General features: G+C 46.6%; 5 protein-coding genes across 20 annotated transcripts; 3 read left to right on the top strand and 2 right to left on the bottom strand.

Moving 5' to 3' along the window:
- Positions 1 to 8,233: 8,233 nt before the first annotated feature.
- Positions 8,234 to 49,196, top strand: GNA13 (G protein subunit alpha 13). 2 transcript variants are annotated; one of them, XM_077853694.1, is made up of 4 exons: positions 8,234 to 8,714; positions 11,364 to 11,590; positions 37,220 to 37,270; positions 43,651 to 49,196. In XM_077853694.1, the coding sequence occupies exons 1-4, from the start codon at positions 8,432 to 8,434 to the stop codon at positions 44,221 to 44,223; spliced, it is 1,134 nt and encodes a 377-aa protein (XP_077709820.1). In that variant the 5' UTR covers positions 8,234 to 8,431; the 3' UTR covers positions 44,224 to 49,196. The 2 variants fall into 2 exon arrangements, with proteins under 2 accessions (XP_077709820.1, XP_077709821.1); XM_077853695.1 differs by lacking the exon at positions 8,234 to 8,714 and adding an exon at positions 9,499 to 9,576.
- A 23,491-nt stretch (positions 49,197 to 72,687) lies between these two features.
- AMZ2 (archaelysin family metallopeptidase 2) lies at positions 72,688 to 81,677 on the top strand. Of its 4 annotated transcripts, none has more exons than XM_077853698.1 (9): positions 72,688 to 72,740; positions 73,309 to 73,402; positions 73,717 to 73,806; positions 74,360 to 74,642; positions 74,972 to 75,145; positions 75,328 to 75,456; positions 78,516 to 78,679; positions 79,832 to 80,008; positions 81,474 to 81,677. In XM_077853698.1, the coding sequence occupies exons 4-9, from the start codon at positions 74,360 to 74,362 to the stop codon at positions 81,627 to 81,629; spliced, it is 1,083 nt and encodes a 360-aa protein (XP_077709824.1). In that variant the 5' UTR covers positions 72,688 to 72,740; positions 73,309 to 73,402; positions 73,717 to 73,806; the 3' UTR covers positions 81,630 to 81,677. The 4 variants fall into 4 exon arrangements, with proteins under 4 accessions (XP_077709824.1, XP_077709822.1, XP_077709825.1 ...); XM_077853696.1 differs by lacking the exon at positions 72,688 to 72,740 and adding an exon at positions 72,741 to 72,833; XM_077853697.1 differs by lacking the exon at positions 72,688 to 72,740 and adding an exon at positions 72,990 to 73,149.
- A 2,335-nt stretch (positions 81,678 to 84,012) lies between these two features.
- On the top strand, positions 84,013 to 192,116 carry ARSG (arylsulfatase G). Of its 9 annotated transcripts, XR_013354728.1 has the most exons (15): positions 84,013 to 84,099; positions 125,374 to 126,141; positions 147,983 to 148,170; positions 151,211 to 151,258; positions 153,350 to 153,461; positions 156,264 to 156,401; positions 163,356 to 163,552; positions 164,496 to 164,576; positions 176,235 to 176,343; positions 183,271 to 183,391; positions 186,810 to 186,880; positions 186,987 to 187,008; positions 187,611 to 187,757; positions 187,886 to 187,976; positions 191,112 to 191,139. XR_013354728.1 is itself a non-coding variant. In XM_077853686.1 (14 exons), exons 2-14 carry the CDS (start codon positions 125,924 to 125,926, stop codon positions 191,414 to 191,416), a joined length of 1,698 nt encoding a protein of 565 aa, XP_077709812.1. In that variant the 5' UTR covers positions 84,013 to 84,099; positions 125,374 to 125,923; the 3' UTR covers positions 191,417 to 192,116. The 9 variants fall into 9 exon arrangements, 6 of the variants coding, with proteins under 6 accessions (XP_077709812.1, XP_077709809.1, XP_077709813.1 ...); XM_077853686.1 differs by lacking the exon at positions 187,611 to 187,757 and having other exon boundaries at positions 156,267 to 156,401; positions 191,112 to 192,116; XM_077853683.1 differs by lacking the exon at positions 187,611 to 187,757 and having other exon boundaries at positions 191,112 to 192,116.
- On the bottom strand, positions 90,345 to 111,022 carry SLC16A6 (solute carrier family 16 member 6). Of its 3 annotated transcripts, none has more exons than XM_077853690.1 (6): positions 110,876 to 111,022; positions 102,041 to 102,279; positions 99,117 to 99,260; positions 97,884 to 98,012; positions 93,670 to 94,485; positions 90,345 to 92,560 (listed from the first exon to the last, which is right to left on the bottom strand). In XM_077853690.1, exons 2-6 carry the CDS (start codon positions 102,270 to 102,272, stop codon positions 92,310 to 92,312), a joined length of 1,572 nt encoding a protein of 523 aa, XP_077709816.1. In that variant the 5' UTR covers positions 102,273 to 102,279; positions 110,876 to 111,022; the 3' UTR covers positions 90,345 to 92,309. The 3 variants fall into 3 exon arrangements, with proteins under 3 accessions (XP_077709816.1, XP_077709817.1, XP_077709815.1); XM_077853691.1 differs by lacking the exon at positions 110,876 to 111,022 and adding an exon at positions 109,835 to 109,915; XM_077853689.1 differs by lacking the exon at positions 110,876 to 111,022 and adding an exon at positions 109,505 to 109,690.
- A 2-nt stretch (positions 192,117 to 192,118) lies between the features above and the next one.
- WIPI1 (WD repeat domain, phosphoinositide interacting 1) lies at positions 192,119 to 224,596 on the bottom strand. Of its 2 annotated transcripts, none has more exons than XR_013354731.1 (13): positions 224,418 to 224,596; positions 218,127 to 218,209; positions 216,531 to 216,700; positions 211,447 to 211,543; positions 203,629 to 203,726; positions 202,894 to 202,986; positions 202,114 to 202,184; positions 201,412 to 201,519; positions 197,812 to 197,976; positions 196,935 to 197,042; positions 196,132 to 196,250; positions 195,232 to 195,651; positions 192,119 to 192,640 (listed from the first exon to the last, which is right to left on the bottom strand). XR_013354731.1 is itself a non-coding variant. In XM_077853692.1 (13 exons), exons 1-13 carry the CDS (start codon positions 224,495 to 224,497, stop codon positions 192,593 to 192,595), a joined length of 1,341 nt encoding a protein of 446 aa, XP_077709818.1. In that variant the 5' UTR covers positions 224,498 to 224,596; the 3' UTR covers positions 192,119 to 192,592. The 2 variants fall into 2 exon arrangements, 1 of the variants encoding a protein (XP_077709818.1); XM_077853692.1 differs by having other exon boundaries at positions 195,551 to 195,651.
- Positions 224,597 to 240,157: the final 15,561 nt, after the last annotated feature.

The raw sequence follows: 240,157 nt of genomic DNA, 5'->3' as shown, positions 1-240,157 counted from the left end.
CTAGCAGGCTGTCAATGAAGTACCCATGGGATGCCTGGGTGGCTCAGCGGTTGAGCCCCTGCCTTCGGCTTGGGGTTTAATCCTGGAGTCCTGGGATTGAGTCCCGCATCAAGCTCCCTGCTGGGAGCCTGCTTCTCCCTCTGCCTGTGTCTCTGCCTCTTTCTGTGTCTCATGAATAAATAAATAAAATCTTAAAAAAAAAAGTGCCCACTATTATTATTTGCTCCATGATTTATGGAGAAGGTTAAATAACTAGGAGTAAGGCCATGGAGGAGCAAATCTTCTGGGGACCCAAGACAGAAATGGAGGTCTAGAGTTCATTCAGATTTTCCATCAGAACTCACTCTACCTTCCCCTCTGTGAGTCCGTTGGGTCAAGTATGCTTGTCCCAGGGGAAGTTAAATAGCCCCCAATCCCAAATCCTTAATTGTAACAAATTAGCATCCATGCTATGTGATTCTTCGAGAGAAAACTGCCTAAGGCAATAGGTGTTAATCTTTCTAAATCTGAGCACCTAGCCCCTTCTGCCCTCCTAAATGCACAGAGTTCTGAAATTACAGAGGATGAGCTCACCTAAAGGGCATCACACCCTGCCTGGGGCAGTCCCGCACAGCTCCCTCTCCTCTTAGAGCTGGGTTTAACTTCTGGAAGCCCTTAGCAGAAATCCAGGGTGAGGGAACGACTGAGGACTGTATCTGCTAGTCTATAAAGCACTCATTGATTGACTTCTTGCCCAGAGTGGCCTTGGGCAGGGCAGTGATAACCCCAAAACTTTGCAGGCTTCTACCAGAGGGATACAAAAGTTCCCAACCAAGGACTGGCTCATGGATGACTTAAATGCAGTATTTTCAGCCATTTTCTCCCCTGGGATCCACTTCAAGAGCCTGGGAACTTGACCATTTCTGAGGTTTCGTTTAAGCTCCATGTCTGTAAAATGGGGGCAATTTAGAGCCCCCTAGCAAGTACTGCCCTTAGCTCTGGGCAAGAGAAGTCTTTACTCCACCTGTGCTTTAGAGAGTCCTGCTCTGGCTCTTTCCTGGTGCTGTCCCTACTTGAAAGATAAGACCAAGGGACCCACCCAGCAGCTGGGCTTCTCCCAGAACAAAAGCCAGGTACCCAGGATGCCAAAGTACCTTATTCAAGCAGGCCAACTCTGTTTCCCTGAATGTGGCTCTGTCCTCAGGGGCGACTGCACCACTGGTGTGCCCATTGTTAGGCCCAAGGGCTGTCCAGTGGTGTCTGTTGGTGGGGGTGCGGTCAGTGCATGGGCTTGTCGGCAGAGGTATCCACATGCATGTCCACGAGGCATCCCTCATTATCCGTGACTTTCGTGACAAAGACACCATTTCATCAATTGGACAATTAAACATTTGACAAAAGGATACATGGTGACATGACTAAAAGCCTGCTCTGTTATTTTCTATAACTTCCCCCCAAAGACTCTAAGATTACTAGGTCTGCTTTACAGATTGGAAAACAAAGCCCATGCTCTTAATTCACTTTGCCAACATCTCCACTTGAACCTCTGCTCTCTGAGCTGATTCCTTACACTCCCAGTACTGATGGGAACTAACAAATCCTGCCCTTCTTCAGAGTTCAAATTTGGGGGGTAGTCCCCAATATACATGTATTTTCTCATTGTTGTATTAGATTCTTTTGACCAGAAAGAGGTCCTGTTTTGGGGCGGGGGGCACATCAGATGCTATGAATGAATCTGAGCAGAATACGTTGAAACTCAGAGAGAAGAGCTCAGGAAAGATCAGGAGACTATTCTGACCAGGATAACATGGCTAAATCTTCAAAGCATTCTTAAGGAAGTTTGGATGCTCCTTCTTCAAATAGTCTAAAACTGAAACTCTCATTTCTGGACAGAGATTGAGTGTGTTTGTTCTATAATCTGATTCTCAGGACAAATCTTTATGCATAAATGCTCCCATTTTACAGATACAAAGGGCGAGCCTAGGGGCAGTGGAGGGGGGCGGGGTTGGGGGAGCTCAGCAGTTTAGCGCCAGCTTCAGCCCAGGGCGTGATCCTGGAGACCCAGGATCCAGTCCTACGTCAGGCTCCCTGCATGGAGCCTGCTTCTCCCTCTGCCTGTGTCTCTACCTCTCTCTCTCTCTCTCTGTGTGTCTCTCATGAATAAATAAATAAAATCCTTAAAAAAATAAAGGGCGAGCCTCGACTATGTTGAGTTCTCACCGAGTTCTGCACCCATATTACATTCCGTCTCTGGGAAACCAGCAAAGCGACCGGCACACAATCTGATATGATTTGTATGATTTAGGCAGAAAAGAGGATGACCTCACTACTTAAGAGATTTTTTTTTTTTTTTTACAGTTCTGTGTATTAGCAAAGACAGAGGGAAAACAATCCTAAGTGCAAAATTGCTTGACACAAAATTGCTTGACAAGGGGAGCAGCTTCCACCTTGCTTTTATTTCGTCCTCCCATCGTTTCCTGGGAATGCCTGCATACCCCTCCCAACAGCCAAGAGAAAGCTAATGACTAAAGCAAGATATAGAGACCTTGGTGACAATGCTTCAGCTTCCAGACCTTCGATTCTGTGATTCTGACTCAGCAGCTGCCTTTCCCTGAATCTGACCATGAGCTAAGCTTGCTTTTCCTTAGCAGCTGACACAGGAGTTTGGAGGCAGAGGTGTGGGTGACATCATTTGCTTCAGGAGTCCGGCTGCCACATTCTGACAAAGTCTGCACAGACCATTACTTCTCTGGATGAGCTCTTACTGCTCAATGGTCAACTTGACCAGCTGACCCACCCTCGTATTCATACTGAGGAAAAGGCCGGATCTACAGGCCAGGCCATGACGTGTGATGCTACCTGGCTAGCCAGTTGGCCAGGAGTGTGGTTCCTGAAAGCAGCAGGTCTGAGCCTGCAATCGGGTGTTCTGTTTGAAAAAAAAAAACAAAAAAAAAAACACCCCAGCTTCCACCAGGTTGGGAGCAGAGGATTCTGAGATGCAGGAAGAAATGGAGACTTTGCAGCCTTAAATCTCTCTGGAGAAACAGAACTTATGTTAAAGATACCTGTGTCTGGCAAGGGGCAGTCCATTTACAGGCAATAAAACTAAAAGTATCCCTCATCTTTGAAAGCTCTGAGGGAAAATAAAGGAGAAGGACCGAGCAGGATGTTTTGAGTTTCTCAGAAAGAATCTCAGATTTACAGGCAGAGCTTTTTGTTAGTGGCATATAAATAGACTGCCCATAAATGAGTCCGATGCAGTAAGCAAGGTGTAAGGGTTTAATATGGGTGCTGGCATGTGTCTTTAAGACAGTACAGGCTTCTGACTTCAGATAAGCCGAGTGAGGTCACAGCTGGTCAACAGCAGCTCATGGTTCTTTCTCAGAGGCTGAGAAAAACACAACCAGTAATTAAAGTCATGTTTTCCATTAATAACAACAACAAAACCCCCCACCAACAATGCAATTCCACATGCCTCGTTTCATAAAAACTTTCCACATGAGAGGCAAATTTCATCACACGCAAAACGTTGCCTCCTCACATCTAACTCACGTTCGGGGAACGTCTGGGGTTTACGCATCGTGTAAATACTGCCATAAGCTTGGCTCCTCTTTTCTAATGTCTACATCAGCCACCTGGAACATTTGACAAACCAGGGGCTAAGCTCAAAGTATGGAACATCTTACCAGAATCAGCCTGAGAGCTGGTGAACTTCAAGATCACAGTCAACTGGAAAGAGGCTGGAGAAATAGACCAACCGACCAACCAACCAACCAAACTACTGGATTCTGTGGTGCCTCATGGTTAAGCACAGGTAGTCTTTTTTTTTTTTTTTTTTTAGGTTTTATTTATTTATTTATTCATGAGAGACACACAGAGAGAGGCAGAGACACAGGCAGAAGGAGAGGCAGGCTCCCTGCAGGGAGCCCAATGCGGGACTCGATCCCAGGACCCCAGGGTCACGACCTAAGCCAAAGGCAGATGCTCAACCACTGAGCCATCCAGGTGCCGCCACAGATAGCTTCGTGTTTCTTAAGCCTGAACTTCATCCAGCTGGACATGTGGGGCACAACTGCAACTGTGGCATATCTTTCTGTGGCAGAAAGAGCACTGGATTCAGAGTCAAAAGAGGGAGGGCCTTCTGGTTCTGGCTCTGCAACTGGCCAGGTTGAATGAGGCTTAGAGTGTGTCATTTTTTTCCCCCTCAGCCTCCTACTGTGAGACAGGAGGTGAGTGAGGGTGATAATGGGTGTTCCTAGTAAAGCTATTGTGAGCAGAGAATGAGATAAAGTAGGTCAAAGTACTTTGGGGCCTTTAAAACATTCTACACGTAAGGGATTTGTGTCATGGGAGGGCTAGGGAATCCCCTTCCTTTTCTAGTGTGAAAAAGGAAGATATGAAAAATCCATGCCTGTTTTATGTGTAAGAAAGGATTAGAATCCACCTATTTTACATTACTGATGAGGCAAAATGGAGTTGTACAGCAAGAATGTCGGATGTGTTGTCATCCTTATTAGAACATTAACACAAGGTTTAACCATCAAGTAATGTGACTGATTTTTAAATAAACATACCTAAATGGGTGGTGTCTTATCCTGAGTGGTGAACAGTCACCTGGACAGGGGAAGCACTTACTTAAATTATATTTCCCATCATTCAAAAATTTTTTTAACTCTGCTTTTGGAATTGTTCCTAGAGCCTCTGGCTTATTTTTCTGAATATGTCTGAGGGTGACAAATTTTTGTCCTTTTTGGATAATAGTGGTTTTTGTAAATAGCCCACAGTTATCTGGCATGAAGGTTGGTCAATGAGCTAAAAAATACCATTTTTTTTTAAATTGTAAAAAAGCTGTGACTATAAGATAGGAAGCCTATCTTTCAGTTCCAACAGAAGAGTTGCAAGTAGTTGGTTTCAAGGATTGGCAGTATTGCTGGAAAGGGCTGGTATCCTCCTGAAGTGACCATGTCAGAAAAGAAAAGCCATTGGGAAATGTGTTTCTACACTTTTAGTCACATCTTCACTATTTATCTTGTAAGACTGTTTGCCACCAGACCTTCGGTTTCCAGAAAGAATAGAGCATTGCAACTAATCAACCATTCAATCATTTTATCACAGCTCTTCAGGGCTTTTGAATCCCTCATTTGCCTGTGGATTAACTGGCTAGCAACAAGACAGATGTTTCCAAAGAATGAACATCTGGCTCTACTGGAAATACAGCATCTAACAGATTCTGTTCTAACCAATAGACTCTGTACTCCTTTAAAAAGTTTGGATTTTCCTTTTCAGTTATGAAACAATCTATATGGAAATGCAAATATCACTTATATCATTACAATGTAACCAGAAGCAACTGCCAGAGTAGATTTGCTTCTGGTGCAATAACTTACATTATTTTAAAATAAGCACGATCACATGTTCATTCATTGACTACTGGACTTCAATGTTAAATTATGCCTTTTATTTATTTTTTTAAATTATGCCTTTTATAGGAAATAACTATTTTCTCTAATTCATATTGTGGTAAAATTCACATACCATCAAATTCATCATGTGACCATTTTAAAGTGTACAGTTCAGAGCATTTAGTACATTCACAATGTTCTGCAGCCGTCACCAATGTCTAGTTCTTAAACATTTTCATCACCTCAAAAGGAAACCAAACTCTGTACCCATAAGCAGTCACTCCCCATTCTTCCCTCCTTCTAGCCCCTACTGATTCACTGTTTCTATGGATTTGTCTGTTCTGGACATTTCCTAGAAGTGGAACCTTACAACATGTGGCCTTTCGTGACTGGCTTCTTCCACTTAGCACAATGTTTTCAGGATTCATCCATATTGTAGCATGTGGTCATTATTTCAGTATTTCAATTTCAAGTCGTATTTCATTTCTTTTTAATGGCTGAAAATTCCATTTTATGGATATACTACATTTTGTTTACCCAGTCATCTATTGATGGGATATATGGGGTGTTTACATCTTTTGGCTATTCTGAATACTGCTGCCATGAACATAGGTGTATAATTTTTTGTTTGAATATCTGTTTTCAATTATTTTTTATCTATGGCCAGGAGTAGAATTGCTGGCTCATATGGCAGTTCTATGTTTAACTTTTGGAGGAACCACCAAACCTCTCACTCACTTTTATGCTTATAATTTCAAGGTGGCTTGATGACAGAAGCAGTTGGACTGCTATAGCTGAACCTAGTGCCGGGCCCAAAGATGTCCATTTTTCAGAAACACCGACTAGAGCAGCTACAGTTGATCTGAGCCAACCTCGTTCTAACACAGGGTTACAGGCAGGGCTTTGAACAACTTTCTCGGCTGCTCTGCATGTCACAACATGAACTGGCTGGGCAGGAATACCTTCTTGCCTCCTAGGCTCCCTTGGTTCTCCATTACACTGCACACACTTTGGGAAGAAGAAAAAAAAAATATGTTAACTACCTAACTTATAGGCTTCTCTCCTGATTTTGCAGAAGAGTTCAGACTAGCATTTGGAGTCCACCTAGAAACGGTGCATGGAGGCCAAACCCGCTCCCCTGTCGTGGGCAGAGGTCGGAGGACAGGACCTCCTGAACACAGTTGAGACTCTAGAGAGATTTGCCATCCAGGGTAGAGTTTTACCATCCATTCTGCCTGAAGGCACCACCCAGTGATTCTGACCCTATCAACCCATAGATACTGGAGCTGAACCTACCGTACTTTGTATATTATAGATTGTCCATTCCATGGGCTTGGGCAGGACAACAGGAGATAATCCTACTATAGCCATTCTTTTACTGCAGCCTATTTACTGAGTCATGCATAAGGCTTCTCAGCCATTAAGCCAACCTGACAGTAAACTGGCACTGATTTTTTAATTTAAACTTGTCATGGGCAGCTCAGAGTGCTGACCTCTTACCCCAGCTCCCTAACACACGGGTAGCTTTGGAGCCACAGAGGCCCGGATCAAACAGCATTACCTTTGCACTGCCCAGAAGAGAGACAAACCAAAGCGGCTGTTTCCACTTGCAATGAAATACTGAGAATAAAGAAGCTGGTTTCCGGGGTCCTTGCTACGCACGCAGTCTACCAACCCAGCTGTCACTTGTTGCAGGTCCCCTTAGCAGCCCTTTCAGGTGTCCTGGCCTGAATCTGCTGTTAGGACAGAACAAAAAAAAAACCAAAAAACAAAAAACAAAACAAAACAAAAAAAAACTGCCTTGGCTGCTCACATCCTCTGTAATCTGGCAGGAAACCGAAAATTTGCCTGCTCCGGTCCTCAGTCTTGTTTGCTTATCTGCTTCCTTGTAGGGAAGAGTCTGCTTCTCGGTGTCCGGTTTAGGGGGATTTTCACCATGACCTCACTCTACGCAGCCACCCTGCACACTGGCTTCGGTGCGGCAATTCGGGTGGGAATCCACATTAAAGAGATGTGATTAACAACCCTCCTCCCACGTCTCAGATGAACGTCAACTCCAGTTCCTTTCCCTGAAAGGAGAATCTTTTTTTTTTCTTTTCTAAGATTGTATTTATTTATTTATGAGAGAGAGAGAGAGAGAGAGAGAGAGAGAGAGAAGCAGGCTCGCCTTGGGGAGCAGCCCCATTCGGGACTCAATCCCAGGACCCCAGGATCGCGCCCTGAGCCAAAGGCAGAGGCTCAACCGCTGAGCCACGCAGGTGCCCCTGAAAGAAGAGTCTTTTGCAGGATCTGAGAACACCAAAAAGAGGTGGGGGCTGGAGAGTGAGAAGGGGGTGGGTGGGAGGGGAGGATTGATGATGCTTGGACGTCATCACTGGGCATCTCCCAGGCTTGGGGAGACCACCCCGGGGAAAGGCACCAAAGCCTCGCAGGCTCGCGCCCAGGCTCTCGAAAGCGGGCGCGCGGACGGTGACAGCAGGCGGCGGGCGCGGTAGGAGAGCCCAGAGGGCCGGGTCTGGGAGCGCGTGCCCGGCCTCCAGCGCTCCGGGAAGCCGCCCCCCGCGCAGCAGCGGGTGCAGCTCACTGAAGGCAAACAGCAAGTCGGGCCCCGCCCGCGCGCGCCGGGGCCGGCCGGAGCCCACGTGACCGCTCCCGGCAGCCCCGCCCGCCGCCTCCCACTCCCGCGCGCGCCCAGCGGGCGGCAGCGGCCGACGCCCGGGCCGCAGCGTGACTCCTGGAAGCCGAGCGCGGGAGGGGGCGGGGCCGCGGCGTGCGTGCGTGCGTGCGTGCGCGCTCCCGGGAGGCGGCGCGCGCGCACGCGCGGGGGCCACCGCCCCTCCTGGGCCCGCCCTCCATCCCTCCCTCCTCCGCTCGCCCGGCCCGCCCTGCGAGTCACCTCTCTGGTTCCCTCCCTCCCCGGGCGCGCTCGGGCCGCCGCAGCGCTCCCCGCCCTCGAGCCTCGTCGCAGGAGCCGCCCGCCGCCCGAGGAGGAGGAGGCGGTGGAGGGAGCCGGAGGGGCCCGCCGAGGCGGCGGCGGCGGCGGCGGCAAGATGGCGGACTTCCTGCCGTCGCGGTCCGTGCTGTCCGTGTGCTTCCCCGGCTGCGTGCTGACGAGCGGCGAGGCCGAGCAGCAGCGCAAGTCCAAGGAGATCGACAAATGCCTGTCCCGGGAGAAGACGTACGTGAAGCGGCTGGTGAAGATCCTGCTGCTGGGCGCGGGCGAGAGCGGCAAGTCCACCTTCCTGAAGCAGATGCGGATCATCCACGGGCAGGACTTCGACCAGCGCGCGCGCGAGGAGTTCCGCCCCACCATCTACAGCAACGTGATTAAAGGTGCCGGGCGGGGGGCGCGGGCGGCGGGCGCGGGCGCGGGCGGCGGGCGGCGGGGCTGGGCTGGGCACCGCCCTCGTCCTCGTCCGCTCGCGTCCCCGGCCGGCGGAGGACCCGGCCCGGCGGGCGCGGAGGGGGCGCGGCGCGGGGTGCCCTCGGCCGCGGGGGGCAGGGATGCCGGGGGGCCGCCCCGCTGGCCCCCTCGCCGGCCGGCTCGGGTCACGACTGGCTCCCCACACCCCCCTCCCCCGCGGGCCTCGCCCCCCTCCGACAGGGAAGTGAGGCGAGCCGGGCGCCTCGGGGAGTGGGGCGATCGCCCTGCGAGGCCCGGAGACCCACACGCCCCGCGCCCCGCGCCGGCCTCGCCTCCCCTCCCCTCCCGTCCCCGGGTGGGTGACCCGAGTCACATGGGGTCGGGGCTGCTCCCAGCCCCTTGCTGCTCCGGCCGCCTCCTGAGCCAGGGCCTTCTGGAACCCTCTCCAGAAGGAAACTTTTGCCCGAGACTTGTCAAGGGCGGAGGGTGACAGCCCCTGGGCCCTTCTGGGCAGAGATGGGGAAACCTCAGGGAGTCCTGTGCCCTGTGCTGGCATCAGGAAAGAGTAGACCCGTACAGTTAGTCTGAAAAAATCGGCATCGGTGGTTTTTCGCCCCATTGTCACGGTCGGGCAGGATGTTTTGCCTGTAATCACTATGCAACACGTTCCACTCTCCTTTTTTTTTTTTTTTTTTTTTGCTTTAATAATTGCGGTGGACGGAAGGGGGTGGGGGTGGGGGTGGGTACCACCACTTGCTCTGCTATTTAAATGAAGCCTGTTTGTTGGTATGAAGAATCTTTGGCCTAGAAAGTGATGCGGAGCCTGTGCAGGTAGAGTCCGTGAATCACCGTCGGCGTGGGTCATTTGCTCTGCTTCCGTGGGAGAGTGTTTCCACGGTTAAACTTCGCTCCTAAATAAAAAGATAGACAAGGGATTTTATTTCTGGGCTCTCAGAGCTTTGGAAAAGATGGTTCTTATTTTATTTCAGCGATAGTTAGGCTCATTTTTCTTAGCATCAAAGCATCTTCCTGCTTTCTAAAAGGCGGCTTGGCAAATTTGAGATACATAAGGTGCATCAGGAAACCACCATCTGGGTAGCGATTGTCCTTGTTTCAGATTTCAGCAGATTTGCAAACAGTGTTTTTTTAAGTGAGATATTTTTGTTGTTGTTGTTGTTGTTGTTCAGGAAGTTCTTAAGCAATTCCTTCTCATCACTTTCTTTTCCTCCCAGGATTGAGTAGAGGAAAAGTACCCCCTCCCTCACCGCTTCTCTCCCTCTCTAGGAGGCGGGGGTCGTGGAGTAATGAGAGGAGAAGAGCGCTAGGCCAGGGGCTCACAGATCACAGCCAGCAGGCTCTGAGTCCTGGCACTGCTACAGTTAAGCTGTATAAAACAATCGAATTTATCCCATCTTACTGTTCAGCACAAAACTAATTAAGGTCTCTTTCAAGGCTGTGAGCTCTGCCTTGCCAGTCCTTAATTGAAGGTACCTTTGTATCCTGATGCAGCTGAACTTAAGGAACTATGTCAATGAATAGAATCAACATGTTAACTGATTATGAGCCACGTAAACACCTGGTCTTTACTGTGCACTGGGTCCTAAGTGTGACCTACTTTGAACGCTGGTTATGAGATGAAGTAAGTCACTAGATACCTACTTTTTGAGTTGGCATGATCAGAAAATTGACAGCAACACGGTTTTTCAGTTATGGAGACAAATGACTGAATAGTCATGCAACTGTTAATTAAGATGAACCAAAGGTAACAGTTTAGTGATTAGAGATAATGGGCTTGAATTAATCTCTGTGAGTTGAAGTCTCTGTGTATACTTTTGGCAGTTGCCCTTCCTGTTAGAGAAATCTAAGGCCTTCCTGTGACTTATGCTTGGTTTGGGAGTTTTTGAGTTTTGAACGTGTTCTTAGAGGACTTGGTGTTGGGGCACCTGGGTGGCTCTGACTCTTGATTTTTCTGCTCAGGGCGTGATCTCAGGATTGTGAGATTCAGCCGTGCGGCAGCCTCTACACTCAACTTGGAGTCTGCTCGGGATTCTCTCTCCCTTCCCCTTGGCTCCTCTGCTCTATCTCTAATAAAATCTTAAAAAAAAAAAAAAAAAAACACAAAGAAGACTCAATGTTGGGTTAAAGCAGGGTGCTCGAGTAACAAATGAACTCCAAGTGATAATGTTTGACTCCTGGCATTTCATAAATATCTTTTTGAGGGGCTTAGAAAATCTTAGCTGCAGCTGTTGTTTCCCGAGCCTGGACATCTGGCTGTGCAGTGTGATTTCTTTTTCCTTCACTGGTTTTGGTTCTCTTGTGACTACCTTCTATTAAAAGTTTATAATAACTTATTTTATAAATGAGAGCATGTTAAAAATCCTTCAGAAAGAGCAGTTGTGTTAATAGTATTTGCTTTTCAAGGCTCTAATTTTGTGACTGTGAACAAGTGTTAGTTTTTTTAAGCTCTGGGAAGTTACGGGTGTTTGTTTCGACGTTGGCCTCCATTTGTGGAGGAGGTAGGCTTGGCATGGTTAAGCTTCAGAAAAGAATACTGGAATAGAATCACTGAGGATATCTAATGACTCCTAGCACACCTTTTTCTTTCTTTTTAAACAAAGGTATGAGGGTGCTGGTAGATGCTCGAGAGAAACTTCATATTCCGTGGGGAGATAACTCAAACCAAGGCAACGGAGACAAGATGATGGCGTTTGACACCCGGTCCCCCATGGCGGCCCAGGGAATGGTGGAAACTCAAGTTTTTTTGCAGTATCTCCCTATCATAAGAGCACTGTGGGCAGACAGTGGCATACAGAATGCCTATGACCGGCGTCGAGAATTTCAACTGGTAAGAGATCTGTTCTTTTACATTGTTGTCATTTTATTTTAATGACATGTACTGGAAGCTGATTCTAACATACTTTTTTCACTGACTTCCACATTAAAATGTCTCCAGAATTTTAGTCTCAGAAATTTGGATTGGATTAGAGGAGTTTCTTACTGAGGGAAGATAAAAATAAGGTAAACCCCATAGATTTGGTGAAGCAGTTATGTTTAACTGGTCATTTTTCCTTTTTGTAAGTAAGAGGATAGTGATTTTCTTAGACATTTTCTCCTAATTTTATTCTAGTTTTGAAAATAATCTCCTCCCAATTGCAGCAGTGATATTCATCCTTTTAAAAAATTCATCTTCTACTCTCAGGCTGAGAGCCCGGTAACTACACCTAGTTGTTCAAGTGTGTCTTTTATATGGTCTTTTGAGGTACTCATTTTATGATACAGATTAATTTATAAAGAGTTTGAAGCCCTTGATAACATTTAAGTCATTGTACTTTATATATTTGCATACTGTGTGTATTTCTCTAAGGTTTCTCAGCACATATTACAAAATGTTTCTTCGTTAAAACCATAATCTTAGACTACGGTAAAGCTTTATAGCTGTTACAAAGCACTGTAGGTAGGGTGGAAAAGAAAAGATCTGATCTAGTTTAAAGATACAAATAATTATTGATACAATAATTATTGATAGTAAAGATACAAATAATTATTGAAATTGATTTTTTTTAATCAAGTGTTTTGCAGTTTAATTGTGAATGCTTTGATTATGTTCTGGGTTTTATTTGCCGAAGACCAGAAAGATCCCAGGAATGATAACAATCTAGACTGTATGCAATTTGGAGGTAGTTCAGATTTGAAGTGTTTTACTGTATTATGATCCTGAAAAAGTGACAGTTAAAAGTAAAACTGCTTAGAAAGTTGTTTAGTGATGTCACTGGCATTAAAGTGATACACATTTATGGGTGTGGCTACAAAATGATACACAGCCAGCAGTCTTTGCTATTACAGTTTGTACTCAGAGCAGCCTTGGCTACTAAAAAGTTCTAGAAACATGTTCATGACAGCATTTTATAAAACTGATTTTAAATCTTAACTTACTCTGAATTATGGCTCTCGCAGACACCATATAAATGTAGCACTTGATCACCTACTGTCTTGTATAGTTCTTCTCTTTGATGTGTGTATCTTGTCAAATAATTTGTCCATTAATCAAAGACTCATGTTATTATTAAAATCAAGTCACTGGCAGCATTCATCGTATATTGACAATTATGAATTTAACTTGACAAGTGACCTCTGTCCACTTCTCAGGCTTGTGGTTGATTTTTGTCCTTTGGTCAGTATTTCTTATAACTGATAGTTCCTACACATACTGCTGCTTCTCACCTGTTGTCACCCTGCCTCCTGTTTTTAAGTGCTGTTTATTCTCCTTTTTAATTCATTGATCACACTTTGCACTCTAAGGTTTCTCAGGATGTTATTCATTCTTCCAGGTCAGGGGAGAACCATCCATCTGTAAAAGCATACAGTTCATATTGATTGGATGAATAAACAGCAGTATTCTAAAAGTTTCTGTAGGAAAGTTTTTTAAGTCCATTTATCTAAAGTTGGGCCACACTTACACTTGAATTTGGATATTTACATCTTAATAGTTTTGTATCAAGACTGTCATGTTGGGGCGCCTGCATGGTTCAATTGGTTAAGCATCTACCTTCAGCTTGAGATCCAGCCCCCACATGGGGCTAGCAGGGAGCCTCCTTCTCCCTCTGCCTCCCTCACCTCCCTGTTCATGCACACATGCTCTCTCTTAAAATAAATAAAATCTTTAAAAAAAAAACAAAACAAAAGACTGTCATGTCATCGTAGTCAAGAAAGCATTCCTAAGTATTTGCCATTAAGAACAAACAGCTAAAACCACTCAGGATGAGGACCTACATGTTTTTGACTTGACCCAGTAATGCTTTAGCAGCAAAGGTCTTGAGCACAAGGAGAGACAGGTTCCAGAAATACTTTTTGCCTCATAAAAAGTAAGGGCAAAATAAAAGAAGAACAGGGAGAGATGTAATTTTAAACCCCTGGAGGACAGGAATTTTTTTCCTGTGTATATCCTTGGTGGTGTTAATGGCACCTGTCAAATATTGGAAGGGTTGAGTTACTACATTGAATTAATGATTCTTGTGCTTGTGGATGCTGTGTGGTGCTTGACACAGTGTTAGACACAGAGAAGGCACCTGGCTCATTTAAAATTTTTCTCATGGTCCTCTTCAATTCCTTTTCTTCTCTACACACATCAAATCCCAAGTCCTGTCTTTTCTACCCTTGAAAAATCTCTTGCATCTGTTGCCTCCTTTCCCCCTTTCCATTAATGTCTTAGTACCTCTTACTTGGACTCCCAGATAATCTTATTCAAACACAGCATGAGTTTGTTCAAAAAGCTATACTCATTCTCCATTACTTCCAGAACAGAGTTTAGCCTCTTAGAGTCAGTGTATTCATCAGTTTCCACATACCTTGATTGTCTGCTTCTGTGGTGGCTGTCTTTATAAGGTCTTTCTGTTATGGTTTTTCATTACTGTATCTATGCAGTAGGTCTTACCCTTAACTTAGAAAAATGGTAGTATTTCAGTGTGACCAAAAATGGTCCATGGACCCCTTGTATTAGATTCACTGGAATGCTTGTTTAATAAAAAATGAAATGAAACAAAAACAGAGTTCTAGACTCCCATCGCAAGAGGATCTGATTCAGGAATCTGGGATGGGACCCAGTGATGTGTATTTGTGGCAGACAGTCAAGGATGATTTGGATGAATTTGCTTCTTGGCCACCCTGAGGGATAGTGCTTTAGGATCAGAGATTTCTCCAGCCCTCCTGGCTGGAGCGTTTCTCCCTGCCCTGTGCTCTCCTTTGGTCGCCTGCACTCCACTTGTTTGCACTTGTATTTGGTTCTCCTACTTAAGTAGAAGCTCCGTTGGTATGCCTAGTTCATCTTTTTCTCTCTTGCTAGCATAAGCCTGACACTTATTTTATTTCCTCGTTTTTTTAGACATTCTGAATTCTAAGTTCTTCTGGAAAAAAAGAGACATCCCACATGAAGTGTCTTCTGGGAAATAGGAATCATTTCTGGATGCTAGCTTGTCAATTTTCTAGGAGATGAGAAGTCATTGTCTTACAGAGTCATAATTTTCTTTTTATGTTTGCCAGTGTATATTCTTGAATCTTGGATAGAAAAAGTAAACCATCAGGGGAAAAGGGAAGAGTTAGTAGAAAAATAAAATTTGTCTTTTTTTTTTGTTTTGAGTGATGATTATTAAACTTAGTATGCAAAGTGAAATGCAAAAAAAAAAAAAAAAAAAAAAACACCAAACAGGAACAGTTCTTAAGCCTTTTTGTGGTTTTTCTTGCTTAGGACGAACAACTGCCTTGTAATCAGTCTTGGGGCACAGGGGCTAGGGCAGTGGTATCACAGCTTAGGTTTTTAACCAGCCATTCATTTGTTAGTAATAACTTCGGGTGCAAACATGAATGTTTTCTTTTCCAAGTTCCCAAAGGCAAACATTTCCTTTTCTGGTTAGTTTCATTATGGGTAAACTAAATAGTTTACTGTAGAAAAAGAAAAATCTAAGATTTACATTGCTGTGATAGCTTTTAAGGTACCTTCCTAATTTTTGTAAAGGAGCTCACAGAATAATACAGCCTCAGAAGCGGTCTCTTTTAGTACTGGTTTATATATTTGTGATACTGAGCTTTGATTGTACATTGACTATGGCCTGCCATTGTACAAATGAGAGACCCTCTCTTTGGAAAAACTTGTGTGGCTGTGTTTGGGAAATTTGGTCACTTAGAAGACTGGAGTTGGGAGTGGGGGGTTGGCTGGGAAGTGATACAACTGGAGATGTGGAGCAAAAGTAACAAAATGACCAGGAATCACTGCCAGTTAATTTTTTTTGGATGTTTAATATCCAGTTAGTTATTAAGAAATATAAGCAACGTTCCTAGAACTGGTTCTATAGGGCAGGAAAGTATGTGCCTGGGAGGGACACTCCAGGGCTTCCTAGTTTCTATAAACACTTGAACTTGTCAGCATTAATACAACTTCCTGTAATGATCTTTGCAATTCCTGAAACCAAAGTTACTTTTTTTGTTATTGTGGTACCTTTAGTTGGACTTAATTTTTCTTGCTCAAGTAGTACAGTTTGTGCTGATGATAGTTAACACTTCTCCAGGTCCATGAGGTCGTTTATCCCTTGAGACAGAGCTTCTCTCAGTCTGGGCAACAGAGTAACTATTTAGCCTCACTCACTGACCTGGAAAGAGGAGCTGAGTGCTAATAAGTAAAATAGGAACTTCAGTTTGGGCTCACATATTTATTCCTTTATTTGTTCTGCAAAATGGATTTGAAATACTATAGAATTAGAGGCATTGGTTTATTCTTTAATTCTAATTTGGGTTGGCTTTAAATAGTGAATCAATTACTACTTTTCAGTCATGAAATACCATGTTTCTGTTGGAGAAGGAATTGATCTATTTTCTCTGAATAAAAGTCAAAATAGGACTTTAATTTCAAGCTGCAAAAAATCTATTATCCTCTGATTTTAGGATTATGGTAAAATATTTGAGCATATATAACAAAAGAAATATTTATACTGTAGAGATTTTTAAAATTCAGGCCTCTATTGATAGAATTGCCTTCTGGTGAATTTGATTAGATGAAAGTGGTTTCATTTTATCCAAATCTTAGAAACCCAGAGCTATTTATAGTGCTGTACATTAAAAACAGAGGATCCTTTAGGCACATGCTGATGGTTTTAATACGACTTTGTGAGATTGTGTGTGTGTGTGTGTGCGCGCGCATTTACATGCATATGTATCTTTATATATTATGTCAGTGTGTTCATGTTTATATCTTTTTTATTTTATTTTTTTGTGAAAGCTTAACTAGTTGTGGGATGTCTGGGCTCTAGGTGCTGAAGGCCATTGTAAAATACTGTGCTGCTTTCTTTATATTACTTTTTACTGCTAAAGAAAACTAGTGGTGTAGTAATTTATGCTGCTGTGAAAGTGTTCATTAAACACCTAAAGGATGAAGCAAGAAAATGGTTTTGTTATGGAAACTAGACTTTAGTTTCAGAATTCCTTACTAGAGTGGACCTAACCCGGGAGAAAGATTCGTGGCCTCTAGTTTAAGAAAACAATAATTGCCCAAGGCCTCCCTTAATTAAATATTCCCTGTTCATCTTTCATAGGTAGGCAGCAGCCTAACTAAGCTGGGGTACCTAATCATATTAGCCCCAAACAGGTGCCAGTTTCTTTCTCTAGAAAATTAATTCAAAGACTGGTAATTATATCACTTTTTAATACCTTATATTTTATAAAAATTGCTTATATTTTTCAGAGTCCTTATCACATATATTATCACATAATCCTTCAAATACTGTGAGAGGAGTGGAATATATGCTTTTGTCTCCATTTCACAGATGAAACAATTCAGATGTAGAGAGGTTTCTTGATGTTTCAGATCATAGCTAGTAAAAGAGGATGGAACCCTGATCAGCTGTCCACAGTGCTGGCCAGTGAACCATTGTGAACCACTCAAGCATTATATCTGTGGAGCATTCTTTCCTTCCATGCCCAGCCTCTTCTGGCCAACACCCATGCACACAAATAATTAACATTCCCCTAGAAACTTCTAGCACACTGTTTTGAATATGTGTAAGGTTTTATTAAGACTGCATGGCATTCTACTGATGGATACACAGTTCTTCTATTCTGAACTTTTATAATGTCCTTGTGCCATTCCTTCTTTATTAATTTACATTATAGTTATGATCCACCATTCATCATGATAAAGGCTCTTTGAGTCTTCACCTCCCTGAAATACTAGTGATCCTCAGCTGATGTCCCATCAGTGAACATGGTTTGTAATGTGTGTCCTGAAAAATGAAAGTTTAATGGCAACCTGTTACATGAAAGGCAATTATATATTTTTCTAGGAAAGTGTCATTTGGAAATTGGCTCATATTTGGCATACAGTTGCCCAAATTTGCACTTGGTATGGAGAAGGGGGTATCAGAACGCTTGTATTCTGTTATTTTATGAACTCTGCAGTGTTTCTCATGTAGTCATCACAGTTTTTTTTACTGCTTGTGAGCATTCCAGATTGCAGTTTGTTGTAAGTTTTTATTCCAGTTAGAAACTACCTTTTTTTTTTTAAGTGCATATTTCTGGATATTGACAATTATTTTTATTATCTTATTTGAAAATACTTGGTATTTTCTAGCCGTATGATAGAGTTCACTTTTCTCATTATTGGGAATATATATATATATATATATATTTTTTTTTTTTTTTACAAGATGCTTTTTTTTTTCCCCCCCAAGAAAATTTGTCACATCCAAATTAGCAAAACATTATTAGAATGGGCTGATAGGGATCAAGAAAATAGTGATTTTTGTTTTGAGAACCGGACTTTAGTGGCCTTGGCTAAAGTTACCGGTCTGTTGCAGTGATAGTAGTTGTTTATCTTAATCTTTCCAATTTAATCTCTTTCTTTGGCAAAATGAATAGAAAAGATTTTTAAATCAGTGCCATGAGTGAACTATTTCATCCCCAACTATTACACAAGAGATGTAGAAAACTTTAGTAGAAGCCCTCTTCATTGATTTATTTTGGCTTTAGGTCTAAGTCATAAGATCTGTGTACTTGGTTTTGCTACATGAAGCTTTGTATCTTCTAAACAAATTAGAAAATAACCATATTCAAATTCATTGATTAATTTTACATGTCGTAAAACATTTTTACAAATCATTTTAATGTGATGACAATAAACTTTGACATGTGGTTATCTGCTATGCACTGGGATGACGTGGAACTGGATGACCAGCTAGAACTTGTGTCCTGGCTCTGCCCTTCGGTGTGTGATCTTCAGCCAGTCCCTCAGCCTTTCTTTTTCTGAAATTGTAAAAGGGGGACTATTTGAGGACCTATTATTATTAGTTGTAGAAATTACATGAGGTGATCCATATAAAATAAGCCTGTGGCACAGTGCCTGACTCCTATTAACCATATTATTAACATTAGCTGTTAACATTTCTAATAAACCCTATGCAGGTAAACCACAAGTAGCTTTTTTAAAAAAAATAAACCCCTATAGACATTGATTTGATCCCCTCTCTAAACTTGATTACCAATATGAAAATCCTGGAATTCAAAAAAATGCAGACTATGACTCATGTTCTCATTACACCATATGTTGTCTCTACTGAAGGTAGAACATCCAAGAGAGAATTGAGCTCCTCAGCATTGCTGTATTGGTTATTGTTGCCTTCTCACATCACGTCACTTGATTTTTAATCTGATGTGTAGGCTGAATTAACCAAATCCTTATCTTCCTGCTGGCAGCACAGTGTGGGGTAGCCTTTGGCAGAGGTGCAGGTGCTCTGCCTCTCCCACCGAATGTGCTTTTCTGCTCTGTCTCTGCGGTGTCCCTCCACCCATACACACGTGTTCTCTCTCCCTTTCCGTGTCCCGTGCCTGCAGCTGGTCGAGGCTTTGCGAGTACGCAGGTCGAAGAGGGTATTGGGACTTCTTTCCCAAGGTAAAAAAATATATATATTCCTTACAAAATACAGAACAGTGTTTTTTAATATTTCACATTACTTTTTGTGAAATTTTATAACTTTTGATCATTATGTGTAAAAACCATGTAAAACCATTAGTCTAAGGGGGAAATACCTGTTTCCTTATGGAGCAGAATAAACAAAATTTCAATCTGTTCCCCTAAAGGAAAAAAAAACATTTTATAGATTTTGGCATTTAAGAACAATATCAGTCAACAAACAAACAGTGTTAATTCTATTGCTAAAATAGAATACTATCTTTGAGTTTCTTGAGCCAGAGCAGCCATATTTAGCCTGTTAGTGGGATATTTCTCTTCTCTTTTAATCCTTCTAGAAAGGTTAAGAGGGCTAGACTAATGAATAATTGGTGTGAGAGACTTTCACTTTTCAATGTCCTGGTTACTCTTATTCCCTGGATAATCTTTTTAAAAATTATTTTTCTGTTAAGCAAGACACACTACCTAGTAGGAGTTGCATAGGGAGTCTGTCATCTTACTTCATTGTATGATTTTCATTTAGGCTTCATGATGTAAAGTGTAGTTGTATCAATTTATTGATATTAAGTAAAAGAAAAATGGAAGCTGCTAGGTTTTCCTAGTTGCTAGAGAGTCACAAGTTAATTGCTTGACCAACTTCATGCTATAAGAGGTCTAACAAATGAGAAGATCATGCTTTTAAATTGCTGTTCAAATGTGAGACGGTCCCTAAATTCCTGTTTATTGATTTTTAAAAGCCTAAGTAAGTGAATGCTGTGTATTCACAAAGCTGATCTATCCTTGTTTGTTAGCTACAGCTTCAAAAATTATAGGGACTTTATACCACTTAGATGCTACACACTTCAATTCTAGACTAAGGCCAGAAGAATTATATGTACTTGCTTAATTTTTTTCCTTGACTTTTTAAAATTATGTTATGATCACATGTTGCAACCAGTTTTAAGTTTGGTGTTAAAGTTTAATAAGAAACCAAGATTTTTCACCTTGTTAAATAGCATTTTGCACATTGGGCTATAATGTAAAATATCTTTGTTTTGAAAAAGAAGGCTCTTTGTTTTTGTTTTTTAACTTTCATCCTGTAGAAATGCATTCTTTTGAAGGGAATGTGTATGTTCATCTTATTCTATTTTATTTTTTTTAAGTTTTATTTAAGTGGTCTCTATAGCCAGTATGGGCTTTGAACTCATGTCCCCAAGATCCAGAGTCATGTGCTCTTCCAATGAGCCATCCAGGCACCCCTCATCTTATATTTTTATATGTAATTATATTTTGTACTAAATGCAAGTATTAAGGTTTAGAGCATTATTTTGAGCATCCATTTTCATTATGGTAATTCTTTTCTCAAATAGATAAAGTGAAGAGCAAACATAAAAGACACTGTGGGTAAGAAGGCCTCAGATAGCAGATTTCAGATCTGTTCTTTAACAAGTCTTAATAACAGCTAACTGATAAAGCTCTCAGCAGCTATTCAGTAACATGTTATTGAACACCTATTAATGAGCCAGGCCCTTTTTACTTGCTGAATATTTGGTAGTGAATCAAATGAAAGCAGTATCTGTTCCCATTGATCTTGGTAGTTGGAGGAATCTACATTAATATAAACAAACAGGGATCCCTGGGTGGCGCAGCGGTTTGGCGCCTGCCTTTGGCCTGGGGCGCGATCCTGGAGACCCGGGATCGAATCCCACGTCGGGCTCCCGGTGCATGGAGCCTGCTTCTCCCTCTGCCTGTGTCTCTGCCTCTCTGTCTCTCTGTGTGTGACTATCGTGAATAAATAAATAAAATATTAAAAAAAATATATATATATATATAAACAAACAAATAACTAATCACACGTGGTAAATGTTTTGAAGGACCAGAAGAGGAAGCGGTAAGGAAACAAGAGATTGGTCTGAGGAGGGGATCTGTAAGTAAGGACCCTGTGGATGAGAAAGGGGCAGCTGGCGAGGACAAGGAAAGTTCAGCAGAAGGCATACCAGGTGTGGGGACATAGGTGGGGAAAAGCTTTCCGGAGTGTGGAAATTGGGGGCAAATGAAAAAACAGTGATCAGTCAGCAAATATCTGTCAAGAGCCCCTGGATGCTAAGCGGTTCCAGGGTTAGGAGACTATTGCTGAATGAACAGCTTGTCGTCAGTGGTAGCTGTAAAGATGGAGAGCAACAGTGGTTTCAGGGAACACTATGTAGGGAGAATCATGGGGATCTGACAGATTGAAGATGAGAGGAGGGAGGGGAGGCATATGTGAAGAGTGACTCTGCTTGTGATTTTAATAATGAGGTGGATGGTGGTACTTTTTGCTGAAATGAAAAGATTAAAGATTGTGTGAGAAAGAGATTTGAGGGGGAAGATTAAGAGTTTAGTTTGGACATGTTAGGTTGAGATCTCTGTGAGACATATGGATGGAATTAAGTAGACACTTTGTGATGCATGAGTCTGGAATCCAGAACAGAGCTCTGGCCTATAGATAGAGATCCAGGAGTTACTTGTATTGGGGTGATATTTAAAGTCTATAGAATGTGTACATTTACTCAAGGAAGGGGTGTAAAAGAGGATAAGGCTCAGGATGGAGTCTTCAGGAACCTTCAGACCACTTCAGAACATTCAGAGAGGGGAGGGGATGCAGGCAGACACAGCCAGAAAGGTAGGAGAAATTCAGGCACATGTGGGATGCCATGGGAGCCAAAGAAGTGTTTCGGAGAAGAAACAAATGGACAGCAGTGCCTCCTGCCACTGCGGTCTAGTGAGGCAAAAAATAACGGGAAAATTATTGCTGACTACAGCAGGTGACCTGGTGAGGGAGAAGCCTGGCTGCAAGGGCTCGAAGAGGGAAGAGAGGTGAGGAAGTAGCAAAGATTCACTTGAGATGAATCTGACTGTTCTCATTTCCCTTTAGCAGTACTTTCAACCACCTGGCTTTAGTAGGTTGGGCTTTTTCAAGACTTTCAGAGTTCAAGAGGAGATTGTGTTTATATTAACCAGTTTCTTTGAATCTCATTCTCTCAGAAGCAGAGTTTTTACCAGTTAATAATACTGTTAATGTTAGGCCTGGCAAACACAGAAGAGTTTTTTACTTCATACTTGATTGTTTTACTTATGACCATTTCCTGTTCAGTGAGGGCAATAACTTGATCAGTTAAACACATTTGTTCCTTTGTTCCTTCAGCAGATATGTATTGAGTACCTGCCCACACAGTATTCTGGGCTGAGTGGGCCCTGGGGGCTCAAACTGTGTGTGTGGCTGCCTTCATGGAGGCTCTCAGTCGGGTGGAAGCCAGATAAGTCCACCCACGGAGGTTGCCAGTGATAGGATAAATGCTATAGTATATTGCATTTGCTGCTTTTCTGCCAAGAATATCCAGAATCGCTAAGTGTTTACTAACCTAGAAAAGACCTATGAAAGAGTACCTGAGTCCAATTCACTTCATTTTATACATAAAACATTAGGTCTGGAGAGGTTAAGGTTATAGCTAGTTTTGATTAGAGCCGCTATTCAAGCTCAGGGCTGTACGACTCCATAGCCCATGTCTGATACTCCCTACCATGCTTTCCTGCATCCCTTTAATAATACGGTTAACAGTAGTAATTTGGAAACAGGAACTGATAGGCCAATATAAATTTGGAACTATTTCCCACATTCATCAGTATTCAGAAACATTCACAGGTTGTATTGCTCTGCTGTCTGACATGATTGATTGATTGGCACATAGGGGAAGGGAAGGTAGTTAATGCTCTGGTAGGCTGTGTGGAGCTTCTCTGTTGCCAAGAGTTTGGGATGATGAATTGAACAGTAACCTGGAACTAAAGTCATCTGGATTTTCCCCTAATCTGCTGTGTGATTTTAAGCATAGAATTTCTTTATTAATGTTGATTGTTAATGTTAATTAATTTTGCAATTATTGCATGTTTGAGTTGTGGGGATTTCAAGATGCATTGTAGCACGTCATCAGAGAGCAGAACTTTCCATCTGGTGTGCATTCACAAGGACTCTGACAGGCCCCTCTATTTAGATAGCAGGGGAATTGAAACTGTATTTGGGAAGTATGTCCTGTGTTGGAAAACTATTCTTTTTTCCTTTTTTTAACACTTGAGGTCATTTCTTTTTGAAAATTAAAAAAAAAAAAAAAAAAAGTACTACTGAAGATTCTAGTTCTGGCAGAGCTTAATGTTTCTTTATATGCTGCTGGGATTATATGTAATTGACCATTATCAAAAAAGTATTTTAACTTCAAAGAAATTTTACAGAGCTCAAACCTCTAAGCTTTTTAAGTGTTATGGTTATGTGGAAACTGAAAAGTAGGAAAGTTTTGGTTTTGTTTTTTGAGGAAATTACTTACAGCTTCCAGAATCCAGATTAGCTCTTTTTAAAGTTTAAATTTTAAAACCTATACGTATGTCCATTGTAGAAAATCATCCAGTTGGCCCCTAACCACCATCCTAAGACATCTTTGTTGACATTTTGCTGTATTTCCTTCCAATATTTGAAAACAGTATTGGAAGTGGAGTTAAACGTTCCTGTACTTTCTGTACAATTTTATGTCCTGTTCATTTAATATTGCAATGTTAGCATTTCCTGGAGGAGGTGATTTTCTCAGAGAACTGATAAGGCATCTTTCAAGAAATGGATGTGAATTTCTGACTTACATGTAAAATTCTTTCTCACCTATATTTTTTTAGGAACAGAACCTGGTGGTGCTAAATGGTAACATGGAATATGGGCTAAATCTTACTGTGTTGCCACCCTGTCTGTTGGACCTAGCACCCCATCTCCGCCATATTAAACTTTTTCCTCTTATTTAAAATTTGTATTTAATGTTTAAGGGAAGATTTTATTTTGTTTTTATAAAGATTTTATTTATTTATTCATGAGAGACACAGAGAGAGGCAGAGACACACAGGCAGAGGGAGAAGCAGGCTCCATGCAGGGAGCCCAATGCAGGACTCAGTTCAATCCTAGACCTCCAGATCATGCCCTGAGCCGAAGGCAGACGTTCAACCACTGAGCCACCCGGGTGTCCCTGAGGGAAGATTTAAAAAGGAACACTGACTTCCACTCAAGCCTATATTATTTTAAAGAAGGGGCTTTAGAGTTTAGAGAATGATTGATACTTAAGATAACAAAATTGAACAGCTTATGTGTGTGAGGTCCATGCACATGAGTAGAAGATACATATGTAACTATACACACTCACTAAATGTAGTGCTGCTACACTTTTCTCTCTTCAGGATGAAATGTTTTAATAAAAATAAGGTTCTTTTTGTGATTTCTGTAGTAGAATTACTAAACTGCATGGTACATTTTGTATGAATTGGAATTTGACAGGACTACAGGAATACTTTTAGAAAACTATGATCATTAGCCTTAAATTATTTTGGTGATAAGCCTCACTGAAAAACTAGATGCAAAAAGGAACTTATTAATTTGTGAGCAAGAGCAAGAAAAGGACATTTACAAAATAAAGTGAAAACTTAGTTCTGTCCAAAGATTTTTTTAATTTTGTGCACTAGTTTGTTTTTTAGTTTATATACAAGGAAAATGGAAATTAACTGCCTAAATTAGGCAAAAGTCTTTTTGGGAAATTCTATTTAGGCTACTATAAACTATCTTAGATTAGTCTGAAGAAGTATTTAGTTTGAAAAAAAAAATGTTTTCAATACTGGGGTGGTTTTTAAATAACTAATTTTTGGCTCTTTTGTACGTTTTAAGTGATAACACATAGAAAATGCTAGCCAGAATTTGAAACTGCATTCAGTTGGAATCTACTGAAGATTGACCTGTTTTCCTTTGACAAAAATAACTTACATATTTTTGATATAAGTAAATACTGTCTTGTTGCTTGTGAACCAAACATGCACAAGTGATAGTACTTTAAGTATGCTTTCATAATGAAGGTGAAAATATGACCCTCATTCAAAACATGTGCTGTGTATCACATCAATACTTTATAATGCTTTTTTTCCAGAGAAAAATGAAAAGGGAAAGCTATTTTTTAAAACAGGGTAGGTCTTCTCAGAGATACAGAATAATAGGTCCTTTGAAGGACAGGCAAAATGAGATTGTTGGAAGGGCACAAAATGAAAGAAGAGCTGAACCTGCCCCATGGCAAGCTCTGAGAACCAAGGGGAGGGTTTTGTGTGTGCCATGTGTGCATGTACTGTGTGTAAAACTAGCCTGTTTATCATATTTTAGTTTGAAGAAAAAAAATTAATGGTGGGAGGAGGGGAGACTGGAACTCGTTAGAGTATGTTTCAAATATTTGAAATAGGATGGTTTCAAGGTCTTTTCACTTTAGAGTCATTTTCAAAGCTATGAACAAACTCATAATTAGGCTAGGTTTTATGTTTACTGTCTTTAGGAAATTAAGTATAAATGTTAGAATCTTAGATTTAGGTAAATAGCATGAGCAGAGCAGTATCTTGGTAACTTTCATATTTTCATATGACTATGTGAAGAGAATAGAGAAAGGACAAATAGGATGAGAAACTGAGTCTTTAAATAATAAAAAATGTTACCATCAGCCTTTGTTATTAGCCACATCCTCAGATGGAATGAAGTCTTCATTCATTAACTAGTTTTAACCCCAAACTTTTCTGGTTTTGTGCTTTATTTATATTTGGCATTTGATTCTTACTGCGAACTTACATAAGTAAATGCTAGATGGAAAGGCTTATATTGCACAAAGTCTATTCATAGAATATTGCCCTAAGTCTCCTTATTTAGATATGGCTTCACCATATTTGCTGGACTTAAGTTACTAGAATACAAATATGAATTACTGATTTAAAAAAAACATATAGGTTGGGGCGTCTGGGTGGCTCAGTTGGTTAGCGTCTGTCCTTGGCTCAAATTTTGATCTCAGGGTTCTGGAATCAAGTGCCCCCCCCCCCCCCCATTTGTGCACATGTGCTCTCTTTCTCTCTCAAATAAATAAAATATTTTTAAAAATTAAAATACATATAGGTCAAATGGATGTTTCCTTTTGAATAGGTTTCTCTAAATGTATGCTTAATGAGCCTGCCTAATGAAATATTCAGGAGGCTTTGATCTGGCTTAGTTTGGGGGATTATAAGACTGATGAAAATTTAAAAGACATATTATGGGCATACCAAAACTTTATGGCAATTGAGGAAGTACAATACAATATGGCAGTACAATTCACAGGTGTAATCAATTTGAGGAATAGACAGATTTCTAATTTTCTCTCTTATCTCTTGTTTTTTTTTTTTTTTCTCTTTGAAACATTCCGAACTTGCTTTTGAAAGACTTAATATGTATGGGAAGTGTGTAAACAGCTTTAAACCACAGGACTTAGCCATTTTAGAACACAGACATCTATTTTGTAGTTTACTAGTACTTCTTCAGGAAACGTTTTGCTGTTTATAGCATTTGGCTAGTGGTTGGTTCTCTGTATAAAGAGAAACTGGGTATTAACTTTGAGTTATGTCTCATTTTCAGAATCACATGTATACCTAGATTTCAGAAGAAAATTTCTCACTGCTTAAATACCTTGGTAATATAGATTTTCTCTACTATTTCTTATACTATTATGTTTATTTTTAAAACAAAACTAGAGGCACCTGGATGGCTCAGTTGGTTGATTTTGGCTTAGGCCATGACCTTGGGGTCCTGGGATCAGTCCCTGCATCAGGCTTCCTGCTCAGCCAGGAGTCTGCTTGTCTTGCTCTCCCACTGCTGCTCCTCTCCCTGCTCACACTTGCACGGGTACGCATTGTCTCTTTTTCTCAAATAAATAAGTTACTCTTTAAAAAAAGAAAATGAAACTCTTCTAGGTAATGATGGTCTCATAACTAAAAGGGCCTCAACATGTAAAAATGGGATACTTTTTAATTCACTTTTTTTTTCTAATTGACTTTTTTCATTGAGTTTTCTGCCACTTACAGGCACACCTAATTGGCCTGCAGTTAAATTGTAAACATTTTACAGGATTAAACGATGGCAGTTTATTTAGTAGTACACCAAAATCTAATACATTACTTATACTTTGCATATGATTGAATTTTATTTGACCCTTTCATCCCACAGTGTAAAGTTTACCTGTTTACCAGATAAAAAGATAGAATTCTTCTTATCAAGCACCTTGAGTTACTTTATCTTATCATGCAAAGTAGAAGTGTCTGTTGTAGAAGTAAAATTATTTTGAAGATTTAATTGAGGTTTTCAGTTCTTCAGGGTTCTGTGCTAAAATATAAGTAGTGGTTCTAATCATTTTTTTCATTTGTGCTTTTATAGCAGTTTCACAGTGTTATACTTGGATTACCAGGGTCATCAATTTTGATCATAAAAATTTCAGGGAGTTAGCTCTGAAGGCTGTAGACTCTGGCAGACATTTGAAAATAGGCTCTAGGGATGCGGAAAGGAAGGCAGCTAGAATTGTAGTAAGGTATGTCTGAGTTACCAAATCAATTTTTAAAAAGAGAAAGAAAGGGAAAGCTCTACTTGTTTGTAGGCTTAAGGCCACTGTTTATGTCATAATTCAGATCTGTCAAAGGAAGGCCTAATGTTTTACCTGTGAGACCTAGTTGAACGAAAGTGATACTTGAAACTTACTCTTGCAATAAGTTAAAGCTAAGTAAGTTTCTAATCTAGTTTCTTAATAATCTTGGCATTTTTGCAAGGCTTAAAAAACCACAGCTGATTTCGTGTAATCAATACTAAAAGTCATGAACTTGATATAAAATCCAATTTTGAGTAAAATGGGTATCCAGATCTGAACATTAGAGGAATGGCTGCATTAGAGGCCCTTCGTTAGGAGCTTATTAATAAGATTTTTGATTTGGTAGATTTGTGGTGGACCTTAACCAACTGAGCCACCCTCTGACCCTGGGAATTAGTATTTTTAACAAGCATATTAGAGGTGCTGAGGCACTGCCAGGTATAAGACAATAGGTCTAGAACTGAAGTCAGAAAACTGTTTCTGAAAAGGGCCAAGTTTTAGGAGTATATTTTAGACCTTGTGTGCCAACAGACAAAATCAAGGGCATTATGTAGGTATTTATATAACAAGAGAAAACACAATTTTCCACAAGTTTTTTGTTGGTGAAATTCAAAAACACAATAATAAAAATTGTATACAGTGTTTTGTAGTGTAGGTTTACTAATGAGAAGAGTGGAATTCTTTTGGAGATGAATAACATTTTGCTTAATTGGGGTTCAAATGTTAGTGTTCCCTATCAAAATTAGTTGCAAATGTTCATTAATGCTGATCTGTAGTGAGATTTTACACATTTTTCATCCTTGGAAAAAAAAAAAAACACGTCTTTTCATACAGATAGGTACTGCCAAATGAGCATATGATTTTAATTGCTTGGAAGACATTTATAGAATTCTGTTAGATTCTTCTGGGTTTGCCTCCTGGCATGTTATTTACATTGCAAATTACCCGTTTCCAGTTGACGGTTATGTGGAAGCTCCACATTGCGCAGTAAAGTGGATTTTTAAAATATGAAAATCCCCTTTGTACTTGCATTGGGGTCTGCAGGATGCGATAGGAACTATAGTTTAATTTTGGAAAAATGTAGGCTGCAAATTTGTGAGGATAGAGGCCTCACTTCTTGTTTTACTTTTGAGAGCAAATGAATTATATTAAAGCGTTTTGAATGAATTACTATAGTATAAGTGTTGCAAAAACCGTTTGCCTTTGAATTTGGAGTTGGATTCCTTAAGGTATATAACCAAGTCTTATCTAAAGTTAATTTCCAAAGCCATTCATGGTCTGCTTTAGTGACAGGATCATTCGTATTCAGAAAAATTCAATTTCATCCGTTCTAAAAATCTCAGTAAAAATTTACCTCTGCTAAGCTATTGAGCAGTGTAATAGGACAAACCAGCATATTCAGATTCTATTTTTTACAAAAATTTATAGAACTGATGACAAGTCCTTGGGAGTGAATTAAATTTATTGTTGACACTTCTGGTTCAGAAACATGATAGACCCCTATGGTTCTTCACACAAAGTACCTAATCATGCAATACGGAATCATTTTTACAGTCTTTCTAAATTTGTCTTTTTTTCTGCTGTGCACATACTTTTACTACCATCAGTTGTAACACATACTGGCATATTGCAATTTAGTTTGTACTGCTTTAGACTTTTCTCAGCTTCTTTGAAAGGATTCTCATCTGTAGTTCTCCCACACAGACTATTCAGACAGGCGAATTTTTCAGTCACTTCAGACTTGGCACTGATTCCTGGAGTAAACAAACACTGAGCAGTGAAGGTAGTCCTTGCTCAACCAGCAAACTGGAACCACTTGGAAATTGACTTTAGTTTCAGTCTCTTTCCATCTTTTACTTTTGCAAAGAAATCCTGCTGTGATGAACTATTCCCTTTCACATTTTGTGATTTCTGTTGTTGTTGTTGCTTTCCTGTGAGTTGGGATTATTTTGAAGAGTGTTTAGTCTGGTAATGTGGACGTGTATTATATTCTCTTAACAGAACCACAATGTCACTGCATAATAAACACAGTGCTTTTCCGTCAAATTTGCTGTATCAAAATTATCCACATGCCATTGTGCCTCAAAAGCAGGACATTTAAAGTCCTCTTTTGCTTTTTGTTTTGATGGGTATATGTTAGTAACATAGTAAAAAAAAAAAAAGTCATGCTATGGCAGTCCCAGTGACGTTGATATTTTCAGGCTATAATTGTGTTAGCGCATTATGTCGTGCAAAGTGAAGAGAGCTCCACACACAGCCTATGTCATGACCGCTCGTGGCTCCTGCGGCGTGGAGGAGCCTTAGTGCATAAATGACTGAGGTCGTGCTCCGATACAGTTTTATTTATGGACACTGAAATTTGAATTTCATATCATTTTCAGATGTCATGAAGTATTCTTTTGATTTTTTCCCCCCAGCCATTTAGAAATGGGCTACATGAAAACAAGCAGTGGGCTGGATTTGGCCCTGGGGGTCATTGTTGGAGGATCCTTGCTCTAGAGTATAGTTACATAAGAAAAATAATCGAATAGCTCTCAACCAGCCTTTCCTTCTGCCACAATAGTAGTTTACTACCACAGCTGTACTTGCATAGATTTTTCCTATAGTTCTGCAATGAGGATACTTTTTAAGATTCTTATTACACATTGCCCTAGTTGCTTTATCTAGAATATGCATGCCTTGCTTTTTAAAAATCTGTATATAAATCCAGCTTAAATTCCACATCCTTTTGAAGTTGTAAATTCTACATGCTGTCCTTTATACATTTTAGCTATGCAGAAGAGAGTATTGGATAAATCTGTCGCTTGTTCAGGAACTGGGCAAATAAACTGCCAAGCTTCTCATACTATGACTACACATTTGTTTAATATAAATTACATCCTAATTTGTGTTCTCAGCTTCTCTGTTACCTTTAAGCTCAGGGCCTCTTATTTTGTTGCAAGCAAAGAAAGAATCCTTATAACACATAATTCTTGTGAATGGGGGAACAACATTGAGGTGATTCCTAGTTTTGACACAACTTACAAAATACAGTTTGTAGAATGAATAGGATTTTTTAATTCAACAGGACACTGGAGCTAATCACCTCTCTCATCTTATTCTTGAGGTAACTTAAAGCTCACTGATACTATTTTGTGTCTAGAACCCAAGCCCACTGGCTGCCATGCCATACCCAGACAGTCAGTACTCTGAACAGAGGAAAAAAGAACCAAGGGATGACATGAAACATCTTATATTTTAAAAGTCATAGGTGTGAAAAGGCTTTTTGCAATTTTATGAAAATTTCTCTTTAGTAACATAAAAAAAAGTGGGGAAGGTAATAACAGAGTCTCAGGTCATAACCAACAAAAAGTGAGTGTTAGGCCCATGATGTGTCTTGTCCAATACATGAAGTTACTTCCATATTAACCAAGAGATTTTAATATATGTGCTGCCGAAGTGGGCACTCTGTATTAACCAAGAGATTAAGCAACATAACTTGAATAATGAGTCACAACAAAAGTGAATTTAAGATTAATAGATGGAGAGATTTAGGGAAAGGAGAATTTAAATTTAAACCAATTGTATAAACTGAAATTGTTGCCTAGAGCAGAACTTCAATGATTATCCATGGAACCATGAAACTTCCTCATTTTATTGACATTAAACTGAGGCCTGGAGAAGTTTAGAAACTTGCCAGACCAGTGTTAGAGAAAGGACTAGAATTCACATCTTTTCCTTGAAGTTAATAATAGACAACTGGAAGACTTTTTGGTCACTTCTGAAGCTATTAGGAAAAAAATATTTGAGGGAAATTTCCCCCTGGGAATTCATACTTCATTCACCAGACATTTTTGGGGAGGAGAGAGAGGAGGCCAGCAGGTGTTGGGTGCCGAACTAGGTACAAAATTTGCCTAAGAGCAGTAAAGCAGGAACAGAAGGTGACCTTCAGAACCTCTTAGGCTAACACAGAACAGAGATTCTAATACTCATTTTCTATGTCTTTCGTAATTATTACTTTTTATAAAGATTTTATTTATTATTTATTCATGAGAAACACACAGAGAGAGAGGCAGAGACACACAGGTAGAGGGAGAAGCAGGCTCCATGAAGGGAGCCTGACATGGGACTCGGAGATCCTGGGACTCGAGGATCATGCCCTGGGCCAAAGGGAAGGCAGGCACTCAACTGCTGAGCCACCCAGGCATCCCTGTCCTTTGTAAGTAGATTGCAAACAACACATATTTTATATTTTTAAATTTGGAATTGTTTTGAGATTATAAAAAGGCAGATTTTCTCTTTTTTTCCTCCAGTAACACCTTCTAAAGCTACTGTGGGAGATTTCTCCTAGGAAAATACTCATCCTTTTATAGCACACACGTTTGCACATGCTCGTGTGTGTGTGTGTGTGTGTGTGTGTGTGTGTGTGTGCGCGTGCACACATGCCTTTGTGTGCATGGGTTTAAATTTGCTTGTTCACATTAGCTTAATTTGGGGGGGAAGCACTGACCTCTTAAGAGAAGGAAACATTAGTTTACAGTCATGCACATTAAAAGGTTCTGAAGCCGTTTTTGTGTCCCACTCTGGATTTTCTGACTAATGGAAGGATCCATAGTATTACCTGTGGTCTAAAATGGTGAATTAACATCATTTTTTATGTTTGGGGAGTTATTTTAACCATGATCTGTTTTTCATAGGAATAATATTTTAAAGTATTTATACTCTGAATAGATACTGGCTGAGTGATAGTGGCATAGTATAATCATTTGGCAATAGGGCACTTTATTTGGGACTTTAAGTACTAGAGATAATCCACACTATCAAATGTGTGGAAATTAATTATAAATATTTTATATAGTCTCAAGTGCACAAAGGACTGTGTAAATTACACCAATGAAGCTTCCTTCGGTAGAATTTGAAATTTAACAACATGCACATGGATATATCACTAATTACTATCATTTAATTTGGGTGAGATTATGAATTCCCAATAAACAGAGGCCTGTAGTAATTTGAACCTAAAAGATCTCAGATACACTCCAAGAGAATGCACTTAAATCAGGATGCATTAAGGAAAAAAACTTTTTTTTTCATATTTTTAACACCAAGAGATGAACAATTAGGAACAATTTTCTTTTCCTTTCTTGAAAAGAGAATATAGTCACTCATTGAGCTACAAAGCTGCCCTTTCCATATTTAAATAGAATAGTTAAAGCATACGTAATACAAATGCATTTTTATAAATCTTTGAGTCCAGATTTGTTCATGGAATTACACATTTTTTGGATTTCAGAAAGATAATACAGTGCATGTGCTGTTTATTATGGAATATCCATTGTTTTGCAGCAAAGCATTTGAATAGTTTTACTAAATAGGAGAAATAAAGACTGTAAAGAAACACATCAGTTCAGGTCAGGTTTTGCTCACAGTTAAGTGCTGGAGGCAAGCTTACCAAAAAACTTGTAGATGAGGGGTTGTCATTTCTTTGCAACCTTCACTCTGTGATCTCCTATTGTAATTTAGCATTTAATGGTGTAAATATGTCATATGTGGCGATTATATTAAAATAATAATAATTATTTGATGAATAGAATATTATTATATTAGTTTACTAAAGCTTATTAAATCATTTCCCTAATGATAGGTGGAAAAATGGACTTACAAACCTTGCTATCATAGGTAGCACTAAGTAAAATATCTTTTTGTTTGTAGCATTTTGTTTATATTGGATAAATTCCTTACAATGGGTAAAAAAAAAAGTTCACTAAAAGTTTCCCTCATACTACTTAAAACTTTCTCAAAACTTTGAATTTGCAAGCTCACTAGAATGAGTATAGCAGCTTCTCTGTACCCTCAGAAACAATGGGTTGGTCATAAGCCTTTATTTTTTTACAGGGGAAAGGGGGAGCTTGCTGCTTTAGACAATGTGCTCATCTTAAGGTGACTTTAACTTTCATTTATCTGGCCATTAGTTAAGATAAACAGCAGTACTAATTGAAATATGTTTTTGTGCAGTTGAACTTATATTGTCAATTTGGATATGGAACCTGTTGTTCTCTGTGGTACACAGAGCCCCATTGCTCTGGGGGGAAGGGGGTCTGAAATGAGAAGCATTGGGGATCACAGCGTGGAGCCTGTCAGAGTTTGCACCTTAGTTTATTACAGACTCATCTGCAAAAGATATCTTCTCTGATCTCGACTTAGTTTATTTTCATCATAATTTCACACTTGTTGGGTAGGAGAGAGTCAGTAGAACCTTTGTGGCAGTGAGTAGTAAGCATCTTGAAAATGTTTAACCTCTTTGCCTTAGTAATTCTTTTGAGATCACTCAGGGCATAATTCAAGAGCACATACAGCTCTACTCAAAGCTATTTATCACAATATTATTTTTTTTTAAATGTTAAAAATGTTTATTAAAAACAATGCAAGTATTCAGCATTAGATCAGCAGTTTTATTTAACTTTTTACATAATAAATACCGGGAATTATTTTGACTATTAAATTTACTTAAGTTATTTAAGTGGAGAAATCAGGACACAAACTTGTTTGTAATTATTTCAACAATGTGAATTATACAAAAAGGCATTGGAGGAAGATGTCCTGAGATGTTAACTGTGATCTTTCCTGAGTGCTGGAGGTGATGGCTATTGCCTCTTCCCTCCTTTGTACCTTTATCTAGTTATCAGTTTCCACAGTGAATTTATATTAAATCTAAAATCAAGGATAAAACCAACACATGCAATATACAACACTACCAGTCAAAAAACACCTTTTTTAGAAATCTAGTTTCGTTTAAGGTATTTGACATTATTACATAAGTATTCAATATACACATTACTGAAAGGTAACAGTTTTGTTAGACTCCTACAGTGACTATCTTTTATCATATTTGTCCAAGAGACTCTAGTGTAACAGAATCATTATTTGTTTGAATTTTACTTTTTAAACACTTTTGGGATGTACAAACAGTCCTGTAAGTAAATGTTGATATTTATAGATTAAGCCCAGATTCCCTTTGACCTATATACCTCGATCAAAACACAAAAATACTAATTTTTTCATTAAAATTCATGATACAATGCAAAAAAAAAAAATCCACACAATGTTGTCCAGATAATCTCTTCATTAATCCAAAATTAATTCCTTGACGATTTTTCCTATCTCCTAAAGATCTTTAGATATTATAAATACAAGTTCCAGGAAAAAAGCAAAATCATCTATCGTTGCTTACAATCGTGAGGAAATCAGCCAGACTCCCCACAGGTGCACAACCTATGTACTTCTCCATGCTCCAAGTGTGTCCCACAGATTGCGGGGGGAGGGGGGGGGGGATTCTTGATACCCTATAAAGAGAGTTGTTAAGTCAACACTCTTTATAATGATACTAAGCTGTTACTCCCCTTCTTCACTGTTCACACTGGCCGGGATGGTGCAGAGAGAACAGCAGAGGTCTGTAAACAGCCAGCACCTTAGCACAGGTCCAGGCATCGGCCCCACACAGAGTTGTGTTCTTCACCACCATGCAGTAGTGGTTATCATTTCACACACACACACCCCCCCCACACACACAGCCACTTAGGATTGTTCCTAAATAAGCATTAAAAATGATTGTTGTAAATCTCGACCTTTGAGTCCCCATGTCTTTCCTATTCTGTGTGGTGGACTCGGAGGTGCACTAAAAGACCCCTGCAGTGTACTGGCAGCAGGATGAAAAGCACTTTTGCAGCTGGTTGGATTGTGAGCCAACTAACCATGTTTTTCATGGAACACCATTTTTTCTTGAGAAACCAACTAACTTATTCAGACTTGAGCATTGGACAGATATTTTGTAGAAGAGAAGTGAAGTTAGCCTATCACTTTAAGGAAAACTTGGGAAAGTATTTGTTGCCATTGATAAAACTTGGGCTTTGAAATGAAAATCCAGAGTTTAGGAAAACTTGAGTTGGTCCACCACTGTGAGCTTGTCAGCTTCCCAATACTTAGGACTTCTATGAGAGATGGAAGAGATGCTCATGATTCTGATGTTATTAATGTAGTATAGTGAAACAGGCCTGTGTTTGGAGGACCTGTATTATTCACCCACCGTGTTCCTCTGATTGGTGCCTGGTGTTACAAAATAGTGGTTGGGTGACAGATCCATTCTAAGTACAGGGTAAACCAGTGAACTTCAATGTCACAAAGTATGAAAAGTTCATTGGTAGGGTTTCTATGACTAAAACTACCCTTGTCAAGTATTGGTATAGTAGCAAACTACTGAAAATATTTTATTAAAATGCTTCCTTTCCAGCTACATTTTTGTAACAGGCCAGATTTTCTGTATATAGCCAGCCAGGACGACCTATAGTAGCAGTTCAAATGCAGAAGCAAATGAGTATCTCACTGTCTTTTATTGAGCTATACTAAAATATGTTACCATGTAATGGGTTTATTATTGATATTTTTAAACAAATTTTAAATAAAATATTTTTAATTACTTAGTTATACTCTCTAATATGATAAATATTAATAGCTATAACATACATAAACAAGGTCTGTTTGGGATCCTCAAGAATCTTAAGATTTTAAGATGTGTAAAGGGATCCTGAGATCAAAATGAATTGAGAACCTCTATAAGGCCTATGACCCAGTTTGGTTCCGAAAGTCACCCCAACTGCAGAAGCAACTGGGCAGTGATGTACCCTGCCCAACCCCTCCCCTGCTCCCTATCCCCAGCCCCAGAGCAGAACCTATAGACGACCAAGATCTTCAGGTGATTTCTCCTATATGTGAAAGAAGCACTACCTTCAGGAAGTTGTAGAAGCAACAGCCATGGGCAGGCGGAGTGCAGGGCCCTGGTGGTAGAAAACAAGCCGGAACCTAAAAACACAGGGAGAACGTCCTGAAAGAGCCCTTCTTGCCCCACGTGGCTCCCCTCTTCTCTGTCCTCTGTTCAAGTAGTTCCTCCTTGGATGTATTCTTATATAGTGTAGATATTCAAAATTAACTGGAAGTCTAATAGATATTGGGGCCCAGAGAGAGTAGGCTGGTCCCTCAGGAAGAGACCCAAGGAGACATGAAGCCTACGGCAGCATTCAAAATCTTCTGGAGCAAAGTGTGTCTGTCCAGACAAGTGCCTCTTACTGAAAGATTTTACGGTGTCCTCACCTCATTTCTGGTTTGCTCTGTCACTAAAGATAACCACCATCAGTGTCAACTTCAGGTAGATAAATGTAGACAATAAAAAAAAAAAGAAAAATGTAGACAGAATCCCCCATAAATTATAGTTGTATGTTTATCTCAAAAGCAGTTTTTACCTTTTATTTAATTACATCTTCCCTTTGGATATCTAGATTGTTCATGTCACTAAGTGTACATGACATCCTGTCAACCAAGAGTGTTACTGGGGGACTGCCTATGGCATTTGTGAAGTTGACCAGGCTGGAGCTCTGGCAGAGGCAGACGCTGTATACGTTCTTAGTGGCGTTAGTTGTACCGTCTGAAATTTGTAACTAAACAAACTGTTTGGATTCAGTGTACGACCAGACAGTTTAATGTAAACTGTTGTAACAAAATCTTCAATTTCTAAGCTCTAATAACTATTTTCTTCTTGTTTTAGGGTGAATCTGTAAAATATTTCCTGGATAACTTGGATAAACTTGGAGAAGCAGTAAGTTTTTGTTTATGTTTATTGCCATTTGAAAGCAGTAGTCAGGATATTAGTTGGGAGGTTTAGAAAAATTATGTATTAAGCTGTTTGCTTCTTCCTCCTTCCTAGTGGCAGTATCCAGACTGTCCCTGCTTCATTTTTTTTTCCCCTCTGTTATCCAGATCTCTGCCATTTCCACGAGGAGTGCCTTATCCACCAATTCATGAACATAAAACTGTTTAGAGAAAGTTTATATTTGAAAATGAGATTGTACATTATCTGTTCTACCTCGGTGTGTGTGTGTGTGTGTGTGTGTGTGTTGGTAAGCAGAAACAGAATACAGTGGGTTGATTGATTTCAAAACCTTTTAGGAAACGCTGTTTTTCAGTTGAGAAAAGGCCTGCTGAAGAGACTCCATGAAGGAGGAGAAGGAGTTGCCCTTGGAAAGAGAGTTGATGATTTTCCTCTTGGCTGGCACTGTGGCTGGCTCTGGCCGCCTGGGCCTGCTGCAGACAGGGCAGCTGCTCTGTGTTCTCGGGGGGTGGACTCAGGCCAAAGACTGGAAGAAAGGTTGCTGTGCTCAGAAAATGTTTGAAAGTCACTGCCCTAAAGTCATTTGTTACCATCTAGATTTACTGAAGCATTATTTGCCTCCTCTTAAAGCAGATTTCTGGTAATACCTTTTAATATAGTCTTACACATTCTTTGAGATTCACTTTAAAAATAAAACTGAAAGAAACATGAAATGAAGAACCCACTGCAAGTAGGAAAGTGACATATTCAAGGACACATGATAATCTACCTTCTTTTTGCAAGTTAACATTTAAATTCCCTTATTTTGGATTTTACTAAATTGCACTTGTCTGCACTTAAGCCAGTGTTTTTTTCTCATGCCTCTTTCCTAGATACTTGTGTTCCAGAAGTTGGGATCTCCATATTAATGGGTTTTTACTCAGTCCACATCATTGAAACTTGGTATTAAGAGTTTATTTCATTGTCTCTTTTCCATCTGGTTAGATTGTGAACCTTACATTATAGGCCCAAGTGGAAAGAGGAAAGCCTTAGTAGGTAAACTAATTTTTAAGAGTTATTTAGGGCAGCCCGGGGGGCTCAGCAGTTTAGTGCCGCCTTCAGCCCAGGGTGTGATCCTAGAGACCCAGGATCAGGTCCCACGTCGGGCTCCCTGCATGGGGCCTGCTTCTCCCTCTGCCTGTGTCTCTGCCTCTCTCTCTCTTTCTGTCTCTCTCATGAATAAATAAATAAGTAAGTATTTTTTAAAAAGGAGTTATTTAACAAAAGGGGGGGGGTTATTTCATATTTTCTAACCCAAACAGTGCTGATTTGACCTGTTCTCAATTTGCCTCTTCTTGTAAGCTTTCCTTGAATGTACCATTCAAATTAGGTCCCTCCTCTTGTGTTCAGTATCAGCCCTTACTTTTTTCAAAAATCATTGCTCTTCTACAGTTGGTTTATTTATTTATACGTTTACTTGTCTTTTACCTGTCTCTTGCCATAAGGTCAAGGACCTCCTGTCTTGATTGTGAAGAGTTTGGTTCTGGATGCCTAGTAACGATGCCTGGAATACAGTAGGCACTTAACAAATAGCTCTTGAATTAATGACTCTAGGCCAACTCTATATTATAATAGTCTTAGGTTGAGAACAATTCTGAGGCCACATCTGTAATAAAATAAAAAATGTGTGGTGATTCAGTTGGTAGGTGTAAAGGAGGGGAGAGTAAACCGGCTGTCACAGATTGGCCATTCATTCTATGCATATCAGACAAGTTCCATGATTGCCTTTGCTTCTCCGTCTCTGATTGAAGTACCAGGGCATTGAAGCCCTGCTGTGTGCCAAGCCCCATGACCCTCTAGGGAGTGGAACTGCACAGGGGTCAAGGATGTGGGCTCTGCAGCCAGACCACTTGGGTCCTGAGCCCAGTTCTTTCACAGACTAGCTCTGTGTGACCATAGGCTTCTCTAAACCGTAATTTCTTCATATCATGGACATAGAAAGAACCTGACCTCAGAGAGTTGTGGGATAATTACATGAAATAAACCCCATGTCTTCATCTGTTCAGGCTGCCATGACAAAACACCATAGACTGGGTGGCTTAAACAACAGACATTTAGTTCTCATAGTTCTGGAGACTGGAAGTCTAAGATGTAAGTACTAGTATGGTTATTTTCTGGCGAGGATTTTCTTCCTGACTTGCAGACTATAGCCTTCTTTCTGTGGCTTTTTCACACGGCTTTGACTCAGTGCATTCACGTGAGGAAACAGAGATCTCTTACTCTTCTTATAAGACCACCAAGATTATCTCATTAGGACCCTACCCTATGACCTCATTTAACCTTAGTTATGTCCTGTAAAAGCCCTTTCCCAAAATACAATCACATTGGGGTTAGCATATGAATTTTGGGGGGACATAGTTCATTCAGTCTGTAACACTCAGTGAGGTATTCAGAATAGTGCTTTGCATGTAGTAAGTGCTCGTTAGCTATTGTGTTCTTTGTTCCCTGTTTTTAAGGAATTCATTGTAGTCAGAGACAAAATTATACATAAAACAAGCAGAGGACAAATAAATGATACCAGTCATGAAGATAAGTATTAGTTCGGGCAGCCCTGGTGGCACAGCGGTTTAGCGCCGCCTGCAGCCCAGGGCGTGATCCTGGAGACCTGGGATCGAGTCCCACATCGGGCTCCCTGCATGGAGCCTGCTTCTCCTTCTGCCTGTGTCTTTGCCTTTCTCTCTCTCTCTCTCTCTCTCTCTCTCTCTCTGTGTCTCTATGAATGGATAAATAAAATCTTAAAAAAAAAAAAAAAACTGTCTTAAAAAAAAAAAAAAGGTAAGTATTAGTTCATAGAATGGAGAGACATATTCTGACCAGGGAAGTTGGAGCTACCCCATAAGAGTAAGTGAATCTAAACTATCTGAAGGATGAGATGAATTTAGATATGTAAAGAGATGCGGCCCACCAAGATGGGAGACAGCTGGATATGTTTAATTTTAGGCACATCCTTCTGACAAAGGACCTGTGACGTTCTTGGCTTTAACTTATAAAACCAGAATTTTAGAAGGCAGTAGCTTGGGTCTGGATACATTGTTTATTGTAGTTGTACAGTTGTGCAAGTGAATGGTCATGTAATGGTACCAAGATGTGCAGCTTTGGCAAGTCTTGATGTGAGGCTCTGTGGTAAGCCTAGACAATGTAGAGCAGAGTCTCCGGTTCCAGAAAACTAGGAGTAAAGAGGTTCATGAAAACCAGTCAGCAAAGTTTGGATCGGATGCAGTGAGCAACCTCCAAGTAAGTTCTAGAGTTATGACGCAGGAGGGTTAGTTTGAGAGTGGCTTAGGGATGGAACCAAGAGATGTGAGACATTCAGGGCAGGGAAATTAGTGAAGAGGTGGTAATCCACACCCAAGATGATAACAGGAATAGCAGAAATAAGGAGAAACAGGATTTGAGATAAAATAGGTAATGCAGAGAAAAGTCCTTAGTCCCCTAGACGGGGGAGTCTTACCGCTGGGATTGTTAATGGAGCAGGAAGTAGAAAGGAGAGCATGCTGGTTGGCTTAGAGGAGTTGGTTAGGAAGAAAATGAGTTTTCTTAATTGAATATGTGTGTTTATGAATAGATTGTCAAGTGCAGAGTGAATGGTGAGCATTTAAAAATGAGAGAGCAGCGGAGGGGGCCCGGCCCGCCTGGGTGGCTCAGTCGGTTAAGCAGTCAGCTCTTGGTTTTGGCTCAGGTCATGCAGGGTCCTGAGATTGAGCTCCACATTGGGCTCTAAGCTAGGTGTGGAGCCTGCTCCCTTCCCCTCCCACTGCCCCCCCAACGGAAAAAATAAAGATAATAAAGAAGATAATAAATAATAAGAGAACCAGGGGATGTGACAGGAGCTCACCCAGCTATCTCGGCATTCTGGATTCCTTCTCTACAGCTAGACTGTGCGGTGCATGCACGGTATGCCGGCCGGCCCAGGAGCACTTCCCTGTTGAGTTCATTTAGGCCTCACAGCCCCCTTGTGAATGTTACTGTCTGTATTTCACCAATGAGGAAGTGGAGATGCACTAGGACTAAAGGACTTGGTCAGGGTCACACGACTAGTATGTGAAGAGCTGGCTCTGGAACTGCCAGTTCTCTACTCCCTGCTTCTGCCAGAGCAGCTAGCAGTTGATTACATTGTACTGGTTTGGGGGCTTCCTAGGAATTAGCCTTAGCTTCCTAACTAGATTGTTAGCTTCTAAGTGAGCAAGAAGAACTTACAATTTTTATGGAATTGGAAAATTAACAACTACCCAGAGCTGGCATGTTTCTGAAGTAGTTGGCACATGTGCACTGCAAATTTGTACTGCGTTTCTGGAAAGCAGTTGGGCTTTAAGTGTCCAGTGTCATCAAAATATTCATAAACTTTGGCTTCCTAATCTTATTTCTGGTTATTTAGTTTAGGAAATCGTCCAAAGAGGGGAGGGGATGGTTACGTGTGTGAGAATTTTAATTGCGGAATTTCTATTAAGCTAAAAAATTGGAAGCAGCCTTAATGAACACTGGTCGGGGGTGTGTATATAAATGACAATACAGGGATCCCTGGGTGGCGCAGCAGTTTGGCGCCTGCCTTTGGCCCAGGGCGCGATCCTGGAGACCTGGGATCGAATCCCACGTCGGGCTCCCGGTGCATGGAGCCTGCTTCTCCCTCTGCCTGTCTCTCTGCCTCTCTCTCTCTCTGTGACTATCATAAAATAAATAAATTAAAAAAAATCTGGTGATAAAAAAAAATGACAATACATTAATCCATTTGACACATTTATTTATACTCCTTTAAAGTGAAATACAACTGTCTCAGTGTGCATAACAGTTCATGATGAAATGTTAAATAAAGTAGGGCAGGCTAAAAATTGTGGATGTGCTGTTTGTAAGTAAAGTAGTTAAGTATGTGAACAGAAGCTAAAAGGAAGCCTGGAAATGCCAGCATGTTTTATGGAGGCCTAGCATTAGTTAATAAATGGTTGTGGATTACATATAACTGAGAACTGCCTACTTTTTTTTAATGCTTAGCTCCATAGAACCATTTTGAAGAAATACTCACATTGTAATGAAATTTCAAAATTATATTACACTATTTGGAAAAGCATAAAATACAGCATTGTTAACAGTCAGCGTTGTTTGAAAATCTTGCCTTGATTTAAAAAAGAAAAAATTGACAATGAGCATTAAAAAGCTCTCCTATTCAGTATTGCCAAAGAGCCAAGTCAAAGTTCTGAAAACACACTAGCCTGAAAAGAAGGAACCAGTTATACTGTATCTGGAAGTATGCTGTCTGGAGTAGCTGGTGACTTCTGAGACTAGCAACTTCTGTCTGTCCAGGGTCTCAAAGCTGACTGGTCCGCTTCACAGAGAAGGGCTCATCTGGTTTTTGCATAAGCTCTCCTCTGGGGCGGCCGGCCCTGTGTGGTCCCCTCCACTTACTTCACAGGCCCAGGCACTGACAGAGTGACTCCTTGTGTCAGAAGTGAGAAGGTGGGAGCACAGCTGCTTGGGCCGGATGCTGGAAGCACACCTAGGAGGCCACCCAAAGTAAATCCAGTACATCGGCTGTAGTAGAAGTGCCGTTTGCCATGCACATGGTGTGGCTGCAGTGATCAAGCGGAGTGACCATTGTGGGAGTTTTTAGTCGTGGAGGTAGGGCACAGGAAAGGGGTGTTTAGAAAGAGCTAGAGAGAGGTAGCCAGAACTGTGCGCCGGGAGGTGGCCTTCACGAATTGGCGCTTCAGCCCTCCTTGCTTTTCACAGAGAGATAAGAAGCAGGTTGGAGGAATGAGTAGGAAGCCCTGGGTCACTCTGGCCGGAGCAGAGGGTGGGTCAGTGAGGAGTAATATTAGGGGTAGAGACACGACAGTAGGCAGGACAATGGGACACCCGAGAGTTAAGACTTCAGTCTGAAGATACTGCAGGAGTGGAAAACATAGAATTTTGAACCAGTCTTTGTACCCCAACATTTTAATGTATCTTTGCATTTTGTAATGAGAATAATAGTGTACTGATGCTTTAATGCAGCCAGAAGTTATTAAAAAGATAAGTTGGTGTGGCGCCTGGGTGTCTCAGCTTAGCATCTGACTTCTGCTCAGGTCATGATCTCTGATCTCAGGGTCCTGGGGTCAGGCCCCGCATCCCTGGCCCTCCGCTCAGCAGGGAGTCTGCTTGTCCCTCGGCCCCTCCCTTTGCTCATGCCCACACATGTGTGTGTGCTCTCTCTTTCTCATGAATAAATTTTTAAAATATTTTTAAAAAAATTAAAGATAAGCTATTTGCATATCCAGTCATTCAACCAGTTAGTAGTTCATCGGAAACGTTAATTACTTCTGGGTTACTGAGTGTAAAGCAGTTTTTTTCTTTTCCAGGATTACATTCCATCGCAACAAGATATTCTGCTTGCCAGAAGACCCACCAAAGGCATTCATGAGTATGACTTTGAAATTAAAAATGTTCCTTTCAAAATGGTTGATGTGGGTGGTCAAAGATCAGAGAGAAAACGATGGTTTGAATGCTTCGACAGCGTGACATCAATACTTTTCCTTGTTTCCTCAAGTGAATTTGACCAGGTGCTTATGGAAGACCGACTGACCAATCGCCTTACAGAATCTCTGAACATTTTTGAAACAATCGTCAATAACCGGGTTTTCAGCAATGTCTCCATAATTCTCTTCTTAAACAAGACAGATTTGCTTGAGGAGAAAGTGCAAATTGTGAGCATCAAAGACTATTTCTTAGAATTTGAAGGGGATCCCCACTGCTTAAGAGACGTCCAAAAATTCCTGGTGGAATGTTTCCGGAACAAACGCCGGGACCAGCAGCAGAAGCCCTTGTACCACCACTTCACCACTGCCATCAACACAGAGAATATCCGCCTCGTGTTCCGTGACGTGAAGGACACCATTCTTCACGACAACCTCAAGCAGCTCATGCTACAGTGATGGACAGAAGACTGGCCATTTTAATCCCTTTTGTCCTCTTGATTGTGTTCTGTTTGTTTTGTTTTTGGAAATAGCAGTTTACAACAGGAATGAGAAAAATCTTGATTCTAAGTTTAGCTTCTTGGAAATCTTAGTCCTCCTCCTGCAGACTTTGGTTTGTGGCTGGCTGAAAGCTGCTGAGTAACAATCGCCGATACCTGTCGATGTTCAGTCTTTGATCTGTTTCACTGTGGCTTCCCTTTGAGGGGGTTCTAGTTTCCTGCCAAGCCTCTGACTAGATAGAGTTCAGGCTTTAGCTTTTTCCACTTCTCAAACTGAATTCTGTAGTGCCAAGTATGGAAGGTGTCTTCGAATCTTTCTTGGTATGAGGTTAAGAATATTCGGTTCTGACACAAGCAAGGTCCCTTTTTTCTGTCCTGTGCACGGCAGCGACACTTGTGCCTCGCTTTACGGTGACCTGTTTTGAAAGGGCTATTGGAAAAAAAGTTTGATCTAAGGACTGGCATTCTGTAGCTTTACACAGATTTAGCCTTCGTGTTTTTTTTAATTGCTTATATAGCGACAGTTGTTTAGTTTTAAAATTTCTGTGGTTTCTGAAGGTAATGTTCTTAGTGTTTTAAAGTTTACATAAGGATTCCTGGTCTGATGCTAATGGAAGTTCACAAATGGTACGGGGCTGAGGGAGGGGAGCAAGAGGGAGCCAATGCCGTACAGAGTGTTTTGATGCAAAGTAATGAGTGAAATATAGTGTGCCCTTTTCATATTTAAATATCATATAATAAATGTGCCATATGTGAAACATTCTGGCCATAGCAGCAGCTATAAAAATTGCAAGTAACTTGATAACAGAGCTTTCTAAATAAACATACTGTTTCCAGGATGTTACGTGCTTTATGCTCAGACTTGTATGTCCTGTCTTGGAAGATTCGGGTCCTCACTGCAGAGAATCACTGTTGTACCATCACAGAACATCTTTCTTTTGCTCTCCTGTTTATTCCCATCAACTCCAACTGTGGCATATATGGGAGTTTTTATTTGGAGCTTGCCAAGGTCAATGTTTTCCTGTCAGATGACTCAAGAAGGCATTGTTTGAGATTTGTGTTCATTCTTGGTGTGTCTCTAAAACATACACCTACATGTTCATATCATTATTGCTTATGAAATTCTAGCTTTATTGAGGTACATTTTGAATGTTTTGGGGATACTTCTAAGAATAAGCAGTAATTTTTTTAGGTCACACCGAAATATGATTGCATTTGACCTCACCACGTATGAAATGAAAGTATACCCTTGCAGCAGCTTTGTGATCTCAGATGTGGTCATGGTGAACTCATCAGAGGGACTGGTTTGCAGTACTGAAAATACTGCCTTGTAGGTTGTGTGTGGTGTTAGACCAGGGCTAGAGAGGCAAATGCCCAAGGCTGGTGACAGTTTGGAAAATCTGACAGCTTTTCTCCTTTTCCTGAAAATTGTGATTAAGACTGTGATACCTGTCACTTTACTGTAGAGCTGTGTTCTCAGGTATTCTGTTGGCTAGAAAGTCCTTAAAAGATTGGTCAACATTATGGATCATGCAGCCTTTCCAAGATGGTGGCTCTTGGTGGGTCTGCAGTCTAGTGTGACAGTAGGACTTTAAAGTGAGCTAACCAGGGATTGTTCGTAACTGTTCTTGACTTTTCTTGCATTTGAAATTCCACCATCATTTTATCCATAGTAACTTTCAGTGTTTTCATGCCTTGGTCATACATGAGCTACAGACACGTAGCCCTGCATCATAATTCAAGTCTTCATAGTATACAGTTCGTGCATGTTTGAATAGTTCTACATCCAGTGCTTCTTGCCAAAAAGAATATAGTGTTTAAATTCACAGAATTAGAATAACTTCAGTGCTAGTGAATGTCTGAATATGCGCACAGTAACATTGGGACTTTTTGCTGGAGAGTCTTTGTGTAAATTTCGCAAATAGTTTAGTTGAATGGCCCAAACCATTGAACTTCAGTGAAGGCTAAAGTAAGTTCCCTGTACAAAGAGCAAACTTGGTCTTATTTAAATTATATTTAAGATCTGTGATATGAACCATAAATCTTGCCTGACAAAGCAGCAATCACCAAGACTACCACCAAGAAATGTTACAACACCAAATAGATATGGTATGATTTTGGGTATTTGCAACTTTCTTAACTGATGTTTGTGATGTCTCAACGTTTTTTTAAAATAAAATCTAGACTATATTTTGAGGCAGCAGATTACTTCTATTTAATGGCAGGCTTGTTTAGACAGTGGAAGTGTGAGGTCTCAGTCTGAAGCCTTTAGCTCCCCATTTTTTACATACTGTATTTAAAACCAATTGAAGGAGTCTTAATACCTGTACTATAAAGACTAGATTCTTTTGAAATACCACTATATGAAGAAGAAAATGAAATTTAGTGAACCAAATTGAAAGGGGGCTCATCACTTTACTATGCCAATATCCCTTCATCTCTAAAACAGTGGTTTAAAGTTCTTTGAAGTGTGTTTGCCTTTTTAAGTCTTAATGGTTATGATTTGGAATAAAATGTGCCTAATTCTCTATTACATTGTGTTCCTAAATCCAAATGTCTTCTCGTTGAATTCATAAGAAATGTCACAAAAGTGTCCTCATTGGCCTTGAAGAAATGTATAAGTATACAGAGTTGCCTTATAAATCAAAGAACACCACAAATTTGGGTCTCTGTTTTTATAGGGAAACGGTTTTGCCAAATGTTTTCTGAAGATCCACATGATATAAGGCTTGCCTCTGCCACTTAAATATAATTTTTTAATGCCCCAAATCATTGCTTCCTGCCAAATACTGTATGAAATCAAAGTCTTAATGTTACTGTCTGGAAAAGGTGCTTGGTAGCTGCAGAGCAACCACAGCCAAAGAAGGTGAGGTCGAATGAAAAAGATCACCCGTTTTTGTTGTTTTCTTTGAAGTTGCACTGGCGTGTGTTTTACATAGTGAAGATCCTCTGGTTAATCTCTCAAGCTGAGGTTGTTTAGGGAAATCCTTTTTCAGTTGGTGGCAGTGGTTGGTTTAAAGTTGAAGGAAGTAAGAGTATGTTAATACCAGAAATGATTAGAAGTATTGATTTAGATGCAACAGAAATGATTATGCCCTGTCATTTTCTTAAAGAGAGAATGAGTAAATCTTAACTCCCAGTGTGTATCCAAGTACGTGTATTTATGCTTTTGATGAAATGTATTCTCAGCCTTAGTACATATATCCGGTTATGCCTTATTTATGTGAAGAATAAAGTGACCAAGTCATGTTCTGTTATGTTCTGAAATTCAAATCACTATTTGAGAAGGCCTCAAATTGGTGCTTTCATTATGTAATGATTCATTTAGACAAAACCCCAAACCAAGCCATTTGAAACAAGTTTCTCTCCGTTGCAATTTGTAGCAATGTTATTTCTGTATATGTAAAATAAGAAGGCTAAGGATCAGTGTTAACTCTTAATTTCTTGTTTGAATCCATGAAATCATGCCTGTAAAGCTCAGTCAAACATTTGTAACAAACTCCCCAATAAATCTAGAGAAAGTTTGCTCTGTTACCTTTTTATTGCTATTAATTTTCTTGAGGGAATCAAGAACAGAAATTTTGCATGTGTCTTTTTCAGTTGGAAGTTTGACCTAGAACTAGGTCACTTTATGTCATTTCCCATCATTTCATTCGTCGCACATGTTGTGCTGCTTCCCTGTAAGGACTGATTTTCTTTTATTGATAGGATGCAGGCTGGCCTTTCAGCCTAGTAAACATGAAAGGGGGGGGTTGTATGAGAGTGGGTGTGTATGAGTCTCCATGTTCTGAATAAGGCAGAGGTATAATACATACCCATTATTTTATGGTACGAGGTTAGGGCTTAATAAGTTTATAATAGAAATTGAAGTCTAAACCTGGACATTTTAAACAGGTTGGACTTTCTGGCTTTTTCAAGTACCATCAAAGCAATGGTAGCCTTAGGCTGGTAAGTGATTATTAACAGCATTAGAAGTACAGTGTTTGTACCACTAGCATTCTTGTGTCTACTTGAATGTATAGTTAGCATGTAAGTAAATATGTTCATTCTTGTGGCATCCAGGTCTGACCATCCAGTTTCAAATGCCAGAGCTCATATGGAACAAAAAGAGTTAATGATTGGGCAGTATTTTCTGGGTTGATGGGAGATTTGGGGACCTATCCAAATCTGCTGTTGATAAAAAAAATTTCCAGATAGATCAAAGTATGCTAGGACCCACTATGCATACATTTTCAATCTGTGAGTGTGGTGATAGAAATATGCTACTTATTGGGTATCTGATTTGGATTTGTATTTAGAAAGCTTGTTTATAATGTTTCTTGCCATAGTAAGTGATATATTTGTCCTCAGTTATGCCCATTTGATGGTACCAGGGGGGAACAAGGGGGGGGGGGTTAGGGGGTTAATTCCCGGAAAGTATATGTAACAATGCAACAAACTATATACCATTTGCTCTCTCTTTACCTCTTACTTGAAAGCAGAATGGCAAAATGTTTTAAATGGCTTTTCTGTACCACTCTACAGTGATGAGAGCTCATTTACCACAAGAAGCCTTATCAAGAAGTATATTTTGTAACAACCTCACAGATACTGTACCCAACAAAACATGATTTGTATTAGCTTTGTATAAAAAATACTTGTGACTTAGGTTTTTTTATACGTATTAAATCTTTTTATAACTTTCCAGAAACTAAGAAGCAGGTTATCTGATATTGCTGTAAATTTTTTTTTTCCTGTCAGTGCTTTAGTTCAGGATTGGCAATAAATTATTTCTAAAGGAGGTCTGAAAGTGGAAAGAATGGTTTGATTTTATACAATGAATCGCTAGGCATTAAGGCTTTTTACTTTTGTACATATTTTGCAAAAATTTTGCCTCTTGCTATTAATATTTGCTTTGTAAAATTACTGACATTAATAAACATTTATAAACTATTCAATACTACGATGTTATTTAAACCAACAGTTTGATAAATGAAAGTGTAAAGCAGATACTTAGTTAAGCTTGAAAACAAAAGCATAGTGATTTTTAAAAAGCACCGAAATCTCTCTGCACAACTCCAACAATATTTCACCTTCCTATTAAGCTACAAACTTTTCCTTACTAAAAATGGGGATGTGGATCTCATCCAAACAAGCTCCCAGACACTTAATATGTTTGGACGTGGCAATGGGGAAAGGAGGGCTACTCCTTTTTCTCTCTGCTCCTTTTAAGATTGTTCAACCAGCCCGCACTAGTCCTGGTTTGTCGGCCTGCAGGAGTATTGCTGTCGGGTCTATTGTAATTGAAATGGTGATTTAAAAACAAACCCACATATTAACCACTCATTTTTCTTGTTTCAATCAACTATTTTAGATCGTGATTTACAGAAAATTTACAAAGATCATAGAGTTTCTCCGGTATTCCACACCCTTTCAATAGTTGCCCTAATTATCATTACATCTTGCCTTTGTCTGGTACCTTTGTCATAGTGAACCAATACTGAGACTTTATTATTAACTAAAGCTCACACTTTATTCCGATTTCCTTAGTTTTTTCCCTGCTGTCCCTTTCCGTTCCAGAATACATCCAGGACACCAGATCACATTTAATTGTCTCTTCTTCGGCTTCTCTTGGCAGGTTCTCAGATTTTCCTTGGTTTTGATGACCATGGCAGGTTTGAGAAGGAATCCTGGGTGGCTGTTTTGTAAATTGCCTCTCTGTTGGGATCTGTCTCATGTGTTTCTCATGATAGACTCGATTATGTTGTTTGGGGGACCACAGAGGTAAAGCATCATCCTCATCAAATCCTATTAGGCATACCACCCATCTTTTTCCTTTACAGCTTCAGCTAAGTGGGAGGTTCTTAATAACTTTTTTTAAAAGATTTTATTTGTTTATTCATGAGAGACACAGGGAGGCAGAGACATAGGCAGAGAGAAGCAGGCTCACTGCAGGGAGCCTGATATGGGACTCGATCCCAGGACCCTGGGATCATGACCTGAGCTGAAGGCAGATGCTCAACCACTGAACCACCCAGGTGCCCCTGTTAAATAACTTTTGACATGTTCATACCTTTGCTTAAATGGCATATATCCAAAACAGCATGTACTTTCCCAGAGGAGAATGAAGGGCCTTTCCTCACAATCGGGATTGTATAGCTGATTCGGATAAATGTTCCGTGGTGATGGCTGTGCCCCAGAATAATGGGCTCCAGGCCTTAGGGGCAAAAAAGAAATTCTGTTCTGAGGTCTCACCTTGAACATAAATTTCACAGTTGGTCCCAAGAAAAATGGAGATTGAAAAACTTGGACTTAGAAATATCTACAAATCTGTACCTTGAAAACCGGTCGTTAAAGGCTTTCTTTGAGAGATTTAAGATCTTAAAAAATTGACACTAAACTCACTTGAGCATTTAAATCCCCCAAAGAAGTCAAGACATCTTTAAAAAAAAAAAAAAAACTTGGGACACCTGGGTGGCTCAGCAGTTGAGCATCTGCCTTTGGCTCAGGGCGTGATTCTGGAGACCCGGGATCGAGTCCCACATCAGGCTCCCTGCATGGGGCCTGCTTCTCCTTCTGCCTGTGTCTCTGCCTCTCTCTCTGTGTCTCTCATGAATAAGTAGAATCTTTTTTGAAATTAATTTTTAAAAAGTATAAAAGAAAATAATTTCCTTACTGTTGTTGGAAATAGAATATTCCTTTGTCAAAGGAAGCAGCCAAGACTCCGGTATTGTCCAGTAAAGTGTTTTGGCACCATCATGGTTAATTGCCATGAGATGCTCTCAAAATGACCTGTTCCCTGTTCCTGTTGCCCACAGTGTGGGTTGTTGGAAGAGAAAAGAGAAGACTTTGGTTTCAAGAAGGCAGGAAACTCAGAGTTTATAGGTTAAACCGGAGGTTTGTTTTGGTGATGAGAAATTTGGCAAATCCTCATGAAACAAATGACCGAGGACAGTGTTTTAAAATACATGCTGTGATTTTTCCTCAGAAATTAGCGGGGCGACCGAAATACAGTCCTGTGGTTGCAGTAAGGAGTCTCCGAATGAAAACACTGTGCAGCTATATTTCACAAGGGTCCCCCTTCGAATACCAGAGGGAACAAAAGGCTCAAACAAGGATTTGATACAAACTCACTATTCAGGGCGGCTGTGTGAAGCTTCTCTGTTGGCGGAAAGAATAAGGAGGGAAGTTGTGTCCAGAATTAACATTTATACTGAGTGGAGGAGTGTGTTGGTTTTCCTTTTCCCCAGGGAGGTACATTGATGGGAAAATGTAAACCGCAGAGGCTTTTTAAATGTTGATTATCCTTTTGCAATTAACTGCCCTGCAGCTTTAGACTTGGGTTTGAATTTCGGTCCCGGTCAAACATCACAGAAGACAGGGAACATGCCTCTAAGATGAAACAGGTTAAACTGCTGACCTTGGGAATGAAAAAGTATACTTGGTTTATTTTTCTATTATTCTGCATGGAAAGCCCAATTCTTGTGAACCTTGCGGGATTTAATTAGTTTATTTTAACATCAGGATAAGTTTGTCAAACCTTTATCCTGAATAAAAGAGCATCCCAGCACCTATGGCTCAGCAATATTGGCGACATCGCATATTGAAGTTAATTCTGGGGGGCACCCGGGCGGCTCAGTTGGTTAAGCGTCTGCCTTCGGCTCGGGTCATAATCCCAGGGTCCTGGGATCGAGCCTACTTCTCCCTCTCCTTCTGCCTGCCGCTCCCCCTGCTTGTGCTCTTTCTCTCTCACTCTGTGTTATACAGATAAGTAAAATCTTTTTAAAAAGTTACTTCTGGGGACACCTGGGTGGCTCAGTGGTTGAGCATCTTGCCTTTGGCTCAGGGCATGATCCCGGGGTCCCGGGATCGAGTCCCACATCGGGCTCCCCACCGGGAGCCTGCTTCTCCCTCTGCCTGTGTCTCTGCCTCTCTGGGTCTCTCATGAATGAATAAATAAAATCTAAAAAAAAATTAATTTTGTACATGCAATCCTTGCACGTATCACATATGTAGCAAGTTTGTAGTTTGGGGGAAGATGCTATGAATCTGTAAAGAGGACTCCATGCCAGGCTAAGAGCTGGATGCCCAACTTCATGGGAGTAAAGAGCCCCAATTTAACACCGGCATACTGTATGTACAGCATAACCCCTTCTAAAGTGCACAGAACAAAATTGCATTTGACCCCCCTGCCCAACATTCAAGGGATCTAGTGTCAACCTCCCTTGCCAACCGACCTTCCCTTCCAGCTGCCTTCATGCACTAAGTGAGCACTGCTGCTCCCCCACCCCTACCCCAAGTCCCCTCTCTCTGGCTCACTCTGCTCCAGGCCAGCTCCTGCTCATCTTCAAGCCCAGCTCTGAAGATCACTGCTGGCTCGCCACCCACCCTGGGACCAGGAGCGGTTTCCTTCCTTTGGGTACCACTCCCATCCTACTCCTCTCTCAGGACACGTCAAGCCTTCCACCTTATTTTAGAGCTGTTTCTGTTCCCATCTCAGCTCCTCTGCTGACGGTGAGACTAACTCATCATTGCTCTGCAGATGCTCTTGCTAAGCTCCCCGAGTGCCCATCAGACACCTCTGACTATTCCTAAGAGTAACCAACACAGTGTCCCCTTGTCCAGACACTCACAGTCAAGTCATGACAGGAGCCTGAGTGAAGCCAGGCTGTGAAGAAGAAGTAGCTTCTGAGTTGACTGTCACTAGCTTCAGGAGGGACCTGATCAGACTCCAGATCGGAGACATCAGGAGGTTGAGCTAACAATAATGTCTTCCGTGTTCCTTCCTACATTCAGATTCTTGAAAGCCTTCTAGAACATTCCAGCATGTAGCAAAAATTATTTATAGAAGAATATAGAATGTTATAGTACAAAGTTCCTATGACAAGGTCTTTATTTTTCCCTCCCTCCAAAAAAAAAAATTTTTTTTTAAAGAGGGAGACTGTAAGGGGAAAATTATCTCTAAAGATGTTGAGGGTAACTCAACAGGTTTTGAAAAGTTTGACCCTCAGTGTTTTGTAATTTTTTTCCCTGCGCTCTGTCCTCCAGGGGGAATTTCCCCATCAAGGGCGCATTCGTCTTTCTGAGGTACTGAAAGTTAGAATCTGGCAGCCTCTGAGAGTCATGGGTACTTTCAGATTCATTTGTGTTACGGCCACCATCTTAGTTGAGCCTGTTATGAAAAGTACCACAGATCCAGTGGCTCCCAAGTGACAAAAATGTGCTTCTCACAGTCTGGAGACCAGAAGTTCAAGATCAGGGTGGGAGCATGATGGGGTCCTTGGGAGGGCCCTCTTCTGCTTTTGCATTGACAGAAATAGCTAGTTGGCCCCTTTTTCTAAAGATTACAAATCTGTTCATCAGGGCTCCACCCTCATGACCAGATTACCTCCCAAAATCCCCACCTCCAAATACCATGACACTGGGATTAGGGTCTCAACGTGTGAATGGGAGAGAGGACACACCATTGATGATTCATAACAGTCACCAAAATGTCATCAGGATTGGCTTGAATCCAGCTTGATCTTCTGCTTTTTTTTCCCCCTCCAAGAAGAACCTTTTTCTTTTTTTTTTCAGTGATCAATGCAGAGATAAGGGCCCAGCAGCTTCTGAGCATCTTCTGTTTTGACACCATTTTTGGTATATTTTTTTCACATACTGTGAAAAACGTTTGGTGAAAAAAACCACCCTAATCCCACCACTGTGTCATCATCACTGTAAATAATATTGATGTTTCTGTCTAGTAACTTTTCCCTGTGTATGATTCAGTAACATGTCCTTAGCATAAGTCCCAAGGATAATTGTTTTAAGTAGTTGCGTATTTCACACGGTACCTGCCTAGATCTTTCTACTTGAACTTCTCGCCCAAACCAGAGATACCAACTGTTCTGACAACAGCAGCAATGATGACGCCCACTTTGTTTTCAGATGCTTGCCAATCAGATTATTTGAGAGCCTGACTCTTTCTCCCAGGCAGTAGTGCTTGGTTCTGAAGTCCTCCTATGTTCTCATAAATCCAACATCTCAAAGACCTTCCAGATTGTCATGAGAACTGGACCCACATTTGATTCGAGGCACCGTAGAACAGAACAGAACAGTCTAAAATTGACTCCATATTGTGCAGATGCCTGGTATTGCATGAATAATTCTCAGTTTGGGGATGATATCTCAAAATGTGAGAGTAGATAATTTTATCCATTTAGCGATTGAAGAAAAACAAAAATGATTTTATTTCTGCATTGTAAAATTAAGCTTCATTTTACTTCTGTTCCTAGAATTGGAGGGCTTTTTAAAAATTAGTTTTGTGTGTCCAAGGACATTCTCTAGAACCACAGGGCTTATGTCCAAGGATATCCTCATGATTGTTTATAAAAGCCAGCTCAAAACTATCCATGACTGGCACCCAAAGGGCACTCAGCTACCAAACCTGGGGGGGTTTTAGCTGCCCATGACTTGATACTTGTCTTTAGTCCCGTCCTCAAGTAACCAAGGTTTTTGTAACAATGTCCAAATAACGTTCAATAAGTTCATGAAAAGATGCTCAACACTATTAGCCATCAGAGAGATACAAATCAAAATCACGATGAGTTACCACTTCAGACCTATTAGGATGACTAGAGTTTTTTAAAAATGGGCATAAGTGTTGGTGAGGATGTAGAGCAATTGGAACCCTCAGACATCGCTAGTGGGATTGTAAAATAGTCTGTAGCCCCTTTAGAAAACCATCTGTCAGTTCCTCAAAACATTAAATACAGAATTGCCATGTGATCCAGCAATTTCAGTCTTTGGTCTAAACCGCAGAGAAACAAAAACATGCATCCACACAAAGATTTGTACGTAATTATTCATACCAGCGTTATTTATAATAGACAAAAAGTAGGAACGGCCCAAATGCCTAACAAATGATGAATTCATAAAATGCAGCAAATCCGTTCAGTGAAATCGTAGTTAATAAAATGAATAAGGTACTACTGATCCATGCTATAGGATAGATGAACCTAGAAAACATTAAGTTAAAGAAGCCAGACGCAAAAGGCTTCATCTTTACAATTGTATTCTATAATTCCATTTATAGGAAATGTCCAGAGGAAGCAACTCTATAGATACTGAACATATATTGATGGTCGTCTAGGAGAATCAGGCAGTGCTGCTAATGGGTATGATCTTCTTTGGGGGATGATGATAATGTTCTCAGATTGAGGTAATGCTCACATAACTCCGTGAATATGATAACAGCCACTTATGGAACTGAATTTAAGATGCTTAGAGTCTAGGGGCTCCTGGGTGGCTCAGTTGGTTAAGCTTCCAATTCTTGATTTCGGCTCAGCTCATGATCTCATGGATCATGGGCTCTGAACTCTGCAGAAGTCTGCTTGACATTCTCCCTCTGCCCCTCCCCCTGCTCTTGCTCACACTCTTTCTCAAACAAATCAATAAATCTTAAAAAAAAAAAAACATGCTTACAGTCTAGTGGGACAGAAAATACATGTGCATAAATAATTAAAGCAGGATATACAGTAATAAATACCGGGGACTAGATAAATTGCTGTGTGTCTTCAGAGAAAGGCAATTACTTCCATCAGGCTGGAATTGGGGACACTCTTGTGGAAGAGAAGGCCTTCCCAGATGACCTACACATACTGGGACATGAGAGTGGGGTAGGCTGCATGCCGGCTGGATGGGACAGCAGAGACACAAGAAAGCAGTGTTCACTGAGCAGCCTCTGTAAGGTGCGAGAAGTAAAGAGGACAAACACCTCCCCCTGTCCCCACCCCAAGAAATTCACTGTCCAGTAGGGGAAACAAAACTACAAAAGGCTGTGATAAAAGATGAGTAAGTCAAAGGGAGGTTCTGTGCAGAGGGGACAGCATGTGCAAAGGCCGGGAGCTTACAAACGGGAGGAGCAGTAAGAACTGTCCCTGAGAGTTAGAGAGGCCCAGACAGGCAAAGCCCATGGCAAAATATTCATTGTTCATGAGGCTATTTCTGCAAATTTTGTGTAAGTCGAAACTTTCCAGAATAAAAGGTTAGAGGGGTGCCTGGGTGGTTCAGTCCGTTGAGCGTCTGTCTTGGGCTCAGGTCATGATCCTGGGGTCCTGGCATGGAGCCCTGCCTCAGGCTCCCTGCTCAGGGGGGGGCCTACTTCTCCCTCTGTGCCCCCCTCCCACTTGTGATCTCTCTCTCAAATAAATAAATAAATAAATAAATAAAATCTTTTTTAAAAAAAGGAAGAAAAATCTGGAAAAAGAGAAAGACATCATGGCCTTGTGGAAGTGGTGTTGTAAGTATTAAAAACAGTTTCAAAGCCTAGACTCGAGTGGAGTCCCTACCAGAAGGTGTGAAGGGCTGAGCCAGGCCAACTCCACGACCTCAAGATGCGTTTGCCTCTCAGCCAGTCGTCGAGTGGCCTCGTCACAGTGAAGCCCCCCGGGGCCGCCCACTCTCAGCAGCCTGTGGGTGGCCCATCTCTGGAATGGCTTCTGTGCTCAGTCATACAAGAGGTCCCAACCACCAATTCCAGCAAAGGACACATCTCATTATGTTGTTTTCACTCAAGCTTTCCAATCCAGATGACCAGATAACGATTTTCTAGAGAATTGCTGGGTGGAGATGAGAGGGGGAGGGGGCTTTTTCCTTTTATTTTGTGAGCTTGTTTAAGGAATGACCAGGGGATGCTTCTGTAATTGAGAAACCAAAGCTTGATCTTGGAAGCAAGACGTGCTTGGATTCACATCCCGGCTTCCCTTACTAAGCTGTGTGACTGCAGGCAAATGACGTAGCCTTTCTGGGCATCTGTGACAGCCTCATCTGTCACACTGCCTGCCCGACGTTGGTTATTAAACATTAAATGCAGAAACTCTGCGGTGTCAGGCATGAAATAGGACTTGGGGTTACCTACTGTTTTCGTCTTTAAAAATGTTAGATTTTTATCTTCATTTTCCTCTTTTATCCCCTTCGATTTCTTTGTCTTTCTTCTTCACCCTCCTTGCCCTCTGTGTCTCCTTTTTCATTTTAACAATCTTGCCCTCAAACAAAACGGAAACCAATGTGTGAAAGTCTCAGCTGTAATACTACCTTTGCCACCCAGAGGTGATACTTGAACTGGAAGTCCCTGAGAAAGGAGTTGTGTTGATATTTGGTTGGAGGAGGAGGGTACAGATACAAAAATCTAACTTCTATTAATTAAACCTTACATTAAAAGATCTGTAAGCAAAAATACATGGGCACCTCCATGTATTTCTTTTGATTGGCACTATGGGTAGGAGGTGTTATTGAATCAATGGCCATTGATTTAGCTCTACTCTATTTGAGCTCTACTCTATTTTTACTATGGAAAAACACCAAATACGTCTTTTTTTTTTTTTTCTTAAATTAGCATTATGTTCAGGCAGATACTGAACATTCCTCAGTGGGTAAAGGGTTTAACACTCATTTTGCAAACATGTTTAATTCAGACAAGATTGATACAGAGAAAATGAGGCCTCTAGGTTGCCCCATGTCATTTTGGCCCTTAGAAAGTGAAAAGCGGGGGCGCCAGCGTGGCTCAGATGGTTAAGCGTCTGCCTTCAGCTCAGGTCATGATCTCCCTTGCAAACCCACCCTGGGCAAGTGGAGACATCACCGGATCAGGGGAGGCCCCCTGACCAAAACTGGCCCATCCAGCGGCTGACTGGGTGGCCCACAACACAGCTCTCCTGAGGAGCAAGCTATTAGTTAATCAGACTAGCTCTCTGGACAGAGACAGACAGACAGACAGAGACAAAACAGAGCTACATTGTGTCCTGGTAGCTTTCCCGGAAAGGGCTCAAATACCCTCCCTCCCCATCCTGAGGGGAGCCCCGACGGTTCCCCATTGCTCCCTGTCCTTACACTGGCCCCGGGCTTCCTACACAGCTCAGAGGGCACAAGGCAGAGGCAAGGTGCACAGTTAGCAGGTTTCCTCCCCAACCCTTTTGCTTTGCATCTTTGCGTTCAGATGTCTACATTTTAAAATTCCTTTTTGTGGTTGTATATTTCTAGGTGCCTTCCTGAACTTATGTTGCTTTCGCAGGGCCAATCCACCCAAATATCCAGAATGTTCTCCCCATCTCAAGACCATAACTTAATCACACCTGCAAAACCTCCCCCTCTACATATGTGGTGACATTTACAAGTTCCAGGGATTAGGACTTGGACATCTTCTGGTGAAGGGGCAGGGGGTGGGGGCGCTGAGGGGAGTGTCCCAATCAGCTGTGATTCTCTGCCTCCACCTCCCATTTGCACCAGAGCTGTATCCTCCTTCTCTCCAACCTTCCCTAACGGCAAACACGTCCACTTTCCCGCCCAGCCCGGCTCCCCTCTGACTCCCTATCTCTGTGACAGCCACATCATTTTCTCCATGACCCCACTTGGAGCTGTCTGTGACCCTTCCAGCTCCTTCCCTACCCTGACCCCACCCCACCCCACCCACACTTTGTATTAGTCACAGATGGCAGGATCACGAAGAGAAACTTCCCATTGAATACTTTAGATTCGCAGAGACAGAGCAGAGCCTGAGAGGGAGGTGGTGACTTGGCCATGTCACGTGGTGATTTAATGGCAAGGCTGGAGGAGAGCCCAGGGCCCCCAGAACCACCTACGCCGGCTGCCCATCCTGGTAAAAGTCCTCTTGAGAATGGTGCCCCCCATCCTTCCTCTCTAGCCCTGCTCTCACCCCCTCTCCGAGGGGTACTGCAGAGGCCACCTGGGACCTCCCCATCTGGCCTCCCCATTGGCCAGTCGCCCCATCTTCTGTTCCCTGCTTTTACCTGACTTGGGTCACCCCCGTGGAAGTAGTTTCAGCATCTCCCTGTGACACAGAAGCCAAGTCCAACGAGTCAGCAAACATTTATCGAGTGTCTATGATGAGCTGGCTGCCTGGGTGTGTGGGGAGCTTGGGGGGGGAGCAGAGAGGATCCATGATGAACCAGACCCAGGCCTGGCCTTTGATCACAGTGTGCGCCATGGGCTGCCTCGGCCCAAGCATTCACCTGTGTCACCTCCCTCTCAGGCCTTGCCTCCCCGGGCCCCCGGCTGCCCCCAAGCTGCCCACCTCCACAGCTGGAGTACCTGTGCTCCTGCTTCTGCAAGGTCAGGGGCTGGCCCCCCATGTGCAGAATGCCCGGTCCCCTCCTTCCCCAGAAATGCAGGTGGGGTCTTCAAAGCCACAGCCAGGCCTTGCCCACGAAGCCCGCCCTGCACTCTGGTCCAGAGCCCTGGATCGACCCCCGTCGCCAGAATGTGGTTCCCTCCTTCCCGTCCTGCCTCAGAGCAGTTTTCTGTGTCCATCCCCACTCCGCTCCACCTGCCTCTTGTGGTTTCTGCTACCGCCTGGCAGGTGCAGGGGTGGGGGCGCCACAGTGGTCTGTCCAGCAGAGGCACCCCTGACTTGGTGGCCCCAAAGCCCCCTGTCTCTGAATGCTGTGCAAGGGCTGAGAAACCCTCAGGGGTGCCTGTCACCCATTCCCACCCCAGAGACTAGAAAGCTGGGGTCCTTGGGGAACTCCTGTTCGGTCCCCGGTAGTAGGCGCTCTTGCCTGTGGTTAAACGGAGCCCACCCTCTCTTTTGACCCTGAGAAACCCGACCAGCCTGAAGGCGCAGATTCTTGACATTTCTATGGGCGTTTTACCCAGTTCCTGTGACTGTGGGGCTTCATTACCTATCACTGTATAACAGATGACCCCCCCTCAAAAAAAAAACTCAGTGGCTTGAAACACCAGCGATGCAATTTGCATCTGTGGGTTGAGGATTTCAGCAGGGCTCACTCAGGGGGGCGGCTGGTCTCTGTCTGGGTGGGACATCCCAGAGGAGCCTCCACCACCCGTTGGGTGCCTCCCCTGGCTTGGCTCCCGAGTCGGGGGTGGCGGGATCGGGGGTAGCAGGGGCGCACATCAGGCCCAGACCTCAGCTCTCCTTTGCAGACACTCGGGGCCTGTCCCTCGCCGTGGGGCCTCTCCGACAGGGGAGGCAGACTAGTTCCCCCCGTAACGCAGGGAACTCAAGAGCAGGATCCGAATCCACCCAGCTTTCCTTTTCTTTTTTAAAATGAGAGACACAGAGAGAGAGGCAGAGACATAGGCAGAGGGAGAAGCAAGCTCCCCTTAGGGAGCCTGATGTGGGACTCGATCCTGGATCCCCGGGATCACGCCCTGGGCCGAAGGCAGACCCTCAACCGCTGAGCCATCCGGCGTCCCTCCACCCAACTTTCTTAAGACATAAGCCTAGAGCTGGTGCGGTGTCACCTCTGTCACATTCCATGTCTTAAGCAATCCAGACTCAAGGATGAATAACATCAATGCCAGGAGGGCATGAGTGCCAGGAGGTATGAAATCCAGGGATGGGGCTCACAGTGGCCACCACTGTGACAACCTCCTCTCCATGTCCTACCTTTCTAGGGGGAGTCTAATTCTTGGAGGCATGGAGGGGCGGCTTCAGCCCTCAACACCCCTCCTAAGGGCTGGCTCCGAGGAGTTGCTTCACCTATGTTCATTTACTTGAGAGAAGAGTAGGAGAGCCATATGGTGCCATCTGAGTGGTCCTGTCATACCTCGAGCCCCTTTGTCTCCAAGAGATTTCCTTTGGATCGGTTGAAGGGAAGGGAAGTGTAGCATTTTGGGCCACCTTCTCCTTTTACAGATGAGAAAACTGAGTCTCATTTGAGTTATTAGCTTATACATTTGCTAAAGGCCATATAAAAAAAGTAGCAGGTGAGACTAGACACCCCAGGACTTCTTTTTTACTGAAAAATAGGGAAATAGGGGCGCCTGGCTGGCTCAGTTGGTGAAGCATGTGACTCTTGATCTCGGAGTCATAAATTTGAGCTCCACATCAGGTGAAGAGCTTGCTTGAAAAGGAAGAAAAAAAGAAAGGGAGACAGAGAGAAAAAGAAAGAAAGAGAAAGAAAGAGAGAAAGAGAAAGAAAGAAAGAAAGAAAGAAAGAAAGAAAGAAAGAAAGAAAGAAAGAAAGAAAAGAGGAAGGAAGGAAGGAAGGAAGGAAGGAAGGAAGGAAGGAAGAAAGAAAGAAAGAAAGAAAGAAAGAAAGAAAGAAAGAAAGAAAGAAAAGAGGAAGGAAGGAAGGAAGGAAGGAAGGAAGGAAGGAAGGAAGGAAGGAAGGAAGGAAGGAAGGAAGAAAGAAAGAAAGAAAGAAAAAACAAAGAAAGAAAGAAAGAGGAAAGAAAGAAAGAAAAAGAAAATTAGAGAAATAAATTTACTTTTCAGAAATTCCTTCCCCAGCCAACTTCTCCAGACTGTATCTAGTCTATAAAACAGAAGATATCCATGCTTTCTTCCACAGGCCACCTTCACCCAGATACTCACTGTTGTGCTTGGATATACCTGATTATTTCTCATGCCCTTTGCTGGAGCCCAAAAACGAGTTATATGGTGGCAGCGACTATCTGGGAAGGCAACTCACTCCAGATGTGATAAAACTAGTTCCCTGGAGGACAGGATAACCCGCCACCTTCTCTCCCAAGAGAATATTTGCAAACATTTCCATATTTGAAAACTACTTGAAAAAAGGTTTGGTGACTCTGGGTGCTTTTTTCTGGCTCATTTTCTGTTTGCACGTTTCTTTCTTCTAACTTATTTTTCCAACCTTAGTCTCTTCTTTGCCTCTTTACGTCTTCTACACTCTGCCTGAAGGAAGTCACCAGATACACCTCATCCTCTCTCTATATTTTACTTGTGTTCAAGTCATTATCTCCACTGAACATGCCAGACCATGCTGTCTCCACCTGGTGATTTTTTTTTTTTTTTTTAAAGATGCATGCAGATACCACCCCTGCAAAGGGGCCTTTCTTCATCCAGTTCCCTCCAAGCAAATGTGATCTCCCTCTCCTCTGAGCTTGGAACACCTGGGGGACCTTCTGTGTGGATCACCTTTGGGGCCCCTGGAGGGGGTTACTTGCACATTCTACACTGTAAGCTCCTGAGGGCAGGGCTTGTGATTTACCAGACTTTACTCTCTCTGAGTCACCCAGCACTGTGCCTTACATGGGGAGGTATTTGCTATTTGTGTGGAATTTGGCTTTGTGCATATAGAATTACCTTTCTTATCTTCCCAGAACCGTGTATAGGTTGTGTGAGCGAGCAAGGAGGTCACCCCCACCTCCAAGAATTTGGAGATAGGAAAAAAAAGATTTCCCTTGGAGATAGAGTTGCCAGATTTAGCAAATGGAAATACAGGATGCCCAGTTAATTAGAGTTTCAGAGAAACAACGAATAATTTTTTTAGAATAAGTATGCCCGATGCAATACTTGGGACATGCCTAGACCAAAAAATTATTCGTTGTTTCTCTGAAATGCAAATAACTGGGAAACCTGCATTATATCTGGCAATCTCACTTTGAGAGTTAAACCGCAAAGCTAACACATATGGAGGAGAATAAAGAAAGGTAAAGTCACCTTCAGAAGTCAGAATGGGTCCTTCAGCCAGGCTTGATTGCAATTGGAGAATATAAGGAAAGCATATTTTCATATTCAGAAACACTTGAAACCTTCTATTGTGACGGATCTTACGAATGTGCCAGTCAGGAAGGCGGTTGGCCAACGATGGAAAATGGAAAGGCACCCTGACCTCATTGAGGGGACAGACTTACCAGGCCTTTGAGTGGCCACTGGGGTCACCCCAAAGTCCCCACATTTACCAGGAAAACTTGTTAGAATCTGGTGTCCCATTGCCTCCTGGGACTGCATGTGCTGATCTGGGACTATGTGGATTTAGCAGGGTGACAGTTAAAAGGCATTGGGATTTTTCTTTAAAAAATATTTGTTTGAATTTTATTCATTTGAGGGAAAGAGAGAGCACGTGTGGTGGAGCATGAACAGTGGGGAGCGTCAGAAGGAGAGAGAGAAGCAGACTCCCCTCTGAACAGGGAACCCAGGGCGAGGCTCCGTCCCAGGACCCCGGGATCATGACCTAAGCCCAAGGCAGGTGCTTAACCACTGAGCCCCCCAGATGCCCCGGTTTTGGGGTTTTTCTACACCATTTTCTCTGTGCTCCTGGATCACCCCCAAGTGACACCCAGTGTCAGTAAATTGTGTATTTTCAGTTACCACACTCTGTTCTGCTGGCTGTTTACTACAACAAATGGTAGAAAATCATTTCTTCAGGCTCGAAGTACGAGATCATATTAAGGGGGCACCTGGGTGGCTCAGCAGTTGAGCATCTGCCTCCGGCCCGGGGTGTAATCCTGGGGTCCCAAGATCGAGTCCCGCACTGGGCTCCCCACGTGGAGCCTGCTTCTCCCTCTGCCTGTGTCTCTGCCTCTCTCTCTGTGTGTCTCTCATGAATAAATAAATAAAATCTTTTTTTTTTAAAGATCATATTAAGTAGCATTTACTAAGTGCTTCCTATAGCTTACACAATCCTTATAACAACTCCATCCCAGTTTCAGAGATACAGAAACAGACCTAGAGAGATGTCGTGACTACCCGTCCCAGGTCACACACTCAGTAAGTGGCACAGCTGGGACTCAAACCCATGGCTTCTTCCCATTATTGACATTTCGGCAAGCATCTTTCTTCACACACACGCACACACAGACACACACACACACACGCACCCATGTTTTTATATAAATAGGCTCAAGTTATATACACTGGAAACTTTTTAAACCTTTTTTTTTTTTTTAATTCAGCAAGGTTTGGGAAACATCCTTCCATGGCCCCCAACTGCCACGCCATAGTATCACACATAGGAGAGCTCTCAATGTTAATAAATCCTTTGACAACTCAAAAAACAAACTCAGGAAGACTCCAGATATGAAATCCAATGATGAAGGAGTAAGAAATATTCACCCTTGAAAGAAATATCCTCACGCCCTCTCACATGGAAGGCCATCAATAAAAGTCTCATTAGTTTCAAAGCCACCGGAGAGCCACCCAGAGTAAGCAGAGTCTTTCCACGTTCTGTGTTTTATGGGAGGACACTGAAGTTATTTGAATTTCCATTTAAAAGGCTTTACCCAGATCACGAGGCTGGATCCTGAATCAATGGAGGTGTGGCTGTCAAACCAGAGACTCTTTTTTTTTTTTTTAAGGATTTTATTTATTTATTCATGAGACACACAGAAAAAGAGGCAGAGACACAGGCCGAGGGAGAAGCAGGGACACAGGCCCAGGGAGAAGCAGGCTCCCTGTGGGGAGCCTGATGCAGGACTCGATCCCAGTACCCTGGATCACGACCTGAGCCGAAGGCAGATGCTCAACCACTGAGCCACCCAGGCGCCCCAAACCAGAGACTCTTAATAGGAGGAAAGAGAAGGGTCTGTAAGGAAGCACGATGGGGAGACCCTGGCCAGTTCTTTTACACCTGCTGTTTCAGAAGCCGGTCACTGTCAGGACTGTAAATTAACCCCTGGCTGGAAATGGTTATGAAATCACTGCTTTCTTACTTTCCAGTGTGCATGTCTCCAAACCCTTCCCAGGAGAGTTCCTGGCCTACAGAGTTAAACCACCCCAGTGACTCACGCCAATGGGCTGTTTTGTCAGAGTGCATTTCCATAATTAGAACTTGTGACTGACAAGTCCAACCACGAGGATATATCACAAGGACTTGTCGTGAGTGCCGGTTTCTTAGCAAAAAATGACCTGCTAAAATGTCAGGGCTTTGCGTTTTTGCCTTTGGGGTTTTGCTATGCTGTTAGTAATGTGGTCAGCTTCTTGTGATAATAACCAGTTGTCAGGGGGCTTTCCCAAGTCTTGTTTCATCATCTCAGCCGCCCTACGGGGTAGAGATTCTTACTGTCCCATTTTGTGGATAAAAATCCTGAGGCTCGAGCTGCTGAAGTATTTTGTCCAAGAGGGGCGCAGTGGTGTCTCAACTTGAGCCCAAGTCCACTGATCATGGATTCTAGATTCTCTGCTCCTGGTGCACAGGCCTGAGCTTCCAGGATATTATGAAGTAGTTTGGTTTAATCCTCATGATCTCTACAGAACCTCCCCCCAACAACCAGGGTTGTCAGCCTGTACCTCATTCACTCGGGGCCCCTGGTGCCTGCTTGGCTGACCCAGGCCACCGGGCAGCCCAGAGAGAGCAGTGACCCAGAAGGGCAGGGAGGAGAGTTTCCAGGCAGGAATGCTCTGTGGTATCAGATGCCAGGAGTGATACGGCGGATAATGTACCACGCTTTGTTGTGACTTTGTACCTTTTGTACATGCTGTACCCTTTGCCTGGACCGTCCTGTACTGGTCAGTCCCTACTCCTTTAAGACTCAGCTTCAAATATTGCTTCTTTCTCCGCAGGGTGGAAATAGCATTATGTTTAAAATATAACACAACGTCATTATTTTAAAAAGCCAACACAAATAAAATTAAATAAATAAATAAATAAATAAATAAATAAATAAATAGCTAGCCAACCCAAGGTAACAAGTTTTTAAACTTATTTTTGATACACACATTGAACATGTATGTGTGAATTTTATACCTGATGTGTGTCATTTACGTGTTTCTGTATTTGCAAATTTTACATATAAAATATGTACATTTGTATATAAGGATGTAAAATACCCAAGTGGTATCATATTGCATATGGATTTTTTTTTAGATTTTATTTATTTATTTATTCATGAGAGACACACAGAGAGAGGCAGAGACACAGGCAGAGGGAGAAGCAGGCTCCATGCAGGGAGCCCGACGTGGGACTCGATCCGGGTCTCCAGGATTAGGCCCTGGGCTGAAGGCGGCGCTAAGCTGCTGCACCACCGGGCTGCCCACGTATGGATTTTATAACTCTCATTTCCACTCACCGTATAGTGGATACATTTTATATGTGTCAGTAAGTACTGATTTGCATAAGATTTTTTTCAGAATACTCAAAAAAAAAAACCATAAAACTAGTAAACACTCATCACAGCAAATAAATAATACTAAAAGACATAAAGAAGAAGGTAAACAGCACAGAAAGCCCTCCTTCTAGAGAGAACCATCGTTAGCATTTTGGCAAACATCACCTGTGCGCACACATACACTCGTGCCGTTTCATAAATAGGCTCAAGTTATATATTCTGTTTTGGAAACTTTTTAAAGAATTCAGCAGGGTCTTGGCAATATCCTTCCATGTCAATAAATGTAGCACAAGATTAATCTTTTTCATGACTGCGTCATATTCTATTGTGAGATTATAATTTTACGTACTTGACTGAGATGCTAATGATGAACGTTCAAGTTCTCAGGATCTTCAACAACATCATGATGAACACCCATGTATATAAAGTATTCTCTCTGGAATAAGAGGAATGGATGGAAAAATCAGTATGTACAATTTGGGAGCTTTCCTGTGATTATAGTGATGCTTAAATAACCCATACCACGAAAAAGTGTAAAAGTGCAGCTGGGGGCACCTGGATGCCTGTGGTTGAGCATCTGCCTTAGGCTCAGGATGTGATCCAGGGTCCTGGGATCGAGTCCCGCATTGGGATCCCCAAATGGAGCCTGCTTCTCCCTCTGCCTGTATCTCTGCCTCTCTCTGTGCATCTCTCATGAGTAAATAAATAAAATCTTAAAAAAATAAATAAATAAAAGTGCAGCCAGTGGGCAGAAGGACCAGGAGTGATTTGTCCTTCTGTCTACTTTTCTGTCCTTTCCCGTTTTCCTAGGTCTCATGACTGTCTTTCATCACGTCGACTCCAGTAGAAACATGTGTTCACGGGCACCCAAGGCCGAGTCTTTGAACCACTCAAGCGTCAGCCCTGGCGGCCTTCTGCCCCTGGTTTCCTTGCACACGCTTGCTTCCATCACTGGGCCTCACTGCCAGAGGGTGGCCGGTCCCCGACCCTGGCTGTCCATGGGCAGCAGCTGGGCCCCCTGCAGGGCCTGGGGCTCCCGGGGTCCCCGCACCCCCCGCGGTGACCACGGCCTGGGCCCCTGCAGGTCGTGAGCTCAGCAGGTGGAGCTTGCGAGGGAGAAGCCGGGGGACACACCAGGGCCTGGAGGCCTTTCCTGCCTGAGCGCACAGAGGGCCTCCCCGAACCGCCAGGCCCATCTCCCTGGGGTGCTGCCGCCGCCCTGACCTGGCCACAGGGAAGCTGGCTGCTTCTGGGCAGCAGCTGTCCCCTCCCCCAGAAAGGCTAAAAGGACGCCGCAGAGGATGTCTTCAGTATTTCCATAGAGGTCACCGATGGAGTGGGCTGTTTTATGTTTGCTTAGTGCTGAGACACTTCCTCTTTCATTTGTGTCTCATTCAGGCTTCCTCCCCCCCCCCCCCCCCAGCCTTCTTGGAGCCTGAAAAAGGGGAACGGGAAAGAAAACTGAAAATTTCAGATGTGGCTGCAAGGCTGGAGTCTGTCTCCGGGGGTGGGGGTGGGGGTGGGGTGCGGGGGCAGCACCCTGCAGAGGGCCTGGAGGCCCCTCCACCTGCCTCCCTCCTCCCCTCATGCTACCCTCTGTAGCTCCCCCACCCCAGGTAACCCTAAATGCCCCCGGAGATCATTGGAAGCCCCACTTCTTTTGGGGGCGCAGCGTTCTCAAAGCAAAAACCAAAGTCCGCTTTCGTTCCCTTCATTGAGCTGATTGTACTCATTTGCAAGAAAGACAGATATAGGTAACACGAGTGCGTGTGTATGTGTACACACTTGCCCGTGCACATGCGCACACGTGCACACACACACACACACTCACACACACTCAGATTGTGGCAGCTTTTGGAAACCCGTCTGAGGCACAGAAAGTAACTCGCCTGACATCAAAGGACTGCAAAGGGGCCACAAACAGCAAAAACCTTAGAGACTGCCTCGAAATTTCTGCATGATTGACGATAAGCATCTATTTGCTCCAGTAAGTTGAAGTAAAACTGTAACATTTTATTTGTTCCGGGAAACAGTAACTGAAGTCGCAAATCATGAATAATAAAAGATAGAAAAATCCTCTTTTCACCTAATGGGCTAAAAAGATCTCTTGCTTTTCTGGCCATTTCTGCTAATGGCCTCCCCCAATGTGGCGCTACCCGAGCTGGCCCCGGATGGGGCAAATCGAGCCTCAGTTCCCAAGCAGGACGTGGTCCAAAAGATCATTTAGAAGTTGGTTGTCTGGAACGCAGAATGCGTTTCCCCTAAAATCCGCTGTTGCCAGGGTGACTGGGCTCTCAGGTTCCCCTGGTACCATGCTGTCCAGCTCCTTTAGAACCCGGGCCCTGCGTCCTCAAGGGCAGGCTATGGGCCGGGGCAGAGGGAGAAATCAAGTCAGCTCTCACTCTCTGGGTGTAGCCCCGGCTCAGCACCATTTAAATGGAAGTGAATTTTCTTTTCCGTCTTCTCACCTCCTTTGTAGCATCCAGGTCCCAGTACCCAGATCCCCCTGGATCACAGCACCCTCCCCAATCTGCCTTATCTGCTCTGGGCGGCTCTTCTGCTGAGGAACTCTGTGACCCTAAGTGACTTACTTCTTTCCACTTCCTGAGCAGACTTCCATTTCCTCAGAGCAGCTGATATCAGCTAAGGGCTGGAGGAAAAATCAACTGAGCAGACACGAATTCATACTAGCAGGTAAATGACTGAAACCCTCAATGTATTCTCATGTTAAAATGGATTGGTTGTGACACTTGAGAATCATCGCAGAGGGTGAAAAACAAGGGAGTTAAAGATTTAGAAACTGTACACTTATTAGTGGGACGCTCACTCTGTTTCCAGAACACTGGCAGTCAGGAAACAATCCCCTCCCCCTTTTGTTATTTTTTTTTAATGGTAGGGTCACAGGTTCAGACACTAGGGAATCTCCCCTCAGTGAACCAGCTGGTCGTCTGCCAAATCACCCTTGAGAAACCCCAGTGGATAAGCTGCTTTCATGTACACAAAACCATCAACCAGCTTTGTGTGCCTCATGATGAAAGCTTAACAGATAGCCAAAGATCATCAGATGTTTGTAGAAAGTTCTAACATGAAAGAAAAAGACAAAAACAGAGGAAACTGCAGAACTAAACTTCAGAAGTAGCATAGTTCATATCCATAGAGAGACAAGAGAAGACATTTTACCCATTAAATGAGAAAAAGTGCAAAATAGTAAGAACAAGAAAGAATGCTTGGCTATTAAATAATACAATGTTTGGGGAAAAATACCCAAAAGACAGATAGATGAAAGCTGATGAAGACTTCAGAAAATATCACAAAAAGATAGACGGAAAAATCTTGAAGAAAAGATATGAAAATGAGAGGATCCATCTTGAAAGTCCCACATCCAGCAAATATGGAGAGAAGGAAATTTCTCCCAATGAAAATGAAAAGAGACTCAAGATTGAAGAGCCCACTGAGCAAGAAAACGTAACGGGGGAAACAAAGGCTCAGACCAGGTCATATCTTTAAAAAACTTATAGGGGTGCTTGGCTGGGTCTGTCAGAAAAGTGTTCCACTCTGGGTCACGAGTTTGAGCCCCACACTGGGTGTAGAGATTACTTAAATAAATATTTTTTTAAACCTATAAACAATATAGTTTAAAAACATAGAGTTTTTCAGGACTGTAAGGATAAAGGGAGGATTCTAAGATCTTCCTTTAAAAAAAAAAGGCAGGTAACATACAAAGGATTAGGAATCAAAATGGTTTTATTATTACAAGTCAGAAAAAAAATGAAACAAACCCTTCCAATGCTGAGGCAGGATGATTTTCAACCTAAAATTCCATACCAGCCCAGGAAAACTCTCAGTCAAGTATACGGATAGAATAAAAACATTTTTACATATGCCAGATTTCAAAATACTTATTTCTATGTATATATATATATATTTTTACAAAAGGATCTAAAGCATGTGCTACTACAATCAAAGGAGTAAACCAAGGAAGAGGAAGATAAGAATTCAAGAGACAGGACCTAACAGAGCAGAGTACAGCTGCCATCCCAGGGAGACCACAGCAGGCCCAGAGAGGACCCGTTCAGGTGGGAACAGGGGATAGAGAGTCGCAGGATGAAGGATCTCAGAAATAACAACAACAGCAACTGATGTGCTGAGGCTATGTAGAAAATATTGACAAGTGTAACAGAGATGATAAAGCATTTTTTTTAACAATAAAGAATTAAAGGAGGCCTAAGAAACTTGATAAATGAATCTTTTATAATTAAAAAAAATCAATCAACAGAAATGAAATGATGATTAACTCCAGGTGAAATAAAGAGAAAAGTTATATATACATACACTTTATATGTTATGTATAATTACATATATATATAACATATATATCTTTTCATTCTAAAAATAAAGCTTAACACACATGGGGTACTAAATTTTTTAAACAAGAAGTATTACTTTGAGATTGTACAGAAATGTGGTATCTTTCTAAAGTTTGGGAGCAACCAGAAAGTTTTTTTTTAATCCAGAAAGTGAATTTAAGTAGTTCAAATGAAAAAACAAAACAAAACAAAACAAAACAAACCCTGTTGATGAATACATGAGTTGAATGAAAAGCCAATAGATAACATTTATGTTCCGGATACCTTGAATGAAAGTCTTTAAGCATCTCACAGTTTAGAAAGGGAGACACTGAAGAAATGTCACGATCATCGTGATAAGGATGATGACAGTGGTATGCACAAGGCAATGAGCATTGCAGAGGATGGGGTTTTGTGTTGCAGGAGGTGGGGGGAGGGAGGCCTCTAGGAACGGGTGAACACTGAGCTCAACGAAGCCCCTCAGGATGTCAGAAGGCCAGTAGATCAAAAGGTAAAATGTTCCCATACTAGGGAAGGTCTGTACTAGTATCATCTCTGTTGTACAAACCAGGGAAGAGATGCATAAGGTTAAAAAATGGATGCTGGCCACATGCTAATGAACAGAGGTGGTTCCAGGATTCAAACCCAGACCATCGTCTTAGCTCCTGTGCTACCCTGACTCTTGGGATGTCTGGAGATTTGCATTCAGTCAAAAGGCACAAATACCAAGAAAGCCAAGAAGTATCTCAGATACAGTGAGAGTGGTTGATGTTCTCGGTTTAAAACTTTGGGACCAGGCGGGATATGAACGCGTGTTACTGAAGAATGGGTTTGGGTAAGGGCGGACATTGGCACCGAGGTCAAAGAATGATGTGGGACATTTTAAGGTCCAGGGGGCGTAAACAAGTGAGAGACCGAGGTGATCACTGGAGCTGAAAAGGTCAAATATTTATGAAGTTACAGTCCCCTAAGGAGAGATGACAAGGGATTAAGGGTGAAGATAACCTTCAGACGGGGCTGAAGTCATCCAGAAAAACGCATGTGTCCTTCCTGGAGCGCGGGAAGGACGATTAGGATGAGGAAAAACCAGCCGGGGATGCCCGGGTGGCTCAGTGGTTAGGCGCCTGCCTTCGGCCCAGGGCCTGATCCTGGGGACCCGGGGTCGAGTCCCACGTCGGGCTCCCTGCAAGGAGCCTGCTTCTCCCTCTGCCTGTGTCTCAGAAGAAATGAATAAATTCTTTAAAAAAGAAAGGAAAAAGAAACCCCAGCCTACGGTAAAATGGCCTGAACTTCAAAAGAATAGAAGTTGCCTGGTCGTGGTGAGCCGAAGGCTTGGAAATGAAGACCAGGGCTCAGGCGTGTGTTTGAGTGAAGGCTGGAGGGAGGAAAGCTGAGCGTCCCTTCAGGTGAGGTCCTGGGAAGAGCTGTGGGGAAAGGTGGAGGGGAGAGGACGCAGGCTGACCTGGACCTGGACCTGGACCTGCACCTGGGTTCCTGGGGGCGGGGCGGGGCGGGGGCCTTTGTAGGTAGCTGCTGGGGCAGACGGAGAGCGGGGTGGGTGGGCTTCGGGGCGGCCCGGGGGGCGACCAGCCCGACACCTGCGCCGGCACGAAGGGGCTGTGGAGGGCGCGAGCAGCGGTCAGGGCCGGCTCCTTCCACGAGGCCCCGCGGTTACCCGGCCCGCCCAGGGCCACCCGGGGGCTCGCTCCTCTGCGGCACCGGCGCCTCGGCCTTATCAGCGCGAGCGAGGCAACCGGGGACCCCCCCCCCGCGGCGGGGACCGACCCTGCAGGGCGCCCCCCCCGCGCCCCCCCCCGCCCCCGAGCTTCACGGTTGCGGCCGCGCCCAGGCGGCGCCCAGGCCGCGGCAGGCGGGCGCGGAGGGGAAAGCCCGGCGAGGACGGCAGGCGGGGCGCGCGCCCAGGCCGTGCGTCACCCCGCGGCCGCCGCTGACTTATTTTGGACGCGGCCGCTCGCGTGAGTCACGCCCAGGGCGCCCCGCAGGCCCGCGGGCCCCGGCGCACACCTGCGCTCGCGGCAAACCCGACCGAGAGCCGCGGCCGCGAGACCCGGCCTCCCGCCGCGCGCCCCGCCCCTGCGGCTGCCCCGGGACCCGGCGCGGGAGCAGCGCGCCCCGCGGGGACCGACTCGGACGAACCGCGGACCCGCTCGCGGACACCCGGACGGCGCCCGCCGCCCTCGGCAGCGGGGCGCGAGGGGGCGCGAGGGGGCGCGGCGTGTGACGTGGGGGCGCGGCGTGCGGCGGGGGCGTGGCGTGCGGCGGGGGGCGTGGCGTGCGGCGAGGGGGCGTGGCACGGGCGCTGTGCGCGCGCGACGGAGCGGTGCGTGGCGCGATGGGGCGTGGCGTTGCGGGTTGCGGGGCGCGGTGCGGCGCAGGGGCGGCTGCGGGGGCCGGCGGCGTCCCGGCCTGCGGGGTGAGGGCCGTGCGGGTGGAGCCGCCCGCCGTGGGGGCTTGGTCGTGGGAGGACGGGGGCGGTCGCGGTCGGCGGGGGAGAGACGATGTGGGCGGGGCGGCGGCGGCGGAAGCAGGGGAGGACGGCGGGGGCGGGGGCGGGGGCGTCTCCGGGGAGTCAGGCCCTCCGAGGAGGCTTCCTCTGGGCGGAAAGACCAAGGAGACTCCGCGGGGGATCCCCCCTCTTCACCCCGACCGGGGACCGGCTCGCGGTTGCACGGGCCCCGGCCCAAGGTGCGGTTGCTATAGCAACCAGCCGGGGTGACCGAGTGGTCCAGGTGAGCCCAGGATGTGCTGGTTTTAGCGCCGACAGCACTGCAGACCCCCCCAGCGCATTTACACGATCCTGTTGTGCCCCCCGCGGTTCCGCCCAGGGACCTGGGGGGCCGGCAGAAGGCCGACCTTTCCCAGGAACACTGCCTTTCTAATGACTGTAGGGTGAAGGCGCCCGGCACAGCCCCTTCCCGGCCAGGCCCAGGCATGCCCGTCCCTGCAAGGCAGACACCTCGATGGGACCCTACCTCCCTGCAGGTAGGTATAGCACGCGGGAGGGCACGTTTAGCTGGGGATTTTGTCCTGTGGGAGAAGGACGATCCTATGCACATGTCAGAGCTTTGACCATAGTGACCTCCGACTGGGAATTCCGTGCATGTTCCGGCACCCCTAAGGTTCTGATGTCCAGCCAGAACACATGTTAGCTTAACGTTTCCCAGCAATTCTCAAACATTAAACAGGAGAGGTGGGGGGGGGGGGGGGAATCTAGATGAGTAGAAAATAGGATAGGCTCCAGACAGTGAAGTCCAAATTTTATTTTATTATTTTTGTTCCTTTTCTAAATCAAAAAGCCTCGCGGTGGAACAGCTGTTTGACGCATTCAGAAGAAAGGATGACAGCCCTACAGAGGAACACGATGTGAATGGAAGAGACCTGTCATTGTGAGTCTGGCTTTTGATTAGTCACCTGATGTCTTCCCCTCCGGGTGACAGGGCTTTGAGGCAATGCACTTCAGTGGCTGAGGTCTGTTACCAGCCTGCAGTTAAATTACAGAAATGGCAGGACTTACATCAGTTCTCTTTTTGTGTTGTCTGGAACATCTTTGAGTCACCTTGGAAAAGATGAGTATTTTTCATGTGGCCCTAATGACTCCATTCGTAATACTGTTACCCTAAGGACAGAAAGAAATAGGAAATCAGGCCATCCTCTTTCAGTTTTTATAATGGGAGCAGGTTCCATAAGGGGAGGAGGAATGAATTTCATGATTTTTCTTTTCACTTTTTCAGATACCCTTCCCACCCTTCCCAAGAAATTGATTGGAAATGGCAAAGGAACACAGTTGTTTGGTGTTAAAAAAAAAAAAAAAAAAAAAAGAGGCAATCAGTTTTTTCATTTTAGGGAGAAATGAGAGATGTATGTATGTGGAGGATAGGTAGATTAAAGTGACCGGAATGGATTTACATGGTGTATTTGATTACTTGTGTTTCCTGGTAGATGCAAACAGTACGGCACTCTGAACAGACTCTAAAAACAGCTCTCATCTCAAAGAACCCAACACTTGTGTCACAGTATGAGAAGTTAGATGCTGGCGAACGGCGTTTGCTGAACAAAGCCTTCAAGGCAGACAATGATCTCTTTGGACCCATTACCTTGCATTCGGAATCAGATTGGATCATCTCCCATCCTGAGGCTCCCCAAGACTTCGAACAGTTTTTCAGTGATCCTTATAGAAAGGCACCATCTCCGGAGAAACGCAGTATTTATATACAGTGCATTGGTATACACTGTTAACATGACGGATTTGGGTTGGTTAAGGCAACAGGGCTGTTGCCAGGGATAGCCTGGGCTGCTGATCTCATGCAAGTGGTAGTTTTTATGATCATTTTTTTGACATTCGTTACCATGGTGGAAGTTATATACCTAAATAGCCCTAAAACAGGACATTTTGTGTCTTTGTAATTATATTCAGATCAACGAGTGATAAAGGTTTATTGAAAATTTAGCGGTAGTTTGCTTCTCATTTCAGATTTCTAATTATAGACTGAGATGAAGACTGAATGTTTAATCACCTTAAAGTCTGTCTTTACATTTTTTTCCATCTTACAGGATCTCTAGGAAACACCAGGATTATCAGTGACGAATATATTAAATGGCTCAAGGGCTACTGTGAAGCATTTTTCTACGGCTTGACAGTAAAACTCCTAGAACCGGTTCCTGTCTCTGTAACGAGGTGTTCCTTTAGAGTCAATGATAACACACAAAACCTACAAATTCACGCAGGTGAATTAAACAGCTTTACAATTTGAATTGAGTAAAGGAGATATTAGATAGATACATGTATGTAATACATGTATTACATTGATATGTATGTGTGTATATATATATACACACATATATATATATATCTCCATACATGTATCGATATATATATATATCTCATGTATACATTTTTTTTCAAATAGGAGACATCCTGAGGTTCCTAAAAAAGAAGAAACCTGGAGATGCCTTCTGTATTGTGGGAATAACCATGATTGATCTTTACCCAAGAGACTCCTGGAATTTTGTCTTTGGACAGGCCTCTTTGACAGATGGTATTCCTTTTTGACATTGTTGGTAGAAATTTCCTCAACCTGAGAATATTTGAAAATGTTGATAAAGGGAAGAAATTCCAACCAATTATAATTTTGATACTTAAGACTATAATAATTCTGGTGCATCATGCTGTGCTCAGGAAGTGTGCTGTGGATGGATTCTGATATTCTGGCTTCATCCCTATGATCTTGAGGCTAATGATACCTATTTCAGAGAGTCCTTTTGAGATAGTTTACCTAACAGTAAACTGGTACATAAAAAGTGTGTGTTTATGGGTGGCATATATATAGGCATTCAGCACAACAGATGGTAAATATCAGTAATTCACTAGCAAGGTGAATTAAAGATATTAAGGATGCTTGAAATATCATTAACATAGGGGCACCCTGGGTGACTCAGTTGGTTAAGTGTGTGACTCTTGGTTTCAGCTCAGGTCATGATCTTAGGGGCATGAGATCAAGTCCCATCGCACTCGGAGAGAATCTGCTGGAGATTCTTTCCCTCCCCTGGTCCCTCTGCCCCTCCCCCGACCTGTGCACTGTCTGTCTCTCTCTCCCTCCCCTCCGAATAAATAATTTTAAAAAATCCCCTATCATCAACATAAGTGAAAATCTTGCTAATTGATTTTCAGTTCTTTTTGTAGTTCTCTAGTATAGATAAACCATAGACTGATTGCACAAGTGTGCAAGCTTCTTATTCTGTGTCTTGTAACATTTTGTTATTTTACTTGAAAAAAATATCAACTTCAGTTTTCAACTTAGATACAGTAAACTTGGCTCATAAGAATTCTGTATGGTGATACTAAGGGTGGGAAAGGACCTGGAAGCAAATACTATTTTAGCCTAATTGTTTTCCTTTTTTTCTTTCTTTCCACTTCTTTTCTTCCCATCCTTCCATGTTTGCTATAATTTCTCTACCCTCATTCCTTAGGATCTGACAGGTTTGAAAGGGAAAGTCCAATGCAGTAAGGGGAGTGTCATCCATTAGCATTCTGGGGGGAGTAGGTACCCAGGACAGTATTTTCGGAGTACCAGTTCATGGACTGTCCAGGTGCTACATCGGCCTCAGGGTTGTTGGAGGTGGGCACCTTCTTTAACAAATGTTTCTTTCTATTAGATATCTCCCTTTGTGACACATTCACTAGAGGTGGGAGCCCAGGGCACCACAGAGCCTCTTCTTCCCCCTACTCTTTCATTGGTGACTTCCTTTACGTTCCTAGAGTGTCCCCCCACCCACCCTCCATCCCACCATCAACACACTCTTGGATACTCTGGCCACTGCTGTCTTTCTGATTTTTGTAAGAGCCATCTTTCTTTCAGAAATAAAATTTTTATTTATTTATTTTTAAAGATTTTATTTATTCATGAGAGAGAGAGAGAGAGGCAGAGACACAGGCAGAGGGAGAAGCAGGTGCCATGCAGAGAGCCCGACGTGGGACTCGATCCTGGGGCTCAACTGCTGAGCCACCCAGGCATCCCCAGAAATAAAATTTTTAAAATAAGGATTGTATTAGAGAGAGAGAGAGAGAGCGCGCGCACCCGCTGGGGGGAGGGGCAGAGGCAGAGGGAGAAGCAGATTCCTCGCTGAGCAGGGAACCTGACATGGGGTTCGATCCCAGGACCCTGGGATCATGGCTTGAGCCCAAGGCAGATGCCTAACTGAGCCACCCAGGTGCCCCTATCAGAAGTAAACTTTTATGAGCTAAATTTTTATCTCTCCTTTCATAATTAATCTGACAGTGATGAAACATTAAAGATATATTAAAACAATTTCTCTAGACATTGCTAGCTAATTTATCTTATTCCTGGTTGAGGAGGTCAGGAGACATTCCCCTAAAATGTTTCTACTGTAAACACCTCCACCCTTTTAAAAAGTAAGTTTCTTAAATATTGCATGGCCTAAGAGAAGGTGTAGGCTAGCAGCACTGAAGTGCCATGTAATGAGACAGTATCTTACTACATGTGACTGTACTCTCCAAGGGTACAAAAGTGAAGATTTTAAAATAGAGAAACAGTTAATTACTAAAGAAAATAAGTTTCCATTCATAGGATTATTAGAAGGAAAAAATGTTCTTGCTAAAGGTATTGGAGGGATGTATGCCCACATTTGTTTGGCCAGAGCACAGACGAGGTCAGCTGTGACATGAGCAGATTTTGTTTTTTCTTAACTTTCAGAGTGCTGTCTCTCACCCTAAATACCAGGCAACACTTCCAAGGGTGGGGTGAGGAGTGTTCTCTGTGGGTCAAGGTAGATCCAACAGACTTACTATGAATTCATTTCTTTAACCCCCCCCCGCAAAAAAAAATGCCGTATTACTTTCAAATAACAACTGAAAGAGACATAAATAACTGATAATGTAAGCAAGTCACATTCTAAAGCCATGCCCTTTAGAATGCGTTGTGCAGCAAACCCTGTGCTCCGTGTACGCAGGGATGGTTGAAACAAGCGTCAGTATAACAGGAAGTCAGTTAAAAGGGTGTTTATTCTGGTCATCCGAGGGCAGCCACACAGGCAGCCACACAGCAGAGTCGTGCTCCGAGTGAGGAGTGGGGGAGGGAAGAGGTTGTCTGAAGGCATGGTCTCCCAGCATCAGGGCAGTGGCACGCCGGTTTCCCTCAGCATGGCACCAGGAAGGTGCAGGAACCCTCAGCATAGCACCTGGAGATCTGTTTATTGTGTTCTGAAAGAGTAAAGTCATGGGTGCGTGGTGTGTGTGTCACCACTTCTTGCTTCTCTTAGAGTACTTGATTTGGACTTGGCTTTGAGAAAAAGAGGGGGTAAAAACAATTCTGGAACTTTGAGTTTCTCAATAATTTGATCTCAAGACCATTGGGTTTTACAGGGCAGAGGAGGTTGGATGGCAGAAGAAGATGTGGAGAGGGAAATCTGAGGGCAAAAGCCCTCCTCTGTCGTGGCAAACCTGAAGCGTATTGGACCGTGTGAACGCACTAGCACGGATTTGCACCCAATGACTGGACGCCCAAGCGGGCGCTCTTTCTTGGTCTTTCATTCAGAAATCTTACTCCCCTTCTGTTGTTGCTTGCTCCTCCTTTTATAGGTGTGGGGATATTCAGCTTTGCCAGGTACGGCAGTGATTTTTATAGCTCACGCTTTGAAGGCAAAGTGAACAAGCTGCGGAGAGTATCTTCAAGCGACTATTCCGTTTTTGAGAACTATTATACTCCTGAAGTGACCAGTGTTTTGCTGCTTCGTTCCTGTAAGGTGAGTCATTTAAAAAAAAAAGAAAAGAAAAGAAAACCCACCAGAGTATTTTTTAAAGAGCTCTTAATTCCTGCATTGTGTTATCAGCAGTCGTTAAGGTAATATTATACGTGAGGTTGTATCATCTATAGGCGTTTGGTGCCTATTGTTTGACTGAAGTTATCAATAAAAATTTAAATGGATGCCTTAATATTGGAATTGACAGTATCTGTGCTGGCTTTCTGTCTGGCTAGTTACATGCAGCCTTGGCTGTACCCACATCCTCGCCACTAGTCTAATTCCAGAAGTCTGGTATGGGTAAGGTAACTGACTCTTCGGAGCTGTGGTGGTCATCTAATAAAGCTCCCCTTGGAGGGCCTCTGCTCTCAGGCAGAGGTCTTGAGAATGGCTTCCTCTTGGGCTCCAGGCTACCTTCTACTGTGGTTAGTTCTAGTCAATCTCCCCAGCCCTTGCTATTTGGAAAGCCCATCTCCTAATGCTCCCCTCCCTGCCTCAGTAGCCAGAGACACAGGCTTTTCCCGCAGCTAGGAAGTTCTGTTTTCATAAGTACCCTTGCTTGGGGTTTGAGAGCTACGGTGTGTTCAGAGCTCATACCCCGCATCAGTATCACCTGGTGTGTTCATTAACATGCTAATAGCCCCCTCCCTTCTAGACCTACTGACTCAGCATCTCTAGGGGAAAGTCCCAGAATCTGAATTGTCCCACTGGCCTGGAGCAACAGGTGTCAACCAGGGGTGATTTTTGCCACCCAGGGACTTCTGGCAATATCTAGAGATATTTCTGGTTGTTGCAGTTGGGGCCGGGGTGTTGCTGGTCTCTAGTGGGTAGAGCCTGGGGATGATGCTGAGCATCTACATTGCACAGGACAGTTGTCCACTCCTCCCCACCCCCCACCGGCCCATGCACAAAGAATGATCACACCCCACATGTCAGGTGTATCAAGGCTGAGAAACCCTGCTCCAGGAGAAGTAATCAAGTATAGGAAGGAAAGCAGTAAGACATTTAGGCATTGAAATGAAGGATTAAGTCTTTGGGCAGGTTGAAGTTTTGGTGATGAATGTAAGTTTGTTTCTTGAAAAGCAAGAAAAAGGAGGAATGTCTAACCCTTTGATGATGGTGGCGCTATAAAGCCTTGATGTGAATGTCTTGCAGACTTTAACCCATGAGATTGGACACATATTTGGACTTCGACACTGCCAATGGCTTGCATGCCTCATGCAAGGCTCCAACCACCTAGAAGAAGCTGACCGGCGCCCCCTCAACCTTTGCCCTATCTGTTTACGCAAGTTGCAGTGTGCTATTGGCTTCAACATAATAGAAAGATACCAAGTAAACGAGGGGAAGAAAAAGAGGGGGAAGTGGTTATATAAGTAGCAAACTACCATTTTCTATCAGGCCCTTCTCTGGAGCTATAATTTATCGGAGGAAATTAGTGCAAAGATAAGCAGGAAGCTGTGGTTAAAAAAAAAAAAAAAACACGCAAAGAAATCTCTTAAACTGCCCGGCCTCTGAGTGCCTTACACTTGTAGTTCAATGAGAAACAGTGGAAGACGTTTCTGTGTTCCCCCTTCGCTGGGGGAGAGAGAACATGACTTGGGAGAACAGGGTAATGTTTTTTTTATTTTTATTTATTTATTCATGAGAGAGAGAGAGAGAGGCAGAGGCAGAGACAGGCAGAGGGAGAAGCAGTCTCCATGCAGGGAGCCCGACGTGGGACTCGATCCTGGGTCTCCAGGATCACGCCCTGGGCCGAAGGTGGTGCTAAACCGCTGAGCCATCTGGGCTGCCCTTTTTTTTTTTTTTAAAAAAAAAAAAAAGATTTTATTTATTCATGAGAGAGAGAAGAGAGAGAGGCAGAGACACAGGCAGAGAGAGAAGCAGGCTCCATGCAGGGAGCCCGATGTGGGACTTGATCCCAGGACTCCAGGACCACACCCTGGGCCAAAGGCAGATGCTTAACTGCTGAGCCATTCAGGGATCCAGGCTAATGTTACTTGGTGTGGCAGTTCTTTTTTTTTTAAACCATAAGTACATGTGGCGATGCTTTATTTTTCCAAATGTGGGACAGAGGTATGCTCTTCACTCAGAGGAAGGAATGGGCTACTTCGAGGAGGAAGAGGGAAAGTACCTAATCTCAGTATGTGTGTGCTTGTCTGAGTGTCCGCACACCCACAAACAGGTCCGTATCCATCACGACCCTGCTCAAGGGTGTGACTACTCCTGCGGGGATCTTCACATGTACGTGTCTGTCTCCACCTGTGTGCACACTTACTTAGGGACCCACTTTCACATCAGATCCGAAGCACTTGCCCAGTGCCCTGTGGAACATTCGGCATGTTGAGAAAAGCATAGTCCTCCCATCCAGAAAAACCTGGGAGGATTGGCGTGTTTCTCTTTAATCTCTTCTGTGCACACTTCTGACCGTCACTTGTAATCATAGTTTGTGTAGTCTTTTTTTTTTTTTTTAATATTTATTTAGTCATGAGAGACACAGAGAGGCTGAGACACAGGCAGAGGGAGAAGCAGGCTCCCTGCAGGGAGTCCCACGTGGGACTCGATCCTGGGTCTCCAGGATCAGGCCCTAGGCTGAAGGTGGCGCTAAACTGCTGAGCCACCCAGGCTGCCCCGTAGTCTTATTCCATATTCACAAACGTCCTTATCAAACGGAACATCTTACTGGGGTAATAGAAGTCACAGAGTTAGATAACGTGATTTAGAAGCCAACATTTTTCTCCGGCCTAAGACTATTTTGCTCTGATTTGTTAACATGCGAATCTGCTTTCTGTTTTTCAAGGCGCTGGTGAGGTGGATTGATGATGAGTCGGCTGACACCCCCGGAGTCAGCATGGAACACAGTTGTGAGGATAATGTGAATTTACCAAAACCTGTGGAAGCCTTTAAGGAATGGAAAGAGTGGATAATAAAATGCCTTGCTGTTGTCCAAAAATAAGGACCTTCACATAGTTATTGAAATAAACACTTGCACATTATGCTTTCATTTGGATGGAGTACTTCATTAGAACAAACTGTTCACTGACTCTGCCCTGTGTCAAGTAACAGAATGGAACTTTCTTCTTCTTTTTTAAAAGATTATTTATTTATTCATGAGAGACACACAGGGGGAGAGGCAGGTTCCCTGCAGGGGGCCCAATGTGGGACTTGATCCCAGGACCCCAGGATCACGACCTGAGCTGAAGGCAGATGCTCAACCGCTGAGCCACCCAGGTGCCCTAGAACCTTCTTTAAAGCACCCGAACTGGGATGCCTGGGTGGCTCAGCAGTTGAGTGTCTGCTTTCAGCTCTGGGCATGATCCTGGGGCTGGGGATCAAGTCCTGCATCAGGCTCCCTGCGAGGAGCCTGCTTCTCCCCCTGCCTGTGTCTCTGTCTCTCATGAATAAATAAATAAAATCTTAAAAAAAAAAAAAAAAAAAAGCACCTGAACATTGAAATGCGGCTTATTTTGAGTGCTGAAAACTATAAACACTCTCTCGCCTGTCCTAGTAGCCTGGTCTGTTGTAGTGAGCACACCATGTCCATTCTTCAAATATGTTTACGTCTCATAAGAGACCTAGTACTAGCGGATAAGTAACCATTATAAAGATCGCTTTATATGACGCAAGAAAGGGTTTCCAAGAAACATAATTTCCAAGGGGTGATTTTTGGTTCATTTCTTAGAAGAGGTACTCACTCCCCCTCTAGACCCAGGCAAGTCACTTTCTCCACTTAACATCCCTCATCCATGGACTGTCCTTCCCACATGGGCCGTCTTGTCTCCTTCCATTCACTGGTTGTCCTCTTGAGCCTGAAAGAAGCAATAGCTCACTTGGGGTTTTAGCAGCTTACAAAATGTGACCTCCTCTCAAGAATATGGACATGTGAAAAGAACAGTAGGACTTTCTACAAAAGACAGTATTTGTGAAGGGTCTTGCACACAAGTCGTTAAAACTGGCCTTATGTTTGTGAACATTGCACTTTTCCTGCTGGCTGAGAGCAGGTGTTAGGTTTATTCCTACAGTAGGATCGTCCTCACTTTGCATTGGGAACTGTTTACTTGAGTACAGGGGAGAATGTGATGTGACACACCTGTCGCTGTGTCAGGAATGCCCATGATGGCCTGTCAGGCTGTGCACATCAGCCGGACTCCCTCCGGAGGGAACAGGTTGAAAGCCGCAGACTTCACAAATCACCTCTGTGAGATCAGTACCACTCAGAAATCTAGAAACTTGATTGGACCATTTGAATGAATGCCAGGGAGCAGATTGCATTTCCCACGTTCTCATCTTCACCTGGAGGATAAAACTTATGGGTAATTTTAAATTTTGAACTTTGGAACCTAAATTCTTTCCCTGTTCCTTTATTCATGCAGTGCGATTGAAAGCACCTATTATAACTGAACCCGCGGTTGCTCTTACTATGTTCACTTTCTTACTTGGTTAGACCCCTGAAGGTCATTTAGAAAAATGGTGATTTGTGTTCAAGCTAATTGGAGGGTGAACATTTGGTCCTTCTAAAATGAAAAGCGAACCCAAGGGAGTGTGGACTTGTATGCATTCTGTTAGGAGTTTTGTTTCCTCCTTGAAAAAAAGGTGCTACTATTGTCCACTGTGTTCAGTTTTCTTCTGTTTTCCCACAAGGTAAGCACAGGTTTAGTCCTATAGGTCACCGTGAGTTACACACCTACAAATTCAGATTTGGCTAGCTGTGTAAATCAGGGGTTGTGCTTGCTTGGGCAAGACGTGAAGTCCATTTGAACCTACTCTACACCCAAACCAGGAAAAACGTCTCTCATTTAAAGCATCAAATCGGCCCTGTTGAAAGTCGGACAAAAGTTTTATGTAATAGGCACTTACTCAGCAGTCATCAGTTGCGTATAGTACCGCCCTGTATTCTAGGGTTCAATTCAAAGAATGCAATCTGTTTCCTGCAACTAACTTGTAGGTACTACAGGTAAATCTTGTTCTGAGAAACGGGTTTTCACTCAGGGGCAAACGGAAACCCACGCAGGGTTTGCTCTGCAAATGCTGCACCAACAAGGTATTTACGACGGAGGAGAACTGGTAGGTCTCCGCGCGGTCTGAACACCTTCTAGAAATAAGTGGATTTGAAATGCTGTTCGCCTTGGCGCCTGCGGAATTAGTAGTCTCCTTCCCGGTCAGGGCAAGGATCCGGGGTCAACGATTAGTCCGCAAGCCGCGTAACGTGGGCTGGTCCGGCTCGCCCTCCGGATGCCCCCTCCCCGCCAGCGCGTGCCCGGCCCGCGCCCCGCCCCCGCCCCGCCCCCGCCGCTCGCCCCCGCCGCTCGCCCGCGCCGCGCGTCCCCGGCCCGCGTCCCCGGCCCCCGCCCCCGGCCCGCCGCGCAGCCTCCCCGGCCAGGGGCGCAGGAGCCGCGAGGAGCCCGGCGGCGCGGCGCGGCGGAGCCGTGAGTGCGAGCGACCGGGCGGGGGGCGCGTGTGCGCGGCGCGGGCCCGCCGCGGAGCCCATTCCGCGGCCCCGGGGCCCCAGTAGAGCCGCTGGGAGCTAGAGCCGCCGGGAGCCAGAGCCGCCCCGAGCTAGAGGGGCCCCGACCAAGAGCCGCCCCGAGCTAGAGCCGCCGGGAGCCAGAGCCGCCCCGAGCTAGAGGGGCCCCGACCAAGAGCCGCCCCGAGCTAGAGCGGCCCCAACCAAGAGCCGCCCCGAGCTAGAGCCGCCGGGAGCCAGAGCCGCCCCGAGCTAGAGCCGCCGGGAGCCAGAGCCGCCCCGAGCTAAAGCGGCCCCGACCTAGAGCCGCCCCGCGCTAGAGCCGCCCCGAGCTAGAGCTGCTTCGAGCTAGAGCGGCCCCGAGCTAGAGCCGCCCCGAGCTAGAGCCGCCCCGAGCTAGAGCCGCCGGGGGCTAGAGCCGCCCTGACCAAAAGCCGCCCCGAGCTAGAGCCGCCGGGAGCTAGAGCGGCCCCGACCAAGAGCCGCCCCGAGCTAGAGCCGCCCCGAGCTAGAGCGGCCCTGAGCTAGACCCGCCAGGAGCTAGAGCCGCCCCGAGTTAGAGCCGCCCCAAGCTAGAGCCACCCCAAGCTAGAGCCACCCCAGCTAGAGCCGCTCCGAGCTAGAGCCGCCCCGAGCTAGAGACGCCCCGAGCTAGAGCGGCCAGGAGCTAGAGGGGCCCCGACCAAGAGCCGCCCCGAGCTAGAGCCGCCGGGAGCCAGAGCCGCCCCGAGCTAGAGCCGCCGGGAGCCAGAGCCGCCCCGAGCTAAAGCGGCCCCGACCTAGAGCCGCCCCGCGCTAGAGCCGCCCCGAGCTAGAGCTGCTTCGAGCTAGAGCGGCCCCGAGCTAGAGCCGCCCCGAGCTAGAGCCGCCCCGAGCTAGAGCCGCCGGGGGCTAGAGCCGCCCTGACCAAAAGCCGCCCCGAGCTAGAGCCGCCGGGAGCTAGAGCGGCCCCGACCAAGAGCCGCCCCGAGCTAGAGCCGCCCCGAGCTAGAGCGGCCCTGAGCTAGACCCGCCAGGAGCTAGAGCCGCCCCGAGTTAGAGCCGCCCCAAGCTAGAGCCACCCCAAGCTAGAGCCACCCCAGCTAGAGCCGCTCCGAGCTAGAGCCGCCCCGAGCTAGAGACGCCCCGAGCTAGAGCGGCCAGGAGCTAGAGGGGCCCCGACCAAGAGCCGCCCCGAGCTAGAGCCGCCGGGAGCCAGAGCCGCCCCGAGCTAGAGAGGCCCCGACCAAGAGCCGCCCCGAGCTAGAGCCGCCCCGAGCTAGAGCTGCCCTGAGCTAGAGCCGCCGGGAGCCAGAGCCGCCCCGAGCTAGAGAGGCCCCGACCAAGAGCTGCCCCGAGCTAGAGCCGCCCCGAGCTAGAGCTGCCCTGAGCTAGAGCCGCCGGGAGCCAGAGCCGCCCCGAGCTAGAGAGGCCCCGACCAAGAGCCGCCCCGAGCTAGAGCCGCCCCGAGCTAGAGCTGCCCTGAGCTAGAGCGGCCCTGAGCTAGAGCGGCCCTGAGCTAGAGCCGCCGGGAGCCAGAGCCGCCCCGAGCTAGAGAGGCCCCGACCAAGAGCTGCCTCGAGCTAGAGCGCCCCGAGCTAGAGCCGCCAGGAGCTAGAGTTGTCCCGAGTTAGAGCCGCCCCAAGCTAGAGCCACCCCAGCTAGAGCCGCTCCGAGCTAGAGCCGCTCCGAGCTAGAGCCGCCCCGAGCTAGAGCGGCCAGGAGCTAGAGGGGCCCCGACCAAGAGCCGCCCCGAGCTAGAGCCGCCAGGAGCTAGAGCAGCCCCGAGCTAGAGCCGTCCTGAGCTAGAGCCGTCCTGAGCTTGAGCCGCCCGGAGCTAGAGCCGCCCCGAGCTAGAGCCCCTCGGTGCACGACAGAGAGCGCGCGGGCCGAGGTGGGAGCCTCGGGGTGCAGGCGCCACGTGGGGGCACGCGAGGGCAGGCGTAGCCGCACGTTTTCCGGAGCCTTCCCGTTTCAGCCCGTAGTGCACCTGCGCTTGGAGACCGCCGTGCCCCCGACGCAGGGCGGGCGACCCCCCGAAGTACGCGGAGGCCCGAGGCCGCGCCGCGGGGTCTCGCCGGGGGCTCGCCGGCTGCTCGCTCGCTGCGCACCTGCTGCTGCTCCGCGCGGGAGGACGTACCCGTGAGGCCGCATCACGGGCGTGACCGGGCCGCGCCCTCCGTAGGGAAAGGTTTTGCGGGGCGTCGGCAGTCCCGAGGGTGCTGCTCGCCCGCCGCGAGGACGTGGCCGCTCGCTCCGAGCTCCAGGGCCTCCGTACGGCCTGGCCCTTGGATCTCGCGGTTACGTCCTGCGGCCCTGGACGGCTTTTTACCGTCTCCCGTTGCCAAGGGCCTGGGCTGTCCCCTAACGGCGTCTTCATCCTTGGAATGCAGAATTTTGTAAAGTGCTGATAATGAGGATGTCGCTCAGGTCATTTCACGCGTGAAGACACAGGCCCGCAGTAGCCAGGGGAGCTTGTGCGCCGCAGTGGCAAAGAGAGACCCGGCCCCCCGCCCCCCACCCGTCCCCAATGACGAATTCGGCTTCGCTGCCCTGTGCTGCATGACCTCACGAGACGTAAAATACCACAGGCCAGAGACCTGATCTTTTTCCCCCAGATTGTTTATAGAAGAGGTTATAAGATTAAACTTTCTTTCAGCCTCTTTTCTGCTCAAGTGGGGCCATCTGGCGTGGCTCAAAGTCAGAGAAATCAGTCCATGCACTCTGCCTTAGCACCAGAAAAGAGATTTAAGATCCAGAAAAGCACTTGCTACCCATGGAGGCATAAAAAAAAAAAAAAAAAAAAAAAAAAAAAAGCATCATTATAAAAACATCTACTGGAAAATAGGTTAAGTTAAAACAAAATCTGCTCCCGCAATATGTTTAAACTGAGCCCTCCATCTGCATCCCTACCCTCGGGGTAATTTCTTCCCACTGTTTGTTGAGTCTGGATGGATCTATGTTTTCCTGCTGACAGCCGATTGGCTCGTCCAGCCCTCCTGCCGGGCACTAGGAGACCCATTCTCAGCTGTGGGGCCAGTAGGTGGGATCGCAGTGCTTTCAGTGTCTGAGGGCCACCCAGCTGCTTTGTAGCAGCACCAGACTGTCTTGAGCTGTAATTGTAAATAGATACCATTTGTTTTTCCTCTTGAAAAAGCCAGCCATTCATTCAACAATATTTTGGGAGCATCCCCTACTATGTGCACTACTATCTGCACTATGTGCACAGGCCCTGCTCAGAGCCTCAGGAACGTAGCCATGAACCAAAACGACTACCTTAATGGGCTAGTGCAAGAGACCTAATTAATGTGGGAAAACAAATTACTCCTATAACTTTTTTTTCAGAGTCAAGTGTAGACACGAGGACTGTTTTGGATAGGAGAGGCACGGAAGCCTCCTTTGGAATCTTTGGAGGAGACTAGAATAAAGGGTCACATCATGTACACGTCAAAGGGAAGGGTGGACCAGGGAAAGGGAAATAGAAATGCTAAGGCTGAAGGCTTTTTCAGGGCCCAGTGAGGAGGCCAGAGCAGCCGGGGTGGGGGTGGGGGGGGGAAGCAAAGAAGTAAGAGCTGGCAGTTTAGGAAGAACCCATTGTTAGGGACTTTAGGTTTTATTATTTATTCAAAAAATTTTTTTTATTTGACAGAGAGAAGGAGAGAGAGCACAAGCAGTGGGGAGAGGGAAAAGCAGACTCCCTGCTGAGGAGGGCGCCCCATGCAGGGCTCAATCCTGGGACCCTGAGATCATGACCTGAGCCCAAGGCAGACGCCCAACAGACTGAGCCACCCAGGGGCCCCAGGGATTTTAGGTTTTAAATGTGATGGTGACTGATTTGTGCCCTAAAAGGATTATTGTAAGGCTTCTATATGAAAAATTAAAGCAGGGAAATTAAAGCAACGGTGGAATTGGGCAAACCAACTAGGAGATTATTGCAATAATCCAGCTAAAATGATATGGGCTTGGATCAGAGGTACCCGTAGAATTGGCAAAGGCAGGTTCTGGATATATTTAGAAAATAAAGCCAATAGGATTTATGGAGGAGCAGGTTTGGGGAGGAGGGTCAAGAGTTCTGCTGAGGACATGCGATATTGGAAATGCCTGGTTGGCACCAGGTGCTGTCACACGGGCGTAAGTCTGGAGCTCAGCTGCAAAGTCAGGTCTTACAACAGGAGTTGTCAGTGTAGAGAAGGTACTTAGAGTTTTGGCTGAATTCTAGGGCAGTAGGTTGCTAGGAGAGTTGGCGTGCTTCTCTTTTCTTGGGTTGCTGGAAAGGTATATAAATAATACAAATACATGGCCACCCATGTGTGTTTTCTCTCCATAATATTTGCTGAGCTGTGTTTTAAGAGCCGTTATAGATAAAATGTCCTGGAATAGCACTTTTGCTGTCCGGTTTTCCCTCTAGAAAATCCGTAGTCACTGAAGTAATGTTGATTTGGATGTGAGAGTTTTTCTTCCCTGAAAAGCGAAGTAAGTAGCAGGTTCTTGAACTTGTCCTTTTTCTTCTGCTGCCGCCCTCAGGGAGTCCTTACAGGCCTGGAACACCAGGGGGCGCTAGTCTCCTTGCTTATCCAGCGGCTGGCCCACCTGTTGGCGATTGCCGCCCTCCTTTGCTTAACATCTGTATCAAAGAAAAATCTGAAAACAAGTACAGTTTCTCTTTTTTTCAGTGCTACGCGTACCTATAGGATTGACCTTTTAGCACAAAACACGCCCGAATTGTCTTTAAATTGGTCGTTTCCAGTAAAGCTCATAACCATATATAATTTTAAAGGCAACAGTATCTGAACTGCCAGCGAGCCTGATACTTGGGAGCTTTTTAAAATAAGCATTGGTGTTTCTTTCTTTCTTCCCTTTTTTAAAAAATATTTTATTTATTTATTCATGAGAGAGAGAGAGAGGCGGAGACATAGGCAGAGGGAGAAGCTGGCTCCCCATAGGGAGCCCGATGTGGGACTCAATCCCAGGACCCCAGGATCACACTCTGAGCTGAAGGCAGACGCTCAACCACTGAGAATATTTTTGAGAAAGAGTACGAAAATCTAAATGCAATAAATACCTCTAGTTGACTTGAATGGGTAAGTGGGCCATGGGAACCCTGACATAAGATCTATTTTCTATTTTATCACCAGGTATTAAGCTGCAGGAAAGGCAAAGCCATGTACAAAAGCTACATTATGCATTATGGGAGGACAAAACCAGTAACTTTGTTAAAAGGCTTGGAAACATTATATCCATCAAGGGTGCATTTGTCTTAAAAAGAGCACATGATCATAACTCAGTTTTGCCACTGGAATAATTTTACTTTTGGGGAGGGAAGTAGTGTTCATTTAGATGAAACATTATTAAGTCAGCAAGGTTAAACCAGAATCTCTTTAATCCCAGGAAATGAAAACTTGTAATTAACGTGCCATCAGCTGTTTGATCTTTCCTGTCTTTGGCACCTCTGATCTAAAAGCCACTTTGACCACAGGGATCCCTTCCTATATTGGGCAGGACGTTCCTTTTCAGAGGGGTGCCACCAGTGGCACTGACCTTTCCAGGGTCACCGAGGCACGGAGCAGGGCTCAGAAACCACAGTCCGCAGGCCAAATCCAGCCCACTGCCTGTTTTTCTTTCCTTTCTTTCCATAAACTAATAGGGGCTTTTGACACTTTAATGTGGTTGGGGAAAAAAAACCCCACCAAAATAATATTCCATGATGAAATTAAAATTTCAGTATCCATCAATAAATTTTTACTGAAGCAACCATGCTCATTAATATACATATTCTCTTTGGCTGCTTTCATACTACTGCTGTGGGGCTGAGTAGTTGTGGCAAAACCCACATGGCCCAGAGGGCCATAAATATTTACAGTCTGGACCTTTGCAGAAAAAGTTTGCTGACCCTTGCCATGGAGAGTATGCTATTTACTTAGAGGTCAGAATAGCTTTTAGTCTATAACTGGATATAGATAGTCTCAACGATGTAGTACTGTTGATAGGCTTAGCTATTACTCTCTGGTGACCATGATATCGTTTCATTCATATATTTTTCATTAAAAAAATAATCAAGCTCTGCAAACACTTCTTGGACATGTTTATGTGTCTCTAGTAGAATTAAAAGATTTTGCAGAAAAGTGAAAAGAAATTATTTATCTGAAGTGCATCTTCCTTGGGTGTTTATAACTTTAGTTGGATCAAACAATGAACGCCGATGAGTCTATAAAAAAACTAATCAGTCTCTAAATAAAAAAGCCATACATTTATTGCAAATCTAGAAGTACCAGAATGTCACAAATACAGAACAAATCAGCAATCCTGTTTTAATTTTCTTCCAAACATTTAAAACCTGATTATTGACATACTTAAATTGGCATACATTTTTTTTTCATGCAGTTAACAGAATGGACTTAGAGCAGATTGCTCAGAAATCAGTTATAAATATTAAATTGTATTGAACATTCATAGTAAAAAATGTTGTAAAGTGCTGAAGTCATGTAAGTCTGCAAAACTGCCACAAGCTCAAAGTCCTTCTCAAGCAGTGACAGAGATTTGCTACATCCACCTTGTGTTAGGTGTGTCTGTTTTCGACGGACACTTTGTCATTTTCAACCCCAACCCCCAAAGTTTTACAGATTGTCCTATTTCTATGGCTGATAAAATGCTATACAAAATGTAGCAGGTGGTGATGAACTATGCCACTTTCATTTCAGTGCAGAGAAATATTCAAGCTTGTGTGTACCTGTAACCAAACTAGGCTTGTTATATTTTTCCCCCTGAGTTGTCATAAATTAACAGTAAAGATGAATAAAAGATGGAGCAGCGAGCGACCATCACCTGTAGAGTGAGATTCAGTACATATAAGTAGCCCACACTTGCTCTCTTTACAGAAAAATGATAACATGAGAAATACTATACGTGTAGTGTAACTCCAAAAACAAACAAAAAATCCCAACAGCGACTAGTTACCTGATAACTCTGGCAACTTAGAGCAACTGAGGTTTATATAAGCTGTAAATCGCAACTTATAACTTAGGATGGTAAAATAAATGTCTCTGCTACCCCATGTGAAATACAGAAATGCTTCAACAATTAGCTGTTAAAAAAAAGAAAGTCAGAAATGCTTCAACAATTCAATGAAATATAATTCCGATCAAAGTAGATCCTCAAGTATTCTTAGGTGATAAAACAAATTATTTTTAAAAAGCTAAGGCGATTATTTTTTTCCCCTTCAAATAGCACATGTGGCTTTTAATCAAATTGAAGAATCATTACAACCTGGCCCTCTGATGAGAGTAGCTTTACAAGATAAGAAGTATTCTTTGAGGCATTTAAAGGATTGCAAAAAGGAGGTAAAAATGATGCTTAGGTCTTGGATTTTATTTCTTTTGATTAATCATCCTAGAATAACTTAATAATAAATAGTGGTTTAAATTAAAGACACTACAGTCACATATTTCTGAATAATTAAAAGCAATAGGAAAACACATTTTCGAATGTCATTCTCTATATTCTGTGTTGAAATACTTCTGGTAATGACTGGCCATAAAAAGAAGTGGTAATCTTCACATTTATGAAGTTCAAGTTATGTATCTTTTTAAAAAATTTCTGTTTATTAGCCAAATGTTTGGTCTTGGACTGTACTTCATTCCCACGGAATATCTGAAACACTGAGAGGCCACAGTTGGTGAATGGAGACCTCAGTGTTTTCCAAGGGGTTTTAAACAATTTGTTCATATTTCTGAAAATGAGAAATTTTAAAAGTGACTTAAGTTTTTTTTTTGTTGTTTGTTTGTTTGTTTGTCTGGAGTGGCCAATTTCATTTCAATGATCTGGGCTGGCTGTCATTTTGTAAGATAGTTGTTTATCACACGTGAGAGCTCTTAAAACCACTTCACCAATTCACGTCACTATTTTAAAATTGGAATGTGAACAACAGGGTCCTTCTTTGTATCTCTGTGTTGCTACTGAATACAACCAGATTTAGGTACAGAAGAATGCTGGGTTGTTTTTGTTTTGGCTTAAGAAACAAGCAAAAAAGAAAAACTTAAAAAAGAAAAAAAAAAAGGATGTTGGTAGTGCTCACATGTACATTCCCTTTAAAATGTAGATTGAAGTGTGGGTAGAGTGGATAGCCCCTGTACCTCCCTTGCCCCCCGTCCGCCCACCTTCCAGCCAACAGGGTGGCCGTCCTTATTTGAAAGCGTGTCATACTGGCTCCAGTTTCACGTGAACTTTATGCTCATTTTTCCCAAGGTCCATTTCTAGAAAGTCTTCAGGTATGTCTTGTAAAGCTTTCCCACGAGGATTCTCCACCTGTGCTTCCCCTGCAGGATGAGGCTGGCACAGTCCCTTCTTACAAGGTCTCACAAGCGCGAGGCACACGGCAGCCACACACATGCCAGCTGCACAGGAGTAGAAGGCTCGGCTGTAAATCTTACTCTGGTCCACCAGCAGACCTGAGAGAAATTCATATCTGTTAGCAACACGGGCACAAACCCTCGCTCCCCCAGGCTCCCCTCAGGCTCAGAGGCTTCTCAGGGGCTTAGCCTTCTCTGTTTTTATCTGATTCTCCTAAAGAAACAAGAGTGTTGAAGGCATGAATCACTTCTAGGCTGGGGAGGAGAGATAAGCCAGGACAAACATAAGGGCGGAGACAGCTGTGTTGCTAGCATGTTCTTCATGGGCTAATCTGTGCTCATAGAGAATAAAACTTGAGACAGTTAGATTAAGCCTGCTTCTCTCTTTTTTTTTTTTTTTCTTTTAAGCCTGCTTTTTTTTTTTTTTTAAATTTTTATTTATTTATGATAGTCACAGAGAGAGAGGGGCACAGAGACATAGGCAGAGGGAGAAGCAGGCTCCATGCACCGGGAGCCTGATGTGGGATTCGATCCCGGGTCTCCAGGATCGCGCCCTGGGCCAAAGGCAGGCGCCAAACCGCTGCGCCACCCAGGGATCCCTAAGCCTGCTTCTCTGAACAGGAACTATTTCCAAGAGAAGGAAGAGCTCTATTATTTTCCCTTGGGATCCTCAGGGATCTTATCCAATGAGATACAACTTCTATCATAATAACTTTTGAGGACCTAATTCAGGGCTAAGGTATGGAGCACACCCAATCCTTCCTACAAGAAATGTTGTGTGGTAATCAATTAAGTATTTGGGGAGCGCGCTCTGGTTTAGTTCCCTTGTTCCCTTCTTAGAAGGGAAGATGACTTACAAAAAAGTCCCTCCGTGCTGCTGTTTCCAAAAGTCGGAGGCTAATGCAGTTCTACATGGATGGGGTCCCCTCTGGCACATCCAAGGCAAGGTGGTAGCAGAAGCTCGGGGCGGCCTGAACTGCAGGCGTAGGTTCTAATCCCGACTTGGTCACTAATTTACCGTATGGTGGTTGGCTGACCTTCAATTTCCTCATATATAAAATCAAGAGAGTTGGCTCAGCTAATCCTGCCAGCTCTGAAATTCTATGGGATGATAAAAAGCAGTCTTTTTCTTAAGACCGTAACGAGAAGTGAGCACCACTGATAAGGTGCTAGTAGACAAGGGTTGGGATTTTGTGTGTTCACATTACCTGCAAGGGGTGGTCCGGCCAGTCCCGCTATACTCTGGATGAAGACATACACTCCCGCAGCAGAAGACATCTTCTCGATTCCCACGACATCGTCCTCGGCCAGCAGTGGTATGTGGGTCCCCCCGACGGTCCCAACCATGAAGCCAAAAAAGATGCTACATGACATCAGACCCCAGAATTCGGTCGCGAAAGTAAAGGCAAACAGAGACACCATCAACAAGATGACGCAGATGAGCTCGATGTAGATCTTGCGGATGGGCTCTCTGTTGAGGACACAGCCAGCTCCGATCCGCCCAAAAACTTCAGCGATTGCCATTGCGGACAGCAAGAAAGCGGCGCGCTCCTGCTCAATGCCCAGGCTGATGCCCAAGGGAATGATGTACAAGGAAGGTGCAAAGAACCCCAGTGTTGCAAAAAGACCAAATAATGCATAACAAATGAAACTCTTGTCTTTCAAGATTGAGAAGTCCAGTAAAGGGGCTTTCTTATCGCTTGGCTTGGAGCTGGTCTTCACCTGGATCTGCTGCATGTCGGCCTTCGGCTCCAGTTCTACGTTGGCTTGGCTAGGCACATTCTTCGGTGAGGTAGTTAGTTCTACTCCTGAGTCAATGGAATCGATTGAGGTGCGTGTTTTCTCATTTTCGAGCATATATTGCACTTCTCTCCGATGTTCGTGCGCGGTTGCTTTCGGGGACCCTGGTCCTCGGATGATGATCGGCCTCAGCAGCGCGCCGCAGACGATGATGTTCAGCTGCAGCAGGCCCACGAAGAGGAGACTGTATCTCCAGCCAATGTGGTCTTTCAGAGCCGTGATTGCTTCAGTAGGGCGGGAGCGGAGAGGAAATAAAATCTAAGGTCAGAAACAGACTCAAGGCCCAGGAGAAAATACCCAGCAGAAATCAGGATTCAGATGTAGTAATAACTGTCCTAAGAATTTACCCAGCAGCGTGACCGCAGTCCACCTGTGCTGCATCCTCCGTCCTCGGTTTTGATGCTCTTATGAACCAGTAAAGGAGAAAATGTGCACAGGGGTCATCCTACATAAAGCAAACCCTGTTGGCTGAGGTTTGGAGGGTGCATTTTGCCAGGTGGAGGCCTAAGAAATGAACTAAGTTGGTGACCTACTTCCAGGTTTGGCGAACAGCGCCCTGCAGGCCAAATCCAATCCGCTGCCTGGCTTGGGTAATAAAGCTCCTTTGGTGCTGTGACCGCAAGTTTGAGGGGTTCTGACAGCTACCTCTAGTCCATGAGAGCCTAACGTATTTACTGTCTGGCCTTTTAAAAATAGAAATTCCCACATCTGAACTCGAGATCATTGTACACTCGCCCATTCGATCCTCAGCAGGAAGGGGTTAAGTAAAAAGATAAAGGAAGACTCCAAAAAGCTCGTGATTATCCCAGAATGAAATGATGACACAGTTCTGCTCGGCAGACTCTCCTTAGCTGCCGGAGTCCTGCCCTTCCCGCCAGTTAAGCTGGGGCCTCGGCTGCGGACCAGGGCAGGCCGGACACTGGAATGTGAGGCTGGGGGAATTGGCCACAGGGAGAGCCCTGCAGGGAGAACTGAACGATGCTGGCCCTGCGAGACCTGCAAGTATCTTTGTAATCGTCCCAGAAAGGTTAAGTGATAATCGGTAGAATTTTATTATGTTCCAATTCTTTGAGAGCACACAGGTATGAAGACGTGGTAAGCTGGTTATCCAGGAGATAGGCTTAGCAAGGCAGCCCCACACTCCTTGGAGGGGGGATCCACTCACTTTAAGCCTGTTTTCCTACCTCCTATCCCTCCCATTAATGTGGAAAACTTCAAATTGCGAAGTATTTTCGGCTTGGGTATTTTTTTTTTTGGTATTTATGTATGTATTTATTTATTTTTTAAGTAGGCTCCACATCCAAGATGGGGCTTGAACTCACTACCCAGAGATCAAGAGTTGCTGGCTCTAAGACTGAGCCAGCCAGGCACTCCCTAGGCTGGGGTATTTTGAAAAGCGTTATGCTCCTCTGGCAAAAGTGGGTGCAATTTTTCTTTCCTCATTTTACATTTCTTGAGTGCCTACCAGGTCCCGGGGATGTGCCCCGTGTGAGAAAGAAAGCCGACCGAGATATGCTTTCCACCCTCAGGGCATTCACAGACCACTGATTCTCCTCTCCACGTTTTATTTTGAAAAAGTTCAAGTGGACACTAAAGTAAAAAGAATGACACCGATGTGCCTGCCCTCCTGCTCTTCGCCTAAATTCTACAGTTAACATTTCCTGTCTCTGTCTGTATGTTTATATGCACACACACATTCATTTTGCTCAACTATGTGAAAAGCTTCAGACATCATGACATGTCCCCCCTAAATACTTCTGCACTATCTCCTTTGAACAAAATGTAATCCACTGACACATTCTTCCAGAAACCGCAGAGTACCCTTCAAGATCTTATGACCTGCTGATACACAAGGAAGTCTTTGATTTGATAAATTGTTTCAGCCTTCTTGCAAGGAGCTTCCCAACGCCCAGCCCCAAAATAACCAACCAGCATTTCACTCTGGAGACCGAGTGCTTGCTGGAGCGGTCTGGGAAGGCCTGCGTACAGTGATGTTAGCCATTCCAACTGCGGCCCAGGGGGCCTGGATCCACCATTCCAGAGTCAAACCCTGGTCCCCACTGGGGCCTAACAACGAGGAACCAAAATCCCTCTGTGAACCCAGGGAGGATCTCAAACTAGTCTTGAAGAGACAAGACATAGATCAGTCTTCTTCCCCGTATTGGATCAATCCTTACTACATTCCTTTCACCTGCCTTCTCACGGTACATGGAATTCACCGAAATATCCTCTATCTCTCGAAGGACCCCTGGCTAGGCTCCATCTTGCATTGTACTTTGTGCATCACCTCCTAAATGCCCTAACCTGCTTTCTATCTCCCAGAATAAAGGTCAGCAAACTCCAAATGGTGGTTCAGATGGGGCCTCACATGGTGGTCAAACCAGACTTCTACTGGGGACCCTTTGCTAGGCCAGGACGAGAGGAACCCTGACTGCTGCTCCATCCTTTGCCCCTGGCCAGCAGGAAGTAGTCACGATTGGTCATTGTCCTGCTTCCCTAACAGCATTTGGGGTTACCTCTTCAGGGCAGGGAATGATGAAGGATGGCTGGACCGCAGGCAAGCAGAGACAAGCTCCACCCCCCCCCCCACCACCTCCCTGCCCTAAGAGGAAACCACCTTTAAAGGATTTCGCACCACCCTAGAAGGAGCCCTCCACCCTTTCCCACGGGATAGATGGATGATAAAAACCTGATTCGATGACAGGCGCAGGGAGGGTTGATTAGATTAAAACAGTCTGCCAGTGAGCCCATAGAAATCCCCAGACTTAGAAACTCTGGTGGCAACTCTCTTGGGTCCCCTCCTGCCTTGGGAGCTTTGTACTGTCACTTTGCTATCATTCAAACCTTGCTTTGCTGGCCACTAAAAAAAAAAAAAACAAAAACTAAAAACAGCAGAGTAAGAAATAAATCTGGGTCTCCAAGGTTATTGGCCTACTACTTGTTAGACTACTTATAATTCACCTACTAATGTTGAGGTAGCAAAGAAACCAGGGGTAAAAATTTTGCTGTGAGGGTGCCTGGGTAGCTCAGTCGGTTAAGTGTCTGTCTCTTGATTTTGGCTCAGGTCATGATCTCAGGGTCATGAGATCGAGCCCCGTGTCTGGCTGGGTGTGGCATCTGCTTGAGATACTTCCTCTCCCTCTGCCCCTTCCCCCTGGTGTATGAGCACAAGCTCAACTGCTCGTGCTTTCTCTCTCTAAAAAAAAAAAAAAAAAAATTGTTTTGCTGTGAGACTACCCACAGACAGAAAATAAAACTAATAACTTTATTAGCATATTTTAAATCCATGTTGAATATGGCACTTTTAATGAAGGAGAGAAATAATAGTGTGAATAATCTCAAATCATTAAATTATTTATTTTGGAAAGGATGTTTCAAGCCTTCCCACTGAATACGCATCTTGCACCCTTCCTATTTATGTCAACTTGGATTAGTATTACAGTGTCTGAAATCCTAAAATGAGATTAGTGAGGACAGATCCTAAAAATGTGCTGAAGGAGAGAAGGCAAATAACCTTTCCGTATGGATACAGTTATAGTCACCCATCAGCCCACTGTTGGCAGGAACGGCCGAGTGGCTTCCCCCAGCCCACAGTCCCACGTGGACTACTGTAGTTGCCTACCTGGGGCGAAAGCAAACATCGCAAAACATTCTCCCGTGGAAGCAACTGCAGTGACCATGGAGCGCCTTTTGTCAAAGTACTGAGATAAAATGGTGACAGTTGGTAGGAAGCTAAAGCAGTATCCCAAACCTGAAAGGAAGCCGGAAAAAGCAGTAAGAACCACATACTGACTGATACCAGAAGGGTGCATTCAAAGATCTGGGATTTTTGTGTTTATTTTTGTTTTAATATTTAATTCAACGTATGTATTATGTGTGTACTTTTGGGATTACTTAGTATTTTTATACTAAGTACCATATCAAAAAGACATTTTTTGGTTTCCCAAAAGATTTATGTGCCAACAAGTCAGTGCATGACAATTTGAAAATAATACTGAAAAAGTTAACAACCAGACAATCTAATCTCTTAGAAATCCAAACAATGTGTTTCCTAAATAATTCCTGGGCAAAAGGGGAAATAGAAGCTGCCATTATAAACTATTCAGTAGGGGAGGGGTGTTTATTTTTTAAATCATAAGTTCTGGGAGCCAAGAATTTCATTCTGGAAAAAGGTGCTGTAGTAAAAAATAATAGAATAAAAATAGGTTTCATTAGAGGTCTAGAGAAGCTGTAACCATTGTTTTGGGGATGCTAGGAGTATAACTGCTTTCTGTTTTTTCCCCCTATTTTTCTGCATCAAAATTGATATAATTCACAATAGGCTACTGTTGAATATAGTTTTTCTATAAGACTTTGGAAATAAATGACCTTTGATAAGTGCATCAAAAGTACAAATCTTCACTAAATACATGTATCATCTGTAATGAGTGGACTTCTTTTAAAAGGAAAAAGGTATCTCAGACCCCTGGGATGACACCCAGTGCGCTCGCTGCCCTCTCCCTGACAGCCCAGAAGCCCCGGACTCCCACTGTGGGAATACCTGCTAAAGAAACTCACATCTTACTTTGTGAAAATGATGTCTTTTGGCTGCAAGCTCATGAAAAAGAGAAGTTATCTTTCTTGTTGGTCAATATTTTTTTAAAAACCCATCAAAAACTCTCAGGCCCTGATTCCCTTGGAGTCCATCCAGCCCAGTTCAGAACCATCCATCTGGGACACTAGTCATTTCAAAGGGAAAAAAGAGAAAGGGAGACAGAAGTACTTTTTGGGTTGGACCCCCTCATGCCCCATACCCCTTCCTTGTTCTTCAGATTGAGTATTTGGAGAACTTTTCGAGCCCAGGAGCAACACTTACCGGATATGATGCCAATTGAGATGTACATGTGGTACAGCTCCCGGGAGAAGGAGGCCATCACCATTCCCGTGCTGACAAGCAGGCCCCCAGCCACCACCACCAGACGGTGTCCGAAACGAGTGCTCAGGACAGCAGACAGGGGAGCTGCAGTGACGGACCAAAATGTGACATTTTAGTTTTATTTTTTTTTAAGATTTTATTTTTTAGAAAGAGAGAGAGCAAGCAGGAGGAAGGATGGAGGGAGAGGGAGAGAGAATCTCAAGCAGGCTCCACACTGATCATGGAGCCTGATGCAGGGCTCGATCTCACCCCAAGATCAAGACCTGAGCCGAAATCAAGAATCAGATGCTCTACGGACCAAGCCACCCAGGCACCTCCATAATGTGATATTTTAACTCCAAAGACATAAGCGTTAGCTTTCTTAAAGTTTCTCTTTTTGGGGCACCTGTGTGGCTCAGTCGGTTAAGCATCTGCCTTTGGCTCAGGTTATGCCCCAGGGTCCTGGGGTAGAGCCCCTGACCTCCATGTGGGGATCCCTGCTCAGCTGGAAGTCTTCTTCTCCCTCTTTCTCTGCCTGCCCCCCTCCCCATGCTCTCTTGTCTGTGCTCTCTCTCGCAAATAAATAAAATCTTAAAAAAAAAAGATTCCTTTTTTTTAAGTCTTGCACATGGAGAGTTGACGTGCAATATATAATGCATTTTACACAATGGTTCTATTTGTTCAACTGGATAGTATGTTCTTTGGGCTTCTTACAGAGAAAGCCAGAATAACAGTATAAAACTTACAGTGATATTTTTAGATGAAAGCAATATAAACTCACCATGAGCACCTATAAAGTTAGATATGCATTTAATGTATGTTACTGTCATAAAAATGGGTTTTCTCATGATGGCTTGAACCATTTACTTTTTCTATAGTCACTGCTTTGGATTCTTTATTTTTTTTAAAAAAAAGCTCCATTTAGGTTCTTTTCTTTTTGATTTTATTTATTTATTCATGAGAGACAGAGAGAGAGAGAGAGAGAGAGGCAGAGACACAGGCAGAGGGAGAAGCAGGTTCCATGCAGGGAGCCCGATGCGGGACTCGATCTCAGGACTCCAGGATCATGCCCTGGGCTGAAGGCAGGCGCTAAACTGCTGAGCCACCCAGGGATCCCCTTTAGGCTCTTTTCTAGCTCATTTACATTTGGCTTTTCTGAAAATCTTATGAAAGTACAGTGAATTCTCTGTTGAACACTCCAAAAGGAGGAGAGCCGAAGGACAATTCAGAGTGGCTGATGAATGATCATCCCTTTAGCTTCTATATTCCATATCCTGCAGACCATGTAAATCTGACAAATTAGTTTCCTAGTGATATGTTATTCAGGCTGACCCTGATTCTGACTTGAATGTACTGAGATGAAGAAACCCTTGAGAACTGAGTAAAAGAATAACATAGAACATACTTGATAGAGGAGGGAAAAAAAGGACTAAATTTTGTTGGCTTTGGTGCATATATGACTCTTACGTTAGTAGACTATAAGCCAATATTGAATATTGCTCATAATGAAACCACTGTCATCAGTTTTAGGTAGTATGTTGGCTCCAAGCATTAATTATTATAATAATAGCATTTAAGAGAACTGCCTTCTGGTGTTATAATAGTATTAACTGGAAATTTCTTGTTGACTGTATTGTTGTTTTTGGTTATAAAAGAGCTCAAAGCGAAGCTTTGGCAGTTTCTTTTTATTTAGATTATCAAAGGTAAACTTTTCGTTCTAATTATCTCTCCAAGGGCAGCCCTGGTGGCTCAGCAGTTTAGCGCCGCCTTCAGCCCAGGGTGTGATCCTGGAGACCCAGGATCGAGTCCCACGTTGGGCTCCCTGCGTGGAGCCTGCTTCTCCCTCTGCCTTTGTCTCTGCCTCTCTGTCTCTGTGTGTCTCTCATAAATAAATAAATAAAATCTTTTAAAAAAGTAATTATCTCTCCAAGAAAGTAAACTTTGCACAATTAAACAATTAAGTATCTTAATACTCAGTTAAACTGGGACTAGGAACTCTTCTGTGAAGCTTGCAGGAGAGAGTGCCAGGAGTAGTAAGTGAAGTTTGGTGCTCGATAGGAAAGAACAGGGGAGCTGCCTCTGTAAGACAGTATATGGCTGAAAACTATAGTTGAAGAAAGCAAATTTTAGAGGCAGGAGTTCCATTGGGAGGCTATTAGGGTAAAGTCAGTGAAGTGTAAGGTCAACCCTATTAAGTTTCCGAGGTGAGTTCAGTAGTTGTGTTTTCTGGAAGCCCTTGGTGTGCTCCTGGCAGACGGATGGGCCGTTGTGAGAATCAGGCCCATTTGGGACCCAATGAGAATCAGCATGTTGAAAGTTGTACTCAAATCCCACTTTCTCCAATGCTGCTGGATGTGGGGGTCCTGCACCTGGTTAGCCAATAAAACCCTTGAGGGAAGCAGGAGTCTGGAATTCAGAGTGTCCCTCCTGGATGAGATGTGTAACCTTACATTATATCCTGTTTCCACATCCCCTTGTTCTATATGGATCTACATTTACAAGTTCCTAGCCTGTTTGCCAAATGCGTTTAGGAGATCAGGTCCTAGAACGTCAAGTGCTTTTGCGGTTGCTTCTTCAGAAAGTGACTCTACAGGATGGGGGTTTAGTGCTGGTCTCAGAGTCATCTATTGTGTCCTAAGAGTGTGCATACAGTTTGTGTTTAATGCATGTGTGTACACACTGAAGGCCATCAAGGATGGCAGATAAAGCCTTTTCCTTTGGTACCTCTTATTTCTTGTCAAACCCTGAAAACCATATTACTTATTTGAGACTAGAAAGAGTCATATAAGGAAATGCATCGCAAACATGGTGGGTACCATTGTGTAGTTAAGCCAAGGGAAAGTGGCACATGCTTACATGTTGTTTAAACAGAAAGAGGTACTGACCTGTAAATGTTAAGACAAATACACATATTGATATGACCCACGAAATCCTGCTATTAGATTCATCGAAACTGTCCATTAAGTCATTAAAGAAGACGCCAAATGACTTGATGATGCCGTAGGTAAAGACTTCAACGAAGAAAAAAGACACAGCTACCACCCAGCCCCATCCTCCATCAGGCACTTGAGTATAAACATTGGCTCTGGAACAAAGCTGTGATGTCTTTTGGGTCATTCTTAATCTGAAATAAAAAGTGAAAAAAAAATTCAGACCAGCAATAGCCCAAGGGGTGATGGTTTTGCTACTCTTTAGCAAACATAACAAGAACTACTGACCACATCTCTTAGGCTGATCAATATTTAAATAATGTGCAGTTATTATAAAGTCTTTGGCTAGCGATTACATATTTGTCACAGCTGGGAAGTGTTACTTCCAAATTCTTTGGTTCTGGAGATCTGTGTTGTATATGGAACCCCCCAAAGAATTTGGAAGTAAGACTTCTTAGCTGTGACAATAAATGGGAAAAAAACAAAAGGAATCAGAATGGCATAGGTAGAAACACGCTGAAGGACACAGAATGGCCACCAGACCCAAGTATTGATGTTGATCTTGAACTTGAAGACAAGCCAGGTAAAGGAGACCTGAGCTGATCATGAGGAGGGTTGATCAGAAATGAAGCCTAGACACTGGGGGGCTACGAGGCAGACATTGACATTCCATCTAGCACCTTCTGTGGGAGAAGTGTGCCTTCAGACATGCCATGCATCTCTACTTGATGCTACTGGCCATTCAAGATCATTGATCACATTTCCCGCTCAGTCAGCAATATTCTGATTAGGATCTGGTGTCCCAGGAGAATGTAGCTGTAAATAATATATATAACATGTATATGTTAAATATATATACATATAAATGTGAGAACTCTTGTCTTCTGGGAATTTGTTTAGCAGGAGTAAGTTCCTCGCAGTTGACCACCACTTGCTGTATTAGCAACTGACACATACCCTTGAATACATTGACCAAATAAAGCACTAAGGCGTGCAGGGCCCCGGCAGCCAGTTAGCGTAACCAAGTTAGCCCTGACCTCAATATACTTTTCCATTTGAACTTGCAACAAACATCAGAACAAACAGACCTGTGCCTGTAACACCACTAGTATGGCGAAATGCTGTATTTAACACCAGAGGGAGGATGGGTGAACTTGAATCTTCCCAATAATATCTAAAATAATACATGAGTCCATGGTCTTGGAACACTTGAATTTAAGAATTCTCTCCAACCAGGTGCCTGGGTGGCTCAGTCGGTTAAGTGTCTCCCTTTGGCTCAGGTCATGATCCCAGGGTCCTGGGATCGAGCCCTGTGGGCATGCTCTCCCTCTCCATCTGCCTCTCCTCCCACCCCATGCTCTCTCTCTCTCTCTCAAATAAATGGGGTAAAAAAAAATTCTCTCCAACCATACAGTTGTATACATGTGAATTTTCAGGATGTGTGGGTGTCTTTTCCTGGCCATAACTTGTCGTGTTCAAGTACTGAGGCAGGTTTCACTGATAACGCAGGGCAAATAAGAGGACACCACCTCATCTCTCCAGTAGACTTGCCAAGTTTGGGGATTAGGATCTAATATTTTGAGTTTACTCCATAAATCTTAAAAAGCAGCAAATCTGACCCAACTTAGTAGCGTTCATCCTATCGATGGCGCCGTTCCCACGGTAGCTGGGTCTCTAAAAGGACAGTGCATTCACTTTCTGTCCTTAACTGTTAAATATTTGATTGAATGAAATAGGGCATAAGATGCTTAAAAAAGCTTATGTTCTCTGCAGCAAAGACCTCTGCATTTTGATGTGCGTCAGTGTGTCTGTCCTGAGAGCACTTGCAAAGGGGGTGGGAGGGAAGGCCAGCAAAATGCCTCGAGATGTAGGCTGAGCATCAACAGAACAGTTTTGCCATCAGTATTCCCCAACATGGAAAGCAGCTGATTTAAGGTGGAAGGCGGGAGCCCTCCCTCCAATGAGGTTTTCACAACACCCTTCCTTCATTAGGCTTTCAAAATTCACTCCCAGGAGGAGGGCTGCTGGGGCAGAGGAGTGAAACAGTGCCTGGCTTGAGATCTAGAAGACATAAAATAAAGTAAAATAAAATAAAAATAAAAGTACTTCCCAGTAATAGGGTCTATCTAGTATTGTGTGTTTATCCCTAGGGAGAGGTATGGGGGGAGGGTGGGGGAAAGTGGTGTGAGCCCAAAGCTTCGGTCCTTAGCTTCACCCCTTTCAGTTCATTCCCCTACCAGGCTATTAGTTTGGGCTTTTCCTTGGGGAGCCCTAGACTCCTTTACTAGCCTAACTGGCTCCATGCATCCGGTACGATTAATCTCTTTGAAATGCTGCACTGTTATGACATTTTTCTGCTCAGTCCTTTTCAGTGGCTTTCCTCTTTCTGAAGGATACGTAAAACCCTCGGATTAGCCTGGCTTTCAATGCCTTCGTAGTGGGACCCCACCCTATCCTTGTAGCCTTCTGGCTTCCAGTTCTAAGACTCGACTCAGGCCGTGGTCCAAACGGACTCCTCCTTGCCCTCCCGTCTCTAACCACCTTGTCTGGGGCCACACCCTCCCCCACCCCTCCAAGGGGTTGGCACCTGTCAGGCCTTGCTCCATCAAATCTTCCTGCTTCCATAATGCTTCCTTTTTTTTTTTTTTTTTAAGATTTTATTAATTTATTCATGAGAGACCGAGAGAGAGAGAGAGAAAGAGAGAGAGAGAGAGAGAGAGGCAGCAACACAGGCAGAGGGAGAAGCAGGCTCCATGCAGGGGGCCTGATGTAGGACGCGATCCCCGATCCCGGGATCACATCCTGAGCCAAAGGCAGACACTCAACCACTGAGCCACCCCGGCGTCCCTCCATAATGCTTCCTGACCCACTTAACCTACGGGGCTCCCTTCCTGTGACAGGTATCCCTTAGTTATGGGGTATGGTTTACTTGTGTTTATCTTACTTGCTCAAGGAAAACAAATCCTAGGGCCTTTCTCTCTTTGTACCTTCTTCTCCCTTCCTTCTTCCAGACCCTGCATACAGTCTGTGTTGAATTTTTCAGCAAAGTATCTATGAGGGGCCAGGCCCCATGCCAGGCCCCCAAGGTTACTACAGTGAGACACAGAGTGGTGGTCTGCTCTATGGACTTAAATCTTTGTGGATGGTAATGACAGGAATCCTAAGCCTGAAATGCAGAGTAAAACCATCTGCCATGACCTTCCAGAGCTCAGCAGGTTTGACAAGCAGTTAGACTAAGTGGCAACCAAGCCCAGCGACCTATTGGCACAACTGTTCTAACCCAGAAGGGTGCCCGTATGACTTTGGGGCTCAGGCCCAACCTGAATAAGAACACATTGGGATAAAATTGATCAAGGTCCCAAAGAGACAGACTGAAATATCTCCCTAGCCTAAAACCACTATGGGATCAAGAGACAGAACCTTTTCATAGGACTGCATTTAGGACAGGATTGCAATTTTTGTATGAAGCGGGGATTACCCTATCCTTAGAAGGTTCTGGTGATGGGTCCCTGTCTCACCCTTTCTTTGCCTGTCATGATTTGCGGTTTGGACCTGTGTAACAGGCGGAGTTCCCATCAACCAGTAGCCGGGAGTGGTGTTATAATGATCAGATGTTAACGTGGAAAGGGGATTTGGAGCTCATTTGTCCATCTCATCGTAAAATTTTACATGCTTTTTGAAGGGGGGGGGGGTGTAACTAAACCCAAGAGAAGGCACTCGACCTAAGTGGTCCAGAATCAGATCTCCTGCCTCCCGGGGCCCTGCCCTCAGTCTACGGGACAGCATGTTGAAGGCTCTGGTAGAGATTGTGAGGAATGCCTTTCAGGGACAAAAACTCTCTTGCCCTCTGTGTGTAAAGAGTTCTATAAACTGTTATCACCACTGTACTCTGTGACTTTGAGCAAGTCAACTGCACCCTCTGGGCCTGGGATCCTTGTTAAGTCAAATGAGGTTGGCCTGGAGGATCTTTTAAGGTCTCATTCTAAGTTAGCGGTTCATACTTTCTTATTCAGTAGGCCAAACCTGGGTAGCCCAGGGAACCCGAGCACAAGCAGGAAAAGTGCAAATGCTAGATGGTTCTTGCAAATGTGAGTGATAAGTAGTTGGACCCTGCTTAGATCTGATCTCCAGCAGGTGGTTAGATGGCAGACTTGACTGCTCCCTGGGTACTTTCTGAGCTCCCTCCGGGTGTTTTCCTTTTCTTTCTTTTCTTTTCTTTTCTTTTTTTAATTTTGCTTTACGTCTGTGCTACTCTCCTAAAGCAAGATCCAAGTAGAACGTTCACCTACATGGTAGGTTTTTGGATGACAGCAGCTTTCGTATGATCATTACTGGGAACATCATAAAGGGACAATGACACGCCCAAACCCACTCCTCCTCCAAACGTTATGCCTCTATCACCTTAAAGCATCGCACATCCTATTATATTCAGCTTTGAAGACAAGACCACAATATAAAATAATCATAGAATAACTTGGTTTCTAAAACACACTGGATGACATCTGTGTTTTGCACGTAGGATCACGTATAGGGCAGGCACCTTAAAGGGCAGTCGGCAGCTCTTTCTAGACCCAGTGCCCAGCGGGGCATTTGGCACATAGTATGTGCTCAATAAAAGCTCCCTATACAAAGTAGAGGTCTCGGGGTCTTCTTTTAGAAGCAGGGCCCTGCCCTATGCTTCTAAAAAGCAAGTAAGGAAGTCTCTGCTTGCAGAATGGAATTCCCTCCCTGGACTCTTCTCCTTTTTCTTTTTTTTTTAAATTTAAATTTTAATTTTTTTTCTTCTCCTTTTTCTTATGTCTATTCATTCTGCAGGCCAACTGGCTTTTAAAAAGTCCACCTCCACAAAGCTAGAAACAAAGGCCTGAATTTTGAACTCAGTGACTCTGAAGCCTCTATGGGTTCCAGAATATGAAATATGGTCTGTTTCGGTTTTACGGTGATGTGAACTTAGCTTATGTATGGAAAGGGAAATTGGTTTCCCACGTGGGGGTCTAACTGGTGAATCATGCTGAGTGGCCGAATCACTTTGCTCCTTGATTTTGTGCTGTCAGCAGGTAAAAAGAGTTTTGCTCATGATCTCCGATCTCTGCCTGCCCTAGGAATCTCCAGTTTTAGCACAGCTTTTAGCCTGACCTGCTCAGAGTTAGACTTTTCATCCTTCTTAACTCTTGAGCCCTTTGACACAAAGCCCATGGGTTGGTTGTCTTGAAACCCCCCTCGGGCTTTCTTTGTTGAATGTCTGTTTACTATTAACTGGCTGCACAATCTTGGGAAAATCACTTAATCCCTAAATTTCATCATCTGTAAGGTAGGGATTAGACACAGCGTACTTGAGGGTCTCTCCCAACTGTAAAATTCTATGACAGCGGGGGGTGGGGACAGGGGTGGGGTTCCTGGCAGCCAACCCACCTTCTACCCTCATGGCTTTCCAAAGGAAATACAGTGACAAAATACACTGGGCAGTTTGGAGTATTTCCTGTGAGTATGTGGTTGTCTTACCCTTAAATAAATGAGGATTGTGCCAAAGCGTGGAAATCTGCTATACCTAGGAATTTCTCCGGGAGTCGATTTTTGGAGGAAAAGGTGTGATCTGGGGGGTATCAAGAATGCAAGCTATTGGATTATCATAGAGCATCAGACTCTGTTCAGAGCAAAGTTCAAAATGCAGGCTTTGGATGGAAATGGTGGTGAGTGCTGGGATAAGCCAAGCCTCTCGGCAAACGCACTGCCAGTCTCTGTTCTTCTGAAAGGCGTAGCCTGGAGAACAGCTTTCGACAAGTTGTTTCCAGCCCCAGTTGTCCAAACCAGTCTGTATTTAGGTGAAGTTCATTTGAATTCTCTACTACAGAAGTCCCAAACCTAACCTGAAGTCCCCCCTCAGCAGCTCTGAATCACTGGATACAACCGATTCACCCATTTTACAAGATCACGATGTTGAAACCTGAACCCCTAGTTTAAGTGTCCTCCTCAGGAGTTCCACTGAGGAAAGTCCATTTTTGGAAACCACAGAAGGAAAACTCACAGTTAGTGGTACTCATTAAGACAGAAGGAGCTTTTCCACTTGGCTGCATTGTTTATTTACGTACTGGAACTCTCTATCTTGGCCACCCTTCCCTTAATTCGGAGGAGAGGTATTTCTTTATCCCTGGGGCAGGATGTATCGCCCACCCCAAAAATGCCGCGTAATGGTGCTTGGGACATGGGAAGATGCATCCCTTAGAAATTTCAGCATAAGCACACTTGGTAGTTGTTTTTCTTTTTTTTTTTTTTTTCTTTTTGTAGGCAAGACACTCATCTTCCTATGATTTGCAAAACAGTAAGATAACCGAGAAACCTCCTTCCCCGGGGGGTGGGGTGGTGGTGGTGGTGGTGGTGGTGGTGTAGATACCATCTCCTTCAAGAAGGAGCTGGAGTGTCTCACTGTGCAAACAAAACCAGCTTCCAGGTGGTCAACTTGTAATAATGCTCTTCCCGGCTTGCCTCCGGGGAGCTTTTTTCTAACACTAACGCCCCCCGCGTTGGGTGACATTCTCCGTGCCACCTAAACAAACTTCTATCGGTCACCTGTCTGCTGGGGGAGGGTGGGGGTTTAATTAAAAAAAAAACAAAACGGAAAGGAAAAAAAAATATATATATGCCCTGAAGGAAAGAACCCATTTCCTCTGCAAAATCATCGTCCGCCACTACGGCCCGGCTGGGCCACCCGGGCGCTTTCCCGCGGTTGGCAGCCCCCGCCGGAGCCTTGGAAGTTGAGCGGGACCAGCGTCAGGCGCTGACAGCTCCGCGGTCCAGGTGTGCGACCCGCCCTGCCCTGCGGGGTCAGGCGCGCTGCCCCGGGCGCGCGTGCCGGCTGCGGGCGGGGGACAGGGGGTGCGGGGGGGACCCAGGGATTCCCACTCGCCCTCGCGCTGCCTCAGTGGCCGCCCTGCGCGCGCGCCAGCCTGGAAGGTACCTCTGACATTTCGCTCTGGTGACGCGCAGGCAACTTCATGCGGAAAATCCACGCAGGGCTCATCCGGGCGCCCCCCCCCCCGCCCCCGGCTCGCTCGCCCGGTGACCTGAAGCCCCCAGCCCGGAGCGAGCGGCCACTGCGGCCGGAGCCCGCCTCCAGCGAGGTCCGGGACCCCCGACCGCCGGGGCCACGGGGCGACCCACTCTCGGCTGCCCACTGGCGAGGGCGCGTCCTCCCGGTGGCCCTGGGCATTCCCAACTGTCAGAATATTTTTTCAGCATAACCTCTCCAAAATGTTCGGCTGCGCAGTGGTCTCCTCCCGCCTCTCCCGCCCGCCACCTCCGCCCCCCCATAAATAAATAAGATAAAGCTCCCCGCACCGATTTATAAAAAAAAAAAAAAACAAACAACCCCACACCCCACAATCAAACTTTTAAACATGTAAAATAATAAAACCAACTCACCAAGTTAGAAGGGAAGAGAATAAACCCCAAAAGGCTCCCAATAAGGCGGAGGCTTGGCCTCCCCCTCCTTATAAGCCGCTCGGGAACATGAGAAAGGTTTAACCCCTTAGGGCGTGGGCTCGAGCCTCCGGCAGACGGGCCCCGGCGGCGGAGCACCGGGCGCCCGGCCCGCAGCGCCCCGGCCCCGGCCCCGGCCCCCCACCCGCGGCCGCGCCTCGGGCACCCCGGCCACACCCTCCCCCCGCCCCCCACCCCGCCGCCTGCGCCCGGGCCCTGCGCGCCGCTGCCCGCGCCCCGGCCCCGCGCCGCTGCCTATCCCTTATCCTATACCGGCTGCAGCCGGTCTCCGCCGGCCTCGGGGGCGCGCCGCCGCCGACCATGTGCTGCGAGCGCCGAGCGCCGCCAAGGAGGGGGCCGGCCTGGCGCGCGCGCGCCGGCCCACGTGGACCGGGGCCGCGCCAGGCGCGCGTCCGCCCGGGGCCCGGGCCGGGGGTCACGGAAGGTAACGGCGTCGCCGCCCGGGCCCTTCCCCGCCCCCGCCCCCCGCGCCGCCGCCGGGGTCCCTGGCACGCGCCCCCCCCCCCCCCGCGGGCGCGGCCTTCCTTTCGCGCGCCCTGCCCGGCGGGACCCCGGCGCCCTGCTGCGCCGCGGGCGGGGAGCGCGGGCGTGCTCGGGCGGCGGCACCTCTCCCCCAGCACCCCCCCCCGGCCGGGCGCGCGCGGGGCCCCGGGGCCGCCTCCCTTCCCGCGGCGCCCCCCGCGCGGGGGCAGGACTGGGCGATGGGGAGGGGGGGCGCGCCGGGGCGCAGCTCGGCGCCCGCCCCGGGCAGAACAGGTTCCTGCCAGTTTGGGTGTGAGCTGCGCGCGCGGCGCCGCGAACCCCGAGTTCCTCCTCCTGCGCCCACTTCCCCCCGTTTCGTCAACTGGCGCCTGGTTCCCCCGTGGGGGGTGCGGGGGAGGGGGTGCCGCAGCGAGCCCCGGACAGCCAGCCAGCGGCGGGGCTGCCCCGGGAGCCTTGCTCTCCCCGCGGCGGCGGCGGCGGCACCGGCATCCGCGCCGCGCGGCAGGGATGGGAGCCGCGGGCTGAGTCAGCATCGGCGCTCGGGGCGCGCGCATCCTCCCTCCCCGGCTGCTGGCGACGCGCGCACAGGTGCACGGCCGCGCGGTCCGCGGAGAGCCCCGGGGCCGGAGGGGCCGGGACGCCTTCGTGCCCCCCATCCCGACAGCCGCGACCCCAAGGTCACTGTGAACTCCGCAGACGACGCCCGGGAAGCCGGTTACGATCTAGTCACGGGGACAAAGCAGTGTGTCGTGTCCCGGGCATCCCCGAGCCCGCGGGGGCGCAGACCGGGCTTCCCGGTCTCCACCTCACCTTCCCGGGGCCAAGTGGACACCTGCTCGGAAGCAAGGGCCTTGTTCTCCGCGTGTCCCCGCCGACTGGGGTGCGGGTTGCTGCCTCCATTGGGGTTGGAGAAAGTGGTTCTGATGTCAGAAACTCCAGGGAGCCTACTTTGGGAGCGCGCGCGCGCGCGCGGGGTCGCCATCGGGAGGAGTCGGGGATTTGAGTTTTAATAAAAATCCCTTTGCAGTCGCTGCCTGCTTTCTCTCCCTTAAACGTTGCTCTGTGCTCTTACGAGCTGTGGCGTGGGCTAGGTGGGGAGCAGGTGTCTCCGTGGGAAGTCCCCTGTTGGCGGCCAGTACCGTGCAGCCAGGGGGCAGCTGATGAGCTTTGCAACCTTGCGGGAACACCTTCACTTCTTGGGAGCGTCACTGTCCAAATCCATAAAATGGGGTCAGAGGTGGTATCCTCAGAATCGAAGGCTTTATGATGCCTGTAAAGTGCAGATCAAAGTGACTGGCATGCGGGGAGTCCCAGGTGCCCATTAGCCCTTATTGTTGCTATTATTTATGGCTTACCATACCGATTGCTGACTCCAACACCCCTCCAGCCCCGCAAAAGATTCTTTTTTTTCGAGTTGTTCTTGAAAGAATCCAGACGTGATGATGTTTAAAAAATGACTCGAATCACTGAAATGACAGCATTGCTAAAACTGGACTGACTCGAAGTGTAATCTTGGACATTTAGGATCTTGCCGTGCGTTAGGACCTGCCACTGCTCTTAGTATGGAATTGTCATATTTATGGCACAGTATCTACTGTATTGGGTATTGGGAACCTATGGGTGTAGCCCATTACTTATAACTAAGCGATTCAAATCAAGTCTGGGAAGTTCCTGGTGCTTCAGATTCTTGATTTAAAACATTAGGCAAATCATGCCCAAAGCTCTAGGTGTGAATGAATAATTGAGAAAGTCACATCTGAGTATTTGACCAGAGTGAAAGCACAGTTCTCTGGGGAGGCATTACTGCAATGATCATCACACGAATACTAAATTGCTATTATTTTAATATTAGTCCTTTTATTGATTTTTTTGCATGTTTTCTTTTTTTCCAACACTGTATTAAATGCCATACATACATGTGATCTTTTATTTTTTTAATATTTTATTTATTTATTTATTTATTTATTTATTTATTTATTTATTTGAGACACACAGAGGCAGACAGAGGTAGAGGGAGAAGCAGGCTCCCTTTGGGGAGCCATATGTGGGACTCAATCCCAGGGCTCTGGGATCATGACCTGAGCCAAAGGCAGATGCTCAGCCACTGAGCCACCCAGGTGTCCCCATGTGATCTAACTTTAACCTCATTCTGCAGGGGTAACATTCTGCCGTTGACACTATCCCCATTTTACAGATGAGAGTTGTCGAGGCACAGAGCACCAGAGGGATTCACCCAAGGTTTCACAACTTTTATAGACACACCCTGGCCCTTTTTGCTGCAGAACCTCATCCAAAGATGACATCTGTCACCTGCATTTGGGGAACAGAGAGGAGGTTGGAAACCCAGTCTCTCTCCGGTCTTGCCAGCCACAAGCCAGTGACTTTTGCTCGCCCTGGTTAGAGGCTGGCTCCACCTTGGTCCCTTTCCTAGTGAGACCAAGCGTGAAAACCCCTGCTTTTTTCACTCCTCCCGAGAAAGCAAAGAGAGGGAAAGCACTGCATTACCATGCTAATCAAAACCCCCCCAAACAAAACTAACTCTGTTTAGTTCTAAATGCGAACAAAAGAACCCTTGGAGTCTGGACGACAGAACCAGAAAAATCAGGATTTGAAGTTTAGGGTTCAGCTCCCCTTTTAGCATCTTCTCTTGTGTCTGCCATAAGCCCAGTGGCAGCAGAGCCCCTCCGGTGCTTCATTTACAGTGGGCAAGGCTGTGATGATGCCCTTAAAAGTCCCTCAACATCTTCTGGGGAAATAAATTGGCTCCTGAGGCTATCCCCTCTGCTCTCTCTTTCTAGCCATCTTGCTTTGGGTCATTTGCATGAGAACAGATTCCTTTGTGCAAAGTTGGCCAGCCTGTTCTCTGTCTACGTTTATAGCCCTTCTAGTCTTCATGTTGGGTTGCTAGGCAGATATGACCCTGGCTTGCAAATAAGCTCACTGCATTTACCAGCCCGTGAGAACTTAAACTTGGGTAAGTAGACTGAAAAGAATCCTGTGTGGACCTCAGAGAGGAGCAGCCTGCTTTTAAGGGTCTGGGTCTTCAGAGCAGCCATGAAGAGGGGCAGCATTTGAGGGGATTCCTATGAGGAGGTGTTGGTCACCCCCCCCCCATTCACCCCCCCTTCCTGTTTCTGCACCACCACCCACTATCTCACCTGAGGGCCTGTGCCAGGTGGTGGGGTGGGAGTGAGGGTGGGGAATGGGAACCATGTGTATTTGAAGCAAATTATTGCTTGAAAACGTTAATATCTGCTTCTCCAGACAGCAGAGAAACCCACAAACTTCCGTGTAGAAATTCCAGGTAGATGTGTTGGGCTTATCTTGTGGGTTGGGGAGCCTCCTCTAACCCCCACATTTAACAGTTTGAGGGAAGGCAGAACGCTTCAAATGAGAACGCATTCTCCCAGGGTGTGTGTGTGTGTGTGTGTGTGTGTGTGTGTGTGTGTGTGTCTGTGCAGATTTGCCAAGGGACCTGAGGCACAGATAGTTTTAGGGCAGTCGGGTTTCAGAACATGAGCTCTCTGCGAAAGCCAATTTGTCTGAGAACCCACTGTGGGGCAGGCCTAGCGCTGGGTTAGTCTTGCATGGTTGGCTTCTCCAGCATAACCAGAGCCAGGATCTCACCACGGTGCACTGTTCCAGCTGAAAACATCTCTGGGGGGAGCATTGAAATACTGTGTCAGGGAGGCCTCTTTGTTCAAGTCAGTATGTCCCATCCCCCAGTCCATCTTGTAAAGATGCTTTGGCAGTAGTAATAGCTTGTCCAGATATACCACATATGTTGTTCGATGATAAATGATCACTTATAGTAATAATTGTGATAATCATTCAACCCAGAAGGGATTTTTTTGACCTTGAGATGTAAATAACAAAATTTCAATTAGTACACAAAATCTGTGTTCAGAGACCTAGGATCATTAAGTAATTTTTTTCATTAAATAATTTTGAACATACAAGTATATCGTATTGAGATAGAATGGAAATACAGTTTTGAAAAAGAGAAAAATGAAACGATAGGAAATTTCTGACCTAATGAGAAGTGTTCCCATGTAATTTTTAAATGAGTGATGATGGTTTTTCTATTACTCTGATGTTTATCTTACGCTGGATACATTTGAAAGAGTGGTTTAAAATAGTTTTACTGAAAAAAAAATGAAATCGTTTTACTGTAAAAGTAAAAACCATTTACTGTAAAAGTAAAAAACAAACATTTACAGATACAATTGAAACAATATCTTTTGCAGCTAACATGAAACATTGAACATAACTTAAAACTGCATGAGGGTGGGGGCGCCTGGGTGGCTCAGTTGGCTAAGCATCTACTTTCGGCTCAAGTCATAATCCTGGGGTCCTGGGATTGAGCCCCACATTGGGCTCCCTGCTCAGCGGGGAGTCTGCTTCTCCTTCTTTCTCTGCCCCCCCCCCCGGCCGCTCATTCTCTCTCTCTCTCTCTAAAATAAAAAAATAAAATTTTAAAAACAAAAACACTGCATGGTATGGACTGAATGTGGGCCCCCAGCAGCCCCCAAATTCAGATATTGAAACCCAAACTCCAATGTGATAGTATTTGGAGATGAGTCTCTGGGAAGTGATTAGGTTAGATGAGGCCATGAGGGTGGGGCCCCAAGGATGGAATTAGTGACCTTAAAAGAACACAGCCTTGGGGGACACAGTGAGAAGGCAGATGTCTGCAAGCCAGAAACAGAGCCCTCCCCCAACCGTGCTGGGCTTCCAATCCCAGGCTTCCAGCCACTAGAACTGTTGGAAAATGGGTTTCTATTGTATAAGTCACCCAGTCTCTGGCGTTTTGTTAACAGCAGCCTGTGCTGACTGACCCCGAGAGGGTTTATTGTTTTTTCCAAAGTCTTTAGAGGATACCCAAGCAAAAAAATCTGCAGGCCACTGTAGGACAAGAAAGCTGTGGTCCCCACCCTCTTGGATAAATTCTCCTTGGGGTGAGAAAACAAACCTGAGAGTCACCACAGTGAGCCTCGCGAGGCCAGCTTGGGGCTGTGTAATTGAGAGGTACTATGTAAAGCACACGTGGGCATCGGCTCTAGACCTTGAATCCCAGGTCTGCTCTTGACTAGTTGAGCAAATTACTGAACCTCTGTGTACCTCGGTCAGCTCATCCGTGAAAGGGGGGATAATAATACTGCCTAGGGGGGATCCCTGGGTGGCTCAGCGGTTTAGCGCCTGTCTTTGGCCCAGGGCACGATCCTGGAGTCCTGGGATCGAGTCTCACGTTGGGCTCCTGGCATGGAGCCTGCTTCTCTCTCCTCCTGTGTCTCTGACTCTCTCTCTCTCTATCATAAATAAATAAATAAATAAATAAATAAATAAATAAATAAATCTTAAAAAAAATACTGCATAGGGCTGTCATGTGGGGGGCTTAACGTTGTGTTGCTAGGTTAACTGAGTTACCATGTGTAAGGAGCTTAGCAGGTTAGTGATGTGCCTGGATCATGATGAGGTTCCTTAACTCTTGGCTGGAGGGCTGAGGCCTCTAGAGAAACCTAGAACCAGGAAAGACCTTACAAGGACTGGCAAGGGGGACAAGGAGGGGAAGGAGTGAACAGCAAAAGGTGCTGAGTTTGGGAACCAGAAGGTCCCCTCCCCATCCATGGCCTCTGATGATCTGATCTCGATCATGCCTGGTTACCATTCAGCCCAGCGTTGATGATGCATCACTGGGTACGTCTCGTTAACTCTGGAGGGAGTTTTACTTGATGTCAACCCTGATATTTGTTCTTAGCCTTCTCAGTCTTGATAGTCACTGCTCCTCTGGTTTTGCCATCCTCTTACTACTTAAAAAGAGAGAATGTCACCTCGAGGAGGTCTCTAAAGACCGTCTGAAGCCTGTTGTAAAGATCCTCACCACAAAAGAAAAATCAGGATCGTCAGAATAAAGTGATCTTCATCACATTGCTTTCAGGAGTGAGTACTTGCCGTGTTAAAAGCTTAAGACACGGGTGCCAGGCACGAAGTCTAATTGGCCGTGTTGGAAAGCGTGTGGGACCACTAGGTTTTGCCCCGATTATATCAGGCTTTCTTTGGATGGTTGTTGGAGTTGCTCCACCCACCATGTTGCTCAAGGCCAAGGAATAAAAACCTGCTCTCCTGCTACGTTTCTTGCCTAAAGGGAGATGCTGGCTCTCCCCCCTTCTTGTCTAAACACGCACAGCCTGTCCTGCTGCTCCCTGGAACAATACACAGTGTTAGGCTTCGATTTTAACCCATTAGGACCTGTGCATCCGCTCATTTCCAGATGGCTGGGGGACAGGGGATGGTTCTTGGAAGCTGGAAGTCTGCTCCAGGCTGCCCTATGGACATGAGGCCAGGAGGGGCCCTGTCCTGCCGTGGTTGGTGGAGGGCTCTGGCCTCCTCGGGGGAGCCCACATGCTTGGTAGGAGTCTGCGGTGCAACTGGAGGCAGGGAGTGTCCATCCTTCCTTCCACAGCCATAGCTCTTCCATCTGGGCCATCTCTGCTCATCACAGCCCACTCACGAGCCCTGATGAATGTGGTTGTTTCCCAGGCCCCAAAACCACACCCCAGAGAACGCCGTCCCTCCTCTCCGACTGTTTACTGTCTAGTTCACAAGACAGGACACACGTGTCATCATTACCTAAAGCAGCATTTCCACAGGTGCGCTTTTACGAGGGAGGAAGCGGAGCTCACAAAGGCCATCTGAGGTTAGGGACATGATGAGGCTGAGCTGAGCTTTCTGGGCGGGACAGAGCGGGCTTGGCCATCGTTGATCATGTTTGATGCATTTGTTCAGCAAACATATTTTTAAAAATATTTTATTTATTTATTCATGAGAGACAGAGAGAGAGAGAGGCAGAGATGCAGGCAGAGGGAGAAGCAGGCTCCACGCAGGGAGCCCGCTGTGGGACTCGATCCCGGGACTCCAGGATCACGCTCTGGGTCGAAGGCAGGCGCTAAACCGCTGAGCCACCCAGGCGTCCCTCATTCAGCAAATATTGATTGGACTTCCTCTGGGCCGGGTACCAGGATTATGCAGCCCGTAAAGCACATAGACATTCCTGTCCTTATGCACCTTACAGCCTAGACTTGTGACTTCTCTGGCTGGAGCACCTAGCCCAGGGCCAGGGGCAAATCTTTTTTTTTTTTTGTTTTTTTGTTTTTTTCGTATTTCTGATATTAACATGTGACTCCCACTTTTCGTTGGCATCCAAGGGGGGATTTCCTTCATACCCACTCTGCGTCTCGGTTTGACCCCCTACTGTTAAACTGTCTAAAACCAGATTTGCTGGCAGGTAGGTGGAGTATTCCAAAGACCATGTCGACTGTCACCGAGTCTCCCCCGGCACAAGGACCTAGCTCAGGTTTGGCCAAAACCGCACAGACCACCATGGGACTGTGTGGCGAGGAACTACAGTTTGGAGCTCTGAATACACAAACCAGAAGGACTCTTCTCTTTCTCTTTGGCCCATTTGCGACCCTGGTGTTTATGGCTGCGGGATCTACGAGGAGGACACGCTGGCAAACGGTTATGGCCAAGACGGCCAATGGCTACAGGGAGTCGAGATTTCACCATCGACCCTCAGAATAGTTTTGCTTCATATCAATTTTAGTGATGCTTTGGGCTTTCTAGAACTTTTTCAAAGCGTTCTCATATTTGTGACCATCTGTTTCTCTCAACACAACAGAGGGGCGGGATAACAGTGGCCAATGTTTCGGAACACTTATGGACAGCAGACACTTGTGTTGGATTATTTCATCCTCGCGTTGTGTTTGGGGTGGAGGAAGTTGACTGTGGCTTTGTTTTTCAGGGAAGTGGGTAAACTGAGGCAGAGAGTTTGTTTTTCATTTTTTCTGTTTTGTTTTGGTGGGGGTTTGTTTGTTTGTTTGGTAGGTATCCAAAATCACACAGGTAGGAAATGACTATGCTGAATCCTGGGTGCACGTTCTTCTGGAGACAGGTCACCACATCCCCCAAATCGATTTCCAAAAGGCAAATTTGCCCAGTAACTGCTTCACTGGATCTCTCCTTACTTCCTATGCCCTGAACTCCGCCTCAGAGGTTCTTGGTTAGAGCTTAGCTGGAATCTGTGTTGGTTGGCTCGGGCTGCCGTAACAAAACACCACACACTGCGGGGCTTACACAACAGAACCGTATTTGTCGCAGTTCTGGAGGCGGGGAAGGCTTAGATCAAGGTGCCAGCTGATTTGGTGCCTGGCAGAGGGCTCTTTTCCTGACTTGCAGAAGGCCACCTTCTTGCTGTGTCTTCACCCGTCACCCGTCAGAGAGAAAGACCCAGCTCTCTAGTTTCTTTTTTTTTCTTTTAAAGATTTTTATTTATTTGTTCATGAGAGACACAGAGAGAGGCAGAGGGAGAAGCAGGCCTAATGCAGGGGATCTTGATGCGGGACTCGATCCCGGAACTCCAGGACCATGTCCTGAGCTGAAGTCAGACGCTCAATCACTGAGTTACCCAAGTGTACCTCCGGTCTCTTCTTATAAAGGGACTAGTCCCATCGGGAGTGTCCCACCCTCACGACTTCATCCGCCCCAATCCCCTCCCCAAAGGCCCCATCTCAATACCATCACATGGTGGTTAGGGCTTCAACATACACATCTGGGGAGGACACGAATATTCCATTCATTAGAGAATCCCGCATGTTTCATTATAGAGGTGGAATAAACCCTGGGAAATCATAAATCTGCAAAAATAGGAAAGATAGCACGTGGCATTTAGTAGAAAGCTTCCAATTCTCATGCAGGGAAAAGTGAAAGTTTGCCACACGGACCACTGATCGATCTTAACATGACAGGGAGAAGGACAGGTGTAGGAGGTGGGCCTGCCAAAAAAAGTCAAACCTGGATCAGATCTCACCATTAGATCTACAAGTCAGTTAACAGGGAATTGGGGGCTCAGGGACATTTTAAACCACACCATGGGTGCAATCAAGTCCAAAATAGAAATGTTATGGGACAAACAACCGAATTTATTTACAAATATGTTCCAGGGAAGAGAGAGGAGGAACTTATACATGAAAAGAGAAGAGATGGGTGCCTGGGCGGCTCAGTGGTTGAGCATCTGCCTTCAGCTCAGGTCGTGATCCCGGGGTCCTGGGATCGAGTCGCACATCGGGCTCCCTGCATGGAGACCTCTTACCCCTCTGCCTGTGTCTGTGCCTCTCTCTCTGTGTCTCTCATGAATAAATAAATAAATAAAATCTTAAAAAAGAGAGAGAGAGAGAGAGAAAAGACACATGAACCATATGAAATGTGTGGTGAACTTTGTGTGGATCCTGATTAGAATTTTTAAAAAATTGTAAAAATGTTTACAATGAAAAAAAATAAAACATTGGTGAGACAGCAGAATTCAAACACTCATTTCATTTGATGATACTAACAAATTGTCATTAACTTTGAAAAGTGGCTACGAAGAGAGCTGCAGTTATATTTTAAAAGAATTCTTATCTTTTAGAGAAACATATAGAAATAATGTCGGATGGAATTATGTGACATTTGAGGTTTATTTCAAAATAATCCAGTGTCTTGTGGAGGATCAGAGAAAGGGAAGTAGAAGGGGAGACAGATGAAAACAGGCTGGCCGTGTGCGGATAGCTGTTGAATCTTGATGCTGGTTAGGGACGCATGAGTTTCTCAACTTTTGTAAGTTTGACAACTTCCGTAAAATTTACTTATTATAAATGATAAGTAAATACTGCTTTGTAAAAAGTCCTTAAAAACTTAGCAAACAGGGAGTGGATGAAGGAGTGGAATCAGGTAATTGACCTTGAATCCTTTCTGCTCCACCACATTTCTTACGATATTTCTTCTCGAGTGGAGGATAGAATTTTAGAGAAAGGATGTCATTCAGAGCCCCATCCTCTGATGGGCAGAGAACTTTCTCTGTTCTTCTGACATGTGTTCAAGGACCCAGATATAATTTCTGCTGGGCTGCTGAGCTTTTAGAGGCATGGCATGATGCCACCTTTGCTCTCCCAAATTGGCTCCTGCCACATGGCTTCCTTCTGTGACAGTTCCAACAGGTGGTTCTAGCGAATGCTGGCTGGGCAGGATGTCATACGTGGATGAGTGTCCTGGCCTTGTTGGCTTCACAGAAGTAATCTTCCCAACAAGAGGGTCTGGCTTGCTCCAGTGACAAGACATATAAGCGTTGGGGATCTACTGTACACCGTGATGACTGTAGTTAGCAGTGTTGCAATGTATATTTGAAAGTTGCTAAGAGAGTAAATCCTAAACGTTTTCATCACGAGGAAAAAACCCATTTCTCTCTCTCTCTTTTTCTTGTAAATGATGGATGTTCACTAGACTTATTTGGGTGATCATCTCACAATATATGTAAGTCATGTCATTATGTTGTATACCTTAAACGTATATAGTGCTGGATGTCAATTACGTGTCCCTAAAACTGAAAGAAAAAGAAACAGAAAAAAAATGCCTTTGCCTCTTCTGTTGAGCTAAGACTGAGACCCTTCCCCCTAGATATGCTCAAAGAAAATGATCTTTCCGAGTTGGGGCAGCCCTAAACTGACATGTTAGGGTCTCAGGGCAAAGGAAGGGACCACAAGGATTTTTTTTCCCCCCATAAGGATGTTTATTACACATAGACATTAAATAACCTGAATTTGTCTTGGTTCTCAAGGTAACTGGATTCTCCTGTCCACTTGGACCTGGATTTGGGTGAGGACACCTTCAAGGATGTGCTCACTGTTTAGAGTCACATGAGGGCAGGTGGACCCCAAGATGGAATGCCGCCTCCTTCAATTTTGAGTGCCGGGCACTGAGCCTGCTTCCTCTGCACTGTGTCTCACCTGGGCTCACCTGCACCGGTGCCACAGACTCCTGACTTCTCATCTTCTCTTGCCTGCCACTGTGGCAAAGCAGAGGAGGAACTCTGGTATATGTAGGTCGGAACTCACCCTTCCTCCCCCCACTGTTTTTACAGTGGCTTCTTTGCTGCTCCTCACATGTGCCAGCCCTTTGCCTTGCTGGATTCCCTGCCTGGCATTCCTTTCCCACACAACTTCCCCTAGCTGCATTGCTTCCTCCTGCAGAACCTTCTGGAAGGACCCTCTCCATGAGGCTGTCCCTGAAGTCTTTTACTTTGCATCTCATGAGCTGCTTCCTGCCTTAATTTTCTCCCCACCCTGACGTTTTGCTCATCATCTTTCTTCCCATCCACTCCCAGAAAGTAAGCGGCACGAGGGCAGGGTTTTTGTGCCCTGCTCACTGCTGTACACACAGCCGGAGACTGGTCACTCTGTCCACGTTTGCTGGGTGGATGACAAGGCACGGGGTGGTGGGGGCATCCGTTCAGACTACATGCGGGGGAGCTGGTACCCAGGCCCCTCGTGGTGGTCCCCCTGGGACTCTGGGCCCTGGAGGGCACATGACCACGCTCTGATTTGGCAGGTAAAATAACAGTGATCCACCGCCAGAGATCACACTCCCCCTGTGCCTCTGTCTTTTTTGGCCTCAGCTCATCAGAAGCTTTGTCTCTGGAAAACCAACAGAGCCCTCTGCCAGAAAGGTCTGTCCAACCTTCTTGTTATTTCAGCTGTTTCCAAGGCCCTCCAGCGGGCTGCTTGGCCGCAGGGAGGCCCTCGGGGAGCCAGGTCAGGTGATGGACTTCCAGGCCTGGGATTCAGACACTGCAAAGCGCATCTTCAGGTTGACTCATTCCATTCCATTCTCAGCCCTTCTGGCCGACAGCTGCCCATCGGTCATTCCACAGCTTATGAGCACCCTTCCCCAGAAGCGAGCCCGGAATGGAAAGAGAGGCCAAAATTTAGCAGACCTCCAAGCCTTGCTTTACAATGGGGGTCATGGGAAGAGCACAAATCATCACTAAGCTGATGGGCAACCCAGGTTCATTCTGGGGCTGCCCAAGGAGCATCGATACAGGCCAGTGGCTCATACTCACGCTCAGCAGGGATGTATCCCTGTTTGTCCTGCTTGGCTGGAGCAGATGGGCCTTCCTTGTGGGGTTGGTTGAGTTAGGTGGTCAAGTTCCTTCCAGCCCAGTGGAAGGAGGTAGGGATGCTCTACTTGCCAAAGATTCCCCTTTTTCTTCCTTAGCCCACAAACATGCTCCCTGTCCACTCTCTCTTCTGAGAGGAGCAGAGTGATGCATAAAGAAAGTTGGGAGGATAACCTCAGTTGAGGCACTGAGCATAAAGTCTCAGCCTGCATCTTTTACAGACTTTTCCAGCAGCTTCACTGAGGTGTAATGGACAAATAACACTTGGGTGTGTTTACTGTGTTTAGTGTGATGCTTTGATGTACATCGACAGTATGAAATGGTGTCCACAATGTCATCAGCACACGCATCACCTCACCCAGTTACACATGTTTTAAATTTTTTGTGGTGAGGACATTTAACATCCACTCTCTCAGCAAATTCAAGCGTGCAACATGATATCATTAACTGTAGTCACCATGCCGTACCTTAGATCCCCCCAAATTGCTCATCCTGCATCCCTGAAGGTCTGTGCTCTTTGACCAACATCACCCCAACTTATCCCTCCACCCTCACCCCAGCTGCTGGCAACCACCACTCTCTCCTTTGCTTCGATGTGCTTGGTTTTTTCAGATTCCACATATAAGTGAGATCGTGCACTATTGGTCTTTCCATGCCTGGCTTATTTCACTCAGCATAAGGTCTTCCAGGTTTACCCAGGTTGTTGCAAATGGCAACCACTTTCTTTTCCACGAGTCTTCTTTTTAAAGGCAAAATACTATTCCATTGTGTAGATATTGTATATGCAGCACGTTTTTTTTTTTTAATTTAATTTTATTTAAAATCAATTACTTAACAGTATGTTATTAGTTCCAGAGGTAGAGTTCAGTAATTCATCAGTTGCATAGAACCCAGTGTTCATTCTATCACATGCCCACCTTAATGTCCGTCACCCAGTTACCCCGTCCCCCTACCCCTCTCCCCTCCAGCAACCTTTAGTTTGTTTCCTAGGGTTAAGAGTCTCTCATGGTTTGTCTCCCTCTCTGATTTGTCTTATTTTATTTTATGAACCCATTCATGGACACCTAGATTGCTCCCATACCTTGGCGATTGTGAATAATGCTGCAGTAAACACAAGGGGTGGATATCTCTTCATGATACTGATTTCATTTCTCTGGGTAGATACCCAGAAGTGGAATTGCTAGATCATATGGTCAGTCTATTTTTAATTTGTTGAGGAACCGCCATCCTGTTTTTCATAATATCAGCTTGGATCTTAATCAAAGTCCGCGGCTTTGGGTCCGTTCTTTGAATATCTGGTTTGCCTTTTCACTGTAGTTAAAAAAAATAAATGGGGAAAGATTAAATATCTCCCTGGAGATATGGGCACGAAGGATAATGCAAGGGTGTACTGGCTAAATTAGCTTATTTCCATTCAGTGAAAATTTTAAGTATTAATGATTCTCTTTGAAAATCCTCAGAGGAATGTTTTATCATGGAACCGTTAAGAAAAACAATCTGTTTATGTTCCCACCTTCATTTTAGCTTTTTTCTTAAGTGAATTTTTTCCCCCTGAAGTCCTTCGTGTTGGGTCATTCCAAAATGGATTATTGACGAAGAATGAGGCCGCTCTAGAGTTCCAAGCTAAGTAGCTTTAAGAAGAAAAGCCTCCAATGATTGTTGCTCATGGTCGGAAGCCAGTAGAATGAAGCTGGGAATCAACCAGCAGGTCAACAAGTGTTTGTTGGGCGCCCTCCTTGTGCAAGGGCTCTTTCTTCTTCTAGAAAGGGAGAAGTCTTTGGGGCCTCAAGATCAACAAATACTGGTTGAATCTAATTGAGTTTGAAAGAATAACTCTCCTCTTGGAAAACAGAGGAATTTGCATTTCTGAACAATTGATTCATTGGCCTCCAGATGACCATGACTGTTTACTTGAACTCTCTTTTATTTTGATTAAGTATGTATCTGCCCATCCTTTTGAGTTTATCTGGGTCTTGCAGAATTTACATGCCTCCAACCACCCCCATTCACTTGGGTTGGCAGTTGAGTTGACTGGCTGGCTCTGTCAGTTGTGTGTTCCTTCCTCAAGGTCAGGGATACACAACTTCGAATCATGTCTATCATAATCCCAGCCCTAGTAGCATCTTTATGCATTACAAATTGGTCCTCATCTAATCCTCTTAATGGCTTGGGCGTCCAACAGGTTTTTCTTTGGTCCAGAATTTCAAGTCTATGCCTCCTTACTGACCCTGTAGATTTAGGGCTTTCAAGAGAAGTAGGGATGATATGGTTTTCTTCTGTGGTTCCCACTTGCAACCTGCTGTTGAAAAGCCTTACCTTCAATTCCTGTTTTTCAAAACTCAACTGATTTATTGCTTTCAGGCTTGTCCACTGAAGCTGCATCATCTCCAGTAGGTTAAGCATCTCCAGTTAGGTTAGTTTTCTTCTTGGACAAGAATCATGATGTTTTTATTTCTAAGCCTCCTGGTACTCAAAGTGTGATTTAAGGGCTAGTAATATAGGCCTCACCTGGGAGGTGAGGGTAGTTAGAACTACCCCAGCCTTGCCTACTGAATGTGTATTTGATAAGACCTGTAGCTGATTTGTATGTACATCCGAGTGTGAGAAGCCCTAGTTGAGCATGTCTTTAGACTTTATTAAAAATTACATTGTTGAGATATAAAGGGACAATTTCCATTAACATTTTTTGGAAATGGGTTTTTCTGACATTTATTGTGAAAAATTTCAAACAGATAGCAAAGTCAAGAGTTCTACCATAAAGTACCCATATATCCTCCACCTAGATTATACCATTAATTTTCTTTACGTTTCTTTTTTTCTCAAATTAATTTCCATCAATAATTTTATACAGAAATATTAATTGACAGCATGACTGTTAGAATCATGTCTTGGTAACAAAGGTCTCAATCTTTCTTCTAGAATTTTCAATGGATTTGATAAGGTCACAATTCATTTGGGGACTTCTTGTGAATCAGAGAAGCCTGGTGGTGTGGGAGTGGGGGGAGAACCGGGATTTTGCCGAGTTGGATGCTGGCCCTTGCCCCTTCCAGGGCATGAGGTCTCAGTGTCCTCACCCATATAGTGAGCGGGTTGAGAGACCTCATCCCTACTGGCGCTCCCAACCCTGTGATTATAGGCCCATTGCAAATATTATTATCATCACGATTCCTCAGGTGGAGAAACTGATGAGCCAGCTACATATTTAACTAAGAAGGAAAACATCTGTTGGCATGGGAAAGAGATTATTTCCTAAGCTACTGAGTAAAACACAGCTGCACCGGCAGTTTCAACTCTGTTTTCTTGTCAATTTCTGTTCTTTCAGGAAACCTTACAGAAACATGAAGCCCTCAACCATCTGGAGCTGAGAAACTCATTCGAGGCTGACTGCGGCTTCTAGAACGTCCAGGTGTTCTGCAGATGTGAGAACTTAATCCCGCACTCTCCAGCTGGAGTCCCGAACAGATGCGCCGCTCATGCTCCAGCCCTAACATCCCTGAGCACAGAAGGCTTGTTCACGAAGTGGCCAAAGAGCATTTGTTGTCACCGTTGTCTGATGCCGGCACACCGCCGTCCTCTCCCTCGGAGCTGCAGTGGGGCAACCACATTCGAGGTTGCAAGTGTCCTGACTCTCCTGAATTAGGATTCCAGGTGCGGGCCTCATTTCTGTAGCCTGACCATCCTTACAGGCACCACCACCAACACGACGACCACCACCACCTGTATCTTCTTGCAAACTCCACCACTGCTCTCCAGGGACCCCCTGCCCTCCAGGGACCCCCTGCCCTGAAAGGGAAACAGGGGGAAGCTCCCGGAAAAATCTTTAGCTGTGGCCCATCGTCACTCCAGACAGTTATTACCCTCCCCTTCTCACCATGGGCTGGCTTTTACTGAAGGTTCTGTTCCTGGGGGTGACTTTCTTGGGATGCCTTTATCCCCTTGTGGATTTTTGCCCCAGTGGGGAAACAAGAGGCCAGAAGCCAAATTTCGTGATCATTTTGGCAGATGACATGGGGTGGGGTGACCTGGGAGCAAACTGGGCAGAAACGAAGGACACCGCCAACCTTGATAAGATGGCTGCAGAAGGAATGAGGTGAGTCTTGAGGGTGCCAAGCCAGCATCTCTGTGGATGTCTGGCTCCCTGCGGGAGAGGGCAGCGGAAAGCACTTAAAGACCAATTGATGGGTCCGTGCTGATTTAGTTAATTGATTAATTCTGTTTGAAACTAGTACAGCATCTTGAAGAAATCCATCCATTCATCCATCTGATAACATTAGGGATGTGTGCGCGTGTGCGTGGGTGCATGTGCTAGGAGCTGGGAATACGGAGGTGAACAAGATCCCTCTGGTACTTAACATCTGTGTGAGGGGATGAGTTAAAAGGAAAGTAGGAACTACAACTGAGCACATGAGCCCGCATCAGGGAGTTTTGGGAGTCTGCAAGGTAGGCCGTGGAACCCAGCCTGGGGCCAGTTCAGGGGAGCAGATGACCTTTGAAGAGCCACTGAGTCAGCGAGGCCCACAAAGGTAAGAGGACTTGTCTGTGAGCGGATGGGACTTACTGCTCCATGGAAGGGCACACCATCCAGGGAAGGGCCTGTGCATCCGAGCGGGTCTGGAGGTTCATAAGCCCCCTTCCCGCTCGGAAAGAGAACATGTATGAGTGTTTAGCCTGCTGGGTAGGCATCTCACGCTGACGCCAGTCCAGCTGCTGGTCTAGCTCAGATTCCCACCTGTGCTGTGTCCTGTGCCTCCGTCCAGTGGGGTGGGGATCGGTCCGGCTAGCTGGTTGGGACACCACGTGGGGCATCACTGCAGTACTTCAGCCACTTGTAGCCTCCAGCCTGGGGCTTCCCTGGTGATAGAGTCTCGGGGTCCCTGCATCTGGTCTCACCCACTCGAGTCCGTCCTCCTCACCTTGGCCAAACTGAAAGTTCTAGAACACTCCTCCATTCCAATGTTTCAGTGGCATTTTGTGGCCCTAGGGATGCAAACCAAGCTCTGGACAGCAGCTTCCAAGACCAGCCCCTCCTCCACATTGGTACTCAACCCGCGTCTCCACCCCCACCCCCACCCCCCACCCCCCACCTTCACTTGTTGCCTCTGTCTGGGTCTCCCGTATGGGCCTCCGTCTTCCAGGGGCACTTTCTACTTCCAATGATGCATCAGTTTCTTCCTTCCTTCCTTCCTTCCTTCCTTCCTTCCTTCCTGCCTGCCTGCCTTCCTTCCTTCCTTCCTTTCCTTCCCTCTTTCTTTCTTAAGATTTGCTTTTATTTATTCATGAGAGACGCAGAGAGAGGCTGAGACATAGGCAGAGGGAGAAGCAGACTCCCCATGGGGAGCCTGTGTGGGACTTGATCCCAGGACCCCGGGATCACACCCTGAGCCAAAGGCAGATGCTCTGAGCCACTGAGCCCCCCAGGCATCCCTGCTTGGTCAGTTCCTACTCACCACCTGGGACCCTAGTGCCTCTTGAGGTCCCCGGGAAAGCTTCCGGGGATGCTGCCTGGGTTCCCTGCTGGGGTTCTCTGCTAACCCCCTTGCTGCTTTTCATGGTGATTGTGTAACCACCTCACCCCCTGTGTCAGGTTGGATAGGATGCTCCCCCCCCAATTCATGCCCACCTGGAAACTCAGAATATGACCTCGTTTGGAAACAGGGACTTGTTTCCTGTTTTTAGTATTTAGTTATGGATTTTTTTGAAGATTTATGTATTTATTTGAGACAGAGCACAAGTGGGGGGTGTGGGAGAGAGAAACAGACTCCCAATTAAGCAGGGAACCCGATGCAGGGCTCCATCCCAGGACCTCAGGATCATGACCTGAACCAAAGGCAGACACTTCATCAACTGAGCCACCCAGGCGCCCCTTAGTTATGGATCTTAATGATACCACCCTCCATGGAGAGTGGGTCCTAAATCCAATGACCACTGTGCCCATATAAGAAGAGAGAAGAATGCAGAGAGACACTCAGAGGAGGTGACCTAAGGCAGAGGCAGGGAACGCAGTGATGTGTCCGCAGGCTGAGAATGCCAAGGATCGCTGGCAACCGCAAGACGCCAGGAGAGAGGCGTGGGACAGATTCTCTCTCTGAGCCTCCAGAAGGAACCAAGCCTACTGACATCTTGATTTCAGACTTCCAGCCTCCAGACCCTTGGGAAAATGACATTTCTGTCATTTGAAGCCTCTAGTGCTAATTTGCTCTGGCAGCCACAGGAAAATCCTACAACTCCCTTCTAGCCCTGGTCTTCAGGAGGAAAAATGCCTGGTCTCTTCTTCCCCTCTTGTATTCCTAGCACAGAGCATTGTGCCTGGCACCCAGTAGGCAGTTGATAAGTCACTGTTTATCAGTGAATGGGCTTTAGGTCAAGATACCTTGACATGTCAATCCAATTTTGCATGTTGGATTCCCACCCCCTCCCCCGGGAGAGATTTAATCCATTGCATTTACTAAATCCTCAAAGGGAACAGGATTGCCAAATGCTTAAGAACTTCTGCTTTTAGTGTCAAGTGGGTTCGTGGGGAAGTATCTGGCCCATTATTTAAACCGAGATTTCTGGGGCCTGGACCTTCCCCTTACGGCTGTCCCCACCCTCTCATCCTGTGCAGAAACAGCACCTCGTATGCAGATGCAAGCACCGTTTGGTGGGCTCTCCTATTTCTTCCTCCCTTTATGAAAATGTTCTCTCCATTTGAGCCTGTGACAGGGGCCAGGCGGCTGGCCCTCTGGCCCCATGTCGGCAGCGGCTCTTCTCTCTGTGCTTTGTTGACAGGAAAGCAGGCTTCCTGTGAGGCCACGGGTTGATTCATCGCTGGCTTCTCCCCCTGCCTACTCACGGCCAGTGGGGAACCATGACTTTCAGACGAGAACTGGTTGCCAAACAGGGTCTCTGGGTGACTTGAGAAAGTGTCTTTGTTTTTTTATTGTCTCTTTTTTATTAGGGTATTGTTTCCTAAGACTCTCACAACAAATGACTATATACTGTGTGGCTTAAAGCAACTCACATTAATCCTCTCACAGGTCAGGAGGCTAGAAGTCCTGAATCAAGATGTCGGCAGGGTTGGAAACTTCTGGAAGCTCCGAGGCAGAATCGGTGCCCTGCCCCTCTTGTTTCTGGTGGCTGCAGGCGGTCCTTGGCCTCCTGGGCCTGTGGATGCATCACTCCATTGTCTGCCTCCACTGTTCCATGGGGCTCACCCTGTGTGTGTGTGTCTAAATCCCCTTCTTCTCATAAGGCTGCCGTCACTGGCTTTCGGGCCCATCCTAATCCACTATGACCTCATTGCAACTTGATTACATCTGCAAAGTCCTATTTCCAAATGAGGTCATATTCCCAGGTTCTGGGTTGACGTGAAATTTGGGGGAGATGCTAGTCAACCCAGAACAATTAGCTATCCCGCGTAGGTCTTTAGCCCTGCTCCTAACATCATCTGCAATGTGGCAGGTGCTTGATGAACGATTGTTGCTTTGAAGACTAAATATCCTGCTTAAGAAGTTGGTCTCAGGTTCAAATCCCAGCTCTACTACTTTCCATCTATGTGACTCTGGACAACTTACATCATTCCTTGGGGACAGTGGTAGCACCCGTCTCATAGGATGTTGTGGGGATTAGATTAAGTCATCCATGCAGGCAATTAGCACAGAGCCTGGCTCACGATAGACACAGATATATGTGAGCTATGGTTATTTTTGGTATTGGTCTTAGAAATAATATCCATTTGAATTGTTGATGTGAATTGGCTACTCTGCATAATGAAAGATTTAAACGGTAAATCGTGGAAGGAGGAGTGGGTTCCAGAGACAAATCCCTGTTAATCTGGATGTGGACCATCCACACTGAGCCAACATCTGTATTTGAATCAAATGTGACAGTTGTGATAATAGCTAACCCGTCCTGTGCCTATGTGAGGTTCCAGGCTCTGGGCATCACTCCGGTTAATTCTGGCCACCACCCATGTTTCTCTTCTTTCAGAAGAGATGAGGTGAGGAAATCAAGATCAAGCCATTTGTCCTCTTGGGATCTGCTTGAGTCTGTTCAGTGCTAGACCAAGTCCCCAAGGCAACATTTAAGTGTCTCCATAACATTTCTTGCCAGCACACACCATTAGTGTGGATTTTTCTTCTTCCCCATTTGGTTATGGTAGATGTGATTTGCCAAATTTATGAATGGAATGGGCCCCATTCACAACATGACCCGGATGTCATTGTTGCAGAACAAAAGGATTCCCTGGGGAAAGAAAGGCAGAGCTGTTAGTGCCTCAATTTTGGTTCCTTTACAGACCTCTTAACTTCCATTTATGTAGTGGTGAAGGAGGGATCGTGGCCTGAAACCCCACAATCTTGAGGGTTATGACAGAGCTATGTCATTTATGGTAGCTCAGGCCTAAGAGCATCTCATCATGTTATCACACAGGGGTAAACTGAGGCCAGAGAGAAGTGAAGTATTTTTACTACTCTGGTCGCTTTCCAGCAGGTGGGGGCAGGTTATCTAGTTTGCACTTGTCAGTAGGTTCACCCGACAACCTGACTTTCGCCCTTGACCTGGTGGGCTGGGCGTTTTGTCACTGTGCTGTGCAAATCTGAGCTGAGAGCTACTGTTGAACATTTGAAAGTTTAAGAATAATAAGATAATCCAAAGAAAATAAAAATGTCAGAATTCAGGTGAAAAGGCTAGGGATTTAGTAATCAGCTAAAACTTAAACCACTTGGAGGGACTCCCAGGCTGGCTCAGAAGGGAGTTGATAGGACACTGTAGGCTCATTCACTTGTGCAAATTGACTTGCAAGTACGTTACCTTTGCACCTTGATTTCTTTCCATCCTGTTCCGCCCCTTCTCAGTCCCCAGTCTAATCTGAGTCAAGTCAATGCTGCTGCTGAGTAGAGGCAGTGACTTAGCTAGGAATCAAAGATCGATATTCACCCCTGGAAGGTCAGAGGCTCTCGGGGGCTTGAGTCTGTTTCTAGAAAGGGCCTCAGTGAAGAATGAATTGATCTGTCAAATCAGTCAAACACCTTCTGTGATTTCTGTTCTCGGCATTGGCTTTTGGCAAACGTTCATTCATCCTGTTACCTCTCGGAGTTTTCTCAGCTGTCCCACTGCCTCCGGGGTTTTGCAATGATCCCAAGGAAGCTGGGAACCAGGCTGCCATTCATAACTGCAGGGGATGGTAATGAGGTCTTCCTGAGAGCTAGGGTAGAAAGAACATTCTGAGTGAGGCTTATCTTGATAAGGGAAAGTTTCCCTCCCCACCATGCAGTCCCCTTCCAGCTTTATCTCCATCCGCTGGTACAGTGATTCACTTGATCTTAGCCAAAAGGCTGAGAAGCGATTGGTACAGTGATTCAGACTTAGGGTTGAGGGAGAAAACCTCTTGGCCTGTGATCTTCACTGCTTAGAGAAATCTGCTCAGCATCCCAGGACAGGTGATTTTATCTCTTGGCCCTTAGGTCAGTAGGTCCAATGGACATAAAATCATGCAATGCCCACCTACCAACCAGGCAGGCCAAGGTGAAGCTTACATGAAAGGTTCTGTAGGATTTAGCCATGTGGTTCTGTGTAATAGAATGGGGACCTGCAGGAATGCAATCATCTAGATAACACCCAATCTTCGAGAAAAGGAGCTGAAATATTAGCCAATGAGGCCTTGGTGCCAGCCTGGTTCACAAGTGCAAGTTCAAAATTGCCTGTCTGATGGCTATTGTGCATTTTTGTTAAGTCTCCCGACAAGAGTCATTTGACAAGGAATCTCTGCTAAGAGCCCATCATAGGACAAATGCTGGAAGATCCTAGCCAGCTGTGCCCTAAGAGGCTTCCAGCCAGGTGGTAAATAAGACAAAAGAAGCAGCTTTTATTTTTATGTATGTATTTATCTTTGCAGATTTATTTATTCATTTGAAAGAGAATGAGGGATGCCTGGGTGGCTCAGTGGTTGAGCATCTGCCTTTGGCTCAGGTCATGATCCCAGGGTCCTGGGATCAAGTCCTGCATTGGGCTCACCATAGGGAGCCTGCTTCTCCCTCTGCCTGTATCTCTGCCTCTCTTTCTGTGTCTCTCATGAGTAAATAAATAATAAGCAAAATCTTAGATTGAGTACAGGGAAAGGGGCAGAGGAAGAGGGAGAGTCTCAAGCAGACTGTGCTAAACACAGAGCCTGATGTGGGGCCTGATCCCATGACCCCAAGATCACAACCCTGAGATCATGACTTGAGCCAAGACCAAGAGTCAGATACCCAAGTGACTGTATCACCCAGGCACCCCAAGACATGCAGCCTTTACCATGCAGAAGGGAGATGTGCTGTATGAGCAGGAACCCTGTACCTCCTGCCCCAGGGCTTTAATAACCTGGATAGAATGGATAGAATTGAAGCCTCTGGGATAGAATTAGCACGTTACTTATCCCTTGGTCACAGTCAAGAATGAGAAAGGTCCATGCTGTGCTTCTTGCCTTTTGATGAGAGAACCCAGAGCAAGAAGCATGTTGAAGACAGCCCTATGGGGCTGCAGGAAGAGAGAGTCCATTTCTCCCGAGGGAAGCCAAGAGGTACTTACTTGATAAAGGACTTCACAGTTGAGACCTTAAAGAGGAATAGGAATTAGAAGAAGGGGGAGGAAACCATGTTATAGTAAGAGGGAAAAACTTGAGCAAAGACCCAAAAATGCCCTTTCACTGGACACATATTTCTGGAGGTTCCCCCAGGCACTCTCCCAGGTGCTGGGAATGTATCCCAATCCAAACAATAAGAAGCCCTTACTTTCCAGGGTGACCATTCCAGTGGTTGAGTGTGACTGGGACGGAGGTGGAAGTGAGGCTGGGCCAATGGACCTGGCCGCTGGTGAAGGGCCTTGTGTGCATGCTCAAGTGTTTGGACTTGGTCCTGGAGGCAGTGGGGGCCTTGAGGAGTGAAGTCATTGGCCTGCATTTGAGATGGATTGCTCCAGCTTACCAGGGGTGGCCCATGCTGGCAGCTGGGAGGGCAGTGGGCAGATTGCAGGAGCCTCCAGGATAGTGTATGGCTCAGGGTTGTGGCAGTGGGGAGGTGTCCAATCTAGGAGGTACTGGGATGCCTGTGTGTGCATGTGTTCATGCTTCTTGTCCTGTGTCTAGTGTGTGTCCTTCCTGGAGTGTGAATGTACTCATATCCACAGTGAGAATGTGGAAGGGGAAGCGGGAAATTGCCAAGGATCATACCAAGCTCAGCTGCGATAATCTTTTTATTTTATTTTATTTTATTTTATTTTTTTTTTAAAGAACAGAGTATGAGTGGATGGAGGGAAAGATGGATGGATAGATGGAAAGATGGAAGGATGGATGGATTAAAGAAAGGATGGATGGATGAATGAAAGACTAGATGGATGGATGAATGAAAGACTGATGGGGGGATCCCTGGGTGGCGCAGCAGTTTGGCGCCTGCCTTTGGCCCAGGGCGCGATCCTGGAGACCCGGGATCGAATCCCACGTCGGGCTCCCGGCGCATGGAGCCTGCTTCTCCCTCTGCCTGTGTCTCTGCCTCTCTCTCTCTCTCTGTGACTATCATAAATAAATAAAAATTAAAAAAAAAAAAAGAAAGACTGATGGAAGGAAGTATGGAAGGATGGATGGATGGATAGATGGAAGGATGGATGGTTGGAAGTATGGATGGATGAAAGGATGGATGGAGGAGTAAAAAAAAACACATCAAGTTTGCTCTTTGCTGCCACACTTGCATGTAGTTTACAAAGGGCTTGCCTATCAGTTCCCTCAATGACCCCACCTGACAACTTTCTGAGCGTGAACTTGGCGGTCTTCCCATTTCACAGAAGGCAACACGGAGGCCATGCTGTGCTCGGTGAGTCCCACCAAAGTGTTTCTCCAGCTCTCACCTCCCACTTCATCCCTCTACATGCAAAGGCCACAGCGAATAATTTTTAAAACCTGTTTCTGCCTCCAAGACTTTAAATTATGAATGGAGCAAAGATAGCCTTTATCCCAGGCACACAGCAATTTAGAGAGTTACCACGGAAAGCCTCATCATCTATTTTAAATTCCTCCTAAATGAAGACTGGACACGCTCAACCTCGCAACATTATGTCCCTCCAGGGCTTTTGGGGCAGCGTTTCCAGCACTGACGTTTTCCGATCCTAATACACGTAATTTATGCGATGGCAAGTTGCTTTGGTTTCTGTCTGGCTGTGTCTTCATTTGCGCCGATTTTCCTGTTAACAGGCTGCTGTAATGTCTGGCTCTGTATTTCCAGCTTGCCTTCACAGTGTATTTTCAGGCTTTAATTAGGACCCCTGTTGGTGAACTGGCCTGAGCCTGCCCAGATAGATCTGGGGGAAAACAAAAGCTTTCCAAATAGCAAGACCATTTTATCGCTTATTAATTAGTCTCTGCCAAACAGAGACAGAGGCTGCGAGAGAGGAAAGGTGACGGGCAGGTCAGTTCACTGGGCCGCCTGGGGTGTTGTGAGGTTTTTTTTGGGGGGGGGGCGGGTGGAAAGGTAGCAAGAGTATGGTCAGGGCTCTCCAAAGACCTTGCAATAAAGGAGAGAAGATTGTTTCTGAGCGTTAAGCTGTGTGAGCTTTAACCCAAGGTGGGGAAAGAATTGAACCCTAAAAAGCATCAGCTTGAGCGATTTTGTGCAAAATGGACGAATGTATGTTTTCCAATCAAATGACCCCTTCAAGTTTTGTTTGCTCGCTCACCAGATGTTGCTGGGGTGGTTCCATGCCAGCAAGGCACGCCGCTGGGGGCTGCGCTTGGAACTCTAACCCCGTCCTCGTAGGACCCACCGTCTGGGGAGGACTGGAGGTTACATGTGTTGGAGGAATGCACTAACACTGTTCCCCCGAGGGTGGTGGTGTGTGTTCCAGGGGAGCCCACAGCCAGGCTAGTCGTTAAAGACAGGCAAGCAGGGACAGCGTCTAGGCAATGGGAGTACTGGTCAGCTCGGGCTAGTGTAACAAATACGATAGAATGAGTGGCTTAAACAGTAGGAATTGTTTTTCATAGTTCTGGAGGCTAGGAAGTCCAAGATCAGGGTGCCAGTGGGGTCCAGTTCTGCTGAGGACCCTCCTGGCCGCAGATGGCCACCTTCTCTCACTGTGTCTCACATGGAGGAGAGAGGGAGAGAGGAAGAGAGACCTCTGGTCTCTTCCTCTTGTCAGAAGAACACTAATCCTATCATAGGGATCCCACCCTCCTGACCTCATCTAAACCCGATTACCTCCCAAAGCTCCTACCTACAAATGCCATCATATTAGAGGTTAGGGCTTCAATGCAAACATTGGGTCCATAGTGCCAGGGAAGAAAATTGTGCATCCCAAACCCACTGACAAGCCTCAGTCTACAGAGGACAGAATTTCCCTAAGCTTAGCGGACTGAAGGGTTTTTCTGTGGCCCATTAGAATTCTCGTAGCATTGATTACCTCCACACTCACCAAGGCAAACTTTGGATTCTGATTTCCGCTGTAATTCATGCACAAGAAGAGAACCTGTTGACTGCTCTGACACTGGTTTCTGCACCCATCCCTGGAAGCTAGTTGGGAGACGGGCATTCTGGTGTCTCTCTCAAGCTCATATGGATTGTGTGGATGTGAGTCAGGCCCTTGGGGCTGGCACCACCAAGGGTGAGTCTCGGGACCTCCCTAGCCCAAGACTAGCCACTTACCCAAGGCAATTCCCTCTGGGTTTACCTTACCAACCTCTGGGTTGGCCTAGTTCCAGCTACCTTCTCTCAGATGTGAAGGGAGTAGAAGGAGCATGGGATTTTGGTTGGGCAGGCCTGCGTTCAAGTTCTAGCTCTGTCATTTCCCCAATACGGGGGCCTATAGTCTTGCCTGTGGCACAGTGCGTGGGCAGGACAAGCTGCATCTGTACCCGTGCCAACTCTGTGGTCTTGGGAAAGCTGCTTGAGCTCTATCTGCCTCACCTCCCTTACCTGTAAGATGGGAATCCTCGTGATTTGAAATCATATATGCAATATGATTGGGGTGGGAGTCACTTGACAAATGACAGCTATTTTTACTCTGATAAGACAGACAAAGGTAATGCCTATTTATACCTTAGGTCTCCGCTTCCGTGTAGCTTCTTTTGAGAAGCACTTAACATGTGTGTATGTGCACCTTGTAGAGCCCAGGAACTTCCTGTCCTGCTTCCTGTCCTCAGAGCTCTCTCACACATTGGGATCCTCCACCACCCTTATTGAGCTTTGGGCAACTTGAGGGCAGGGCTTGACAGTGTCCTCTGTTATATTCTGGGCTCCTATCCTATTGTACGCACACCGTCATAGCCAGGACTGATTCTAAGTGGCAGCAGCCCAGCTCAGCCAGCCTAAGCACAAAAGAGGCGAAGCTTTTGTTCATAAATAAACTCTGCAGAGACCCCGTCTTGTGTCTGGGCTTTTGGGCCAGTTGCTTATTCTTTCAGGTTCCTCCATGTGATGGGAGAGGTGGCCCTTGCCCTACATCAGAGCTTGCGGTTCAAAGGGAACAAGAGAGCTATTCCTCACTGTCCGGTTCAGAAAATTCCAGATTGAAGGGCACCTGGGTGGCTCAGTGGTTGAGGTCTGCCTTTAGCTCAGGGCATGATCCTGGGGTCCTGGGATCGAGTCCGCATCAGGCTCCCAGTAGGGAGCCTGCTACTCCCTCTGCCTATGCCTCTGCCTCTCTCTCTGTCTCTCATGAATAAATAAAATCTTAAAAAAAAGAAAAAAAGAAAAGAAAAGAAAAGAAAATCCCAGGTTGGATTCTGAATAGCCCTGCCTGGGTCACGGGCTGTGGGCCCGATCCTTGAGGATGAGAGGTTGTGCTACTCGGCTTAGCCCACGGCAGAGTCTCATGCCCATGTTGGGGTGGGTGGGTGGGGGGTAGGACGCGGGCATCAGCCTAAGAGTCGTGTGGAAGGGGTGGGTGGGGAAGATGCCCGCCTGGTCCAGCCCAGATATTGTCAGGTGAATGTCTACCTTCAGACAAGAAAGGGCTGCCAGGAAGTTTCATGTGCCAAAGTCCAGACTAGAAGCCAAAGTCCAGACTCATCATTGGGGGGGTTGGCTGGAGGACGGGGGCAGGGGGAAGGGCGGGAGGAAACAGTGATGATGCTCACTGGTGAAGGACAGGTAGGAATTTGGAAGGACAAGAGGAAGAGGCAGACTTTCTGGGCTGAGGTGTCACAGAGTCGAGGTGTCGGAGAGGTGCGTGTGGGACATGTGGGAGGGAGGGGGGGCAAGGGCTGCCAGCTGCTCCGGGAACAGGAGTCCTGTTGGGCTGAGCTCCTGGGCTACGTAGGGTGGAGGGGTAGGGTCCTGGAGCTGCCGTGACAAAGTAGGACAAACAGAGTGGCTTAAAACAACAGCCGTCTCTCCTCTCACGCTTCTGGAAGGCTGGAAGCGAGAACTCAAGATGTTGGCAGAGCCATGCTTTCCCTGAAGTTCTAGGGTGGTTTCCTTCCTCGCCTCTTCCAACTTCTGAGAACCCCAGGCGTTCTTCAGCTCGAGGCCGTGTCACTCCATCCTATGCCTTTGTCATCATGTGACCACCTTCCCCCTGTGTGTCTCTGTCTTCTCGTGGCATTCTCTCTGTCTCTCTCCTCTTCTTATCAGGACACCAGTCAGAAGAGGTTGAGGACTCACCCCAATCCAGCATGACCTCACCTTGACTATTACATCCCCAATGACTCTATTTCCAAATAAGGTCCCATTCGCAGGTCCGGGGTGGGTAGGCTTAGAACTTCAACCTGTCTTTTTAGGGGACACAGTTCAGCCCACATTAGGCAGCAGTGACTCAGGGGGTTGAAGAAGTAGGTTGAGCCAGAGCATGGAGGGCCTTGATGGCCACACAGAAGGGAGTCACTGAAGACTTGAGGTCCGGGGATGGCCTGACCCACTGGTGTGCATGCTAGCAGGGGCTGGAGGAGTGAGCCTGGCATCTCAGAAGGTCACCGAAGTGATCTGGGTGAGGGACAACGGCTGTATAGCTGCGGGGTGACATTGTTTGGAGTGGGAGGAGCTGAAAGAGGTGAGAAGTGGCGGAAGGACTTGAAAATAGTATCTCAGTCTCCAGCCAGGTTTACTGGGAGGGATGTGGACATGGGGTCTTGGAAGGAGGATGCTGAGCTTGGTCCTGTGCACACTGAGGCTGAGGTGACGTGTGACGACATACCTGCGGCAGTGAATGTGATGCCTGGGTAGTATGAACAGCAGCGGGGGGCCCCGCCTCCCCCACACCCCGCCCATTGGTGCCCAGTGCACTGCTCTCCTACCCACCTAGAATGTTCTCTCTCCCCACCATTTAGTGAGTCCTGACACCGATTACCTTGACTATAGTGAATTTTTAAATCCAGGTAGAGAACCTGGAACTCTGCTAGATGCTTTGTGCACATCATCCCACTGAATCCCTCAAATAAGCTGGTGAAGTAGGGGTGTTATGCTCATTTTGCAGAGGTAGATACTGAGGCCTAGATTTAGTTACCTGTCTTATCTCACACTAGAGGGAGTGGAGGCTGGGATTTCACACAGAGCTGTTTGTCTACATGTTTATCATTCCTATCACTCTGCCTCCCATAGCTCTTGCTTTAAATTTCTCTGACGAGGCTCATCTTGTCTTCGTATCCACATGTCCTAACACCTCTAAAGTTGAGCTACTCAATGGAAAGGCTGTGGTTCCTACCACTAGCTCCCCCAGCAAGCCCTGATGTGGTTGGCTGACCTCCACTGAGGCTCCTGGCAGTTGGAGGTGACCAGAGGGGTGCCCTACCCCAAGGGCCACTCCTATGTTGTGCTCTCAGAGAATTGCTTTCCCTGGAATTGTACAGGACACACACACACCGCTGGGGTAAGACTGCCCTGGGGACTCCAGTTGCCTGGGGCCCCATCTGGCTGTCTCTGGGGCTGAGAGGAACCCGATCTTGGAAATCCTGTGGCCCATTTGGCCCTTTGTGTGTGCTCCAGCTCCTGGGCTGGACAGCTCTGATGGAGGGGCTCTAGACCACCATAATGACTTTGGATTTACTCAGATTGTAGTGAGAACCTATTAGAGGGCTTCCAGCCAGAAATTAATGTTAGCTGATAAACAGTTTTTGAGATTACTTTGGCTGCCCCATGGAAAATAGGGGGAAGGGGAACTGGGAGCAGGAATGGAAGTGGGGAGCAGGGTTGCCACATACAGCAGGGCAGATTGTGTACTGCTCAACGCCGGACAACAGCATGAATGGCATCCCCGGCAATTCTACAACATGATGGCTCTGGGGAGACAATATAGACTATGGTGCTTGTCTTGGTGCAAGATGGTAGAAGCTGGGACTAGGATGTTAGCAGGTAGGCGGAGAGAAATGGATAGATTCTAGATCTCTTTGGCAGTAGAGTCCTATTAAGAATGTGCTGATGGTTTGGCTGTGGAGGGGGAAGAGAAGAGAGGAATCAAGATGACTCCTTTGGACTGAGTAATCGAGTGAGAGGTGGTGCCATTTACTGAGATGGGGAAGACGGGAAGGGGAGGAACAGGTGTGCAGGGACAAATCTAAAGCAGAACCAGATAAACTTGCAGAGACCGGCAGAGAAAACAACCATGGGCCAGATGGGAGCAACGTCTGGGGCCCAAGACCAGTGGGCCTTTCTCTTCGTGCTCTGGGAAGCCCAGTGGGCCCAGGGGCGACTGGGGTCTGAGACAGAATGGGTAGTAGTGGGCAGGGCCGTTCTATGGGCGTGTGACCTGTGCAGCCACACGGGGCCCCATGCTTTAGGAGGGCCCTGCTCTTGGCTTAAAGCTCTGTCACTGCCATCTTGAAATGCTTAGTAAATTTGGAGCAAGGGCTCCCTCGTTTTCTCTTGCACAGGGCCGGGCAAATTGCACAGCTGGTTGTCTTGCAGTAAAGAGATGACACCAACAGGCCTGGGCCAGCCCGCACAGAGCTTACAGAACATGCAGATTCAACCCAGGGTGAATCCCGGAGCAAGAGATGCTCACACATGCTGTGTATGTAAAGTGCCTGGGTTGATAAGCATTAACTGGGAGTGATAAGAATTATTACAAGGGACATTTAGGAGTGTGAGCTGGGAGGGGTCATGGGCCTCAATCTGGGGAGGCAGAGAACAGAAAAGGCCGGGCAGAGATGGATGTTTGTCTTGGGAGCAACAATGTGCTCTGCAAGGTGGAACCTGGTTTGGAATTCGAAGAGTGGGAGCTGCCGGCTGCCTGCACCAGCCAGGACCCCTGTGTCCCCAGGATGTCTGGCAGGCGGGGATGCTTTGGAGAAGCCCCCGCCTGGGAAATGGGTGCATAGGGATTGAGGGAGGGAAACAGTGTGTCTTCCAGCCCCGGGGGACTGAGGGCCCAGAAGGAATGTCGGCAGGGGTGGGAAGCCAGCGCCCCTGGGCTCCCTGAGGCCTGGAGGGAGGCCTCGCCCCACACCTGTTACCCAGCGGCGCATGCTTGGGCACCCACCTTCCCCGCCCTCGTTCAGTCAGATGGAGGCACCCACAGCCTGCTTCCAAGAGTGGCTGCAGGCCCAAGCCTGTGTTCTGGAACTTCACGGTGCCATGCCACTGCTCCCGGATCATGGCCCCTCGTTGCCATTTGTAGCCTTGAAAGATGGCCTGAGGGAGCTAACCTACCTTCTGGGTGAGTTCTGTGGGGTGGAGGCTGTGGGAACCAGCAGGTGTGGGCTGAGGATGGGTGGCTGGCCCCGAGGAAGCCCCGTGGAGGACTCTTCTTTCCAGAAACATGAATTCCCAGAACCCTGGCCTGCTCCAGAGACCCCAGAGGTGCTGAGTGTGGCCTCTTAGTTCCAGGCAGGACTCCAATGAGACCAGATGATCAGGTGCCTGGTTTTTCTCTTGAAGGCTTTTTGGGATTGGAGGCTCTCGGGCCAACCCTGAATTAATCAAACCAGTGTTTTATCGTGTTATTTCAAGAAGCTCTTCTGACGCCCGGTTAGCAATTCTCTCATTTCACAGCCAGCTGCATTTTGGAGATGTGTGTGTGTGTGTGTGTGTTTGTGCGCGCGTGTGTGCGCGTGCGTGACCCCCACCAGTCTTTGGATGAAGTCTCAAAGCTTCTTCTTATGCCAGCACCCTGCTCCCCCTCCCTTACCCGGAGTCTGAGGGACTGGGCATGTTTCCTCTCTGCTTAAAGTCCTCACTCTATCTCTTGGAGGGGGTCTCCTCCCGAGACAGGCTGTGCAGAGGGTACCCCAACCCCTCCCCTTCGGCTTTCCAGACACACTCTGGACTTCCTAGTGGAAGCAGTGTGGTTAAGTGGCACCCACATGGGATTTGGAATCGGATGGGCCTGAGTTTAAACGCTGCCATGGAAACCTGGCTGTGCTGGGTAACGCTGGGGGCCGGCGTGGAGCGCAATGCCTGGGTACAGACCTTGGCTCCTCCGTGCGCGGCAGTGTGTTGTGCTGCCTCAGTCTCCCCATCTATAGTGGGAGTGCTTACCGCAGCACGTCCTAGGGCTGCCGTGTTAGATGAGTTGACACCCGTAACACGGTGCTGCATAAGGGATCACAACCATTTGTGGTGAAGCAGAAATGACCTAGAAAGGCTTTTGTGCAGAAACTAAACTGTAAGGTCACTGGGGACAGGGACTGTTTCTTTACTTCCTGAGAATCTGTCACAGATCTGCCCCTGCTTGCTGTCTACTCATTATTTTGGGGTTAAATTAGATGAATTGGTACATCACCACCTGAGTTATAAATGAGCATTTTCTCATCTTGCGGACTGCAGACCCGACACCCAGCTTTGTGGGCCTTTTCTCCTACCTGAGAGAGTCTTTTCTGGCATTTGTCTCTGAATCCATAAGCCTCGGATAGCTTGTTTTTTTTTTTTTTTTTCATTGAAGTGACATTCTTATGACATAAAACTAACCACTTTAAAGCAGATGACTCTGTGACATTCAGTACGTTTATTGTTTTTTAAGATTTTTATTTATTCATGAGGGACACAGAGAGAAACGCAGAGTTCCAAGCAGAGGGAGAAGCAGGCTCCATGCAGGGAGCCTGATTTGGGACTCGATGCCTGGACCCCGGGATCACCACCTGAGCTGAAGGCAGATGCTCAACCACTGAGCCACCCCGGCGCCTCTAGAACATTTAGAATGTGGTACGGCTACTGCCTCTATGCAGTTTCAAAATATTTTCATCATCCTAAAAGGAAACCCCATCCCCACCCATGAAGCAGAGTCTCCCCATTCCCCACCCTGCCTCCAGCCTGTTTTCCATCACTGTGGATTTACCAATCTGGGGCATCCGTATAAGCAGAATTGTACAGTATGTGGCCTTTTGTGACCGGCGCCTTCTACTCGTGTCATGTTTTCAAGGTTCACCCACGTCGTAGCAGGTGTCAGTGGTTGGTTCCTTTTCGTGGGTGAAACCCATCCACACCATTCCAGAGTGTGGATGTGCCGCATTTCGTTGGTCCACACCCCCGCTGAGAGCCAGCTGGGCCACGGCCACCGTCCCGCCACGGCTGGTAGGAGCACGCAGGATCTGTCCGAGTACCTGCCCTCACTTTTCCTGGGGAATCCAGTCCTGGTGGTGGAATCGCTGGGTCACCTGCCATCGGTCTGCCAGATTTTTAAAGTTTTGCCTTATGATCTCTAGGCTCTAGTGTAGTATATTGAGAGAGAGAAAGAGAGAGGGAGAGAGAGAGAGAAAGGGAAAGGAACAAGGGAAGAGGAAACCACGGCGTTGCCGACACGCCTTGCAGTCCTGACTGCCCTCCAGGGCCATCACCCCTGCAGATGCCAAGGTCATGGTGAAGGGCAGGGTGTCCAGGGCCCTCCCTGCTGGCTGTCACCGGGCTAGGGGTAGCTGCGTCGTAGGGCGTCTGGGAGGGGCGTGAAAACATGACAGACTTCCAGGGCTTTCCTTAGGCCAGTTGGCCCTGGTGGCTGGAGAGAGGCCGTAGGTGGTGTCCCTTCTAAGCACTGTGTTTTAACCCCCTCTGTCCCAAGTCTTCTGCCAGAATTGTGTGCTCAGAGAAACAGGGATTTGTATGCCTTCCTTCCCCCACTTTCTTATCCCAGGCTGGCTCCTATGAGGGCATAGAAAAAAAAGAAAATGTTTCCAGGTCGGTCTAAGCACCCCAAGCAAGCATGGCCCTGGGTGGGCTGCCCAGGCAAGTGACAGTCTCAGTTGAGGGCTGCTGTCAAGTAGTTTGGGGCCACCACCGTCCAGGGGTTATGGCAGAAACCAGAGGCCTGAATGGAGGTGGCAGGTGGCGAGCCCGCCAGGCTCTGCGGTGTGTAGGAAGGGAGTATTTAAACATGCACTGCTCTCTGCGACCTCACCTCCTTGCTCTCACATGGGTCCCCTGATGTTCTATCTCATGACCCTTCACATCATGACGTTAATGCTTGCAGCCCCCATGCAACCTCCAAAACTTGTGGTGAACCTGTTCAGGGAAACTCTGCTCCTCTGCACTCCCTCCCCCCCCCCCCCCACACCTTCCAATGACACTTCCCAGTAATGATTATTTTGAGGTTTGGTTGCATGTTCCATAAGTTGCTGGGAAGACACCTCCCCTTCCCTCCCTGCTCCATCCTCTCCCCTCCCCTACCCCCTGTATTTTAGGAGCTGGAGGTAAGCAGCCAGCAACGTAGGCAAAGCCCTCCTCACAGGGAGCTTGCATGGAGGAAGGATGACTCAAAACGAAAGGATGCAAAAATAAACCAGATGATTGGGGTTGGGGTCAGTGCTACCAAGTAGGCCCCAGGGTGCCTGATTAGAGCACAGCAGAGGCCCCCTTGCAGGGAAAGAGGGGAGGAAAGGCCATGCAAAGATGCAGGACAGCGTGCCAGGCCGAGGCTGACCTTGGGAAGGAGCTGGCACTTTGCAGACCCAACAGAAGACTGTGTGCTGGGGCCCGTGGAGGGAGGGAAGGGGAGGCCCATAAGATGGGCTGTGGGGGACTGGGTATTTAGAGAGCGGACCAGGCAATCATCTCAGGATATTAGGCAGTGGTCAGAGGGGCACTTGAAAGCCCCCCTGGTGGGGATCCCTGGGTGGCTCAGTGGTTTAGCATCTGCCTTCAGCCCAGGGCATGATCCTGGAGACCCAGGATCAAGTCTCACATCGGGCTCCCTGCATGGAGCCTGCTTCTCCCTCTGCCTGTGTCTCTGCCTCTCTCTCTGTCTCTGTGTGTCTCTCATGAATGAATAAATAAAATCTTAAAAAAAAAAGCCCCCCCTGGCTGTTGGGGGAGGATGTGTCCTATGTGGAGAGGAGGGGAGAGGCACGGAGCCCTGCTTTGCTGTGCTGACCTGGCATCTGTGGGCCAGTCCCTCATCCCACCAGACCTGGGGCTTCATGCTGACCTGGGTGGCAGGTCAGCTTGCGGGCCCAGCTTGGGGCACCCCGACATGCACACTTCCAATGTGCCAGGCTGTACCTGAAGCCACCCCTCCACCCCTCCCTCCCCTCCCTACCTTCCGGTCCACCTCAGCTCCCAACCCTGCTGCTGCCCTGCTCATTCTAGACTCCAGATCGACACCCTTTTGAAACTTACAATATTAAGCATTATTGACTTTTTAATATTAAAAAAAAATCTCAAACATGATAGAAAATGAAAAGAGGGGCAGCCCGGGTGGCTCAGCGGTTTAGCGCTGCCTTCAGCCCAGAGCCTGATCCTAGAGACCTGGGATCGAGTCCTGAGTTGGGCTTTCTGCATGGAGCCTGCTTCTCCCTCTGCCTGTGTCTCTGCCTCTCTCTCTGTGTGTCTCTCATGAGTAAATGAATAAAATATTTAAAAAAAAGAAAATGAAAAGAATAGTCAAATAAACACGAGTATACTCAACCGTTAATACCATTCTGCCATTTTTGTTTGTCCTTGTTCTATCTATAAATAAGGTGGTGGTGTTTTTCCTGAGCCATGTGAAAAGTGCAGCTGTGCTCTTTTATTATAAACACTATAGCATGCATCTCTTAAGAATAAAAACATTCATAGTGTAATAACTTCCTTAGTGTAATAAAAATGTATTCTTTTAAAAAAAGATTTTATTTATTTATTCATGAGAGACACATACAGAGAGAGGCAGATGCATAAGCAGAGGGAGAAGCAGGCTCCCTGCGGGAAGCCTGATGTGGGACTTGATCCCAGGACCCCGGATTGCACCCTGAGCCAAAGGCAGACGCTCAACCACTGAGCCATCCAGGTGCCCCTAAAAATACATTCTTAATGTAATAAAAAATGTGGTATACATAGACCACAGGAGACTATTCAGCTGTAAAAAAAGAAGGAAATCCTGCCATTTGTGACAACATGGATAGACCTTGGGGACATGATATTAGGTAAAAGGAGAAAGACAGGGAAGCCCAGGTGGCTCAGCAGTTTAGTGCCTGCCTTCAGCCCAGGGCCTGATCCTGGATACTGGGGATCAAGTCCCACGTCAGGCTCCCTGCATGGAGCCTGCTTCTCCCTCTGCCTGAGTCTCTGCTTCTCTCTCTCTCTCTCTGTGTCTCTCATGAATAAATAAATAAAATCTTAAAAAAAAAAGGAGAAAGACAAATATTATATGATTTCATGTGTATGTGGAATCTAAAAAAGCCAAACTCACAGATGCAGAGAACAGATTGGCAGGTGCCGGGGGTGTGGGTGGGGGAGATGGGTGCAGGGGGTTAAAAGGTACAAACTCCCAGTCATGAGATAAGTAGGTTCTAGGCATGTAGTACACAGCATGGTGACTCTGGTTAACAATACTGTATTGTATGTTTGAAAGTTGCTAAGAGACTAGATCTTATAATCCTCATCACAAGAAAAAATTCATAGCTATGGGAAGTGATGGCCATTCACCAAATTTACTGTGGCGATCACTTCCCAGTATATACATGTGACAAATCATTATGTTGTACACCTTCAGTGGATACAATGTTATATGCCAATGCAACTGGAAGAAAAAAAAAAGAACAAAAACATTCTTCTACATGGTCATAATCAAGAAAATGGACAGCGATCCCCTGATGTCATCTTATATCCAGCCCACACTAAATTTCCCCGATTAGCCCTCAAATGTGCTGTAAGTATATTTGAACTGGGATCCAGCCAAGGATCATGTATCACATTTGGTTTGTCTCTTCAATGTCCTGTAGTATAGAATATCCTCCTCTATCCCATTTTTCCCTTGGATATTGACTTTTTGAAGAACTGCACCAGTTGTAGAATGTCATAGAATGTACAGAATGGTTTGTTAGAATATTTCCTTGTGGTGTCATTTAACTTGTTCTTCTATTAGTTACATTTCCTATAACCTGGACATTGGGTCCAGAGGTCTGATTAGATTCAGTTTAAATATTCTTGACAAGAATCCTTGATGAGGGCAGCCCAGGTGGCTCAGTGGTTTAGTGCCACCTTCAGCCCAGGGTGTGATCCTGGAGACCTGGGATCGAGTCCCACATCGGGCTCCCTGCATGGAGCCTGCTTCTCCCTCTGCCTGTGTCTCTGCCTCTCTCTCTCTCTCTCTCTTTCATATGAATAAATAAATAAAATATTTTTAAAAATCTTAAAAAAAAAAGAATCCTTGACAAGATCAACTTCCTATCATCCCATCAGGAGACACACAGGTTGCCCTATTACGAGTGACATGAAGTTTATTCATATTTCTTGATGGTAGAGAAATGGCTAGACTTCTTATATATTTCTCCACAGTATCTAAAAAAGGGTTGAGCATCCAACAAAGTGTAATAAATACAGCTGGTTCTTGTTATTGGCAGTCGTTGCTCTATAAAGTCACTGAGAACACTGAGTTACGGAATACTGAACCATTGCTTCTAGGGCATCTACAGAGTTAGGTTCCTGTGGGCCTTTTGTTACATTTTTGTCAAAAGATCAGTACAGAACCCTGTTTTATTTATTTATTTTTAAAGATTTATTTTACTTATTTGGGAGAGACAGAGAGCAAGAGAGAGTGAGCAAGAGAGAGAGCATGAGCGAGGGGAGGGGACGGGCAGAGGGGAAGCAGACTTTCTGCAGAGCAGAACCCATCCCAGGACCCGGGGATCATGACCTGAGCCAAAGGCAGATGTTTAACCGACTGAGCCACCCAGGCACCCCCAGAACCTTGTTTTCTGTGTGTTTCTGTTTAAAGACATCTTATTTAACAGAGTTTTTGATTCATTAACATTGAGCTGATGGCCAACAACACTGTAATTCCTTCCTGAATGAAGCTTATCTAGCACTTGTATTTCTCTCTAAGGCACATGACGTCTCTCTAAGGCTGTAGTAGCCAGCCCTTCATCCCTACACTTGAGGGCCATTTTGCCATTTTATTTTATTTTTTTAAAGATTTTATTTATTCATGAGAGACACACAGAGAGAGGCAGAGACACAGGCAGAGGGAGAAGCAGGCTCCCTGCGGGGAGCCCCATGCAGGACTTGATCTCAGGACCCCGGGATCACACCCTGAGCCAGAGGCAGACGCTCAACTGCTGAGCCACCCAGGCATCCCCATTTTGCCACTTTAAACAGTAGAATCACCAACAGAAAGCACAAAAATGCACAAACTATAGCACTCAGTAGACTGTGGAAAGTAGGACACTTGCTTACAGTATGCAAGCCAAAACAAGAAGGGGTCACCTTTGTCATCCTCAGCTAGAGATGTGCATATGGGGAAACACAAAGTTTTGGAACGCCTTGGAATGTCCATGGGTAACCTCATAAGAACCACGAGTATTGATTTTGGAAGATACAGACAGATTTTAGCAGGTCGATGAATTCAAAATGTGGAAACTTTGGATAAAGAGGATCCATAAATACACTGGATTAAACCAATCCGAGCCAGCCATGTGACCTTGAGTTAGTTGCATTACCTCTCTGAGCTTCATTTTCCTAACCTGTCCCTCAGCAGGGTGGTCTTTGAGCTTTTCCCAACACTGGAATCCTGGGAACTGGGTGGGAATTGAACTTCTCCTGGCCTGGCTTTCTGTGGATGGAGGGACCCCAACCCCTTTTCTTTCCCGGCAGGTTTGTGGACTTCCACGCAGCTGCCTCCACCTGCTCGCCCTCTCGGGCCTCCCTGCTCACCGGCCGGCTGGGCCTCCGCAACGGAGTCACGCACAACTTTGCGGTCACCTCTGTGGGGGGCCTTCCGCTCAACGAGACCACCTTGGCTGAGGTGCTGCAGCAAGCCGGCTACGTCACGGGGATGATAGGTAACCCCGATGCTCCACAGCCTGGGATCCCCATCTCCCACAACACTTCTTGCAGTGCCTGCTTCGTCTCTGTGTAGCCCCGGCATGCGGCCACCTCTTCTGCTCCTCTCTGCTTGTCTTTATTTCTTGCTGCGTAAGGTTGGAAAGCTTTCAGCTGTAAGTAACTGAAAACACCTAACAGGGAACGAAACCATACATGGAGATATTTTCCTTCTATTATAACAACCTTAGAGGTGAGTGATGGCCTTCGTTGGCTCGGCAGCTCAAGAAATCCATTTCTATTTCTCTGCTCTGCTATCTGTAGGATGGTAGCCTTTGTCCTCATGCTTGTTGCTCTTGGTTGCAACAGCGGGGCTTCTGTACCACTCACCAGAACCTGGCTTCACGGGAGGAAAAACAGCGGGGAGGAGGTGCAGGCCTCGTGTGTTGGCTTCTACCCGGAAAGCCAATCTTTTCTCAGACTCGCCCCACCTTCCCTGCAGAAAGAAATGCACTTAAAGTCTTATTGGTGGGTTTGTGTGGCCACGCTCCGCTGCAAGGAAGCCTGGGAGGCCGGGCTCAGGGTTGTACTGATGGGCTTGGATTGGGGCACGTGTCTCTGATCCCCTAACAAATCCAAAGTTCTGGTAGCTGGATGAGTGGGGGAGGCATGGGGGCAGGTGAGGCAAGCAGCAGCACCTGCCACACAGGCCTTTTAGGATTTTTGTGGTTCCCTCTTGCTCAACATTTCCTACATGCGTGGCAGCGGGCTAGGTTTTTATTTGCATCAGGGTACGGAGATGCCTTCTGAGATCGTGATTGGCCCCGTGACGAGTGTAAGAAAGCCGAGCTCGGTGCTGCCTAGACGGGAGCAGGTGGGTCCAGGCAGGTGTGACTGCTCTGATGCTTGGGCCTCACTGCTGCTCCTCCCTCCGGAGGCCGAGGCAACGCGCCAGTCCCAGCAGCGTCCTCGGGCTGCCTGTGCTTGTTATTCTGACTTTCAGAGAGCTGGGTCCCGTGGGGGTTCCTGCCTCGCTCTCCAGTATGTGAAGTGGCAAGGGAGGCTGTGCAACCAGCAGGATGGCAGCGCGGGTCCCCGGGGGCAGTGATCGGTGCCTGGAGCTCCCCTGTTCACCTGCAGGAGGCTCCAGTTTTGGGTGTTGGGCCTGCCTCCTCCTCTTCTGGGTCAAGGAGCCCGACCAACTCCTACAGAGTGGAGTGGGGCATTCATGGTCCCAGGGGGGCAAGCCCCAGTGGGAGGAGGTATAAATTAAGATCCTGCTTTTTCAATCCCTTTCTGGCCATACCCCGAGGTATCAGGTATCGTTACTGTGAAGCCTCCCTGTGGGCTGAGTCTTCTTAGCAGCCCCATCCCTTGCATCCGAGTCATGCTCATAGGCAGGAAGGGTTTGGCCCTTGGGGCTCCCCGACTCTAAAGTTTCATGAGGCAACAGGGGACTGGGATCTTCCTGAGCTGAGCTGGATCTCACTCACCCTTCCCTCTTCATACCTTTGAACTCCAAGTGAGCAGCTGCTTACATATTAACCGTTCAGGGGCTCCGGTCTCCCCTCACTGCTCATTCCACCTTTTGCAAATTAGAGCGAGAATAGTCAACTACAACCATGTGTTGACAAGATGCACTTCCTACAAGCATGCTTATGGGAAAAAATCAAAACCCCTCCAAAAGAACATCAAGACCCTTTGCCCCACCCACACTTCACTTCTAACCTCATCCACGGTCATGTTTTCACCTAGGTTGTTTTTTTTTTAAGATTTTATTTAATTTATTCATGAGACACAGAGAGAGAGAGAGAGAGAGAGGTAGAGACACAGGCAGAGGGAGAAGCAGGGTCCATGCAGGGAGCCTGATGCAGGACTCAATCCCAGGACCCCGGGGTCATGACCTGAGCCAAAGACAGATGCTCAACCACTGAACCACCCAGGTGTCCCATTTTTACCTAGTTGAATACACCACTTGGTCCTCCTTTTAGCCCCTGCCTATTGTTTTATATTTCTATGTAATATAATTTTACATATTTACAATAGCTTCAAAAATTTTAGAAATAACTTAAACACTTTAATATAAGTTAGGGTTTCCATGTAATGCTTAGTCCAAACCTATATTACGTTTCCAAACCTACAGAGCAGTTGCAAAAAGGGAACAATAGGCACTCACATGCCCTTTCCCTAGATTCCCTGATTATTACCTTTTGTTACGTGTGTTTGCCTCTAAAAGATAGCTTGGTAGTATTTTGCCCAGACCACGTGAAATAATTTCCGCAGCCATATGCTTCCTCGGTGGCCCGTTTCTTTCTTTCCCTTGGGTGTCATTCAATGGCCCTCTTTCAATCTTTGCACCACATTCTTTTCTTTGCCCCTTGCCTCGTGGTGGTTTCCCTGGGGTCCTCAGAGCGGAGTTAGCAGGTTGGGGAATTCAAACAGGGCCAGGGCTTCTGGCACACATCACACAGTCATTCTCCCCCCTGAACAAACACATGCACAGAGCAAGGAGCAGCCGTGGGAGTCCAGGTGAGCATCTCTGCGCTGGGACAGCCCTGGGAGGGGGAGGTGGTCTTCGGTCCGGCCTCCTCGGGCTGCTGCTGGTGGCCAGAGAGGAAGGTGATGGAACCAGGAGGGAAGTCGGCATCTCCTCGGCTGTCCGGGGCCCCACGCTTGTTCTGGGCCTCTGCAGGTCCCCTGCACAGGAGGGCAGAGCAGGTGCGAAGACGTGGGGCTGCTGTGGGCACTGAGCCCTCTTGTAGGAGCAGAAGCTCAGCCTGCTGGCTCCTTTGGGCCCCCAGTAAAGGCTTGTCTTCCTTTTCTCTGTGTGCGTTCCTGGGGAGGTGCTGAGTCATCCCTGCTTGCTTTCTGTGTCCCCCTGGGGTCCCTCTGAGTCCCAGAGAGCAAGGCTTGGCTCTCACACGGCATTTGCAGGGTCTCTGCTTGTCCTCTGTCAAGGGCAACACTGATGGAGGAGTGAGTATGTGTGATCAGCCCCCCCAAGGCACTGGGAGCCCCCGCGGGGATTCCTCTGAACGTCTCTCTCTTGCTTTCCTACAGGCAAATGGCACCTCGGGCACCATGGCCCTTATCACCCCAACTTCCGTGGTAAGAATTCTTTGGGGGAACGTGTTACCTGGGAAACAGAAAGCAAAGACCTTGGTGGGATAGGACTCCAATAATGTTGAAGCCATCCTGCTCCTGGGGCACATCCCTCCTGAGTTAGGGCATCTTCATCTCAGGGTCACTTAGGAGCATTTGGGGGACCCAGGGCTCCCGTTGGTTGTCTCACATTCTTCTCTCCTGGCATCTTTCTTGCCCCCCGCCCCTCCTTGGTGCCTGCCAGCCCTCTGGCTTTCTCATCGTGAGCCCATCAAGTGTCCATATCTTGAGACACATTTGGCACCTGTGAGGTCCAGATCTGTCTAGTGTGCAAAGAAATCAAGCTTGTCCAGCGGGTTCACAGAAGCAGGCCCTAAATTCAAACAGGAGATGTTCCCTCTTGCCTTCTTCCTGCAGCTATTCACTGCCTCAGACTCCTGATTCTCTGGCCTTGGGGATTAGGCCAGGATCAAGCTGCCTGAGCCAATTATCTGAAAATCAGTTTGCTGATCGATGACTTCTCTGAATGTCCAATTCCCCAAATTATTATTATTATTATTAGTATTATTTTAAAGATTATTTATTTATTTATGTATTCATGAGAGACACACACAGAGAGAGAGAGAGAGAGAGAGGCAGAGACACAGGCAGAGGGAGAAGCAGGCTCCATGTAGGGAGCCAGACGTGGGACTCTATCCCGGGTCTCCAGGATCACACCCCGGACTGAAGGCGGCGCTAAACCGCTGAGCCACAGGGGCTGCCCCAATTCCCCAAATTATTGATGGTTTTTCCAAAGTTGTGGTCACCTCTGCGCTCCTCCCTGACCCGCCTCTTCTATTTCAGATGGGAACCCACAGACGTTCTCTTGCAAGTGATTTATCGTGATCTCAACTTCTGAGGCTTCTCCCCGGTTCCTCCCTGGCACGTGCTTCCCAGCTGCTCTTGCTATTTTATCAGCAAATGGGTGGCCCTTTCCTTAAATGTTCTCTATTTTGCAGACTTTCCCCCAAGCCCCAATATAGCTCCATGGGAAGAGGCTGCAGTGCTCTCCCCTAGACCTGAGGAACTGTTTGCATCTGAAGATTTTTGCATTTCAATGGCTTCTAGAGAACCAGCCTTCAGCCTTGGGCTGCAACCAGCCTTCAGCCTTGGGCTCCCATTGGCCAACACCTTGTCCAACTCCTTTCTCCCCTCTGGGGCTCCCTCCAACCCCCTGTCTTCCCTTGTGCCCTGTTTTTCAGTTGGGCTTCCATGGCATCTTCCACATATGCTTTTTAAAGAGTGACAGGTGAAGGAAGTGAAGACTTGGCTTTTCCACTAAAAATGACCACAGACCCTATTTTTCCCGCATGGTGTTGCTTCCTCCTTGACAAATGAGGAGGTTGAACTAGATTGAGGTGTTGACAATTTGAGTCAACTGGAGTCTGGTGCTGGGGGGATGGATCCTGAGACTGGATACTGCTCAGCAGGAAGTGGTGCCATTTTGGATTTGTGGTGTCTCCCATTGGGACTGAGAAGAGAGAGCACCTGCCATACATTTGTATCCTTGGACCAGATAGTCTCAAAAAGTCTGCTGCCTTGGGCATTCAGAGGTTTTCTTGATTCCTATCTCTGAGTTCACTTGTGTCCCCTCCTGCTTCTTGTACTCCTTTCCTGGTGCACTGTCCCATACTCCATTACCCTCATCCAAACCTCTTATAGTTTAATCTCTATATATCTTACTTCCCCTTCAATCCCTTGAGGGCAGAGTATTTTATTCCTTAAAGTGCCATGCATGTACTTGATTTTCATCAAATACTTAGTGTGTTCATAATCGCCCTGGGGACGGTAGGTGTGCAATACTTCTCTCCACTTCCTCCCACTCTGGGTTAACTCTAATCCCAAGATGTTTTGCAAATCTAGTCTTACAGCCAGAACCCAGCAAGGTATTTTCTTTGCATACTACAAAGGGATATTAATCAAATCCTCTTTTAATTACATACTCCATAGCACTGCAGTATTAAATCATAGAAAATTAAATTTTTGTCCTAGGTGTAAGAATGCAGGCTCATAGAACAGAAGCCAAGTGGGGGTGCTCACCAGTTGCTTCTCTTCCAGGTTTTGATTACTACTTTGGAATCCCATACAGCCATGATATGGGCTGCACTGATACCCCGGGCTACAACCACCCTCCTTGTCCAGCGTGTCCACGGGGCGACAGACCATCAAGGTAATCCCATCTAAGGAACTGGCAGTGGGCTCCAGAGCAAGGTGAAGTCCTAAGGGTGTAGTCCATTAAGAGTAAATGAGGAAGGTCACAGGAGACAATTAAGCCAGTAAAAAAGAGTATGTTTAGTGCCAATTTAAATGCATTATTTGCATGGGGAGTGAGAAAACTTTTAGCAAAGGTGAGGTCAGCAAAAGTATTTTATTGGACTTGTCCAGTTTCCTGGGATTTTTTAGCTCAGCTGGGAAGAGCCTGGTGCTGCCATGGACTTACCCTGGTAAAGCCTCGCTCCCCCTCTGCCTGCTAGACTACTCATCTGGCCTAGACACCAGACATACGAGGGATAGAGAAAGGGGAAGAACACACACAGGGCTGCTTACAATCTCCCCCCACTCCCCGATCCCCCTGGCAAAGAAGCCAACATTCCAGCTCTGAAATGCCATGCAGTCACTCAACAGGATGCTTGAACATCATATTCCATGAGATGGGGAAATCCTCAAGCCATACTAGTAAGGGAAAAAAGCAGAAAACAAATCATTAGCAGTGTGATCTTAACTACCTCTGTATCCACACCTTCACAGCCCTACCGAGTGGGACTCAAAGGAAATCAGCCAAAGTGGTAACTGGCTCACTCCCTCTGGTTGTGGGTTTCTTTTTTCTTTCTTGTTGTATTTTCCAAATATTCAGGAGTGAGCAGGTAGTGCGTTTGTTATAGAAAAAGATGCGGGAAGCCTTGGGTGGCTCAGCTGTTGAGCATCTGCCTTTGGCTCAGGGCCTGATCCCAAATTCCCTGGATCGAGTCCTACATCGGTCTCCTTGCATGGAGCCTGCTTCTCTTTCCTCTGCCTGTGTCTCTGCCTCTCTCTCTGTGCATGTCTCTCATGAATAAATTAAATAAAATCTTAAAAAAAAAAAAAAGATGCTAAATTTTATTCAGGTAATAGAGTCACATAAACCAGGTGCCCTGCTTGCTCAGCCCATGCTCTGTGATTGTTTATAAGGTCACAGGTGTCTGAGCCACCGAGGGAAGACAGTCTCAGCTGGCTCCTTAATAACACCACAATCGTTAATATAGTAATGGCCATTTATTGAGAAATTGTTATAGTCTATGCACTCTGCATGTTTGTCTGCAATCCACATGACCTGACTGTTGTATAAGGCAGGTATCTGACCTGATTTTATAAGTGAGGAGCCTGTAAAGGGACAGGTCAGGATCTGCTTGCCCAGGTCACCCTGCAGCTGTAATAGGTGGAGGTAATGGCTCTGGTCTGGGTCCCTCTGAGACCAGAGCCCACGTGCTGCTCAAAGCATGGGTGCTTGCCTGGCAGCGTGGCCATCACCTGGGCGCTTGCTAGAAGAGCAGCACGGAAGATCCCCCAGGCCTCAGGTCTGCATTTTCAAAAGATATGCAGGTGATATTTGTGTGCACGTTGCGGCAGGAGACGTGAAGCCATAGCACATCTTGCTGCTGTCCCTACCACCTGTGGCCTGTACAGCACACCTGTGGGCACACCTGGACATATTGTGGCATGACCTATGTCAGCCAGGTCCCTTTAAATCCATGTTAAATCAAACAGAAAAAAAAAAGGGTTGGGTTGGTGGGGGGAAGAGGGAGAGACTGTGGGTGATGGCGGAGTTGCCACAAAGTCATAACAACCTGAAAAACTTGACACTGACCGTGCGGTTGGCATTATGATGCCTAGTACGGTGATAATCTTTTCTCCCTTTTTCAAAAATTGTGGTCCTTGGCGATTATTTATCCCAGTCTGACCTCGTGTCCTAAGCTTTTATAAAGGGGCATGTGTGCATCTAGGTACAATGGGGGTTTTCATGTCTTTCCAGTCCTTCCCTGCACCATGAGGACGGTTTCCTTCTCTGAGATGTCTCTTGGTCCCCCTTCTCTCCCCATGGTTCGCAGCTCCTCCCCCCCGTCCTCTGTGGCAGCCAGGGCTGAGGGCCTGAGTGATGATGGGGTTGCTAGTATGCTGGGCAGCATGCAGGAGCGCCAACACTCACTGTCTTGTTCTGTCCTTTCAAGACCTCATCAGAGGTCACGGGCACTCGTCACATAAGGAGAGTTGGCCCTAAGAGCTTAGGTAACTTGCTCACAGGTCTAGCTCACAGCTAGAGTCATTGCTCAGCCACTCATGTTGGGGCATTCACTCTCAGGTTCATCTCCATCTGTAAGACCAAGGACTGGGTTTTTGTTTTTGTTTTTGTATTTTTTGTTTTTTTCCAGAAGATATAACTGGCTTGACTCCCACTTTTTCTAGTTGCTAAAGCTTCTCCAAATTCTCCAAACATGCTTTGAAATATTTAAAACTATCCCCAGTCATCTGTCTTATTGTCCAACGTCATTTCACGTGAAGTCCCGATGGTTGTCCTAGGAAAGCACCAAGCATTGTGCCCCATTGACAGAAGTCATCATTTAGGGAGGTCGGCGGAAAATGCCGGGGATGGGGGCTATTGATGGGCTGTGGGACTCCGCTTGAGTAATTTAGTTTGTTTGGAGCTCAGTTTCTCTCCCAACCAAATGGGAGTAATAATGTACGCAGCTCACGGAAGTCTTCGTGAGCATTGCTGAGTGGCCAGGCTTGTCCGAGGAGCATAAACATCTGTTAGAAGGAAAGGGAAGAAGATATTTTATTGGTTTTGTACTTGGAGGAAATGGCAGACTGGAAAAATCATCTGGGGCCGGGTTATTAAATGTTTTGTGTTCACGTTCATCGCTGCATAAAAGCGTTTTGCTCTACACCGTGGCTACTTAGGTTGTGGAAATAAATACCGTCTGTGGTTTCCACACAGAAGCCTTGAGAGGGACTGTTACACGGATGTGGCCCTTCCTCTGTATGAAAACCTCAACATCGTGGAGCAGCCCGTGAACCTGAGCAGCCTGGCACACAAATATGCTGAGAAAGCTATCCAGTTCATCCAGCATGCAAGGTAAGAGCCCCCTGCCCCCCACCCCGCACCCCAGGGCTGCCCCCTGCTCCCACCCACCATGTCCCCTGGCCTCAGCACCCTTCCCAACCTCGGTGGAGTTCCATCGCCCAACAGAGATGGATGCATGCATGTTTCCTATAAATAAAACTAGACAACAGTTTCCCCTGGAATCTCCAGGCCTGGGTTCGAGGCTCCTCTGGTATGTTCCCAGAGTTCTGGGAGCTTTCCCCTGCCCCTGCTCAGATCATGCACTATTGTCATCATCGTTTTGTCCTCTCCTCTAAGCTCCTGGACGGTAGGGCCTGCTGCTGGATCCTGGGCACTCAAGACGTTTGTTGATTCATTAATTGGCAGGATGTATTAGCGTTGTACTGCTGCTCTAACAAACTTATCACCAACTTATCAGCTAAAACAACAGCAGTTTATTCTCCCACAGATCTGGAGTTTGCGTGTCCAAAATAAGTCTTATGGGGCTAACATCAAGGTATCAGCAGGGCTATCTCCTTCTGGAGCTTCCAGGGGAGAAATGTTTCTTGCTTCTTCCATCTTCTGGTGGCTGCTGGCATCCCTTGGCTTAGGGCCACATCATTCTAATATCTGTTTCTATTGCCCCTTTGCCTTCTTGTCTTCTGTAGTCAAATCTCCCTCTGCCTGTCTCTTTTTTTTTTTAACTTTATTTTTTTATTTATTTATGATAGTCACAGAGAGAGAGAGAGAGAGAGAGAGAGAGGCAGAGACATAGGCAGAGGAAGAAGCAGGCTCCATGCACCGGGAGCCCGACGTGGGATTCGATCCTGGATCTCCAGGATCGCGCCCTGGGCCAAAGGCAGGCGCTAAACCCGCTGCGCCACCCAGGGTTCCCTCTGCCTCTCTCTTTTAAGGATACTTGTGATTATGTTGAGAGTCTTCCAGGTGAATCCGAGATAGTTTCCCTATCTCCAGAACCTTAATTCAATTGCATCTACAGCATCTCTCTTGCTATAAAAGGTAACACTCGCAGATTCCAGGGATGAGCCCCAGATACCTTTGGGGACCGTTATTCAATGTAACACACAGGGTTTGCAAATTCTAGCATCTACAGGGCCCTGGTAGCTTACAGAGGGAAGCAGGCTGAGTGTCAGGCTTTAGGGAGTGGTGGGGGCTGTGGTGAACTTGAAAGCACAGGCCCCATCTAAGGGAACAGCTGCTACCTTGCTCTAGCTGCCTGTGGCTTCTTTAGGGGATGGGAGCCAAGACCGTCAGATCCTTTTATTTCATAAGACACACAAGATACCTGGCCCGGGTGTGAAATCTCCTGATCTTTAAATGTTAGAAATGACTCATTAAAAATAACGAAAACCAAAAAGCAGAAGCAGGCCACACCCCTGGGTGCTCATGCGCAGGCTGTGGGGTGTAAGCATGTGATCATACACGGTCATCCTGCCCCTACCACCTTGGCCTTGCTCTGACCCTTCATAGCTGCCTTTGCTCTGGCCTCTAATGAGCCTCTGTGTGCTCAGCTCATCTTTCTCCCTGGGCTGCAAACTCCTCCAGGGCAGTGGAACAGTTTCCAGCAGGTTCTTTGCTATTCCCTATAGCCTTAGCCTAAGAGGGCGAGAAAAAATGTGTCACATGCCTGTTTGCTTGTGCAGAATTAAAAAGGGACTCCACCTGTGGATAACTGAGCGTATTGGTCTTTAAATGTACAAGAATCCCTCCCAACCCCTTGCTCAGCCGCAGATTTTTCTAGAGAGCAGGGCAACAGGCAGAGCAGAGGCAGCGATTTATTCTCGATAATAAAAACTACTTATGGCCTAAATCTGGGGAACAGCCTGTTGGGGCTTCAGGGGCCACATTTTTTAAGTGTTTTGGGGCTCTCAGAAACACTGGCCTTTTTTCACATGGCTGAGATGAAACAGGCAAGCCCCTTCTCCCATCTGGAGAGCTGAACACATGTCTGTTCCCTGGAGCTTCAGGATGGCTCAGGTCCCTGTGCCCTGTGACAGGTGGACGCTTCATGGCTGGTGGGGACAGTCTGCAGTGTTTTAGACAGCAGAGCACTCTCAGAGGAGGAGTGGGAGCCCACTGGGGATGGGGGACGGCTTCAAGCTCTCAAGTGGGCACAGGGCTGTTCATCCACCAGTTAACTAATCACTTACCAGGCAGATGCATGAATAATCTCCTTATCGTATGAAAAAGGTGAAGAGTTTGCTAATTTATTAATTAGCTCTTTTTAAAAAATATTTTATTTACTTATTCATGAAAGACACACACAGAGAGAGGCAGAGACACAGGCAGAGGGAGAAGCAGCCTCCATGGAGGGAGCCTGACGTGGGACTCGATCCCAGGTCTCCAGATTCAAGCCCTGGGCCGAAGGCAGACGCTCAACCACTGAGCTACCCGGGCGTCCCTATTAATTAGCTAAGTGAAGAGTCACATGAATCCCTTGGGTGTGCTGATTTCTTTAGGATTTGACTTGCCAATTCATCCATGATTTTTGGAGCATCAGCAAGAAAGGTCCCCAGATCTGTACTCCTCCTCTGTGACGCTTGCCCCCGGGGCCAGGCCCTCCCTAACCTGGGCCCGTTTGTCAGAACTATGGGAAGTCTCCAGAGTGGGGTTTCCTGCTCCTCCTTGGCAAGAGGCTTCTTTGAAAATTTCTACTCTCTTAGATCTTTAGTCGAATGCAGACTCCTGCCTAGCAGCGTGCCCAAAGCTAACCCCGGATCTGGGTGTTTTAAACAGCAGGCGTAGCTCTTACCTGGCAAAAAAGGAGAAAGCAGATGTCATGGGCTCCTGGGTCATGGAGCTGCCAGTCCCGTGTGCCTCCCAGGGTCTGGGATGATGGCACGCTGAGCCCGAATATGAAATACGGGGCCTGACAAGGGTGAGGGTGCTGGGCTCAGGCCTGAGCAATAGCTTAGGGTACTTGAAGTCAGAGTGCGTGGTAGGCGAGGCAGAGTGTTCATCACTCAGAACAAGGTCCCGGGGGGACACCTGGGTGGCTCAGCGGTTTGGCACCTGCCTTCGACCCAGGGTGTGATCCTGGAGACCCCGGATTGAGTCCCATGTCAGGCTCCCTGAATGGGGCCTGCTTCTCTCTTTCTGCCTCTCTCTCTGTATCTCTCATGAATAAATAAATAAAATCTTAAAAAAAAAAAAAAAAAAGAACAAGGTCCCGGGGATACACAGGTGCCAAATGAGCCCTCTCCACCCCACCTGTCTGGGCTGGAGCCAAGAAGCCGTGTCAAGGCTTTGATTCCCTCCTTCACTTGACTCGACCCCACCCCAGCATTGCCGTCTCCCTGCTGGTCTGCCCCTCACCTGTACCCACCAACCTGCCCCCTGAATCAGGGCTCTGCGTTCGACTATGAGCTCATGCCCCCCCCCCAACCCATGCTTTCCTCTCTCTCCTGTGGAAATAGTCCGATGAATACAGAGTGAGGAAAAGAAGGAGCTAAGGGATAGTGGGACCTGGAGTCTTGCTCTCCTGCAGCTTCTCCCTGGCCCTGTTGCACCTGCTCCAGCGGCCACCAGCACAGCCCACCTGTAGCCCCCCATCTGTAGGCTTCAAAGTCTTAAGGATCTCTTGCCTTACCCCAAAGCCAGCTCAGTTCCCCCATTACACTGTCCCACAGCGCCCTATATATAGTTCTTCTCCATCACTCCTACTAATTTGCAAATAATTATCGGATTACTTTTTTAGTTGCATTTTCCCCTCCTGTTTCCAATTAGATGTGAAGCTCCAAGAAGTTGAAAATCATCTCTATCATGTTCCTTGCTCTGTGCCCACTGCCTGAGGGCTAGTTAGAGCTTAATAAATATTCCTTGAGTGAGTGAGTGACTTTATCTTGCCCTGAAGGCGTGCAGGTGTTGTGCTAGGGATACAAACGTGAATTAGATCTGTCCTTGCTTTTGAGTGGCTCCCAGGCTGGTGGAGAAACAGATTTGTGGGAAGCTGGTGTTAACAGTGTGTATTATCAATACTGATGAGTACGGTGAGGGAGGGGAGCAGGACACCATCCGTGACCTGGGAGCACAGGAGGCATGTTGGTGGCTTAGAGCTGGATCTTAAGCACTGAGTAAGTATTTATAGGCAGGATACCAGGGAGGTGACTGCCAGGAGAGGAATAGCATGACCAGGGCACAGGAAGGCAGAAGGTGAGGCGTTTGAGAAGCTGGCATGTATAGAGAGGGTCTCTGAGAGGAAGGAGGGGAAGGCTGGAAGGGACCCAGGCTGGGAATGGCCTTGAATGCTGGGCTGCTGGGTTGGGGCCAACCCAGAGGGCTATAGTCGAGCTCCTCCCATGTGCTTCTAAAGAGGAACTGGGTTCACAACTGGGTTTGAGAGCGCTGTCTGTAACACTGAAGCCCCGAGAAACATGGAGAAATGTGGGGGCAAGCCATTCCAGAGACACCCCTTATCCAGAGCCAGAAACCAACCAGGCAGATGCCTAGCCCTCCTTGCTACCCCCGGCCGGTCTGGCTCTCTGGCCAGACGCCCACTGGGGGCCTTTCATGACAGGTGGGTGCCCCCCACCCACCACTTTCTATTTCCGATCAGATTATTATTTTTGAAAAAGATTGTATTTATTTATTCATGAGAGACACACAGAGAGAGGCAGAGACACAGGCAGAGGGAGATGTAGGCTCCCTGCGGGGAGCCCGAAGCGGGACTCGATCCCAGGACCCCGGGAGCACGACCTGAGCTGAAGGTCAACCACTGAGCCACCCAGGCGCCTCTCACATGATTTATTTAATTGCATTTATATCATTTAATCTTTAATCATGGCCGTATCTAACAACTGGTTTGCAAAATTCCTGGAGTTGGGGCGTGCCTTATGGTATCTACCTGTTAGAAAAAAGCACCCCCTCTGGGTGGCTGCTGATCCCTGCTGGAGCACCCAGGTTGGCCAGGGCACTGCAGGGCTGGAATTAGGCATCTATTCATCGTCTCGGCGGGACGTCCTGGTGCAGGACACAACTTATACAACTGTACTTTATCGTCCCCAGACACTAAGTCAGCACTACCCAATGGAACTCTTCACAAGGATGAGAATGTTCTCTATCTGTGCTGTCCAAGATGGTAGCCACCGGCCACCTGTGGCTACTGAGCATCTGACAGAGTCGGCTTGGGCAACCGAAACATACAATTTTAATATATGTGTATAGTGATAAAGATACATAACAGAACATTTCCCTTCCTAATCGTACATTTCGGTGGCATTAAATACATTCACGTTGTTATACAACCATCACCACCATCCATCTGCAGAACTTTTTTCATCATCCCAAACTGAAGCTCTGTACTCAGTAGACACCAGTTTGCCCTTCCTTTCAGTCCCTAGTTCCCATCATTCTACTTTCTATCTCTATGAAGTTGACCACTCTTGGTACCTTCTCTAGGTAGAGTCATACAGTATTTGTCCTTTGGCGACTGGCTTATTTCACTTAGCACAGTGTCTTCAAGACTCATCTGTGTTGTAGCTGCTGAGACACTGAATTCTTAATTTTACTTAATTTTCATTCACTGAGGGGTGCCTGGGTGGTTCAGTCAGTTAAGCACCTGCCTTCGACTCGGGTCATGATCCCAGGGTCCTGGGATTGAGCCCCACATCGGGCTCCCTGCCCAGCAGGAAGTCTGCTTCTCCCTCTCTCTGCTCATGCTCTCTCTCTCTCTCTCTCTGTTCCTCCTCTCAAATAAATAAATAAAATCTTAACAAAATTTTTTCATTTATTGAAATCTAAGCCACATACAAGTCGTGGCTGCTGCTTTGGACAACGCAGCCCTGGAAATATTGCAGAGAAACTGTCGGTTAAGATGAAGAGGAGTCCCCTGTCTCAGGACTTGTGTTCTGAGTTTTATGCCTGTCGACAGGCACAGCCCTAATCAGGGAGGCCCGGGATAGGGATGCAAGAGGCTCTGCAAGGTGTGGTTTGAGGCAGAGCTGGGGACTCTCAGAGCTATGGGGTGGTGTAAATTGGGGTAAGCTAAATAATTGAGAGCCAGCTTGAAAATACAATCGTGGGGGAGCTGGTGTAAAGCGAGCCATGCTCCGATCACCTCTCTGTACCAACTTGATGGTGTTGTCCTTTTGTCCTTAATACATACCCCGAAAGATGTGCTCCCCCATAGGTGTGGTCTGTGGAATGGGGCTCCATGGAGGTCCCTGCTGCTTCAGGAGGGGCGAGGCTGGAATTCTGCGGCTGGCTGGATCCCGTTCCTTACCTGGGAATGGAGGTGGGGGACAGCCAGGAAGCAGAGGCCGCCCAGGCTCCCTCCACTCCCAAGAGGGGAAGCGTCAGGGTCCAGACGGGGGCAGCCAGCGCCTGAGCCACTAACAGAGCCTTGACCTAGATGTTCCCAGTACTCATGTGTGTCCCTGGAATTGCCTGTGGTCAACATGAGTCATTCATTCATCTCCTAGAAAGGGCCGAGGCTGGGAATGGATGTGACGACCTGGATGCCATTAAAGAGCAGATCCGGTTTTAAAATATGTTTGTACTGGATTCTAGAGTGTGGCATTTAGGAGCCAAGGCTTTGCTGTCAGCTGTGGCATTTAGGAGCCAAGGCTTTGCTGTCAGCCAGATGAGAGTTTTAATCCAGATCGTATCACTTACTAGTTAGGTAGCCGTAGACAAGTCCTTTTTGTCTCCCTGGGCCTCTGATGCTTCATCTGGGAAAGGAACTGGAGGGTTATTGTGAGGGTGAAAATAGGCAGCACGAATCGGGTTTCATAAGCTCTCAGCCAATAATAAAGGACAGTGACAATTATTACGATGACTCCCAGTTTGTAACTGGCTGACCCGGTGACCTCCACGTTCCCTTGGAAGGTTGTAGACCTGTGTGTATTCCTGAACACGTGGGGCAGAAGGTGTTCTGGGACTTTTCTCTGAGGCAAAGGAGAGCCACGGAGACAATGGACGAGCCAGCAGGGCCTTCCGGAGAGTTACCTCTTGGCTTTCCCATTGCAGCGCCAGCGGAAGGCCCTTCCTGCTGTACATGGGCCTGGCTCACATGCACGTGCCCATATCCAGGACCCAGCTCTCAGCAGACCTACGGGGTCGAAGGCCATACGGTGCAGGTCTCCGGGAGATGGACAGCCTGGTGGGCCAGATCAAGGACAAAGTTGACCGCACAGCCAAAGAGAACACATTCCTCTGGTTCACAGGTGAAGTAGTAAAACCCAGCTAGCTCCCTGAGATCTAATGGATAACCCTGCCCATGCCCCCTTGGAAGAGCAGAATCTGGCTAAGGGATCCTCTTTCACAGGGCAGGGGCCTGGCTTTGAACTTGGCGTCCTGCTAGTGTTTGTTGGCCTGAGTGCTGAGCACCTGTCCACTGGGGCCTCCGAGGCTGAGCCCCTGGAAAAGTTTGTGCAGAGAGCAAGGTACCCTGCTGGCCTCTTCCGTATTGGTTTAGGGCCATCTGGGTAGTGACTTTGACATTGCAAATCCGTGTAGTCCTCGGGTGGTTCTGAGGTTCCCTCCTCACCATCGTCCCAGTCCCAGAGACGCCAGCTGCCACCGGTGGTCACATCTTTTGGCCGAGTGCGCTGAACTAGTGAGCTGTTTAAAGGGCCTACGCAGGCATTGTGGGTCCTGGGTGCCTTTCTGGAATTGGGGGGAGTGGTGGTTGGAAGCGCTGCTCTCGGGGCAGGCAGAGACCTGGGTTTGAAACTGCTCAGAACTTGGAAAAGGCACTTTACCTTCTCTGAGCCGGTTTCCTCACGTGCAAAACTGAGCTCACACCAGCATCTACTGCTTAGCGTGTTGGACGATCCTGAGATCCTGTAAGGGAGGCGCTGGGTGCGTCAGGCTCTCAGGAAAGAGCTGCAGGGCTGAGGATAGTAAAAGCAAAGGAGAAGGTAAAAGCATCTGAGACAAGAGGCTCGCTTGCCCTGGGGCTCACCTGGGCCAGGGAAAGCCCACCTCTTGGAAGCCCAGCCTCATAGAACAAGTCATTCTTCGGGGGCAGGGATCATGTTTATTTTTACAGCTTCTTCTCCTTCCCAGCGCCCTGCTCTGCACGGAGATGTGGGACCAGGGAGGGAGCATCGGCAAAAGTGTCCACAGGCCAGTTGATCGCTACCTGTTGCTTCTTTTGGTTTCCAGGAGACAATGGCCCGTGGGCTCAGAAGTGTGAGCTGGCAGGTAGCGTGGGTCCCTTCACTGGATTGTGGCAAACTCATCAAGGTAGGGGCTCAACTGGGGTTGGTGCATCCCACTGGGGATGCTGAGCCCAGGTAGGGCTGTGGGGTCTGTCTCGGGGAGGATCAACTCATACGCAGGCTTCTTGGCCATCATCATGATAGTCAAAGTTGCTCACCAGCCACCAGCTCCCAGGGAAGGAATAAACTGAGAGATGAGAGTTTCTATTAAGCTTGGACCCACCCCTTTCTCTCCTTCTATCTCCTACCGCCCCCGGGCTCCCTCAGGGCATGAACTCTGAGTCCAGGAACCTTCCAACAAATACACTTTACCTTGACATTTATCCCACTGCCTTTACTCATCCTCCTTCTTTTCTTTTCTTTCCTTTTTATTTTTTTTCACTCATCCCTCCCTCCATCCAGCCATGAATTCATTCCATTCATTTAGGAGACATTCAGGGCATAATACACAAGGTTTTGATATACATAATCCCTAAACCTTACAACGTTGGAAAGTAGGTAGTAGCGCCTCTGTTTGCAGATGAAGGAGAGCCTCAGAGACATGTGCTCGGGGACCTCACCTTCTAACACAGCTACTGCCCTGGGGACAATCTGGCAAAAAGGACCAAAGGCTTGGAACACAGGCCGGTGGATGCATCAGTTCTTCCGGATTAGCCAAGTGCAAATGCTGTATGTGAAAGGATGCTCATTGCATGGTTTTTTAAATATTTTTTTAAGATTTTATTTATCTATTCATGAGAGACACACAGAGGCAGAGACATAGGCAGAGGGAGAAGCAGGTTCCCTGAGGGGAACCCAATGTGGGACTCAACCCCCAAACCCCGAGATCACGCAGTGAGCTGAAGGCAGATGCTCAACCACTGAGCCGCCCAGGTGCCCCACATAGTTTTTAACAAACAAACCAAAAAAACCAAAGAGTTGGGTATTACCCAAGGATCCAGCAAGAGAGGAGTGCTTAAGGAAATGGTGACATGCACATTTAAGGAAATTCTAAGGAACTGCTGAAATGATGCATATTATTAACCTGGAAACATTCATCTTAAATACTTTTCAGTGAATAAAGCAGGTTACAGAGCGATATATAAAGTATGATCTTATTCTATGAAAATAAGCTACCAATTCTCAGAAAAATCTTGAGAGAGTTATGGGCAGTTGATAAAACATGAGAGGTGGTTACCTTTGGGGAGGGGAAGGAGGATCTAAATGTGATTTTTTTTTTTTCCTCACAACAACCTGGTCTTATTTGTGTCCTACAAGATTAAAATAAAATTCTGGAAGGTGCTTATATCCAAGGGGTTCAGAGGTGGGCTTGGGGGGATCACCCCCTCCCTGGGCTGGGCTTTCCCTACTGACCAGCTCCTGAGCTATGGCATTCACTGTCTCCAGGTCAGAGGACACAGACTGTTTTTCCTATTAGTCTGGCAGTTACCTAGAAAGTAGAACTTTTGTGCATCTCACGGTTGGGGACGAGAAGGAAGTGCTGATGCTTCATTTTTTTTTGTCACCTTTAACCTGGTGTCTGTTCAGATCTCTTGAGAACTTCACAAGTGGGTGGCTGCCCTTGACTATAGCCAGGTGCTGTGCCTGGAGATTCCAGCTGGGGATCAGGAGAACTGGGGGCCGCCTCCCCCCTGACCTGCTTGGTGACCAGTGGGCTTCATCGGTCAGGGTGTTGTGTCTCTCTATACGTATTGATCTCTTTGACTAGTCCCGTTCGGGAATGTTCTCTGGAAAAACGAGCAGACAAAGGTGCCCGGACTGGGGGTAGAGAGATACAGTGGGAGCTGGGAGTAGTTTTGCATTAGCTGATCCTCCTCTCCATACCTGGGATACCCTCAGACCAGGCTACTGGCCCTAATGCTCAGTTGGAAAGCCTGAAGGAGCCTGGAATTGGAACTCTCCAGTGTAAAATTCCAGAAAGCTATGGAGACCTTGGATGGGGTCTCCATGTACCAGTAAGTGGCTCTGTAGATAGCCCTCTGTTCCCTAAGAAGGTGACCTCTGATCTCCTATCTAGACCAGCCTTATCTTGTCTCTCTCCCCTTTATGACAGTTTTGAAATCACGAATTAGGTTTTGTGATGGGGAGTGGGGTCCTGTTCTGTGAGGGGAGTACTTTGCCCTGTGAGAAACAGAATTATGAGGGCTGCCTGGGTGGCTCAGTCAGTTAAGAGTCTGGCTCTTGGTTTCCGCTCAGGACGTGATCTCAGGGTTGGGGGATGGAGCCCCACGTAAGGCTTGGTGCTCAGCATGGATTCTGCTTGGGATTCTCTCTTTTCCCACCTGCCCCTCCCCCTGCCTTCTTTCAAATAAATAAATAAAATCTTTAAAAAAAAACAAACAAACAATTAGGGGCACCTGGTGGCTCAGTGGTTGAGCGTCTGCCTCTGGCTCAGGTCGTGATCCCGGGGTCCTGGGATCAAGTCCCACATCTGGCTCCCCACAGGGAGCCTACTTTTCCCTCTGCCTATGTCTCTGCCTCTTTCTCTGTATCTCTCATGAATAAACAAATAAAATCTTAAAAAAAAAAACACCCCACAATTATGATGAGCTGGGCAGCCTCCACTTCTCCTTTCCTTGGTTTGACCTTCAGGCATTTGTTGAGCACCTACTCTGTGCCAGCAAGTGGGGATGCAAAGATCAACAAAGCCCCAGGCTTTATGGAGTGACTGTCTAGAGCAGTGTTTCTCAGATTTTATTTTTTTTAAAGATTTTATTTATTTATTAGGGGGAGAGAGAGAGCACACACACATAAGCAGAGGGGGAGGGACAGAAGGAGAAACAGACTTCTGATAAGCAGGAAGCCTGACTCCAGGCTCGATCCCAGGACCCTGAGATCATGACCTGAGCTGAAGGCAGACACTTAATCAGCTGAGCCACCTAGGTGTTCCTGTTTCTCAGATTTTATTAATTAATTAATTAATTAATTTATTTATTTATTTATTTTTGTTGTTGTTATTGTTGTTGTTGTTGTTTCTCAGATTTTAACATGCAGACAGTCCTCTGGGGATCCTCTAGTTCAGACTCAGTAGTTCTGGGATAACCATGAGCATGTTGCATTTCTAACAGGCTCCTAGGTGACACTGAAATGTTTGGTCCAGGAATCACTCCTAGAACCACCAACTAGAATATCCACGTGGAAACCATATGAATCTAGAACTTTCAGATGGAGACCAGAAGTTACCAAGCTATGGCCTCGGACTGGCAACAGTAACGCTACCTGAGAACTTGTTAGAAGTGCAAATTCTAGGGCCTCACCCCAGACCTGCTGAGTCACAAACTCTGGGGAGGGACCCTGGCTACCTGTGTTTTACCTTGTCCTTCAGATGATTTTTGGTGCAGGTTAAAATCTGGGTGCTACCTGTCGAGAGCTACCCTGTCTCGTACACCTGGCGCCCTGGCCACGCTGCAAGGGCCCAGAAGCCACATATGGCTGGTGGCTACCATAGTGGACAGTGTGAACAGAGACCATTTCCATCACTGCAGGCAGTTCTGTTGGACTGTGCTGGGAGCCTCCACTTCAGCAGGAGATTGTAATATGGGTAAGGACTCCATGATAAAGAGGAGCACGAGGACATCTCATCCACATGAGAAAGACACAGGAAGGCTTCCTGGGGTTGTTTGAGTTTTGAAGAATGAGTAGGCCACAGCTAGGGATGTGCAGGGGAGGGGTTCGTGAGCAGCCCCGGGAAGCGGCGGGAAGAGCACAGCACAGGAGCTGCCTAGTTGTGTGTGTGTCCAGAGCTCGTAGAAGTGGGTCGTGTAGGGGAAGGCGAGGCAGGAGTGAGAGCCGGGGCTGGTGGTCAAGGGTCTTTTGTTTCAGACAGACCATTTAGGCCTTGATTCTAAAGAAACATGGATTCGTGGAAACGTTTTATGAGTAAAGGCGACATTTTTCGATTTTTTATTTGAAGTGAGATTCTGGGACAGAAGATGGACCCTCTTAGTGTGTACAACTCACTGGCATTGAGCACATTCACTGCAGAGCCCCCAGACATCTCCCCGCCCCAGAGAAAACCACATACCCCTAAACACTTGCCTCCCATCTCTCACTCTTTCTGGCCTCTTGCTCAATTTTAAGACATCCCTCTTAGGTTGGTGGGGCTGAGGGCAGAGAGAGGGACAAGGCTAGACCCGTTTCCATCAAGCCCTGGGTGATAAATGAGGACAGCAGGTGACTGAATCCCCAGCAATATCCCTGCACTCAAAGAATGCCAGGGTAGGAGGACACCTCCGCGATCTTTGTTCCAACCACCCTGTTGGCCACACGAGGAAACTGAGGTGGAGCAGGGCGGAGGGCTTTCCGAGGCCAGCCATTGGCCAAGGGGGCCTTGTCATCTGACCCCCACCAGCTCATAACTCAACCTACACCATGGCTGTAGTCACACCTTGTTCTACTCGGCTAACTGCTCAGCCGTCTGGAAAATCCTGTGTTGCTTCTTTGGACTTCACGGTTGTCAAGAAAAATGTCTTTGGCTCCCATAACAGTGTGAATCTTTCTAAATCTGCAGGAGTCTGAGTGGAGAGGTGGAGGGAGCTCATGGCTTTGGAAGCCCCAATGGGGCTCCAATCTCAACCCCACTTACAAATCGGTGCCCACCGGGCCCCTCCCCTGGACAACCCAGTTTCCTCCCTCTGTAAGGTAGGACTGTAGACCCCACTTGCTGGATGGATGGGAGCATCAGATGGGGTGCTGCCCACCATCATCAGATGGGGGCACCCAGCCTTGTGCGTGTCCTCTACTAACCCCCATGATTCTCTGCGTCTTCATTCCCAGCTGAGTCAACTGGTTGGTGTTAATTAAGCTAAACTGGTCAGTATTAGTGTCTAGCCCTACCGAAGGCTGCGGGCAACTTAAATAACATACGGAGGACTTTCCAAGTGTTTGGAGCCTCAGTCTTGGAAACTTTGTTCCGAAGCTGGATTTCAGTCTTCTCATTTCATACTCTGGCGAATCTGGATCTTTTTACTTGGAACACATGTTTTACAATACGTGTACGTCGGGGGTCACCGCAGTGCCTTTGGCACCAAGTCCGGTTCATTGTGGGATAGTCTGTTAACAGTCGTCGGGAAAGCCAAACCGGTTGGTATTACTGTCTGGCCCTCCCAGAAATAGCTAGTAGCATCTGAGGATGAAAAATGAATGAAGTATCTCCAGGAAACAGTCTGGCTTAACTATTTTTGAAAATATAACTTTTCCCCCTCTCAGCTGCTCTAGATGTTGCTTTACACGGAAACGGAAAATGGGATTTTTCACAGCTACAGCATGTGTGCGTGTTTCATCTGATCCAGCAGAGCCAAACTATTCATATCGAATAAAATTATAATATTAATCACTTAAAAAAGAGAGAGAGAGAGAGAACACTCTTTCTCTAGGAGCGAGGCAGATACACCTGTGGCTTCCTGTGGTGCCAGTGGGGCAAGGAGCTGAGTGGGGTGTTCTAGTGGGGTGGGGGCCGGATGCCATGCTCTTCTTTTCTCAGGAAAGCCTGAAGGTGAACTTGGCCTAGGGGGTGAACACTTCCCCTTCCTCATTCTCCAAACCGGCTTCCTTTTGGGGCTCCCCCACAGCCCTCCTCCTCCTCTCTGCTCAAAGCACCGCTTGGTGGGGGGGGGGGCCTCTGGAAAGTCAGGCTGAGCCTGCGTGGCAGGAGCTGTGTGCCAGGGCTCAGGTCACGGGAGGGAGGCTGGGGGTCCCTCTGGACCGCCTGCTCCTCCTCGTCCAGGTTCCTCTTCAGTGGGATGCCTTCACATCCTGCTGTAAGGGGCCCGGGTCTTGAGAGCAGATGAAAGGGAGAAGGCAGTCAGTGTTTTCGCAACGGAGTAGGACAAACAGTACCCAGAGCCCTGCTTCTTTCTCCCCGCAGCCAGCCCGCTACGTCAGGCCACGCGCTGCCTTCCCCTGTTCCCGGGGCCCCAGGCCCCCCTCCTCGTCTTCCCTTTCCTTTCCTGGCCAAGCCGCCTTGCTCAGCTGATGGGATGAGGCAGCGTCTCCTGGAGTCATCTCTGCACCCTGTGCAGGAGTGAGGATGCTCCTCTGGGCTTGGCCTGCACCCCTGCAGGGATGAAGAGAAACTGAACGCGGGTGGAGGGGGTGCTGGGCCCGAGCAGAGCAGAGCGCCCCTGCTTTCTCCCAAAGAGGACCCGCGGGTGCCTGCCCCCTGCTGCCCCAGCGTGGCCCTGGCCCGGAGCAGCAGGCCCTCCCTTCCCCACTCCAGACCTATTTCCTACCCGGGACACAACCAGCAGCTTGTTTGCCCCCTAACCGACTGCTCCTCTGTCTGGAAAATCTTTCCTTGTTTTATTTGAAGAGCAGAACTGTTCCTTCCTCCCCCTTGGTGATGAGGAAACATTCTGTTGAATTTGGCATCCTCAGCTTCTAGGAGACCTTGGTTGTTTGTAATTTGATGCTATCAGGTTGTTGCGTAAGCTTTCCCACTGGGAAGCGGCTCCGCATCCTGGGCCTTCTGTTCCGCTTGGGGCAGGGGGTGGGGTGGAGAGAGGTCAGAGGTGGGGCTGGGTGAGGGAGAGGGAGAGCGGACAAGAGATGTTGGCTGTTGGCCCTGCTGGGGGGCAGGGCCAGCTGGTTGGGGGACCCAGTGGAAGTCAAATTGTGTCTCCTTCCGGGACGTTGGCCACCCGGCTTGGAATGTCCCCATCACCCCGCTCAAGGCCACCCCAGGCCAGCCAGAGTCCTCCATCCAAACAGAGGCCCGTCTGCCCTGTGTTTCTAGAAAACTAGTATGCTGCGGGTATCCTTGGCAAGGACACATATTTATATTTAGAAACAAAGGCTGCTTCTTTAGAAGGTTAGAGAATGCACACTCCTCGGGACAGGCGTGTCCCACCCGAGTCACAAATACAAACGCCAGGCAGGTAATGTGGACGAGCAAATGTTTGTTTTCCTAAGTGGTGGGCAGCACGTTAGGGGTTCAGTAGACTGCAGAGAGGGCCCCGTCTAATGACATTCAGAATTAGTTCAGAAAATCCCGTTCGTGCCAAACCCAACTGTCAGAGGGCTGAATTCAGCGTGTGAGCTGCCAGCTTGCAACTTCTGCTGTTTACCCTCCGTAGGTTGTTTCGTTTTTGTTTGTTTGTTTGTTGAGCTTCTTTGGACGGCGGCGTCTGTCAGGCACTTCCTGCAGGCGCTGTGCAGGGGGACCTTGCTTTGGAGCTTGATACACATGATCTTCTGTGGCTTTGCCCACCTCCCCCGTGAGATAGGCACAATCATCTTTTCCCCCTCAGAGCTGAGGGAGGGTAAGAATCCTGCCCAAGGCCACATGTCGAGAATGGCCCTGGATGTAGAACCCGGGCCTGCTGGACTCCAGAGGCATCCTCCCTCCCATCTTGCTAATATTCCTCAAACTCTGCTCCTCAGGCCACTGGCATCGGAATCAGCTGGCATCAGAACCCCACTCTAGGCTTATTAAGTCAGAATCGCTTGGGGGGGGGTCTTCTGGTGGTTCTCTTGTATTGAGCGAGCCCTCTCCTTTAGCCGGGCTGCCCTTGTGACTCAGTGACGTCGAGTAGGCCGCGAGGGGAAAGACCTCCACTTCCAGGCGCGGGCGGTGGCGGGGAGTCGTGCCCGGCCTCCCCGTCTGCCCTGCATCACGGAATGCCACTTCACTTCCGCAGCCAGGGGAGGACAAGTAAGCAAATTCATGAATCATGGTTCTGTTTATGTTTTGGTTGCTGAGGCTAAATATTTATGGCTTTAAGTAAGAGGTTCTGCCTTAATGAGAGTCATAACTAACCACGAGCGCACTAAAATGTGTTCTCACGACCATAAGACGTGCATTTCTCCAAAGAGAGCCAGATGTAACGGGCACTTTGAATGGGCTGGTGCCACTGATCAAAGTCTGAAGGTTTATCTAAACTGGCCAATAGCTTTCGAAATCCAAAAGTGCACACGAGTTCGATGGATGGGCTTCGCCATTAGGTTTACTGAGAGTAACAGGTTTACATTTACGATCCTATGGCATAAAGGTGTAAAGGTGTGGGCAATATGAAACACACGCTTAAAAAGCGGGTAAGCCACATTTAATTTTTTTTTTTAAGATTTTATTTAGTTATTCATGAGAGACAGAGAGAGAGAGAGGCAGAGACACAGGCAGAGGGAGAAGCAGGCTCCTCACAGGGAACCCAATGTGGGACTCGACCCCGGAACCTCGGGGATCACGACCTGAGCCAAAGGCAGATGCTCAACTGCTGAGCCCCGCAGGCATCCCAAGCCACCTTTGATTTTGAAACGCACTGTGTCCACTTCCTGATTTTGCCCCTTGCTCTTGTCCTAGATGGACGTTCTCCCATCTTCAGATATTAACTATTTTTAGATATTTACCTTTAGAAGATAGCAATGTCCAGGTACCATCCCAGGCAAATGAACCTAAAATTTCTGGGAAAGGAAACTTGGCCTGGGTATTTTTTAAAAGCTCCCCTAGTTGGGGGGCACTTGATGGGATGAGCACTGGGTGTTATGCTATATGTTGGCAAGTTGAACTCCAATAAAAAAAATTTTTTTTTAAAGTAAATAAAAAATTCAGCATTTTGAAATGAAAACAAACAAACAAAAACTCCCCTTGTCATCCTAATATACATTCAGGGATGGGTGGGAGCCACTGTGCTAGAAGCTTTGATGGGTCAGGGGCTGGCTATGTAGTTAGACTTGGATGCAAATCCTGGCCCTGGCGTTTGCTAGCTGTGTGACCTTTGACAAATTGGTTAATCTCTCTGAGCCTCGGTGTCTTCGTCTCAAAAATGGGGATAATAGTGCCTAGTTTGCAAGGTTGTCAGTAGGATTAAATGGGATAATGCAGGGAAGCACTTAGCGTCATGCTTCGAGGTACTTTAACTTGGTGCATAGGGAAGGCTCAACAAATACGAGATATTGTGGTTACTGTGGTTATTACATTTAGCTCAGAATGAGTTTCCTTTCATATCATTGCAGAGTATTGGGGGGCAGGCACTCAGCCTTAGCTGTGCAGATAAACTGAAGGAAACACTGTTAGATGTTTCTGAAATTCAGACTCCACAACTCTGGGCACCCCACAGAGGATGCCAGTGGGATCTTTTTAAGTTTGTCCACTATGCAGTCAGCCAATGAGATACTGGGATTTAGAGCAAGACAATTCCATGCTAAGGGGGATTTAAGAAAAAAAATGTAAATTTGCAATTAACACACCATGTTATGTTAGTCTCAGGTGTACAATGTAATAATTCAAGGGAGATTTACTTTTTTTTTTTAAAGGATTTTATTTATTCATGAGAGACACAGAGAGAGAGAAAGAGGCAGAGACACAGGCAGAGCGAGAAGCAGGCTCCATGTGGGGAGCCCAATGCAGGACTCGATCCCAGGACCCCCAGGATCACGACCTGAGCTGAAGGCAGCCGCTCAACCACTGAGCCACCCAGGCATCCCAGGGGAATCTATTTTTTATAATTGCTTACTCATTCTCTGGACTCCTTTAAGATAAATTCTGCTACAGTAGGAAGTCTGTGGGCCTGGCTGGAATATGTAATTGTGTCTTTCTGTTAAAGCCAGAAGCCAGGGTGCAGCCGGCGCTGGCTGGCTGGTCTTGACGACACAGAGTGGGGATCGCTCCTCAAGTGGTCATACTGGGGGGCTTCTCCCAGCCATCCTCTTCCTCCTGGCTCCAGAACCTCTCCATGTGGGCTCTCCACTGCACTGACACACATACTTTTTATAACTGGCTGGATTCCTTCGAATCCCTCCAGCTTTCCACCCGCTGCTGAAATAAGGCAAACATATTGAACAATTTTTTTCTCTGAGAACCAAATTAGGAGGATCAGTTGCCTGAAAAAGAGCCACACAAAAGGTGGTGGGGGACAAGCAGAGCCCCTCGTGGTGAAGATCAACCAGCAAATGTATTAATGGGGAGCTAGTATGTTCTTCTGGAAACATGCTGGGGGCAGAGACCAAGCCTGGTACCCATGCCCACCGCCGGGTAGGCCCTTGGCTCCTGCCTTCCCGTTGGCTGTCAGAATTCTGGGCTTGCCTCTCAGCACTGGGGGCTTCACTGGTCCTTAGCATCTGGCCTCAAAGACTAAGTCAATCTGTTTGAATTTTGTGCAGTGTGGATATGCAAAGAAACAGGCTCCATGCTTTCACCCACCTGTCCCCCCAGGCTTCCATACAGATGTCCCTCCCCGGGGAGGGGAATTATCTGCAGAGCTCTAGCACGTGCAGTTGGGATGCTTCCTCTCTGCTCTTTGGCCTTGAGCTGCAGCTTGAGTTATGCATTCCAAGGCCACGTGGGAGTGCATTTCAGGCTTGCCGCAGCTCTGGATTCTGTTCCATGTGCGTGAAAAATTGAGAGTGGGCTCCGAACGCATTTCTGGGAGGTGTGGCTTTCGACAAACGAGCAAAGAGCTTCCCGCTTTGCCTGCCGAACTCCACTTGGTTTTAAGAGTCCCACACCCCTGAGCATAAACAGTCCATAGATGTGAGTTGTTTTATGTTTTGTTTCTTACTTCAACACTTGGGGGACTCCAAAGCTGGTTAGGAGAAAATCCCAAGAATGCTGAGCATTTCCGGTGGGACGTGCTGGGCCAGGGACATTAGAGGTTCTGTTTGCTGCAGTGTGAGTGCAGAGCGACAGACGCCCTGGTCTTGTAGCCCCCTCCTGCCCATCATCGCCGCTTTCATAGCCATGCCAGCCAAACATGGGGAGGTTGCATGACCACGATATGTGTGAGCCACATACAGCGTCTGCCTTGGAAGGGCTTTCTACACGCTAACTTTGTGGAATCCTTGGCTCAGTGGGATGAGGGTGGGGTGTGTGTGGGAGTGGTGGGATGGTCATGGCTAATTCAACGCTACATGAATTCAGGATGTTTCCATAAAACATGACCTCATCTCTTCCAGCCCGCTGGTCATCGTTAGACTGGTGGTCACTTTTGAGTAGTGGTTATGAAAATAATTCCTTTTAATTACCAAAGTGGAAATTCATAGATTGCACATAGATTGTTCTTACCCCACCCACCCACCCCCAAAGCCCCCCAAGAGGCAAGAGGTCGGAGCTATTACTAATGCTGTCTCTACGACATGAGAACAACTCATTAAGTCAAAGAAAAACAAAGCGAAGCGAAGCAAACAGAAATACAACAATAAAATCCATGCCAGGTCAGTTGTTGGGCGTTGAACAGATCAAATAGCTGGGGGAGTTTCTGCCTTTCTGTCTTTTCAAATAATTGTAAATATGTGTATATATATATATATGTATAATATATATATACATATATATATATGTATATATATATTTAGCCTAAACAGTCATATGAGCAGTCGGAAGACAAAGTCCTTTTTATTCAACGTATTTGTTAAATACCTACCATTCCTGGTTGTAGGAGACTGATGGAGTCTCCTGGTGTGGAGATGACACTATCAGAGAGTCAATGAACAAACCTTAGACAATTAAAAGTGTTAAAAGTATCATGAAGAAAATAAAGTGACCTGGTTCCACAGAGAGTGACAGCAGCACCTGTTTATCTATGTTGAATCCAGGAAAATAAAAGCACAGAATGCAAGATGTTAGCTAGAGGAGTAAAAATAGCTGGTTACTAAAGAAGTCATCCGTTGGTTGGAGGGATCGGAAGCTCTCAGGGTGCCTTTAGAAAAGGCCCGTGGTGCTAGAGACCTGACTGCATGTGTCCTGTCGCAGGGGGCAGTCCAGCCAAGCAGACCACCTGGGAAGGAGGCCACCGTGTCCCGGCTCTGGCTTACTGGCCTGGGAGAGTTCCCGTCAATGTCACCAGCACTGCCCTGTTAAGGTATGAGACCCAAACTATCTTGAAATGTTGGGATTCAGAGCAAGAAAATCATGAATCGACGCTCTAATGGCCAAAAACCCCAAGAAGAGAGACCCCCTTCGGCCACCTGCCCTGGCCAGGTGTTCCCAGGTACCTGTGCTACTTACAGAGTGGAAAGAGTGGCTCTTTCCCAGCCATCCTCTGGGGGTCATGTTGGAGTGAAGAGGGGCCTGGGTGGGTTTCATGGCCTCGACGTGGAGACAGGACGGTGTCTGCTGACGCTGCGGTGGCAGAGAAGTTAGCAGCAGCATCTCCCTTTTTGGTCTGGGCTCAGCTGACGGGAGAGAATAGACCATTGAAGCCATAATTATTCCATCCTCGGGGGTGAGGGCAGGTGGCCTCAGGATGCCTGTGTGAAGCCAGCTTATCATCAGCAATCACATGGGCCCAATAAAGGAATCTAGGTGTCCCCCTGCCCTGGAGGGGAGGGAGAGGAGGTGGCCCCAATGGGCTGACCAGGAAAGAATGAACCCTAGGTGAGGACATGCCTACCTGTGGCCTTGAAGCCTCCCTTTCAGTGAGGTGAGCTGATGGGCTGCTCCCTTTACTAGAAGGATGACTCTAAAATGTGATAATATCCCACCCCCCGACTCTTATCTTGTTATCTTAAGGCAGATCCAGGAGGCCGTCTCCTCGGCACAGCACGTGGTGTGGTGTGCCATTCTCAGGGCACTTGCATGCAGCTCTCTGTATGACCCAGTCTTACGATGGGAACTTGTCACTCACTCCGTTGGGGACTTCCTCTCTGTGGTTCTGCTCTTGTACTCACTGACAAGGGGGACTGGGTGCTACTCTTGTGCTCAGAGCTTTTGGGCTGGTTAGAGACGAATGTGTTAGTTCCACAGGCTCTCTCATCAGCCGAATGAGTTGTAGCCTAAAGAACCCAGCCTCGGGATCCCTGGGTGGTGCAGCGGTTTAGCGCCTGCCTTTGGCCCAGGGCGCGATCCTGGAGACCCGGGATCGAATCCCACATCGGGCTCCCGGTGCATGGAGCCTGCTTCTCCCTCTGCCTTTGTCTCTGGCGCTCTCTCTCTCTCTGTCTCTCAGTCTTTCATGAATAAATAAATAAATAAAAAAAATCTTAAAAAAAAAAACAAAAAAAACCCAGCCTCACAGAGGAAAACAAGCCTCCTGGGCTCCTTCCAGCATCCCCAGACCTGGTGGGGAGCAGGGAGGAAGGCTGGAGCCCAGGCGAAGGTAAACAGCTCTGATGGCCAGAGGGGGGTGGGTAGGCACTGTCCCTGGCAGCCCGGGGTGGGGGTGGGGGTACCGGGGCAGGCCCCAGGGCTCGGCTCAGCCCTGCCCAATACAGTCAGGAGGGGGCAGCGTGTTGTCAGGGGGGTGCCAGCAGGTGTGACAACAACAGCGTGGGCTGGAGTCCGTGATGTCAGGCTGGCCGGGAAGAGGGCCAGATGGGCTGCTTTTTATGGGGCTGACTTGGTGCAGTCGGGCCAAGTGTTCACAGGCTGGGCCGCACATGCACAAATAACTGGGCAATCTCTCAAGTTCCAGCCCCAAAAACCGAGCGCGTGCTTCTCATCTGAGAAGGCTGTTTGCACCCACAGTCGGCCGTCGCAGCAGCAGTGCAATAACATTGCTCCATTAATGATTTAAGGCCTCTGAGGGGGCACCTATCTTAGGGGATATAGCCGGGTGGCTGAAAAAAGGTGAGTCTTGGTACAAGATAACGTCTGCTTGAGGGCCCCTGGAGTTTCGCCAGGACAATACCAATGTCACCCCATCAGCTCCCCGTAACATGTTTTTGTTTGTTTGTTTGTTTGTTTGTTTGTTTGTTTGTTTTTGGTGCGAAAGTAGACTCAACTGTAGCAGGAAAGTTTGTGTCCATAGAATTCACCTCCTAGCTGTTGCCCCACATGAATCGATCCACGTATAGCAAGCTGGGGTGGAGTGTCCTTACTGCCAGGACAGGCCACTGTGTCTCTGCTGCTCTTTTCCGTGACTCCTGCAGGCTCAGCTCTAAGGAGGATAGCCTCATGATCCGTTTTTAATAAACCGAGGAGACTGCTTCATGTCCTTGGGAGCCCAGCCAGGCTCTCCCACCCAGGGTGCTTATCACCTTTGCCAGCACTTTATTCCTCGGATGGATATAGATCTTCTTCTAGAACAGAGATAACTCCCCTGAACCATTCAGAGCTAAGCCCTTACACCTCAATTCTGGTGGCCCTGAGAAGTCACGGGAAGAGAGTAGACAGCTTGATATAGATACTCACGTGAATACACAAACGTAACAAGTGTGTTGGGGGGAGGGGGATAGCAAGGGAAGAGGGATCCACACTGACTCCATTGGTTCCCTTTTAGAGATGCTCACTGTTAACGAAAGTTCCACCGCACACCCATGTCATGTAGTGAGGTCAAAGAAAGGCCTCACCGTCTCCTGGCCCCCAAGCCCAGTGACACAATCACAGAGTGAGGGAAATCTATTCATTCATTCACCAAATTTTTTTTAATTTTTATTTATTTATGATAGTCACACAGAGAGAGAGAGAGAGAGAGAGAGAGAGAGAGGCAGAGACACAGGCAGAGGGAGAAGCAGGCTCCATGCACCAGGAGCCCGACGTGGGACTCGATCCCAGGTCTCCAGGATCGCACCCTGGGCCAAAGGCAGGCGCCAAACTGCTGCGCCACCCAGGGATCCCCATTCACCAAATTTTTATTGTTGTGTCCAGCTGTGGGGCAGGCATTGCTCTGGGGACCGGGGATGGAGTAGTGAGCAGATGGGACAAAGTTCCTGACAAAGGTGAGGAGCTAACCTGCCCCCAGGAGAGCAGGGCTTTGGTTTCACACGTCAAAAGGGGCCGGTGGTTTGAACCTCCGACTCTAATGCGGGACAGCTCAGCCTTGGCACTGTTGACCTTTTGGGCAGGCGCATCCTGTTTGGAGGCCTCTGCTGCACACACACCGTAGGATGTTGAGTAGCCTCTACCCACTTGTTGCCAATGGCAACCCCCCACCCCCACCCAAGTCGTGACAACCAGTGTCTCCAGGCAGCACCAGATGTGCCCTGGGAGGGCAGACTCGTGCTGGTGGAGAACCATAGTCTGTGATCTCTCATCGCCATATGCAAAGAGGTAAAGATTGTGCCCTGCGTCTCGGAGCCGGGAGACTGCCATCTGTGTTCAGAACAGAGAATCCCAGATTCCGGGGACAAATACAAGGTGACCGGATCTCTAAAGGTTCCGCTTAGCCAGGAGAGCACACAGTCCCCTGGGCCGCCTCGTGGCTGTCTCCGGATACCTGCAGTGCTGTCAGTTGTGTGGAAGGGTGACTCGCCTGCCTCTGTACTGTCCCCAGGCCCAGGCCCAGAAGTCCATGTTCACATCAGTGTCCTGTGGTTTAGGTGTCACCACGAGAGCAAGGTCTAGCCACATATCTCCTTTCAGGGTCCCCCACTCTTTCCTGTGGACAGTGGGCAGGGGAGCGGGAGATGGGGAGGGGTCTCACACCCACCCCTGCTCCTAGCTGTGCTCTACTACGTAACCTGTGTGTGTGCTCTGTGCTGGGGGGGTGGTGGGTCCTGACACTCTGGGACCCCCATGTTCCCTGGAAACAGTGCAGTGGGGGTTCTGCTGGGCTCTAAGAGGGACCCGAGGTGGGGGTCTGGGGGCAGCTGCAGCCTCTCAACTGCAGAGGGGCTTAGGCCAGGAAGGGGTGCATACCTGCTTTTCCCAGGGCTCGCGAGAGGGAAATCCGACAGGAAGAGACTAACAACTAAATGGGGAGCTGCTCCCACGTCCTAGGGACAGTTCTCACTGTCCTGCGACCTGGAGGAAGTTCTGTTGTCTCCTCCCTCTGTGTTCAGGCCCACGCACCCTCAATCCTTCCCCTGGCAACCCCCTTGTCCTTCCCACTTCCCGTCTTCAGATCACACCGCCTTTTCCCAGATATAACCTCCCCAGCTTCTAGGAAACACCTCCCTTCCCAGCCCTTCCCTCTGCCCTGGGATGCTCTCCCCCTAGGACAGCCCAGCACGGCCCGTCCCCAGTTCCCATCCACACATGGCCTCTGCTGCTGGTCAGCCCCAGCGAGCTCCTGGCGGGACCCTCGGACCCTCCGGCATCCTCCTCCTGGTCGGTCGCCCGCTCTCTACGCCCAGGTTCCTATGGCAACACCTTGGATAGGAACACAAACATGCACACTTCCTCCGAACAACTTTCAGTGCCCTGGGCTGGCGGAAGCCATATGAAGAAAGAAAGAAACGCTTTCATATGGGCAGCGGAACCTGCAAAGGCGGCCCCCTGCCCACTCTGATGGCAGCATTTTGTGTCACTGTGCAGAGAAACCTCAGGCCCAGGGGGGTTTCATCCCTCCAGAAGCCAGGGCTGACTTGTCCCTTAGGCTGGGGAGGGTCAGAGCCAGGCCCATGAAATTTTTAGGGATACAGATTTTTAATTTCTTCTAAAATCAGAAGGAGAAAAAAAACCCCAACTTTTATGTTGGAAAAATGGTTTAATATCTACTATTTCTATGTGCGTCTTTCAGTCAACACAGTTGTGAAATATGATTTTACATATTTTGTATGGAAGCAGCAGCCCACAAAGATCCCACGAAAGTCAGAATGTGGCCCTGCCCAAAGCCTCCATCCCAAGTGGCATTAGCCACAGAAACTTGAAAATGTAGGTTCTAGGTTTTTTGTGTCTCTTTCTCGAAGCTTTCGATGACTCCCAGGACCAGTTTCTTGGGTGAGTTTTGAGGTTTGGAGCAGCTGGGCTCCCTTCGGTGGCTTCTGTAGGACACTGGTTTCCTCTAAACTCACACCTAGGCTGGGGGCCCAGCTCTGGGATGGGGGCGCCCACCTCCGGGCTGGCACTGGGACTGTAGTGTGCCCAGGAGGCCCTCCCTCTTCCAAGGCTAACCTCGGGGGCTTGGCTTCCTCCGAGACAGAAGGAAAGCCTTGGTGGTAGCTTGGGCTTGGTGATCAATGCTGGACTGGCGAGTCCGGTCGTCGGAGATGTTTGAAGACTCTCGTGGGCCGAGGTTTTCTTTGTCCTCTGGGAGGACGAGGTACCTCTCAGGATCCTGAGCAGTTCTGAGATGCTAGGGTCCCACAAACAGTAGACTTCGGGCTTTATTCCATTAGGATGTGAAACCTCATGACACTGGGGGAGAAAAATATAAGATAGAAAAAGAAAGTATGCCGTACATTCCGATCTAACACAGATCCTGTTTTTCGTGCTCGCTGTTGTGACCCCTCTGTGGCACCAGCCTCTCTTAGGGGTGCTATCTAGAGAAAGCTAGAGCCAAGGGGCCCCAGCCGTGTGGCCTTCTCGGACTGTGCTGCAGTGCTCGGCGCTGCCCAGTTTTTCCCAGGATCCTTGGACCCTGGACGGGTTTCTGGACTGTGCCGGATTCCATTAGTGCTTACTCTGCACTCCTTGACTTTGCCCGTGTGAGATGCCAGCTCCTGGAACACGTATCTCGAGAGATAAGCCACCAGCTGTGTGGACTGTGAAAGTTGAAGGCAACCCAGAAACAGTCTGTGCCATGGTCCAGGGAGAGGTTCTGTCCAGGGCTGTAGGCAGAGCCACATGGTGGGTAGAAGCTCAGTCCTTTCCCCAGCCCCTCTTGCTGGGCAGAGAACCCCTCCCCAAACTTCAGGGTGGTGGCAGTGGGAGGTGCAGCCCCTGAGGCCTCCCTAAAAGTGTGCCCGAAGTGTGGCACTGTGCCCAGCCTCAGGCCAACGGGGCCTCTCTCCCGGGGGAGTGCCCCTCGCCCTGGCCCTGCGTTCCTGACTGCATCACATCCCACTGACTCAGTTGGCCTGGCCCATGGATATAAACAGCTTTGTTGAAAGGACAGTCCATTTGTTTATGCTGGAGAGTTTTTTTTTCCTGACAAAGCACAGCAGGCTGGCAGGAGATGTGCCCTAGAAGAGAGTAAAATTGTACCACATGACTTCAAAAAAATCACATTAACAAAATTCACCAAGATGGTAACAGTGGCTACCTTCGGGTAATGCACCCATCGTGCATTGTTCTCTCTTTTATATTTCTGGATGTTCTTTTTTTTTTTTCACATAAACATTTACTATTTTGTAATGAGGAAAAAGTAAGTGAAATAAAGGGGTGGAATGTGTCACATACTATGGCATTTTAAACAAAGACTAAATATTTGTGATCCAAAGACCCGGGGAAGGAATAATGAAGTGTACGTTCTCCAGCAGGTACCTGTCACACAGTGTCCCCTCTCAGCCAGTGGCTGCAGCCTACCTGGTGACAGGTGGAACCCCTTTGTTCTTAGGTAGGTCCATAGGGGTGCTTTTGTGAATAATTATTTTTTTAAAAATATTTTATTTATTTGAGAGAGCAAGAGATGGAGAGCACAAGTGGGAGGAGGGGCAGAAAGAGAGGGAGAAGCAGACTCTGTGCTGAGTAGAGTGTCCAACACAGGGCTCGATCCCAGGACCCTGGGAGATGCTCAACCATTGGAACCACCCAGGCACCCCTCTTGTGAATAATCATAACACAAACACCCAATGAGCCCTTCCAGAGTGCCAGGTCTTCTTCTCTATGCCTTATCTGTGTGCCTCATCCACACAGTACTCTCTGAAGTGGGCACTATCCTCATGCCCATTTTAGAAAATAGAAAATGAAGGCATTAAGAAGCCAGATAGATACAACCCTGGGATTCGAGTCCAGTTAACTCTCAGCCACCGGGCCTGGGTGGGAAACCACTGTGCCATTCTGCTTCTTCCAGAAGAAGAAGAAATCCAGGTGGAACCCAAAGAAAGGACGGGCAGGCAGAGGAGGGGGCCATATGGGAGGATGTGGATGCTCAGTCTGGGCTTGTTTGGGTGGGCCTTGACCATAGCATGGCCAGGGAGAGAGTCTGGGAATAGCCAGGGTCAACACTGTCTTGTTCTTTCTGTAGTGTGCTGGACATCTTCCCCACCGTGGTAGCTCTGGCTGGGGCCAGCCTGCCCCAGGACCGACACTTTGACGGTTTGGATGCCTCCGAGGTGCTCTTTGGCTGGTCGCAGACTGGGCACAGGGTAAGTGAAGGGGGTGTGCGCCCTTCTCAGGCTCTTCAGGAGATTGGCCAGCTGCCTCTCATCCGGGGCTGCCTTTGTGCAGAGAGAACCATCCTTGGACGCTACATGGAGGTGGCTGCTCCAGACCTAGTTTGAGAAAGCCTGATAGATGGCTCCTTTGAGACGAACCTCTCTTTCTACCCCACCCCTTTCTCCTATGATCAATCCGGTTTGCCAATCCAGACTTAATTTAACGCCTTGGCTTAGAGCGGGTGTATGGGGATGCTTATTCCCCATAACATATGATTTGTTTTCACAGTTACTGAATGTTCTGAGACATCGTAGGCACCTGGCACATTTTTGTTGGATGAGATGGCTGAGTAGTGTGAGTGACTTGTGTATCGTGGGGCTCCCCGACTAGAATGGAACTTTCCCGAAAGCAGGGATCTCACTGAGAATTCCCTGTGCGCCTCACAGTGCCTGGCACCCACGGGCATGCAATCACTACGGATCTGACGAATAAATGAATGAACAGACACATGAATGAAACAGCTCTTGGACGACAGGGCCAACGAGGGCTTTATGCCTCTGACCTGCCCCCTGGCTCCTGGACGGCCCGACATGTGACTCCGCAGCCCCTGCACTGGCTTTGGGTTTCTGCTTCCCAGGGCCCCAGGGTCCCCTCCTCATGTGTGCTGAGGCACCCGGGGGCAGTGACAGCCCGGAAGCATCGGGCCCAGTGGCCTTTCCATGTCATTTCCGTGTGTTTTCCTTTCACCAAAAGGAAGAGGAAGTGGGAGGAGGGAACCCCAAACCCCTTTGTAGGGCCCGGTGAGAGCACATGTCTTCTCAGTTAGGGACCCACACATCAAAGGGTCTATTTGCGTCTCTACCGAGGGTCACATGGAAGTGACTCAAATGCTGCTCAGATGTGCGGCGGCGGTCACCCAAGCCGCCCCTGTGGCTGGGCCTACCCAGGGCAGGCGGCCCTCTGGCCTCAAGAGGGCCGCCCGTGCTTCTGTGAGCATTCGTGCAGTTTCTAGGGCTCATCAGACGTGCCTGAAATGCCCTCCGAGGAAGCACTACTTCTCCTGGCGTATGGAATCTTCTAGAACTGCAGACCCTTCCAGGCTGAGCTGTACTGTGGAGCAGCGGCGAGGCCGCAGGAAGATGGTTTCCGCCTCGGGGCTGGAGGTTGGCAGTGTGTGACCCTGGGGGGTTACGGAAGACGTCAGTGCAGAGGTGCTCCCGAGTGTTTATTAGCACAGCTACTAATAGAATAATTGGGGTCACCAGGAAGTGCTTCAAGGACTCTGGGCTCCTTGCCGTGGCCGGTCTCCTGTGGAAGCCAGTTCCTTCGCGCTCGCTTCCGCTCTCAGGCAGGAGAGCTCACTCTGGTCGCTGCTTTGCGTCGGGTCATCGAGGCCCGGGCTCGGGGCCTCACGGTTACTGGTGTGGTGCCCGGCGGTGGCTGGGTGGGGGCACCAGGCAGGAGGACGGGACCCAAGCCCCAGCACCGTTGGGGGTTCGCGTGGGGGACGCGGGGCGTGTGTGTGCAGCTGGAGTCCTGACCACACCCCAGGGCCTGGAAGGAAACAGCCTCCCCGACCGCCCGCCGGAAGCCACTGATGGTATCTTCAAGAGCAAAAGCCTGCGGGTGCTGGCACCTTCGGGCCACGCCCCGCTTCCCAGGACCCTAGATTCCCACAGAGTTTCGAGTTTGAGGGCAACACAGGTAGTTGTGGGCTCTGAGTCTGGTCTTTTCCGGCCACCTGCCGAACAGACTAGAATAAATTGTCTTGAGTTTGCAGAAGGGAGGCCAGGAGGTGAAGTGAGTGATCACACACACACACACACACACACACACACACACACACACACCTATCCATGTACATACGGGATACGCACATACGTGTCCCCCCGCCCCCCCGGGGAGATTTTGAGAAACACAATTTACTTGTGTTCACCACCCTCGGCTGTGTCCTGGGCTTGGTTTAGAAAACAGTTCCAGTTTCAAGAGGCTCAAAGTAACTCCTAGATGATCATCTCAAAACAGGATGCAAATAGGCCTGAGCAATGGGGCTCTTCCTTATTTTGCAAATGAAGTCACCGCAAGTGGGAAGTGCTGAAGCCACCTAGGGCCACGCGCCCCCTGGCAGCCTCCCCAGGCCCTAGGTGCAGGCATTTAAAGGCCAGTTGTGGGCTGTCGGGTTTCCTGCAGAGCGGCCTTCTCGACCTTCTTCTCATTGTCGCCTTGGAGGTCTCTGGGGAAGTCGGGTGGTATTTAAAACCCGCAGCAGCTGCCACCAGGCTGCATGGTGGGTCTTGCACCTGGGTCTGTGTCTGGGCACCGAGGGCAACCGCGAGGAGGGGGGTGGAGGGGAGACGGGTAGGAGAGGGTGCCTCCAATATCCCACTGGGGGCTTGCCTGACTCTCGAAGGCAAGCTGGAGGTTGTCACGTTGCTGTTGGTCAAGTCACACGGCAGCTCCTGGTGGCCACCAGCAAGTCCAAATTTTGTTGGCAAAGGGAAGGCTTCTTTCATGGCTCTGCACCAGCCAGTCCAAACCGGCCTGGGGCTGCTGTGGGTCCTAAGACACGTGGCTCCTCCCTGGAAGCTATACATTGAGGGGACAGGAGCTGGGTTGCAGGCTCTGGAACTCCCATCACTTCTCTTAGGGAGGCCCCTAGTGGTGAGAGGCGCCATCCCCAGTGGCCCACCACTTTTGGAGACAGAGCTTTGCAGCCCCACCTGAGGGGACTGGGGGAGCCCTCCTTGTGTGAGTGTGTGTGTATGTGCGCGTGCACACACACCACATATGCACCAGCCCCCAGGGCCTAAGGAGATGCTCCCCTGCTTAAAACGACAAAACCAAATGAAACAAAGCAAAAGCAGGTAAGAAAGGCAACCAGGAACGTGCACCTGCTTTGCAGAAGACACAGTCATCTTTGAAATTCGGACGGGGTGTCCTCCCTGCCCTCCCCCGAGGACCTAGGACCTGTCTTGGGCTGTGGTTCATGTGCACATTTGCCAGCCCTCTTCCTCTGTGGATGGGGAACCCCAGCGCCCTGGCCAGTGTGCCCCCGAGGAAAGCAAAACCCATCCCTGTTTCGGGGAGTGAGCCATCCTCAAGTTTTGCTTCCTCTTCCTCTTGGATTTTGGAAGTTGCCTCTGGTAACGCTGCATAAATATCCTGGACGTGGCAGGAAACTGATGGAGTTTCTGAGGCTCAAACGATGCCCACGGCTTGACCTGGCGGCGGACCGCGACTCCCACCTCCTGGATGTCTGAGTGCGTCTTAGGTCGGTTGACAAGAGTCCCCCACTTCCTGCCCTCTCCAGAAGGAAACCAAGCGGCCTCCTGCGGTGACGGGCTTGGCTTCCTGCAGGGCTGGCAGGAGAGTGGGTTTTGAGTTACGACTTCTTTTCCTGTTTGGAAGGAGCCTGCTGTCATCACGCTGGCCGGGGACCTTGCGGCGACTGTCACGAGAGCCCAGCACGGAAGCTGCAGGTGTGGGAGGAGCCCCGCCCTCGGCGGCATCCTCTCAGAGCCCGGGAACTTGGAGGGACAGCTGTTTACTGCTCCAACAGATGTTTCTCATTTTTTTTTTTTTTAGCCCCATGGAAACTTTGAATCACGTAAGCGCCTTTCCAGTGATATATATCGGTCATGATTCATACCAGGGCGGTCTCACGCTTCCAGCCCAAACCCACCAACCGACCAAGGACACTGGTCATTTATTTTCTACCAAATCCTGCCCTTGGCAAGCCTGAATTAGGTGTTTCCGCTTTGTAGGGTGATCCTTTCATCTCTGGCCCGATGAGGGAGGATTTCCTCAGTCCGAGTGGGGTAGGGTTGAGTCAAAGGTGAGGCTGTGCATGTTAGGCCGCGCCCGGTTCCGAGACATCACGCCGAGCCGTCCTCTCGAGCATGCCTTCTTAGGCCACCCTTGCTCGAGGGAGAGCGAGAAAATCACCTGGATGCCGAAGTCGGTTCTCCAAAGAGATCCGAGGAACACCTGCGTCCGAATCCCTGGGAAGGTCTGGAAGGCATGTAGGTTCCCAGGCCCTATCTTGAGCCTGAGGGCTGGGGCCTGGGCCCGTGTGTGACCAGCACAGTCATCTCTCACCCCATCCCCCTGGCACTTAGGACAGCCCCGCAGCTGGTTTAAAGAGCAGGTGCTGTGCCGTCTTGGAACTCTCCAACGTTGAACAAGCTTTCTCTCACTTTGATTTTGCAGTGGACCCTGCACATGCTGTAGCTGGTACTGGGCCTGCGAATCTGACCAGAGAGGGGGCCAATCTAAGTAACTGGCCAAATAGCTATTTCATGGAGGCATCCGCTCCCCGGGGTGGGGTTGGCCAGTGTGGACCACAGGCCCCAGTCGGTCAGCATTTGGGACCAGGGTAGGGTGGGGTGGGGGTGCTGGGCCGGGCCCCATGACAGAGAAAGAAATGCTTTCCAGGGAGTCCCCGGGAGCCTGGCTGGTTAGGAAGCTCTGCTGCTCTTTCTCAGGTGCTGTTTCACCCCAACAGCGGGGCTGCTGGAGAGTTCGGAGCCCTTCAGACGGTCCGCCTGGGGTCTTACAAGGTCTTCTACGTCAGCGGTGAGTCGGGTGTGCTCAGTGCACCATCCTCCCTCAGGCCTCTGGCAGTGAGTGTGGGCTGCCCTCCTTCAGGGGCGCTCCCGGCACCCAGGGGCCCCCCAGCACAGGCCCTCGGCCCCCACAGATAGGAAAACAAAGTCTGTCTACCGTTCGCCGAAATTTCCAGCAAGCTCCGAGCTAGTCAGCACACTTGACACAGCCCTTTCCCCACCAAGAACCGTTTCGTTCCATTGTTGTGCTTTAAATGCCAGTTTGGCCGAACATGAAATGGGAGCTTAGAGATATTTTAAAGTGTAATTTACTTGACAATAGACTGTTTCAGAAAATAGACTCTAGGGGTTGAGTTAGCAAACCAGCAGAAGGCTCTGCTTCTTGGTTCATTCGCTGACCGTCTTCAATGTATATTTTAGAAATGTGATACTGGGTCAGGATGGTTCTCAAAACCTTCCAGTGGCTTCTTGCTGCCCACTGAATTCAGGCTCCTTCCATCCTGGGTCCCTCCACTTTTCCAGGGTCAGTTCTCCAAGGACAATGGCCTTCTTCCTTGGCCTTGTATCGAAATCTCTCTCCACTGCGAGGCCCTCCCATCAAATTCTAGTACCTTGGTCATAAAATCCAATCTCATCTTGCCAGCTGCGTATGATTTGGAAAAACTCTGATAAGGATCACATTCTGCTATATACGCCAGTTATTTGGGTACATGTTTGTTTTTTGGGAGGGGTCCTGGGGGGTACACATTTTATTTCCACTACTAGTTTTGAGCTTTAAATTTTTTTTTAATGTAAGAGAGAGAGAGCATATGAGAGAGAGAGACAGAGAGAGCGCACAAGCAACGGGGAGGGTAGAGGGAGAAGCAGGTTCCCAGCTCAGTAGGGAGCCGCATGCAGGGCCAGGACCCGGAGATCATGACCTGAGCTGAGACGCTTAACTGACTAAGCCACCCAGGCGCCCCTAGTTTTGAGCTTTGTAAGGTATTTCGTTTTTGTGGTCTCTAAGTGCTGAGCACAGCATCTTGTACCTCGTAGGGACCCTAACGTCTTTCTTTTAGTGAATGAAAAACAAAAACAAAACAAAATCCGGGACCTGGTGCAGATTCCAATTTGATTCAATTATTTAACATCAGGGTGTTCCAAAGAATTATATAATAAAGAACGGAAATGATTATCCCTGACTGTAAATCCGTGATCCTGGAGAAAACATGGCATAAACACAAAACAAGTTCTTTGAGTTCGTAACTTGAGGGATATTAAAAAAGCCACAAGAATCGTTGATCCTCCAAAACCTACAAGGCAAACCAGTCAGATATTTGTTATGCTTTCAGATGGAAAGTTTCCAGATTACAGTCCTTACATTACATTATCTCAGAGGTATGGCTTCTCCAGGCTGAGTTAATTTCAGAAGTCACGGCCCTGCCAGAAAGCCCTTGGCACCACGGTGTTGGAATCCTGAATGTTGCTATGAAGTAATCGGACTGTTTAGAACGATCACAATTGGACAGGAATTATGATACCCAGGGGAGGGGAGGTCTGTTCTGAGGAGTCACCAAGGTCCCAGGAGTGTTAGCATGAGGATGCGGAGGGCAGACCTCTCAACAGCTGGAAGTGTGTGTGTGTGTGTGTGTGTGTGTGTGTGTCTTGAGCCGAGGGTGGGGCGTGTGACACACATGTTCTGACCCCTCCCTTCCCCTTCTCATTGAGAATCTGCATCCCTGTTTCTTAAAACTGCTTTCGGATAAACTACATGTGTTGACATCTACTACATTAGGTTAGAGAACGGTGCGGAGGGACTTTATGGATGGATTTTCAGGTTGCTCCTCTCTGGCTCCCTCCTCCTTCCTGGGATTTCACCCATCAGTTCTCTTCCCTTGTGGCAGCCCTGAGCCCTGGCCCCTGACACCTCAAGCTAAAGAGATGACAGCTTTCTCCCTGGGCTCTTACTGCTCCAAGCTGCACAGACTGAGGGGGGTCCTGTTGCGGGGGGAGGGGGCCGCACAAACTCCTAAATGCAGACTCAACCCAAGGAGACCTCTGTCTTTCATTGATCAAATTCTTTCCGGTCTTTGCCTGCCTTGGTAACTTCCTGGTGCCTTCAGGGTTTCTTTTCCCCCCTAAATATGTCTAGAATTCCAAATTGTTCTCAATAGGAGGGCTGGTCCTATGCAAGCTACCCCCCGTGGTTCTCAAAGTGGAAGTCTTAAATTTTTCCAAGAGGAGTCCAGCCCTTGCTCCACTGATCGCAAACCTCATTCGCTGCCCTTTACTGGCAACGAAGGAGAGCTTAATCTGGACTCCAAACTTGGGGCAAAGACAGTGACTCTGAACGACCCGAATGTCAACCACAGCAGGAAAACCATTAAGGAGGGCTGCCTAAAAAGCTGTGTGGTTTGCCCATTCTTCTTGGGGAAGCCAAGAGTTTCTCTCACATATATCAGTGCCAGGAAGAGCTGGGCTTCCCCTGAGCCGCTGAGAAGTTTCTACCCTGTTGTTTGGCTGCTAGGAAGCTCGGATGCAAAATAGGCATTTGGGATTTACTGTATGTCTGATGGCTGTCCCTTGCCTTGATTGCTTTCATTTATTCAATCATATTAACTCCTGTCCAATACCTTAACTACTTTTGTATGGAAAAGGCAAAAAAAAAAAAAAAAAAAAAAAAAGTCACCCGAATCACTAACCGCTGCTGCCAGTACTCCATTTTTGTTACTCTTTGGAGGCTGCCTTCATGGCCAGATTCGAATTCATGTAAGAATCTCAATTGCAACCCAAAGTGAAATTACTCACCTCGCCTTCCTGCCCAGTCCACCAAACTGAGTATCATGGTGTTCAAGAAATCAGTGTTTGGAAAAAGAAAAAAATCAAATTTCCTCACAAAGGGTAGAGATGAGAGAGAACTGGTTGACTGTCGAGTCATATTGGCTCTGAAGGCAAGTCCCGGAGAAGTTCCAGATCACTCTGGGCAAGAGGAGCATCACTGGTCTGAGCACCAAAAATCTCAAGGTGACTTGACAGGCAGAATGGTCACTTGAATATTCAAGTCCTGGGATGTTTGGATTAATGTAAAATCAATCCGAATTCTCCTCTTTCCACCATAGGGCCAAAGCTGGGTCTGACGAGTTATTTGCTGTCACCTCCTCTCTAGGCGGAGCCAAAGCCTGTGATGGGGACGTCGGACGGGAGCAGCATCATGACCCTCCCCTTATTTTTAACCTGGAAGATGATGTTGCAGAAGCTGTGCCTCTAGATAGAGGTAGCGCCGAATACCAGGACGTCCTGCCCAAGGTCAGAGAGATTCTTGCAGATGTTCTTCTAGACATTGCTGGGGACAACACCTCCAGAGCGGATTACACTCGCCATCCTTCGGTGACCCCCTGCTGCAATCCCCACCACGTCGCCTGCCGTTGCCAAGCCACCGGATGGACCGATTTCCCCACAGGCAGATGTTAGGAAGCGAGACAGGGCAAGTTCACACTCCAGCTCCGGATGCTGTAAAACTAAGTCTCAGAATTTTGTTCTGAAGCTCGAGCTTTGCATTCCCCCCTCCCCGCTTGAGAGAACAGCTGGGTGGGCCTAGAGCAGAAAGCACCCAGACTTTGCCGTTAGATCTGGATCAAAGCCCAGCTTTTGAATGTGGGCATTTAGCCTAGCTTGCAAGCTGATTTTGAGGACGAAAGATGATGATACATGGAAATGCCTGCCACGTCACATGACACAGAACAGGCACTTAATACATCTTAGTTTTTCTCTGTACCCAGTTTCGCTGGTCCTATTAGCATAGATTCATCCCAACTGGGATCTAGGGCAGTGCTTCTCCATCTCTGATCTGCATACGTATCACCTGGGATCTCATGGAAGTGCAGATTCTGACCCAGTAGGTCTGGGGTGGGGCCTGAGATGCTCCATTTCTGGGCGGCTCCTGGGGGAGGTGGGGGTTACCCTGAGTAGCACCAAATGCAGGCTAGGAAAAAGTTAGATGTTTCCGGGTCTCATTGCTCAAGAGGTCTCATCGCTCAGGAGCCCACAGATTAATCCCCAGCCCTACCCGCCTCCTCCTTCCCTTTAAAGATCAAACGACTGTATCCTAAAGATTTTAGGCATCTTCCTGCTTCCTAAAACCAAGAAGAAATAAAAAATTTAAAACCTCAAAGATGCATTGCCATGATTTTATTATTAGTGTCCTGAATGGGACTCAAAGGTAATAAATGATTTATCCCAATCACTGCAAAAATACTTTGCGTGGCTGAAAACAGTCTCTCGCTATACGTACGTAATATACAAGAAATACAATTCAAAGAGATTTTCCTATAAGTACATTTTTACACGGCATACATTTAAAAAGGATGCCCTTTATCGTATAAAGTTCCGGTTATAGACCAATATGGTTAGTTAGCATTGACACTATGGCTGTAACATATTTCGAGTAGCAGGATGTGTATATAAGGGTCTCCCGTACCCACTGGCAACGAGGGCAGAGGAGAGTTTGGAGAGCCGTGGACCATGTCTCGTGGCTTAAGCAGGCGGCACCTGGGATTCCTGCCCCCCCTTTCTGCACACACAATTTGTACTCCATTCTTCCACCTTCCTGATAGGGGGGGGTTTTCCTGATTTGAGGTGCGCTTCTCATCATGAATGCTTCGTTTTGCCCTTCTGACTTCCACGGCACAAGTTTATCTACCAAAATCAAAACAGAATGGCCTTACTCCTTCCAGGTAGAGGCTGTTAGGCAAGGCTGCATTATCAACAGATCTGTGCCCATGCGGGGTCAGCAGGGGGAGGCTGGCACAGTTTTTGCGTATGTCCATGGACTGACCCTCACTTGTGGCCACAGAAAGTCCACCCGTCTTGTGTAGGTGTAGACGAGTATGGCACAGTTTCAGAAAATACTGACTATATATAAAATACGTGTGTATGTGTGTGTATTTATATGTATATGCATGTTTGTTTTTTTTTAAAGGCTCATCTTACTTGTAAACACAGACTGCTAAGTCACTATGAAAAAGTCAGTAAATACCCTTGGTCCCACTTCCCTTACTCTTGCTCATAGGAGTAAGACCACTGTCAGAGAATGTGTAGATTTGTAAAGGTTGGCGTGTTTTTACAACAAAAGCTGCTTCCTGAATACGGCACCTTTCTAAGGTACCAGAAATGATCAGTTCTCTTTTCTCATTGTGGATGGAGCAAAGGAAATCCCCAGGAGATAAGAGTGATCATATTCAGGAAAGTGTGAGTATATTACAAAAAAAAAAAAAAAAAAAAAGACCCTACTCACAAGGACTTGTGTTCTGAAGGCAAAGGCCTGGGGAGCCCCTCATGAGATTAGGCAGGCAAGCCCGTGTTTTTAACCATGCTGACTCCAAGATCACAATTAAGGGATGTGGGTAGAGGTGTGAATTTTGGCCAAGTATGCGTAATAGGCATGCTGGCACAGAATAATGGCAGGGAGGGGAGTTGTCCAGCATCTCCTCTCCTGTTGGACATCGTTGCCAAAAGGATGGGAGATGGTCCACGTCGAGAGGACATCCCAGTGGCACTCACGCCTCTGGTCTCCATGAAATGAGATGGAGAAGACTGTCTGCTATGACACTGGGAGGTTGTAGAAGCTCGATCCTGTCCTCCCTGTCTGCCTGGAGGCTGGACAGCAGGGCGTCTGGGATCTGTTGGCTTCCATGACCCCAACCGCTGGCTCTAGGGTCTAACAGGGGCCTCATTCAGTGATCAATGCTCTCGCTGGCAGGAAGCCTTCCTTGTGTCTAAAGAAAAATCCCAGAGGCAAGTTAAATTGACTTTCTCACATTTGGTCCTGAAGAGGGAGACAGGACAACCGGCTCCTACCCAGCTTCCTGGCAGTGTTTAGGTGAACAGGCCTCTCAACAAATTCTACCACTAGATCTTAAGCATCTCCATTGTTTTTTTTTAAACTCCAAACAAATGATCTACACAGTGTACCTATTATTTTATACAGGTTTTCCTTGGCAAGGGACCGCCTCCTGAAAGCCAGTATCTGATGTACCCCAATTTGTACAAAAGGTTTTAGGGTTTACTTTGATTACAGCTAAGAATCTAATTAATAATCTAATTGTCTTTTGGAGCAGTCACAGACTTTCGTCACAATCACTGAGATGGAACCTAGTGAGTGGCCAAAATCACTGAGATGGAACCTAGTGAGTGAAGGTTCCAAACCTGGGCAGAGTAGGACACGTATATCCCCGCTCTATCTACTCTGCTCTGGTTCCCAGAAGACACAACTTCAGGTAAGTGACCACCAACTTTTAGGGGGCCGGAAGAGCTCCCTTTATGGCTAGTCAGGGCATGAGAACCCAAAGGCAAAGGAGGCAGCAAGCCAATGGTTGTTTTTATATTTATAATTTGTATTTTTAAGAACCACTGCTCTCCAGCCCTAAAATATAAATTGTACTTATTGGCACTGCATCTGGCAGTCTGCCTCTTAAAAGCCAGAAACGTAAATCTCAAGCTGCAGTCTGTAGAGCCTTCATGGGCAATCACACACCCCACCCTCCCATATCATGCACAGAGGACTCTAGAACAGCCTTTAAAAAAAAATAAAAATAAAAATAAAAAAGCTGACTGGGCTTAACGGATTGTCCCAGGATTTATAGGAGAAAGAAACTAGACCTGCCTTCCATCCTTTTGCAAATGAGATTTCAACTGACATTATAAGATAACAGTCAGGAGAAAACATCATATACCAAGACCTAATGGGCTCTGAAGCAGGGCCCGATCTGGCTCCAGGAGGCTCACTCAGTTGACTCTCTAAGTCTTGGTCCAAACACAGCTTCCATGTCTCGATGATTTTAGGTTCACTCTCTGTGCCACTCTCTAACCGCAGCTCACGAGAGCGGTCTGGATGGTGCTCTAAATGGAAGCTTGAAGGATCAGAAAGATCTGCTAAGCTAAGCTAAGGCAGCCACCCAGGGAGAGAACCCTCTCCTCAGACGCGGATGCAGGGAGAAGCCAAGCCTTGCACCCACCCAGCCAACCCCGAGGGCTCTTGCTGCCAGAACAGCTGAAGCAAGATGCAAGGAAATGCCGGGGAGCTCTCCACCGAGGCTCCCGCCCTCCACCCGGCTGCTGGGAGCCTGGGGTCCGCCCCATTAGAGCCGCGCGAGGGTGAGGGTCTAGCTGGCTTACAGAGCGCAGCGGCCCACCCCGTTAGGTCGACGTCTTTAGCAAAAAGGCAGCATTCTGCAAGGACATCCTTAGGAGCCTCAGGCAAACGGGTTTATGCAGGCACGAATTCCTACCTTGTGAGCAGCACAGAGAGTGCTAAAGAAGCCAAGTTAAGGATTCCAGGCCTCTGGAGGTAGTGAGGCCGCCGAGACTCCCTGGGTTAGTATTCGGTTATTCTACGGCTGCCGGCTTTAGCCTGACACCTGATGGCTGGTCTGTCGGGCCCGAGGCACACAGCACAGCGCATCACCTAGGGCTTTCTGACTAGTGCAGAGGAGGTTAGTTGTTACAGGACTAGATAACAGGGCAAGTGACTTCGCCTCTTGCATGAGGAGAAGGCTTCCTTCTAAGCACACAGACTGAGCCACTCGGTTAGGGGTTCCTAATGCTCACAGGGGGGAATTCATTCTCATCATCAAGACACACTGGTCCCGTCGCAAACTCATGTTCAGGAATAATCTCTCCTCGGAGGGCTCCGCCGTCCTCAGAATAACCTGGAAGCCAAGAATGAGACGTTGAGAGAAGCCTGGCGGCCTGCTGTTCTTATGCTGTGACCCGGGGGCGGGACCTCCAGGGAGACCACAGAGGCTGCCTTTGCCTTCTAAACGGAGAGACTGAGCTTCAGAGGAGTCCAGAGCCCCACCGTGTGTGGCATCCAAGCCTCCGAACAGGCTGGTCTCACCCACGTGTCTACCCTAGACACCTCCGACTCGCTACTGGTTGGCAATTCTCAGAGAGGCCAAGGGTTGACACGACTTGTTGGGGGAGGCGATAATTTGGGGCTGTGCCTGCCGGGTTTGGGGACCCGACTTTTAAAGGCTGTTCTTGCGGTCGCGCCTGGGAGGAGATAAGTGGTTCGGGGAGAGCATTCCATCTACAGGTGACCGTGAAGACAGAGGAAGTGGTGTCAGAAACAGGTCCCCACGGTGCCCCACACCCCCCCCAGCCCCCACCAGGCCCCCACATCCACTCACCTGGCACCGTGGAGGCGGACCAGGTGCTTGGTCTGGCTACAGTTGCTGCGTAAGACTGAGGTAATGAAGGTCTGAGGTCATTTTCTTTATTTTCTTCTGTTGTTCCTGAGCTAAGCAAGCTAATTGCAGCAATTGTGGGGGAGGGGAGGAGAAAAAAAGAGATCACATATCCAGGATACCGTCACAAGGAAAAGCGCTGGGCAGCTCAGGCTTGCCCACTCAAGTTTAAAGTACGGACCTAGGAGTTCAAGCTGGGTCATGTGACCCCGCCAGTGGCCTTGCACAGCTGGGGTCCATCACGCAACTCCACAATGGACCCCTTTCTCTTCTATGCACTAAACGAAGACTGGCCCTTTGCTCTTCCTGGTATACCCTGGCAAGGACCCTAAGGCACGCTCACAAGGGGGGGTGATCTGTGGGCGAGGGGGCAGGGGCAGCTCACGGTGTTCTGGCACAGCAGGGAGAGGTCGCCTTGTTCTCGGTCATAGACATCAAGAGAACTTTTCAATTAAGTTTGGTCAGTATTTTTGAGCACCCAATGTACGAGGAGGAAAGGCCACAGGAAGACATTGTGTTTCTTCAATTGTGTGTTACTCCTCCTGGCACTTTTCCAGAAGTGCACAGCGTAGTGAGGGTGCCTGACATCGAGCCCAGCACAGAGCAGGTGCCTTTAGAGGTTTGCCACCGAGATGGCAGGCAAAGAGGACAGACAAGCAATGGCCCTAAAGCCTGTCGTTCTTGGCCAACTGACAACCTGACACAAGCGGCTCTTAAAAAGGCTTTTTGAAAACTAGTCTCTTCACCTGTGGGTCTTGATTAAGACACATTCTCCTCCGTCCTGAGGGTCCAAATTGTAGATGTAAAGGTGTCCATCGGATGATGCGACCAGCAGCCTTGGCAATTTCTGGATCCTAAGAGCCAAGGAAAACACATGCTGTGATTATGACAAAGACGAGCAATGGGCCAGCTTCAAATGACAAAGCCTCACCCACCCTGGCTGTCACAAGCTGCTTCTCCTGCCATCAGGAAACGTTTACCCGGTCTGCTGGCCCCGGATTCTGGGTTTCTGGCTATTTCTTTGCATTCTGACCTAGCGATCTACCTTGAGGATTATTTCTTGTCTTTGAAAATAATTGTGTGGGTGATACAAAACCATGCGTGTGCATGCTATTACTCTATGAAGAGCCACTGCCAGCAAAAACATCAGCTGACCTGAATGGGACACAGCCTCTGGCTTACGTGTGTTTCTGCCTTTAACAGTGACAGAAAGGACAAAATTAGCTTACCGCGTTGCTGGCCAGTTTTATCAGATTAAAAAAAAAAAGTTTACCTTCTTTAACTCTTTTCAATAAAATATCTGTCAGCCCCATAGGTGTCTGAAGCTGGATCATGGAACTAGAGCCTTTTTAGAGAGTTACATAAGAATGGGAATTGTTTTCAAGACAGCGTTATGACCAGAGAGCTGAGGCTCCCATGCCGACTTCCAGCTGTCCCCAGAGCACAAATGATGACTAGGAGGAAAGACAGCGGATGGACACAGCGGGCTTCGATTCTGCATGCCCTTCCTCCTGGCCATCTCGTCTTTCTTTTCCTCTTTGTACATGTTTGGGGGTTTTGCACTTTGGGCAAACAGCTCTGTGAGAGCTTATTCTTGTGGAGAGTGGGTGGTGCCATACGTACGTTGAGAGAGTGCAGATGTTCCTCTGACCCGAGAAGTTCAGACGTCCGGTGGCGAAGGCCCTGTCCTGGTTCATCATGTCTGACACCTGGGTGGGGAGGTAGTTGGAAGCAGCCATGAACATCTTTCCCATGTAGCCAGTCCAGGTCGAAGGCTCTTCTGGTCGGCTGGGGGAGCAAGGCACAGGTGGAGGTGAGCCGGCCCCGCAGGCCAGGGCATCGGGCCAACGGTCCACATGCCCAGGTGCAAGGAGCTGTGCTCACTGCAACAAAAAGGAACTGTGCCTTTAGCATAATGTTCTACCCCCCAGGAACAGCCCGGGATGTACTCTTCTGACAACAGCAAAAGGACATTGAGTGCTCATTCGTCCTTCGGAAGGGCCATTGCAAAACTGTTAAGAGGTTCCCAAAGCTACCACTTCCCTACATTAAAGAAGTTGCATGTAATGATTAGTCTGATTTCCAGATTTTTAAGAAGGGGGCTAGGGTCGGGAGTGAGATGGGATCGATATCTGGACTCTGAAAAGGAAGCTCAAGCCTGTTCCGGGCTCGTGGAAGAACAGAGCGATCTCGGTGTCAAGGCCTCCCTAGCCAGACTGAGTGGGAAGCAAACCTCCGGGCAAGATGCTTTGGGTGGTGTGTGATTACAGCCCTGCAGCCACCCTGCTCCCCGGTGATTCACGACGGTACAGATAATTCACGGGGACCTGGTACGTCCCCTGCAGTCATCAAAGTTCATCCCAGGGCGGCTGCCAGACAAAGAGGGTGGTTGCTCTGTTGGTGAGAGGTGAGAATGGGCAGGAGCACACACCCTGCCTTCATGCTGTGCACTCCTGGGAGCACCTGCTGAGAGGCCACTTGTCCTCAGGGCCAGAGCCTGGTAGGGCACACGCGCTGCAGCCCAGAAGCCCTGGGGTTTACTTCTCACTCTGTTTCCCAACCAGCTGGGTGGTCTTTGGACAAACCAGGGAGGAAGGGGTTGTTCCTAGCTATCTGAGATCCCTGACGGAAACAGGAGAGCCTGGACGGGGAAATGAGTTCAAATGGCAACTTCCTGTCTGAAGCACCAATAGCAAACTCCGATGAAGACATGGGGTCACTTTGTCACAGCACCTTGGATTGAAGGTCATCCCAGCAGGCCAGCCACCCTCCTAAGCTCTGAACAGCTCCCCAAGAGATCCGGGCTTCTGTTTTACGAGCTGAGAAGTGATAGAAAAGTCCAGAGAACAGATAAAAGCCCTAGGGAGAACATGCAGGGTTAAAAGTCCAACACACACTGCGCTCTGCGATGCACATGACCAGGGGTGGACACTCGCGGGGTTGCTGGGACACAGGAGCAGGGAGGGGGCAGCCCCTGGGGTTTCCGACACCAGTGCTGGGGGCCGGAGGGGAGGGATGAGGTTGCCAGAGGAAGAGCGCTGCACTAGCCCGTGGAGGGAAAAACGGAACCAGGCTTTGGTTGCTGGTGCCCATGGATGGAGCTTCAGAAGGGGGACAGAGGCCAGGTGCCGTGTCACATGGACACACTAATACACACATAACAGCAGCCGCGTAGAGTGTCAGACAGACACATGCTATGCTGAACACACAGAACAGAGCCCGTGTACCATGACCTGCTAATTAGGTGGGAAAAGTAATTTTCTCGTAGAAGTTCTATCCCACGAGAAGAATTCAGTTACAGAAGAGGGGCCTTTCCTGGCACAAGTGTGAAACCCAGCGTGGAAGTAAGTCCTTGGGACATTTCTCGGACACCCCCGGAATGTGCACTCTGCAGCAGCCCTAGAAGCTTGGCGGGCTGTTAAAACGTGGCCCTTCTTGTAGACGGAGGCCAGCTTTGAGCAACACACTGGACTGCTCTGAACCCCAGCTGCCTCGGTTATGAAACTTGGACGCCTGCCTTCCAGGACTACCATGGGGAGCCGAGGGAGGAAGTGTGTGAGAGTGCTCTGTAAACTACTAAACGCTCTATCGATGTGCGAGTGTCACTGTCATCGCTAACTCGACCGCCTGCCTTCCGTGGGTAATGAGCTCATCGCTAACATTTCATGTTTCAATTTCCTATGATGGCACCCAAGAGTCAGGAGCCATGAGGTGTCTGAAGTCCCCTGAGGAAGGCATGACCTGTTTACTGTGCTACCAGAAGCAAGATCTTGACCTTAGGAAGAGGACAAGAGGCCAGGGTGACACTGCCACGGACAGTGGTTGGGTGGGAGGAGAATCCCTCACTGCTTTGCTGCTTCCCAGTGTAGGACAGCTCCAAGGGTAGGCATGGGCATGCACGTAGCAGGTAGTTATATTCTAGTGCTCACATGCTACAGCAGAATTTCTAGGAATGGCCTCAAGATTCCACGCCCTGGTCCCTAGAACATTGTAACAGTGACAAAATAGCCCTCTGGTGACTGTGTTATGTTTATGGCTCAGACCACTGTAGGTAGAGAGATTATCCAGATGGGCTTGATCTAGTCCCAGGAGCCCTTAACAGCAGAGAGGTCTCTCCAACTGGTGGCAGACGAGGAAGGCAGAAGGAGAAGTTGGAGCAATCCAGAGGACAAGAAGGAATCTGTGTGACACTGCGGGATCGAAGGCTATGTGAGAAGGGAAGCAGGTGGCCTCTTGGGCTGAGGGCCACCAAGCATGTGGGCATCTCACTGCTACCACTGCAAGGCCCTGGATTCTCACCAGGAACAGGACTGAGTTTGGAAGAGGGCCCCAGGCTCCAGATAAGAGCGTGGCTGCCTGGCACCTGGATTTCTGCCTTATGAGACCCTGGATGGAGAACTAGGCCGTGCCACCTCGGGCTAGCGACCTACAAGGCTGTGGTATAATGAATGTGTGCTGCTTTAAGCCATTACGTCTGGGGTCACTTGTTACAGCAGCAAGAGGAAACTAATACACACGCCACTGGCTGCAGGGGAAGGCAGCTGCACTCCTGCCACTGGTACAGCCACAGGCACTGGGGGTGTCTCCCATGCGCCCAGTGGCAGGCAAGATGGCGGAGATTCACATATTATTATACCCATAGCTCTGCTGCCCCCCCCCTTTTAAGATTTTATTTATTTATTCATGAGAGACAGAGAGAGAGAGAGAGGCAGAGACACAGGCAGAGGGAGAAGCAGGCTCCATGCAGGGAGCCCCACGTGGGACTCGATCCCAGGACTCCAGGATCATGCCCTGAGCCAAATGCAGACGCTCAACCACTGAGCCACCCAGGCATCCCTGCTGCCTAATATTTCTTAATGTCTACCGTGTGCCAGGCACCATGCTAAACACGTTGGCTCAAGGAACTCACTTAATCCCCATGACAAGCCCAAGAGGCATTGATGATTATTTTGTACGGAGGTTACAGGAAGGTTAAATTACCTGCCTGGGTCTCTCAGTGCAGGGCAGCCTGGGCCAGAGCCGGGGGTTGAGCTCAGGGGGGTGGCCCTGGATTTTGTGCTTCCATGCATTACACCACCGAGGTTTGGTCAGCATACGCTCACCACTTCGGGGAAGGCAGAGCCGGTAAGGCCGAGTGCATGGCATTCAGAAAGCGAGGAAACCACTTACGCGGGCAGTGGGAGCACAGAACCACCTGGCTCCTCTGGTCAGGCACTGACTTACCTGTTAGTGAGGTGCTCCAGCTTGAAGATGTGCACGGTCTCGGTGTTGCTTGAGGCACAGAGGAACTGCGAGTCCATACTGAACACGAGAGAGCTGATTGTCACGTACCTAGGGAACACGGTGACGTGGAGATGGACTAGTGAGCCCGACAGGGGAGGGTGGCTGCTTTACAGTTCAAAACCCAGCTTTGTAAGAAAACTGGACATGTCCTGGGGAGTCTAGGTATTCCAAATCCCCCTGCCGTTGTGTCATTCCTAATTTAGAAATTCATTTTGGAAAGATTCGTAAAGGGCCATGGTCTTGGGTGGGAAGAAACAAAGCACCGCCCCTTCCTGTCACCTTGGACGTCTTCCAGCGGCTCTGTGCACCCATCCAGCTGCAAAGGCTACCGCCAAGAGGTTCCCCGCCCATCACACTTCATGGATTACTTTTGGGTTGTGACTTGCCTGCGCTCTCGTTTCTCCTTTGCTCGCTGCCCTGGCACCCATCACAGAAGGCTTCCCGTGGCTGAAGCCCTGTGCTAGGACAGCGGCCGAGCTGTCAGGTGTACTGAGCACCTAGCACAGCGTCTAAGGCAGGTGACCTCCTCCGGGGGAGAGGAGGGCACAGAGCCACCCTCCACGCTCTCCCTGGACGGCTGCCAGCCGCCCACGGCGGGTCTTTAGTGTCTACTGTAACATGGGTTTCATGGTGGACACAGACCTTTTCATGCCCCTTCGAAACTCGTAGAGCTTTTGCCCATCAGGTACAGAGAACACCCGGATGACAGTGCCCTGAAAAAGACAGCAGGGGGACATTTCAGACCATGAACGGCTTCAGACCAAGATGTCCCTTCAGAGAGGAGCTTGTTTTATTGGTTTTGAACAGCTGTCTCTGAGGAGGAAGCACGAAGTGTTGGGCATAGAGGCTTTTTTGTTTGTACACTGCCACAGAAGTGATTCTTGGGACGGGTGTGAAACACTGTTCCCCTTTCCCTCCATGCCCTAGCTCAGGGCTGCGTGTGTGCGCGCGCGTGCGCGTTCAAAATGCTTGGGCTTCCTGGAATAGCCAGTCTCCGCCTGTCAAAAAACACATGCTTTTCATGGCATTTGAAATCCAACTGGATCGCCTTCCCTGCCCATCCCAGACAGAAGAGATCAATCTCTCCTGCTAAATAGCACAACATTTTGTTTACACGGTTCATGAAATGCAGCCTCTGTCTGTTTCTAGGGAAGATGTGCATGCGTGTGTCTCACTAAGACCACACGCTTTTGTGTCAAGCAGCTTGCATCTTGCATAGCAGAGGCCTTTGCTCTGTTGAATTATGTATCCACATACACAGCATGCATGGGTCAGAGGCTCCCCTCGGAAATGGATTCCAGGTAGGCCCAGAGACCAGTCAGTCCTTGTCCCCAGCCCCATCTCATTGGATCTTTGGCCCCAGGGAGCCGCCCGGTGGAGCCGTGACAAGAGAGCCAGTGGAGATGCGGCAAGTGCACTCACTTTTTCAGAGGCGCTCGCTAGTTTTGAGCCCAAGGCATTGAAGGCGATGGCGGCCAGCGTCCCCTCGTGGGCAGCAATTGTGCAGACTGTTTTCTGTTGGTGACAAGGGAAAACAGACACGGATGCTGGGACAGAGGGAAGAAGATGCATTTCCCCTCCCTCCTCTCCTTCGGAGATGCCCTCCCGCCTTTGCTGGGCTCCCTGTGTCTCTCTCTGCACCAGGCCATTTACGCAGGAGCCATACAGCCTCTTCTGGTCTATCCAGATTCTGCCGCGGTTCCTGCCCTCCTCCTGCCCTCTGGAAGATGGACAGCCAACCGCAGGCCCAAGGCGCAGCGATGCTGCCGCGGCCCACCCTGCACGCCGCTTTCGGGGGCTTCCCGCAGCAATCGTGCCCTGCCCTGTGAAGCCGCGGGGGGCACAGGGCAGGAAGTGGACATCCGTACACTGTCACCTACTTCAGCCAGACAATGGGCCACCTGCTGGCACGTGGTTTCCACTCCACTGTCTACGTCTGCCTCGGCTGGCGAGCCGCCTCGCAGGTTGACTCACGGCAGCCAGGACGGGTATCATTACCTTCTCCTCCATTCCCAGCCAGACTGTGGCCAAAACAAACGCCCCCGGTGTCGCTTCTCCCTCTACACCCTGCCTGCCGCGACCCAGCCTGCTCATCACCTGCCACTGACCACGCAGCCAAGCCGGTGGGCTGGGTCAGCTGGGTCACTGCCAACTCACCAGGGAGTGTCCATCGTAAAGCACAATCTCGCCTGTGGTCAGGCTTCCAGGGTAGGCCACATACGAATTGGAATGGTTGATGGAGAGGGCACAGAGACCTGGCAAAGAAGGGACAGCAGATGAAGAGGCCACGCAGAGACCAGGCCTGGAAAGGGCATCTGAAAACAGCGCAGCTGCAGTGCCACCTACTGGCGAGGGGAGGGACGGCTTAGCCGACCTTTCCTGCGATCAGGGAATCTCTACAGTAAAATTCACACTTGATGCTGGCCAGGTCTCTGCAGCAAAGCAAATAGAACTCAGAATACTGAAAAAGTTCTTCTTGACATTTTGCCACGGGGCTCTGAAACCGCATCTGTTTCTCTTTCATTACCCTCTAAGGCTCTAAGAGACTTTACGGAAATAAAGGCAGTATGTCTCAGCCTTCCTGCAGGTGACTACATGCAGCTGGCCACTCATAGCCAGTTGGGGAGCCCAGGAGGTGGAGGGTCGGGGGAAAGGACCTATTTAGAAACTGTTCATTTTTTTTTTTTTAAGATTTTATTCATTTACTCATGAGAGACAGACACACAGAGAGAGAGGCAGAGACATAGGCAGAGAGGGAAGCAGGCTCCACGCAGGGAGCCCAGTGTGGGACTCGATCTCGGGTCTCCAGAATCATGCCCTGGACTGAAGGCAGGCACTAAACCGCTGAGCCACCCGGGCTGTCCGAAACTGTTCATTTCTAAGCCAAATAAATGTCTGCCTCGATGAGGGAAATGAACACCTCCAGAAACGCAAGTTCATTTGAGGGCTGAACCTTCAGGTAAGATGGATCTCTGCCATTGAAATAAGCTAAAGAAAGAGGACATTTTGGTCTTAAGGTGCTTTGACAATATTCCGGGAGAGCAAACAGCCAATCACATCACTGAACTGATGTAGACAGTTTTTGTTTATAAGGAGACTCAAGGTGGGGGTAGTTCTAAAAGTGTTTAAGTAAAGGATTTTCACAGCAGTGGTCTGGATTAATAGTAGAGGTGTCTGTGACAGGAGTGAATTCAAGGAATTAGTGGAATCAAAAGCATTACCAGAATAAGAACTTTGAGATTAGGCAAGTGTGACCTCTTTTTAAATGAAAAAGGCAATTGACAACTTTGTCACAAGTTAGGGTATGTGTGTATATATATATACACACACACATAAATGGTGGGTGTAGAGCCCACCCTTGTGGGGCTTGAACTCACAGCCCTGAGATCAAGATCTGAGTTGAAAAACCAAGAGTCAGACACTTAACCAACTGAGCCACCCAGGTGCCCCACAAGTTTAGTATATTAAACAATTTCTTAGACAAGTATAAGAAAAACTTTATATCAGGCTAAAATGCACCCAACCTAATCTGCTGGGGGCGGGGGATGAGCAGAGAAAAAAAAAATCCAACATTGAGAACTGAAACCGAGGTCCTCCTTCCTGCTCTCTGGCTTTGATGAGGACAAAGCCAGGGCTGTGTTCTTATCACTTGCCACACAGAACTCTGGGGAGAACGTGACTGAGCCCAGAGCCCTTACCTGCGTGCTTTGGCATCCTGCAACCCCTGCTGGTACAGGGTCACTCTCAGCCCTAGCCTTAGGGAGAGACTCTCCTGTATCTTCCCAGTTTTGCTTGGGGAACCTCAATTCCCCCATCTTCTCTGGGCTCCTTGCAATCCAAGTGCAATTTCAAGAGCAGCTAGCAGGTGGAAGGCATTCTGGTCTTGTGAAACAGGCGGGAACAGCATGGGAGGTTGGGTTGGCTTGCATGGTGGGTTCCCATAGGGCTGCTTAGCAGAAGAGATGGTAAGACTGGACATGGCAACTGGGCAAGGACTTGAGGACCATGCCAAAGAGTTAAGATCTTAAAAATGCAGTGGGTATGCGCCAGAGGTTTCTAAGCCCGTATGTTTAAAAAAAGCAGTGTTAATCAAGACCACAATGAGGTACCATTTCACACTCACTAGGATGGCTATAATCAAAAAGACAGATAATTGGAACCCTCCTACGCTGCTGCTGGGAATGTAACATGGGACAGGGCTTTGGAAAACAGTCTGGCAGTTCCTGAAAAGGTTAAACACGGAGTTATCATATGACCCTCAAATTCTACCCAGGAGACATTAAATCATACAGCCATATACAAAGCAGTATCATTCCTAAGAGTCAAAAAGTGGAAACAACATAAATGTCTATCAACTGATAAATATGGGTAAATACCCTTATGATGGAATATTATTAGATACAGAACAAATAAATGTTCTAACATGTAAGTGAAAGAAGGCTGATACAAAAGGCCACATATTATATGATCCCACTTACATGTAATACCCAGATTAGGTAAATCTAGAGAGACGTAAAGTAGATTATGGTGACCTGGGGCTGGGGGTATGGGGGGGGTTAAGGGCTATGGGGTTTCTTTTTGGGGCGATGAAAATGTTCTAGAATTGGTTGTGGTAATGGTTACACAAATATACAAATACACTAAATATACTAAATACACTAAATATACTAAAAGCTATTGAATGGTGCACTTTAAATGCGCGGATCATACAGGATGTGAATTCTAGCTCAACAAAGCTGTTAGGAAAAAAAAAAGGAGTGTTTTAAGAATATTTGTTTGGCAGAGATGGGCTGAGGACATGGAGTCAAGACCCAGGTCTGTCTTCGACTCTGTAACTCTGGCTGAGTGATTTGTGGCCTTTTGAGGCTCACATGTTTATTATCCATGACATGAGGGGGCTACAGTGATCTTTCCAGCTTTAACATTCTAAGATGCCAAGTCTTCATTTATTTACATCCTCCTCTGAAAATATCAAGGCCCATCTGTGTGGCAGGGAGAACGGGGAGGTTTTTGAGCAGAAAGCTTGGACTTTTGAGTTGCCCTTTAGAGTTCTTTTTTAAAATTTAATTGAGGTAGAACTGACATATATAACATTATGTTAGTTTCAGATGCACGACATAATAATCGGATATTTGTATATAATGTATCACGAGTGAGGGATAGTCTAGTGAGTCTAGTTAACATCTGTCACCATACGCAGGAAATTTTCTTCTCATGATGAGAGCTCTTAAAAGCTTACTCTCTTACCAACTTTCAAATATGCCATAGTGTTAGTAACTATAGTCTCCATGCTGTATATTACATCCTCATGACTTATTTATAACTGGAAGTTTGTAACTTCTGACCCTCTTCGTCCATCCTCCCTCCCTCCCCATCTCCCCACCTCTGGAAACCACCAATCTGTTCTCTGTACCTTCTTTTTTTTTTTTTTTTAAGATTCTGTTTATAAGTGAGATTATACAGTATTTGTGGTATTTGTCTTTCTTTGACTTAACCCACATAGCATGATGCCCTCAAGGTCCATCCATGTTGTCCCCAATGGCAAGATTTCCCTTTCTTTCTTATGCCCAAATAACGTTCCATTGTACATATGTATATACCACATTTCTCGATCCGTTCATCCAATGGGCATTGGTGTTTCCATGCCGTGGCTGTTCTAAATAATGCCGCAGTGAACATGGGGGTGCAGATGATCTTTTTCGGGTTAATGTCTTCATTTTCTTTGGATAAATACCCACAAGTGGAATTGCTGGGTCACATGGTAGTTCTGTTTTTAATTTTTTGAGGAACCTCTGTGCTGTTTTCCAGAGTGGCTGCACAGTCTGCGTTCCCACCAGCAGTGCACGAGGCTCCTCTTTCCGCTGCATCCTCGCCAGCACTTTGTAGCTGTCTTTTTGATACTAGCCATTCTGATGGGTGTGAGATGGCCTTCAGAGTTTTTGTTGTTGTTGTTGTTAAAGTGTAAATATCCCAGAAAGGAAGAAAAGCTTACATTTCTTCGAGTAACATCAAACCTTCGGTAGTATCTGACAGTGGGATGACACTAGACTCTAACAGGGAAAGTTCGATGGCCAGGGCAGGCCTACTCTGACACATTACACCTTATCTGAGAGCTTTGCCTCCGGGCTTGCGCATCTGCCAATCCACTTGAATTTAGCCAAAGGATCCTGCACACCAACCTTTGCAGACTTAATGAAGGTCCCCAGAAAGGTTTCCCACGAGTTTCTTAGATTTCGCATGGTTCAGTTCTCAGAGTCAACCAGCTACAAGAATGCATTTTTATTCCTTCTGAAGCCCCCGAGGAAAACATCAAGAGCTCACTTGAGGCTTAGATATTACCATTCTCCTCGTCCTGTTTCCCATCACAGGTGTCACACTAAGCCTACTCCAGGAAGGAAATCAGCTTTGTCTCTGATATCATTTTGCATCACAGAAAAGTCATAGTGTAAAAGACTTGCAGAGTCCAGAAAATACAAAGCAAGAGAAAAAAAAAAAAATCACTCATTGGTCTAAAACCCAGAGGCTTTTCACCATTCTCAATATTCGAGCATATTTTCTTCCAGTCTTTTTTCTATATAGGAATTCGGTTTTGGGCAGCCCCGGTGGCGCAGCGGTTTAGTGCCGCCTGCAGCCCGGGGTGTGATCCTGGAGACCCGGGATCGAGTCCCACGTCAGGCTCCCTGCATGGAGCCTGTTTCTCCCTCTGCCTGTGTCTCTGCCTCTCTCTCTCTCTCTCTGTGTCTCTCATGAATAAATAAATTAAAAAAAAAAGGAATTCGGTTTTGATGTGGCTTTTGGGTTTGCTTTAGAATTGACACAGTCTCATGAATCACTGTCCGCTCTAACTTCACTGAAATTGTTTGGCTGTAATTGTTCTGCAGTGGGAAAAGAAGTGCCTGTGATCGGTGCAAGAACCAATGGGATCGTCGGCTGGAATCAGAAGGAAGTCCCATGATTCTAGATCATCCTCACCTTGGTAGTTATAGTATGACTTGACAAACTTCAAGCAAATTAACAGCGACTTATACACTGCAGTTCCCTCTGGGTCGATTGATGTCTCAGAAGATGCTTTCCAAGTTTCACAAATAGAAATCTCTGTATTTGCCAATGTTCTAGAGCCACTTACCCCACTTGTATTACCCTTTTTCAGAGGGAGCGCTGGCTTGGGCATAAACCGCTCCTTTGTTCTACCACACACACTGCTGTGTGGTATAGACGGTTCCCTCGATGTTCTGTAGAAGGTCTTGTTTATGGCACCGCCGAGTTCTGCAGTTGGCAGAGCTTGCGTGGAGATCTCCACCCTCACTGCTCAGCACACAGACTGCTGTGCTGGCAGGAAATTAACTTCGAGCCCCGTCTGGCCAAACCCTTTAAAGGAAACAGCCTGCAATCTTTGACACAACAGGATTGGCCGTGACATAAACACAGACGAAAGGAAGGAAATTTACAGCCGCATTAGATACTGGGTGCGAAGCAATGGTAGAGCTCTGTGTATAGCATTTATTTATAATTCACTAGGTTACAATCCACTTGGCATCAGTGCGCTCCAGCCAGTTGGACAAGGGACTCCGTTTCTCTTGTGTACCCATTAAGCATTTATCAAATCGAGAGCCAGAGTTTCCGTCTTACGTCTCCGTTCAGAAAGTGAATGAGAGAAGGGTGACAAATAAAGGAGACTCCCTGTGTCTGAAAATTTTACATTCCTGGGTCTGACGGCTCAGAGTCAGCTGAGCGAGGAACTGGTCGTGTCCCTGCAAGTGCAGCTTTGACCATGTCAGGCTGCCCTCCAGGCAGGGGCTGGCTAGGGAGCGAGCCTCGCCTTTGCTCTCCCTGCCTGGCTCTTAATCCGCCCCAAAATAACTCTGTGGGATACACATTATCGTCTCTCTTTTGCTGGAGAACAAAGGGAGCTCAGTGGAAGTTGACATGATAATTATAAATTGCAGGATTTGAAAAAGTCTTGGGCTATCTCTCCAAAGAACACCAAAGGTGTCGAAAGACCGTATTTGGGTCTTTTCAACCCGCCTGTGGTCTTTCAGAAGGAAATGCTAACTTTGTCCTTGTATCCATTCATAACGTTTATGGGAGGCAGAGAAAATACCTCCCACTGTTTCTAATTTTTCTTGTGATAAAATTATTCCTTTACAAATCATACCCATTCTCTCTAACATAAAATACAAGGGGCCCAACCACCCTTTCAAGCCTTCTTTACACCCTGTTTAAGCTGCAACAAGTGAGGCAACCAATGAATTTTTGGAGCTAAGAAAAACAGGTACATTTGCTATAAATTAAGAGTAGATGGGGAGAAACCGTTTTTCACGGGAGGAGTGGGCCCAGTCCTGCGGGCAGAGCTGTCTTGCAGGCTGAGCATGTGAAGCCGACCGCAGCGCTAATACACAGACCCCTCTGCTGGAGAGGGTACTGACCATGGCAACCCCTGCCTTTCAGAGAAATAGAGAACCAAGGCAGCTTCTAGCTTCCTGGCCACCTGGGTGGTCCCTTGCCGGAATCCATCAAGGTCTAACTCAGGTCCATTCCTGCATGAGATCTGCTCTGATTTGGCCACAGAACTGCTCCTGCCTGACCTATAGAAGAGCACATGTTCCTTTCAACTGTTTGCACCCCACAGTCCCACACTGGGTCCTAGCCCTGCAAAGTGCCAGAGCATTTGTCTTATACTCCATTACACAAAACACATTTGTCTCCGGGGACTCGTGTGGCTAGATTTTGAGTCCCTGCTGGGTACGTGCCCTACCTATACCTGACAGCGCCTGCTGTGGCTCCAGACACACGATACATCTTCAGTACCTACTTTCCCCGATCAGTTCAACCTCATATTTCTGGAACAAAAACCTGACCATCCACAGCTCCTTCACTTACCATCCTTCATTCTATGAAATATGCTTTAAAGTCATCATCTCACAGAATTTTACAATGGCCTCAATGCCTTTGATCTTTGAAAATATATTCTTTCATGGCTGAAATGTTAAAGCACTGAAGTTGACAGTAAAGGGCCATCTATGTAACTGAGAAGAGGGAAGGAGAGCAAGCATAGGAGATTTTACTGCATGGTGGGCTGGGAGCTGGTCACAAACTTGACCTCTTGTCATTCTCAGGTGATCCTGCAAGATAGCTATTAGGTATCCCATTTTACAGAGAAAAAACTCTGAGGCCCAAAGGGCCTCGGGGACTTGGGTTGGGCCATACAGACCCTGCAATTCAGTGAAAGTCAAAGGATTAGGAAACTGCTGTAAACTGGAGGAGCCACTTACTGATCCTAAACTGATCCTAAACCTGAATCCCTGGAGACACCAGCTGTTCTCGTGTGAGGACCCCCTACCCTCCCACATGATGAAGGGCTTCTTTCTCATTTACTTCTTGCTTAGTGAACCCCTATGCATTATCTGCTCTTTCAATCTACCAAATCCAATCTAGTCCCATTCTTACATGGCGCACTGGTTAAACAGTGTTAGAACTGAAGGATTTAGTAAAGACCAGTATCCTAGCACATCACCCACGTAGAGAGATTTCACTTTAACATCATAAAACACATTCTTCATAGCCTTTTTCTACTCCTGCAGACACACCAAGTCAAAACCTGCTTCTAATTATTACACCTACTCTGTACTGAACAATCACAGAAAATAATTAGGGGTAAACATGTTTTAATATCAGATGCATGAAATCTCCTACGCGTCTACCTTAAGTGTCTTAACACATTTGCTGAGAATGGGTCCCAGATGAAAGGGGTTTCTGGAAGGCTGCGGCCTTCCTGAAGGATGCACTGCCTAACATAATTGGGATTTGCCACCATGAAGAGAAACCTCCCAGGTAAACACCACTGAGACTCAAAACCCATAAAAATACTGCCTTAGGTTTTCCAGTGAGGAGGGAATCCAGCCTGTGAAGGGAGCAGGTGGGGGTGAGACGAGGGTGGGTAGGGAGGGGGGCATCCTCCCTGATTTTGGAGCTCACCTGTTGGGTTTGCAGGAATATCCAGGATGGTTTTCAACAGTTTCATGTCTTTGATGTTGTGAATGTAGATGGCCTCCTCCAGACACACCAGCAGCCTCTGCAATCACACAGACTCATCAGTCCACTGGGCCAGTTCCTCCCAAAGGAACCAACCAAACGGAAATCACTTATCTTTCATGTAAGCCCTAAACTTGCTTCAGAGCCTAAAGGAGGAAGAATTTCAAGGATCGATTTGAAGATTATGCTTATGTACGCACATGCATGCACGCACACATTATCCACCTGAACAGAACCATAAAATACAAGATCTTAAAAAACTTCATTTAAAATTTTAAAAAGATTTGTGCGGAGGTGCCTGGGTGGCTCAGTTGAGTTAAGCGTCTGCCTTCGGCTCAGGTCATGATCTCAGGGTCCTGTGATCCAGCCCTGTCTTGGGCTCCCTGCTCAGTGGGGAGTCTGCTTCTGTCTCTGCCCTCAACCTCGTGCTCTCTCTCTCAAATGGATAAATAAAATCTTAAAAAAAAAAAAAAAAAAAAAAAAGAAATTGAGATTGTGTGTTTGTGTGTGTGGTACTTTCCCTTCTCTTTAGAACTGGAATTCCTGGACACTTCCTGATCAGACTCCCTTTACTATTTAGGACAATTTTGGGTAACCTTTTTGGTTCCTATTCCCACCAGACAGGCTCCCTTTCAATGTCCATAATGAAGTCTCCCTCTTGCACAGACATGGGTTTCTTTACTCCTCCTGTATTACCAATCTTAGGCTTTACCCCCTCCAAAGAACTGCCAGCTTTACCTTTGTTCCACTCAACTCTCCTCCACACCTACTTTTAAAAAAAATTTGTATTTAATTATTCAGGAGAGACACACAGAGAGGCAGAGACACAGGCAGAGGCAGAAGCAGGCTCCCTGTAGGGAGTCTGATGGGTGACTTGATCCCAGGATCCCGGGATCATGACCTGAGCCAAAGGCAAATGCAACTACTGAGCCACCCGGGTGCCCCTCCACACTCACTTCTGCGTACTCTCTCTGGCCCTGGTATAGGGAATTGGAAAGCCCTTCTGCCCTCCTGTGCACACTCGGCCCCAGGGTGCCGCCTGCTCAGGGTCCCTCCCAGCTTGGCTCCTTTCCCTCTCCAGGGCAGGGAGGCCCTTCTCTTCCTTTTCAAATGAGGATTGTCAGGTGTAGAGGTTCTTCCCAATGGCCATGCTCCTACCAAGTGGAAACAGGACTCGGGGTCGATGTTGGGTGTGTAAAGGAGTGGAATGCATAGCTCAGTGCGATGCGGATGCTGGGTGCCAGTGAGGGGCTGTTGGGAAGGAGTTTTTGGTTGGGTAGCTCTTTCCTCACTCTAAGCAGCTGCCCATGACCCCTGCACAAGCCTGACTAGCTTCCTCTAAGCTGGTGGTTCTCAGGCTTTGATGAACCAGCCGAGGACCTAAGGGACAAGACCTGGCCTCTCCCTGGAAATTCTGGTTTGAGAGGTTTTAAACATGAATCCTGGGTCATTCTGCTGCACACCTGAGTTTGAGGGCCACTGTTCTTAGGCCAGATCCTTTTATCGCACAAGACAACACTTACAGAGGAAGGCACCTAAAAATACTACAAAAATCCCTAGGAGGTTCTCCTCCAAGGGACTAGACTGCCCTACTGTTTTCCCAGTACGACTTCTCACGGCTCAGAAAAATGAAGACCATCACTTTTACCAAGCAGAAAATAAAATGTAAATGCCTTCCTCAATTTTAATTAAGGTTCTGTGGCCACAAGTCTGAGCACCAAGGGGTAAGAAAAAAAATCTAATAGGGTCTCAAAATTGATGGCAAACATTCGCGTTTCTCTGAGAAACATAGTCCCTGAAACAAAGTCCTTGCCGTTTGCCAGCACTTTCTATGGTTTGGACTATAGTAGTATATGGTAATGTTCTTAGGTTTCTGACGTCCTCCTGTATCCCCACACCCAAGCCCCAGGACACTGGGTCCTCAACATATGCCTCTTGTAGGAACAGCCTCCATATCCAGCTCATGCCACCTGTCGGCATCCGTCCCACCAGCTGTCATAGCACCAGCTGCTCTGTGGCCCACTCAGTGAGTTTCAGGTCACCCCTGCTGGCCACAGACAAGAATAAAATGGGAGGGAAACAGAGATAACAGCAAGGGGGAAAGAGGAGGCATCGTGTCCCAAGTTCCTGCGCAAGACTCTTCTGGGGCCAGCGTGACCCTGGAAACTGCTCTTTAGTGATCAACGTTCAGCCTTAGCAGAACCCTGGGTGGGCCTTCGACTCCGCTCGTTCCCAGTCACCTTGGCTCTCATCAACTCTTCTAGATTTTAGAAGTAATAACCCCTTTTAGTGATTAAGAAAATATTGATAGCATCTGCCCTCAAGCATCACAGATTCAGAGGTAGCTCCAGAGAGGCTTCGATCCAGGGGATGTGCAGCTGGATAACCCAGGGCCCCTCAGAACAGATGGTCAGACCACCGTCACAGTTTACATATGGAAATACATCAAATGTGTCCTCGTTATGCCACAAGATACATCTCCTCAATTAAGGACAAGGGGCACGACATTAACTGAGGTTGAGAAATACCTTTACTAAATATTTTTCCTTTCTATATACTTAGAAAAAAATAGAGATGTTCTCTCCTCATAACTCCCTACACAAATCTTTGATGGTTTCCTGTTGTTTTTTAAAAAAGGAACTGCACTGCCCAAAGACCCGCTGACTCCCACAGCGGGCAGGATGCGCAGCACTCACTCCTGTTCATTTCCTGCAGGGGGCGGCAGAGCCCTGGCATCATGGGACCCTGGCCCCGCAGGGAGGGGCTGCTGCAGGTGCCCAACCCCAGAGCTGCCAAGGCCCAAGCCTATGTTTTAAAAAAAAGCACCCCCCCCCCCAACTCAGGGCACCTGAGTGGCTCAGTTGGTTAAGCGTCTGCCTTCAGCTCAGGTCATGATCCTGGGGTCTTGGGATCGAGTCCCTAGTTGGGCTCCCTGCTCAGCCTGCTTCTTCCTCTCCCTCTGATAAATAAAATCTTAAAGAAAAAAAGAGAAACTTCTTAGGAGAAAAAATGCTAAGGAGGAGAGAGGTGTCTAAGTGGGTTCCAATGAACCTGCCCATTCACAGCTGAGCAGTGCTAGGAGCATTGACCTTCTAAAGATTTTGGGGCAGGGGAGCCTCAGAAGTCACAGATGTTATACTGAGGACAGGGTGGCATTGAAAGGCTAGCAGACTCACACACTTGAGTAATCCTCTGTCCCATTTGGTAATGAAAATGTCAGAGAACAAGTAAGAGAGAAATTACAGAAATAAATTCCATAGGTACTATTTGAAGGTTCTGATCTTATAGGACTTTGGCCTAAACAATCTTTTTTTTTTTTTTAAGATTTAAAAAAAATTATTTATTTCGGAGAGAGAGAAAGAGAGAGCATGAGCGGGGGTGGGCAGTAGAAGAGGGAGAGGGACAAGCAGACTCCCCACTGAGCAGGGAGCCTAATGCGGGGCTCCATCCTAGGGCCCTGAGATCATGATCTGAGCCAAAGGCAGACGCTCAACTGACTGAGCCATCCAGGCACCCCTGGCCTAAATAATCTTAAAAAGACAATCAGGTACCAAAATAGAGATTTTAATTTTCATATACTGGCTATCACTGCATGCAAAGATAATAAAATTTTGCAATGAATTTAATGTGCTACCAACAGATTTTAGAGAGAGCCCTTGAGCCAAGAATCAGGCTTAAAAACCTTCAAGTCGAAAACTCTCAAATTGCCTTTCCCTCCCTGGCCAAGAGCCTGGGCTTACTTCCTTCTTTACTCCTGCTCCTTACTTAAATAGCCCCACATCCTACTTCTTAGGCTCTCTTCAGTACACTGCTTTATATAGACCTAAGTGGGTATCCAATCAAAGTAGTTGACCAACTCAACGAAACAATCTCTTCCTTCTCATAAACGGAAGAGAGCACTTTGTCTCATTTGTTTAAAAAAAATTAGCATTTAATAGTTTAGGTAAGAAGACAAGAAAACATTGTCCTTGATGAATGCAATGACCTCCATCATCCTGGAAATATTGAACAGAAAGATCTGCATAGTCATATAAAGAATGTTTGTTTACTTATTTAATAGGTGGTCAGGAAATGGATATTCACTGAGTATTTTTTTTTCCACCAGGCACTGTCTTTTCTACTAGGCCTACAGTAGTGAACACAACAGATACAATGCCTGCCCTCATAGGATTTAAAATCTAATGATTTAAGATAAACTCATTCATAGCCCCAAATATTTATTTAAGGAAATTTTCTATTTTTTTTTAAGATTTTATTTATTTATTCATGAGAGACAGAGAGAGAGAGAGAGAGAGAGAGAGAGAAAGAGGGGGGCAGAGACACAGGCAGAGGGAGAAGCAGGCTCCATGCAGGGAGCTCGATGTGGGACTCGATCCCGGGTCTCCAGGATCACACCCTGGGCTGAAGGTGGTGCTAAACTGCTGAGCCACCAGGGCTGCCCAGGAAATTTTCTATTTTTAAAGAGAACATATTATATATTTGATATAAGAATAATCCTTCTTTTGACAAAAAAAGAAAAAAAGAAAGAAAAAGAAAAACACCACAAGTAAGATCTGTAGGGTGAGCCAGGACAAAGAAATGGGCACATGAGCCTGGACACTTGAATCGCTGGGAATGTCCAAGGAGAGAGCAAGAGAACGGGTAGTTTTACAACTGCTTTCAGAGTGAGCTGGGGAGGGGAGGGCACACTCATCCTTAGGAATTTTGTTCTAAGAGGCATTACTGCTCACAGGACTAAGTCACAGCCAGATTTCTACCCAGCCTGCACCCAGTGGAAGAGGGTTCACTCCACCAGTGGCCAATGTTCGAGAAAGGACATGAGGCTGAAGGGCCAGGGAGGCCACATCACTGAAATGAGTACCCGGAGTAGGCTTATGATGTTCCCAATCATACTCGGCCTGAGTATTAAAATCCCTTTTAGAATCTGATGTTTGGTTTAGAAACATTCATCTTTACAGGTATTCATCTTTCTCTTTGGTGCCAATTAACAGAAGCCCCGCAACCCCGAGAGGTCTCCCCGAATGTACCTGTCGGTTCAGCCTTATGGACAGGATGTTGCTGGAATAGCTGTAATTACAGATCTCTGTGCCTTTCTTGAAGTGATAGACGTTCATTTGCCGTGGCTTTGAGTGACTGACCACCACCACCAGGCTGCTGGAGAACAGGCGCTCCACGATGTAAACGTCTGGGATTTCGTCTGGGAGGGAGAGCAGACTGAGGTCACACAGATTTCAGCCTCCCCTGAGCTGAGCTGACACCAGTTAGCCGAAAGCCTCTAGGTCTTGCAGACTGGGTGCCCTCCATTAGCACACATTTACAATGATTTTCCTTCCCCCCTGCAATGAAGCTTTAGCTGTTTCCCAAGGTAGCAATCGATTCCAATTGCCAATAGGTATTGGCCCTTGCCAATACCTAAAGAAAATGTTGGTAACCAGAACCCAGAGTCCGGTCTTTCAGAGCTTCCCATGATCCTGTGTGCGGTAAAATCAGCCCTAGGGCCCCACTGTTTGCTCTGTGAAACATATTTGGGAGGTTTGGCCACTCTCAATCTAACTTTTCTCCCTGAGAGGTTTCAAAGGAGTGTCTACTCTGGGGAACCTCTGCTTTCAGGATTCCGGGCCCTGTTGCCAAGAGGTACACTATGGACAGACACCACCATGGTGGGGGTGGATAGTAATCTAGTTGAATCTGTAACCTCTCCCCATCTTGCTGTGCAACCTGGCCCTCTCTGCAATCCCTTTCCTGTTGAAGACAAACTGGACATCTGTGTTATGACCAGGGAAGTAATTCCATACTCAGAAAGAAGGTAAATAAATAAGCCTCCCGAGTGCCCACAGGTAGACACCTCAGTGTTTTCCTGAGAACATTCTTTTTGTATGCTTGTCTTCCTTGTGCTTAGGCAGGTCTCACAGGGAATGACACAGGATAGATACAGAGTCAAGTATTCACAAAATGGTGTGATAAAAGTAAGATCTTATAAATATATTAGGGACCCAATGTATTTATCTACTAAACCTTTCTTTCCAGGAAATCCAAAGATTGTGTATTCTTCACTATTACGATGGCATAAATTATTACTTACCCTGAGAAAATATGAGAGTCACATTTCTAAGCTGCATTTTTTGGTAATATTCCTTAGAAGTACTTGAACATCTTCAATATGAGCTATGCAAATGGGATAGTGTTGCTTTATTAAAACAAAGAAAAAAAAAACAAAGAAAAGACTTCCACGACTGAATGAATGTTAGCAATATTCTAAAGTCCCAGTACAATGGAAAAAAAAAATCATAAGTGACCTTCTGGTTTGACAATTATAAAAACCGATGGCTGTGCACAGAAGTGTATGAAGAAGTGTCAACAATATGGTTTCACACAAAGGATTTCTTAATATAAAAAGAAAATGTTACCTAAGATATTGCCAAACCAGGGTGCTTACTTGTGGTTTTTTTTTTTTTTTTTTTTTTAAACCAAGTGGAGGCAATGATTTACATTTAAATCTGAAAAATACTGACTCCCTCAGGTTAACAGTTAAGGTAGAAAAATGCAGACAGCTCAGGAGCACCACAGATTAAAGTCTGGAGGGAGGATTTGGTGTCCCTGAGATCTCACACACACACACTTACTGCTTCCATGGACTTGGTCCAGATGCTCCACAGAACTCAAAGAAAACAGCTTATAACCGGCTTTGGTTCCAATTGCTAGGGATCTGTGGAAGATAATGAGAGCATGGGAATGACAGGAGGTACTGTATTCCAGCCACAGATCTGCTGAAGATAGACATTCCCCTTCCCCCCAGTCTCCTAGTAGACAGACAAACATCCATCCTCAGGTATTTCGATATTTGATAACTATCTAAATGGTGAGGCACACCTTGTCAGGTAGGCAGGTACATTAAAATGACAAAGCGCAAAGATAACCGCACACACAGAGATGTGAAATGGTTAAGAGATCTGAAACTCATCCATAGAAATGTCAAACCTACTAGCGACTATGCTTTCCCAACTGGACAGAAATAGGAACAATATAATGCTTAAGAATACTCATCCTGGTGCTACTCCCAACACTATTAGGGGGCTCCTGTTTGTTTGAGAGGTACTTTACCAAGAGATAAATTTTCTATTTCCTTTTTTTTTTTTTTTTTTTGCTTAAAAAATAAATACCTGATCATAGTGGGCACAGTCATTAGTAGGTACGTTTTATTTATTTATTTATTTATTTATTTATTTATTTATTTATTATAGGCACACAGTGAGAGAGAGGCAGAGACACAGGCAGAGGGAGAAACAGGCTCCATGCACCCGACGTGGGATTCGATCCCGGGTCTCCAGGATCGCGCCCTGGGCTAAAGGCAGGCGCTAAACCGCTGCGCCACCCAGGGATCCCTTTTTTTTTTTTTTTTTTATTTAAGTAGGTACAATTTAATGGATGCATCCTTTCATTGCTTTTCACGAAAATATTCCAGATATTTTATAACAGTAGCTCTCATTCCCAGATGTATATTAAATTCACTTGGGAAGCTTTTAAAAAATACTAATTATTGTTTATTGTTGCTCTTCCAACTGAGAGCTTTTTTTTTTTTTTAAAGATTTTATTTATTTATTCATGAGAGACACACAGAGAGAGGCAGAGAGACACAGGCAGAGGGAGAAGCAGGCTCCCTGCAGGGAGCCTGATGCAGGATTTGATCCAGGACCCTGGGATCACGACCTGAATGAAAGGCAGATAATCAACCACTGAGCCACCCAGGTGCCCTCCAACCCTGAGCTTTTTATTTAATTGGATTCTTTCTTTCTTCTCTCCTTCCATCCTTTTTTTTTCTTTCTTTTCTTTCTCTCCCACCTCCCATCTCTCTCTCTCTCTCTTCTTCCTCTCTCTATTTTTTTCTGTTTTTAGTTCTTCAGTGTGCAGCCAGGGTTGAGAACTCTGCCTTATACCATGTTCCACAAAGCTAGTATCACAACCAAACAGCAAAACAAAAAATTAAACACCCATCTGAAACAATATGGGCTAAAAAAAAAATCTTTTCTTATTTTCTCACTTTCAACCAACAGATAAAGACGGAGGGTAAACCCCAGTTGCCTTGGCCTTAGGATGAAAGCAAAGGAGTCAATTTTGTTCAGCAGCTGGGATCCCCAACCAGCTCTCTCCTACTTTGCCTTTAGCACCTCACTGATGAGCAAAACCTCACACAGAGCACACTCAGAATAAGCAGTCTGATCTTGAGCACTTCTACCCTTGGGAAGATGCGATGTCAGAGCTGAAACGGACCTTAAAATGGTCCTAAGTGGACCTAAAAATTAGCCCGGCTTCCTCATTTAAAACAAATATCTGAAAAGGTGAGATTTGTTCTTCACAGGGAAGCATATACGAACAGAAGCAGTTTACTGGGGCAAGTTTGGATGGCCAAGGCTCTGGTTTCATTAGCCTAAAAATAAAAAAGGAGGTCACGTGATTTTCCCTGGAATTGTTTTTTTTCTACCCAAACGTTTGTTCTTCTCTGGGTCACAAGGATAGGAGAATATGGTCAACTTTTAACCAGTGAGGAAGTTGCCTCTGTCTCTCAGTCCTCCAACCTGCTGGGGGGCTAACATGGTGTGCTGTGCACCCAGAGCTGACCAACAGTAACTGAAGAGGCAAGCCAGCAGCATCTTAAAACTTCAAAACACAGCTCCAGGCAAAAGAATGAAACTGGACTACTAGCTGACACCATATACAAGTGTGAACTCAAAATGGATTAAAGATTTGAACGTAAGACCCAAAGCCATGAAACTCCTAGAAGAAAACACAGGCCGTAAGCTCCTTGGCATGGGTCTTCGAGATGATCTTTGGATCTTACTCCAAAGGCAAGGGAAACAAAAGCAAAAATAAACAAACAGGACTACAACAGACTAAAAAGTTTCTGCACAGCAAAGGAAACCATCAACAAAATGAAAAAACAATCCACTGGGTGGAAGAAAATATTCGCAACAAGGGGTTACTATCCGAAATAAATAAATTCACATAACAAAAAAACAATCTGATTTAAAATTGGGAGAGGATCTGAATTGACATGCAGATAACCAACAGGTGCATGAAAAGATGCTCAACATCACTAATCATCAGGGGAATGGAAATCAAAACCACAATGAGATATTACCTTATACCTGTAAGAATGGCTATTATCAAAAAGATAAGAAATAACAAAGTGTTGGCAAAGATGCGGAGGAGAGGCAGTGCTCGTGCACTACTGGTAGAAATGTAAACTGATGCAGCCACTCCAGAAAACAGTATGAAGGTTCCCCAAAAAATTAAAACTAGAACTATCCTATGATCCAGCAATTCCACTTCTGGGCATCTTTTTATTTATTTATTTATTTATTTATTTATTTATCTATCTATTTATTTTTTTCATGAGAGAAAGACAGAGAGAGGCAGAGACACAGGCCGAGGGAGGAGCAGGCTCCATGCAGGGAGCCTGACTTGGGACTTGATCCCAGGACTCCAAGATTATGCCCTAGGCCGAAGCCAGGTGCTAAACCGCTGAACCACCCAGGGATCCCCTCTGGGTATCTTTCTGAAGAAAAAATGAAAACACTCCAAAAGATATATGCACCCTTATGTTCATTGCCATGTTATTTATAATAGCTGAGCTATGGAAACAATCTAAGTGTCCATCAGTGGATGAATGAATAAAGATGTGGCATGTACGTGTGCACATACACACACTTCTCAGCCATGAAAAAATATGAAATCTTGCCATTTGCAGCAAAGGATGAGAGTATTTTGCTACATGAAATAAGTCAGATGGGGAAAGATAAATACCACATGATTTCACTTATATGTGGAATCTAAAAAAAAAGAACACCAGAAGAAAGCAAAACCCAGACTCAGAGTTTACAGAGAATAGGTTGGTGGTTGCCAGATGGGAAGGGTGTTGGGTGGGGGGGGGGTTATGAAATTGGTGAAGGAAATCAGGAACAACGAACTTCCAGTTATAAAATAAATATGGGGATGAGTGGGTGGCTCAGTGGTTGGGAGTCTGCCTTCGGCCCAGGGCATGATCCTGGAGTCCCGGGTTCGAGTCCCACATCGGGCTCCCTGAGTGGAGCCTGCTTCTCCCTCTGCCTGTGCCTCTGCCTCTCTCATGAATAAATAAATAAAATCCTTTAAAAATAAAATAAAATAAATATGTCATGGGGGCTAATGTACAACATGGGAAATACAGTAGCTAAAATCACATTAACTTTGTAAGTCAATAGATGTTTAGAACACTGATCATGGTGACCATTTCCCAGTGTATACAAATGTCTAATCACAACAGGTCATACACTTGAAACTAATATAATACTGTATGCCAATTATACCTCAACTTTAAAAGGCTCCTTTTTATTTCTAGGATTCAGAAAAAATGTTTTAAAATATACTCTGTAGGAATTACTGCTTTTAAACTTTTTTCACACAGGACTTTTTCACATAAATATAGATGCGTTTAGTAGCACACTGAGGTTTCTAAAACTTGCAAGTGAAGGAAAAAATGTAACTAGAGTCTTGTGATATTAACCATAAGGTCTGGCAATTTAAAATAATTTTCAAACGTAAGCCCTGCTCCTAGAACAGAAGGATTTTATACATGAGAAAATGGCAATGTGATTACTGTTAGGTTTTAAATGATTGATCAATGGCCACAAAAGATGCTGAATCCAGGAGTTCAAAGTAAAATCTTATTTTATCTGTAAGGCCTTCCTGCAGGAAAAAAAAAATTCTCATCATCTCTCACAGGAATAGGGCTTGGGACAAATACATACTGCCAATCAAATGAAAAAATGTACCCAAAGTGTCTAGCACAGTGCCAAACATGAAGTATGATCCAAGGAGACTGGCAAGGGTTAGTTGTAGTACTGGATTTCAAACTCAGCCTACACTTACAGAAAAAGACACTCTGATACTCCTAAGTGCATTCGTAAGGGGCTTGACTTATTTTAAAATCCAATGTCATACCCTCTGTGGCTCAGAGCAACTGACTGTGACAAAAACTTTTATTTATAGGTGAGACAGAGCTGTCCAGCAGAGCTTTCATCCAAGAAAACAGAACTGACAGTAGAGACGAAGGAAATTAACTTTCCAACCACCCAATAGCTTTGAAAATAACATTTTTTACCCAAGTGTTTCAGAAAGCTGGGACTCGAGAGTAAAAACCAACATGACTTGAAAAAGTCTAACAACAAAAAAAATAAATAAATAAAAAATAAAAAAAAATAAAAAGTCTAACAAACAATATCCACAAAGCAGAATTTAGAACATTTACTTCCAATAAGCAAACTGACTCCTCTCCTTGTCCTGTGTTCATTTGGGAAGGAAAACATTCTGGCATTTCAACAGCCATCCTCTCTTGCAAAATGCTTCTTACAAAACGTCAAAATTTTATCTACACCATCATTTCTGTAAACTGCGGGTCTCAACCCATCAGTTGATCTTAAAAACAGTTCGGTGTGTTAAAAACACCTTTAAAAGAGGGTATCACACATAGGAGGGGTAAACACTGCTTAATGAAGCACTTTTCAGGGATATCCTATGCATGTGGGTATAAGGGAATGTTGTAATATGTTATTTCTTAAAATGGATTATGGTTAAAAGAAAAAAAAAAAAAGCCTGAAAGTCACTCATAAGTCACTCATGCAACCAAGCTGTCCAGCTACCCTATTACCCGATTACACATCCAGTTTTTCTTTTTTTTTTCGAACAAAGGCATATTGTTTGGCATAGGGTGTTTTTAAACTGAAATACAAAGGGAATGGGAGCCAGATTTACTTATGGTACAGGATGGCCTTAATTACACCGCTGAATGTTCAATATTAGCACAGCCTGGTCAGAGGCAGCCAAGGCCCAAGCCTGAAGCCGGCTCCAAAACAAGGAACACAACAGAAACTGGTACAGCAGGAAGTGGGAAACTGGAAAGTGGACATCCCTGCTTGATGCTCTGGGTGCACATTCCAAAGGCATGATTCCATATGGTCCCGGGGACTGGCGTCTAACAAGTCCAGGCCGAGAGGGAAGGAAACAGGCGTTTGCTTTTCAGGGAGGGAATCCTCGAGATGTCTGCAATACAGCTCGGCAGCTCACTCTCTGGCCTGAGTCCAAATGTGCACATCGAAGTGAAATATTAAAAATCCGCTCCAAAAAAAAAAAAAAAAAAAAAAAAAAGCAACAGGGTGGAGCTCGTGGGAGGGGGGTGGTCCGGGAAAGGGCTCTTGGCCTCGGGGGGAGGGGAGGGGACTCTGCCTCGCCGAGGGGGCTCGGTGAAAACAGGGAGAGGAGGGCTGGGAGGGTTTCTGACGCCCGGAGGCGGCAGGCCAGGTGCCCCGGGCTAGGCTGGGGCAGGGGCTGGCCCGGCCACAGGGATAGGCTGCCTCTTTGTCCCAGGCCCTGCCCAGATGCCACGTTGAGATGCTCAAGGACAAATGGGAAAGTTTTCCCCGTATTCCCATCTTCTTGGGCCCCAATGACCTAGCCTGGGGTCAACCCGCCGCTGCCCGCTCCCCTCCCACCTCCTTTGTCTTGGCTTCCCCTCCCCCCCAGGCCCCCCGCTCGGGTCGCTCACCTCCGCCCCTGCTCCGGCCCCACTCCGCCCGCGGACTCCCTCCCTCGCTCTGGCTCCGCGGCCCGCAGCGGGGGTGGGGGCGCTCGAAGCCCCTGCCCGGGAGGGGGAGGAGGAGGGGAGGAGGAGGGGGAGGAGGAGGGGAGGAGGAGGGGGAGCCCCCGCCCCCCGCCCCCTGCGCCGAGCCAGCCCCGGGCCGCCCCGGGCCGCCCCGGCCCGGCCGCCGACGCCCTCTTGGGGCGTAGGCCTGCGCCTCTCCGGCTGCAACTCCGCGGCCAGGACCCGACCCCCGCCCGCGACCTCCGCCCGGGCTCCCCGCAGGGCAGGCGCCGCGGCTTACGTGCAGTCCTGGTTGAAGGAGAAGCAGCTGAGCGCCGCCTCGACCCCGCCCGGGGGGCTTTCCGCCGCCTCGGCCTCCATCGGGGGCTCGACCCGGGGCAGCCGCAGCTCCGAGCCGGCGACAGCCACCTCAGCAGCCCGCTGGCGCCGGCTCCGCGGGCCGGGTCGCCTCCAGCCCCCCTCCGCCTCTGGCCCCGCCCCGGCCCGCCTCGCTCCGCCCCCCCCGCCCGGCCCCGGACCCTCCGGCGGGTCCCGGCCAAACCTCGCCGCCGAGAGGCGGGGCCCCACCCCCGGCCGCCATTGGCTACGAGTCCACGCCCACGGCGCCGCCTTGGCCAATTGGCGACAGCTGCGGGAGGCCCCGCCCCGGTGACGGCCCGCCCCCGGCTCGGTGAGGCGGCGCCCCATTGGACGAAGGCGCGTGACGCGGCGCTGCAGGCCACGTGGTGGTGTTGTCATTGCCAGATGCTGCGAAGCGGGAGTTGGGAAGCAGCAGCGCGGCTGAGGCCTCCGCCGCCGGCGTCCGCGGTGGGGCTGCGGCGACCAGGGCGGGCGGACGCGCTCGGTCTCACCCCGCCCAGACCGCTGTCACCAGTAGCTCTCTGCCTATTAAACTTAACAGCGTTTAGTAGAGAGCGTGAGACGCGGAAAGCCTCACCCTTTTGTAGAGTCTTCAAGCTGCCTAGGGAAAAAAGTTTCTGAGATGGGGATGCTAAAGCCGGAGAGATCTCAAGTTATTTTACCGATTGTCCTGCAGGGGAGAGCTCTTCCTGCATGCCAAGCACTGTCTTAACTGCGTGTGGTATCTCGCTGAATTCTTATAAAACAGGAAAATATGCTTTATGCTCGATTTTTTTTAAAAACAGGGGCAACTGAACAGCTAACGAGTCTGTCTAAAGTAACACAAGTGGTAGAAAGTGGATTTGTCTGATTGCAAGGCCCGTGAACCAGACAATTCTGCTGGAAAGTTTGGCAAAGCCTATCTGATCTGTAGTTGAAAAAAAATGAAAAAAAATGTGGGGTCCCTGGGTGGCTCAGCGGTTGAGCGTCTGCCTTGGGCTCAGTGCGTGACCCTGGGGTCCTGGCATCAAGCTCACATCAGGCTCCCTGCAGGGAGCTTGCTTCTCCTTCTGCCTGTGTCTCTGCCCCTCTGTGTCTCTCATGAATAAATAAATAAAATCTTTTTAAAAATGAGTTTAAGATGGTGTATTTGATGAAAGGGATGAGATCTTGAAGATGGCACAGTTCAGAACTCACATATTTAAGATGAATCCTGACAAGGATCATGTTGCCATGTAAAATACCCAACACAGTGTAGAAATCAGTAGCTCTGCTGGCTTTGGATTTATATAATTCCTGATGAATTTTTTAAAAGATTCTATTTATTAATTTGAGAGAGGGAAAGCAAGCAGGAGGGGCAGAAGGAGCAGCAGACTCCACACTCAGCAGGGAACCTGATGTGGGGCTCCACCTCAGGATGCTGGAATCATGACCTGAACCAAAGGCAGACGCTTAACCGCTTAACCGTAACCCAGGTGCCCCATTCTGATGAATTTTTAATTCATATTTTGAAAGTTGAGATGACATTTTAATTGTTATGCCACAGTAACTTTATCTATTTTGTGACTAAGCTATATATACGTGTGTGTATGGAAAACCGGACCTAGAATGGATGACTGAAGAACACTATTTCACTTAAATTTTTCTGGTTGCATTTCCGGTTTGGATTTTCTGAAATGCAAATATAAGAGTTTCTTCACTCCACACTCTCATTCTTTTCTCCCAACTGATGTAAAAATAGTTCAGCTCACAGATCCACCCACAGATATTGATTGCTCCTTAGTTGATTGAAAGGTGTTGTATAAACTATCCTCCCTGAAAAAGGCTTCTGTTTGGCTGTTTTAACTGCATCATCTTTGTTACCTCTTGGAGCAAAGGTGCTTCTCCACACCACTCCCAGCTTGGCCATTTAGAAAACCAGGAGTCTGGTAGGCTAGGTGCAAGGTTGTTTGAAGAATTAAATGAAATGCAGAATAAGTTTTGTTTTTTGTTTGTTTGTTTTTTTTGTTTGTTTTGTTTTGTTTTTTACAGTGGAAGCTGTTATGCTCAATAGTTTGGACTTTATGGGCTAAAGTTGGGAGCTGGTGTTAGTTTTTGAGCAGGAGTGTTTCATGATAAAAGCAGTGTTTTAGACAGATAAACTCAGCCAGGGTGTGCACAACAGATTAGAAGGGTGAAAAATTTAGACTAATGTGAAATTCTCAGAGTGACAGGACATGAGATACAGGCTATTGGATGGCAGCAAGACTAGAAAGGATAGGACAAACCCAAGAGAAACTTTTTTTCTATTGAAATATATTTGACATATAACATTGTGTGAATTTAAGGTGTATAGCATGTTGATTTGATACTTACATATTATAATATAATTGCACTGTGGCTATGATTAGCACCACTAACAAGTCACACGAAGAGATATTTTGAGGCACTGCTGCCCAATAGAAAGATAATGAGCCAAAGAAAGAAAGAAAGAGAAAAAGAAAGAATGAAAATGTCAGCCACAGATGTAAATCCTATTTGTAATTTAAAATTTCCTAAAGCCACACTAAAAAAGGCAAAGAGAAATGAGTAGGTGAATTTTAGTAATATATCTAACACGATATGTCAAAAAATCTTATTTTAATGGGTAATCAGTGTAAAAGTACTAATCAGCCAGTTTCGATTATTTTCTGTTTGACATAAGTCATTAAAATCCAGTGTATCTTTTTTCACATAGAACATACCTCGATTTAGGCTGGCCACACTTAACATGCCTATGTGGCTGGTAGCTATTTTACTGCTCAGTGGAGTTGGGGGAGAATAAACCGCAGAACCCGGTGGCTGATGGGGGAGGTGTGGTGTGGCAGGGAAGAGGAGGGAAGAGTCAAAGCTGATTCCGTGGTTAGGAAAATAGAAGCTTATGGTGCTGCTTTCAGAAACTAGTGGTTTGGGCAGGTATTCAGGAAGATGCAGTTAGTCATATGTTGATGCAGCAGAACTGAATGCTCATTGGGATTATGGTTCAGGCCTAGAGATGTGGGTATGTGAGAAAATTGATCATCTTCCCAGCCCCACCTTTCCTGTGAATGGTCCCCCTTGGGTGTTTCCCATTGAATTAATGGTCCACCGTCCACCACTACCCATGAGCAAAGAACATCCCAGGGTTACCTCAGCTGGACTTATTTTTCCCAAGATAATATCAAAATCTGTATTTTTATATAAATACATTTTAAATAAATATTTTATATACCCCTATATTTTTGTGTAAAAATTTAAAATGTCCATGACCAACTCTTATAAAAAACAAAAAAACAAACAAAAAAAACCAACACTGTGTGGACCAAATTAAATAGACCAGCTGGCTGAATGTGGTTTGTGGAGGTCCAGTGTGTGACCTCTGTTCAAGGCATAAGCAGTCTCTTTGAGAAGCTCCACCCTCAAAAGAAAAAAAAATTCCAAAGAAAATGTTACAAATAAATTCAGAGGTGTTAGATTCATTTCTGCTCACGCTGATTTTTCTTTTTCTAAGTTCCAGTTCCAGGTTCTGTGGGAGAGGAAACTCCTGATTTATATTGTTATATTTATAGCATCCTAATCCTTCCACATTCTTGGAGCAGAAATTTCAACACCAAATAACAGAAGCAGAGGTTATCTGGAAGAAGAGGGATATACAACACTTGACCACAATAAAAACAAGACTTCAGCTTTTTGTCCTTCTTCCAAATGAAACACCTAAGTGTCTGTCTTTTCCCAGACAAAATGTCTATTATTTCTAGGGAAACAGTAAATCAGCAAAATCTGGAAGAATAAAGCTGAGCTTGGGAATTAAGTATCCTTGGTAATACAAAATTGCAGACCACAGTTCAGCTAATGGGAAGACTTCCTATTTGTGCAGCAATCAGGTTGTAATTTTAAAATGCTGATGAGGGACTGCACAGGGCAATGACAGGGGAAGTTGGAAATGACACATCCTGTCTGATGCAACCCGCATGTCACCCAATATGGTTGTGCATAACACCCAACTGTCTATAATTAGAGTAACTATGAGGTGAACAAATACCATTCCTGTCCACTTCTTTGTATAAAAATCCATTCTATTTTTATAAAATCAAGTCATAGGAAATAAGCTCCTTCTTCTTTTCTGATATGTTTCAGCACTCAGAACGTGAGCTGAAAGAGTAGAACCGGAATGGACGAGTGTATGGTAGTCCTTTGAGAAAAGGATGAAGGAGGAAGGGCCTGGGGACTCGAGGCAGAATAGGTAAGCCTTGAGGGTAGGGAGAGAGAGGGGATGTGTCCCAGGCTCAAGGAGTCACCCCTCTGCTACCATTCTAGGGTAGGAGGTAAGGGGTTGGAGCGTAGGATGATTTCTGGGAAAGGAGGTGATCCCATCAGATTGGCAAACAGGAAGTACCCAGCCAGAGGCATGACTAAACAGTGGGCACAATTGGCCTTTTTAAAACTAATCACAGGCACAGTCTGTGTGTGAGGGCATGGCTGCAGTGAATGAACAGCCCCTATAACGTGCCTTTGCTCCCAAAATGGAACCACTCTATCTGGCTTTATCAATTAAAAAAGGGAGGGTGGGGGCAAAGACCAATAACCATTCTAACATTCCTTGACTTACATATTTCGTCTCAAAAGCAAGAAACAATGACATTTCATTGAAGAGTGAACTAGTGTCTTTGTCTACATTGTCTCCCATCTGTCTTATTTTTGCTTCCAGAATAATCTTAAAATGCTGAGGCAAAATCACAAGTGGCCCACAAATACTTGCTAATTGGCTGACATTCATGAAGACAGTAGCTTTCTATGTGTGCATTTGCAGACATACCTTAAGCTAATGGTCTGTTAGTCAAGGCAGTATAGAGAAGCTCCATCATGGAGATTTTGTTCACTAGTCCATTTTAAGACCAGCCAGGATTACAGAGAAGTGTTCATTGGGTCAACCAATCGCCCCGACTGAGGTTTTTGAGTATAGATATAGGTGACATCTGGAAATGGAAGGCAAAGCTTTATAGAAAGCTTGGCCTGAAGCCTGCCTCATGCATCTTCTCATTTAATGCTCACTACATGTCCTGTCCCAGAGATTTTAATCCCCATCACACAGCTGTGGAAACCAAGGTCAAGAGATGTTGGATAAGTAGCTCAAGGTCCTAGGGCAGTTTGTGATAGAAATGTGTTTTTTTGCTCACCCTTTTACTGCACTTCCAGGCTGCCTCTCATTCCATGCTTCCTCTCGGACTGCTGTGCCTCAGATCTGGTCATAGAATTGGCATCTTAACCTGTACTCCATTCTCTAAAGGGACAGAGAGGCAAGGGTAGAGAGACAGAGGGAGATTATGCCAAGAGGGCCACTGGCCAAGTGCAAGGGGCAGGACATCCAGCCTAGAGGTTTTCAAAAGGAGCCAAAGCTTTGCTTAGGTTTGTTACTGGTGGTACTACTAGAAGTATCTAGAAATAGCTTTTGCTCTCAGATAAAAGATTAACCTGCACTCACGGGTGATGGTGGCTAGTTAAGTGGTGCTCTAGGACTCTGGGTTTCTTCTTGGTCTAGAGAGCTGGCATGAACAGTCACTATTCCTTGGAATTCTTCACTTCTGGGGAAAAGGTGATTTCAAAGGCCTTAGGGGAGCCAGGGAGAGGGCGAAGAATGCCATGATTCTTGGTGAACAGTGCCATCTAGTGAACCAATTCAGTTCCAGGCTGGTAGGTGGACATTGAAGGAGAGACCGGCTTGTGTGAGAAGATAGAGAGAGCTCATCCTGAAACCCTGGAAGAAGAGTCTCAGACTCTCCATGTGTTCTTCCAAAACCTCTTTACTGTCTGTACATGGAAAATACAGAGGCCTCACTCAGCACTCTTTTGCAGAAGGAGAAGAAATTTGGAAGGCGTTGGCCTGTTCATTCATTTGACACATCTTTATTCAGTGCCTGTTCTGTGCCTGCCATGGTTCCAGGTCCGGGGGATGCATCTTGGGGAAAAAATTAAATAAAAATCCCTGCTTATATGGGCAGAGAGACCATAGACAAGAAAAACAGAATGGAAAGTATCTCAAATGGCCGTGAGAGCCAAGAAGGAAAATAAAGCAGTGGGAGGGTGTTGAAGGCTGTAGGGGAGGGGAGGCATCACTGGAAGGTCCCTTATGAACAAAGACCTGGGGGAGGGAAGGGAATGTGTGGGAAAAAGCTGTCTGGGTAGGAGCCTGAAGGAGGTGAGCATGGTTGGTGGAGAGATAGGAGGCGTGGATAAACAGGAAAAGAAGTGGAAATGGTAATGGTAATGGTAATGGAAAAGAATGTGGGAGAGGGACAAGAAACCACTGGGCATTTTGACTTTCATTTGAACAGAATCACTCAGGCAGCTGGGTTGAAAATAAATTAAAGGTTTCTTGGTAACTCCAGGAGGGGATCCCTGGGTGGCTCAGCACCTGCCTTTGGCCTGGGGCGTGATCCTGGGGCTCTGGGATTGAGTCCCGCGTCGGGCTCCGGGCTCCCGGCATGGAGCCTGCTTCTCCCTCTGCCTGTGTCTCTGTGTCTCTGTCTCTCTGTCACTCTCTCTCTCTCATTAATAAATAAATAAAATCTTTTTAAAAAATAAAAAATAAAAACTCCAGGAGGCCCAATTTATTGTTTCACATTGTTTAAGAAGTACTTTCCAGGCTTATGTAGATCTCTTTCTTGTAGGAACACCCACTAACTTCTTGTGGGACCCAAGAAAATGAAAGTCAGCCCTGATAAGCAGACTGTGATGTTCCCAACAGTCATAAACGAGGCCAGCACGAAGCCAACAGAAAACAGTGTTTTTCCCAAGGCCACACCACAGCTGCAAAGGGGCTAACATTGAGTGATTAAGTCTCTTTTATCAATGCTTTCCACAGGCTTTCTCCATCCCTCCCACCCGCTGAACAAAGATTTGTGAGATGCCCAATTATTAAAGCACCCTACTTCATGACCACCTCCACCCCTGGTCTGATGTCTGTTCCCCTACCCTTCCCACCTTAGGATCACTTAGTGCAAACCCAAACCCTACACAAAGCCCCTTTTCAGAGCCTTTTACTGAGACAGCCCATGGTTCATTGGCTGTACACTTTCCCTTAGCATACCAAGTTAAGAACATTAACATAAATTGGGTGAACTTGGTGGTCTTTCCTACGACTTCATCTGCCCCCAGTATTTTGGAGAACAAAGTTTAGGAAAAGCCAGGCAAAATAATTACTTCCTTCTCTAACATTCTGTGGGCCTAAAGCTGAGATATTGCACCCCGCCTGAAATCTTGTGTACCCGTGTATGATCGATGAAAGCGCTGAGGACCGAATTGTCAAATATTTTTAAAAAAATAATCTGGATGTTTCCTATAAATGAGGTGATACAACATGTGACCTTTTGTGTCTGGCTTCTTTTATGTAGCATAGTGCTTTCAAGGCTCATCCATGCGGTCGTCTGTGTCAGTAAGTATTTAATTTCTTTCTACTCCTGAATAATGTTCCATTAAGTTATATACCATAATTTATTTATCCATTCATCAGTTGATGGACATTTGAGTTGTTTCTACCTCTTGACTATTGTGAAAAGTGCTTCTATGAATATACATGTACAGGTGATTATTTGAGTATGTGTTTTCAATTGTCTTAGAGATCTATCTATCTATCTATCTATCTATCTATCTATCTATCTATCTTGGAATGGGATTGTTTGATTATACAGTAATTCCATGTTTAACTTTTTTGAGGAACTGAAAAACTGTTTTCCAAGGGGGCTGAATCATTTTATATTTCCATAGCAACATACAAGGGCTCCAATTTCTCCATGTCCTTGCCAACATTTGTTAGTTTATGTTTTCATTTTTTACAATTATTATAGCCAACTCCAAGGATGTGAAAAACCTTGAGTTTTTTATGCCATGTCTGCAAAGCTGCAAACTCTTGGGACACCAGGTAGTACTGGGTCCCTTAGCACTAAACAATGAGCCAAAGCCATGAAGTATTTCTGGGTCATGCTCTGACAGTTGGACAAAGAGCTTTGTATCATATAGAGACTCATTCAGCTTCAACGTATAAAGCTGAAATGTGAGCCCATGAGGCCAAGTCAAGGGAGAAATATCTGAAGCAGACCCTGGGCTGCCCCTTCTGGCCTAGTCTCTCTGTTCTTATTTTATCCTCCTTGTTAAAAGCTGTTGATGCTATGACATGGTCTTCAGATATTTCATATGATTAACCCCAGCTTCAATTCAGCCGGAGTACCCCATTGTGTGGGTTTCTTGTTAGGATAAAAAGTGGTGCTAACCCTATAACTAATGACACAAAGGACAAAGTCATTTCTTGAACTGTGAAGACCCTGTATGACATCAAAGAGGGAATGTCTCAGAGGCATATCTGGAATACATGGCATAGGGTAGGTATATGGGATTGAGAGAGAGAGAGAGAGGTTTGGAATCATTGGTGAAGATGTAGTAGCTGAATCTACGAGAGGAGGTCAGATGTAAGAAAAATGTGTCAGTGGTGAAGAATTGGGGTGAAATGTCCTCTTTTGATGTTTTGAGTATTCCTTTAATTAATTTTAGGAACACTACAGAAAGGAAACTGGTGTGTGCGCTGAGCCGGCTGCAGCAGCTCTACGTTTCACATTGTTGTTGAGTGAGAACCTCTGTTATAAATGGAAACCTGAACTGGCAAATGCTCATTGGCTAAAACTGAATGCACCAGTTTATTTTGGTACCTATTATCTACACAATCTCCCATTTTGCTTATTGATAGCAAATATGCATGAGGAATAGAAAGCTGGCATGTTTTCCAAAAACAAGACTGAGAGTTTTCACTGCTGCGTGTCTGAAGTAGGTATGACTTGGACTTTTCATCTTTTCTCTGCAATCAGAAATGTCCTTTGGTGGGTTTCTACTTTTTTTATAGAAGTTTGGTTCCAGAGGCTGTTTAAGAGCTTTTCAGAAAGATATCAAGTGTTTGAGGAGACATATCTTAAAATACTTAGGGTAGCTATTTCCTAGGCCCTCGGCTCTTCTTTCTACACTTTCTCTGCAGGCATCTGTTCCCATATGTGGAGGTTTAAGTCAGCCTCTATCTACAGATGACCCTTGTCTGACCTCACTCTCTGGAATGCTCTGCCTGCCTCTGTCTTTCATCCCAGAGCACATCAACACTAACTTCCACTTGGCATTCCTGATAGGATCTCATTCTCCTGAGCTCTTGAAAGAATCTTGCTTTAGCAACTCCCAGGGAATGGTGGGGGAGTTGTTTTTTAAAAAGAGATTTATCCCATACCAAGGACAGCAATAATTTATCGTGTACTGTTTTGTGCATTGATTCTTTTTGGTGGGCTATTCTTCTTTTCTTCCAATCCATGAACATAGTATAGATTCTTAGGTCCTCTTGACCCAGGCATGTAATTTCCCATGACTGCATAAACAATTCTGTACATTCCCAGGGATTCTTTTTTTAAAAGGTTTTATTTATTTATTTATTATTTAGAGAGAATAAATGGGGGAAGGGCAGGGAAAGAGGGAGAGAGAAAATCTCATGCAGACTGTGAGTTGAGTCAGAGCCTGATTCAGGCTTGATCCCCTGAACCCAAGATCATGACCCATGCCAAAACCAAGAGTCAGACGCTTAACCAACTGAGCCATTCAAGTTCCCCATTACCACCGTGGATTCTGATCACATTAACCTGTGTATTTACTTCAAAACAGTCATCAGACCTGAAATTATCTTGTTTATTTGTTTACATGTTTACTGTCTATCTCCTCTATCTAGAAGGTAAGCCCTGTGAGAGCAAGATCTTATGTGTCTTCTCCCAGCATCTAGAGCAATGCTTGACCACATAGTAGGTGCTCATGGAATATTTGCCAACTGATTGACCTAAAGAAACAATAATTGAAAAATCATACAAAAATTTGCTTTCCATTAGCTTCATAAGTGTCATTTCCTTATCTCTCTTGGACAATGTTATTGCCCAAATGTAACTAGAATTATGAATTATGACCAAAGGTCAATTAACTATATTAGAGGCTCTCAAAATTTTTGGAACCCCCCCTTTACACCCATAAAAATTGTTGAAAGCCCTAAAGAGCTATTGTTCATGTGAGTCATAAGTACCATTATTTAGTAAGAGATAAAAATTAAAACTGAGAAGAGCTCAAAATATTTATTAATTCATTAAAAATAATAAACCCATTACATGTTAACATCAATACCATATTTTTTTCTGATTCCAAAATAAACAAAATAACAGGGAAAAGAGAGGCATTGTTTTACATTAAAAAAACATGTTGATGTTTGGCTTAATAGAAGACAGCTGGATTCTCATATCTGCTTCCACACTCAATCGGTGGTGATATCAAAAAAAAAAAAAATCGGTGGTGATATCACACATCACATAGGCTTTATGCACTTGTTGAGACAATAGGAGTGAAAAAGGCAAATAATATCTCAGTGTTATTAAAAAATAGTTCTGACTTTGTAGATGCCCCAAAGCCCCAGAGATATTCAAAGCACACTTTGAGAATGAGTGATTGATATTAATGGAGAATAATACTTTACTTTTTTAAAAAAGGATTTTAAAAAATTTATTTGAGAGAGAGAGAGAGAGAGAATGAGATAGATAGTCAGATAGACTAGATAGAGAATGAGATAGATAGTCAGAGGGAGAAGCAGAAGCCCCACTGAGCAGGGAGCCTGATGCAGGGCTCAATCCTGGGATTCCAGAATCATGACCTGAGTTGAAGGCAGATGCTTAACCAGCTGAACCACCCAGGCACCCCTTTTCTTTACCTTTGAACCACATTACCTTTAAATAGTGTATCTCCCTTTTCAACTTCCTTTATTTAGCTTACTATGAAAATGTTTATATTCCTCAACACTGCATCAGTGCCAAAAGCAGCCAAGATGCATAGTGAGTGATGAGTGATGGAGAAGCAAACAAAAAGTTAATAATTTGTGACATTCATTCAAGACACATCCACACACAAACAACACTAACAAAAATGCAAGCCTTTACTGAGCATATACTCTATGTTCCACATTTTCAAAAGATGGTATCTCTATTCTTTATAATAATAATTTCAGGTAGAAATTACTAACTTCATTTCAAAGGTAAAGAAATGGAAGCTCAGAAAACAAACCACTTATCCAAGGCCACCAAGCTAATAAGTGACAGAGAAGCGATGGTCATACTCCAGTCTCTCTTACCATCAGAGGCTAAACATGGGGGTAAAAACCCAGAAGCAATTAAGAGTGCCCATCCATAGCCTCTTTCTTCTATGGCGCTGGCAGGTGGCTGGTGAGGCCCTTCAAGATGATTCCAGCCTCGATAATTCCTTCAGCTTCTGTTACCTGGGGAGCTCATAAATCCTTACCTTGTCACAGCTGGGGTAGAGACTTCCCCACTGCTACCCTCTCTCTCCTTAGTCTGCTGGTGGGGGGTGAGGGAGTAGGCACTAGGCTCTATCTTCACATATTTCCCTCCCACATTCAGAAAGACACAGGCCAAACTCCATGGACTTTCCTCCTGTCTCCGCTCAGGCACACTGGGATGGGTCTGTGAGACCTTACAGGGCAACAAATCTCCCAAAATGGACCAGTACCTGATTTACAAGGTCCAGTGCAAAATGGGAACTCAGGGTCCCTTGTTCGAAAAAGCGGGAAAAAGTGTTGATAAAAATCACTAAAATATAAGGCTTTCCCCTAAAAATATGTTATTACTTATAAAGTATAATAGGAGTAAGAAAGATACTTGAATATTAACATAAACTTACAAATTGCAAAAAATAACATTTTGATGTCAAAATTTTATTTAACACAATAAATAATGATTTGTTTATGTGACATCTATCTTGAGTGATCATTCAGTTTTTCTGGCTCATTTTTATGCAAATTCAATTATTAGGCCACCAAAATTTATACTTTCAGCAGCTTCATTTTTTGTTAAAGATTTATTTATTTGAGAGAGAGAGAGTGAGCAGGGGAAGGGCAGAGGGAGAGGAGAGGCAGATTTCCCGCTGAGCCCGACATGGGGCTCCATCCCAGGACCCTGGGATCATGGCCTGAGCCAAAGGCAGACACTTAACTGACTAAGCCACCCAGGTGCCCCAGCAACTTTATTTTTAATTAATGTAATTGAAAGTGATGTGAGTCACTCATGGCAAATGCCAGATTGTAAATAATTTTTAATTTTGAGAAAGATTATTTTGTGCATGTAAGTTTCATATTCTTATATGACTTTTACAAGTTACAGGAAATATCAGAAGAAACATTCAAAATGTCAGGTACAAATTTACATTTAAACTTAATTTCAGGGCCACCTGGCTGGCTCAGTCAGAAGAGCATGTGAATCTTGATCTCAGGGTTGTGAGTTGTAGAGATTACAAAGACAAAACAAAACAAGCAAAAAAACCTTTTTTTAAAAAAAGATTTTATTTATTTATTCATGAGATACAGAGAGAGAGATTGGCAGAGACACAGGCAGAGGGAGAAGCAGGCTCCATGCAGGGAGCCTGATGTGGGACTCAATCCCCGGTGTCCAGGATCACCCCCTGGGCCCAAGGCAAGCGCTAAAACCACTGAGCCATCCACGGATCCCCACAAAAAAACTTTTAAAAAGCCCTTAAATTCAGACTTACACAGAACTGATTATTATGAAGAGATAGGACCATTAATTTAGCTACTGATCTGTCAATGAACCAATCAACTGGTCTCCCTTGGAATGCAGTGTCAATTTCTGGAAAGATGGAGAGTAACTGGAAGGAGTGATTCCCCTTCCCAAAGCCTTTGAAGCTGGAGAAATGTGGTAGGAGGGAGCTTACTCTTTATTTGTATAATTTGCCACTGTTTGGCTTTTTTTCTTTCCTTTCCTTCTTTCTTTCTTTCTTTCTTTCTTTCTTTCTTTCTTTCTTTCTTTCTTTCTTTCTTTCTTTTCTTTCTTTTTTTTAAAGATTTCATTTACTTGATAGAGAGCACACGCAGAGGGAGTAGCAAAGGGAGAGGGAGAAGTAGGCTTTCTACCGAGCACGGAGCCAGGTGCAGGGTTCGATCACAGGGCCGTAGGATCACAACCTGATCCGAAGGCATATGCCCAACCAAGCAAACCACTCAGGCACCCCTGGCTTTTTTATTTTTATTTTTATTTATTTATTTAAAATTTTTATTTTTAAGTAATCTCTGCACCATACATGAGGCTCAAAGTCACACCCCAGAGTTCAAGATCCCATGCTCTACCAGCTGAGCCAGCCAGGAGCCCCCTGCCACTGTTTGGCTTTTTAAAAACACAGGCATGTACTCCTCATTCAATTTCAAAACTTATTAACAAGAAAAGGAACTCTTCAAAAAAGGAATGCATGTTACCTTGTAATCTCGGCACTCAGTTGCTCATTGGTAACGTTTTGATTCTTGCCCATCTTTCTGAAGCCGTTCAATACATTTTTTATATTCATTTTATATCATACATAGCTATGTAAACTTTAGCATTCCTCAATTCAGCCAAAAAATGTAAGGCCTGGAACATTTCTAGATTTAGAGCATTAAGTCAGATCCACTCTGCTTTTTTTTTCCTCCCCTATGTTTTTTGGAAAGGGTAGGGAGCAGCTGTAATTTGTTGGCTGTTTTTAAAAAGATGAGGTGTGCTTCCTAAGGATTGAAGAGAATGCCGGCAGAAGGGTACTTCCTGCGTTGGACATCCGTGCGTGAACAAGAGGAGTTGAGCGCTGGGTAATTTGGACAGCAGTGCCCCAGGGGCCTGCTTGATCTCCTGCTGCCTGATGTCACACGTAGTGACAAGGCTGACAGCAAGCGGGAAGGGCTGCCTCCGGTCCCTGTGATGAATGTTCGGCAGAGCAGGATGCCAAGTGATGTGTATTGCAGCTCCCCATCCAGCTTCTCAACCAGTTTCTCAAATAAAAACCAAAGAATGCCAACAGTCAAAATCAAAACACCTGAGTTTTCCTATGCACTTAAAAAAGGAAGTAAAACATTTTTTAAAAGATCTTAAAAATTCCAAAATCTAAGCTGGATTTATTCCTGTAACAAAAGGGTGGTTTAACACTCAGAAATCACTTGCTGCATTCAAGGCGATTTTAATGTATTAATGGATGAAGGAGGAAAAACAGTCCTCTCAATAGATCTCTTTGTGGATTGATAAATTTCAAGAGCACTTATGATAAAAATTCTCAGCCAGCTGAGGATAGAAGGGAACTTCCTTAACCTAAGAAATAGTATCTACCAAAGACTTCTAGAAAATAGCATATGTACTGCAGAAACATAGCAAGAATTTCCTTGAAGTCAGGTCTATGTGCCCTGTGTTTCTACGTAACAGTTAAATGGCTCAATTAAATTTTCATGTGTCAATGACATACCGAGAAACATAATATTGAGCAAATAAAGCAAAAGCAACAGAAGGATGAACATTGGATGAGACATTCCGTGGAATTCCTGCTTTAGCTTCAACCCAGCCATTTTGATACAGTTTTTTCATTGCTGCTTCTGCCTAAATATTTTCTAATTTCTAATTTCCACTCTGGTGGAAACATATATATGCATATGTGTGTGTGCGTGTGTGTATGTGTATATGTATATTTGTTTATTTATACTAAACTGTATTAAACTATTAAACTAATATACATCAGGCTCTGAGCTTTGCAGAAAGTCTGCTTGGGACTCTCTCTCCCTCTCTCTCTGCCCTTCCCCCAGCTCATGCTCTTTTTGTCCTTCTAAAATAAGCAAATAAATCTCTAGAAAAAAATTAAGGGAAGACATCCAAGACCCTAGAATTTTAAAAGTTTGATTTATTTTTTTTAAAGAAATCAAGTAACTTCTAAAAACAAAAAACAGGGGCAGCCCGGGTGGCTCAGCAGTTTAGCGCCGCCTTCAGCCCAGGGTGTAATCCTGGGGACCTGGGATCAAGTCTCACGTCGGGTTCCCTGCATGGAGCCTGCTTCTCCCTCTGCCTGTGTCTCTGCCTCTCTCTCTCTCTCCCCCTCTCTGTCTCTCATGAATAAATAAATAAAATATTTTAAAAAACAAATAACAAAATAAAAATGAAAAACAGGGTCATTGAAATTACAAGTTCATAGACTGGTTGAACAGCATGTTAAATACAGAGAAAGAGAAGATTTGTTAACTTTAAGGAAAAAAATCATGAGGGATGCCGGGATGGCTCAGTGGCTGAGTGTCTGACTTTGGCTCAGGACATGATCCTGGGGTTCCGGGATGGAGTCCCTCATCAGTCTCCCTGCAGGGAGTCTGCTTCTCCCTCAGCCTATGTCTCTGCCTCTCTCTCTCTCTCTGTGTCTCTCATAAATAAATAAATAAAATCTTAAGAAAAAAAAGAAAAAATCATGATAAAATTAGGTGGAACACAGCATAGAGAGATAAGAAAAAATCAATTACCGTGGTAGTGGAGCCCCAAAGACCTCAATTTTATGCAGGGGACTCAATTTCAATTTCCTGCTACAAGTAGGTCCAGCATTTCATCTCTTCTGCCTACGTAGGCACTGCAATCTAAGCCTGTCATTTACCAAGCCTAATAGTCATATCTTTCCCTACCCAGTCATGGCATCAGCTCATCCCCCTTGTGGGTCTGGTTTTCCGTGTGTTTTTGTTTGAACTTTTTACCTGTTTGTGCCATGTTTTTGACTCCTGAGTTTCCCTTTCCTCCTTGAGAACTTAGCTATGCATAAACACATTATTATATTTGATCC

The sequence above is a fragment of the Canis aureus genome, chromosome 16, assembly GCF_053574225.1.
Source record: "Canis aureus isolate CA01 chromosome 16, VMU_Caureus_v.1.0, whole genome shotgun sequence".
Taxonomy (NCBI): Eukaryota; Metazoa; Chordata; class Mammalia; order Carnivora; family Canidae; genus Canis; species Canis aureus.
This window is presented reverse-complemented; position numbering and strand designations above follow the sequence as displayed.

Coding starts and splice junctions, on each gene's coding strand:
- GNA13 (XM_077853694.1), top strand. CDS start 8,432: ATGGCGGACTTCCTGCCGTCGCGGTCCGTGCTGTCCGTGTGCTTCCCC. Junction 11,591..37,219: donor GGCGTCGAGAATTTCAACTG/GTAAGAGATCTG, acceptor TTCTTGTTTTAG/GGTGAATCTGTAAAATATTT. Junction 37,271..43,650: donor TGGATAAACTTGGAGAAGCA/GTAAGTTTTTGT, acceptor TTTCTTTTCCAG/GATTACATTCCATCGCAACA.
- AMZ2 (XM_077853698.1), top strand. CDS start 74,360: ATGCAAACAGTACGGCACTCTGAACAGACTCTAAAAACAGCTCTCATC. Junction 74,643..74,971: donor TATTTATATACAGTGCATTG/GTATACACTGTT, acceptor TCCATCTTACAG/GATCTCTAGGAAACACCAGG. Junction 75,457..78,515: donor ACAGGCCTCTTTGACAGATG/GTATTCCTTTTT, acceptor CTCCTTTTATAG/GTGTGGGGATATTCAGCTTT.
- SLC16A6 (XM_077853691.1), bottom strand. CDS start 109,884: ATGGTCGGCGGCGGCGCGCCCCCGAGGCCGGCGGAGACCGGCTGCAGC. Junction 98,013..99,116: donor CTCAATTGGCATCATATCCG/GTAAGTGTTGCT, acceptor GCTTCCTTTCAG/GTTTGGGATACTGCTTTAGC. Junction 94,486..97,883: donor GATGTTTGCTTTCGCCCCAG/GTAGGCAACTAC, acceptor GCCCTACTGAAG/CAATCACGGCTCTGAAAGAC.
- ARSG (XM_077853683.1), top strand. CDS start 125,924: ATGGGCTGGCTTTTACTGAAGGTTCTGTTCCTGGGGGTGACTTTCTTG. Junction 156,402..163,355: donor CAGTTCATCCAGCATGCAAG/GTAAGAGCCCCC, acceptor TTCCCATTGCAG/CGCCAGCGGAAGGCCCTTCC. Junction 187,009..187,885: donor CCATGGAAACTTTGAATCAC/GTAAGCGCCTTT, acceptor GCTCTTTCTCAG/GTGCTGTTTCACCCCAACAG.
- WIPI1 (XM_077853692.1), bottom strand. CDS start 224,497: ATGGAGGCCGAGGCGGCGGAAAGCCCCCCGGGCGGGGTCGAGGCGGCG. Junction 202,185..202,893: donor TAGCGAGCGCCTCTGAAAAA/GTGAGTGCACTT, acceptor TGTCTTTTTCAG/GGCACTGTCATCCGGGTGTT. Junction 196,251..196,934: donor GTCTTAATCAAGACCCACAG/GTGAAGAGACTA, acceptor TGCTGCAATTAG/CTTGCTTAGCTCAGGAACAA.